We start from the raw sequence: 246,693 nt of genomic DNA, 5'->3' as shown, positions 1-246,693 counted from the left end.
TAAGCTTTCATAGTCAACCTATAACTTATGGTTGTTTTTCTGATGAGGACGAACTGGAATGTCAATCAGGCATTTTTCTTAATTTCGAGTAGCCAGCTAGGCTAGCCGACTAGTTAACCTCACTAGTGATGTGATTATCACTAAATACCATTGATACCATTAATATTTACTAAGCTAACTGTGAAAAGTGAAGTAACTGACTTAAGGATGAAAAAGCAGTGTGATCACTCTGGTTGGAGGCAAACATCATTACTGTTGAGCTGACAGGAGGTAATGCTAAATGACATTGTGTATGTAAAGTATTAGCAAATTAGCCTCAAAAATCTCATGTCAGAGCAACTTTATGGTGAGCTACGTTTGAAGAATGTGGGCAGAATTTGGCTAATAAAGCATCTCTGCTGTCCAGCGGGCTTCTTCTTCTTTGTTAGTGGCCCGAGTAGTGCAGCTGGATGTTCAGTAGGTGGGAGAATGAGCAGGCAACATCCCTTTTTATCCCTTCCCACACCGCAGTAATTATACTGTCAGCTGTGAACGTCAGGCAACGCACAGGGCGACACAATAAGAACAGTGGCAGAGGGGCGTTAAGGCCATCTCTTGGCGTCAAGCCTGTAATTTCGCATCTTAAATGATCATGTAAGCGCAGCCAAGTTGCTCTGCAGCGGGACCGTCTCCACTATACCAATGATATGATGAAGCTTCGCAATAAGCAGGTGCTGACATGCTGCTTTTTTTGGGGCCCGAGGCGAGAGAATGAGACAACGGAGAGCAGGAGATTTTCAACGATGATTGAGTCTGTCTGCCTGATGAAAAATGGATCCACTGTAGGAAGCACAACTGCCCGCTAATACGAGTCTCATCCATCGCAGGGAGACTCGGCGACAGTCTGTCTCTAAATATAATAAATGAGGCTGACGTGGGAGCGATGGAGCTAAAATTTAAAACAAGCTGCTGTCTGAAAGTGATTAAGATCTGCAGATATTCCTGCAGGCAACACACCCCACATCACTGTCTTATCTAGCCTGTCTGAAGATATTTACCCTGAAAACTATTACCAAAGCCAGGGGCTTGGAAGAGAATCTGATCAAAGTTTAACTCCGGTGAATGTTGACAATATTAAGGACCTCTCTCTGATATTGAGTTGCAGCACCTTTATCCACTATTCAGTCATTTTAAAGGTTACAGATCTTAATTTCTTTCTGTGACAATTGTACTTCCTTTTTTATCTCCCTCTTTGTAACTGGATTGTAGTTAATACAAGAAGGTAAAAAAGACATCATAGATTCATCTCCTCAGTTTATTTAATAGAAAGCATCTTAAAGATAAATCCAGTGAATACAAGGCTATAAAACACCACAAAGTCACAATGCTGCTGCAGAAAATCACATTTTTAGTTTTTCATTTGGCACATTTTTGTTAAAAGGCAATCAGTTCTTCTATTCGATAGGGAAGGAAACAGTGGCTGCACTGCTGCCTATGGGCTGACACATTAAAGGATAAATTGAAAATGTAGTCATTTTATACTGCCGATAGAAAGTTGGGTGAAATTTCCTAATCCACAAAACATTTCTGGAGCTTCACCACACAGTGTTGCAGCATTTTCCTAAATAATGAAGTAGATGGGGACATAATGGCTCCATTCAACTCAATCCAAGCCTCTGGAAGATCCCAGATTCATACAGTATCTAAATATGTCATTTGCAACTTCAATTACATGGTTAAGCTCATGCACCCACTTTAGACATGGTGCACACCAAGGTTTTTAGGAGCTACCGTGAGGATTTTGTCTTAAAATAGGCTGAAAATAAAGTCTTTTCAAATTAATTTGGTATCTTCTAAAGACCTGGATACACCTGATGAGCTGTGTGGAACATTTTATGATTCAATGTTGTTTCTCTTGTTTTTATTTACAGTTTACAACAAGTCACAATTTACCATAAAGAGCAAAGACCTGGTATTTATAGCACAAGTTAGTGGTACTTAAATTACCTCTCCTGTCAAAAATGTTTTTCTTGTTCCTACAGTTACATTTTTGAACTTCACTATGTAGAATGATGTCGGTGGACAGTTTGATACTAGAAGGCTGTTTTCACATTCGCTGCTGAAAATGTAAATTTTCTCTGTGCTCACTGAACATCTGATTTTGAGAGCCAGGCCTATACCAGCATGATTTGTGGCATCACAAATAGTTTGGAAGCCAATCCAGGTCCAATAATCAGTATACATTTATACTAAAGGAGAAGAAATACAATTATTTTGTTATTTATACGTTTTTCTGCAAAAATCACATCAGACACGTTATGGATTTTTTTGTATCGTGTGTGGAGTGGGCCTTTAACAATTTTGGCTTGTAATGTTCCCTACTGACCTCTCATCACAAGCAATGGCCTTAGTGAAGACATGGATTGTGAACAGTTTAACCAAAGTGATTTTCCCTCATGAAACGTTTCATTTGAAGTATTTATATAGAGCCTGAAGAGCCAAATGTAAAACAGAGATTTGTGGAGATCATGCAGGAAAAAAAAAAAATGTTCTGTGTAACCCAACAACCTGACACATTGCATTTTTCTTGCGATGACTTGAGGGGTTCTATTTTCATAAAAGCCCTTCTAGGGACGGGTGTTGCAAATTAGCATCTGCTACGAACACTGTGATACTTGCATCGGACAGCTGTTTCAGTTTGTCTATGTATATTCTATCTGTCCATATTAAATAAACCATGAATAAATGCATACTAAGCCCCAGCTTGAGAACCACTGACATTAATATTTCCGAAGAAAATAAAACGGTGTATTGGGATACTGTAGTATGTGTCTATGTTAATACATATTTCAGGAGGACAGTATCTTATCTATATTCTGTCCAAATCTGAAGGCACCACATGCAGACTGGGCTTGTAATAGATGAATTCACAGTAACCCAACACGAGGCTGTGTTGAGCTGATTTCCACCAGTTTCTCAACAGCTGCCTGTGCTTCACACCTCGTCATGATGAGGCCACGAAGCTGCACCGTTGATGCTGATGAACAGAGGAGGTCTCTGGCACCATCTAGTGGTGAGTGGAGTTAAAAGATTCCTGCTCCATTTGACTTCATCATCATTTAACATCTTACTATTCCTATAATGTCAATTTAAAGTGGCACTGCAGATGATGAAAACACACTCGTATCAACACCACTTTGCCATGAGTGTGAATATTGGCTGCATTAAGCTGGAGATCATTAGTGATCACTGTGCTGCACGCTGACCCTAATCTGCCTAATAACATTATGGCTGCTAAAACCTTTTGCAGCTGCAGTGTCACTGCCTTTGGCCAGGTGACACAGAGCAAACACGCACAAGGACGACAGCAACAACAACAACACAGTGGTCCTGCTGCGCTGCAAGAAGTGATTCAGCGAAACGTCGAGCAGGAGATGTTCTCCAAAGCTGTGAGTATACAGGAGCGTCTCAACAACACAAAGTTAACTAGCTTTAAATGGTTTGTTTGTTGCAATGTGCACAGCTGATCTTAGTTCGAGTGGTATGTAGTGAAAGTGAGGAAGTTGTTCACAGCAACCTGATCAGCTGCTTTAAGTATACTGTATACTGTGAGACATGTACAACACTCAGAGTAATTTGATGACTGCTCGTTAATTTAACATGATTTATTTAGAGCATTGTGGACTCTTCAGTTTGGCATTAAAGAAAGTCAAGGTGCATGTGTGAATATAATTATCATCTTGTAATATTCTCTATCTTAAAGTTGTTTTGTTACTTATTCCTTACAGGGCGTACTTTATAAAGAGTGCATCATTTCTAATTTATGGCTTTAGTAATGGTTCATAAATTATTTACAAATGGTTTTAAAATGAATTCAAACAATTTGTATTAACATCTGGCTCCGTTTGGCACAACTTGTATTGTCTTTTTAGCTTTAGATCTCTTTAAATCATCACAGACAGCCCTCCAATGGACCGCTCAACCACTTGTATACCCAATCGGACAGGGGTGTCCAAAACTTTATCCCTTGGAGGGCCAAAACTGAAGGTCCCAAAAAAATGTTATTATTATTATTAATATTATAAACAGCATTTTAGAATTTTCTTTTTGCATCCGAGAACCAAATCAAACCTCATGGTTGGCCTGGGCAGCTCTGCTCTCTGGAGCTGGTTCCCAAACTGTGTTGTGCCCCTTCATTATGAAGCAATATCACAGGTTGCATGTCTTTAGTTGTGAGCATCCATGTGGACATCAGGACTTCAGAAGAAAATAAAATAAAATGAGAGAAAAGACTGAAGATTACACATAATTCTGAATGTTAATATTTGGATTTTTCTTATTACCCATTACTGGTTGTATGGGCCCAGACCTCCACAGATGGGAACCACTGTTCTAGAAAAGAGCTGCCAAGCATTTGGTCCAAAAAATAAATTCACAAACAACTTATTAACATTTACATCTCGAAACTTGATGGATGATAGCTGCAAAACAGCCATTTAATAATACCAACGGACCAATGTTTTTTTCTTTTATAAAGAATGGAGCCTATGATCCCTCACTGATGACTTACTCGTTTTAAATCAGCCATTATGCCTGCAGTTCTAAATGTTAGGAAGCAATGAGTTTCTCAGTTTGTAATAAGCCATCTAGTCTGCTGTTGTAAAAATTAATCCGTTGTCCGCAGACAGCAGCTCAGACGCTCTGAGGTCATTTTTCTTGAAGTAAGTGGTCACATTGTTCCTCAGAGGGTCTTTCTGATGAATTAAAGAATTATTTAATAAAATAATAAAAAGCACCTAGCACAAAGTTGTCCTCATTAATGGTTTACTCTCAGTCTATAAAACATGAATAAATCATTTCTTTACATTAATATACACCATAATTAGGGTTAGAGACCTTTATTGAATATGCCTTATTGGAAAAGTGATACCTAAATTATTTGTCTTCAGCACTACACATTAGATTGGATGCTTAACACTATTGTGGTAAAGCTTTTTCAAGGTTAAGTTGTTCTATATAGAACAGAGGCCATGTTATCTTCTCAGTAATATGACTGATATGAGTTACTGATGTGTCTTTTGTTCAGGGGGCTCCCCAGCGAGAAGAAATGTCGACCGTCCAGGTTAAAAATACCATGTTGCATCTGACTGGTCAGAACCTCCGACTGGCAGCTAAAAATGGCCGCAATTCAAAAACACCTGGCCTCCATCTGTCAGCAGCACATGGAAAGGACGCAGTGGCTCGGCTTACGGCCTGCTCGCCGACCCGGGAGGGCACGGCACAGTTGGACTCGCTGCTCAAGTCACCCCGGCCTGACTTAGAGAGGGAGGTCGAGAACCAACCGGTCAGGCGCCCTCTGACGCTCGCCCCGCTGGAGCTGCCGGAGGAAGTGAGGGAGGCTCAGAGGCAAAAACTGAAATTTATCCAGCAGGAAGCCAGACCTGCCTCCTGTAAGGTGGATGTGACAGTGAATGAGCCCCGTACGAGGAAGGTGAAAACCTGTGCGCGGCAGAGAGTGGTGAAAACCGCAGTGTGCCCTTCTGCTTCCACTGAGCCGCTCAAAGCCCAGCAGCAAAACAGATCGTCCAGGCCTCAGCTGACACGCTGCAACCCCATACCGCAGAACGGAGACTGGCATCTGGAGGAGGTGGTGTGTCTAGGTACCCCAGCTCCTCTGTGCAACAAGCCGGCCCCTCCTTTACTTCTCCCCCATGTTAAAGCTCGGGCCGCACGTGGCGCAGAGGCAGCACATCAAAACCCCGGCACCCTTGAGGGGGAGACGGGGAGGCGGCGACTGAGGCTGAGTAGAGCGCGATGCCTAGAAGAGGATCAGTGCAATTCAAACACGTCAACGGGGGGATTATCTGGGGATAAAGGCAAGCTGGCCCAAGGAGTCCAAGGCAAAGGGCAGCGGTTGGAGAGGGCTCCGAGAGGCCAGCCGCATGCTGGAAAAGGCATCAAAGAGCCTCTAGCAGCCTCCCGCGAGCACGGGAGCGTCAGGAAGAGCCATCAGGAGGATTGCAGTCAGCAATCTGGAAGATGCACTCTGAACCGACAGTCGGCTGACGGTGGAAGCAGCGAACACGCACTTGATGGTGTTAAGCCAAGTGCTTCTAACTGGAGATTAAAGAGGAAAAAACCCTTGATCACAAAGCATAACAATGCAGTCCCTCTGGACTGTCTCCACCTGTAATTAAATTGGATGTTTCACTTTTGCAGCTCAGGAAAATGATGTCATGCTTAGAGATGCACTTGTGTCATTAAGAGAGCCAGCAGTAACGGTTTGGCAGCTAATGCATAGTCTACTAAACAGGATCCATGGTCAGACCATTTCAAATAATTGTAATAAAAACATGTAGGAATCAGAAAATGCTTTCTAAAGTTGTGCCATCTGCTCTACAGTAATGATGAAACTGGTTTTGTTCTTTCTACTCACACACATGACAACAAGGACAGCAATAAAGCTCATTTCAGAGACCTATTCTCAAGCGTTTCATTTAAACAGCTCAGTCTGTCATATTATTTGAACAACTTCTTTTCTCCCATCCCTTTATTAAATGAAATGTCCCGTACGGCGTACCGCCGTGAAATCTCCGAGGGAAACTGCAGTGGAGCAGATATCTCTGGCAGAAAGCCCGACCAATCTAAAGTTCATTAATGGTCCGACGTACTTTCCCTTGCGCTCCCAAAATAGAAAATAAATAAATAAATAAATGAGCAACCTTTCATAAAAGTGTGTGCCAAGTCGCTCTAAGTTATGGATTGTCCCATTTCCAAAAGCTATTCCCCAGATCAGAGAATGCACTGATTCAATTAGGTGAGGCAGGCGCAGCACAAAGAGAGGCTGCTGGCACATCACAGGGAGAGTTAAATCACTATAGATGATCCAAAATAACGAAGCAGCACGGAGCTGTCTCCTAGAAACAAAGGTGGTGTGATCAGTAATTAGGGGGGAAATTTAACAGACATGATATTGACCAGCAGTCAGTGAACTTCTTTATGTGGCTGTTTAACACCACTTTCATCAGTCACAATTGTGTATCTATGACTATGGTGCATATTATTATATAATCCACTTTTCATCCAGTTTTATCTGCTAAATGTCCCATGCTAATTACTATCTATATGTTAGATCACAACAATATCAAAAGAGGTTACATTCACTTCTTTAAAAGACACAACACTGTTTCGTTGTTTTTCCATGGCCCTCCTCCCCCACCCACAATCCCCTGCACTCTGGGAGATTAGGCTAATGCTCAAGTCCTCCTTGAATGATGCTTGATGCGACCCTTGGTCATTAGCCAGACAGGTAAACATTAGCGATATAGCTCAGCATTAAGTGGTCTATGATCTCACTGCCTGTCCCATCATCCTCTGTCAGATGTTTGGTCTTGATGCAGAGTGTCTGTTCTTTGCTTCTCTCTCTACACTAACCTTCACTAAAGACGATGAACACTGTGAGGTGAGTTTCCTCGTCTTTCACTCAGAGGCATCAGTTAAGAACACCTGAGAGATGCCACAGAGCAAAAGTTGCCAAGGTGTAGCTTTAGTTCGACAGACTTCGTCTCACAACTTGCTGTTGGGTTTCTTTCATCGATCCCTCTTAGTGAATCATGCTCTTGCATAGAAGATGGTGACTGTAGTCAATCTGAACTCAGAAAACAGTTTCCATGGACTCCAGTGATTACCTGGGGTGAAGTGAATAAAAAAAAGCATAGAAACTTCTCCAACCAAACTTCATCATCTGCACTGACTGCATCAAAATCTGCTACTTGGCTCTGACAGTAGGTAGTCACACCTGTCAGATGTTAAATGAGCTGTTTATACTGTAGGCCTATGGTAAAATGTGAAATGTTAGCATTTTAACCTAAAAAAGTTAATACTGCTAGCATGTTAGCAAACAGTTATTCACATTTGCATTCATTTGGAGTTGTGCTTCTGTTTACCTGACAAGTAAGATGGTCACTCTGTTTTGGTCTCGACAACTCCTGAGAAAAAACAACTAGCTTTAACTGCTAAGCGCTCCACTATGTTCACAGGCTAGCTGCTTAGTGCTAGGCTAGTAGCTTACAGTAGATTTCATATTATTCACTGAAAACAGCTTCCTGCACTCAAAATAGAGCTTTTTCACATTAGCCATTGTGCCATAAAACAGTCGGGTACACACAGGTGTTAGCAATGATACTGATTAAGATTCTGTTTCATTCAGTCGAGGTGCTGCTATTGTGCATGTTGGCTCACTAGAAAGTCTCCGCTACACTAAATGGAACGGAACCTTCATCAATTGTCATTAATTAAACCTGTGTTTACCTTCTGTTTCATGTCAATATGGCTGCCGTGGGTGACGAGTTGTGGTCGTCAGCCCCAACTGACACTGACTCAAGTGGCATCACCTCAGCTCCCTCTGAAGACACTGAAGCAGGGGTCTTCAACGTTTTTCGGGGGACACCTAAGCTTATATAGAGACGGAGCAGGGACCCCTACAACATATGTTTTATAAAATGATATTGGATATTAAATTTGGCCTTTAATGTGAATGAAAGAATGGGATGATATTACAGATAACTGGCCAATATGTTTCAAAAACCTGTAGTTAGCTTGTGAGCGTATTAGTTTCCCGTAATGGACAGGTGCTGCACTGTGATTTAGCAGTCACAGACTCTCGTTCATCAAGAAAACTTTTTCTGGTTTTCTGCTGATGTCCTCCAGCTGCTCCGCCTCAACACTCTGTGATTTATGGAGTTTCCTGATGGACAGTTAGCTTCACTTGTCCTTAAAGTAACCATTAACTGTAGCTATTTCACTCAGTCTGGACTGGGAGCTCAGAGCACCAGGGTGTGTTGGTGCTGGTCTTTACACGTTTGTAATGGCTATGTCCTTATGTTTATTAGACCATATGATTTTGGCATTTAACCTTTTTATTATTATTATTATTTTTTTTTTTTTACCAAAAACTTTTTACCAAAAACTCTGGTCCTGCCAGGACCAGAGTTTTGGAGGGCAGCACCATCTTGCTGTTTCTTGCTGTTAAGCAGTACAGCAGGTTTCCCACTAAACTGAGTCATCTGGTGGCATACATGGTGAAACAATGTGACTAATACAATCATACGGTCAAAATCTTAACGTAAAAGTTGAACCTAAGTTCTGTCTTTAAAAATTCATAGTTTATTCTGCTTCAACTCTTTTTCGCACACGAATATTTTGAACATATTTTGGAAGCAGAGCCTCTCTCTGACGTGGGAGGATGAAAGCTGGCTGTCAATCAGATGACAGATGGCATTCTCTAACACTACATGATGCCCGCAGCCTCTCGCTCACCCAACATGCTGGTCACCTCTTTAGCCCTCTCACATAAGGCGACAGACGGTTCCTCAGACTGACACCATTACTCATAACGTGCATCTGCCCAGAATCGTCAGCCCACTTCCCATCCACTTCACACTGAGCCTATAGATAGCCTGGCCTGCACTCACTTTCCTTGGCTACAAAGGCCCTGTAAATAGGCCTGGATGTAATGGCTGACTTGTTTGTTGTCCATGACATTCAAATATTGACACTGTTATTTAGAGCATTTTGGTGCCTCAACAGCTCCGCGGCAGATTTGGACGCATCTTTCTCCTAATGTTGGAGAAACATGTGGCGACGACTGTAGGAGCACTTTGAAGAGGAAAGTTCAATCAAGAGCAGCCAACATGAGATTTGTGATGCAGAGGACTGTAGAGGAGAAACACAGAAGGTCTGCCAAGCAGGATGTCTGACACACACGGAGACAGAGGGCTGGTGTGTTTCACTGCAGCTTCCTCCCCTGCCAGGGAGCGTGACCACACATGATAAGGACATCAGTGTACACTGAATGTGAATTACAGTCATCCTTTCAATGTGCATATCATATCAAGTCACATGCAGATTTAAAGGTTGGAAAACTATACTTTTCTATCAAAGAGGGCTGGTTAGAGAATTAGAAATGTGGCTATTCATCCATGAGTTGTTTGCAATGTGTCTCGTGTCCGTTTGCTTGTTGTGAATAAATAATCGGACAGGATATTATTAAACTTTCTTCATGTCTGAGGGAATTGTGCTATTGCCGAGAATAAAGTAAATTGTTGGTATCAAGAAAATGCTTAGAACCGAAAAAAAGTGTAACATAACACACAGATCCACACATCTCATGGTAAGTTGGTGGTAATAACCAAGTAACATATTTGAATTTTCTCTGAAATTAACCCCTAATTACAACAATAATTACCTAAAAATTGATTGAAATTCACCCCAACATGACTTCATTATAATATTTGACTATTTTCCATAAAGCAGCTAATAAACACCAACGTCTTTAACACATTTCCAGGAAACTTTCAACCAGTTTCTGCTTAACTTGTGCTCATCATGACATTTTGATTTCCAACTAGGTTCTGTCTAACTTCCACCAATGTCTATCACTTTTCATGTCTATCAAAAGTTCATATTTACAATAATTAAAGTACGTGCATATAATAACTGTGTGTGTGAGTGTGATGGAGAAAGAGAGAGACTGATGAATTGGTGAGAATGTACAGTAAGTGGTTTAAAAATCGACAATCGACAATTTACTGACCTGCAGAAGTTAGACAGACACGAGAAGTTCCCTGGAAATGTAATAAAGTAATTACCTTTCTATGATTTAGTTTAGTTGGAAGATAGAACGGCATGATCATCAGAAGTTAAGCAGATACCAGTTGGAAGTTGCTATGAAATTTAATAAAGAAATTACTTTATTAATTATGAATTATTGGGGTAATTTTCAATCAATTTTCAGATAATTATTGTTGGATTTCTGGGGTCATTTCAATGAAATTTCAAATTTGTTGCTTGTACTTACCACCTACTTACCATGACATTTCAGGACCTGTAGTGTAAGTGTTAGCAAAATGCAAAGTATGACTCAGAACATCAGACACTACAAAGCCAAACAAAGAAATTCATTAATAACTATATATTTAATATGACAAAGTGTAAAAACATGACAGATGTGCGGCCTGACATGATTGTAAACCTGTCAGAGCAGCACGACGTGAGTAATATAGATCACAGAGCTTTACTGTAAGTCAGTGCAAGGACAGACATTTAAGACAAAGCTGCAAGCATCAGTGTTCTATAATCATTTCCCCAACTTAAATACAGCCCTTCTCCATAAGTGTGTGGCTGGTTGAAGCCAAACGCGGCCCGGCCCACCACCAGACCCAGGGCGGCTCCGCTGTGGCTATCGCAGTGGACAGTTGAGGTGGTTGCCAAGTAGCTGTGCCTTTTCTTTGAGGGCAACACTACAGATGGGTGCAGCCATAAAGAAGAGAGAGAAAAAAAAGAGACCAAAATATCCAGAAAGTTGGGTCTATAATTGGCTGCGCCTCTCAGCCTTTTTTTATGTGTGAGCACAGCCCAGTGAAGAACCAGTGAAACCCTACACTTTCTCCTCTCGCAGTTCCCTCCTACTCTGTCCACCCGTGCACAAGGTTTCTGAAGCTCACCTCACCTCACTTCTTAACAACACTGTACACTGGATTGTCACCCTGGATTATATAATAATCTCATCTTGATTTCTGGCACCTGCAGGGAGGATATTTTGGATTATTATCACCTGATAATGATGCTGCCCAGGTGCTGATTCAGGCTGTGAGTGCTGGAAGAAGAGAGACGTTCACCTCAGTAACGCTGACTGAGTGACAGGCCAGGTATGAAAAAAAAAAATCATAAAACCATCCATCTGTCACTGCTATCTTCCTCTAAAAACTGATTCTAAAATAAATATTTATTCTTTAGCTGTTTTGACTTGTTGGCAAGATGTGCTTTTTTTTGTATCCACATGCTGTTCACATCCTCTATCAGAGAGGAGACGTCTTTTTTTCTTTTCTTCTTGGGTTGCACTTGGAAAAAAAACAACAGTTTCTGTTTTTTACATTTTGGGAATGATAAACGCGGTGCTTCTGTTATAGACATCTACATTGCAGTCCCAGGTTTACCATTGGGAGAGGAAGTGGAAACAGGCCTGATGATACAGAGCAGCAGTTTGTAAGGAATCTGGCCTCAGGTCCATGTTGTTTGTAGCGTTGCCTCGGATACTGTATCTGCTTGTAAACTATATACTGGAGAGCCATATAGTGGATTAAAATGTAATCAGAGATGAAAGGGAAACAAATGAGAACATGTTAGATTCGTACAAAGTTGAGTAAAAAAGATTAGGAGCATGAATCCAAATTGTGTTCAACTGCTTTCATCGTTTGTTTTTCACTGGAATCTTGCTGGACTGAATATCTCTGATTTTTAAATGCACACTAATTGGGGCAATTAGAGTGATTCAGCTAGCGTGCCTCATTAATAGCACAAGTGAGACCAAGTAGCAGAAATAGCCTAATGGAGAATCAGATAAGAAAAATTGTGTCTAGAGGCCAAAGCACTTTCCTTCACCCACAGTAAATAATGCACTCTCTATTTCACAGGCTATATAGGTCAAGCCACAGTCATTTGGGTTGCTGTTTTTAAATTTGTGTTTGCTGGAATTTTTTTTGCTATAATTACTTTCTATTTTAAAATCATACAAACATATACTCTTATACATTTATGACCCTGCCATACTACTTGAAATTCATTGAATGCCCAAACTTCCACTGACTGTTATCGTCATTAAGTCTAAAATATGCTACAAAGATGGCAACATATTCACTTCTTTCAGTGCAAAGGGAACATAAATAATCACAGCCTGTATCAGTTAGCTACAATACAGCACAGTACAATTGGATCCAACTGATTCAGGTTCCATAGTCTTGATTGATCATCAATTTACACTCTTTGAAATGTTGTTATTTTTTAACACATGTATAAAAATCTACATACTAATAGTTAATAACTGTGCACTTGGTTTGTTTAAGTTTTTCAATTCATTAAAGGAGTTGTCATAATAATTTGCTCTGCTACACCTGTTTGCAGTGGCGGACTCTGGATGTTTGAGGGGCAGGGGCAAAAAAAATAAAAGGGCACCACCCTATAGGGCACTTTATCACGATTTGTCCACTGGAAGGGCACATGAGAGGGAGCTGTATCAGGTTTTATTTACCATAGGGGCATCCAGGAAGGCACTTGTACTGTGGTTTACAGCTTCCTGTACATAATACCTGAACAAAAAAAATTATGCTAATAAGGATCATAATAATAACAACACTTTAATTTCTGTCTTTTATATAAGATGCTTCAGCTGAGAGATGCTTAACTTAGCGTAGCATAAAGACCGGGAGCAAGAGCAAACAGTTAGCCTACTGCCACTTCATTACATAAGCCAACTTATACTCACTGATTAATACAATATTTATTGTTTGTTTAATGACTGTGTAAAACTAACAATGTGCTCTTTTACATAGAGCATGTGCACTAGCTGGCTGACTTCCTGTTAGTTCCCCACGAATTTCGACTTACGACTTCAAATGAAACGCAGAACAAGCTCTGCTTCAAGTCACTGCTCTGGCCAACAAATAGTCCAGCACATAACCCCCATAAGACTTTCAATTTGTCGTTTTTATACTTCAGTTTTTGTACATAAAATACAAACATCTAGTGAGCTTTACATATCTTGTTTTTACATTCTAACACAGCTGTACTAGCTGTTTCCAGTCTTTGTGCTAAGCTATGCTAACAACACACATTCATGACAGGATGCCATTCACCTCAACGAAACAAATACATTTACAGAGACATTCAATGGAAAGAACTCAGAAAGGTGATGCACTTTTCCTGGTAAAGGATGTATTCAGAACACAGGAGACTCGTTTCATTGCTTTCCAAGCTGTGCATAACTCAAGACTCTCCTCGTCCTCAGCCTCCCCGAGTGACCCCCGCAATGAGACACTCTCCCAGTCAGGATGAGTCCGTGTTATGGCTACAGTCAGTCACACATGAGCCCTAATGGCAGGCAACACAACCACTTGTGTACAATAAGAGCAAGAATAGTTTTGCGTTTATACGACAGGTTTCTGTCAGGTCCATCCAGGTTCATAAATGAAACCAACAGAGATGGACTGATCGGTCCTCGAATTACATTGGTGCTGCACAAATTTTACTGTCGGTACTCAAAATGACAACTAGAGATACCAGCATAAATTTAAAACAAAAACATCAATGTGGAAAAATCTTCCAGTGCAACATCAGCAAACAGCACATCCCTACATTGCTCTTTTACTGTTGTGGGTGGAGACGATAAAAAACTGTTTTTGGCAGCAAGTTGCGACACTCTTTGGTGAGTCCAGTTTTCACTCGCTGTTGTAGAGAGGTGTGTATTTCAATCTTAGGTTTCAATTATCACATCTTGAGAATGGAGAACATTTCCTGCCAGCTTTCATAACAGAAAGAATTTTCAAACAGGAGCCAATAGAAATACTGCACGATAGGGAGGGTGAGATAGAGATTTGTTTTTGTCGGAGCCCAAGTTTCTATATACATACAAAGTGCCTAATTCAGTCCCGAATCGGCTTTCCACCAGTCCCTTGCCAATATAGAGATGTGTCAGCAGTCACTGTAGGAGGCCTGCTTTTTTTTTTCCAGCAATCTCCCTGCACGACAGGAAGTGCTTCACCCATTTTGGTTTCACTGTTGGAGAGAAATTATTGCAACAATCCTGTTTGCCAAGGGACAGCTTGGCAAACAGGATTTAGATTCTGAACTGTCTTATTTTGTCTGCTAGAGTCCATGTAGTCGTGAATTGTTGATGTTTCCACTGACCTTTCCACAGACTGGACAGCTTGATGGTGGTAATAAGCTAAACAAAACAGACCCAAACTGAGGCCGAGATGGAATTACGACTGGGATTTCGGATCACCCTGGTCTTGGTCATCCTGGCCTTGACTCTGTCCGGCGAGACAGTGGAAGCACAGAGGGCAGGTAAGACCATTAAGATTGAATATTCTGATAACTCCAGCCGTAGACATTATATTCACACTAAATCCTTCTGTATTTATCTGTGGCAGGATGCAAAAATGTCCACTATGACTTGGCGTTTATCTTGGACACGTCATCCAGTGTTGGAAAAGAGAATTTTGAGAAGATCAGGCAATGGGTGGCCAACATTGTAGAGTCTTTTGATGTGGCACCGGACAAGACAAGAGTAGCCGTGGTTCGCTACAGTGACAGACCCACCACTGAGTTCAACCTGGGCAGACACAGGACCCTGGAGGATGTGAAGCGAGCCGCCCGCAACATTCGCTACCTGGGGGGGAATACAATGACTGGGGACGCTATCAGCTACACCACCACCAACATCTTCACAGAGCAGAATGGAGCGAGGCCCATCGCCAGAGGCATTCAGAGGGTGGCCATCCTTCTCACAGATGGCCGAAGCCAGGATTATGTTCTGGAGCCTTCTAAGGCAGCTGCCAAAGCTGGCATCAGGATGTTTGCTGTGGGCATCGGCGAAGCGCTGAAGGTGGAGCTGGAGGAGATCGCAGCCGAGCCAAAGAATGCCCACGTCTTCCATGTGACGGACTTCAATGCCATTGACAAGATCAGGGGCAGGCTGAGGAGGAGGCTGTGTGAAAGTAAGTCAGCCATCAGGCTCGGTGCCAACACATCACTCACACTGCATGCCTTCTGTTTGAAGCCTCGCTTTGAAGACGCTGCCTCACCCTGAACGTGCTCTAAATCAAATTAGACTTATTTTAACCTTTAAGCACCATGTGGAGGAAAGACCCCAACCACAAAACCCCACCCTGACCACAAAGAGCTGCAGCACATGCACACAGAGCTATCATGGCTTCTTTTTTGACTGAGTATGAAATGTGTGAGGGGGCTGTTGCAAAAATTGGCTTGTAAATGACAACTCTCTAACCGAGACATTTCTGTGGCGTAGCTGCCTTTTCGACTGCTGCTTTGGTGCAGAGGTGTTTAGCACTGGAAAGCCTGTCTTAAGCTAACCTCAATGGTTTTTCCACTAGTCTGCTGAGAAAATCTTTCAACACAGGCACACAGGCTTAGAAAGTAGCTCACAGAGCCAAACAAATTTGCTAAAATAGGCTTAGAAATAGAGTAATAGCTTTATGTTGTCCAGTAGCCGTGCGGAGAAGTGAAGAAGTGTCTGTGTGTGAGTGTTTTCACGGAGGAGATGGATGCTTTGCACTCCAACGCTTGAAATTCCTGCCTAAAATTAGCCAGACAGGAAAGAAAAGGATGCCATAAGTCTTAGCCACAAACAGTAAATACAAAAGCGGAAATGACATGATTACATGGTTTAAGCGCACAGATGAGCAAAGATAAACTCTCAACTATGGCTCTAAATTGTCAAGATTGATGAGGCAAAAGTAGAGACTCCTCAGAAGAAAGAAAGTGTTGATCCAGACTCTAAAGTAAGGGCGTATCATCTTGCAGAGCGATACTGGTGCAAGGGCAACATGGAGAGTCATTTTAAAGCCACTGACCTCTGACCTTGCTCCTTGACTCCATAGACTCCCAGTCTGCCAACCAATGATGTAGGTTATATTATTATAAAAACATGTTGTACATGCAAGTCCAGAGTATAATGAGCTATGTAGAACTGACCAAAGGCTAAATTTACACTGAAAGACAGTTCCAGTGTTTTCTTTTCTCTAATCTCTAAAGTGGCCACGAGTGAGTCTCTAAGTATATCAGTGGTCAGCACGACTGGCTCACTGAGCAATGTAAGTTATTTTCACCCAGAAAATTATAGCTCTAATGTTTCAAGTGGGTCCTTTGCAGCCGCTCCAGTGTCCATGTTCAATGCGTTCACCTTTTAATCTATAGGTTTAAAAAAGGACACTGCTTATTACAGGCTGCACCGATTCAATAGACCATGTGTGGCCTCACCGGCCTATAAGATGACGCACTTGACCTGACATGACTCCAGTGATGGGACAACTCTAATATCAGAGCTCTTGTCTAACACCTGCAGGGTATTTAAAAAATTCAGCAGCCATAACGCTGACAGGTAACACTGGTAATAGTAAGAATTAAAAATGTATCAGTCTCTGAACAAATGGCGGCTGTTAGGTGTGCAGTGCTCAAGCTTCTGCTGATACTGTGAACCTGTCTGAGACATTCATTTCCACAGGCAGGTTTTTACATTGCTTCCATTTTAACTCACAGCCAGATCCCTAAATTATAGCTTTGGGGCCCACAAGTGCAGGGAGTAGCTCGGCTATCTAGCATGCTAAGTCTCAGGGCTGTGCAACAACACCATCTGTAAAGAAGAGTGACGCACTCCCATTCATTCACAGAATGGTAATTTTTGGTAGACTCGCTGGCTTTACAAACAATATAGAACTTGTGAGATCTTCAATTATAACACTAAAGACTTTAAGAATGAAATATAGAATCCTCTCATTTGAACAAAAAACAAACAGATGACAGACACAAATGAGCACAAACTGTACAGCTGAAGTTAAAAATAAAGCATGGGAAATGGAGATAACACCACTTGTAGGATCACTAAAAAAGTATGCAAATGCTGACAGCTAAACTAGCTGCTTGGATTTTCCTATTACACGTTCTTTGTGCTTTGCATGGGACAGAAAAACAAGCCATGTCAACGGAGCTGTCCTCAGGTTAAAAGCCACTCTGACATGATGATTTTGATAGCGGTGTTTTAAGAAAATTGCAGGGTTTCATAGTAGATGTTTGGCAGATACTTGATCTATGTGGGGAGCTGGAGTGTCTCACAGTGGCATTCTCAGCCACTGATAATATTTGAGACTGACAGTCGCGATACAGACAAATTGTTGGGCTATTTTAGTTTTAATAGTTTTAATGAGAAGTTCCTCTGAACTGATTGATTACAAACTGATGAAAAGACCCTGCGTTTGCTGTCACACTCGATCAACAGTGTGGACATGTATCTTGCCCTGTGGGATGGGTGAGACGGTTTTATTTATGTTCATCTTGTCAGTTGTGAAATGAATGCGGGGAAAGAGATCAAAGACCATCATCGTCAAACGCTGATGAGTCCAGATTCGTCTTGATAGAAGTAAGATTCAATCTGTAGCATTAGTGAGCTGGGACGGGTCATTCTTTTCTGTTGCAGTCCTGCTTTTTAGCCTCATTTACATTGATAAATTGAGTGTTTTGTTACATAAAAACGAGTCTAAAACCGTGCTACAGTAGCTGGTCTGTAAGGCACAGAGATGCATTAGGCTGAATGCTAATGTCTGAATGCTAACATGATGATTCACTGGATGTAGACTATTGGTATAACCCCTGCCACTGGGCGACTATTTCAGGCGGCATTCTCGTCTCTTCCGCTATCTGTGTGCTACTGCTTTCAACAACTTCTGCACTAGCATCCTACACGTTCAAAAGTTAGTCAAAAGTTATGACTTTTTTGTTTCGCTGGGATTCAGCATAGATACGTATTGAAAAACTAGATAGTGAACGCAAAGATGGCGCCCATACAGTCCAATAAGAATTGCTTGCTTGGCACATTAGGCAATAAAGATATCTAGCGTCTAGGTTTATATCCCAGTTAAGTGTCCTACTCATTATGCGCAGTAGAGTTTGTCCTTCTAGCTCCGCCCACGACTTCCTGCTCTGCCTAAAGACTTTACATTATGAAGACGTCATGGTTTTTTAAATAGCCTTTCTTGGCTTAATGAAACTTTAACAACTACAAAACCGACATAGATCTTAAATTAATAGAAAGAGTCATAATTGTCTTTGTTTGCATTTTGAGGTGTCCTGTCAACAGTTTTATAGATGTCTCTTTTATAACGGTGACCTCTTGGGAAAATGCTTTTTGGGGCGCAGGGGAATTTTTGCTGCAATACCAGAAGTGGCCACTGAGCAGAATTAAAAGACTGAGCTATGCCCTTGTATCCAGGTCTATAATACACACATGGGATTTAGCGATTTTAATGGGCTGAGCACCTTAGACTTTCCAAATATAAATGTTTACAATTTTCACCATCTTGGTATAGGTGTTAGCATGCTAGAGGTTGGTAAAAAGCATCAATATTAGTCATTAGTTTTGCAGGTATTTGGTCATAAATCAAAGTATTGGACAAAATGAAATTTGACTAAATCCTCAGCAAGATGTCTGTAGCAGATTTCAAGGCAATCTGTCCAACAGTTATCGATATTTCAGTCTGGACCAAAGTATCCACCATCGACACTGCCATCCCGACAGACACGGCGCAAACATAATATTTTGACATCTTTCCAGAAAGGCTACAAACCCTTTTCCCAGGGAAGTATTTCACAGGCAGAAAGCATCTCCAATAAAAAGCTGTTGATAGTGCGGTCTGAGAAGAGACGAGAAGACTTTCAATTTTCTAAATGAGAGCCATAATCAAAGCTCCCCACCTCCAAGTGACAAAACATGTTTGTTGTTTTGGGTAATTTACGTGCACTGACCCATTAAAAATGTCAATATCATCACTAAGCCAATGTTTACATCTATTAAACTAAACAGGATCCATATACGTGGTCTTTAGTAGTGAGGCTGGCATGTCGATACAAATAGAAAATATCCCTCCTGCCAATAAAAACTGAACCTGACACTGTTGCCTTTCTCACTGTCATCACCATCACTGAAATATGTGTGTGTTGAAATATAAAACTGTTGCTGCTTCTCGGGCCTGTGGATATGCCTCCTGTTCTTAGAGCCGCCCTCCACCCACACACTCCACTCCTCAGACATCAGACAGCAGCGACGGATGGCAGTCTGTCTGTCAGATCACATATTAGTCTAAGGCTGCACATCTTCACACCTTTTTCCTCTGACCCCTCATAAAGTTTCAGAATGTTACTCGTCAGCAGTACCATGATAAGATTTCCAACAGTTAGATACAAAGCTTCCAATGAAAGTGTTTCAACAGTTCTCTTTGCCTACCCTTTGTTCCCAAACGAGTATCACATCCTGATTTACAGCATGTCTCACCGAGCTATTGTCTTCTCTCCTCAGATGTCCTGTGTCCAAACATGAAGGTCCAGCCTGATCGTTTTAAGCCCAACAGCACCAGTTATGGTCTTGAAGAAGTTCCAGGTATGTGCAAAGTGTTGCTCTCTCTCACGACAACACGCAGCGCTGGCGACACTTTTCAACCACAAAGTCAGCTCTTTACTTTTGAAAGCATTTCCTACATTCCCACATTTAGCTTTTCTACATCAGGAGAAACAACATCAGGACATACCTTTAAAATGCAAGGGTATAGAGCGTTTCACTCACAGTTCCTCACTTTCTATCTGATTCGAAACTGAATTGGTTTTATTCATGACTTGGAAAGTGCTACTTGTATGGTACATTCATTTTCTATCTTGTTTTAGGCTATTATAAAAACGCAATACACTTGCAAAAACAACATTCTGTCAGACAGCTAACCATTGTGGAAACCAAGCTACTATGTTTAAGAAATGTAAATGTGTTTTGTCTCTGGTTCCAAGCAGCTACTGGCATACCACCATCTCCATATGAAATGAAAATACATTCATGTACCATTCAAACTGGCTTGAGTTGTATAATCAATACATTCATTCATGAAATGTGAAGTAAACGTGATCTATAGTTAAAGGAAAAGTTTACAAACAGCATAAACTTTAACCTGATTGAACTGACATCATCAGTTTTGGAAAAAATGATCCACATGAAAGGTCTTACATTATAATAATGTTATACCAGTATCAGTCTGGACATTTTTTTATTTGTCAAGTTAGTGTGTGGGTATGTTGGGTATTACAAGCCCTACACATGCAAAACGGACTACAGGGGTAGTTAGAGCGTCACAGTTGGAGGATTAGGGCCACTGATGAGCTGCCAGTGGTTTTCAAGTTCAGCGGTTGAACTTGTCATCTACCAAGTGAAGCACATTACTAGTTCTCCATCACTGAATTCTTTATTTCATATATTCCGTGACGGTTTCTCAGAACTCTAGAATAGCGTTTATCCAGAAAGGTCGGATGTTGTTACAAGAGTGTCTTTGGGGGGATCTGAGTTCCTGTCTGTCTCCCACCCACATCCATCACGCTAAGAGAAAAAACAGATGCCCAGGCATGACTGTTTGGACTTCATGGAAAGAGAGTTGTCAGACCGCTGAATGTTGTGTTTTAGAAAGTCTGACTCTTACCACATTTGGCTGGCACACTGACACCAACATGTGCTAAAACACGATGGCGACAGATATGAGTTTTTGATACTAAATGACTGACATTTTGCTGAGGGACTCTTTTGTGGCAGTATCCAGTTATTTCTTTCCAAAAGTCAAAGCAGTCTGTGTTCCTTGTGAATTTCATTCTTGTCAAGCTGTAAAAGTCTCTATAAACAGCATTTCAGCCTTCATGGGTCACTAAAACTCACTGAAACCCAGAGCAATGAAATTCTTCAAGAATCATGACAGTGCTTCATGATGGAAGACATTCCAATGAGCAATTTGTTTCAAATATAAATGTGGGATAATGCTATCCCAGCATGCACTGGGTGAGAAGCCGGGTACAACTTGAACAGATCGTTCAGAGATGAAAACTACAATAATGAACCATCGCACGGCCAATTTAGTGTTTCAGTTCATGGAGCCATCTTCTTGTTTTTGGGCTAAGGGAGGAAACCAGAGTGCCAGGAGGAAATCTATGAGACATATGCAAACTTTTATGCTATCGGGCTAATATGGTAACTACTGAGCCCAGAAATAACATAAGAAAAAGAGACTTAAATGTCTTTGCAAGTTTCAAACCAGCAGAGATAAATGACAATGACAGGCTGATATTTGATATCTAGTGTTCTTAAGCTTTATTACAAATCCGCTAATGATGCTTATACCAGGAGTTACCTATAAGTTACACAGCTATTAACTGCTTTTTACTTTTTCTTGAAGCCAAGCCATAGTGGAAGAAGTATTTTTTTTGTTTACCGTAGTAAATTAGCCCTACCATATTGTGAAAATTAAAAAGTTGAGTCCTTCACATAAGTAGCGACAGAAAAATATGATACGATTTTTGAAAAAGACTTGCATTTTATACTTTTTCTTAATCAATTCTATATGCAATTAATCCTTCACAACATGGTCTTGTCGAAGATGTGTTTGTAATACATCCATTGTAATGTGGTGTTGGATGTTTAAAATGGATGCCGTTTGGAGTAAAAGGTGCCACATCTCCTAGAGTGGTATATAATGGAAATAATCAGGTAAAAAGTTATTATACTAGGTAGTAAATTATACCAGAAATAGAGAATATCTCAAGTATGGCTTTGAGTAAATGTACTTTTTACCAATAAAGCCACGTTAGTGTTTCCCCCCACTGTTAAGTAGAGAAAGTTTTGAGTTTTATATGACAAGTGGACAGATAAAGTTAACAAGTTAAGGAACAGCCAATTAGGGATAATCTGGAAATATATACTGTGTGTGCGTCTGATCATAGCTGACAGCTTCCCATCTCAATGATGAGACACATCATCAGATCCTCTCCAGTGGGCAAGTGCTAATTATGTGGTTATGCTTTTCCTCTAAACTGCAGAGGAATCAGACCAATCTGCAGATAAATCACTGAAACCACTGATGTTTTCTTAAGCAGATGTACCACTTTGTCAGATGTGCTGTAAGCACTCTAATTGGAATAAATCCTTTTGGGCTGCGTTTTGCTTGTCTTTTAATGTCAGTTCCAAAATCTTTCAAAAGTTGCAAAAGCCATGAAATGATATGAGAGTCTCTTACATCTGAAATATACTCTGATTTAAATTTCTTTTACATTTAGCAAAAAGCACCACAAATCAAATGGTCCCCGCTCAGAGCTACCAGTCACTCTCATCATTCTAAATCCTCAGTTACTGTCAAAGTAAGATTTCTAATTTAGAAATGGATTTCTATATCTTACCAGTTCTCACAGTACGGTCCAAGGAGCATCAGGATTACATCAAGAGACCACAGCAGGTCCCCTGAAAAATGTAGTTTTCATTTAACACAAAGTGAGAAAAAGTTTAAGGATGATTATTGTCTGCCTCTACCTACAGTGTAGCACAGACAGTTGTAATAACCAGATCTAAGAGCCCAAACCTGCACCGGGCCCCGCTTGGGGCAAAATGTTATCAAACAGCGGTCTGAGGTCTGAAGCTCCCCGACATGACAAAGATGTCCGGGGTTTTCCAGAATGCAGTAAGTCTGTAACTGTGGCCTTGCTCAAAGACATACATTGTCAAACTTACTTGGGTAAAGTACTTTATTTTCAGATTGTGGCCGAGCAGACATACAGAGAAGAACAAGATAAACAGTATTTATCGTCACTGCAGCAGCAGCTCCTGTACACTCCCACTTATAATTACACAACAAATGCTCTGTACGCTGGTGCAGAGAGTGTATTGCTCCGTGAGAAATGTCAAGACTATTTGCCACTGATTATGATTTGACAGCCAAGAGAGCTGTGGTTTGAGTCAGACTTGTATTTATCTAGTCTGACCCCTCGGGGGTACTGAGCGCACACAGGAGGCTGCGGAGTGTCTTTGCGGCCCTGTGCTCACTATCTACTGCACAAATGTTGCCATCTGCTCTGATCAAAAGAATGCTGTGTGGATGCGTTTGCTTTCCCAGTCAGTGAACTCATCTGGCTTTTCCCGCAGATCACCCATTGGCCGCTTTTGGCTGTCCAAAATAACTTTTTGGGTTGATTATACGCTATCTGCTGCCAGTCCAAATTACAGCTCTGTGCTGAGATGGCCCGCAAACAGCCAGAGAAACGGCGCGGTGAGCGTATGTGCACGATGCGAGCGCGGTGACGGAGGGGATCAAGGCCAGTAAAACTCACAGCTGCACGGCTTCCTCGAGAAACCCTTCAACAAGACCGATAAGCAGCAAAACATCCCGTTCACATCACCAATGCTTAAAAAGATAGAGCTGAGCATCAGAAAACATGAGTCACTCGCTAAAATGTTGGACTTCTGCTCTGATTCAAAATAAGCCACATCCTTTTACATGAGACTTCTATCAGCAGAATTCAGTAGCCTTTTGTCAATTAGCTGCATGTATTGAGGTGCAGGTTTGACTTGAAGCTTGAAGACAGGTACCATTAGAGAACACAGCGACAATAATGGATCAGACTGCTTCAGATATGCCACCAGTTATCCTGATTCTGACACTGTAGTCTCTGTTCTTAGTCTGATGTCTTGCCACGATGTAAGCATGTGGTAATGCTACAGTACAAGAGCTATACTGTTATACCAGATAAAAAGAAAAAAATCTAATAAAGTAACTACACTGTTAATGAAATGTACAGTGTGTAGGATTTAGTGGCATCTACTGTAGCAGTGAGGTTGCAGAATGAAACCATCTGAACACCCCTCCCCTCACTCACCCCCTCCAAGCGTATAGGAGAAACTATGATGGTGCTAAAAATGCTAAAAAGTCAAGTCATCCACCACAGCCAGTGTTTGGTTTGTCTGTTCTGGGCTAAACATGGTTGTATCCCCTAGGAAGAGTGCCAGGCATTGAAGCATCTGACTATCATAAATTGAGCAATCTGATCTGGTAACACTTGGAAAGTCCAGAAGAGCCACATGATCAAATGAGATGAATAAGTTCATCAGAAGTTAGCCATTTGGCAGATGGACGTCTCTTGTTCGCACGCTCTATGGGCCCCACAATGCAGAAGCTCTGCGGAAGATCTGCATAATCTAGAAGTATTGAGATCAAGCACATCAGCTGTTAGAAAACTCCCGAAACAACAAAAATCTAAGCAAACTGGTCATCGTGTTTATATTAATAGAGACAGCACTGTCCACTGACCAGAAGAGGTGATTGTTAAAGACGCAAATGAACAAATGGCATCCAAAATGAATGGAAGTGAATGAGAAACGTCCTTCTTCACTCTATGGTGGGTGTAAAGAGTAATCTGACTGCACGGTAATCTGTCACCACTAGCAGTGCATCTGAGACACTTGCTGGCCTTCACTGACAGACAGAGTAGCATGGCGGACGTCTGGTCCTCTCAGTTATTCAGTCTGTGGTGATGGCTCTTCTTCTACTGTTATTTTTTACTCTGTTGCTAATGGCACAGGGGCAGCCCGTGTGTCTAGCCACCTGTTTCCAGGCTATTTCTAATGACATCCACTAAGCTTCTGCCAGACTCTCACATTACCACCTTAATGTCCCAGCTTCCTCTTTGGAAGATTAGTGCGCCGGTGTTAATATTCCCACCGGAAACTTTACATCTCATAGATTTTGCTGCATTACTGAGGCCATGCAGGAATATGTTGAGGCAGTCCTCATCCAGTTGGCTCACTAATGGCACAGTCTGCATCCAGAAGGGCTCAATCCACAAACATGACCACCAGCTTTCAGCGAGATCTGCTGGACAAACTGGCAGCATTAGTGCCGTTCAGGCTCTCATCGTGCTGCTGGCATTGCCATAGCTACAGCACTTGTTTGTTGTACAAGGGAGTGTCCTTTCTAAACCACCTAAATATGGTCTGTGGTTACACCACTTCAAATCACACACTGCAGAGCAACGTACACACACGTGCACACACTCTCAGACTCACACGAGGACCTTACCAGTGATGCCAGCTAGTTTTTTTCCTCTGGCAGCAAATCTAACAAATGTTGAAGGGCCAACAGATAGCCCTGTTTTCCACTTATTCAGTAATACTGTTATTTTAATCCTCCTCTCAAAAGCCACAAACACAGAGGCTGCAGGGTGTGGTGGGATTGACCCAATTAAACCCCAGTACACCCTGAGAAATCTGACAAAACCATAACTCAACCTCACAGCTCAAGAGCCCTGTGTGCTTATTTATGTGTGTGAGAGACTGTCATGAGTCCAACCAGGCTATTTACTGTGTTGCTGCAGGGTTCGACCTGATGGAGTACTTCAACGTGAGAGATGTTCTGGGAACCAGAGACGATGATGGCCAAAGTTCTTACGTCCGCCTTGGAACAATGCCCATTGTACAGCAAACAGAGTAAGTGACAATCCAGTTAGACAACAACACACTGTACATCTTCTTCTAATTATTCGTAAAGATGTGACCTAAAGTTGTGGTCGTGGTAAGAAACACACACAAGACATTATCTGCCCTTGGGTAGATGTAGTACATGCAAGTTCTCAATAGGTAATTACACTCACCGGCCACTTTATTAGGTACACCTTGCTAGTACCGGGTTGGACCCCCTTTTGCCTTCAGAACTGCTTTAATCCTTCGTGGCATAGATTCAACAAGGTACTGGAAACATTCCTCAGAGAGTTTGGTCCATATTGACATGATAGCATCACGCAGTTGCTGCAGATTTGTCGGCTGCACATCCATGATGCGAATCTCCCGTTCCACCACATCCCAAAGGTGCTCTATTGGATTGAGATCTGGTGACTGTGGAGGCCATTTGAGTACAGTGAACTCATTGTCATGTTCAAGAAACCAGTCTGAGATGATTCGCGCTTTATGACATGGCTCGTTATCCTGCTGGAGGTAGCCATCAGAAGATGGGTACACTGTGGTCATAAAGGGATGGACATGGTCAGCAACAATACTCAGGTAGGCTGTGGCGTTGACACGATGCTCAATGGGTACTAATGGGCCCAAAGTGTGCCAAGAAAATATCCCCCACACCATTACACCACCACCACCAGCCTGAACCGTTGATACAAGGCAGGATGGATCCATGCTTTCATGTTGTTGACGCCAAATTCTGACCCTACCGTCCGAATGTCGCAGCAGAAATCGAGACTCATCAGACCAGGCAACGTTTTTCCAATCTTCTATTGTCCAATTTTGCTGAGCCTGTGCGAATTGTGGCCTCAGTTTCCTTTTCTTAGCTGACAGGAGTGGCACCCGGTGTGGTCTTCTGCTGCTGTAGCCCATCCGCCTCAAGGTTCAACGTGTTGTGCGTTCAGAGATGCTCTTCTGCATACCTCGGTTGTAACAAGTGGTTATTTGAGTTACTGTTGCCTTTCTATCAGCTCGAACCAGTCTGGCCACTCTCCTCTGACCTCTGGCATCAACAAGGAATTTGCGCCCACAGAACTGCCGCTCACTGGATATTTTCTCTTTTTCGGACCATTCTCTGTAAACACTAGAGATGGTTGTGCGTGAAAATCCCAGTAGATCAGCAGTTTCTGAAATACTCAGACCAGCCCGTCTGGCACCAACAACCATGCCACGTTCAAAGTCACTTAAATCACCTTTCTTCCCCATTTTGATGCTCGGTTTGAACTGCAGCAGATCGTCTTGACCATATCTACATGCCTAAATGCATTGAGTTGCTGCCATGTGATTGGCTGATTAGAAATTTGCGTTAACGAGCAGTTGGACAGGTGTACCTAATAAAGTGGCCAGTGAGTGTATATTAACTGGTCCAATAGATTTAGTGTGATAGCAACACAAAATAACTATATTTAGTAATATGTATCAATCATTGCCTAAAATAATAATGGAAACTGAATTACATTTTTACACAGGCCCCTAAAAAACAAGAATTACAAGCAATAATGCAGGGGTCGCTTTAGTTGACCAACATTTCAATCATCAACTTACCAAAAATCAATTCAATTGTAGTTGTTAATATGAGGTTACAGCAAGTAGGTGGTTATTTTAGTACAAAGACTGAAAACAAGGAGAGACAGCTTGCTTGGCGCTTTCCAGAGGTTACAGGCTACAGTTCCACCTACAAACATCTCAAAGCTCACTAATTAACACGTGAGATCTCTGTTTGCTTAATCTGTACAACAACTAAAGTGTGAAAAGGAAAGGTTCTGGTTGGTTTGGGGCATGTGCACTGTGCAGATCCAGGCTACCCCCCTCTTTCCAGCCCAAAATGTATTACATAACAAAGAATGCTTTCATGCATTTTTCCTCATCAAATGCTTAAACAATGTAATCGTAATTTCATTCTCCACAGAAATAGAAATAGAGAGGCACACCTCATTTGAATAGATCATTTTTCAACTTGAGAAAGTTGCAATTTGTCATAAAACTGTGAAAGTACATAATTAGAAAGACTGCAATCTGAGCAGTCATGTAAGTGATGTGGTTCTATTTAAGGTGACAGCCACGTATTGGCATGTTACTATTTTAACGACAAACTTTCTTGACGGGCAAAATGATCTTTTACATTGTCAAACATCATATGTGTAGTTCGAGATTAAAAATGTGTCTCTCCCCATTGACTACTGTACAATTCTTTACTGAAATTGGGTCCCATGGTGTACACTGGAAGGGGCGTGACTTCACATCTATAATGTCAAACAGCATGATGTGTCAGATTAAATGTCAATATAATACTGTATGAAAATGTTTTGCTTGTAATCAAAATAATAGAAAGCCTCTCTGCATAGGAAGCAGACAGAGTACTGTATATATGAGCAAAGCTGTTACCAGGTGAATCATAGACACTGTTTGAGTTGAGGTTTGTACAGTACTTGGGTCACTGCAGCTGTGTGTGTATCACATAAAACAACGTGAAGTTTATGTGAACAATAACAATGTGCTTTTATTCTGCAGAGATGTGTTTCCTCAAGGGTTGCCAGATGAATACGCCTTTGTGACAACATTCAAATTCAGGAAAACCTCAAAACGTGAAGATTGGTACCTCTGGCAGGTTTATGACAAATATGGAATCCCACAGGTGGGTCAGCCAAATGTAAACAGTTATAAATGTGACTATTATGTGTCTGGATTTAGCCAATTACACGGTTAACTTAGAACAGGCTCAGGTTTCTATTCATATCCTTTTTAAATTACTGGGCATAAAACATGGAAATAGTGTATTTACCTCTGCCAGGCCAGATAAAATTAAATCCAGACTCCTGATCCTAATTTTCAAATAGGATATCAAATTGTAATACGCCAATTTCGTAGTTGGCCTCAGGGGTAAAGGTTTTCTCTGTACGTCTCTATATTTTCGATCACCTGCATGTTTCAGCTTCTATTGTTAACATGTTCTTGCCTCTGACTTGTCAGGTGTCCATCCGCCTGGACGGTGAGAACAAGGCGGTGGAGTACAACGCTGTCGGGCTGACAAAGGATGCCGTCAGAGCCGTGTTCAAAAACCCTGACGTTGACAACCTGTTTGACCGCAGCTGGCACAAGATTGCCCTCAGCGTGGAGGCCAAGTCTGTGTCCCTTTACCTTGACTGCAAACACATCCAGACCCTGCCAATTGAAGACAGGGAGGACATTGATATCCAGGGGAAAACAGTGATTGGCAAGAGGCTGTATGACAGTGTGCCGATTGATGTGAGTCTTTACTTGTATGTGAACAAGTCTGATATGCTCAGCACTCCGGAGATATTATATTCTGTGTAATGCAAGGTTATTTTCTCGAGGTTGATCTGTTCATCGACTGTTTGTCTGTGTTCGTGCAGTTCGACCTCCAGAGGATGATGATTTACTGTGATTCCAAGCATGCAGAGCTGGAAACTTGCTGTGATCTTCCCAATGGACCTGTGAGTATTTTAGGCAAATCATGAAGATTAATTAAAGATTTGGTTGTCTCCAAATACGTTGTCCTTGTGTAAATTATGAATGGGGGATGCGTGAAAAAGACAGGATCTGTTTAAATTAATAGTTACAGGCAGATCATGCAGATTTGTGTCCAATTGCAGGCCACTTAAAGCTCTCTTGTCTTTATCCCAAGCTAGTCTCTAATTTAAAACACTTGGATTTTTAGCTGGAAAACACACAACGAGGTTAACGTGAACATTCAGTATTTGACTGTGTTGCAGCTAACATGCCACCTCGCTAAATTTGGAAATCCACTTAATATTATTACAGGCTTACAGATGTGCTCAAAGCAACGGCGGTCAGCTGCTAGCTAGACAGCTAAACCAAAAAAACAAAACTAATCAGCTGTATCTGTGACAAAGATCGTAGTTCGCATTCACAAAAGCACATAAGTCAACCATTTTTATATGTGGTTGAGCCAGACAGTCTTAAATGTGAAGGTGTAGTTTAACATTTTGGTAATTATGCATGGAGTCTCTGTTGGCTGGCTAGCAACCTCGCGGTGAAGACAACACTGTGCCTGCCATTGTTAGCTAGAATATATTTACAGCATGTAATTTCCTTTAAAACCTTTTTTTATGTTTTTGTTTTTTTCCAATGGATTTAACACATATGATAAAACATGTTAATTAGTTAGCTTTAATGTGTAATTTTGGACATTGGAGCCAGTCTAAATATTTCCCTCCATGCATGTAGCCTATTATTATTTAGACCTGGATTTGATGGCGCCACTCAGCCTTTCTTCCAGTTTTGCCCTGTGGCCACTTGCGGTATTGCAGCTAAAAATTCCACTGCGGTCCAAAAAGTCTTTCCCCATCGAGCACCAACGTTAAAGAGACGTCTGTAAAACGATTGATAGGACACCTCGCTTTGCAAACTGGGTCATTTATGACTCTTTCTATTATGATTTTTTGATCCATGAAGGTTTTATAATTGTAAAAATGAAAGTGATGTAAAAACTCTAAATCATCACAATGCCAAGTCTATGGACAGAGTGAGAGCTTGTGGGTGGGGTCAGCAGGAGAAACCCTACTGCGCATAACCACGAAGTAAACCCAGAAGATAGGCATATTTTTTGAAAGCAATTCTCATTTGACTGATAAGGTGCCATCTTTGGGTCTGGTATCTAGTTCTGTTATTAATCTATATGGTTCCTCCCTGTATGTCCAGTCTTTATGCTAAGCTAATCGCCTCTGGCTCCACTGCCCTGTATATATGATTTTTCCTATCTCCATACTTAATACACAGGCATGAGATTGGTACTGGTACATGACTAAAATACATTTTTTGTCATGTGGCTCGATGCTCATCATACCTTCTTTCCCCCCTCATTCACACTAGCTTTCTTTTTTATGGTTTGATGATCACTGTTGGCTTTTTGTAATCTCTTTTCAGTGCCCAAAGAAGGTTGTGACAGAGGCCCCCCCCGTGCAGATTCCCACTCCAGCGCCCACTGCTGCAGAGCAACACAGAGGGCCTCATGCGAACTGCTCCTGTCCTGCAGGAGAGCAGGTAAAGCCACCTGACCTTACCAGACCTTACCCCTGCCTATTACTTCCATGGATGAGCGGGAATCCTTTCTTTAATAGCTTTCCAAAGACAAATGTACTTTTATTTCTCACAGGGAGAGATCGGCGCACCTGGTGTTGCAGGTCCTAAGGGTGAAAAGGTCATCTGCCATTGCTTTTAAGTACTAGTTTGTGTGTGACACAATTGTATTATGTTCCGGGTTTGTTTTCTGCTTTTTTATTGTATGAACATACGTTTTCAGGGTGACACTGGCACTAAGGGCGCCATCGGACCGCCTGGGCTCAGAGGACAAAAAGGAGAAACTGTATGAAAACAAAAAATGTGCAAATTTACAAGTGTTGTTCTTCTTTTAACAGTTAATTGATTGAGTTTGTTAGCACACCGTGTTTAGTGCAGTAACGATAGCTTCAGAGCTTTGTTAGCACTGCAGATATACTATCATACACATTTCAGATTGCATGCCTTCCAGCTATTATCCCATCTGCCTCTCCTCCTGCCTCGATAATAATTGATCCTTATCGATTAATTATTTGCAGGGCAGAGTAATCTCTGTCAAAGGTGACAGAGGTGAGAAGGTAAGTAGACCTGCTCTGACTGATGCTGCATGAGCATCATGTTAACCTGCTTGTCTTTGTGCATATTTGATATGCATGTAAATACAAGACACTTTTCTGATTTCTTTCTGTCAAAAATACATTTCATATCTTTCCCTTTCCTATCTTTTGTCTCATGTTTGTCTTTTTGGCCTCTTTTCCGTCAGGGAGTGGCGAGGAAAATGCTCATAGCTGTTATTGTCAGAATTACAGGACAGGTTACCACAGAGGATGTGTAGCAGAGAGCGCAGGCCTGTGCAGACGCCCACCCAGTTCAAATCACAGCCTCTGTACTGCCTGGCAGTGCCAGCTGGGAGTCTGGGAGTATAATTTATTCCTTCAGACAAAGTCCTCTGCATGCATCATTCAAGCTGTCCGGAGAGGGACACTTAAGATGGCCACAAGAGGTCTAGAAAACGAGACATGGTCCTCTCATCTTATTATCTAGTTTGGTTGTAATAGTTTTGAGATGTTTTGGATAACACAGAGGTACCTGCAGTAAATAACTCTGTTCTCTCATTTAAAAAAAAATGAGTAGGGAACGTTTTCATTTTTACACCAGTAATGCAGTCAGACAGGCAGCAGAACTCATTTCATGATAAATTTATTTTCATTTTGTAGTGTCTTGCTGCCGGTTTGATAAAACTGCATTAAATCAAACTTTAATGCAGAGCATCCCCGTTGCTTTTTCTATTCCTCGCTGTCTGCATGAGCATCTGTCTCCACTTTCTTCAAGAGAAGGCTGCAATTTGTTGTTATAAGCTTTTTTTCGAAAGCCGGTGCAAAAACATGACGTCAGCCGACGACTTCAAGCTGCGGTTCCAAACGGCTGCGTCGGTCATCAAGTCGTACGGGGTGAAAGTGAATCCGTCCTGCTTTGATTGCTTCTAATTGCATCTTTAACTGACAAGAACAGGCAATTCCCCACGTAGCAGCGTTTAGATAGATAATGTCTTTTTCGTTATAGGGCACAGAAGAGCGGAGGCCTTTCTGCTAATCTCTGTGATGAAAGAAATGACGTGCGTTAAAATGATATAAGCTCCTAAAATAATTAAAGGGCAACCTTGTGTGACTTGTAAAGTGGTTTATGAAGCAGAGGGAAGTCTTGCGGTGGGCAAGACCTCGTGGTACTGTGTAATTTAACAGCCATTACTTTTCACTCAGTCCAGCGTTCAGATTTCACGGGATTCCTTGGCATCGCATACGACATCAGTGTACAAACCAAAAGTGCGACAGTGTGAAGACAATAGAAAGCCATTGTTCCTTGAGTCTTCGGTTGGATGTGCGACCAGACCATAGTGGGTCTCGGTCAAGTTGTTGACAGCTGTTAGCATATTCTGGCTCCCAAACATTTACTCAAAAGTTTGTGTGTGTTATTGTGTATTTTTTTAACTCTTTGTGTTCTAATTGTAATGTGAATTTCTCTCTTTTGTCCAAATGTCTTCGTCAAAAGTCATTTTATCTCTAACTTACTGTGTTCTACATTAATCCTCCAACCACCATGTACTAAACCGTGTTGTGTGGTGCTACCAGGTTGACAGCACGCCATCGTCGCCATCGGCCATCTTGCATGCTTCTGTAGTACAGACCAGTCAAAGTAAATACTTGCCTTCTGTTTGCAGGGTGATACAGGCAGCATAGGGTTGACAGGTGCTCCTGGACTAAAAGGAGAGAAGGTGTGGCACTTGAGAAACTGGACGTGTGGAGGATTTCTTCAATATGTCCAACCGTAAAAGTTCACACACCGGTTTTAATTATGTGTTTCCAATCGTCTAACAGGGACTCGGTGGTGTGCCAGGTATCGATGGCTTATCTGGAGACAAAGGAGATAAAGTAAGGAGCACACTTTTTTATTATTTCAGTCAGGGTTTGGGGAACGTTTATGCAAATGTGAATGTTTTCATCCGTGTGTTTTTCTGTAAATAGGGTGCAGCAGGAGCGGCTGGTGCTCAGGGGCAGCCAGGCCCAGCTGGACTGAAGGTGTGTAAATGCGGGCCTTTAATTTGCTCACTGTTGGAAGGATTTTTAAATGTGTGATGCAAAAGAAAAAAAGGATATCTTTAGTCGTTCTGGTTTTTCGGCACCGGTCTCAGAGACACACTTGTTCTGTTAAGTGGGCGTACATACGTTTTTCTGGACAATTACCTCTCAGCCGTTCATCGATTTCCTGTGAAAGAGGGGGGCAGTTTGGTTGACTGTCCCTTGGACGAAGCAGCAGCTGGTGAATGAGCCAGCGGGGAGGGGAGGGAGGGCTGCTGGTGAATGAGCCAGCGGGGAGGGGAGGGAGGGCTGCTGGCTCAGGGTTTGGCCAGTGGACTGTGACAGGCTGCTTAAGCGAAGGCTGGAGAGAAGGATCGCCCCCTTTTGATAGAACACAGGGAATAATAAACCACTTCTAAATGCTTCTCTCATGGGACTGTAGATGCATGTGAAAGATAGAGATCAGCCCCTAACCCTCGCTTTGACATACTGTACAGTATACCACTCAGATTTGATGTGTAATTGACATAATACAAAATAAATTCAGTAACAGATACAGTATGTATCACTCAGTGAAGAGGACACTCATGTAGATATAACTACAAGCCTAATATACCTCATTCTGACAATAACTTGCCAGCTAGCTTTGTAACATGATGATAAAATATGTGTTCTAATGGTGAGTGGGATGTGTTTTTTATTAAAACACCACGATTTGTTTTTAATCATAGCCTAGCTAATGAACCAAATGACTATGGCTACAGTAATGGAAAGGGGTTACCCACAAAGATTAGGCTAATTGACAGGTAATTATCGCCAAATACAGCCTTTAAAAGCCTCTTTTAACTCATTGCTTTGTTTTTTATTGCACATTAACTTCATGGTTTAGTGTTTCTACTCTCACTAGACTCCATTTCCAGCAACACAGGCTAGCTTATCTTATGTCTGTTAGCACTTGTTTGCTACCGTGTTAGCCATTTTAACTGCATAAAGCAACACTATTCCAGGCTGTGGTTAACTGTGGAGTTGTCTTGATCCCAAAGAGTAAAAAGAAAGAAAGAAAAGAAAAGAATATAATAGTAATGAAGCTTTTAAGCCAGGCAGTGATGACAAAACACTTATGCCAGCAGGCTGTTAGCCCGACCCTGGAAGACAACTAACTTACTTTATATGACAGTATAATAGGCCCATTTCACAGCAGCAGATGCAGGAAAAGCACAGGTGCTATCAGTAACATTAATGCTGACACTGTGACATAGAGCCAAATTCAGCATATTCCTTTCATTATTTACACCTGAGCTTTTCCTCTGCGACAGGTCTGAATGTCTTTGCGTTAAAAAGCCTATTGAATGGATTCTTCTTCACGATACACCGGTGAATGAAATGATTAAGTGCTTTTTTGCTCTGCAATCCAGTTTGTTTGACTTCTTCCTTGGCGGTTGGAAGGGTTGTGCTTCAGCATGGAATGGTTGCTCATGCATGACCTCAAGCACGGGTTTGCACGTGGACATGAGGTATAACCATGCGTATAACGCCACCTTGCATAATCAAGAAATCCAGGAATGTTAGCGGGCCATCTGACCAAAATGACACACAATAAGTCAGTAATGTTAGTCATGTTCTCTGTGCTGCGACCACGCTACGCTGTCATGGCATATATACAAAAGGTAACCGTGCTCAGGCCCGGTTGCGGCCGGAGCAATTTGAGTGCAGGCCAGCAGGGGACCGGGGAGGAGGGACAATCATGCCTCGGCATGGTTCGGAGCAATTGGGCCAAGTGTGAAAGTGCCCTTAAAGAGACTCTATTACACAGCAGTATCATCATACTTTCAAGTCTTCAAAACAAGTTGGTAAAATTGAACAAAGCATCATTTTCCCCTCTGTGTTAATTGTGATAAACCTGCTGAAAAGCAAAAAAGGAAACAAAAGCTGTCAGTTATTCTGTCCTCACAGCTTCAAATGAGTTCCACGGTGTAAACAAATGGCTTCAGATATCAGTCAGGGCGACAGCTATTCTGAGGCACAACTGCAGTTAAAGAGAACAAGCCGAGCTGTGGTGTATTATTTAAATGAGAATACTTTCCGCATGAATACCTTACTGAAAAACAGAGCGGCGACAGAAATAAAGTGCGTGTGAATGATTGCGAGAGGACGCATTTCTTTCATTCTTCGCAAGAGAGAAGAGTGAAAGTGAGGTGAGAGTTCAAAGGTCAAGGTTCTCCCATGGGGAGGTCTGGTCACTGACATCTGCTGTTTCTTTTTTGGAGGTTTCAGGTTTCTTGGTTGGTCCGTTACACTTCTTACATTGATTCAGCTCTGACTCAGCAGTCTCCCAGTTGGCCTGCTGTGTAATGCTGAGTCACTCTGACACTTTTAGAAAAAGTCAATAACGTCCATGAATATAATGTTGTTCAATTCATGTCATACAGGGAATTCAAGGGGATGGAGGAACGCCTGGCATGCCAGGACCGAAAGGCGTTACAGTGAGTATAATCTGAAAGCACTGGTCAGGATCTGACTCTGGTAAATAATAATGTTCAGTTTTTAAATCATATTGTGTTTTTTTGTTGTAGGGTGAATCAGGCGTAAAAGGTGAAAAGGGAACTCCAGGAGACAAGGTCAGTGATACCGCCTCCTTTTTCTGATAGTGAAAATATCACACTTGAATTGGGACCCTCACACAGTTCCACATGTTCTTACATATGAGCAGCCTGCTACAGCTGTTGGTGCTGGACACATAACACTCTTCAACCAACAGGAGTTCAGTAGCTTCCTCAAGAGCACTTAATCAAAACAGTAGTTCCTTCGGGACAAGAGAGCGAGCCACTCGTTTACTGTCCATGTTTTCCCAGCTTGTCCTGGGGCTTGAACCGTGATGTTAGATTGAACCTGTACAAAGTAGAGTTCATACTCCGAACCCTGACAACAGGGTTAACTTCTGAGAGGGACCATTCTTCTCAGAGGGACGGAGAACTGAGGGGCGTAATTGTGCAAACAGATGTGGTTTCCTTGATTCACTCTCCACACTTCCTGTCTGGGACTGTGTGGGAGCGTTTGGCTATAATGCAGCTCATTCAGGTCGGATAAAGCTTTGTTGATGTCTGAAGTTTCCCTCTGAGCTGTGAACACCTTCCACCTCTTGCAGCCACAATGAAGTTAGAGCGCAATTCAGACTAACAAATCAATGAAAGGTTATCTCCCTGCATAAAACTGGTTGATCTGAAGTCAAGTTGTCAGGATGTTTTTGTGATTTCAGTGAGACTGCAAGTAACACATTGAGCAGGGCGATATAAGAAACAGTGCTAGCAGTTACTTTGTATCATACTGAGATGTCAGCGTCAATTTAAACTTAAACGGCTTTAACAACTGGTCTGTATAAAGCAGTAAACACGGAATGAGTACACTGATTGCTTTTGCATATGGCATGAGGATGTGGAGCAGGATCTAGGTATACTGGAGCTCCATTCAAACATGCTGATGCCAGGTTTCAAGCTTTCTGTCAGTCAGTCAGTTATTGAGCAATTTCCTGTAGGTGAAAACTGGAAAAGTACTTGCCTCAGTGAAGTGATAAAGGGAATAGGTGGTTCAGAGGAGTCACCAGGGGTTGAAGTCAGACCAGTGTTTGAAAGGTCAGAGGTGTGTTTTGGGTGAAACATCTCTCACCACCGTTTGAAATCTGTTCTCTTTTAGAGTGGTAACCTCTAGGGATAGTGACACAGGTCTCCATTTTGGATCGGACAGAAATATCTCAACCGGACGGATTGCCGTCAACATGTTAACATTGTCACATTCTGAGCATGCTAGCGTGATATTAGCATTTAGCTCAAAGCACCGTTGTCATGGATGTTTCTAGCAGAGCGCTGTGCCTCAGTGCAGCCTCACAGAGCTACGAGCTTGGCTGTCGACCCTTGGGTCTTGTATTCTACCGTCGCCTTGTAGATCATGTTTTTCACCCGTGTCTCTCTGTTTGTTTGTTGGTTGGTTGTTATGTTAGCAGAATTACACTTTTTCTCACTTTCTGTAACATTGCTGGTTAAACCCTCAGGGAATAATAGAACATTGAGGTCTATTGAGGTGGCTGGTATCTATGAGTGAGTACAATTTGATGCTGATCTGGTGAGCTTAAATATGGTTCAGCAGTTGTTGGTGGTTAAACTAAGTGCTACTATCCTATAACTATAGATATATTTTTCCATTTCGTTCACTACTGACAGGTCTTCTTCTTTGGATTTTCTGTTGTTGATTCTGTTAATATTTGAGTTTCTTGACTTACTAAATGTAAAACGTTTCATGACCTTATACATACCTATATCACTTATGTATATATGTGTATATATATAAGTTATATTATATATTATTACATAATTCTTATAGCAGTACTTTAAACATGCTCTCTTGTACACTTCCATTTTAGGGCGAGTCAGGTTCAGCTGGCTTTCCTGGCAAACCTGGTGTTCCTGGAAAAGATGTAAGTCGTGATCCTGTTGAAGATCGTGCAGCTACAATCAGACCACAGATATTAATCTGTGACAGATTAGATGAGTCACCCTTCGTACTAATGAAGCTGTTGTCTAAAATGTATTAGGGCCTGAGAGGACTGGTTGGTGCGCCTGGGCCTGGCGGAGTAAAAGGCACCAAGGTACGCCCCAAAACACTCTTTTCATTTGATTAGAAACAATTGAAAGAGGATATTGCATGTGAGCGTAATGTTATTAAGCTGCATTGATATAAATCATGAAGAAGAATCATCGGTTTCCCGAGCTACTGTCTGCACTCTCCAGACATTCCTCAGTCTCCTCTGTGGACCATCAAAGTCAGCCCACTCATTTGTCTGAGTTCATTTGTCTGTCTGTAATTACTGACTTTGATGATTCTTCCAGCGGTGCACACATGCTGATACCACACCCATACGCACGCACGAGGATGCACGCATTCACACATATGCACAAAGAATTTCCGCGGCCGTTCACGCACAAGATTCGCTTTTCCTTTAGGCCTACGATAAGTGCGCTCTTTAACGAGCGTCATCTCATAAATTATGGTCGTTGCCGTATCATTATCATATTGCCCAGGGTGCTTTACTCTGAAAGCGTCTTGATTCTAATGATGGGGTTTTCATCCTTGTGTGCACTACGTCACAGGGGGAGAGAGGCCTTCCCGGATTACCTGGGGACATGGTGAGTACCGAAAATAGACCAAAAGGATGGAAGAATTATATTCTTGTGGATTACAGGCTTGTTTGGGGGTGAAGAACATGATGGAGGGATGGAGTTAGAAAGATTAACAACATTTTTAAAAAGCAAACCAAAACAACAAACAAACATGTAACTAAGGTATAATTAAAGACAGTTATGCACTTTTATGACTATTATTTTAACAAACCAGGTAGTGATGGACAAGATTGACCTACTGACCTCGTTCTTCAATAGAAAGCACATATCTAGACAGAAGAAGCTGAACAATTAGGTGATGAACTAAATATAATGCTGAGCTCTGAAACAATGAGGTTGTTGAGCCTTTTCTTTTTAAAATGTGATACCCAACATCACACTTACATTGTGAATGCTTCATGTTATAGGTATTTTTAATATTTTTTGACATTTTTTATGTAAACGTTTCCTCAAAAAAAATAATGAGCAGAATGATCATTTTCCACACAAAGCCATAGAGGGTTTGAAACACAGTGATTAGCCCGAGGTATCACGATGAATCGGATAATGATCATTTAAAAAAACATAATGTGATCATTTATTTATCTTTTCTTTTTCACTCCAGGTTCAACAAGAAGGCCTGCGGGGTGAAAAGGTAAGTAACTGCTCAATGATGAAATAGTTTATGGTGTTTACCACATTAACACGTAAGTCAATATTTAAAGACGACCTCGTTGTATTGATGATGTTAGTAAAGTATAATTAGCTGCTGGTTATTAGGAAAAGAGGTGGGTTGCAGATTAAAAGTGTGTTAATGTGTTAACGTGCAGTGTTAATGCCATAATTACAAATGCAGTCATCAACATGAACACAAATACAACTATATACACCACCATGCACTATGTTGGTGTATTTACTTTATAGGAAATTGGCCTGTATGTGAAAAATAAACTGTACATACTGTATGATTCCTCAACAGTGTCAACAAAACCACGTAAACTGTGACTGTAATCTCCCATAATAATAAAAGCTATATCATACAGTTATTTATTATGGCTAACTCATGTGTTTAACCTGTTTCAGGGAGAGGCTGGACCTCCTGGGCCTCAAGGGCCTGAAGGCCCCCAAGGGCCTCCTGTAAGGATCATGATTTATTACTTCCTTCCTATGTTTTCTCTCAGCTGCTGTTTCACGTTTCATATTTTGTTGATGTGGAAAAACACCTGTGCAGACGTAATGCTGAGCAATTCAAAAAAACACTGCTGAACATTTTATTCCACAGGGTCCTCAGGGTCATCAGGGTCTACCAGGGGAGCCTGGAGAGTTCGGCCAGAGGGTAAGAATTTAATTTTCTTTTACTGCTGTTTCTGGCAGTTTTAATATCTAGGATTGAGTTCACAGCACATATCGAGCAGACAAACCGGGGTTCTCTTGTACATGTTTGTTCCGGAGGCAGAGCAAACGTCAGTGGAGTTACAGTATATCATTGGACAAAAGGAGAACAAGTTTGGTTACTGGATTGGCAAAGAAAATCTGTAGTGTCCATCCATCATTCCTTCTTTTTATGAAGCTGGCACTCATGATTAAGGCTAATATGGCAAATACGAACTCTGGCAGAACCATTAACTTATCACCAGTTACTAACTTCAGCCACTGAGGCAGTACTTCTCACTCTACACATCATATCACATCAGCTTCACCAGAGGACAATAATACATATATGCAACTTCTGGTTAGTTGTGTTAATATGACATACAATGATTTTTATAATGTTATTAATGATGTCAGACGATCACAGTTTGGTTAGGTTGAGGCTGCAAACCTACTTGTGGGCTTGGGGCTAGGAAGACATTGTGTTTCAGGTTGAAATAACTACATTCAGTCTTGTAGTGTAATATACTTTTACTGTACAAGACAGACTTTCCATCAAAGAGGGATGTTTAACTGTTGACATGTGACTTGGTAACGTTAGCACATTTACCTTAAACTAATTACAAATCCACGTCTCACTTGTTCCGATTACTGCTCAGAAGAGCTTCATAGCGTTGGCTATAAGAGCCAGGGGTGTAGACAGCCTCTTTCTGACCCTCAGACACAACGTTACCTTGATAATCCGTCTCATTTACCTCGTAGTTAACTTCTGAATTGCTGAAATGCAGTCACAGGTAAAGCGGTCTGGAGTCAGTTTTTTAATCTTCAGTTCATGTTATGCACAGTAATAATGTACACACATGACTGGCACCAACAATGATAATGCTGATTCATACCAAAGACTTCTGCATCATTTTTCTGATGTTTTTACATTATATAACAAAGCATGAAGCTCATTAATGTTACAAGCTTGAGAGTCAAAATACTTAAAAACATCTGGAAAAAGCTGTTCATTGGGTATTGTTCCCACAATGCATCTGTGCATTTGAAATTTACAGTCCTGGTCCAAGCAACACGTATTCATGAATATATGAATGTATGCAACATAAGTCATGTACATCGATGTACACTTACATCATTTTTGTAAATGGGGTTAATGCTGTGTCATCTGTCATCGGTTTAGCTAACTTCCTGTCCATTCTGCAGTAATCAGTCCCCTCCCTCCTCTCTACGTCACCACTACGTCACTAGTTACCAGACATAGTTAGTTTACTGCTCTGATTGGATAAAGTGAGCAGGGATACCAGAACATTTATTTTGTCTTTTACTGCATGAGTAGGGGGAGGGGAGACAAGGGTTACTGACCAAACACTCTATAACAGTGATTACTGTTGGAATATACAGGTATTTAACACTCATTTTAATTAAAATAAAAAATACATCACTTGCAGCAGCTTTAACATACCTGCATCATAAAATAAAAACAAATCACTGTTGAGTCTGGAGGGAACGTGAATTACAACCCCCGACATCCAACTAAAGGGGAACCTACAGCATCAGACTTCGAGGCGTAGGGTGACTGACGTGGCTGCTGTGTTTGACACGTTGGAAGTGGGAACGTGCTGGGAATACCCACACATTTAGTTTAGATAGACGGACAGACAGACAGCTTTATTAATCCATGAGGGGAAATTAGGTTATCATAGCAGCAGGTACAGTACATTCAAGTACAAATACAATCAAAATACAAGGGCAAATATAGAAACATCAAAATGCTTAAGTAGTTATAAAATAAAATAAAATAAAATAATATACTGAGGTAAATAAAGTAAAATGCTGAGGTTAGAAACAATTGCTGTGCTGGTCAAACACTGAAGAAGTCAACAGTGACTGAAAGCTAAAAGTAGAAACTGTGTCCTCCTAACTATCTGACACCACAACACTGTTTGTTTTTGTGTTTACAAGAAACTGAACCTTTTAACGCTTAAATAAAAATGTGATAATAAGGGAAAAAATACACGAGAGCTATTTTCATGCTGGGTGTTTTGGGAGTTGTGCGCTTTTTTCAGCCTCAGTCTGACTTTACATATGCAGAAAACCTGTCTGCTGAGCTTTAACTAAAGTGAGATTATTGTGCCTCCGGAGAAGCTCTTGTAGAACAAAACTCTAATAAGCAGTAATTGGAAGTTTACACTGTAGTCCCATAACTGCGTTTATCATAGTCCACTGGGATTATGTAGAATTAAGAAAACTGATATTTATTCCTCATGCTAATGAGAATTCATACTGTTGCTTGTGTTTTTTATCTACAAAAACTGTCCCTCGTCGCTCGTATTCTTTCCCTCGGTCTCGCTCCACGCCGGTCCCGTCGCACAGCAGTGTGTAATTAAAACAGACACAGTGCTTCCACATAATTTGTTCCTCAAAAACATTAACAAAGATAGTGACCTCCGTTCCCCCTTTCTACTGGGAGCAATTAACTTCTCATCAGCAATATGTTGGAATTAACATTTGCAGCTGCTCAGTTGGGCAGCAGAGGCGAGGCGAGGCGAGGAGAGGCGAGGCAAACCTCCTCTGGCCACAAATGAAAGACTTTTTTCCACCACCAGAATGCTTTGTCCTCCGCCAGACAAGCTTCTGTGAGATCGAGGGATTTATAGTTTATTAACATGAATAACACGATCACATTGGGTTCAGATTCCACAATATGAGGAAAATTGTCCTCTGTGCAGCCCTTTATTTTTTTAATATCATTGGAGGTCCCGCTGAAGCATTTTACAGTCCCACAAGATGCTTTCCAAGTGTATCCTAGAAGAAACAGACAGATGGTGAGGAGCTTGACCTATTTTCCCCAGCTTTAGGGTTGTTATACCTCAGCTGAAGATGCACAGGGAGAGGGTGTGGGGGGGGGATGAAGGTAGGCTGAGAGCTGTGATAATAGGGCAGTCTCCACTGCTGGCGGTGCTGATAGAGAGGGCTGTATGGTTGAGTTGGTATAGATTGAGCCACTCTCACCTCCACTGCAGCAAAGCTCTCATCAGTCGTGTGTGTCAGCGCTGCTGAGGCCTGTCTGTTCACCTCTATCCTGATATGACAGCTGAGAGCAGCCCGGTCTGGAGTGTGGACGCTCTCATAGGGCTGCAGTGGACAGCATCAATAGAAAGAAATATAAGAGAGAAAATGGTTTCAGAAGCAGGTGGCAGGGTGCTCGTGTTGACAGGCGAATGGAAATGTGACAGTATTTTGGGAAGGCAAGGGGAAAAAACTAACATTATACAAAGACAAAATGACATCTTTAGCTTTATGGACATTTTAGCAAGGCTAAAATAAAACATAATTAAGTTTAATTATTCAATAATTGATTGGAAATGTATTACTTAAAAAAAATGTATATAAAGTTAGCAAGAACCAAACCAAATGATTTTCACTAAACTCTGAAGCTGGCAGGAAAGTTATCGCTGCTCACTTAAGCTAGTTACGTTAGCTTTAGCAGGAGTTTTGGGTTTAGTTGCTGCCTGTGGAGTAACTGACTGAATTATCTGACTGGTTTACCTTTTTTTCCCCCTCCAGTTACAGAGAACAGTTAGGGTAGAAACTTGTAAGTAAATTTAGTTTACAGTATAGCTTAGCTAAGGCTAGCTGTAGCCGTCTCACCAGCTAGCTTTCACTGGGAGAATGTAGCTCTCTGTCTTCAACAGTTTCTATAAGACAGCCCAGGAAGTTTATGCCATAATGATTTTTAACTGTTAAAACAGGTGTGAAAGATGTTAGACTCTAGTATCAAGAACATTTTGACCAAATATAGGTCGAGTTCATGTGTTTTGACTCTGTAGAGCACAACTGCCTTTTAAGCTCCACACAGCTAGCTAAACATCAAACTAAATAACCATCTCAGATCAGAAATTTCAAAGATGTAATACGTCACGACTGCCGATTACCCAAAAGTATAAATATATGACTCACTCAGATCTTAACAAAGTTAATTAATCTCAATTTCGACAATTTATTCCTGTGGAGGAAAATGGAAGTAGGCTTACACTTCTGTGTTAAAATGCCAAATAATGGCCGACTAGACCTTGACTGTTGTATATTTTGTTGAGTTGTGTACTTTATTACAAATGTTTCCAACAACGTTCAGCCCCAGACAGAAAAAGAACATCATTTTATTCAAGGTTTGTTTCCTTTGGTTCTTGTGGGACTGAGTCAGAGAGCGAGGAGGTTGGCTGACGTACTACACAGAACGTGAATCTATTAAACATTAGCTTGTCTGTGAATATTTCTATCCAAGTGGTGTCAGATAGCATTTCATCAGCAATGGTTACTTAACAATAACAACAACTCCCATGATCCCACACTAGCCTACTGAGGTATTTTATTTAGAGTCAGAGACCTCCAGCTGCAGAGATTACATCCTGTGCAATTAAATGACAGACTTGTAAGTTTAGGTGTCAGTGTTTTATATTCTATCTTTGTTTTCTAAATGTTGTTTCAGAGCCCTCTCTAACCTGCATCACTCTGCATTTTTAAACCCCCACAGTTGGAGAAATCACATGACGTCATTGCCTCAGTAGTAGCTGTTAAAACCTAGAAAACAGCTCACCTTATGCATTGAATGTTTTTCAATTTGAATTTCTGTCTGCTGTCTTTCAGGGAAAGAAGGGTGAAAGTGGGTTGCCTGGAGTCGACGGCCTTCCCGGACCCCCTGTAAGAACAAATTCCAGTTTCGTAACAAGCAAAACGTACACACGTCAGTAACACACTTGTTTAAAATGACCCTTTTGTTCGTGCGAGGGCTCCTGCTGGTGCTTGTTCTTGCACCTCAATGACCTCTCAAGGAGAGCCGAGGAGAATTAATTTGGTGTTTTAATTGTGTGGGTTTGTGTGGGATGGATTTGTGTGACCCACAGAGCACAAAATTACTGCTCTCTCAAAGGTGTCTTCACTGTGTGTTTTAATGGAGGGAAAATAAACAAGCTTTATTAAAACCAACAGGTTATGTCAATTAATTTTCCAAATTGCTCCCTGGAGCAAAATAGAAATGCACCTGTCTTCAAGTGGTATCCAAGGCTGAATGAGCTGTGAACAGTGCTGTAATACTGCCCTCTGGTGGCTGCTCACTGGTCCTGACGTCTAAAGAGGTCCAGATGGATGAAATTCTAGGTCTTAAACACATTCGGCAATAGAGTATTCAGCATATATGGCTAACTGGCGCAGTGTTTCTATTAATTCCATATACAAAACCCGCATTATATGAGTATAACCATGAAATGCTGATCAAGTTATCAGCATTTGATTGTTCTCACTGATGTTATTGTTTATTTTGCAGGGTCCTCAGGGTCCACCTGGGGCAGCAGGAAGCCAAGGACACACTGGACCTCCTGTAAGCGACAAGGCGTCATCATGACACATTAATCCTTATGATCATTTGTTTTGGCAAATAAATGTCTGTTACAGGATGAATGCTCACATACCTTTTGTTTCTCTATGAAGGGTCTGCCTGGTGAAATTGGATTTTCAGGCAAACCTGGCGAGTCTGGAAAGCCTGTGAGTTGGCCTTTTATTCTCAAATAAAAATACATTGTATTGTAAATGGTACTTTGAGTCATCGGTGTTCAACCTCGTCTCTGTTCATGTCACTAAATGTCAACCTTTTGTCATTTATCTTCAAAGGGTCTTCCTGGAAAAGATGGTCTGGACGGTCTTCCTGGAAATGACGGCGCGATGGTGAATGTGACCTTTAGAATGAATTTTCTTTTTTTCTTTGTTACTTGTTTTTCTTGTTTTTGCCTTCCATGCTCACAGTGAACAAATCTAGCAGGTCGAGTTTGAAGCTGCACCAGTCAATAATTTAATATGAACAGTGGCTGATATCATTTGTTGTAATATGAAAGGGTTCACTTATATTGACAAAACAACTGAGAGTTATCACCCAAATCAGCTTTTGTCTGTCTTATAGCTCATTGTTTTGATTTTCAGTCTGCAACTTTAGAGTTTTGGTTCCCGAGCTGCAGCAGGCAGCCAAACATTTGAAAACCTACCGTTTCTCTGTTTGATATATAAATCAAGTGAGACATAATAGTAGTTCAGTAGCATTTTAGGCTAAACAACAGTGCAGGAATGTAACTACGTTATTTATATTTACTCAAGTACTGTTATTATTTACAATTTTGAGTTATTTGTACCTGAGTATTTTGGAGGCAAATCCTGTACGTTTTACTCCACTACATATATGAGATAACTTAAGTCACCAGTTGTTTTGCAGATGCATGCTGCATCGGAGCCAAAGTAGTGTATCTTGAAAATAACTTTATTCTATAGGCAGTCAGAAGAAGAAGAAAAAAAAAAACAACCATTCTGATGATCCCAAAAATCCCTAGTGTACAGTTTGCACAGTACACACATGTAAATATATGTATATTTTCAAGAAGCTCCTCACTTTTTATTATTTTGCAGAAACATACCTTGTTTAAGACATTTGGCTCACACAATAAATTGACACTGAGCTGTATTGGTTTTACCGTTAAGCCTGCGACACACAGTATCCGGCAAATGTTTCTGGTAAATACAGTTCTTAGAAAGTATGACATCTAAATCGAAATCTGGTATCTCTGAAGGGACCCAGGGGAGAGCGCGGAGCAGATGGTTTTCCTGGCAAGTCTGGACCTAAGGTACTCTGTCTTAATCTTGCCCAGCAACACACTGGACACGACCGAAGACATATGCAGCTTATGAGATAGCAAGTGTATTTTCCATATGCAAATCTAACATTTGAACGGCCGTGCGTCTTCTCCCCAGGGTGATGACGGGCCTCCAGGACCAAGAGGACCTCCGGGGGAGAGAGTGAGTGAACAGCTGTTGACTCTTCTTTTTGGTTGGGAATATTTTGCAAGATAATGGAACATCATTTATAACGCCACATGTATGTTGCTGTTTGACAGGGAGAGGGTGGTTCTCCTGGACAGCCTGGTTCTGATGGAGCAAGAGGAGAAAGAGGTGTCCCGGTAGGTGTGATTGTGCTGCTCACAGCTTTTTATCGAGCATCACCAGGAGTTTGTTCATTTACAGCTATAAACCTGCATTTTGCAAAATGATTCCTGATTTAGTATTGAATTGTGTCATGTCTACAGCGGTGCATGGGGAGATGTTCCTGAATCCTAGTGAAATTACCTGTTCCTAATTTGGCTGGGTTGTCTCCAGGGACAACCTCAGGGGCCGCTGGGTCTCCCCACATGCCGCTTTGAGCACTTGACTTCCTTCTTCCAATTAAAAAAGTCTCTATTTGCCTGTTTTAAGGTGCATATTTCCTCTGTGAAATGTTTTAAATGTTGTTTTTGGCTTCTCTTTCATAGGGAGAAAGAGGACAGGATGGACCACTTGGGCTGAAAGGTGATAAGGGCGACAAGGTAAATAAGAAATAAGCATTCGTCAAGTATATTTAAATGCAGGAGCTGAATCCACGCTGCGTATCCGACAGTGCCACAGTAGTCACAGAGTCATCCTCTTGTGTCTCAGTAATGGCCACCCTGCAGTATTAGCTGTAATAAGGTCATTAGTATGCAGACAATGTGAACATATTGTCTCTCGCCTCAGGGTGAAACGGGTGCTCGGGGACTACCTGGCGCTCCAGGAGATGTAAGTAAAACTTCTGCTGTTTCTCGTGTTCATGTTAACATGGAGTTAAGTAACAGCCAGGCAATGTATGACATTACCATGATGGAAGAAGTGGAGCCGGTGATACTGTTTCACTGTGTTTTCTACTGTCTGGTTTTTATTCTTCACAGGTGGCAAATGTCATTCCTGAGCCTGGTGAACCTGTGAGTAGACTTCTGTTATTACACACACCAGACTGTGTTATACGATTTTTGGATGTTAAGATATAGCTATTTTTATTTATTTATTTATTTATTTTGATGATGATTCAAAGGTAGATATAGTGATGACCATAACTAAGTACATTTACTCAAACACTGTACTAAAGTACACATTTGAAGTAAATGCTGCATCAGAGCCAAAGTACAGTAGTACATTTTTAAATACATTTATTTCATCAGCAGTGGGATTTAAAAGAAACAAAACACCCATTTTGATAATCAGAAAAATGCTGAATATCACATCTGATAATCTGCCAGGATGGTAATCTGTTGACCCACAGTATACGGTATACACACATGTACATATATGTTTAATTTACTTTTACTTGTACTTTTGATATCAGATACTTTAAAGGTGCAATATGTAAGAATTGGCCACCTGTTGAATTCATTCTCAATCCAAAAAGGAGGTAGCATATCACCAGCATAACCGCTAACCACAGCTAACAGCAACTGCCATTAGCTACTTAGCTCAGTTAGCCGTGCAGCTAGTGGTACGGACTGGGAGCTTGGGAAGATTTGTGTTTTTTGACCGCTAACACCGGAGGTTTGGACTAGAACAAACCAGGGCTAGCTCGTTAGCATGCTAACTTCAGCAGAAATCTCTGCAGCACAGTACATAGACGTCTCTGACAAAACATCAACGCTGTTGTTTCACCAAAGTAATATTTTGAGTACTTTTTACAACAAAAGTTAGATATGTGTGTTTTTATATACAGTCCTGTACTGTATTGTATACAGAGCTGAAGAGCTGAACCTTCTTTTGTTCCTCACCTACTTCTGTTCTGTCAGAACTTCTCATTGTGTTGTCTGCTCACGTCTCTAGGGAAAACCTGGAGAGAAAGGAGAGAAAGGGGATCAAGGGAAGCCAGGAGAGATGGTGAGTGTCTCTCTCTTTGTTGTCTTCTTCCCCTTCACATGACCAAACTTCATCCGGCAATACGCAGAAGCTTCCACTAGATGTCAGTAGAGACTCAGTGTGGCAGCGCTGCTGTAACATGTGAACTCGGGGGACTATCTTTAATTGGCTGAGTAAATTAAACTGTGAGAGAGAGAGAGTATTACACTGGCCTGATTCTCTATCCATTTCAGTTTATACTACATTATAGTAGTTGGACCAGAATAGAATGAAGAATATATTAGTGTATTTAGGTTGAAGTTGGCCTGGAAGCAGCATTATGCACCATATTTAAAACCACACTTGCTAGCTAGCATGTATTTCCATTATCTTTGGCTTCCTCAAGCACCCTGTGAAGATGATTAACAACAGAACGTTGTAATAATTCTTCATGGATGGATGTTGCTAGTATCTATAGCTTTCATTGCACAAGCCTCATTAATTTCATATCTTCTATCTTTATGAGAAACATGACATCATAACTTGGACAAGATTATGTCTCTAATTGGCTTGTAGGCATACACTGTTAAAACTCATGTTATTTAATGTGTCTTCTCCGAAGGGTCAAAGAGGGTTACCTGGTGAGCAAGGCTTTAAGGGACCAGCTGGACCGATGGTAAGACACCTGTGATCCTGTCAGTGTGCTGCAGAGTGATTTAAAGTGGAAAAGGTCTAATTTGACATTTTAACTCCAGGGTCCAAAAGGTGACACTGGACCTACAGGAGAGACAGGACGTGTTGGAGACCCTGTAAGTTGTCTGATTTCACGAAATACACCTTTTTTTTTTACAAATGGGAGGATGTACTGTACAGTTCCAGCTGTAACGGCTGATGTGTTTCTCCCAGGGTCCACCTGGCATAGCTGGTCCTCCAGGTGCCCGTGGATTACCAGGGAACGTGGTAGGTCCTTTGTTACTCCTCAAATTAAATTAAGGTGCAAGTCATTGATATATCTGCATTTTCTGCAACAAGGTACAAACAATATCTCGTGACAATAAAGTACTTAACTCTTAAACGTTGTTTGTCTTATAGGGCATTCCAGGGATCATCGGGCCTCCTGGTCCAGCTGGACAGAGAGGAGACAAGGTCGGCCTATTTTTTAAAAAAAGTGTATGCTTGTCTGTGATTGGATGTTTCTTTGAAAGTATTGTGACAACATTCAGAACGGTTCTGGCAATGCAGATTCTGAATCACACTGCAGAGGAGAGAGTGACCTTGTACGTCCTCCATTATTGTTTCAGCAGTCTTTGAATTCATTTTGATCCTGCAGCAGCTACATGTGGCTGTGAAGTGTCTTTCTTCAGTGTCTCATGGCTTTTTCGTTGTCTTTATTTTCATTCTTTGTTTTTTTCGTATGTGGTTTTATTCAGAGGTCACTGCAGTGTCACACCTTGAATGTGTGATTTGTTCCCACCTTGTCTTTAACGTTCACTCACCTACTGTAAGTTAGGGTGACTACAGGCTGATAGTTTAGCATTTATTAACAGGACATGATGCATGTCAGTTGTCAGTGTGTGTGAGGCTGTGGTACTAATCACAGTGCAGTTATAAAAAAAAAATAATATTTTATTAATTACAAATAGTAATTTGCTATTAAAATAAGAAACCACACCCAGTGTAGAATTCTGAACAGTAATGGCTTCATGTTAAAGTATAAAGGCACCTGCTTGTTGTATCGTTGAGAGTCGACAAAGTTTTTCTTAATTGTGTTGTTTCTTTTAGGGCGAACCAGGTAAACCAGGACAAGCAGGTCCCACAGGCCAACCTGGAGAGCCCGGTGTAATTGGACCCCCTGGACCACCAGGGAAAGGGAAAGACGGGCAAAGTGTAAGACACATCTGCTTTCTGTCACACTATGTTTATCACTTAAATATACTTTACTTTACTTTTAAGTTTACCTCAGACATGTTGTAGATTTGCACAAATCTTAAGCCACAGAGTTTTTGAATGTATGTGTAAGTATCAGGGCATTTAAAGGGAAAAAGACAGACTGGGAAATATTCTTTTTTAATTACTTACATTTTTTCATATGTCATATATATGACCTTGTGATTTCTTGTCTTCACTGCTACCATCGGATTTAAAGGGTAGGTTCAGCATTTTCAACCAAGAAATAGTTTCATTAATGTTGTTTCCTGTTACTTGTGATGAGAAAGTCTCATATCATCTATTTCCACAATGTCTTCACTGAGTGAAATATTTAAGCTCCCTGTTTTTATAGCTGAAGAATTCCATCAAATACAACATAGTAAATGTCTTGTGCACACTTTTGCACTAAAGCTTAAAATAAAGTTATGTTTAATATTGAGTTTGTACTGTAAGGGCGTGTCCAGAATCTTCAATGTCACAAACATGGCTCTGTTTAATGGCTCTATTTTAACCTAGTTACATCACCATAGTTTGGAGCAGGTTATGTTTCTAGTTTTTACTGAAATCAGCTGAAAAGCACAAATCACAGTTCCTTTGTAAATATCGTCACTCTGTAATCAATAGTAATGAGCCATACCTGTTCTCGGCTGAGGGAATAGCCTTCTGTTTATACTTTAGCACTTTGGATTATGTAGTTACACTGCTGCTATATTACAGCTAAGAGAACACTGAAAAAAAGACCATTGGTTTTCATCACAGATAACATTCAATCAGTAAAATGATTTCACTTTAATTTGGCCAAAAACAAAATGATCCCCACATATCCTTTAATATGTGACAGTGCCAGACCCAAATGTAATTCTTGATTATAATCTTTGAATAAGCTGTTTCAAGTTTAAGAGTGCCGTTGTCACATTAGAGACACATACTGGCAATTTTACACAATTAGTGATATTCTGCTAGCGTTCCTGACTTATTTGCAGCATCGATGTTGCCTAAAGGTTTATTATTTTTTCATATTTTCCATCTGTAGTAGTAGTATTGTGCAGAAGAAGAGTGGAATGAAGCACCAAATGCTCCGTTGTATGGGAACGTTAGTTAAAGAAGAATGTCTGAAGCAAGTCGATAACCATCATTGTGATAGACGTTGGACGCTGGACGCTGGAGATTCAGGTTTTGTCGAGCTCACAACCTGGCTCTGTCAAACTTTTTTTTTGTCCCCTGTCCCCAGTCACATTTGCTTCATAATACAGGGCCCTGATCAGTGGAGTTTGAGCTATAAGACATGTCACTAGTAAACCTATTAAAAGTAAAGGTTCCATTAGGGTAGTGCTGTGCGTGATTGTAAGTCACAGGAAACAATATTTTGATAGTAGAAACGCATGTTCATCAGCTCACTCATTCTTTCTTATGGTAATAGAAACCTCATTTACGTGCAGTCTCTCGTCTTCCACGTGTGTTCTGCTTGTAAACGTCTCCCAGCCGGCGATACATGTTGAACCACAGCACAATATGACCGGCTGTATGGGGAGAAAACGAGCCTGAGTAGGCACATTTTGCGCTGCAGCTCAACATGTCTCTTCATCATTTTTCACCCCAGACATGTGGCCGTCCTGCTGACGAGGCGAACAGGAAAAACATTGTTAAGACATATCGCGTTAAAGCAACACGGCAGCACAACAGATTTGGCTCACAGCAGCTCTGCTTTTTTACAGCTGCCAGGTGCGGCCCTGAGGCCTCGCTGCAGATTTCGTGCATGAGGCATCGCAACACGTGCACGCTTTTAAACTCCAAGTGATTTATTCAAAAGAGGCTTAATTTTAGCGTTGGAGTCGCAAAATACACGTAATTGTTGTGATTTGTGATATTACAGGGAGATCCAGGACCACAGGGAATTCAAGGACCCCCAGGACTAAAGGTAATGTAATTTCAGAAGTTTCCAAGAAAGTCTGTGTGTGTGTGTTTGTGTGTGTGTGTGTGTGTGTGTGTGTGTGTGTGTATGTGTGGGCTTCATAGGTTGCCTGAGGTGGCTTTTTTTCATGCACAGGTGTTCTTTTGTTGATTTTTTTTGGCGCGGATAAGAAAAACAATTCATTTTTGTTGAAAGCAGCAAAAGCAATTTCTATGTCCACCGCACTGTGACCGTTGCTCTGATTATGAGCGTCCTTGCTGTGAAGAGCTTGATGTCGAGGGCACCGAATGGGAGAGGCTGGACAGGGGCATTTGCTGGATTTATGGTGTCAAATCGCTCACCCTCATCACCCATTCGTTTTCTCTTCTGAGTACCAAAATGTCAGCCGTAGATTGTTTTTTTTTTTGTCTCTTCGCAGATTAAAAACAGAGTGGTATTTTTGGGATCAGCAGGCATTGCTGATTGTAACAGTTTCTCTGCCAAACATTACGGCTGAGCTGACATTATCTGAGGTGCAGGATGGTGAAGTAAACTTTGTTTTCCTCACAGGGTCAACCCGGGTCACGAGGAGAACCAGGGTTACCAGGGGACAGGGGTCAAGCAGGAGAAGGCAAAGTGGGACAGATGGTATGAGCGTCGACGTCAGCCAGTGTTACATCTTCATCTTCCTCCAGTGCTTCTATGTTAACGCTTTTAAATGTGCAATGTTCCTTTTTTTTAATAGGGGACTCCGGGAAAGAATGGGGAACCTGGACCTGCGGTAATTATTTTCTTAAGATTGATATCGAGTTTGTTTATGTCTATAAAAATGTCTCCCTCTAATATCAGTTCATCTCTTCCAGGGCTTGAGGGGTCCGCCGGGAGTTGCTGGTCCTCAGGGCCCAGCAGGACATAATGTGAGCCCACAAGTGAAAACATGAGTGATTGGATTGGATGAATAAATAAATGTCCTAAAATAATAAAATAAATAAAGGTATTGAGACCCATTAAACCCAAAATGACCGCAACAGCCTATCACCTGTCTGGCTCCGATCTGCCTGCCTTGGTTAGAGTTCATAAACTGTCATAAAAAGTGACATCATGAGATGGAAACTTGTTTTATATTTTATGGTTGCATCATAAATTTTGTCTGTGTTCACTCTTGTGATTATTTCTTTAAGGTGAAATTTATGACACTTTGAACACTAATGTAGCAGCAAATAACTTTTTGCCATGTAAGGATATAGTGGAGCAACAGCATCCTGAACCGAGTACGAGGTCACGCTCCCTCTGTGTGCGTTGTTATCTGAGTTTCTCTGTTTATTGTTTTGGCAGCCGGTCCTCGTCTGTTTTATTATAGCTGATTATAGCTAAACACTAAAGTGTGGTTCTGAAAACATTTTAAGGGAGAAACAAGCAATATAGTGACAGAATTCTGATTCATATTGATCAGCACTGCCTGTGTTCGGTTTCAAAGCTGGACACAAAATGGCTGCCATCTGGTCATGAACTTCCCTTGTTTCAGTAAAAAGTACGTTAAAATGTGATTCTGAAAACATCCCAAGCGTGATATAGACGATGCAGTAACAGAATCTTGATTCACATTTAATCACCACTGTGTAGTTTGACAGTCTGATCTGAGCTCCGTCACCATGCGTATGTTCTGGTCTGAGAAGCTGCTGCTCTGGTGTCTAGTTAGCGAATGTTGTGGAATTTGCTTTTAATGTCTTTTAATTTTTTATCTGGTTTATTGATTCATTTGCCTTTGCTCCACATGCAGGGTTTACCAGGAAGACCCGGAGAGAAGGGATCACAAGGAGAGCCTGTAAGTACAGAAAATGTCAGGGAACGACCAGAGCTACCTGTGCTGTTGGTTTTAATTACTGATGACATACACAAAGTTAATTTACATACTATATTTCACAGTCAGATGTAAGGAGAGAATGCTCGTGCACTATTAAAGCACAAGTCTGTGTGTGTAATAAATATCAATAATCATACAGACTCAAATAACCTGCCTCATTAAATAGATTAAATAGATGATATTTACGCTCTTTGGTCAAACGTATGTAGACACTTACTCTCTTGGTCTGGGGTTGTTTATAATGATCTGGGTTACCTTCTTAGCGAGGTGTCCATAAAAAAACAGTTTTCCCAGTTTGGTGTAGCTGAACTTGGCTGGCCTGCACAGAGGTCTGACCTCAACCTCACCCGACACCTTTGGGATAAACTGGAACACCAAGTATGAGCCAGACCTCATCACTCATCACCAGTGTTAGACCCCACTAATGCTGCTGTGACTGAATGGGAGCAAATCCAGACAAGTGGAGGCTGATTAAGTAACGTCCACGGTGTCAGAACGAGATGAGTTACATAAAGGTGTTAACATGAAGAATGTACTAAATGCGTGAGGACATTTTTGGAACAGAACCCTCAGTTAGCTGCTGAATTAAAACCACTAATCTTGTGTTGGCTGATTGATTAACTCTTTCATTCGCTGTCTCTCAGGGGAAGGCTGCAGACCTGTCCGACCTGGATCTGAAGGTAAGGAGCTTCTCCACCAGTCTGCAATGAGAAATGTTCACACTTTGTATTAACCATCATTAACAAATTGTAAGTTAATAGTTAATTCAACTCTAGTTAATAGTTATTTCACTTTTAACAACCAATGAAATACTCTACAAACCATTTATCAAGCAGTCGTTAAGATTATAGACTATAATTGCCATCCAAATAATGGTTATAGATGAACTACACAGAATTTATTAACAATTTACACAGTATTATAAACATCAGTTTTAACCTTACAATAAACAATTGAATAATAAATGGTTTGTAATGTTTGTTAACACTGAAATAGCTGTTCAATAATGTTTCATTAACTATTAATGTAGCGTTTGTTAAATGATGGTTGATATAAAGTTTAACGGAAAAAAAACTTTATTGCATGGATCCTGAGACTGACCTCTTTATCACAAACATGTTTCTGCCACCTTCCAGAATGTTTGCTCAGACTGCCCTGCAGGTCCACCTGGACAACCCGGTCTCCCAGGAGTCCCAGGGGACAAAGGACACCAGGGGCCTCCAGGGAAAAATGGTGAAAATGGATACCAGGTACAGCAGGACACAGCTATTAATATTCAGCCATCGTAACCTCACTTCTCCTGTAATGAGAGGGCTATTATGATAACTCCGCTCTTCTTTAAAGCCGTATTATAAAGTGTGTGTCTCCACTGTATTAGCCCTAAGTGAGGCATGAGGTCCTCGCTGCACGTTTGTCATCATCCATCACAGTTGGTGTGACGGATGGAGAGCCTCTCCCTGCATCATTAGCTCGGCCTCCTCTGGGGGCAGCAGTGAACGATAAGGACCCAGTGACGCTGCTCTCTACTGTCCGCCTGGACAGAGACTGATGCTCTGCTGGTGTCATTACAGGGCCCGCCGGGAGCAGCTGGACCTCAAGGACCCCCTGGAGCTGACGGTGGAAAGGCAAGTCTACATACTAACTGTGCCCTTATGGCTCCCAAAGGGCATGATGCTAATTAATTGCTATTGTCAACCTTTTGCCTCACAAGGTTCAGTTAATTGGATAAAAGCACAACTCATAAAATGCAGAGTCATATTTCAGAGCGGTATCGCTGCTGCTTCATCCTCCTCTTTGGTAACATTTGGAACATTTTGAGGTTTTATTTTCTGTTGACAAACAGTTTCTCAGATGGATGCTTTCCTCTTGAGATTTGACGTTTCATATGATCTTTCTCTCGTTTTCACCACAGGGTATTAAAGGTGATCGAGGACCTGCTGGAGGCCCTGGAGACAAAGGAGACAAGGTATATTTGTCCCTTATGACTCATGAGTCTCGCCCTTATTTGTCGCTTCCCCTCCTTTCTTTTTGTGTTTAAACAAAGTTTCATTGCAATAGTTGTGTATAATAAAATGACATTATTAGAGTTTAATCACTTTCCTCTCTATAAACAGGGTCACCCTGGACCCCCTGGCCATCCAGGTACTCCTGGCTTGATGGGTGCACCTGTAAGTCACTATTCTGGGCTTATTTGTTCATTTTATGCTCTAAATTCTGTATTTAAACTCGGTGTAAACAGGACTTGTTTGTCTGGATTTTTTTATCTCACAGTCAGGCTTTCTATTTCTGTTGACCTCCACTGACACTGTCTCTTTCCTCTTCAGGGTAACGATGGACAGCCTGGTTCCGTCGGCCCCCCGGGGCCCCCTGGAGAAAAGGTCAGACTGCACTCCGCGTACTTTCCCCTCAGAAAACTTATTACCCATGTGTCATTATTGTACAAACCTCTTCCCTCTAGCATGTAGGTCAGCCAGCCTGTGTGGTAATAGTGGCCATTAATCATTTCTTTTCCTTTGGTGACGCTGACCTGTTTGTGTTTGTTTGTTTTCACCAGGGCAAAGAGGGTCTCAAAGGAATCCAGGGACCACCAGGTCTTCCTGGCATGATTGTAAGAAAAGCATTTTAATGTGTAATATCATGAATATACATACAGTCACTGCAGTGTGGTGTTGACAGTCTTTAGAGGAGCGGACACTAAATGATCACTTTCATTGATCTGCAGGGTCAGTCTGGAAAAATGGGAAAAGATGGCAGACCAGGTGAAACAGGAGAACCTGTAAGTCGATGGAGATGTTCACCTTGTCATTGATCCAAAGATTTTATAAGTTTTGAACAACAACAATAAGGCATTGACTGCTTTTAGAAAGAAATTATAAGACAATGTGACCAGACAATGATGATGTAACTGTGTCTGATTTTATTTCAGGGCAAGCAAGGTGAACCTGGACCACCAGGAAATCCCGGGCTTAGGGGACTCCCAGTAAGTGAGCACCAGTAAACTGATCTGATGACAGAAACTGGTGGTGCAAAGCTCTGTGACTCATTCACTTTTGTTTCTCTTTCCTGTACAGGGCTTTAAGGGCCACAGAGGAGAACCTGGAGCACCAGGACCTAAGGTGAGCACAAACAATGAACACAAACAATTTTTACAATATTTGTTCACATCCAAATAACTCAGTTTGGACAAAAGAAGACCCCACACGCTGCTCTCGCTCACCATTACCAGATTTATTACTAATTTGTAGTGTAAATAAATGTGGTAATCCCCAGCAAGACCAGAGTCGGGGATAAATCACAAACCATGCCCTGTTTGTTCTTTAGCACCATTTTCCTGCCTAATGAGCTGCAGCGTCTGTAGGGATTCCCAATTACTTCCTGTCTGGTAAATTGCTCACCTATTACTGTGATGAAATGTGGAGAAAACAGGGACATGTCACCGGCGGCCTAATAATGTTGAACTACAAATGAATTTCTGTACTACTTATTCTTGTTTTCCATGTGTTGTTGGACTCACAAAGGAAACTTCTTACCTTCTTATTTTGTTCAGGTATGTTATAACAATACATGTGTGCAGTTCATCCGTATCTGCAATGCCATGAATAAAAAAAGAACACTTGCCTTCGGATTTCAGAGGATAAGAAGCACCAACATGTCTCACTTTACTTTGACAAGGCCACTTGTCACATAAAAGCTTTCACATTTTGTGCCAGCAGTGTTCAATTCAAGTTCAGACCTTAAAATGGTTTAATCTGATGCTGTATAGGAAAGCAGAAAATCAACCCCTGTGAAGCTTTATATATATTTATATATATTCAGTGTCCAGGCATTACGTTCTATTTAATCGCGCATTTTCATTACAGCCTTGCACCTTAGTGATGTGCGTATAACCAGCCTCTCCTTCTATTAATTGACAACATGATAAAGATACAGCCCATCAGACAAATATGGAAGAACAATGTCTTGAGGTATCAGCATTTTTGGATTTGTAAATGGCTCCACAGTCATACACACTGCAGGAGTTCAGGGAATGGTGCAAAGCCACATTCAGATTTCGTCACACTGCACTGCCATGTTAATATGCATCATGCACTTTCTTCAGACACCTTCTCTGAGAGAGTCACTGCACCTGCTGCTTTGTCTCTCACACAGCACACACCCGCAGGAAAGGTTTCTGCCACAGTGCCATGACCAATAGCATGGCTCATTACAGACGGCTCTGACTGAGCCCCAGTGAGGCGCTGCCTGCACTGCCTCACCGACAGCAGACAACTTATTAGAGGAACTGTGGAGTGTTTCCATAGACACACCGACAATTACCCTGCACTGCTTATGATTTACTGTCACTAAATGTCAGTCATACGGAAATTATATTCACTATTATTCAGGAAATTGAAAGTTGATGCCGACAATAAGAAGTGCAGATTGAGCACAGAACCTCAGCACAATGCAGAAGTGTCATATCAATCCTTATAATTAACTCTGGATCTCGAGTCTGGTCTTTATTATGGAGCGCCAGAACTGACAAAAAGCAGTACAAGATTATCAGATGAGGCAAAAATATAACTAAATGAATTGTAATTAGCAAAACAATTAAACAAAGAAAAGAAATGCAAGCTTAACATTATTCTTGCAGGGATGTGATGATGAGATGGTGGTTTTGTGTAGGTCCAGGAAGGTTACACCCCGCTTTTCAGAAACCCCGCTGTTCCGATAATAGACTTCCATTCATCGTAATGGCGTGGTTTCCCATTTTTTCTAAAGACCCCGCTATTCCGAAAAGGCTATTGTGGAACCCCTAACCCTAACCATATTGGGAAGTAATTGGAACTTGAAAGTCGGATTCAGAACAGCGGTGTGGAGGGGGTTTGCAATGGAGGTGTTTCAGAACGTCAAGCTGTTCCCGTCCAGGAAATGTAGCTAGCTTATGCAGAAATGCTGCAGGCTAAACCTTTTCAGGAAGCTAGCTACAGCTAAGATTAATAAGACTACACCTGTGAAGGTAATCATCCATATGCTGCTGAGTGACACTGTGAAAACTCTTCTTACAGCAGCTAAAACAATTAAGCTAGCAAGCTAATGCCAAAAAAGTTAACTCGCTAGCACTAGCCATTCATAAACACCTCTGTCTCTAAAACATCGTCTTCCATTAGCCTAGAAAGTTGCTACTAGCTGATATTAGTTAACACTAAATTAAGTGAACACTTAATCTTTTGTTTATTTTACTTCCTGTTTTCGGGCCCTATGCTGTGTCAATACAGATTGTTGTACTGTGTTTTTAAAAACTCTTCATGTAAACCTGATTTCTTATTTTATCTTAAGAATCTGCACTTGCATAAAAGCTTCATATATTATATTTAGCAGCTTTCTAATCATACTAATACAATACAGCTAATAATATATTAAGTACAGTAGAGATAAGCGTTTAAGGACATTAACATAACATAACTTTAAAGCCACTATGTGTCATATTTTAATATTTTGTATGACACTGTACCTCAAAGTGTAATCAATATTGGTAACATCAAAAATATGTGTGCCACGTATGGAAAATTATGGGGGCGTTGGACCCACCTTCCTGGGAATAAGGAGAGTTGTCAAGATCAATGACCTACAGTATATTATTGTAAACGTATTCTTTTAAATAATATAGTAATATACATTTTAAAAAACCTACTTGTGCTAGTTATAGACACAAAATAACGTGTTTTTGAAGATTTGGTCCCCCCTTTAAAAGCCTCACAGTACACACAAGTGCTCGGTATGATTTGTCCTTGGAGCAGTCTCTGCTAGTGTGGGAGTAGTGGCTCACCTCCAGTAACTAGATACTTTGCAAAAGTTACCTTCAAACAAAAGATGTGTCTGACATTTTAATTTAATTCTACCAGTCAATGGAATAAAACACATTTGCACCTTTGGTGTCCCCTTCAGGATTCGCTCTTGAGAAAATGTCTGTTGTCCTCCCCAACAGCGAAATGAAATACATCACAGAATGATTAAATGTCATAAGCAGTAAAGTAGATGTCAACTTAGTAATAAAGTAGACTGGCCGAACTGGATCGAAACATTTTGCTATAATTATAAAACACTGTCACTGTGAGGGGAGACAATTTTCTCCTGGGCGATCAAGCAAACCTTACCTTAAATTAATCCTCGAAGTTTCTCTCATTTGATATTTTTTCATGTGTTAAACAGGGAGAAGATGGAAAGTCTGGATCAGCTGGGCGTGATGGCAAACCTGGGAAGGAGGTTTGTTACGTGATATTTTTACACAGTAACTTGCAATTTCTATTCTATACACACTGGAATTACAACAACCAGGAGGGGAAGATTGTTTCTCTCTGCGGTTCCCTCATCTGAGACAAAGAAATAAAGTCATATGAGAATACAGAAGAGAGCAATCATTTTTAAATTATGAAACATGAGAACAGTAGCTTCTTTTTATGCATTTTTATAAGCAATATACATGCCACCCACAGCAAATATCTGCCTTTCGTTTTATTCCCTACAACACAATCTTGGCTCCGTCTCCCAGTTCTGTAAAGGAGCCAATCCTGAGAATAATCATTATTGCTGTCTGGAACCAGCCTCCACTGATCGATCGAATCCAGATAATACTTCTAAGTTTAAAAAGTTTTTTGACCGAATACAAGATTTTCCAGCAGACCACAGAATCTTTAATCAAGTCTCTTTAACACAAGAGGCCCAGTACTGACGGTGTAAAAGTTTAAACTGCAGGAACTTCATATCTTATGACAGCGCACAAGTTTCATCCCATTTATCAACTGACAAACCTAAATCCCTCTCACATACACATTTAAAGGCCACAGCACTGTTATCCCCCCACTCGTCTCGTTGCAGGATGTAACACTTCACCCAAAACCCTTTTAGCTAACTCATCCTCCGGATGTGGGGCTTAGAGACAGAACGCTCTCCTGAAGTCAAAACATTTTTCCCTCCTACTCCCTCCACGAAAACTAGTCAGTGCTCAAGCCTGCAGTTTTCCCAGCGTGCCCTGAAGATGAGATATGATTAAGATCTTTTGTTTCCAGCATGTGTGAGACATAATAAAACTGCCTGTTTTTTTGTTTTCGCAGGGCTCTATGGGACCTCCAGGCCGAGAAGGGCTTAGCGGTCCAAGAGGAGAGCCGGTGAGTCATTTTCAATCACTCGCCAGGCTGTCTGACGCAAACAGAAGACAGACGCAGCACAGTGTCAAGCAGACTAATAGATATGGACAGCAAGTGGCACTCAAGTCGTTTCTCTTCCAGTCTTTGCCCATATATTTTCTCACTTTCTCTTTTTTTTTTTTCTTCTTTTGCATCCCAGGGCAAGCAAGGTGAACCCGGGCCATCAGGAAAAGCAGGTGTCCCTGGAAGTCCAGTGAGTCATGTAGTCCTACCTACATCACCTTAAAATTGGATTTGCAATAGGCGCTCGGGTGACTAACAGCGCAAAAGAAACACTTTACCTCGACACATCAATGAACACATTTAACTGAGAAGAGCTACTGTAATAGAATGAATAAAAGGCAGGGTGGGTAATTAGGGAAAAGTAGCATTTTCAGGGCTAATCGAGCGAGCAGTCACTGTACGTGGGATCTGAAGGCGAGAGGAGGAAGCACAGGATTTCTAGAAGAGATGAGCTGTCAGATTATGATGGAGGATCGGAGTAAATGTTGTCCTGACCGGGGTGGAAACATCGCTCTCCCCTGGGTGAGCCAGGATTGAAAGGAGTTGACCAGGCTGCTGCCAGCAGGAGAAAAGTGATTGCCAAGTAATATCAGAGCACGGGGAACAGGCTGGAGCGGACCGTCTCCGAGAGGCACGGGGCCTGTAATTCCCTCAGCAGGTTGTCGTGCCATGCAAAGGTTTTGAATTTCACAAGTGCATCCATAGACAAATACCCACGCAGAGTCCCCGGTGACAAAGGGCCTGAATCATCTGATGATGCAGAATGCAAATAAGGTCATGTGAGGATACGTGTGGGAAAAAAAAGCGCAGGCTCGTCAAGGTTGTCCTTGAGTTAGAGATGTGAATATCAAGCCGAGTGTGTAAGGATTGGTAGAAAAGATGAAGATGTAATTAAGAGGCCGCTTTACAACTGGCATTAACATAACTACACTTTAACTGAATAGATGGAAAAACACATCAAATCCAAATAACAGTGAAGATCTGATGAATGCCTCGTGTCTGAAACAGCAATGGAACAATGTCCTCTTTGTCTTCTGCGTGGTGCTGAGTGAACTCAAGCCCACCCTGAAATAATACGAGGTGCTGTTTGAAATTCAAGTCAAATCCATATTTATCAAAACAGACTGGTCAAGGTTTAATTGCATGTAAGGCAGTTCATTAAGTCACACAGGAAGTGTTTTCATCCCCATGACACTGTCTTCACCAGTGAGCTGAGCACGTTTCAGGGCTGTCCTGTCTAGACTAGTGGTTTAAGATTCATAAAACCTCATTACTGCATCTCCTGTTCAATTCCAATCAGGTACCTTGATAGCCTAAAAGTCTAATAAATCTCCTCAAGTGATGTCACAGTGCTGGTTGGGGCTGAAGACATGTTGTGTAAAATCTGGGGGTGTGGAGTCTCTGTAGCTGCTCCTCATCCCTGCCCTTCCACACCAGCTGCTGCCAGCATAACACAGGAGTATCTATGACCAAACTGTCTGTGGTAGAGTTGAATTGTGGGTAATGTGGGCACTAAGTTTTGAAAAAGAAGAAGAATTCAGGGAGTATAAAAAATATCTGAAATGAAATGCAATGATGAAACTGTCAAGTACAGAAGGGATGAGTCCCTGTCTGTACACAGGTGTTCTGACATGTGCTTTAGCCAAAAACAAACTAGGTGTGGTCATAGAGGCAGGCAGGTAGAACAACAGACACCCGACTTTATTCAAGATGAAGATTAAAGTCAGCAAAAGGCAGATGTCTGGGACAAGGAGTCCAGCAGAAGGAAACTCTTGTGTCTCTAATGATGACCCAGAATACCTGAAGAAGTGAAGTTCACTTGGTTTCAGTGGGTGTTTGACAGGGCTGTGGACCTTTCATATCAATCTAAGAACTGTCTATCATTTCCATGGTCCACATTTGAATGTACTGTAAGTGCAGTGGTCTGGCCCTGGTCTTGATCCTGTATCACCCTGCCTTAGTCTTGGTCTCAACCCCTGTCACAGTTGTGTTCTCAGTTTAGGACCTGATTAGTCTGCGATGGTTCAGGACTGCTCGACCTTAAAATCAGCAAGTGCTGTAGTGTCCCCTGAGGATGTCCTGGGCCCCGATGCACACTTTACATCTACTGTATGACGCTAATTCAGAAATTGAGAAATATGCAGAAAGTTTACATCTATCAGCGAGCACTGTGCACAGGTCTGCGTTGTTGTTTGTTTAAGTTACCTGTGATAAATGCTCCGTACACTTTGCTGCCCAGGTAACAAGTAATTTTAAAGTGTTGTCCCAGTACTCATAAAGCTTTCAGAGCCCATTATACACTACACAATCTCACAATATCGCTGAGTACACAGATGAGGTTAATTAAAGTCTGTGAGGGTTCAGTGATTACAGGGTTTATAGGCTGACAGTGGGGCCAGGGGCGGACTCAGGCTGTTTGAGGGCCAGGGGCAGAAAAAAATTAAACGGGGCACCAGATGGCAGAAAGTTGTGATGCATTTATGGTGAAACAGTTAAATTAAAATAGTTTTATTAGGTGTTTTATTAGTCCTAACTACTACACCTCTGTAATAAAAGACACAGGAAACTATAAGCTATTCAACCATTTAAAGACCAGCTAAGTTTCTAGTATGTAAGGCAGCATTTTATGATGTTTTCTTGCACATCGGGCCACCGTAGAGGGCACTGTGTCATGTGTTATCTGCGATTAGGTATCTGAACGGGCATTTTATCAGTCTTTTTACCTTGGGGGCGCCAGGGGCCGGCCTGGAGATGAAGAGGAAGGGCAGGCAGAGGTCATCATGACAGATATAATACCTAATGTTGGAAATCAAATGCAGTTACATGTTGTTATGGGACCTGCGAGTGAGGAGGGTTTTTTATTCGACAAGACAGTACAGTATAATTCACAACACATTTGTTTGGAAACAAATGGATGGAGCTGCACACTGGTCTGTGGGCTGGAGAATGGTTTCTTGGGAGGAGGAGTGACTGTTGCTAACTGGAGGGCAGACGATATGCAGCTATCAGAGAGGAGTTGATGATATCAGTCAGCAGAGGGAGCAGATGATCAGAAACAGCCTGGAGGAGGGTGGAGGGCAGGAGCCAGATGCGGAAAGGTTGGCAGAGGAGATAGAGAGTGATTTCAGTGGAGGGTGGAGGTATTTAGTGGGAGGAATTAGGTAATGCCAAAACTGTTATCAGATGGTCACATTTACCACACAGAGACAGGAGGGTGAAGTGTATCCATTCAAGAATATAAAAATCATTCCTGAAAAAGAGTAAATGAAAAAGACAAAGAGAAATATTCTCTACCTTCTGCTAGAATTAATGAATTTCTTCACTCTGTTTCTGTCACAACCAGCTTGTCTTGAGGCCCACATGTCCTCTGTAAATATGAATTTTAATCTCTTCAAGCTGGCATGTCCCACCGCAAGACTGGTTTATGAGATTTGTATCCACAGCACTGCTGCATGTTGATAAGGACTGCAGCTAGCAAGTTAATCTTGCTGTAGCCTCAGTAATGAGCGAGGCTTTTAGAACACTGTAAGCCATGTGTGTGCCATGTGATGGACGGCCATGTCTCTGCTGCCACACAGGGTCTCAGGGGGGACAAGGGAGAGGCCGGCAACCCAGGATTACCAGGCTTTAGTGGGCCCAAAGGCCCCGCGGTGAGTGCTGGATTTGACATGTTTTGATTAAAAGATTACTTGCAGCTCATAAATATGACCAGCTGGGGATAACGCCAATTTTCATCTTGATTTCCAGGGTCCACCTGGTCCAGTCGGCCCAGAGGGGAAACAAGTAAGCACTTCACAAGACCACTGATGGCTAGCATGCTATAAAGTGCACAGCTTTCACGCTAACATTGTCTGTTTTTGGTGTTTTGTAGGGAATGCCAGGCAGAGCTGGTGATCGTGGCCTGAGAGGAGATAAGGTAGGTACTAGAGATGATGAGAAATACAATACATCACATGGATATTAACAGATAATGTGTGATAATAGATACAAACTTGGGGAACACCCTGTACTTCCATTAGGGTCTTCTTCTCTGTCCAGTAAGCTATCAGTCAAAATATTATAACTGCTGTCCTCTAATCCAGGGAGACCCAGGAACGAAGGGAGATAAAGGACATTCAGGAGATTCAGGTATGCCTGGAAACCCAGGACCCCCAGGAAGAAAGGGCCACACAGGGATGATGGGCATGTCAGGACCACCAGGAGAATTAGGAGCTCCTGGACCACAAGGACCTTCAGGAAACCCCGGTATCCCCGGCCAAAGGGTGATTAATTGGATTTTGAAACAAAGATAACACTTCAGTGATATTCACCACAGATGCTTCAGATCTCAGTTTGAATAATTGAGTAAATCATTAACATGTTTGTTGTCTCAGGGAGAGTCAGTATCACTGGAGCAGATGAGACGGCTCATCCAGGAGGAGCTGGCAAAACAATTAGATGGTGAGGAGACAATTTGTTTTTGGGTCTCATCCTGCCTGCAGATCTCAGCGGGATGTTTGATTCTTCTGCGCTCATTTAGGAAAACGATGATAGAGCTGTACCAGATTTAAGTCGCTGTTCTTTTTCCGTCCAGCCAAAATGGCTTACCTCATGGCTCAGTTCCAGCCAGCCCACGTGAAGAGTACAGCGGGCCGTCCAGGACCACCAGGCATTCCGGGTAAGGACGGCGGTACTGGGCGACCTGGACCCCCTGGAGAGCCCGGTATGCCTGGGCAGAATGGAGGAGAAGGACCCAGGGGACCCATGGGCCCTAAAGGTAGGACTGATACTAGTGTTATTAGTTTTGTGTGTCTCGTACACGACACTTTACTGATTTCACAACTCCTACTGAGTCCAGGCCATTTCATATTTCAGTTTAAATATTAATTTGTCCAACTTCATGTCCTCAACAGAATTTTTCAACATTTCAATTATAAATCAGAAAGTAATCTCATGTGACTTTAAAAAGATATCTGATGGATGTTGTATTGTTAGAATACACTTTGAGAAATTAGCTTGTTTGCTTCTGTACAAAGAGTTAGACAAGAAGATTGATATCACTGTTATGTTCGCTTGGCTCCAAAATACTATCTAAACTAACCAGTTTTGGTATACTTCATAAAAAAAAACATCACCTCATGGTTTGGGGGGACTATTTCTGAGGTGGCGTGTTTTAGCGAAGAAGGACCCAAATGCAACAAGTTTTAGAAACAAAAAACGAGCTTTATTAACAAAGCTGATTCCAACAAAAGAAAAAGCAGACATTGGAAAAACACAGGCAACTAAAAGCAACAATCCAAGATAATAGAAAACACTACACCAAAGGTTCTGCAAAGAGAACAAATCCAGAAGACACAGGGGACAGAGGCAGAAAACACAGGTAAGACACAAGGTGGACACCAGGCCTGGGGAACAGAAGTGAAAACACAGATGAACTGACAAAGAGTCAGAGAAAGAAACTTAAATACACTACGGAGGGAAGAGTAATAAGAGGCAGGTAGTAAGGGCATTCAAAAAAGGCGGGAAAAAACACAAAGACACAAAGTGCAAAACAGAACATGACACATTAGGATAAAATCTACAAAATAAAACAGGAAACAACTAAACTAAAACCCAAAGACAGGACATGAGGCTGTAAGATAACCAGTGCAGTCTCCAGGAAGTGACTGTACGTGGGACATAACCCCGACATAACAACACTACATGTCGTTTTTACACTTAGATTAAACATATAAAACCCTGTTGAACTTCCATTCCATTAAAATGTGTGATGTCTGAGCTGATTTAACTCAATTGATATAATTTAAGTGATTTTCACAGACTTGACTGCACTTTGACAGAGCGACAGGAGATATTATACAAAAAGCTAAGCAGACAATAACTGTGTTATAACAACTTGGTACTATACACACACTCTGTTCACACTTTCTTTTTCTTTCATATTCCCCTCAAAATTAACCTTATAAATACTAGACTAGACTACTATAAACGTCATGAGCCACTTTCAATTCACAGCGATGTTCATGGTTCTTCAAAACTGTTGATTAATAAATAAAACGACTGATATTGTGCAGAAATCATAGTGACTGTTTTTTTTCCTATTCCTTCTAGGTGAGAAAGGAACCAGGGGAGAGAAGGGAGATACTGGTATTGGTGAAAGAGGAGAGTCTGGACCTACTGGCCCAATAGGTAAAAACCAGTCTCTGACTTACTGTATTTATTTCTTATTAGCTTTGTTTCAACCAATTCTGAGCCCTGAATTGTTCCTCTTCCCACAACAGGTCCAGCCGGTCTGCCTGGTTACGGTAAAGATGGAAGCCCGGGACAAGCCGGAGCCCAGGGAGAGCCAGGAAACCCCGGCCCCCACGGTCAACCTGGACCTCCAGGTCCCCCTGGCCAATGTGACCCCAGCCAGTGTGCCTACTATGCCAGCCTGGCACAGAGACCCCACACCAAAAATGTCAAGGGGACTTAAAGAAGAACAGACACATGGAGCTTGAAGTCCAGCTGTATTTATGAACTTGGTCGTGTCAGTCTGAATCAAGAACTTTTCTTTTTCAAGATCACCTCAGTACGGAGGAGCTGAAGCAAAATGTGCTGCCGGTCAGATTTTTGTTTTGTTTTGTTTTTGGTATGAAGCTTGGGGTGGATGGGGATTGAGCATCGAGGGACTATTTCAGATTAAACACGGGGTAAAGAGGGCAGCTACACAGTTTTTTTCCTCACTTGCATGCTTCCTGTAAAACATATAGGGAGATAACAAGGATGATGCAGTTCTCTCCTTTTAAACCCCACACCGGGAGTGAAGATTCGGGAGTGTGAAATTGTATTGTTTCATCGGTAATTATCTCAGAAGTCCAGTTTGGCGTTTTCTCGCGGGAACATGTCTGCACCACAGGCTGTTCTTTTTATCCTGCCTCACACCATTTTGCATCAATTACCATTCACAGCCCACACTGTCCTGCGTCAATACATGTCAGTTACTGCTCACTACATTGATCTCTCGCTGGGGATCTTCAGCCAGTCCATTGGTAATTACTCAGTCAGGGGAATTATCTGTTTTATTGTCACTGATGGGAAGGAGGAAGGACAGTGTGAGGCACAATCTCAAATACCAATAGTGATTTTGCGTAGGCGGAGTGATAATGAGTTAGTGTGGAATGTGATGAATGAGCACATTTGTGCACTTCTTGCCTCCAAGCTGGTAGCGTTGTTCTTATGTCGCCTTGTTTTGGATAGTATTGGCACCCTGACACACGCTGAGATAATTGTTCAAAAAGTCCCCTTTAAACAAATGTTTGCTCTATTTGTAAAAGTGATCATGTCTGATTTATTCAGACGGAGCAAAACAAGATATTATTTTGGGAATAAACTGGAGGCAGCAGAAATTACTCATAAATTAGAGCTTTGGCATTGTTGCTTGAAGCTTTGGGAGAGATTTGAAGGATTTCATTCCAAAATTCTGTTTATTTGCCTACAAAATGCAACACAGCACCCACACTATCAATCATTTTGTATGAATTTCTATCACTTAAAGGTGGATATGCAATTTGAAGATGAAAGGCTTGAAATTCTGTCCAAAACAGAAATAACGTGACATGTATGCATAAATTCATACATGCCGTGTAATGATTTGTGCCAAACTCACCCTCAGGATGCCTATTAGTCTAAAAAGAGAGACAGGAAGAAATGTCACTGTTAGATTTGTACTTTTATGTTTAATGAAGTGGCTCTGGTCATTCTTGCTTTGAGGTGTGCATAGACTTGAGCAGTAAACAGCTTTGAGGAGGTGGTATAATTGCACCCTTTGTTCACCTTTCTTGAAAAGCGGCTTGTTTCCCCCTACTTTCTTTAAATGTGTCACTTCCTTTCTGTTCAGTGAGGCCTATTAAGTGCCTACGCCGTGGCAGTCCCCGGGCCGCTCAGCCCTGCTCTGAAAAGACCTTGCCTTTCTTATTTGTCCCCTGGAACCAAAAATTGGAGAGCTGCTTCCTTGCATCCTGATGACCAGAGCATTGTGAAATCCACTTGGAAGATGTTTTGCCTTACGTCCCTCATGGACCAATTACACCTCTCCCTCAGCCTCAGACGTGCTGGTAATCTAGCACCTATTAAATAGCCTCCACAAAAGGTATCGCATTTATCTTCCTTTCCAAAACATGAAGAAACAATTTAATTCACACAGGTGCAGAAGGGAAGAGGGGAGCAATTATCAAGAAGAGAATATGGAAATCTTATGTGAGCCTGCCAAGACGTACATGTCAGAGGTTATCACTATATGGGCCAGTCATACGTATCATCTCATGCTCAGGTTACCTAATGGAACGTCTTTTATAAAGAATGTGAAGCTGTGGCTCGGACACATCTTAGTTTTGAAGACGTTGGTAAAGAAGACTGGAGATTTTAGATAAATATTTCTGGGCTGCTCTGGAGGCACGAGTGATTTAATCTGTCGAGGTAAGACAGGACTATGTCATTTTTGAAAGAGGGAATGGCACGTCTTCACCTTACAAATGAAAAGTTGAATCCATAAAAACTTAATTGCACCCTTGATTTTTTTTTTTTGGCAGACTCAGGGTTTTTTTTTCTTGTACAGCCTCACTCGGTCTGGTGTGACCAGTAGCTTATGGTGGCTAATGTTAGCAAAAGGTTGCATTTAACATTTACAATTTCCTGCCTTATATATATATATATATATATATATACATATATACATATATATATATATATATATATACTTTTTCCCACATATGGACAAGTTCTGTGCAGCAAAAGTTACAAGGTTGCATTGGCTTGCTTTAAACAACAGTAACTGGGTCCTATTTCTCCAAAAAGTTAGCTTGCTGGTTGTAGCCTATACACCACAGCTTGGTCTCAAAATAAAGAACATTTACATAAAAATGACTTATTTGGCTAGTTTAAAATTAGCTTTCCAGCTATGCTAACTTCCTGCATTTCCATGAACATTACATTATCAACAATACTGTAGAAGCCACAGTAATTACATTTATTTTGCCTTCAGAGCAGCTCTGCTTCAAGAAACGTTCATATCAGTAAAACTAGACTATGTCATTTTTAAAAGAGAAATTAGCACATTACAAATAAATAGTTGAATTTGTTAGAAATAAGATGTATCCTTGCTAAATTTGGTACACTCAGGGGTTTTGTCGCTACTTCGTCTTGTGGGACCATAAGCTTACTACACTTACTGTGGCTTATGTTAGCTATTAGGTTGAATTTAATATTAACCATTATCCTGCATTTTTCACATTCTTCCAGACATGGAGAATGGCCTCTGCCAATCAAATGCTACATAGTTACATGTACTTTCTTTAAGCTTCAAAGAAGGTTAGCTAACTGGCAACATATACCAAATAAAGTATGATCTCAAACTATAAAACTTTGAAACGAAAAAGGCCATTGATGAATTTGTGGCAATTACGTGAGGTTACAAATTACATAACTATCTATAAATTGCTGGTTTTAAATTAGCTAGCTGGCTAACTAGCTAGAATGCTAACTAGCTAGCAGCTTTTTGTTGGCAACAAAACTGTAAATATCACAGCACCTCTGAATGAGATTTCTTTTTTTTCTTGCCTTCAGAGCAGCCCTGCTTTGAGAAATGTCGATATCACTAAAACATAATGTTCAGAGAAGAGTTTGGTCCTAAATGTGCGATTATTTACCCGCTCTGTCAATATTGTCATACCATTTAATGTATCTTGCTATTAGCTGCTTCTTTGTCAGTGATGAACCGTATCAGTATTGCCCTTTCATGGTTTTGTAAATGCTTGTTGCAGATACCGATAGACTAGGTGTTACAGGGTGGGATGGTGAGTAGGTGCATACAGCTTAAAATTTTATAATAAATATACAGTAAGCCAAATATCTCTCAATATTCAAATTAGCAGTTTTTGCTAATTAAGAGTTTTCTAAGTTATGCCGCTAAATTATTCATTATTTGAACCAATACAAATGTGTTTCAATGCAGTAACTTGATTTCCCCAATTTTCCTGATGAATTGGTGCTAAGATATTTTAATTAGTAGCATATTGTAAGTATTGAAAAAAAAACACATGTACTGTACTGTATAATAAAGACTGGAACAGATTCATTTTATAATACAGGCTTTGCTTTGTTTTTTGAATAGGCAGCACTGGCCTCACATTGTTTGACCACCATGCATTTATATAAGGGTCCTTTGAGTTGTACCTCTGCCATCCGTCATGTTAAATACTGTATCTGTAAGCTGAATATAAAAAGCAATCACCAGTCCTTTGCTGTTTCAAACTTTATGAACCATCCTTTTACTTACGCACACAACTTAAAATTCACTGGCTCTAAGCCACAATCAGATCTATTAAATCAAAGGGATGTCCTCTGGATGGCTGCTATGCTGACTCCTTCCCGCAGTTTGGTAAAGGTCATGTTTGATCTGTGAATGTATTTGTCCTCTGCAGACAGAGGTACTGTAGGGATGATGTTGACTCTCCTTTGTAACCAGGCAACAGTGAAATGCCCTCCTGAATCCAGATTATATCCATAACAACCCAGGGAACTTGTTTTCAATACAAAACCATTTTACTGTAAAGCAGCTGTGGAGTTTCACAGAAAGACCACATTGCAAGTGTACACCAATCTGCATAAAGCAACAATATGTAGAAATTGGCATTTTGGGCAAATTAGTTCCCCCCACAGTTTCTAAGTGCAATCCCAGGTCTGTAACAGTTTGTCAGATGTAATGTAGGTGCTAACTACAGACAAAACTTTACGTCATAACAATGTAAATGTTGAAAACTTGAATCTTGAAGTAAACATGTATGTAACGCTGTGATCCTACCCTCTCACTGAAGTTTCTGAGTGCAGAAATAAGTGATGGGGGGCTGAGTGGCTGAGACAAAGATACCATTCACCCTATTATAAGACACTGAACCATCAAAATGATTTTGAAGCTGTTATTTTGAGGTGAAAAGATCACACAGTGTTGCTTTAAAAGTGGCTAGAATTTAAAGGTAGCTCCAAAACTATAGGGGGCAGCGTAACCGCTACCTGCTGCTCACTATATCTTTGATGTAGCTATCTTTGGCTGTACTGACTAGCTGCCATTAGCAAGTAGCACAGGCTCAGCCGCCTTTCAGTGAATGACAAAGGATAGAGTATGGAGGCGATTTACAGCGGTTGAGATTGGGGGCGACAAGACACAGCAGACAAGGTGTGCGGCTGTATTTTCCTGTTTAGTGAGGAAAATAGGTTTAAAATATATTCTTTTTGACATTTTGTGGTATTTTGTTTCCTTATTAGGCAAATAAGTGAACTCACCCCCAGCATAGTTATATAAATGTTTTTGACATAACCTCAACACTGTTTCTTCACATTCTGTTGATATTAGTTTATTTTTTGTATGATTTAAAATAAGCTAATGGCCTTATCTTACATTTCGCCCCTGTAATTCTCTTAACCGTGCTATGTAATGATGACTCATCATCACTTGAATATCTTTGGATTGTAATACTGATAGAGCAGCTGCAGCAGCCCTGAGATAGATGTTTTGCCCCATTAAACAGTCTTAATACAGCACTGTGCCACACGTCCAAAACATATTCACTTTATTACATTGTTTGAAAAAGAACATTAATATGACAAAATCAGGCAAAACAAATGAACGAGCCTAAATGAGAAGCACATTGTTGAAGAATTCAGCTCAGGTCTGCACTTGAAGTGAATGTGAACATTTTATTCATTTTTTAGGTTTTGTTTGGGAAGCAAAGACTGGAAACATCGTTCCACTTTACTAAATTCTGTTCCTAACTGGCTCATGAATGCAGCAGTGAATAGGCGGGTCAAAATGGCACCTTGTATTCATGGAGCTAAAAGAGTAGAAACAATATTTTCAGAAAGCTTATTCAAGAATTGTAAAAAGTACACACACAAGAGGAAATCAGAGAGATGTACCGTTAGTATACAACTCACGGGCGTGTGTGCCTGTCATCAGCTGGAAGAAGTTGCTTTGGCATCAGTAGCAGCTATCTTTGAACATTAGATAAGCTCTCACTATAATCACATACAAGTTAAAATGTCTATACAGTATTCTACAATTGTGCCTTGTCTCTATTTCCCCTTGCGTCTCTTGGTTCAGATGGAGACATTTGAAGACTCCCAAAGATCACCACGCCTGGATCTCTGAGAAGCCCCTGGTCGTGGTCACCGCAGGATGAGATCTGGAGTGTTTCAATGAGCTGTGATGTCTCATTAGTTTTTGTAGCCGGCAGACTTCTTTCCGCTGACCATATACAAAGGTGGAAGTCTGCCTATACAGGTTGATGGATCACAAAGCCCAGGTGCCCCTGTAGGTCCCCTAGGACCGGATGCTCCTGGGGCACCGGGACTTCCTGCCTCGCCGCGTCCTCCATCTTTGCCATCCTTGCCAATTCCAGGAGCACCTGGTTCACCTGAGGTGGAGATAGAAGATGTGTGAAATGTTGAAGTTGAACTGAAACTAATATGAAACTGAACTTTTAACTGAAATTTTACATTTTTGGCTAATATCAAAAAGAAGGTTGACTGACAATTTTGGTCGCTAAATTTAATTGGTACAGTTCAACATCTTGGGCACTAACAATGGTTAATAATAACATTGTGTCATTCCCAATGGCTACAAAGGAAGCTAACCAGCAGGAGGATGGACGTCATTAGTGTCATTAAAGTTACAAAGTGAGACGGGCTGCTGTTTCCGAAGGTGTTTTTTAGTAATCCGTCTTGCCACTGAAGTGAATAATCATGTTCTGCCCATCATTTGGCAAAGGGCACTAAATACTCTGGTTTAAAACTGGTTTAAGTTACAGATTCTAAACACAAACTTTAGCTTCTTTCCATGTTAACGGTGCATGTAACAGCATCAGAGGTACTGTCATTAGTAGATTCTTGCCGACACGCACTTTCATCATTAACCTCTACTAAGGCAAGTTTGTGTGTACACTAGCTTGTATTTTTTTTGTTTCGATCAAAGAATTATTAGATATTTTCAAATGCAATTGTTAAGTCTTTGGCAGTGATAATTCAACTAGGAGAATTCAATGTCAGTTCAAGCCGTAGCGGTGATCCATGAGTGAGGTGTACGGACTGTATGAATGTAGCCACTGTGATGTTATCAATTGGTTTTGGGGTCGCCATCTTGCTGTTATGGACCCAGAAGTAAAACAACGACCATATTTAATGATTTTATAGACTTGAAACTAGCAATTGAGATCATAAACTCACCAGTAAACTGTTTACTGAGGTAATAAATCAAATTAGAAGTAGGGTCATTTTCTCATAAGCTTACATAAAAGCGAACATCTTTTGAAACCAATGGATTTGCCCCCAGCTGGCCATTTGAAAGAATGCAGGTTAAAAGGGCACTTCAGCATTGGCTTCACTTTTCAGATCAGATAGCTACGCCCATATGTTGTACAGTCTACGGTCCTGTAACTCTGTCTGTAGAGAAAAATGAGTCATTGCAACGCTATTGCTTTCAGCAGCCTGTACATTAGCTTGTTAGCCTAGGATGCTAGCTTTTGCTTTTTGTATTATTGTAATTATTGTATTTTGTAACCCAATATGAACGACACAAAAACTCCTGCATAATGCTGAATGTTGTTCAGGGCCACATGTCACATGCAAAACATATTGAATGACTTAGAGAGGAGACAGGGAAAGATACCTTGTATCAGGCAATAAGCTCCTCTTTTTTTGCTTTTGTCGTGCATTATGATGAACATGGATGCATAATGTGCACAGATGACACATCCTGCCAATAATTTCACACCATTCCACTGATCCACACTGGTTATATACCAGTGATGTGACAGCAGAGGCAGGGAAGAGGGCGACTGCTTGGAAGCAGACTTCAATGCAGGATTTAACACGTTAAAAATACAGCTTTGTTAGGTTGTCAGCATGTTTGATAGACCTCAGTGATTCACACAGTGTGTTTCGGTGAGTAACACTCAGTGTAAACAGAAACTTTGTTTGTTCACAGGAAAAGTCCACAGAGCATCTTTAACAGCAAAGTCGGCCCTAAAAAGTCAGTCAAACGCTGTCGGGGGAGACGCTCACCCAGAGGTTTTCAGCTTTGATGCTGTTTCCACAAATACATCCAGTTTTGATAAAAGGGAAATCTGCACAATAGCAGCAGCATCATTATAGTGTATATTTCCTTACACATAAAGTGAGGAAATTTCAGGTCCACTGTTCATAAAAAGGAATGTAGACATTTTGAAGACCCATGGGTCCACCTGAGCAGCAATGTGCTCTTATTATGACAGAAATGTAGCTTTACCTGGTGCACCTGGTGCTCCTGGGCTTCCTTTGATTCCTACACCGTCCTCTCCCTTGCCCCCCTTGTCGCCCTTCTCCCCAGCATCACCTGCAGAACAGAGGAGCACATGGAGGGCACACAAATGAACGCTGAGATGAAGTGGAGAGGAATACAGTTTTCACAGTGATGGGATGTAATTAGGTAACTTAATGACTCCACTGTGACTCAGCCTTGTTCAGTGAATCATTGATTGTATAATGTTATGCACGGCTGAATCCCTTTTCATCTGCAGAGCGCTCTGCATCACTTCTTCCACTGCTGTGGCAGTGCGAAGACAAAGGCTTACAGCCAGGACCCACAGCCTTGTTTTCACTAAAGGCTTCATTTAATTTCTTGCCACTACATCCGTTGTATTAGTTCTGGATGCTCTCCAGGAAAATAAAGCAAAAAGCTATCACAACAGCACAGCACCTATCACTGTACGGATGAAGTACATTCAGCATTTGCAAAGCATTCAAGTCCTTTGTGAAGATTGCTGAAGTCAGCTGCTTTTTAAATCACTTTTTTGAGTCCTTACATGCAGCCTCAGGTCTGAATCGAACCCAGCTGGCTCACGCACTCTACCAGGTGAGCTACAAGGACACCCCACGTCTAGAGTTCAGTATTGAGTAGTGAAAAATGGATTTGAGAAGGTGCACTGACCTTTCTTGCCAGGTAAGCCTGGAAGTCCAAAGTAACCTGGATGACCTTTGGGACCCGCCGGCCCTGGGACTCCTGCTGCTCCTGCCGCTCCAGCCTCTCCAGGGGGGCCAGGAGGTCCTGCCGGTCCAGGTGTACCAGGGGCACCGAGGGCGGCTGGCTTTTTCAGGAACTCTTTCATAAACGCTTCCATTTGTTCTAAATAGACAAATAACAAATCATACTGAAACAGGAATATATTCTGCAAGAGAGGCCCATCATCAGTCTGATCATGAGTGAAATGTATGTGAAGATGAAGATGTGATAATGTCAAATAAAGTGAACAAATGGCACCTCCAACAACAGCTGAGCACATCTCCCGAAGCTTCTCATCGCTAACCTTTGGGCCCTGTCAATATATGAGTAAACATTAACACAGAGAGACCAGCGATGTCTTACAGTTTCAGTCAGTAGGATCAACAGAATACATAGATTCAATCATGTTTTATGCTTAAAGGCAAAGGATGAAAATAATTTGTAAGAAAAAGCGTGTCAGTAGGGAGCAGTACTGTTACTGTCTGACAGTAATATCACTCCCAGTCTACAGCCACGTTAGCAGCTGTGTGAGGCTGCACCTGAGCTACAATAACAATGCTAACATGTAGATAACAACGTTCAGTTAGAAGTTAGCATGTGATGTGCACATAGCTTACTTACAAGTGTGATTCAAATCAAATCCTTCAGATGTAATTTGGATAATTCCAAAGTGTGACTTAGCGAATACAGAGCGTTACAGAGCTCTAGAGATGATCTGAGGAGGAGGATAGAAGAAACTGGACCTAAACCGCAATCTTTGGGAATGTTAACAAAGTTTTTTGCCTGCTGAAATTCAAACACATAACTTCTGCTATTATTTTTCTCTGCTTATTAACCAAGCTAGCTAACAGTTTTTGTGTGGATTTATATGATAGGTGGCGACCTTGTTTCGGAAAAAAGAGCGACAAATCATTTTTTGATCCTGTTTGAATTGTGCCATGAACTGCACATATGATGTTTGTCAATTTAAAAGATGATTTTCCATGTCGTTTGTCTTATAACTATAAGTCTATGAAAATACATAGTAATAAAGTCACAATTCAAGTGGGATTGAAAAGTTATTCGTCCCTCCCCATTGATTACAATGTTTTTCCACACTAATAAGGTCCCATGAGGTCCACAGGAAAGGGTGACTCCCTACTAGCTAGTCACCACAAATCACATTTGATTGGATGAATTGACGCAAATGATTTCTGAGCAAGTCATTAAAAGAAAAAAAAGAGGAAAGATGGGGATTTTGATATTAAAATAATCAAACAAAGTATTATTTGATGCATATTAAGCACATACCAAGAGAAAAATGAACACGTTTTTCATTTCTGTTTGTCTCTAAGCAGATATGATGTCTTTACCTTCTTAATGTGTGCCAGTGCTAACATTTGCTACCTATGACACTGACATTGCCATCCCTACAGCACTGCTAGCATGGCAGCAAAGACTCTATACAACCCCATGGTGCACAACTAAATATGACGTGAACAGATCATGGGACCAGAGTTTTCAAGGTTTAGCTCTTGATGGCCACTGCTGCTACAAAGTCTGTCTCTCCTGCACATATTGCTTCTCCTGTATATTGGTAAAAACAACACTTACAGGTAGACCTCTGGGGCCTGGTGATCCAGGAAGGCCTGGATCTCCCTCCATACCTCGAGCTCCCATTGGACCAGCCAAACCCTCATGGCCTGGTGGGCCTGGTCTGCCATGGTCTCCTGTAGCTCCTCTTAGGCCCTTCTCTCCTCGCTTGAGGTTGGAAAAAATAGATATTACGATCCAGCTTTGACATTATTGAGGCTATTACTACAGGTGAGACTTAATTCCTTGTTTCTTTAATATGTGTAGGGTTTTCATCATGCTACCGAATACAAGTTAAACTAGTGTGCATTATTTTAATCATATAATTGAACTTCTTGCAGGTGTTACAGCACTTCTATGTGCAAAGATCCTTAAGCCACAGTTCAGTATGAGAGTTGGAGTACAGACAGCAGTTTTTTATACCTCTCCTTTGATTCCAGTGACGCCAGGAGGGCCCTAGAAACACACATAAAGATTAGTTGATTTCTTAGAAACTAACACACAGAAACGCTTTTTCAGACATTCGTTCCCAAAACAAAACTAAGCTCCACACACCTGGTCTCCCTTGACCCCGATATCTCCAACTGGGCCCGCGTCCCCCTGTTCACAAAGGTGTCATGGTGAGTGTGTATACAGACTGTTCAGACTAGTGGAAGGTCATTCACAGATACATTCAAAACAAATTCAAAGATTATAATAGTTCTTACCTGACTTCCTTTTGGTCCCATTGGTCCCATAGGCCCCTAGGCGACACATGAATAAATGTTATACACCAGTACTTCACCTAAGGACTGTCATCATTGTGGATTTATAAGAAAAGGAAAAGGTGACATTAGTAAAATTTGATTTGTCTACCTGATCACCTTTGTGCCCAGTATGACCCTTCAGTCCTTTGACACCATGGTCACCTTTATCTCCTTTGTCACCCTGGAAATACAACATTTTATATGTACATCTAGTATATACATTTTTACATTTTTTACATTTCAAATATTGGTTTTTGTGTCTATATATTCTCCTCTGGGGACGATTATATCCATATCTGTGTCAGTAATTTAAGCTTGAAATTGATCATTACTTGCTATATTTATTATTAATTAGATTTTCCCTCATTACGAGAACAGACACTCGCTCAACCCTACCGTCTTTATCATTATCATAAAGGCTGCTTTGTAAAGCACTTCCTGGGATTAAATGTGCTCTGTAAATAAGATTTCTTATAATAATTATAGCATTAGCAATGTTAATGTTAGCTAGCTAGCGTTAGCAACGTTAGGTAGTACAACAAGTTGGCAACCGCTTGAGGGGGCAGATGATTTGGACAACAGCGGCGTTGTGATGTGAATGCAATGGAAGAAGGGAGATGAAATGCCACATTTAGTGGCTGAATGTTATCAGTAACACCTTTGTGTAATATCCTTGGTTACATTCCAACACTGGAATATGGACCCATATACTGGTAATGTCTCACCTGGATGCCTGGTGGACCTGCAGGCCCCACTGGCCCTTGTTTTCCTGTTTCACCCTGGAAATTGATTATTGATAAATTTAACACATCAACTATAGTTTAAACATCAACTTATTCATTCTGATGTGCCTTAAAGCTCTATAAAAAAGTGCAACTAACATCCATTAAACATCAATATCAACAGAAAAGCAGGAGCAGGAACATTAACATTAACTGCACACAGCTGACAGGTCAATATAAACTCACAGTTTTTCCTTTATCTCCTGGTTTCCCATCATCTCCATCTTTTCCAGCCTCCCCCTACATGAAAACAAACAAACATGGAGAGAATGTGATTCGCGTCAGACTAACAGATAAACAGATGAATAAAATTAGAGTGTGATAGGGCCTGATGGGAAACTCTCACAGTCTTTCCAGGAAGTCCAACTGGTCCGATGGCTCCCTCTGCACCAGTATCGCCCTGAATCCACAACAGAAACTGTGTTAGCCTTCAAGCTTTTATTTCTATCAGCTCCGTCTGCATGTGATGAGTGAGCTGTGTGGAAGTTTAATAGTGCAGCAGTGAAATGTTGGATGTACAATGTGGGCATGGCTCATTAAATAGGAGATGATTCCAATTACCTTTGCACCGGGGGGTCCCACTACTCCCTGCTTCCCTGGCAGCCCCTTGGAACAACAACACATCATATGAACAGAAACTTAGAGGCAAATTAATGTGTTACTGCTGCTGAAAGTATTTTAACTTTATCGACAGAAAAAAGGTCAGTGAGTGAGATTGCAGATGGACTTCCAATAAGCATAGAAGAAGGAAATATCATGCTAATGCACAGGATTACCAAGAAAGGTAGCAGTGCTGTAAAACATGCAGGAAAGAAAGCGTTTTTACACCTGATTTTAGGGCAAATTCAACTTTTAAAGTGTTTTCTATCAGATTTGACTGATGATTCTAAACATGCAGTTTTTATGTCCCAGTGACCATTGAAAGTAAAGTTCTGGCTCTCTTCCCATTCATTTAGATAGAGGCCTGGTCTTGTTAGCCCAAAATAACTGCCCGGGAGTGATGCCAAGATGGCTGCCAAGACTTGCCTAAAAGGACTTTGATTAAACCCAAATTTAATGCTGGCGCTATATTGTCAATACACAGTATTTTAATCCTCATACAGTGGAATGACGTGGAATCTTTACCATCTCTACCTATGACATTAAGTCACTTACTGTATGTGGAATGATGTCTGCTACTTTTAAAGATATGATGGCAGCAAAAACACACACCGACACACAAAACCTCCTTGTAAACATCATTAGTCGAGGCTTTATCACAACGCATTTTCCTAAAGTGGCTTGGAAATGATTTACAAAATCACTCTAAAGAAAAAAAAAGAGGGAAATCATAACCTCTTTCAGAAAGCCGTGAGATAAGTGTATGAAGCGTGCTGCTCTTTTTCTACAGTGCTGTTCAGCGACTATTCAAGCTCTATCTGTAGCCTGTCACCTCACATACTTGCAGGCAAAGGTCGACGTGCTCTTGGCTTTAGATTTTCCTTCCCGCTGGTTGTTTGACTTTCATGTTTTATTTATCTCACCTGCTACGTGACCTCAGAGAGCAGCTTGGCCTCTGTCAGCTTTAACTCGCTGTGACTCAATACAAATATAACTATTCCAAGTCATAGATAGTCCAAGATATCACTGAAAATCATGATAAAGTTGAATGATCTGCTTTTGATATAGAAATAAAATGAAGTTGGACTTACAGGAATACCCACAATGCCCCTGATACCAACGGCTCCAGCAGTACCAGCATCTCCCTGTTGAGTAGAAGTTCAAGCAAACAGGTGTAATAATAAACAGGGGAACTCAACATGTGGGTATTTTTGGTAATAATGAATACAGATATTGAATCCTAGAACAAAAGTATTTGCTGTTAAAGATCAGAAGTCACCTTGGCTCCATCAACTCCAGGAACTCCATCCAAGCCGTTTTTACCAGGCACTCCCTGTAACATCACACCACACAGTCACAGTCTGAACAACAGTGTGTTAAAGAATGAATGAGCCTCATTCAATCCAATCAGCGTACTCACAACGTCTCCTTTATCCCCTTTAGTACCCTGCTCTCCTTGAGCTCCAACAGCTCCCTAATCAGAAGCAAAGTATTTTTTTTACTGAAACAGTCTTTCAAATAATATTTTGAATCTAAGTTGAAGAGTAGAACTCACTTCTTCGCCCTTGGGTCCCTCCAAACCCTGACGTCCCCGGATTCCCTCCACACCCTGAGAGAAGAGATTTAGTCAGAGGCACATCCAGACAGTTAGTTTTCAATCACACCGATCATAGGAGAGTAATTTCCAAAGAGCAGAGAACCGATCAAACTGCTTACAGGAGCTCCAGGTGGGCCGGTAGGTCCTGGGACGCCATTGAAACCGGGTGGACCCTGTGGACGGAGTTTTTATCAGAAAATGAAATGCTATAAACATTTATGTCATCGTCAGCAAAACTTTGGTTTAACTTACTTTGTCTCCCTTTTCTCCTGTGGTACCGGGGAATCCAATGGGTCCTCTTTGTCCCTAGATGACCATTTAAAAAAAAAATGTAAATATGACACATAGAGACATACAGTATACCGGTCCGTAATAACACACTGTGACTGAGGAATTAGCTTCCTTACATCATCTCCCATGCGACCTGGTGGCCCCTGAGGACCTTGTTCTCCAGCGTCTCCCTGTGGAAAAAAACAAACAAGAACAAATTAGTTATATTCCAGGAACAGAGATAATCATATTAAGCTGTTAATAGGCCAGAATCTAATCATTTACATGCTAGTTGTCCTTGGCGTCAGACTCCTTCCATACACAGGAGTTACTACAAATGGGAATTCGGTGCAGAGGGAGAGTAAAAGAGGGATACTAAGAAGTCTCATATATACCTTATCTCCAGGAGTTCCATCTTTTCCAGGCTCACCAGGCAAACCTTTGTGTCCCTGAAGGCAGCAATCAATTATATTAACAATTAGGTATTATTAGATTTGATCTTATTACTGTCACAGCTCGAGGTTCCTGTATATTAATTATGAATTTAATCGTCTAAATGTATCCCAGAGTTTCCCCTCCTCCTGAAGTGGATGTCGATTTCCAGTCTCTCGAGCAGCTGCTGTTCTCCGTTCTTCTCGTCATGTATAACTACACAAATGTTTTTAAATAATGCAAATGTCAGCATGCTAACATGCTCACAATGACTGTTTATTATTTACTGCCATTCATGTTGCATGATGACGTGCTCAATGAAAAGCTAAAGGTATCACCAAGGTTATAATAATTTCATTTAAATATTTAAAAGTGTGCAACAAGCAAGAAAACAGTGTGACTGAGTGATTCAGAAATTACTGAACAGAAGTAAACAGTAACCGTTTTTATTCATGAAGCAACTTAATTCACATCATCTAATAATCACAGGTTTTTAAAAATGTGGCCCGTGGGCTGATGTTGGCCCTCAGACACATTTTGTGTGGGCAACAAAGTGACATAGAATTAATCCATTATGTTAATGAAGGTTCTCAGTCATCCAGGTCATGGTGAATCCAAGTGCTGTATCAAAGGCAACTGGACGTCTTCAAGAAACTGAAACAAGTCCAGTTGCCTTTGATACAGCACTTAGAATTAATGCATTATATTCGATTTATTCAATTTTAATACCTTCACTTCCCGCAGCCTGCATTCAATACTCTGCTAGTTTGTAAAAACAACATGGAGCGAACACCAATGTATGTAATATAATTAATGTAATTGTTATTAAAGTAGAGTCAATTGCATCCTGGTATGCGCTGGATTATTGATTTTTTGAGAATCACTGCTGTGCACTGGGTTTCACTTACTGTTGACTTTTGATTTCACACTGGACATGCACAGCAGTGTCCTGAGTGATGCTTGCTCGTCCCAACCTTCCATCCTCGACCTCCTGCCTACAGACTTGTTGCTCTTCATATACTTCTTCTCCTCACCTCCTCCTTTGCTGCCGTTATAAATACCATGGCCACTAGAGGTCACTGCCTATCTATGCTCTCTCAATCTAGTGTTTATAGCATTCCTTTTCTATTGCATTTTGTCTATTTATTTGAGTATTTTTTAAATTTTATTACATTTTATATTTCTCTTAGTCAAATCCTACTTTGTGCTGCTACTTTTTATATTGTGTTTGCACACTGTTTGGTCCTTTTACTGCTGTGCCAAATTATCTAATCTTAGCTTATCTTATAAATGTATATAAGGGTCACGGTAAGCTGCTTGCACAGTCGACCTATATGGTTGTTTTTCTGATGAAGACGGACTGGCCAACTAATGGCACCTCTTGAGTGTTGTGGAAATTATATATAGTCATCAATGATAATGCTGTATTTCAGCAGAGGACTCTGCAGTTTAATGTGGAAATGACATGAAAAAAACACTAAGTAAGAAACAGTTAAGGGACGGTTACAGGAAAAAGAGATTCCCTTTTTCTTCGTCCTCAGGGAACAACAGGTGAATTCCGAGCTCAAAGAGTTTAATGTTCAACAAGACCAATCGCAGGACCCACGACAACTTCATGGGTTTTACTGTGCGTTTGTTGTTTTAAATGAATTCCAAGTTTGCCTGATGTTTATGTCTGTGTTGCTGTTTGAATCAGTCATCTGAGCCTTGTGAAAGCTACACAGGAACACATGACTTCACTCACTGCTAAATCTCAAACTAACTCCCTCGTAACTAAACCCCAACCAAGCCAAACTATGTGGTGCAGAAAATAGTTTTATATTGACATTGACATTCCTCACCTTCATCCCCGGTAGCCCAGCCAATCCCTGTGGTCCAGCAGGACAGGCAGCAGGACACTACAAACATACACAGACACACAGATGGGATTAACATGAGAGACAGGACAGACCGTCTAATACCCAGCAAGCATGGCTGCCGCAGAGCCTCTTAGCTTCAATGACTCCATTTGATCAGAAATTCACTGTCACCGCTCCAATTGCCATGCATCCAGGAAACATTTGGCAGTGTGTAAGACAGTAAAACACTCACAGCTTCCCCACTTCCCTCATTGCTGGCACCAGGCGGTCCCTAAAACACAGCAGAGTGACATCTAAAACAGTCGTGGGTGTTTAGATGTCCACATAAATCCACCACAGCAGAGACTCCCGGAGAGGTAATGTGAAAAGAGACTGCAGCATGCAACATCGTCATACACTCTGATTTCACATGGAAATCTGAGCTCAAGAAGAAACTTGTCATGTAAAATATCAAAACAGATATTGAGATGACAGATTAGTATGAGGGCTGTTGGGGTTACACCTGTTCAGCAGATGGTCAATATGCAGCATGTGGCTGATACTGTGCTTAATTAAAAGGTATGTAGAATCTGACCATTTAATTTTGTCTAATGTTGGCATGATACAATCAGCTGCATACTATAGTGTGTTAATTTTGACCAAGCCGACATGGCACAGGGTCTATGAGAGGCCACTAATGAGAAGACTGATGAGAGTTCACAAGACAATGTATGGAGGAATTTAGCATCCCAATGTATATACGCTTATCCAGAGGTTTTTAAATAATAATAAATAATACATTTATTATATACAAGGATATCAGGTAATATTGACAATCAGCATTCAGCTGTAATCCCAAATATTAGTATCTGCATACAAGCACTCAAATATGGAAGATTTAAGTGCATTGTATGGAATGTTTGAACGATTAACGATAAGTTAGTAGATGTCAGCAGAACATGGGTTAGCTCTGGTTCTTACCACAGGCCCCGGTAGACCAGGAGGGCCAGGAGGCCCTGCAACGCCACTTCCCCCCTTGGGTCCAGGTGGACCCTGCAAGTAAAGGAAATATCATCATAACATTTGACATTAAAAACATAAAAACAAGAATAAGTTATGTGTTCAACAGTGATGCTTTAATGATGCTGTACGGATCGTATTTCAAGCTTCGTTTGAAAAAATAGTTTAGAAGTTGATTCATGCAGTCATCTTGATTTTTTATGACTTTAACCATATTCATAAATTGTGATGGGCAGAAGAAGCACTCAGGCCCTTTAGTATAAGTAGCAATAAATACTCATTACAAGTAGTTACACTAGTGTACTGTAGTGTAGTGTACTGAACCTCAAACAGTTCGGGCAATAATCACTCTTTAGTGGATCTGCTAACAACTCAAAGACTTCATTGTGGATCCCGCTGCTTTTCTTTCTAAGACCCGCCTCTGACTCACTTTTTCTCGCTGCCTTCTTCCTACTCTGCCTCTGATTGGCTTACCCTGAAATTCTTACACTAACCCTAATCTATCTCACTGACCAATCGTAGGCAGACTAGAGTGGGTTCTAGCAAGAAAAGCAGTGGGTTTCATAATAACACCTCACATACACCTGAATCATGACAAGCAGCCACAAGTAGACACTTTTTTTTGGTTTCAAGAGGTCACAAGGCAAAAAATGTTGGGAAACACTGGTTATATCTTCAACAATGTCTTTTCTAATGTTATGATGTGTTTGTATTTAAAAAAAAATAAGAGGTAACCACAGCTGTAAAATAGATATAGTGGAGTAAAAAGTACAATATTTATTTCCCTTGAGATGTCGTGTTGTAGAGGCATAAAGTAGCATAAAATTAAAAATCTTTGTTTTGCCCCATCACAGCTGACACTGACCTCAGGCCCGATGTTTCCTTCATCTCCTGGGATCCCTGGTTTCCCTGGTGTTCCCTGTTGGACACAGGCACACAGCAGTAAATACAGCAGCACATTCACTGGTAAGCCATGTATGAGCAATTCAACAAAGTTTCAGAATAAAACAAAAATGTAGCACGTACAGCAGGTCCTTCAGTTGCTGGGCCCTGTGAAGAAGAGACACATTCGATTTTGATTAACTGAAAGTTTTGGTAGTTTCTTCATAGTCAAATACAATTTCAATGCATGTTGCTTTAATGAGAATGTTTCTACTTACAGGTGGACCTGGAGGTCCAGGAAAACCAGGAAGTCCCTGAAACGAGGATGGGAATAAATCAGTAACATTGCCATCCTTCTTATGACTAAATGACTTTGAAGTGATCTAAATGGTTACTCACTCTCTCCCCTACAGGCCCTCTGGGACCCATTGGGCCAGATAGACCCTGAAGACAACAATAACACACAGTCACACACAGACAGAACCAGCAGATAATATAAAGAGTGTGTGTCAGTGGACGAAGTGATGTGTCGTACAGAAGATCCTGGAAGACCGGGCAGGCCTCTCTGTCCAGGAAGACCGATCTCCCCCTGCTCCCCTTTGCTGCCCTAGGAAACAGACACAACAGGAATAAAACAGCTTTATCTTCTTCCTGCATCTCTCTGCACTGTTGCTAAGATACACAGAGGCAGTGACAGTCAACATTTAATCAATGAAAGGTGGGCCGCTCTCGTTGTTTCTTAGATCAACCACAACACAAGCTTGTGTAAGGCTAAACAGATAACAAATGGGTTGGACAGGAAAAGAGCAACGGTAAATTACAGAGGCACCATAAAACATTTCCCCTGCAGTTAACCTCAGGCTCAACATATAACAATTACTAATAAGTTGTTATGCATCAGTGCAATTACATATTGTGGCATTATTTGTGTTATGAGTGAGAATACTGACCCTGAAGAAAACTAAAATGTTGTCAAATTAATTACACAGTACAATACACTGATCGACCCGGAGGCAAATGTTGTCAGGAAGGACTGCTAGATCTCTGAATTTCTTGTCCTTTCAATTGAAAGAGAGTAAGGTAAACAGATCAGAAGAGGAATTAAGGACTACCCTTTGTGGCTCACCACTGTATCACTGTTTTCCACAGTGTTTTGAGATGCTTTTCATTTGCATCCTACACAAAATGAAACAGGGTGAACTCTGTTTCATGTTTAGTGGGTTTTCACTGTTAGCATGCTGCCACTATGACCAGATCCCCGGTGAACAGAGGAAACTGTGTAGATGGTTCTGAGTTTACTGTCTGCGAACAAAAGACAGTTTACAACTTCCTAAACCTGCCTCACATTACGTTGGTTGCATCTGAAGTTTGAAATCTGAAATTGTGCAATGTCGACTTTTATATCTATTGCAGTGTGGTTTAGATTTTTGTTGTTGACCAAACTTAACCTGAAACCTGATACCCTAGACCTGCCAGGTTCCAGTTGAACACAAAGCTTTGTTCTGTTGCACAAAGCTCTTAGCTGGGGTAGGGTTTGGGTATGCCCCCCCCCAAAATTGCTAGCTTACTGTTGAAGAGGTGTGTGTGTCCCTGTGATCCTGGGAGGTGTGATTGTCGGCAAAGCTTGTGGTAAGGTCTCCCGAGACATATTGGTCCCTGTGGAGAGCCAGACTAAGAGCGATTCAAAGACCTTAAGTAAACAGCCACAAAAAGGATGGAGGACCTTGCGCGGAATTAGGAAACCAAGGTCCCCCTCTGGAACCAGACCTTTGAGGGAAACTCAAAACCAAGAAGTGTCTGGTGGCTGGGCCTTAATCCACTGGGGCTGGACACAGCAAGAAAAAAGAATGAGAAAAAATATGGAGAAGCCACCCTGTGGGCCCACCACCTGCAGGGATAGGCATTGGGGTCAGGTGCAAGGTGCGATGCTGGGTCACAAGCAAAGGCAAGAACCTATGCATCCTGACCCCTGGCATTGCAGGTTGGTCTTAGGGACATGGAACGTCCCCTCTTCTGAAGCAAAAATCCAGGTGGGGGAGGAGTTCGGGGAAGCTATGGAGAAGGACTTTTGGATGGCCTCAAGGAAGATCTCGGAAACAGTCAACCACTCAGGAAGTGAAAACGGGTGGTACCAGGCTGGGTTCAGCCAGCAGGGAGGACTACTTCTGATCTGCTGGGGATATTGTTGGGTGGTGGAAATGTGGGAATGCATTGCCAATAAATGTGCAATGCCCAGTGGGAATTTGGAAAGAGACAGACTTTAGCCGCTGGCATTTGCATTAGTCTGGCAGCTAACATACAGTAATAAATAAAGTTAATATGCTGTGAGTTTTAGGGCCGAACTGTGTCTAAGTTATAGGCCTCTGTAGAATTTTACTGTGGTTTAAAAAAGATATAAAATGTGTGTTGATTTGTAAAGATTATCTTGGTAATCAAATGTCTGAATAAGCCCATGAATGCTACAGACCTTATCTTTTTAATTTCACCCTTCAAAAATCACTGAAATATCTGATTACATTTTTCTGGGTTGGCATAAAAAACAGTGTGATTTCTCATGTAATGGGAGGTCATATTGTTTTGGTAAATTGGTTTTGAAATTATGTTAATGCTTGAGTACAGAGGTAAAGTAAATGATGACAAACAAATGCACAAAACGAATGAGATTGGATCAACAACCTGCTCAGTATTATATTATTCAGCATTTCATACTTACAGGAAGACCTGGACTGCCAGTAGAACCTGGAAGACCCTGGACAAATTAAAACACACAGTTAAAGAGAGCAGAAACATAAAGACAGCAATATTTGGTTCGTGTTAATAGAAATTATTCAGACAATAAAGGACTGTCGTTATTTGTAGAAAGATCTGCTGTTATCAAGGAGGAAATACTTACATCTCTTCCATCTCTGCCGTTTTCTCCTGCGGGCCCTCTGGGGCCCTCTGGGCCAGGAGCTCCAGGGGGGCCTTGGACTGATTTGTCAGGCTGAGAGTGGAAACAACGAGTGAGCAATTGATAGTGAAATAACTAAATAAATACTATGCAAAGGCCTTTAATTAAAGAAAAAAAAAAAAGTGACTTAATCCTTCAACGACTGGACTCCAGAACAGTGAAATGTTTTACATCATGTCAAATGTAATATATTGTGCTTTTAAAACAATACAACATAAATTGGACAAATGCTTAGACTGAGACAATTAAATGAATGTAAATGGTACTGATATGTTAACGTAACAATATAAAATTATGTGTCTTTACAGCCTGCAGAGATGTTTCTGATAACAGACAGTTGGCAAACTGAAGAATTGGCAAAGATATGTAAAAATGTCTTTCTACACAACTGTGAAAACAAACAAATAAAACCACCACCACAAATTAGATTTAGAACAAAGCAATGAGGCAATTAAGCAACCAAAGCACTGAAGTAGATTATTGGCTCAAAAAAACAAAAACAAAGCAAAAAGGAAGTAGAGTAGATAAATAAATACCTCAGCATTGGCATACATCTGAAGAAGCAAGAGAAATCAGATAAAGGGAGAGTTAGTGAAAGTAGTTACACCACCCTCACCAAAAGTGTCAGCAGAAGCAAACCTGCATATAACCATAGTAGTGAGTATATCATGCTGTCATTTGAATATACAGCCCATAGTACAGTACCGACACTCCCCATGTACAGAACCACCTCACAGCTGGATGCAGAAATGTTAGCCTGAAATCTAATAGAGTGCACCAGGCCAGGAAATATGTTTCTCTATAGTGAGTAGGAATATTTGCATCTAGATACAAGTGATTGGATAAAAACATGAACTGCAGAAATATACAGAATGAGATGTGAGACAGAATTATATCATAGACTGCCAGTATTTCTTTGAGGCAGAAATGTCATTAATTCTCCTAAAGCAACACTGAAAAATGTTGGATGATCTCGAACCACCCTCACCCTGAATGATGGTTATATGATTGCATAATTGGTAATGTGAAGGTAAACATTACAGTGTGTTGGGAATATAGTATTTAATCAAGTAAATCTATGTGTCATTACTTTGAATTATGGACTTTGGCTTACATAAGTCAACCATATTTGTTTACCTTTTCAGGCACTTGTCAAGTTGCTTTCAGAGAAATACTTCCAGTCATACTGACAATTTGGCGGCAATTACAATAACAACTTATATGATTGCAGCATAATCTGGTTTAGTCAGGAAATGACTCTACAGAGGCTAGATTTCCTAATATCCAGACCGAACACGACAGGAGTGTAATTTCATACAAGACACAAATTTGCCTGCGTGAGTTCAGAATGTTTCAACTCGAGCAAAATATTGCACTTATCCAGGGGCTTTGTGAATCTACTTAACAATCATAGAGAAACAGAAAAAAAAATAGAGAGGCTGGAGAGAAATAAGAAAAAAAATGTAATTCTTGAACACAAACACACAGGCATACTCCCACGCACACGGTCAATGCTTCCATTTCTAGCTAGCTCACATGCTAGCTAGAAACGCAGCTTCGGAACGCCATTTCTGACTTGTATGTCAAAGCTAAAGAACCAAATCTTACTTCCCAGATAAAGAACTGAAACCCTGTGAGAAATGTGAAAGGTAAGAAAAGTTAAGTTACTCATGAAGCCTATTGCTTACGCTACTAGCTTAAAAAGTTCACGCTATGGTAAACTATTTTGGTTAGCTAGTTGAGCTAACTGACCCTCTAAATGTGAGGTAGTAATAATCTCCTATAGTATAGAGCCTCATCATGAGATAGATTAATCTAAAAAAATCTATTTTCATGGATATTGTCTTAGAGTAGCCGACACATATGTTTGGGGTTGCTAGCTTGTCACGCTCCTCGGCAACAGGGGTAGGGAAAACCACCTTTAACAGTCTAAAAAAGCAGATGGCAGGTATTGAACTGAATTCCTGTCAGCTGGAAGTACTGTAGCAGCAAGTTGTGTGCTTGTATAAGGAAAGTTACTTAAGGCAAGGCCGACATTCATAACCTGTCAAATCAAAATGTCTACAAGTAAAAAGAAAAACAAACAAAACCAAAGTCTATCATTCTACATTAAATGTACCCATAACTGAGACTTATTAATCTTATCCTAACTTTTGTGTGGGCAAAATCAGTGGAATAACTTTTCAGTTGATATGTAACCATGTAAAACCATGTTGCTGTTTGTGGGCTACATGTGGTACTTGTTTTCCAGCGCTGACACGAGTGGCACATGCTTCTGTTCTGGACTGAAATGAAACGCTAACCACAAAAAATCTGGCACTATGCACAGTCTGCAGGTTTCTGATCTCACACTTTTAATTCGATCAAACTTCCTCTGTGTTGTTTTAATGTTTGCCAGTTAGCTAACAAGCGTTTGTGCTTTGGCTCCATGCATTGAAGTTTAACACAGCCAATGACATAACGTCTGCCCGGCCCTAAACAGCCCTGCCTCCAAGAAATGTTTGTAGAGCTACAACTCCAATCTGCTGCGGCGTAATTTAAATAAAAACTTTTGTCCAACTTGCAAATTGTTCTGGATGAACAGCAAACCCCTGGATGTACCGAAGGAAACTGCTTGGCAAAGTATTTGTTACACTTCTGTAACTCTACCTCAGCATTTCTGCCCTGTTTTCCTTCAGCATGCTGGAAGCCCTCAACCTGAATTAAACCACAAACCACAGCAGCTGCTGAGCAGATCCGAGTCCTTGTTACTGTACCTCGGTGGCAGGCAGCTCGTTGCAGCTCTCTCTCTGGGCTCTCTTTGGGTCACAGTGTATCAACATCCACTGGAGTTCAAACTGAAAGGAGATGTTTAATGTTAATACAAATATTTTACTGTGCATTCATTTTTCAGATGCGACATTGGCAAAGGATCCTAAAATGTGCTGTCATGGTGCAGTTATTTCTTTGTAGTTCTGAATCAATCAATCCTCTATGGGCGGTTGAGCTTGATTTTACACCAATGCTATTTTCTGCAGGGATTAAGTTTTTCCTTTTTTCCACTGGAACCCAGCTGAGCGGCTTTGCTGTGACAGCAGCACTTTAGAATTACAGCCGAGCTCAGCACACATATAAACCTCAACGTGTTTGTTCGCAGAAAGCACCATTTCACTGATAGTGCTGGTGAGGAGAGTCAGTGAACATGATTAAATACAGCAGGCAATTCTCCATCCTCGCTTACCACTACGGAGGCGTTGGGATCAGCATCCAGCCTGCCAATAAGAGTGTCTCCCTCTGTGTTGATGGGGCCTTTGCCCTTGATGGGTTTCTGATCCACGGGCTGGCAGTCCACATACAGAGTGACCTGGTCGCGCTCCACGCCAATCATCACCTTGTGCCACCTGGTGTTGAAGAGCACAGAAAGGCCAGGGAAGGTAACGGTCTGCAGGTTGCCGTCAGCACCCATCAGGAAGTACTCCAGAGCCTGCTGGTCGCCATTAAGCCTCAGTCCGGCTTGTTTGTAGCCGTCTTCGTCAACTATTTGCCAGACATTCCACACCTTGCTCACTGTGTTCTTGATCATGCGGAAGGTCACCATGAAGGAGTACTCGTCAGGGAAGCCACGAGGGAAGTTCAACCTGAGAGGGATATTAAACACACAGTATGTAATCGCTGCAGCCCAGTCGGACAAAAATGTTGGCAGTTAACATCGGATACGTTTACATTTGTACGTGTCATAAGCTACACACCATGGTAACATCTCAACAATAGGTGTCATATCTAGTGCATGTCGGTAAGCAAGTCTGCCAAGCTAGTGACCACAGTTTGAGAGGGTTATGGTTAGTAAGCGGGACAGCACTGGGTTTTTTTAAGGAGACCTCACGACAATTTCCAGCCGTGTTTGTGGTGACAAAAAACTAAAACTTTTGGGAAAGTCAGGACATCTCAAGCTGTGTTTGTGGCGACAAAACCAGGTGTTTTTAATGAGACCTCATGAATTCTCCAGCCATGTATTATAGACTAAAGTAGCAGATATTTTCAGCCAAAGCATGATCTTCTCCTAACCATAACCAAGTGTTTTTTGTGCCTAAACCTAACCAGTTCAGCACTGTGATAACATAAAAGAGCCGAAAGAAACTTAAATTTTCAATATATCCGTGGAGCTTCTGACACTAGAGGTCCATGCCGTGGGATCATGGGAGTTACTGCTCTGTTGTTAAAACAACCAGCATTGTTGATGGAACCATTTTTTCATGGACAAGGTAATATGTTTACCTTTAGGTCACATTTGCCAACTTCCTTACGAACCCTCTGACTGTATCATGGAAGCCATAGCGACAGGCGACTAAAGGAGTGAAGTTATGGATTTCTCTGGGTTTGAACATCATTGAAAATCATTCGAGATGATGCCAGTACAAAACATTTGAATGCAGAAATGTTGCACATTATAGCTTTAAGCACAGGGGCTCTAATCAGCTGTCTTATCAGGGTACAACGTTCCAGCTCGTCAGACTTGATTGTGTTTGTTTAATGACACCCAAAGGAAAAGCTTAAAGACAACCGTCTACTTGCCAGGTTACATTCTCAAAATATCTTTTGTGTCAAAGTTAATTAATGATTACAAATAAACATCACTCAGCAAAACGATCATCAAATCAAGCACAAGACATGGATAAAAATAACTTCAACGCCTCGCCATCACTGTCTTTGAGAGTCAAATAAAACAAATTCCCTCAAAGACACAAAAGTAGGTTTTAGGCATGCTATCAAATCACAAATGAGATGCTTGGAGAGAAGCTGCTGCCATACATAAATCACTACTTCAATCACACATGCAGTCCTGGTTAGCATCCACAGTCTGGTGCTCTCTGTGTTTTTAACAAGCCAGATTCTCAGTAGGTGGTGCATTAATAGATGGGCGCTGCAGCTGAACTTTTACCATCTTGTAAACAATCAAGGTGAGGCAATAAAAAAAGCGTTTCCTGTAAGCCAGTTAAACAAATGAAGACCACGCTCTAGTGTTGCCCGAGGTGAAAAAGTCTAAAAGTATGTGCTGCTTTTGCCCTGCAGAAAAAATGGAGGGAGTGCAGCTTAAAGCTGCCAGGGACAGACTTCAAAGCACAGCCTGTGCCACTGGACCTGTGGAGGAAATAAACATGTATTTACATTCAGTGTGACAGGCCAGAGTGGTGTAGAAGCAGGGTGCCAGCGAGTTATATAACAGCTTCTGAGGAAAGCTGGCCTGCAGGAACAGATTAGCCAAAACAGACTGGAGCAGGCACACTGGGAAACACCAGGAGATGTATTTGGTTATGTAAAGTGGTGAAGCCATTAACCTGCACACTCTGTACTGAAGCTTTTTCAAATTATGTCTTAAACAGCATGCCTTTCACTGGTGTTAAATAAAGTGAAAAATGACTCTATTTTCATACTGCAGTTGCAGAGCTGGGCTGTGTTAAAGCCTGAAGCCGCCCCAGGATCACAGAACTCAAAGGGCCATGAAACCCCCGTGTGTCATTTGGTTTGTGGTGATTTGATTAATTGAAAATGTAGGGGCAGTTCAGTGTACTCATCTATTTAGTTTGTCGCTCCAGGGAGCTTTTCAAAGTTATTAATATCCCTGATGATGTCATCACAACAAATTTCTACGTGACAGCCTGTGTTAGAAAATTGGGAATTTGAAAGACGTACCAGGCGTTAAGGGTCTAAGATGCTACTGAGATGAATTAACAGTAGGGATCAAACACTGAAAAAACCTAACTCATACTAGTGACTAAAACTTGAACTTGCTGCTTTGTTTTTAACCTTTCTGTTGTGAATTTGTCTTTAATGCCTGTCCCAACTTTATAGGAGTGCAACACAAAATAACTGCAGTGCACCATAAAGGTGTAACTTGAAGGAAGTTGAAATATTTCGATAGCTACCGCGAGAGTATACTGCTGCTCAGAGTACTCTTTAATGCAGCTATCTTTGGCTGTAGGGACTTGCTGTCGTTAGCAAGTAGCTCGTCGTTAGCAAGTGGGTAGCTCAGTTAGCAGCTAAGTGGCCCTTTTAGGTGATGAGAGTCTGCCTGGATGGTGACTTTGGATCTTGGGGGAGTTACCGTGGGCAATGTGGCTCAGCTCCGTCTGGCTCAGCTGCCTCACAGTGACAGGGGGGAAAGTAAGGAGGTGATTTACAGCAACCCAATGTTATGTCTTCAAATTGCTTGTTTTTTTCCAGCACAACACAAAAAAACGTTCATAATGTTAGCAAAAAGAGAAAAGCAGCAAATATAAGTACATTTGGCAAAATGTAACTAGTGGATATTTTGCCCTTTTTTGCATGATAATTAGCTTAAAGGGGCAATCCACCAACTTTGTATGTGAAGCTCAGGGAACTTGCCCCGAGGAATACTCAGCCTGTGCAAACAGTTGTATAATGTCTTCTGTGTTTTCAAGACGGAAAAAGTAACCCTGATGATGTCACAGCGGTGTCATCAGGGCGATCTAAGTTTCAATTTGAGATGAAAGAAAATCATGATTGAAAGCTTTTGTTGCACCTGAAGAGTGTAACACAAACATGATTAGTTGCATTATGGGAAATGTAGGATTCACTGATATCAAGTCTAAGCCTCTGTCTTTTAAAAATCAGATTCTTGCAGGTCACCTAATCTTATGAATGGAAACATGAGAGGGGCTCTGTGGAAGTTCTATGTTGTTGATTTATTGTCTCAAACAACATATCTTCTGTGGAGTGGGGCGTCTCAACAGGGGCCCACTGCTTATTATTGCCCCAGGCCTGTTGCTACAACTAACCTTTAATTACAAAGCCAAAATCTTAACAGGAAAGCCTCTTTTCAGTCTAAACCTCTAAAGCAGTACGTACAACAGACGACAAAGCATTAAAAGGCAGGGTGAAATATGTTTCTTCACTCTACATTTACAAGTCCACACTCACTCACACACACACATACACAAAATGCCTCTACTCTGCCTTTCTGTCTGAGAGATACCAAATAGGTTCAGACACGTTTTTCTTTACCAATTATATGCTGCTCGCCATGTGCATAACATCTGTGCTGGACCTGTAATAATGCAACACCTGCGTGAGGAGACCACTGCTGCCTCTCAACATTTGTGTGTGTTTTTATCTGTTTTCTTTTAAACCCTCTTTACTGTACTTACATGGTTGGAATTTGGAAGTTGGCCTCCCTGTCGAGGCGGTAGGCCACCTGGTGGGGAGTGGAGCCGTCCACCTTCCTCACGCCTTTCAGAGCGATCACATCCAGCTGGAACTGGGTGATCAGATCGAAACCTAGGAGAGATAATAAATGATATTGTATACGATAATGGTGATGTTTGATAATGATCATTTTCATATACTAAATATTGTGTAGCAGGACTGATAGCGTTATATTACAATAACAAAATCCTGCTACATTTACAGGAACAAATAATACTTATGTTTTTATCTTAAAGAATAATTCATCTTTTGGCCATGGAAGATGATTTCATGTATGCTATGTTCTGGTACTCATGATAAAGTTAGTTTGAAAGTACAACATACAGTAAGGAACCTTGTAAAAATCACAATTTCACACGTGAATTAAATATTTACACGTGAACTACAATTTAAAATGTGAAAATAAAATAACGGCACATGTGAAATGCTGAGGCACTTCACTCAGAACCACTAATCTCACCCAAGTCGTTAGGACTCATCCTCTGAGGACCATGAATTTCTGTACACAATGTCATGATAACCCATCCAATAGTCGTATTTCCATCCAAGTGGTGGACCAACCAACATAGCATTGGTCGTACATCATTACATCACAATAATGGTATGATTATGTCATAGTTACAGGAAATACTATTATAATGCTATAATAATATAAAAAGCTTGTGTTGACATTGCAAAATGAGGTAACAAAACAAGAAACAGTGAATCCATTGTGAAATAAACAACTTTTGTATTTAACAAGCTTTTTCAAACCACAGTGCACAATGTGAGCAGATGTGTGGAGGAGGTGAACTGGGCAGCGGTGAGCAATTACAATTGAGTTGCTGAGTTTGAATTGTTCCAACTAGAATTCTGTGGAGCTCAAGTGGAACTTTTTATTTGCCTCATTTGAAATCTAAAGGTGTCTCGAGGCTGACTGAAGCCCACCCTCTTCAACTAATTAAACTTACCACCTTCCTTTGGAAAGTCTGTTTTCTCTTGTAGGGATTTTGGAGGCTAAGCTTGTGGTTTTAGAAACAGCTTCATCTGCTGCTTTCTGCTTCTGTTTGGATACAACCCAACGGGAGGTCATTACCTGGAAGGTCATCTTGTCCGCTCCTCATTGGTGGGCAGACGGTATCGCCATCCAATCGGTTGAGATCTAATTCTGATGGGACAGAAAAAGCAATAATCTTGATATGCCTGTTCTTTGCTGAATTTGACAAAAGCAATATATGTGCAGTCGGTTTAATTCAGTTTGCGTATTCCAGGAGACAGATACAAGGGAAAAGCAAGGTCTTTAATGTCAGAGTGGATTAGCATCACAATGCGCTGCAGTGCATTTTTAATGTGAGATTTTCTTACAACTACACTTACAGTGTTTCACATAATCACACATTCCAAAGCATGAACACAGACCAATCAACACAGTCTGAGATTTATAATGCGCAGACACCCCTTGTGATCCAAATATGTCACCAGAGATGGAAACATAATGTTGATAAATATGGGAGCTAGTGGTGCGCGACTATGGCCGGAGCCATATGTCATCAGAAACATTTTACTGCAGAAGGTCAATATAGCAGGTGAGGCTCTTTCCTTTTTATTTATATGTGTCATTTATCAAGATGGAAGTCTCCTTTGGTGGAAACCGCAACCTGCAATTCATCTCACTGCCATTTGATTTCAGCTTTCATCATTACTGCGTCTCAGTTTTTATTTGAAAAATCTATACTTTTATCTTTTGTTTGAGTTTTGTTTTTGTTAATCTACAAAATAAAAGCATGGCCTGGTGTTTGATCCAAATTAATACACTGATGTTGATATAAATTGTGTGTAAATTCATAAAACCTTCATCTTTCACTTTCGATACATAAGCTGTTAACACATGCTGCAGGCCTCTAGACGTGCTTCAAAAAATTGTCACGGTGGAAAATCAATTCCTGGGATGTGTCAGAAGAGGGCGCTATCCCTGAGTCGCTACACTGCTGTTCTGGAGGGGAAAAGCCCTTAAAAAATCTCCATGAAACAAGGATGATGACAGCCAGAGGGCCTCCCCAGTCAATAACCTGAGTCAGCTCATTTACAGTGAACAGCGTGAATGCAACACATCTGGAAGCCGTTCCCTGATCCCACATAACTGCTGAGAAATGAGATAAAGTGGTGAGACGGTATTTATAATCCCGTATTTACTACCACTAAACACTTATCTGACTGTGCATGTGGGCCTCAAGTTGTTAAAGTTACTGCCTGCCGCAGCATTACGCTCAGAAAGCCAGTCATTAGTGCAATGAGCGGGAGTTGAACCACAATTAAGATGTCACATGCAGTTGCACGTGCGCGCCGTTAACAATGAGGCGAATTTGACAAAGCGGTACACCTACTGTATCTGGCACTCACTGTGCGTTCAGGTTAGCTTTATTGTGTCCCCAAACAACAGCAGAGAATGGGTTGCTGTGATTATCGTTGGGGACATTTAATCTGATTTAATCCTACAACACAGAGCCGCACAGTGTGTCTGCTATTTCTGGCCCTTGCTTTGTGGTTTCTGATAAAGAGAATGACCTAGCAACAGTCAACATGCGGGCGTTACACATTAACCTGAGGCCTCTTTGTCTGTGTTTACAGGACAAACAGCATCACGGTAATGGTGGAATTCATGCAATATACGGTACACTGGTTCTGTGGTGCGTCGACGACGGGTGGGTGACTTACGTCCAAGTGCTGGAGCGAGGAGAAGGGACAGCAGAGCCACGCAGGCGGGGGTGTACGCCGACATCGACAGATGCCGCGGTTGCTTTCTGTTGAGGAATGATGGAGAAAATCAGCATTCAGTCATGCATCTAATTCTCTTTGACAGTTTCTTTGAGTCTGGATCAATATAACACCGCAGGGATGACATGAAGCACTTTGCTGGTGTCCTCGGTGCTCATCTCGAGCACATTAAGAGAAAGAAAAAGTTTACACAGCCCCTTCAAATACATCCAGTGAAGATAAAAAACACATTACTGTAAGTGGAATATGATCGTAAATGATAAGTGAGAAAGTCATATCACATAAAGGTGGAACAGCTGTTAACACATACATTCTTATGAATTGGGTTAGCACAGGTAGACACATGCTCAATTTAAGCTACAAATTGTCTATTTCTCACCCTAACCCTTAAACACAACACATTAAGTGTTATACGTTTTAAGGCAGACTTTTTACCTTTGGACGGAACTAGGTTTGCTTTTTCCTCTTGCTTCCTGTTTTAAGGTAAGCTAGCCTCCTTCTGTGGCCATTTTAGACTGAAATGAAGAGTTAGGCCAGTCTTAATTATGCTCTTAAATTAGTCTAAAGCATTCTGACAAACTGATATTTGATATCTATCTAACAGCTTGCTAAACTTAGCTAACTTAGCTAAACTCTACACTTACAATAGCTACATTATGGATAAAGTATTGAGGCTGCTATACTCATTTTTCAAATGAACAAATGGACGTGTTAGTCATAGTAGGCCACTGTTGGCCCGCAACTTGACTTGTTTTGCTTCACTCTCATCAACATTCTTAGCGTCAAATGGCAGACAGACACAGGTGGAGGATGGCTGGTTAGTTATAGAGCATTTAGCAGCTAAAGAGACAAATATTCCCCTCGGCAGTCGGTGGTGACCAAAAACTGAGCTATAAGAAACATGAATATTAGACTGACATTCACAAAGAGAACCCAAAGAAAGCTAAAGTTGCTCTGTATCTGCTGGATGCGTTGCTAAGCGGATATTTGCTAGTATTTACCATGTTAGCATGAGGTGATGATATGTCAATGTTTACAGCTTGTTTTTGCTGCTGCCAAGTGGTTAAATCAGTAAATGCAGTTTTACACAAAAGATATGAGTAAAGCAAGAGAGTTCATCCTTTATTTCAAAGGCAAGGTTCTCTGACGTCGTCGTCATCCTCCTGACTGCTTGACTCTTCTCTGTTATGTTACTTGGCAAGTCAAGAATGTTATGGTTGGCTCCACCCATTCAGATGCAATTTAACCAATCAGATCATTTCTGCCCACCGAGCTGTCAAGTCAGAGACAAAGTTTTCTCCAAATCCCCAATCCGTCTTCAGGACAGCTTTCTTGCTGAAGACATAATTCACTACAAGCCTTCTGAATCAATTACATTAACATTTACCGAATACATAAATAAACATGACTATAATTTACCAGCGTCTGCATTATTAAAACGAAGGTGTGTTTCTGCTTCATTCAAGAAGTCTAATATCTGTACAAGCGCTTTGAAATACTAGAGAAGGTGGATGATTAATGACAGCAGTGGCTATGCAGCTTTCCCACAGTGATCTTACGCAGCAGTACAAATGTCTGAGCCGTGGTACACTTTGTCCTCACTCTCACTAGCATTAGCACTGTCTCCTCCTGGAGCTTCTTATACGTTTGTCTGTGGTTGTGACAGCTCTCCACAGCAATCCCGAATGCATCATCAACATGACTGATAGTGATAGTGAAGACTCTTTTCTAAAGGCTAAGGTTGTAGCTCATCAATCTGAGAAATGAATGGGTCCGGGGTGGTGTTACTGAGGGCTTAACCCGTCGTCAGTGTGTGTGAAATCTCTTGCAAATGTGTGTGTTTGCTCGATGACTGTGTGCGTGTGTGGGTGCGTGTGAGAGTGCACTGTCAGAGAAATGACTAATGGCTAAGTCAGCAAGGTCTGTTCAGAGACGGAGTTGTGCTCTAACAGTATGCCCTTCGCGTTAAAGGAGCATCCTCAGAGACCGACTGTCTGCCCTGCACGCAGATCCACCTACAATCTGGACTGGTGCAGCGACACGTCACTGATAAAATGCGACACAAAGGAAACTTTTGCTGTTGAAGCCTTAAAATTTACAAACCTATAGTTATTTAGTAATAGTTTGACATGGTGGGAGATAGATGAGAAGATAGATAGCACTCTTATCTGTCAGTTACAAATGAAACTACAGCAATGAGACCATTAGCTTAGCTTATCTTAGCACAGGTAGAAATATCCACAATTTAAGCCGCAAACTGTCTATTCACCTATTTATTGGGTAAATAATAATATAAGCAGGATATAAAATGTAAGTGTTGAGTTTCAGGTTGGCAGAAAGACAGATTTTTACCTTTTTTCTGCTTCTTTTTTGGGCCATTAATCAGATATTTTCGATGAGTCTACAGCGTTGGGACATTCTTAATTTTGCTCATAATTTACTCTGAAGCAAGTTGGACAATTTCACAACAATAAAGGCTTATTTTACTTATTTTAAAGGTCCTATTTGTAAGAAAAGTTGATTTTTGAGTCTCCTTCCCAACTCGGCAAATACTGACGCATCAGGATGGTGGCCGGCCCGACAATCCAAATGCGTCAGTATTTGAAAAGTTGCGAATGAGACTGAAAAATCAACTTTTCTTACAAATAGGACCTTTAAGCCTCAAATGTTAGCCACCCTACCTGAATATAATAGGCAAACTTTCAGCGACACCTGCTGACCAGCAGTGCCAAATGACACAATAAAAGAAAACTTTGCTCAACATCTGTAAACAGCTATACAATATTGTGGATTTGTTAACCATCCTGAGCCTGAACTGAAGAATTAGCAATGAGCCTGGCACATTCAGAGTCCGGTTTATCTCATATTGCTGTGTTGGTGTTGTTTCTACAACATCATAATCAACGTTGCTCCTGAACCATCAGTGCAATTGATCAAAAAGTGACCCTCGAAATGAACTTTTCAGCTGTCTCTGAAATTTCATTTTCAGAGCCAGCTGTTGTGGCTGATTGAAGATTAAATAACACAGACTTTAAGATAGAACACTGGGGTTTGTGTCCTGTATTGTCATTTACTTATTATTTTTTCAGGAAGTTAACTTCTTACTTTCTGTTGTTTTCTGTTGTTTTTTTTTTGTCACAGCTTGGTTAATTTATTGTTTAAATATGAAACAAAAATACTCGGTCAGCTGTAGGAAAACATGGTTTGGGTTAAAATAGACCATTTAACAACATTAACCACATGTTAGAAAGGATCATTTCTCCCATGAATGTATTTTTAAAGTCTTTTCTCAGTGTTGCAAAACTATGACATTACAAAAATGTGGTTGGTCAGTTGCAATTATGGTCCTGGAGCAATTTTAATCATCATATTAAAGGAAAAACACCAACACAGTGATATCAGTCCACAGCCTTTTAGCTCCGCTACCAGTCTGCAATACCATGAGAGTTTATGCTTATGGTAGTTTTTGTATTGTTAGGTAACATGTTGTTCACTGAATTGTAAAATGTTCTTGTAACTGTTGAATTCCTCCAGAAGGACAACAGGCTGGAGTAAATGGAGCCAAGTGGTTTCACGTGGTTTCTTGGTCAGCCATCAACAATCTTATTTTACCCAAAATCTTCTGCAAATGAGTCTTATTTTAGGTCATGACGAGAGCGAGACTGCTGTGTGCAACAGGTGAATTTAGAAATCTAATGAAACTCAAAGTACAGATACAAAAGCAGTATCAATCTTCTTTTCCAACTCTCTGCAAGAAAGCTAAGAAGCACATTTCCCAATATGTCAAACAGTTTTTTAAAGATAGGTTTAAAAATCCAATTCTACCAAGTGTGATGTTGTATTAAGTGTTCTTTAAAGGATCTCCTCACATGATTGTAAAATAAGCTCCTGACTGCTCACTGTCTTTGGACGAACTTGTGTCTCAGTGTAAAACACTGCAAGGGATTCAAAAGATGAAATCAACATAAGCCTTGCTTTCTCCATTGGTACTAAATCAATATATCTCCTGTCACATTTAAGCTAACACAGTGACAACCTTGCAAAACAATTGCTGCTTGACGTTTTTTGCAAAGCGAGCAATAAATCCTCTGGAGGAAGTTTTTACCGTAAAGAATGGAAGCCATCTGAAGGTTGGGGGATTTAGGGACAGGCTTTGAGCTGCTGCTTCTTAGCTTTTTATTTGCCATCATACCAACATGAAATGATGTCAAACATGCACCCAAATCACATTTACTGGAAACATAAATGTGTGTAATGTGCATCCCGCCCAATAAAAGGTGCTGTTTTACAGTTGTGGTTTCACAGACAGAGATACGGTATTTTGCGCTGCCACACTTCAAAAGGTTAAGAAAACACTCGCAGAGAAAATCCCCAAACATATTCCGGTAAATGTCCCATCAGTCAACTCAATTAGGTAATGACATGTCATCTCCTGTCATTCCTGACATTCATCAAGCTTTGATAGGACTTTCCCTTCGCTGCCACCCATGTAGTGATGTCCCTCAGGTGCTCCCAGAATGCTGAGAGTGAGCCAACGCCGCTGGCACGATTTCTGCTCTCTCATTTGTCTTAATTACCCAAGAATGGATCGCTGTTGAGCATGGAGCAGTCGGCGGCACAACTCAGTCATGTTAAAGTTGATTATTGCAGGAAATGTGAGGACAAAGACTTTGAGCGAGGGATGTGTGAAAATGTCTTCGCAGATATGCTGTAAGCGTTAATCAAATGTTAATTCATTCATCCAGGCTTTGTCCCAACAAACTGAATGGAAACACTGACAGGCGAGAGAACGGAAGCCTGGTGTTTATCACTTAAGAGCTTTTTCCCCCCTCTCACTTTGTTGAAATGTCACGCAGCAGAGGTTTATAGGCTGCGTGTGTGCGTGTGTGGGCCAGATTAAAAGGCAAATGGCCGGCTTCTTTAATCTATGCTAAGCTTCAGATCTTATTGCACCCATAAAGTCACAGTGAGTGCTACGCAGAGGGAAAGGTAGATTAAAGGTAGATTATAAGTGAACGCCCAGCCTGAAATTGGTCACAAAAAGCCCAAAGACAAAGCTTCCTGATGAAGTCCAACATGAGATATTTACCTGGAGCCGTGGAAGGCCATGTTTCACTCCCCTCCGTTAGCAGGAGACGAGAAGAGCTCAGCGACGAGGCACAGTGGTGAGATGCAGGAGCAGAAGGAGCCGCAGATATGAAATTCCCCCCAGAAGTCAGTCCTACCTGCGCATGTTGAGGACTGGCGGAGAGGAGCGGCGCAGAGGATGCTCAAGCATTTTCTGAGGACACATAAAAGTTTGTTCAATGAGTTCCCATTGGCCAGGAGTTCCTCAGGAGGTGGTGACTACTTTTTATTACCGACACTTAAAAAGATGCAGAAGCCCATGGGCCTCATGTGAAACCCATTCCCTCTGCTTCTGCTCTTTACGGTGCCTCCTAATGACACGTATGCCTGTATGTAATTCTCTTAATAATTATCGTCAGGGCAGGGAAGACGCACTGACTAAATGTGGATTTCATAATCACGCGGCTCATCAGCGTGGCTGAAGAATGCATGTTAGCCCGTTAGTGTTGACAAGAAGAAAGCCTTGTTATTACCTGGAGGGCCTCTGGCAGACATGCTGTTTATGCATCCTGCATGTTATGTAATTGATTCTATGCCGTTTGATCTGTGGGTTTTGCCGCACCTTAGAAGATCTGAGAGCCTGAAACGAGCTGTGATGGGACAATTTCATGCAGGATGTTACGTTAACCTAAATCAGAAAATGCTCTGTGACATTCTTTCTTGCTTTGACTTTATTTAGCTTGCACAAACATTTTGATGTTGCTTACAGGTATGACTCTCTCATCACAAACAGATTTTCCAGCCCCTATGATGCACAACCTTTTCCAAGTGACAGAAACCGCTTTGCCAGCGCGTACAGATCTCTCTGAAGTGCACGTCATTTAAAAGCATGAATGTGCTACACATTTTTGCAACACCTGCTTTAAACATACTACAGAACTGGTTTTGAAACAGTCTCAATTTAGTACTGATGCCTCTATATGAATTACATAAGCAGACAAGACCACCAGTGAGAAGATGGCTATGTAGTAATATAGTTTAACACATTCTTAGTCCCAGCTCATTAAATAAGGCAGCTTGGTCATTGGCCTTAGGGTTAAAACTACTCTACCTACCACATCCATTGCTGTTCTACTTGGTTAGGGTTAGGAAAAGATCATACTCTGGGTTAAAATAAAAACATTCACTCTTGTAACTTCCGTAAGACAAATGACACATGTAAGTGGTGTAGCTGACATAAGTACTGTAGTACCAGTCCCCAGGGAGAAAGTGAGGTATTAGACCCATTCAACCCCTCCATCCTCTGACTCTGACTTTTCTTGCTTCTTATACTACTGCACTAGAGGGGCGGTTAAAGAAGTGACACTAGTGTGTAGCTGGAGTGTCAAACCTAGAAGCACAGGGCCGCTGAACAGGCTGCTGTGTAATGCGCATCTGGCGTGCAAACAGGCTTGAGTTATTCCTAATGTCACTGGTCAGCTTCCGACTTAATCAAGTTGCATAGGTCATAAAATATACATATATTTATTTATGTATTGAAGAGTCTCACAGCCTGAAGAGAGAAGTTGCTCTATAGTCTGTTGACACGGCCTGGCGTAGTTTATTTTCTTTCACAGTTGTCATCTTTTGTCCACAGGGGCTGAAAGAATCCACAAAAAAGAAAGTTCCTTGTAGCAGCTTTCAAGGAAAGGTCATGTGATTTGAAAAAGTGATAACCACTGCTGTCCAGGAGCATAATGATTTAATTATGATGATGATTAAGAGATTCTCATGAGCCACAGTGTAGAATTTCACATTATTCTTCAATATTTCCATTCAGAAAACTGTTTTCCTGTGTGTATATGTTGGATTATCGGTTTATTGATCCTGGCAGTCTCTCCTCTTGCTATATGATATTATATTGGAGATCAATATCCTCACAGTCATCTAATCCTCTGCAATTCACTACAACCAACATTATAAAGGTAGAGTATTTGTTACTGTATCATATCACATTAATTGATTGTTGCACCACAATGCTGGTCTGAGAGAGCTGTGAGGGAAACATGATACAGTGAGCAGGCCTCCTTACAGATCTGGCTGTGAGATCATGTGTCCAGCCTGGATAATTGAGAGCTCATGCTCTCAATGAGAGGACAGGCACAGACAGTGCAGGCAGAGGGAAAGAGAAAACAGTTAGTGACTATTCATCCACGCGGCAGGCCCCATGACTAGCTCACTTGTGACCTGGAGTCACATACGGCCCTCCAGACAGGGTGCAGCTTGCGCTGTATTGTATTTGAAATGTAATAACAGGAGTGTTATGGCCACAAAGCTACAATAAACAAGCAGCCCACCAAAATTAAGGCTTCGTGGAGGTGACATCTGTGAACCCTGGAAGGTTTTGGATGCAGTGGTGGGTGTAGCTTTATGTAGCTGTAGCTGAGTTGGCCTGGGAAAAGATCTGGATGACAGGCTTGTTAGCTCACCAGCCAGACACTAAGGTAATATGGGAAAGCATGCAGTCAGTCAAAATGTTTGTCGCCATGAGCTGCATGTATGCAGTGCATGTAAGGGGACTTTCTGAAACAAGGTTTACTTACTCTTATTGCGAAGCAGAAAAATCAGGAAATGTTGGGTTTTCACCTGCAGTAACTTAACAGCTAAAAGTGAACATGATGAAACACAAAGCTAGAGCAAATATCTGAATGTACAAACAGGGACGCAGGAGAGAAATTAAACTTATAAACCACACAGATTCAGTACGAGGCTACAAGCACACACAGAGACTTTTAAAAACTCCTTTCTCTTAGGTTTCCTGCACAGACAGTTGAGGATCGCAACACAGGCTCGTTTGAGGGAGAGAAGGGGATCATCGTGGGTTGGCCGTGGTCCTGAGTTGCTGAGCTTTGGCCTGACTCTGTAGAAGGTCCATCCCAGGCTTGGCTAAACATGGCATGGTAAAACGGAAATGCAAGTCAGCGCGGCTCAATTCAACACGGTGCGGCCAAAAGGGCCAGTGGAAAAAAAAAAAAACACTACTCAGCTGTTGTTAACAAAGTAATATGAGTCTAGCTAACTTTAGCCATCATTAGCAACCAGGCAACCAGACCATAACAGTGGGTATGGAATTAAAAAGTGATTTATTAATTCCAAGTTTAAGCTTTCGTTTGTAAAACGACTGCTTACGAAAGTTACTTTGCTTTGTGTACATTTGGAACTGGATTCAGGATGTGTGTAGCTTAGCTTAGCTTAAAAGCTGGAGGCAGAAGGGAACAGCTAGCTTGGCAGTGTTCAAAGTGAAAAAAACAGCATACACCAGACTGTGGTGGTTGTTTGCTATAATGCTAACGTCAAGAACATAAACAGATAGATTAACAGGCAGAGTAAACGTATATGGCAACACTTGCATAAATATTAACAGTCTGCTTATTCAGTTCTCATAGATTCAGCTTACGCTAATCAGCAGTTAGCTGCTCATTATGTTATTATAGCCTGAGTCTTGGCAAAACTTTAATTAGCTGGGTGACAAATTAAAGGAAAAACTAACAAAGCATGCCTTTGCTTGGCTGTTGTTTTAAGTTTAGTGCAGATTTGAACTCGACTTCTTGAAAACTGTCAAAAGAAACCGACTACTATTCTGCAAATGTTAGGAGTTGGTTCATCAAGATAAACAGCTGGTGCAGAAGATGGTGCAATGATATGATGGAACCGCAATGGCACCAGACAAATCTCAAGTTAATGGAAAAAATGTAAAAAACTTGATGGAAACATCATTTGTAATTGTCTCATATATTAATGGACAATCTCTGGCAGCTATTTTTCATCTTTTCGGTGGATGTTTAAGTCACATGCTTCACGGGCATAATGACTTATTTGTCGAGCCTGTTTCCATTGCTCGTTGTCATATTCTGTACACTGGATTAGCTTGTCGCAGTTCTCTTTGACAAGATGAACTGAGTTGAGGATAAGGTTGGTGTGTCTGTGCTCATCCCCTCTGTACATGACATCACCACAGAGCACTTTCTACCAAATCAAATTAAAAGCTAAATGCAGCTGATAAGATATAACCACAGCAACCACCGTCAGCCTCTGTGGTTCTCCTTTTGTGGACCAGAAAACAATAATCAGTCTGATTTTGGTGACCTTGCTGCGTGACCTCTCTGAAATTTTTGCCAGTTTTTTTTTTTTTGTTTTTGTTTTTTTCCAGACTAAATGGTCATCTGGGCTCTGGCAACCACCTGAAAAAGAAAAAAAAATCAATAGTGCCTCTCTCTTAATCAAGAGTGCTTGGAGCTTATGGCAGAACGCCATGAGAGAAAAGCAGCAATTGACTTTGGGTTTCTGACGGGGAAGGTGAAGCTGGGAACAGAGGAGGGAAACAGTCGTCCTGTACGGGTTCAACTGGTGCATCAGAGACACAAAACAACCAATGAGACTGATAGAGAAAATTCATTTCCTATTGTTGACACACCAGCGCCAACAGCTTATGGGTCATCGACATTTTTATTCATTTGGTGTTACATAATCCTCCCCTCCCCCTTATCTGACAAGCGATTAGTCTGTGAGGAGTTGTTTAACCAGGACAGATGGCATTTTAACTGCAGTACCTGACTGCCAGGAGCGAATGGGAAAGTGCTGGTTAGTAGTTGTCTAGCTATTGTTACTTTGCAGATATACAGTTTCTCCAAGGATCAAATGTACATTAGATATCTGATCATTTTAACTTCTTATATCCTTAAAATGTTGACGTGAAACAAAACTACAACCTTTATTCTTTAGATTTGAGTCGTCTTTTATCAAGTGCTGTTTCCATCAAGATCCTTCCTGACACACTATATGTGTAAGTGTGTCTAATGCTCTGTAATTGTCATCTTCTCCGCCTGTAATTTACTCATTCTAGCTCTTTCAGGCACATTTACCTTTAAAGGTCTGTGGGAAAATCAATTTTTGTCTTCATCCTTGAAGACAGAGGAAAGAAATATTTACCACAGGCAGCACGATACTTGATTTCACCGATCTTTGCACACGGCCAGATTAACCTACCAGAAGGCCTTTGGAGAAAAATTAGCTGTTAACACCAATTAGCCCTCTCTTCCTCCCACTGTGTAATGTGTGCAATCTTTTCTATGCTGGAAAACTACCTGGACCCAAAGTGAGTCCATTACACAAATTCATTTTGGAATATGTAACTGAAATTTAAGAATTGTAATTTCTAGATTTGGCTGTGAGAAAATGGCTGTGTGCAATGCGAAAGGTGTTGCTTGTGGTGACAAACCACCTGAGAATTATTACCTGCAGTTCCTTTCAGATTTAAAGGTGCAGTATGTAAGAAATTTAGTTAGAAACTTTCAAAAATTAAGTACAATTATCAACAGAATGTGAAGAAATTACATTTTCTGCTGAAGTAAGCATGCCAACCAGCTAGCCCCAGGCTTGAAAACCATTTTCTCCCAATGCTTCAAAGCTCCTGCGCTAGTGGTGTAAACACCAACAGTCCCCTGTTAGTCCGGCTAGCTGCATGGCTAACTGAGCTAACAAGCTAACAGTAGCTACATGGATGTACAAACAGTATACTGTTAGCAGCAGTCAGCTGTTACGCTGGTGATATGCTGCCCCTACTTGCTGGGAGTATGAGTTCAACAGCTTGTGAATTCTTACATATTGCTCCTTTAAAGAGCATTTTAGCATCTTTCAGCTGATTGTTTTAGCTTTACGGTGCACAGCTCCACTGTTTTGGTTCAGCCTCGCCTCTCATCAAACAGCAGGCAGCTGCTTTCAATGAAAAGGCTCAGATAAACTCACTGAACAGCCAGCACAGCCCAACAAACAGACAGTAACTGGCTGGTGAGTATAGTTAGCACTTTAGCTGCTGAAGAGCCACATATGAGTTGATGGAAACCAAATAAGAGCTAAAAAGCATATCGGCCAACACTCCAGGTACTGTGGGAGTCTACATATTTTTACCCCGCTATGCTTCTGATTGCTAATTTCTACCATTAATCTCCCGATGCCTCGCTGTACCAGCTCAAGCCTTTGCTCAGTTTGCCACTGTAAAGAAAAATATGCTTCCAAATTTCACTCAGCTTGGTGCAAGGCCTTCCTCTTTATTGACATTAGCCTCCTGTGTCACTTGCTCATCCCCTCGCCTCCTCTCTGCAGACTGTAGTCCTGCATCATTTCATCCTTATTCTTTTTGAAGGTCTACCTGACAATGAAAGCCTCTGACACACACTCTCTCTCTCGGTGTTTGCACCTGAACATATCTTTTGTGATTTTAGATTGTGACTTCTGATCACTTTTTGTACATTTTGTATGTTTTACTTATTCATTTCCCTGTTAGCTATGAATTTAACATCCTTTTTATTTATTCTATTAGTCTGTGTTCTAGGGTTTAATGGGGAAGGGGCCAGTGAGGGCAGGCTAGTACCCCAGAAAATCTCCCATTTTTCACAGCCTAATGTTGGCAGGTATGAAATAGAGAGATAATTTGACAGCTGGTCCCAAACACGACTCCAAATAAACGCTAATTTGAGTTGCTCTGTATCTGCTGAACGAATGAATACAAAAGGCTTGCCAACACCCTCTCCAAAACACACGTTATAATGTCTGTTGTATTTCCACATTTCCACCCAAGTGGCCAAAACATCGACATTTCTGTCGGTTTCAAGCCATGCTTGATATTTTTGACCGGCTATTGCTACAATTTACAGCCAAAAACCAGGTTATTCTAACAACACGTCCAGCCATAGGTAAACAAAACCATGATCTTTTCCTAACCCTTGTGCCTAAACGTAACCACACACAGCATTGTCACAATAAAACATTAATAACTGAACTTTAAGAAATTAAAAAAGTGCAACACCAATAAAGGTTTAAACATATTTCTGGTTTGCAGAAACCTACACTGCCTGCACAAGTCGGAGCTCTGGAGCACCAGGATAGTGCTGCTTTGCCAGGCTGGTAATCCAGCCTTGACCTTGCATCTTGTGACTTTAGGCCATGTGGGCTTTTAGGGTGGTTCCCACTGAAAAATATAGTTACAGTGTTGCCTCAACATTTCTATGTAAACTACAATTACAATTTGAGGTTAGAACTCAACGGATCAGAAGTCAACTTATTATCTATAGAGAGCTGAAGTCACGCCCCGTATGGTGGACCCCACGGGACCTTATTTCTGAAAAACTCTGTATGTTAGTGAATGGAGAGGGACAAAGGATTTTTCTATCCCGCTTGAACTGTGCCATGAACTACACATATGATGTTTGTCAATTTAAGATCATTTTTCAAGTCAATAAACTAAAAAGGATGAAAATCACAATAAATCTGCTCATATTGACAACTGCAGTTATGTAGAAGGAGAGCTGCTAATATACAGGAGCAGCTCTACAAGGTTTAAGTTGGGGGTTTGGTGAGGGTTCAATGAGCCGACGTCACTAACGCGACTGTTGGCTGCGTAGTCTTCATAACGACGTACTTTCACCGTCTCATATTTCATTAGTTTGATGACAAACTGTGACTTTGAAAATGATCTTTGAAATTGACAAACATCATGTGTGTGATTCATGGCACAATTCAAACGGGATTAAACAATGATTCATCTTTCTCCATCACTACCGCACAAAGTTCCCATGGGGCAACCCGGAAAGGGGCGTGGCTTCGGCTTGCTATCGGTCACCTGTAAACAAAAAAAAATCAAAAATCAAAAACACTTGTTAGTTGTTATTCAGTGGTTTATCGATTTTAATTGAGCTCTGCTCTTAATCCTGACACCAGACTGCACAAAGATGGCACGCTCACAAAAGTTTGTTTGTCTTCCACCAATCATCCGTGGTCGTCCTTGTCACGTGACACCCGTATTTTTTTCCAATATCATTAACTCGCCCTTTGTGTCTCGGCACGGCTCGGTTCACTTCAGCTTTTTCGGGGGGCAGGCTGTGACGTCAGCTCGGCCGCTGGACGCACACGCTGTAGTGCAGCAGCAGCAGCAGGACACACACACACACACACACACACACACACACACTGCTGCCTGCTGGCTATTAATATTCCCCTTATGAAACTGCCCACAGCCCCATACTGTATGTACTGTCTGCACATCGGGGGGAGGATAAACACAAAGCCAGATTCCGCGACAGACGCTGCCGCACTTTCCCAAATTGAAGAGAGAGAGGGAGAGAGAGAGACACAGGGAGGGCACTGAGAGAGAGAGAGAGAGAGAGGGAGGGAGAGAGGGGGGGACTGCAGAACATACAGGGTCTGGATGAATAACCATGGCAACAGCAGCAGCAGCAGGAGAAGCGCTGGTATAAACATTTGCGATCCACTCCGCGAAGGCTGGAACCGAACCCTCTGCGGATATTACTCTTCATCACTGCTAAGGTGAGGCTGTTTTATTCTGCATGTGGCTCGCTGCTTCTGCCTGTTGTCTCTGCATGTGTGTGCAACACGAAGCCCGTTGTTATACATCACAGCAGAGGAAGCTGCTGCTGCTGCTGCTGCTGTGGGCTGCAGGTTACACAGAGCGGTGTCAGGCTGAATGAGGGAGGTTTAACAGGAAACATACAGACTAATGATGAATATACATCCATTTATACATCAGATGTGCTGCCTCTGTGTGGCAGCTATAGGGGTCTTTGTCTGACCTATTGTATGTGTGGTCACGGGTATGTGTCCTACACTTAAGGACACTCCACACTGATAAGTTAATAAAGCAAAAAAAGGGAGCGTTTCAATCAAATTTCAAAATAAAGGCATTGATGAAATACATCCAAACACTCCAATCATAAGGATAATGTAAATGAACACACAGTGTGATTAAATCCAGACTGACAAACTAAGCCGTGCGGCTCTGCATCTGTATGGGTGTTTGTGGAAGCTGCTCCACGGCACACTGCGTGCTGCTTATTATCAGTTTTCCACGGATGCTGTGGTCTGAAATAGTCCTGTCTGAAATGGACGGAGCAGAACTCCCACTTCAAAATGAAACAATGCAGAGTTGTCACAGCCGCGCTGCACACAGATAAGGACAGAAGTAAACAATGACGCAAGGTTAAACAGATTACAGTTAATAAGGCTGCTCCTACTGTACTGCAGCACGAGCTCGGGCCCTCATGTGACTGATGTAAACATTTCATCTGAGCAGAAAACCACAAGGCTGTTTCGTTTCAGAGCAGTCAGTTGTGCTCAAGTAATTCAATCTATTGTCCTATCTTCATACTTTTGAAGAGACGTTTGTGGTTCACACACACACACATGCACACACACACACACACACACACACACACACACTGTGGTTCTCATAAAAACAAATTAATCGGGAATCAGCGCTGCAAATACAAATCTAATCCATTTATGATCTTGAGGGCAGATTCCATGCTCTCACAGCTCTCCAAACACCACAAAAGACTTCTGATGTGGTGAACAGGATTTTCCAGCTGATGAATTTATTGCCCCCCCTCTTCCTTTTTCCTTTTCCTTTTTTTTATGCAGAAAAGCTCTTTGATCCTGAGAGAATCTCATTTGGAGATAGCAAAGATGCCGGTCACATCCTCTCAAAGTCGCACTCCGACTCATTTAACTCGATAACTCAGGCCGCTCGATCGGTCTCTTTTTTTTTTTTGCTTGCCTTTGCAGGGATTTGGCGTAGTAATTTTGACAACAAAGAGCCTAATACAGCACGGTGGAAGGTTTTAGCAAATGCAAGAGATTATGGCATCACATGACGCTGGCTCAAAGGACACTCACATATCCAGAGTGCAGATTCCTTTGCCCTTAAAATCAGGCATGGTGGAAAAAGGAATGTTCTTAAAGTAACACATCGTAAAATATCCTTAAAATACTTCAGATGTCCTTTCATTTCCTTGCTTGAAGGAGGTGCCATAATTCATAGGTCCTTTGTAACAGATCCCTATATTTGATAACATCCCTTTTTTCTGTTATTGTGATCCGCAGAGGGAGTTGGATGTTAATGAATGGAATAAAGCCCGAGATTAATTTCCGGCTCTTTGAGCTGTGCACACACACAGCAGCTCCCAGTCGTGGCACGCATCGACTCTGTGTGTCACAATGACACCTACGTAGCCTGCAAAAATCTGCTCATCCCACATTCAGTCACCGTGAACATGTCGCCCCTTCATCCATCCCCAAATTGAGATTCGACATGTCAGTCAGCATTCCCAACTGAGCTGACACCAACAGGAGCAGCCGGAAGCGGAGGAGGGCAGCTTAAAGGCCAGCCAGGAGTTTGAGATTTGTTCCTTAAAGTGGAGCTGCAAACTCTAGACCTCCAAGAAAGCCAGCGTGTGTGTGTACGTGTGTGTGTGTGTGGCTTGCATTAAATAGTAATAAGACAGCAGATGGCTGTTTTGTACTGATTAGTGTTTAATGATTTGCAGCAAGCAGAAAATCAGGAAGAGATAGTTTGTGAAAGTGCACAAGCAGCAAATGCTGAGCATTAGCGTGCCCACAGGTTGCAGGACGGCAGCTTTGCGCAGCGATCAGAGGACAGCGTGCAGTGAACAGGGATTTGTATAACAATAGAAAGGTGAACAGGGCTCAAGAGATCCCTGGTTATGTAAGAGTGATTGGTGCAATAGGAAAATCTGAAACATGATTTTGGTTGAACCCTTGAACAGGTCAGTGTGCTAACAACAGCCACATGTTTGGCATATCTTCTGACTTTGTTCAAAGCTGCGATGTGGAAGAACAAAACAAAACTCAAAAATGAACTTGCTTAATTACCAGCTAGCTCCAAGCCCAGCCTGTCCTGTCTGGTAATACCCCTCTGAGCTTCCAGTCGGGGCCACTAGCTGCACGGCTAACTTAGCTAACAAGCTAACCGCAGCTACAGTAAGCAGCAGTTAGCAGTTACTCGCGTGATATGCTGCCCCTTATTTGTCGGAAATGGAATTCAAGAGATGGACAGTTTTTACATAGTGCACCTTTAAATGTAGGTTATTAGCTTCTTTAATGCTAACTTCAGCTCTAGAAATGAGAGCTTCCAGAAACAGATAACGGTCTAACGTCTAACGGTCGACGTTCTTGCTCAAACAGAGAATGGGTGCGTGGTTTAAAGTCATACGTAGTTATTACCGTCACAGCCAGACTACCGTTTTAGCGAGATCAACAACATTAGCATGGATTAGCAAAAGCATCGATATTAGCAGGGATAGTGCTGGCTGTCTCTCAAACAGAAGTTCTTCTTGTGTATCGAGGAGCTGCAGAGTTTAACACAGTCAAACTCACCTGTACTGTACATTAACTGGCACTCGACAACTTCTCTGCTAAACTTTGCCCTCTGCTCCGGTCGCTAACACCGGTCTGCTATCTCTCCCTCTCTTGCTTGACCACTCGCTACAATGCAGTGTCTTGTTTCTTAAAGGAGCCACGCTGCTTTTTCCATATTAGCAACGGCTTAAATTTAGTGACTTTGAGCTCAAAATTACATTTTTTTTGTCCAAAAATATTTGGCAAACAGTGTGGCTCATCAAGATTGCCAGAAAAGGACTCAGAGAAGTTATGAAGTATCAGAAAAAATATCAAAGTACACTGGAGAGGGGCTTTAAAGTTGTGCAGCCAAAAAAAATTATGTTGTAGGCAAGCATAGGTAGGTAATTTGAATCCAGGGCAAGAATGGCGGACCCCGCCACTAACAATGAAATCCACCATACTAACAGAAAGTAAATACAATGATCTGCTATTGCAGGTAGTATCAAAAGTGGGCTTTCATTTGATAAAATTCTTAAAGATTATAACTTTGAAAAGAAGGAAATGAAAAAATAAATTTTCCAATGTGTTTCGGAGCAGTGATTTCAAGGAGTCCTGTAAAAAAAAAAATGCTCAACTAACTAAGTGCTGACTCAGAGCTCTGCCTCTATTTTCCATTCTTTCCAGGACTGTCCCTGTCACTTTATTTCCCAACGTGAAGGTCTGAATTCTGCTTCAAAGCCCTGTGAAATCCTGCTGGGGAAGTTCTGGATCCTGGTTGAAATGGTCTAATAATAGATCTACTGGAATCGGTCTAAAAAAAAAAATGTATCTGTGAGATGCTGGACGAGGATGAGCCTGCTAATATTCCTCATTTTTCTTTTTCTGTCAACAATTCTAATGAAAAGACCAAAACAAACATTGAATTCATCTCTCTAACAAGTATTGTCGGAGCAGCCTGAGGCCTTTTAGACGAACCGAGACATTTGGGATTTGTTTTTAAAATAAAAATATTAGGCTACTGTACATCTTCAGAAGACTTAGCCGGCAGCTAAATGCCACAGACAGGCCTTGGAAAGAAAATACAGAGACGATGCACTGTTGGTTTGGTCGTTTCATGGGATTTGTTGACAATATAAGAATAATAGTACAACCCCATGTCGCCCTTTGAAGGCATCGTCTTATGCTGCAGTTGATAAGCTGTCTCATCATCATCATCATCATCATCATCATCGTCATCAAAGGAGACACAGTGTATCCTACTTAGATAAATGACAGCTGTACGCCTTTGAAGCTGTCGGCGTGGGTGTTTTGGTCGTTGCCTCGCTGATTTGATTAACTTATTGATGAATTTTCAGCAGCGGCAGATCATCAGTGTGTGTGTGTGTGTGTGGTGTCTTGTGTGCACTCGCCATGTACTGATTGTTTTGGTGCAAAAGAAAAGCATATTAAGCCCCAAGTCCCTGGACTGTTAGCATCCATTTAATCAGGTACACTGTGTTCACTCTCCTCCTGACTGCCTACCTAACACATCGCTGGAGAAGCAGGCAGCTCCGTGTTTGAATCTCTGAGACAGCAGATAACGGATAACCGGGACGGAGGCTTGAATTAGGGAGGCGATGGAGCAGACTCAGCCGGCTTCATCAATGCCGAAGAAATCACAAACTGTACATACTTCAGCGTCTCATGGTCACATCAAGCTACCTATAATTGGCTCATGGCGTTATGATGCCTGCCATCGTCTGTGGTCACTCTGACACACACAGGGCCTCACTCTCATGTGGAGAGTGTGTCGATGTGATATGACGTGCAGAGTCGGCATGTGTTTTTTGGGCTGTTTGCAGCAGTAGACTGATGTTCTACATCAGAGAAGGTTCCTCAGGACTGTTTGCTGCACTGCCTGCCTCTGTGTTCGTATGCTTCAACAGGGACACAGTCACCTTTTTATTCCCTTCTAGAGGTTGAGGCTGTATTGAAGATTTACTGGCCCTTCTTTCTCTGCACTTGGCAAGATTCGTATGATGACCTCTTATCAGCATAAGTGAGGTGGAGGAGAGTTTCTCTGCCAACTTAAAAGACACATTAGACTCACCCTGTTTGCACTAATGAAACTCTGTTGTTGGGGAAGGACGATGGAATACATTTCTTTGCTGACAGGAAGTGACGAATAAAAACCGACTCTTGGCTTAATCAAGGAAGCAAATTCTGAAAGTTATGAAAGTTAGCATTTTAGACATAGACAGCTGACCTTCCAATGAATAGCAGTACCAAAATTTATCATTCTAAGAGTTTGGAGGGTGGTGTTCTTAGCCTTTCCAAAAACAAGAACCCAACTCTAACATAGGCTATGTTGGGTAGCTAGCTTACAACTTACAGGAGATACTAAACATTTCTTCCATGTCATGGGGCTCAATCGTTAGCTAACTACTCTAGTTTGTAAGGTTACAGGTTATTTTAAAGTCGAAATAGACAACTTTTCAATTTCCCCCCTCCCTAGCTCTTACCTCTGGAAATACTGTTGGTGTCGCTGTCGTAAACACAGCGTTAGCAACATGGCTACCACTAGCAGTCCAGCTACTGTCCAAAGCAAAAAAACACTCAATTTGACCTACAGTAGAAACCCAGATCTCAGCGCTATGAAAAGGCAGGGTAGAACACCTGATTGTATGAATAAGTACAAAGGTTTTGTTACCGATGGATCTAGTAGAGAGAATGCCAATTTTTTTGAACGCCTTGAGTCCTGGTGGTCAGGGGAAACACATATGAAAAGTCCATCCATTCACTCTTGTTTTAGTTTGGTTTGATCATTCTCCCTCTTCATCTTCTTTGCCTCCTCCATGAACAGGGTTCTTTTTCCCTCGCAGTCAAGAGTTTCCACTTATTCCACTTGTTCCACTGTTACCTGGGCATAGTGACCAGGGAAAACTTCCTGTTTTGTTTCCTTTGTGCCATAATACGACCTTCCTTTTTGCGGGAAAAATACAGTCCAGTGGCAGACCAAATATAATAGTGAAAGCAAGGCTTGTAGGGAACCAACCTATACGCGGATGGTGTCATTTTTCTACAGCCATTACACTGTGTGCAATCAGTATGTACTTTACAATGATAAATAGAAGCAAAAAATTGTCCATTACCCGGTTTAAAAGGGCTGTTCACTGTCGTACACCCACTGTTTATTATTTCACTGGAAGCCATTTCTGGATCTTTTCTACAGCGTCTTTCTCCTGTTCTTCATTGTGAGGAGGATTACACTCCAGCAATTTCAGCAACGTTTTTCAAGATAGCTATTAGAATATATATATAGCAATTAGTCAGCCCTCTCGGCAGTTATGTGAACACTGCAAGTCTGAGTTCGGTTCGCCCCAAGTAACAGTGTGGTTTGCTTTGCCATTGTGTTTTAGCCATTTAGGAGCAACACTGAAACATGGCTGCTAATGCTAGCAAGGCTGATGGACGAGGATGAAACTACTGCACTTCTCCAGATATGGAGCCATGAACACATGAAACTCTATACTGAAGAGAAATGCTAAGGTTTACCTCCAATTATTTCTGTAGTTTCACGTCAGGGTAAAAGAAAAGAAAAAAAAGTCAAAAGTTGAAGTTCAACACATGATAAAATGAGAAACAGTGGACAATTCTCAGCCATCTTGTTCCACTTGAAAGCTAGAGTCCTCATTCAATAAACTGACAATGTGACCACAAAAAGAACTTTGGTTTGGATCATTTTAACAACTGTAACAAAATTGAAAACATTTACCAGACAAATAGTCCTTATACTTCAAGACTTTTCTCTTTTAAAGTTAAAGAAATGGAAAGCTAAGCAGTTATATTAGAAGAAAACATATATTTTTCCCCTTCATAACTACATTAGATTTAAATGTTAATACAAGAACAATGCTGTTTCCACTTCTGTTAGTGGAAGCAGAGCTGGGGAGGATGGTGACGTTTGCAGAGAACGTGTAGCTTTAGCCTCAGTTATTAGCATAATATCATATGTAGCCATCAAACACAGGATTCTCCTTTGAAATCAAGTCAGCGTAAAACATGAACTGACTAAACATAAGTGAAACTATCAACAGAATGTGAAGAAATAACAGTTTTGACATCATGACATCTGTCGGAAGTTAGCATGCTAACCAGCTAGCCACGGCCCTCGGTCCAAAGCTCCTAGCACAGAATTCTTCATGCTCTCAGTCCGGACCGCTTGTTGCACGGCTAACAGAGCTAACCAGCTAGCAGCAGTTAGCGGTTATTCTGGTGATATGCTGCCCCATATTTGGTATGAGTATGAATTTCACAAGATGCCAGTTCTAACATACTTAACCTTTAAATAATAATTCTGCCACCTTTCTGGTGCCGTGCTAAAACAAATAGCTTGACAGGCATGGCAAAAGTAACAAAAGGTGCCAGGCTTAGCTAACAGTCAATAAATTAGCTAAAAGTTGAAGGCTGTCACTTTTTGTAGGCCATGGTGGGAAGATTGAAGACTTCACAGGATATCTGCAAGCTGGTGTTAGCTGTAATTAGCAGGAACTTTTGCATTTTAGTAGCAGCGAATTACCTTCTCACAGTACCCCAGAGTCTAAGCCCTGGTGTAATAAAACCAGTCTGTCTAGATAAATCTTCACTGCTTAAAGAAAGTGGTTGAAACAGTATTATGCTTTTAAGCCAGCTAAGCTGCTGACTAGTCGTAATGTGCGTAAGTGAAGTTGCACTTCTGAAGGTGTCTGACAATGAATGCATCTTTTAGCGGTGACAGATTTTACGACATTTACAGAGACACTAACCAAATGCTGCGCATCTGCAAGGATTATATTTCAAAGCATTCAGTGAGAGGTGATTTGATACACTTCGGTGTGAGCTCTGTCAGTGTTTCATCTCCTTTCGCGTTTCAGCTTCCACGGCGCTCTCTCTGAACCCTGCACAGTATTAAGGCCATGTCTATGCTTTCCCCTAATGGCTTCAGACGTTGTAGAGTAAAAGTAGATGGTTCATGTTTGGTACTATGGAAGCACTGAGCTTTAATTGCTTTATTTGCTAATGGAAAACACTCCTCACACGGTGTGAATTGAGCTTGAGTGAGCCTGGGACATGTTGGTCACAGGTTCATTTAGAGGCTTCCATTTTCCATGATCTGATGGATTTAGGCTTGATGGTGGATTCGCTTGCTTTTACCTCAATGAGCTGAATGGGCCTATATTCCAAACTCTTAGGTTCTTAAAGGGGTACTATGTAGTTTTGGAGGAGAGATTCAAACTCAGAATTTTAATGATTACAATATTAATAAGGAAATAATTCCTATTGTTTGCCAAAACCGAATAAACAAGCTGTTCTCAGATGAAAATAAGATCCCCAGAACACTGTATGAAGCTAGGAAGGTGGCAGAGTCCGCCACATATAAACAAAGTAAAACAGTATGAAATTATGTTGTCCTTTAAGGTCAGTTTGTGTATTCAGTTTTTTTCAGTCATGAAAACAAAGAGAGTTTGTGTATTTAGTTTGTTTTGGCATAAAAACTAAATAAACATCTGTCAGTGAATATCATTTCTCTCCTGATTATAATTTCTTCACCAAAACTAAATAGTGCACCTTTAAGATAACAGTCATTTTAGTCATTGATGAATACAAGAAAACACTAAGCTGAATCCCTGATGTAGAGGGCTACTGTGAACTAAATGTATACATTTTTCAGCTATTTAATTTGCCATATGTTATAAGATGTAGGTACAACTTGAACTCGCCTGTGAAACAGGCCTGAGAAAGCACTTGGATCCATTCGACCTTTACATAAAAACATTAAAAACATAATTAGTGGTAAAATTATAGTTTGAATGGGGCAAAGAATGCAACATGTATTGTAATTACCAGTTTGGCAGGTATTTGATTTTTAATTAAAGGGCAATATATTAAATTACCATGCAGCAGATAGTAGATCTAATTCTAGTAATTATACAGGGATAATAACAATGCACCAAAAGGCTGACATTTACAGTAATTTGTTTTGCAGCATCCCTTACTAAGACGAATACAACACAGAGCGCAGTGTCCAGCTGCACACATCAGTTTCTGTATAAGTCAGTCGTTGTTCAGTTTCCCAACATTTCCCTCAACATTGATGGTGAAAACTATTTTCAGACCCACATGTCCATCTTGATCTTCTTCAAGTCCGTTCTCCACACTGGACTGTATGAGTCATATCATCTCAGAAAACACAAGGCGTAACAATGTGAGCTGCTTTTGGAAATGTCATCATTGTCTCATCCATCACTCTGGATTCTGTCTTGTTTTTCCTATTAACTGATATGTGTCATATTAACTCTGTGTCTTCTCTGTTGGCAGGTGATGAGTGGGATTATATCATGTCTGAAGTACAGGGAACACTGGAGTTTTCTGTAGAGCTGCACAAGTTTCACAATGTGGATCTCTTTCAAAGGGGGTAAGAAATTCTTCTCTGTAGAAATCTCATTTCCGGAGCCACGATGTCTGTTTCTATTAACTTGCTTCACAACTGGCAACTCAGCAAACTCACAGAACATATTTACACTGATTAATGAGAAAGAATCCCCACAGCTTTCCTCTGTTAGAAATGTGCTTTAAAGGTGCAGTATGGAAGAATTGGCCACCTCTTGAATTCATACTCCAAACAGAATATCACTGGAGTAACCACTAGCTGCTGCTAAATGTAGCTGCTGTGAGCTTGTTAGCTCAGTTAGCCATGCAGCTAGTGGTTAAACTGGGAGCTTGAAGTGGTTTTTTGAAAAAAATATACCTCTAATACAGTGTTAAAACTGTTATTGCTTCATAGTCTGTTGGCCATTTTTGTTAATTTGTTTATATACTAATTTATATACAATGTTTTAATCTTACATACTGCACCTTTAATTGGATTTGAGCTGAATTCAAAACTGAAATCTGTAAAACACTGAAGTAGTTCAGTAGAATGATTTCAAAATTAAAATGAGTGCTCACAGTGACTTTTGTTCCTCAGCTACAATATGACTGGATGCCTTTCCTGTATTCAGCAGTTCAATATGAGCACAGCAGTATATCCCAGCATTTCAGATAATCTTTTCCAGCTGATCGAGTTATGCAAGTTAAAGACAAATGTGTTCATCCCTCCAACTAATTAAAACAGTGTTAACACGGTACCTGAATGTGCACTGCGATATAAAAATCTAGAAAAAGACGAGTGAATACTAATGAAGATATGACTCATCCTGGAATTCCGAAGGTGCAATTTAATTTGATCAGGTAAATTAAAGTGATGTACCCTCCACCTCTTCCCCATCTGCTGGACAAAGATTAAGCCGTGAAACTGACTCACTCCATCCCAAAATGGAATATGTTAAACAACTTTCATCTGAGCTGGATGTTGTCAGGCGTGTTCGAGCAAGTACCCATAATCCCCCTGAATATGTATGTCAGGACGTCATGTGGTCCAATGAAATGGCGGTTTACAGTTCAGCATGGGGTGAAAGCACCTGCCATCAGAACAACAGATTACCCTGCCATAAAAGGCAAAACATAGTAGCTACATATTCGGTCAAAATTCAGTTAAGACGTCCAAGTGTTGGCTACAATCTGCAGTAAATACAGACCTGAGATGACCCTCTGTGGGCTCTGGGAGCCATTATCACAGCACAACAAAAGCCAGAGAGCTTCATCAAGCTAGGGCTAGCTGTGAGATTTAAGGTAGACATGGCTAACCTGAGCTAAAGCTAAATGTTCTGACTGATTTTTGAAGAAATATCAATGTGAATATTTTTATAAACTCAGATCTCTGTAAATCAGTTTGTTCTTCCGCTGAAGTAAATGTAAAAGCTGCAGCTGCAGCTAAAAAGTTGCCTTTTTGGCTAAGTTAAACTCTTAAATAAGACATTCAGTATATTAAGTTGTAGATAAGTGTATATATTCTATTGCTTTCCAATAAAAATATAAAACTGTATACTAATAAAACAAACAAACTATCCACCTTATTCCTAGGCACCAAGTGAATTTTGTGAATTTTTTTGCGAATTTTGCGTCCTGTCACTTTACTGGAATCAGTGTTTTTAACTTTGATCATGTGAATATTACTAACAGTGTCATTAATGCTTTAATGGGTTTTTTTGTGGTAAAATAATCCAGAATCCCCCCAAAATGGGGCCATTGGAAGCTTAAATTTTGCTTTTGTAGGGCAGTACTGACCTGAGGAGGGTAACTATAGACCCAAACCTATACTGTACATGTACATTACAGTACAACACAGAAACAGGAACATTTAAATGTAATGGCCTGTACCAAAAATAAAGTAGAAGAAAAGAAGAAGAAGAAGGAGTGTAACAACAAGGAGTATATAAAATAGCAATTAGAATTAAAATGTGTACTTTTCCAGTTGAGTTATTCATTATATTCTACAACATGAAAAAGGGCCATGTTTATCCAATGATGCGTCTGCAGGAAGATTAAACCCCCTCATCTGGTCGGCCAGTGGCTCGCTGGAACACCAGCTTTATCAAAATGATTTTCCCTCTCTAAACGGGCTGGGCTTAAGCTTTATCGTGGTAATCCCTTCAGCTGAGTGCACTAATATGTTTGTTTTTACCAGTTGCCACGTTGCAGATAGCGACAGAGATCTTATGTGAAAAATAAAGAAAATCTGGTCCCAATGAATGAACAGTAAAGATGAAGCACCGTGGAATAGGAGGAGTTAAGTCACCGGGACCTCCGCGTCTCACCACGCAGCGTGTTATTGCTGGAATCAATACAGATACCAGCCTTAGGGACCACACAGCTGCACACTTTGAAGGGCCCAGTTGTAAACTGATTGCATTAAAAATACTGATGAAATCTGCATTTCATCTGTAAAGACGCCAATAAGCACAACACTTTGAGTTTACACTGACAGAGGCCAAGTTACAGTCTTAAATTGCCACAATTTAGGACCCAGCTGCATTTTCTTGATGTCATTTATTCTAGTTTAATTGTGCAAAAAATAAAAAATCCTGTATAAACCACTGAAGCGTTCCATTATCCTCCAGCAAACTACTGAACCATTTTCCTCAGCATCTTTACAAGAATAAATAGTTTGGGTGTGTGTTTTCTAGCTAATTACAACTTATAGTTACAGTAAATAATAATGTACTTTATTGGAAATTAAACATTCAGCACTCAAGTCTATATGGAAAATATCTAGTCGCTGCCGAAATAGCTATTACATCGGTTTCTGAGTTTACCTTCTTCATCCATAAACATCCCTTATTTATTTATTGACCTTCAAAACCTGTTCTGGCTCTTCTCTGTCAAGCCTCCATCTTTTCGGAGCGCTGCTGCTAACACACTGATGTGATGACAGTGTTCACAGCCGTGCTCCGGTCTCTCAGATTGCCAATGTGTCCCCCGAGAGCTGAGATGTGCTTTTACACAAAGCTGCGTTGACTTGAACTGTCAAAGTGACCTTTTCAAAGACGTGTTCTCCATCGCTGCCTATAGTCTGGAATGTCATGTGAATAATCCTTGTTTAAGTCGGGAAGACTTTTCTATTCTGTTTTCCATTTTTTACAGCTATGTGCTGATATTCTGATTTCTTTAAATCCAAATCATCAAGCTGTAATAACCTAATTTTCCGACTGTGATCAACACATTTTCTTTCTTACCTTAAATGTTTGCCGGTACTGTAGAATCCCAGCACCAGCGCTCATCTGACACCATGCAGCGTATACTTTACAGCCCTCGAATAGAGGTGCATGTCCTCTTCATTATTAATAACCATTTGCCCATTATCCTTTAATAATTTAGCTACATTTGTACAATTCATGGCTGATTTTGTTTAACATGAAGTTGTTAACTTAGCAGCTATGTCATGAAAAGCACTTCTGAAGCTTGAAAGCTGCACTTGTCAAGATTTTTACACAAAACCTGTCTTGTCAGTACTAACACAGAGCGTCCTGTGGTCCAGCTTGGCATATTAGCACAGTGGTCATAGGTTTGTGCAATTAAAGAATCACCTCAGGCACATAAGTGATCTAGGTCAACAATGCAAGTACCCAAAATGCTTCAGGATTAGACTTTAAATTCACCTCATGTCATCTAGGGATGGAGGTATCTTGAGGTTATTTTGGGTTAAGCAGCGATGACATGATGGTTACATCAGATCGTTTTGTTATAGTTTTATTTTACAGCGGTTAACAGGCCAACAGCTGCCACAGAAATGTCAGTTTTCTTGCTCGGTCCAAGAATCTGGAATACATTTGTGTTCATTTCTCCCAGTCAGCAGATTTTTGCTGTCTTGAAACAGGATGCACCACTTCAACTGTTTAAAAGGGAAAAGCATATCTTTAACAAGTACAGTGGTAGTGAATCCACTAGGACATAGATTTACAATATACAAGTTTACATGTGTTAACAAAACTAGCCTGTTAGCCTCTGTTCTTAATCCATGCTGTCTGTCCTGTAATTGCTAATTGCTGTAATAACTGTAAAATCTACAATAAATACTAGTTTTAATTTTACTGAAAACATTTTTCAAGTCAGTGTGCTGATCTTGAGGATTTAAAATATAGTGGGAATCATTTACTTGAACACCATAGATCCGTGCCATCAGTCACATCAGTGAAATATTTGTGAAACAGCCGTGAGCTCAACACTTTGATTATTCAAAACTTGATTCAGGCAACCCTTTGCCATCCCTGTCTTTTGCCTTGGTATCAAGTGAAACAGAATGGTGGACCCTAGTTTTTCTGATTTCTGATTGAACAGTATGTACATTTATTTAGTGCAATTTCAAGTGTGACTCACACTATGTTTGTATCCCGTCCCTCAGGTTCTACCAGGTACGAGCAGGGTTGAAGGTCTCACCTCGAGTGCCCCACAGGTTGATAGTGACAACACAGGACAATACAGGTAACAAGAAGTTATGTTTACATCCTCACACACTTTATATACATCACACAGACGCCGTCTCACAACACTGTCCTCATCCTTGTCGGCAGATAAGCTCCCAAATCTTTATATTGGCTCTCAGTAAGTTTGATCCATTTCTGCACTTTTGTTGAATAAAAACCAGCGTGTGTGAAGATTGAGGATTTAAGGTCTCACTGGCAAGAACTTCAATTCAGTCATGGATGGATTATGATGCAATGGAGCCCTAGGCCCTCCACCCCTCAACAAGAGCAGAAACCCAGACTGAAATTCTTTTTTGGAGTCGTTTCATATCGCTTTCTTTTCATTTTGCGACTCTTTGTTGTCATTTTGTAACTCTTTAATGTCATTTTGCACCTTTTTATTTGTCATTTTGCATCTCTTTGTTGATATGTGACTATTTGCTGTCATTTTGCGACTTGTTGTCATTTTGCGACTTTTTGTGGTCATTCATGTTTCCTTGTAGTTGTTCTGCATTGCTTTGTAGTTGTTTGATTGACTCTTGGGCAAGAAACGTTAACAGTCACATCAAACTCTGCCCCAGGGACCCCCTGACCACTTGGGCCCCTGGGCTTGGGCCTGGTAGGCCTGTTCAGTCATCTATCCATGTATTCAGTCATGTATATGTAAAAAAGATAAACTGCTGTTTGGACCAAAACAATAAGACTAATATGTCAGAGATTATAGACTGTGGGCTACATGAACTGCAGCAGTTTAACTACATGTTGAGCAGATACAAACTGTCAGGTAGTATGTTTCCCAAAGATGTTCCAAAGGTGGAAATATTGAATAAAACAAAACTTTCTTATTGGAAACAAGAACATTACAATCCTATATACTATTGAATGTAATAATACATATTTTATAAGTGTGTATAAAACAGCAGTTCAGGTTAAAGACACCCTCAATTACAGAAATCAAATAAATGCTTTCTATAATGCAGTATCTGTACTTTTGTCTGGCCATTGAATGTTAATCAAATGTCATAATCAATGGCTTAAAAACCTGTCAAATTATGTTATAAGCCTGACTTTCATCATGTTTTCAACAGATTACATTTCACCCACAGTGGTCCATACCCAAAGGGGAATGAGTGTGGGAAAATCTCACTCGACACAGGAGTCTGAATTACACACATTGTGTTGTTCGTACTTGCCATTGAAGTCTGTGTGAAAACAGTAATCTCTCAGTGTTTTGTGTTAAAGTAGTGCAGGGACGGCTCTTATTCATAATGTGGATGTGAAATATGAACATTCTCTGCCGCCTTCTCCGGATTGTAGTCGTCTCACAGCTTCATTCCTTCATGTCTTGGCTGTGTTTCTGACATCTGTGGATTCAAAAGAGCTTCAATTAGAGACATGACTAAGGCCTTTCTTAAAATAAAGCAATCTGCAGCTGCCAGGAAAACAACCATATTTTTCGGCAATTGCTTATTGAAGTGTAGTGGATTTACCGCAGACTGCACCAGAATCTTTCATTTTAATTGATAAAAGACAGAGAATTGAAATAACCATATGGATTTTTTTTTAAACAACTAACTGCACTCTAAGTGATTCTATTGCCGTTTCCCTGCCATTGTCTCAGCTACAGAGTGCGGCATTGGAGAATGATAGTGGTGTCTGGGAATTTAATGGCTCTACCTTGTCTCAGTGATTTAGGACATTTGGCTGTCTTTGGGTTAAAGACTGACTCACACTGCGGAAAATCTGTCCTCTTCAATGTCCTCTTCCAAAACCCAAAAGTAATAAGATGATTTAACTTGTTTAGAAGTTAATCAGTTTCAGTCTCAGCTTTCTTAAACCCAATTTCATTTTCTTGATAAATATCGTACTTCCTTTTTCTCTGTTGTGTCTCAAGATATTTGGACTTAAACCTGCTCCAGGAGAAGCATGTTTTCTTTATGTCCTACAAAAAAGGGATTTAAGACATAATATGACAGAATAGGTTTGCAGCATAGAGCACAAAGGAGCAGCTAATCTTAAAATACATTACTTCAAAGAAAACTTTATGAATATGTGACTAACTAACTAACTAGCACTAATATTTGCTAGTCTTTTCATCAAAATTTAGTTTTCTATTATCGAGATAATGCAGATAACTAATAAAATAAACAGCACACAGTCATCCCATATGTGTTTTGCATCCTCTAATTGCTAAATACAATTACTTGCAGATGGTTCCTATCATAAAAGATTCCTCACATGTCTTGTCCTCTTTTGTATTCATAGGTTGTGACACAGTGTTACTGAGTCAACCCAAGCGTTAAAATCTGAATCTCTGGCAATGCAGGAAGCGGTTTCACTGGCAATACTGATTCGCAGTAATAATGGCTATTTTTAGCTTTTCATGACTGGAGAGCTGTATGTGTGTGTGTGTGTGTGTGTGTGTGTGTGTGTGTGTGTGTGTGTGTGTGTGTGTGTGTGTGGATCTAGCTGTATTTGTGAGGACTCCTGACAGGGCAGCCCACTGCTCTTATGAGGACATTTTGGATTATGAGGACATGTAGGTCCTGTCATATTCAGACCATGAGTGTAGCTCCAGTGGTTAAGGTAAAAGCCACCAGGGAGATAATGTGTCAATCTTCTTGCATTTCTAGCAGGACTAATGTATGTGTGCGTATATGTTTGTTTGTGGTGGCAAGGAGGGGGCTAATTGTGAAGGCGATGTGTCTGAGTCTAACATGTGACAGTGATGCATGTCATTTCGAGTGGGAATACTAGCAGAGAAGAGTATTTCCTATACCTCATTGGTTCATGGGTGGAGAGAAATCCTAAATAGGCAAAAGTATAATAGATTTCAAAGGAAATGATAAAAATAGCAGTTCAGTAGTCCTGCTCTCAATAGTCTATTTTTAGGGTGCTAAACCCAGGAGGTGCAGTTTTACATGATGTCAGGTGTGGAAAAGAAGATAGAGCACAGTCCAGCTGGTGGAGGCTGCAGTAAAACAGTTTTTGTGACTGCAATATAGAGACACAGCTTAATAATATCCAACACAGTTAATATAATGTAGTCATTATAGATAGATATATATTTTTGTAATTGCACATTTTTCGTTATGCAGCCTGTAATGTCAAGAAAAATGACCTTGAGTGAGTCACCAGGAAAAGAAAACATCCAATATTACACTGTTACATTTATTCTCTTCAGCTATATACCACTTAGATAATACATTTTTTTTAAATACAATTACCTGTATTAGCTTTCTACCTAAGATAAATACTATTATAATACCATTGGCCACATGAGTACTTGTATATGAAGGAGGTCACTCGTAGTGACAAACTTGGTGGTTTGCTTCAGCATTATTGCCCAATTTAGGGTCATTGTTTTGATTTTTTTGACTTGAAACTACTTGTGTCACTTCACTCTCACTGGTGTCATTATTTTTGTTTTTCAAAAGCAACAGGCATAGTGTTGCCAGGTCTCGTGAGAGAAACAACACTGACGCTTTGGGTTTCCCTTCTCGTCAAATACTGACACTTTAGGATTATACGTCGGGTCGACTGCCATCAGATAGCGTCAGTATTTTACAAAATAGAAATGAGAGTCAAAACTCAACTTACAAATAGAAAGGTTAAACAAAACCAGTTGGCCAATCATTTTACTTTTACTTGGCATGTTGAACATGATCTGAATGATGTGCACGTATTTCACACTCACACCTTTGAGTCGTGCCCCAGTTGAGGTTATTCTTCTCTTTCTTCCACTCTTTAATTTATCTTTTCCACATTTTGGCTGCTTAGTCCCTGACATTGCTAGCAGAGCTAAAGAACCTCCATCACTCTACTGTGCGCTCTGCTGCAATTGGTTGTTACCTCACAGTGAAACAACTAATCACAGCAGCATTGGAAGAGTCAGGATTTCAACTGTATCTGACTGCATTCATGCACTCATCAAATATTCCCTGGCTGTGTCTGTGTTTTTGTGGCGACTGGTTTGCATTACAAAAAGCCAGCGGTGGTTGTGATACAGCGGATTGCCAGCTGTACTTTCCCCAGATAACACACCATCCTCTTCGGCTTGCCGAGCGAGCTCACAGCTGCGTCTCTGGGCTAGGGCAGAACGGACAGGCCGGGTGTGCGCATGGCAGACTGCCCATCCACATGTACTGAGATTGGATGCATGAAATGTTACTTGGCATTCAGCGAGGCAGGTTCTGCTCGTGGAGGGGCAGCCCGAACTTCAGACACCCAGCCTGTCTGCTCTCCTTAGCCCAGAGACACTCTGGTGGTGAAGAGCAGCAGCAGATTGGTCAGGAGAGACTGACGGAGTTGTGGATGGATCCTGCAACAGGACAAACTTTCATGTGTTCAAATAACTTATTAGATGGTATAGAGAGAGAGAGCATACCAACAGGGAGCAAGCCCAAATAAGCAAATTAGAAGAAAACAAGCCCAAAGGACTGCCACCCGTGACTGCCAATATTTGTAAGCGAATTAACGGAATAACCAATAAGCAGAAAAAGCAGCTTCTTCCAGAATAAAAGCTCTGATAAAAAAACTATACACTATTTGCTCAGCATCAAACAGTAGACAGACAAAGTTAGCAATTAACGAGTGAACACAGTGGAGCCATATATTTTCTTTTCATGAGTAGGTGGCTTACATAACAGGGCTAATAGAAGATAAATTATTGGTCTTGTATTCATCTGTTGGACAGGAACATTACTCCCAGTGAATGATAATGTTGCACCGTAGGAACAGTTTATTAAAAAGTTCACCATATCAGCCTTAAAGGTGACAATATTTCAGTGTTGTCAATGGTCTCTGCTGCCCCTAAGCTGCCAAAAAATCACTAAATGCAGGTTTAGGTTTGAGCTGAAATCAGGACGTGCTTAGCATTAGGAAGCATACATCCTGGAAGCAAGGGGGGGAAACAGCTAGTCTGGCTTTATGCAAAGTGGGAAAAAAAACATCTTCCAGCCATTAATTAAGATGTAGTTTATCGTTTGTTTAAGCCATACAAAGAAAAAGTAAAAATGACAATCTCAAAAGCATTGCAGCCTATATCTAATCCATGGACAATCCCATATTTTACCAGGCAGTCGCATGGGTGTCAAGCAACGACCACTGCAGCAGTGTACATTACAGTGAAGATCATATCCATATTGTAATTGGAAGGCTGCAGTCCTCCCCTACCCTTGCAGCTCCTTCCACAAGGTCATGTATTAAGCCTGTGCACCTCGCCGGCTGAATCCTGAGCATAAATGCACCAAATACATTCATCATACAAAGACACAGGAGATAATCCCTTACTGTGTTCCCTGTTTAAGGGTATGCTTGACATTTCAATTGTCTGTGCCCTTCAGACAAATGAATTCTGTGTGAAGGATCGTGCCACACACTCAGCTGAAGTATTTAATGACTGTGATTCACGCACAAAAACGTGGTGATTCTCATGTCAGGATTTCAACAGAGAGAATTGGATTGCTGTTTAAGGTGTCTCCTACTGCACCAACTCTCTCATATTAGTGTCATGAAGAGCAATTCCGCGTTGAGTTTTTGTGTGTTTTAGTGATAGGGAGTGACTAAGACGAGCACACACACACACACACACACACACACACACACACACACACACACACACACACACACACACTGACACACACACACAGCAGATGTAGAGCACCAGAGGCTGTAAGCAGATTATTTCCAGCACAGACTCACTGTGGCAAAAGCTTAAGGGCATTTCAGCAGGTTTTTAATGTGCAGGATGTGATAACTCCCCAACACCTGTGAGAACTGCGGTCCACCAAAATGTCGAACAGAGTGGGTTTGATGTATTTCTGCTATAACCTGAGTGAGAAATAATTCACTGAAACATGAATAAGAGCATTAAAATGTATCCCAGACACATTTATATCCAACAAGAGCAAGAGGAGCGTGGAAATAATGTGAAACATTGCAAATATCTGGACACTTTTGACTTGGTAAATAAACATTTTGAATTAGTACATTTTGAATAAGCCATCTCTTAACTCGTCTCATGAGTCTGACTAGAAGTGCAAAGTCAAGGGCAACTTGTTTTACATTCTTGAATGTTCTCTTAAGCAAGGTTCTTAATCAGCAATATAAATAATGGGCTCTAGTTTGTATTGGCGCAGGGTGTAGAACACCCTATTTTCCTGGGCTCCAGTGGAAAGAGAGCCTTGGTAGAGGGTGTGGCAATGCCAGTCAGGTGGTGCACTGCAGTCTTAGTACCAAGAATGAGTGTGTCTTTGCTTGGGTCCTCTCTTGCTTGTATAAAACAACTTGACAGCTCAGAACAAGCATTTGGTAACTGCAAATCCATATCAATTTCATTAAAATCACTCAAATTTGTGATTGTGTTTTTCAACCAGCTGACATGTGATATGTGATCGAACAGACGATAAAGTTTCCTCCAAATATGATATAAATGCTGATGCTAAAGCCACACAAAATAAAAGTTGATGAGTGATTGTTACCAGGTAACAGCTCTGTCAACTAAGTAGCCTATACTGAAGGCCTTTCCTTTACTCTGCTGACTCTCGTTACAGCCATCTGAAGGCAGCAGGTGTCTGTTCCATCAACACATCCTCATACCTGAACAACTGAATAGGTTGATTGCCACCGACTCCCAAAAAGACATGTATCACTGTTCCCAAAACAACATGGCTGCCGCAGCGTACCATCAGATATACCAGACCTTCATTTTAGCTTGCAGTTTCGTGAAGTTTAGGCACTTAAACTACTTGGTTAGGTTTAGGAAAACATTGTGGTTTGGCTTAAAATAACTACATTATGTACATAACCTCAGTTATGTCATAACTTAACTGCGTTACTAAGTTAAAATATCTCACTGTTGACATTTCGTTTCACACTGGGCACAAGCAGCAGTCTGAAGATGCTTGTTTGACCCAACCATCTGTCCCCGACCTTATTCCTATGTGGACTTGTCGCTCTTTATACCACTTCAACCGACTTCCTCCTTTGCTGCTATCATGATAACAACCACTAGAAGTTGCTGCCTAACAAGAAACATAAATGTCGGTCATAAAAAGTTCAACCTATATGTTTTTTTTGAAGTGACGTTGTGCACTGTCAGGCCACAGTTATGAATGGCAGGTCCACTGGATGCATTTTGTGCAAAAAGCACAAGGACAGTTCCAAGATAACCACAGAAAGCTCAAACTTGTTGTTTGGATTATCTTAAAATGTATTTGAGGATTGCTATCAGATCACCTTTATGTTGCAATATAATGATTAAACAGGCAACTGGTTTGTTATTATTTTACATTTAGGTTGCTGTTTTTGTCTTTTCCTGGCAGAAATTGGTTTCCATAGACATTAAGCCACTCAAACATATCTATATGTTACTAAATAACATACAGTATTTCCTATGTTACAAATAAGTTGGATCCATAAGCAAAAAAACGGAACTCTTAAGGGGTTTTGTAACTACAGATATACTTCGTCCAGTATGATCAATCACTTACAGTTTGTTGGCTAATGTTAGCAAACTTGGGATGAAGATTGCTGTGTGACCGACATGATCTTCTGTACTTGTGCTTGTGTACCATTTATTATGTATTCTGTAAGTGTATCTTGCGGCCATAGAACATAAAAAACATACTGCAGTTTGATGGGGAAATGCTGTGATAACAAAATATAAAGTTTGCCAGCAAAAAAATCCTTTCTGTCTCAACTTAAATCTATCAGTATGCGATTTACAGAAGTAGAACTCACAATATTGAGTTGTTTTACATTGTCCAGGTGCTGCTCTCTGTTTTCTGCCTTCCCCATGTATGCAAACCGCACCGCTATCACTGACAAAGCAGATATCTCAACAAAGCAACTTTCTTATCAAGGTCTTATCACCTCTACTCCCTTGGTTCTAAATGTAACACTTAATCAATCCTGTTAAACAAACTGCCATTCAATGACAGTACAGTATGTGTGTGAAAGCAGCGAAGGGCGACTGCAGCAACTTATTGATTTAGTGATTTCGGCCACAAGAAAAAGGCCCCCGAGCACAGGAGAGATGGCATGGAAGCACCTCTGGGAGATCACGAGTCCTTCATGGGTCAAACACACACAGACAATCATTTATGCTAATTCCTGCGCCCAGTTTAGAGCCTCTAATCCACCTCGCTTGTATGTCTTTAGACGGTGGGAGTAAACCCAAGCAGAGAGACATGTTTAAAACAAAAACATCAAAGTCGCATTCGTCTGACTGCGAGGCGACAGTGCTGACACAGAGATACAACTTCTTCACATACAGTACATACCCGGAGGGATTACGCCGTCTCCGGCACACATCCACCAAGTCTTTGACAACAGTCGTGCTCAAACACATCTGTCATCCTGGCTGGGGCTGCTTGATGCTGCAAGTAGTGACAGCGTTATCAGGAGGAGGCCTGCGGAGAGAGGGAGAGTAAGAATGAGGCAGGAAAGAGCACAACCTCAGCAGGGGACTTCAAAGACCTCTCACGGCTCGCAGCTGGACGACAGCTCTGCCTCGGCGACTGCAGCCCTGCCAGGGAGAGCGTGCCAGCAGCAGAGAGTCAACAGCCATCATGTCGCAGACAAAAGTGCTGGAGCTTTTGGTCCCATTTATCATCATGGGTAGACACAGTTTTATGCATAAACGTGTGCGCCCATTCCTGTGCATAACATCCAAGTAGTCAGTTCCTTCCTGAGCATGAAGACGTGTTTACATTTAGATGTGCTCGTGGCTCTGCGTACCAAGAAACTAGGTTTTTTCTTGTTTCTGTAGCACTACATCACAGAGCACTTGATACAGAGAATGTGTAGTTGCTGTAATCAGTCTGCAGTATTATTAATATTTTGCTATATTTAATTGATTTAACTATATTATAGTTATTCTGAAAGTAGTATACAAAAAAACTGCAATAATTGAAAAAGCCTGGGATTCTACAGGGTATTAAATCATTTAATGCAATATTGTACATCTGCAACAAGTAACTCTATATTACAAAAGTATTTCAACATTTTTTGGAAATACACTTGTATGCTTTCATGCCAAGTTAAGGCGTGGTCGCACCAGGAAAGTCGTTATGGACGATACTTGCAGGTATGGTTGTGATCTGCTACTGTGATCTTGCGAGCTACTGTACAACCAAACCTCACTGGCTGGCTGGTTTAGCACTAATCAATTACAATATCTCCTGCAGGTTCTCTTTATTTCCTCTGTACTGTTCTTCTTACTCCCCTGCCTGGGACTTTGTTCACCACTGGACACAATTTAGTTCAATAGAAAAAAAAATTCTTGAGGGAGAATGTTATGGTCAGTACAAAAGACGTGTGTACTATCAACTCCTGTCTGTGAACTACAGTATGTCTTTGTTGTGGAGCGTTTCATACTTGACAGAGGAGGTGACGTAATACGCTACAATAGCTTCTTCCATTTTTAATTCTCCAGCTCTCTGTCCCCTCAAAGCACTTTCAAGACGGCTAGCTATTTTTCAATGTCACCAATTGGCAGGTCAGAGTTCACTTAAGTTGTCCATCTTAACTCTTTTTGTGTGTATTGCTGCTGAATCCACAAATTCCTTCGACTCTACTGGAATAAATGAAAATTGTGTATGCTAAATAAAAAGCCGCAGCCGGCCAGGGGCCCCTCCAGAGATGTTTTACTCCACTAAAAGGTGGAGTTAAAGTTGTCAAAATTGACTAGCTGACTATGTATTTATTATTTTAATCTTATTTTCATTATTATTTACTGTAAATAAAGAGTAACTAATGTTAAATATCAGATAGAAACATATTATGCGCACAGTACTCATTACTGAGAAGCATATTATGCATATGCCACAAACTAGGAAAAGGGGGGACACTCACGACTGGGGGTGCAACAGCACCCACCAGCTTAGTTTTGTATAAACTCTGGAAACAGAGGGAACAGCTGCCACCACTAAATCTCACTAACTGTGAAGTATATCATTATATTGTGTTTGTTTAATATAAGAATGACAGAGTTGCAGTTTTACAGGGATTAATGCACCACACTGTTTTGTGGCAAGGTGCACTACATTACTCTTCATAAAACTGTAACTTCTCATTTTTACTCTTTGGGTTTTGTGTTGATTATACACACATTATGCACATTTTAATTAGTGACCTTAGAAGTGCTGGTAGGCAGATTTTGCAATCTTTGGACAGAGCCCCAGTTTCCCTCTGCTTACAGTCATTATCCAAAGCTAAGCTAATCAGCTGCTGGCTGTAGCTTCATCTGACAAATGTGAAAGTGGAATCTTCTCATCTAACTCACAGCAAGACAGAGAATACGTCTATTCGCCACAATGTGAAACTGTTTTTTAGAAGCTACTAACACAAGTGACATAGTTGAATATACATTATATTTTGGAGGCATCTCTGTATGTACATTCACCTGATGTAGAATAGGCAAGATGTGTCATTGTTCATTACCTAAATGGATGACAATGCTTGTTGCACATAAAGTTCTCATGCAAACATTTATAACTTGTTCGATGCATTGTGCTATAATGTTTAAATGGCTCACTAAATGTATGTATCTGTACAGCAAATTAGCCTGATTTCATTATCATACATATTGAAATGTAGGGACATTGAACATGAGTTAGAAGAGACGTTATTATTAACTTTAATATAAATACACTCTCTCAAATCTGGACACATGTTCACAGGTCTGAGCACATGTTTACAGGTATACACACTCAGCTCTCTCACCAGTCTCTGTAAACATTTGCAAATGTCAGGTCACTCATGATCATTTTCATATCCGTGTACATATTCACAAATCTGAGCACATACTGCAAATATCAGGCGACACATTTCCCAAATCAAAAGCCTAATTCTATCTCTGGTTATGAAAAACAGTGTATTCCTGGGACAATTAAACATTTATGTTCAGTTCAGTTTTGCATTATAAAACCTCTGCATGTTAGTTTCAATGAATCAGTGATGCTGCTGCAACAAGCTGATAGTTACTGTGCATGTTGTTGTTGTTGTGTCCCTCATCAGGAGAATGCAGCTTCAGCTCTGCGGGAGTGTACGACGGCACCGTGTTCAGCCGAATATTTCAGATCCTCTACAGAAATGAGGAGATTACGGTGAATGACTGCATGAACTTCAAAGTCCACCTGCTATTGGACGGAGAAAGGGTGAGTCACGCTGGTGACATTTTCTGTACACAAACAAACACACACACACACACACACACACACACACACACACACACACACACACACACACATCCTGTCGAAGCAGAACGAAAGAAAATCATTTTTATCAGTAGCTTGGCAATAAAATGCATGACAGATAATTGCAGTGGAAGCAACTGTATAATAGTTACATTAAATGGCCATTAATTAATGCATTTAATCGCCCACTGTTCCCTCCTACACGAGTTTGTGGTCCCCTCGCCTACCATCACACACAAATAATACATCCCTTTCATAACAGAGCTTTAATCCAGTTAATTAAAGCAGAAACCAAACATAACTATGTAATGAAGAAGTCGTATCATCATGCTGGATAATGGAATAGTAATGCAGCTCTGTCATCTGCTAACAAAGGCTTGAAATGTCAGTGAGCTGATGGTTGCTCGTTGAATAGACTCGTACTGTTGTGAGTCTGTTGCCGTACATTCAACACATTACATTTGTTGGTGCTGGTGACTTTGTTTCCCAGAGCTAGCTTGAATATAAAAAATAATTGAAATAAATGAGTGGCCTGAAGGAGCAATTTTGATGTGATTGCGACTCGCAAAGTATTGGGATTAAAACAGCTACTGTTATCTATCTCTTCTTCAACCAACATCTTCTCACTCCAGACACAGCGTGGTCAGTGGCCTTAGGTGTCAAAATATGATGCTGTGGTGAAGTTAGCAATCATACATATGCAATATCTGGTTAGCATTTCAAAATAAAGCTTGCTGACAAACATTTCACACATAATGACATGACTTGTGGACAGTTATTAACATTGAGAAACTGTCGGTTAGCCTAAGTTATGTAATTAACACTCATGGGATGCAAATCCTGGTCTCCTGGGGGAGTGTCCTGCGTATGGGACTCATACTCAACCACCCCCTAGCTTGTCCTCTTTATACTATTGCACTCGAGGGGCTCTTCAAGAAGAGTCAAACTTAGTAGTGTGGGGTCGCGCAGGGAGTGATGGCGGGTTGTATGTGACACACGTTGTATGGAGAAAATGTGAAGACAACGGGACAAAGCAGACACAGTGATACAAATCAGAAATCCCATTAAACAAAAAAACACTTCTGATGCTAATGTGTGTCATGTGATAATGTAATCTTAAACAGAGGTTTTCTGATAAGCTTCTATTTTGACTAATACACCTTTGTAATTGCACTCCGGGTCACCTTTACAGACATACTGTATATATCACGTCTTTATTCTCATCTTTTTCCTCCTGTTTTAAGCATCTTACTGCAGTGACTGTGTATCAGGCTGTGAGCGCTGCTCCAAGCACTTCAACCTAAAAGTGATATTTCCGTGACAGAGTTCAATTTAGTCTGGAAAATCTAGGTTTACCAGCATAAAACAGACAAGATGATAAATGTGTAGCCGGAATGTGTTTGTGTCCCTTTTTTTCCGTCCTGTTAATCATCTTGTTCCCTCTCAGATTTATCTTTGAAGCTCGTGGAGAGGGTTCAGAGTCTGACCTGCAGACTGAGAACGATCGATTGTTGTGCCTCACAAACACAGCGCAGCCCCTCCATCTGCACAGTGCACAAACTGTAGCAAATATATTCATGAGAAAATTGATGAGTTGAGCTCTTCACGAAAGTGAAACCGCTGGCCTTAAAGGATAAGTTCACCCAAAAATGAAGTCATTAAGTCTCTGGGTCTTCAATCGAAGTAGATGGGGACTCGTTTTAAAAATGAAAAACAACTGAAAAACAGCTCCATACAGCTCATCTGGTGTGATCCAAGTCTCCAGAAGCCCAGAGATCCAAAATTGATTTGAAATGACGTTATGTTTACCCTTTCTAAAGCCTGAAATCTTCACTGTAGCTGCTAAGCTAAAAGCGTTAGCATGCACCCCGTCTGGAGTGGATGCACGAGCTCGACCACGCATCAAAGGTGTAAATTTGGAATCTGTCAGGACCTCCAGAGACTTGGTTCATGCTGGATGAGCTGTATGGAGCCATTCTTTTGTTTTTTTCGGTTGGTTTTGCCAGCTGCTTCGGTTATTTAGGAGTTTTGCTGTGAAGCTCCAGAAATGTTTTGTGGACTACGTAACTTTACACGACTTTCCATCAGGTGAGTAGATAACTGCATTTTTATTTTTAGGTGAACTTTTCCTTGAAAGCGCCTCTCAAAGGAAAGAAATCTTAGAAATTGACGCTGTGCTTGTAAAGTCACTATGGTTACCAAGTTTTAGTGATTTTCTTTCTCTTTTTCAAAACAGTGCCTGGGGCTCCAAAAGGACTCAGGCTGGCCCTGAAGACCAAAAATAAGTTAAACTCATTTTCAGCAAACAGGGTGGCGAAGTTAATCCCCCTTTTGAAAAATAACTCCGTGAACCATTATAAAACCAGCCTGAGGATTACTGAGTGCTACAGCCTGCCTCTTGGAGCTAATGTGCTTTAATTCAGAGACAAATGTAAATTGTCTGTGTCCAGCTGAAATGAGCAGGTGTGTAAACCTGCCGGACAGTTATTGATGTACTGTCCTTCACCTACGTTTTCTGCCTGTTTTTTGTTGTTGGGAGCCACCGGAGCTCAAAATTGATCAGTGGTGACAGCGTTGAGACAGGCCCGAGGCCGGGGTACGGGGGGCTGAAGATGTCCCAGCTCGAAGCTAATCGTCCATGTGATAGCCACGGCTCGCACATGACTTTACCCTGCGAGCTGCTCTCTGACGTATGTCTGCGGTATAGATGCCTAGAATACTGTGGAAGGATCCCTGCTTTAGTCGAAGATGTGAATATTAAATCTCTCATGACTCTGCACAAGTCCTAAATATAGAAGTTTTCATTAAATTTAGACATTCATATGGAGGTGTGGAGACAGAGGAGCTTTAAGGCATGTCAGATTTTAGCTGTAAGCTCTCCCGCAGGCTGCCCACTCATTAACCTTCAGGAGGTTATCTGCCGCTCACAGCTACAGATAGCACGGGCAAAAATAGCCCCTCGTTTCCCCTGTGTACACCCATATGTATGCTTAATCAATCACAACTTCAATACCCGGACAGAACTGCAAAGATTTGTAGACTAGCTGTACAGTGTGTGTGTGTGTGTGTGTGTGTGTGTGTTTTAGACAAATGTAAGGAGAAAGAGGGGAAGAGCTGCGTCTACTCCTTATTATAATTAGCAACACTGCACCTCAATCTTCAAAGACTCCACTCGCTGCACCGCCTTTGTAGCTTGCTCTTACCTTTTGTTTTTCAAATTTAAATAGGAGCTCTTTATTTCCGTAAGCCACAATAGTCTGTGGCACTTTGAACGCCGAGTAATTCAATTCTGCTCAGCCCACATCAGATTAAAAGATACGCAGGGACACAGTTTGTCTGCCTCACAGAGAGAATAAACACTTCATTACCAAGAACTTTGAAGTGACTAAATCAGCATTGCAAACAACATGAGGGTCACATGAGGGTCCACGGCAAATAACAGGATTCACAGACCTACTGTATACTGTCAACATGTTCTCACTCCCAACTCCCAAACATAAACATATTAGCCTATGAGTTCAGGACTGTTAAAGGAGAGGTTCACTCAAAAATTACAATTCAGTCATTACCTACTTACACTGATGCTGATGGAAAGTCGGCCGAAGTTTCCACAAAACAATGAAACGGCATTGCAGCGTTCTCCTAAACAACTGAGGTAGATGGGACATACAAAGATAACAGAAAAAAACATAAAATGGCTCCCTACAGCTTGTCTGGTGTAATTGAAGTCTTACAGTAAGAAGCCCAGAGATCCCAAATTGATTTGAAAAGATGTTGTTTACTTCCTCAACGCGCAGATTTCGGCTCTAAAAATGTTGTAAATAACACGGTCCCCATCCACTTCAATTATTCAAGAGAAAAACTGCAATGCTGTTTTGCTTTGAAGCTCCAGAAAAGTTTTGGGGATGACAAAACTTCACCCAGACTTTCCATCAGCATGGGGCTGAGTATAAGGACTGAATATTTTCTTTACCTTTAACGTTGAGAAACGGTTGCAGTTTGGTTAGATCTAGGCAGCTAAACTACTTGGTCGGGTTCAGGAAAACATTGCGGTTTGGGTTAAAATAAGTATGTAAGTTCAGTGCCATAACTTACGTTACGCAACTTCGGTTAAAAAAAGTCACCTTTGACTTTGGTTATGAACAGAACTTAAAAGGGACTCCTCGGTGAGAGCCCTGTGTTTGACCCACCCATCCACCCCAACCTCCTCGAGATATAGACTTTCTCGATCTTTATACCACTACGCTAGAGTGACTACTTCAAAAGTGATGATAGAGGGGGAAGCTATAGTTTCATAGTTTGAAGCATTGGGCCAAAACATTTACAATTCTGATACAACTTCGAAGGCAGAGCAACGTTCATTCCTATGAAAGCTGCTCAGTGACACAGGAAACCAAAACGGCTCAGCTTTCAGGGTATTAAATGACCTGGACTCTCCTCGTTGTGGGGTCTATAGAGCGGACACACTAGCGAAACGAGTCATTTAGCAGGTATGAAGCTCCAAAGAATGTATTCACCGTTACAGCCGCTTCTTTTGCAATATAAGCCTATCAGAAGAAGTCTATTTTTCCATCACATGACTTTGTTATTCAAATCAGTTTTATTTATATAACCCAAAATCACAATCACAGTGCCTCAATGGGCTTTACAATCTGTACAGTGAATGACATCCTCTGTCCTTAGACCCTCAAAAAAAACCTGCCATGTTGAGAAAAAAAAAACCTTTAACAGGGAAAAAAAAAGATGGAAGGAACCTCAGGAAGAGCCACAGAGGAGGGATCCCTCTCCTAGGACGGACAGACATGCAGTAGATGTTGCATGTACAGAACAGAACAACAAAATCACAGTTTACAAGTTGCATTGACAGAATATCTGATACAAATTATAATATATGTAAAGTGTGTGGATCCAGGAGTCGACTGAGCAGGTCAGACATCGCCAAGTGGTGCCCGAGCCACAGAACCCCCTCTCCACCGTGGTGACAGAGGAGAGCAATGATTGATTACACAATGATTGATTGAATTATTACACAGTTTGGCCACTACCAAAGCTGGCTTCAAAGCCTGGCATCTTATGGGCTTGATTGGGCCACAGACCATTTGACTCATCGGATGTGAGAATGGGCCGATGCTGTAAATGTCCCTCATGTTCCTCTTGGTCACTGTTGGTTGCTGTTCCTTTGCATTAATACAGTATTTCATGTTGAGATGAATGTCGGTTTGACACGTTGGATGTGCTGTCGTCCAAATGACAACTAAACTGCAAAAACTGCTTGACTTTCTATGTAAAAAGAAAACTGAGGGGAGAATAATGTCCATTAACAAATCTACCTATGTTTTGCAGGTGGAGGAAGCCTTGAGTGAGGTGGACTTTCAGTTGAAGCTGGATCTTCATTTCACCGACAATGAGCAGCAGTAGGTTTTTTAACAGCTCGGTGTGTGTGTGTGTGTGTGTGTGTGTGTGTGTGTTTGAGAGAGGGAGAGAATGCTTGACTTTCCCCTTGTGCAGCTTTTATGCAAGAGTGAGAATGCAAACTAGGCATGAATAAGGGCTATTATGTCCTTTGGCTCATGGCCATCTCTTTAAGCACCTGATCACAACGTTTGTGCGAGCAATACATGAATGCTGTGGTTTGTCTGTTTGTTTGGGACTAATAGAAGAAGAAATGGGCACTTTGCATTAGCATACACGGTAAAAGGTGCCATTTTTGTTGGGGCGCCGCTCTTGTTATCGTCCAGCAGCTGCACATTAGTCAGGAGTAGTGTTGTGTTTGTGTGTTTAAACTGTTGTTTCATGTTTTTGTCATACCTGTGTGATTATAGTACTTGTCAGTGCTACACAGGACTGAATTATGGAGCCCCTTCTCGTAGCATGGACTCTGGTTGACTGTAGATTATCTCCAGGTCTCCATTTCCACTCCAGTCAAGAACTCTTTCTTTTATAGCTGCAGGAACAATGTACTTAATACTGATGTTAGATTACTGGTGAGCAGCAGTTGGCATCTCAGACATTAGACTTAGACATTTCTCTCCATCCACCTCCATAAAGAGCTGCCTTTTTAAACCAAGGCAGAGACTCTCCAGGGTAAGATGTAATAGATACATTCCAACATTACTTTTAATTATGTGCCATAAAATCATGTAATATGCACTTAAGGAACCTTTACCCTCTGTAGTCCCCGCTGTAGCACTGGAATACAGCCCCAGTTTAACTGATATTTTATTATTAACTGTCTATTTTCTTATTTTGTTCAATTTGTGTTGGCTGTGTTGCTTGTTTATTTAATATTTGTTGCTTGATATTACTCTTTCCATTGTCACAAGTGTCTGTTTTACTGTTCAATTGAGTGAAAATGGGGAAAATACCACAAACCAGAGCTCTTCAGATCATAGCAAGGACATGTTGGCACTTGTGTTTTGGTGTGACATCTGTCGCTCTTCTTCCATCCCTCAGGCTGGCAGAGATAGCGACGGTCCCGCTGATCAGCAGTCGGACCCTCAGCCTCCACTTCCACCCGCGGAGAGGCCTCCACCACCACGTCCCTGTCATGTTCGACTACTTCCACCTGTCCGTCATCTCTGTCTCCATACATGCTTCACTGGTTGCCTTACATCAGCCACTAATCAGGTAGAGGGGCTTTGCCTTTGAGAGACACTGAATTTTCAACTATGAATATAATCTGAAGGACCCGATCTGGTTTCTGCTAAAATAATATTAGCACCATGAGTGGGATAAAAACGTGTTTTTTTTTTGTTTCCAGCTGAATTGTGTTAAATGAGAATCATGTAAAAGAGTCCTAAACCTGATCCATGATATAAGGGGCTAAAGCTAAAGCATGAAGAAACAGCATTCTTGTACTGTCATGTAGCTACTTAGTTCTATAAGCATGGAAAGGAAAATGCCATATCGCACTGTTATTTCTTCATAATATAACCAGGTTTGCCCCGCTAGCTTAGGTAATTGTTCACGTTTCCAAGCAGTTTAAGTTCAGGACTAACTCATATGTATCACAAATGTAACCCTGTAAATATAGTGTTGGCTGGGGTTGGACAAGCAGGCCGCTATTAGCTTAAAACTCATAGCATCTATGGCTAGCTTTAACAGTAGGGGAATACTAGTGGTCAATAATACTGGTCAATAATGTGCTCCTCAGTCTTGGAAGTAATGCTCAGTTACTACAATATATTTAGCCAAACATGCTGGGCAGCTATTGCTAGAGCAGATAAACAGGCTGTTTAATCCATTCCTTACAGAACTGTTGTGTTTTGGGTTGGGTATAGACTAAAACAGTTCCCTTTCTTTAGAAGCTGAATAGTCCTATCGCTCTTACTATAGAGCCATAAACACTAATTTGGCATTTTGAGGCCTGCTGTGCCTCGCTGTTTGCCTCGCTATGATTGGACAAGTGTTGTTCAGGGACTGGGTTTAGTGAATAAGGAATGAGGCTTTCTTGTAGATTACCGAGTTATAGGACTGTTTACACTGAGATTTAGAGTTTTTGAGCGTAAAACTATAATTGCAACCTCATCCAGAATATCAGGAACAGCGGTGCTCCAGAGAATGTACTACAGGGACGGCTTCTTTGTTTTCCGCAGTCACAATTATAAGTGTGTCTGTTATCTGCTTGAATGCATAGTTTTCCAAACACTTATCTGATGAATTCAGCCGTCAATATCATAGACTAAGCGTTTAGCCATGCATTACATAGATTACCGCAGCACTTGATTGATTGGAACAGTAGCAGCTCCCGTCCCTCAGCTTGTCCCGTCTTCCCCTCACACACGTACACACTAATGGTTGTCCCTGCATGTGTCCTCCCTGTTCTCTCTGCAGCTTTGCACGTACAGGGAAGGGCTCCTGGCTGGGGAAGGGCTCGCCAGAGAGCACGAGCGACCCATCTGCCATGTCTGTAGAGAACCTTGTGTTCGGAGCTGGCTACTGCAAGCCTGTCATCTCTGAGGTATGTTAACCTTTAGCAGTTCAGCCACGTTCAAATAGAAAAGCCACGGACGGCGAAAGCCCATTTTTGTCTCACAAAGCTGAAAACAGCTCAAAATGAGCCGGGCGTTGTCCCCGTACAGCTGGTCGTTCCCTTTTTGTAAGCAAGCAGTTAAATGCCAAGTGATGATGTAAATGTGATCTCGGTTTAGGGACAGAGGCCGATGGATTTAGTCGTGATTTGTTTTGGCGTGCCATCCAGAAGCAGCGGGATTCAGCCCAAGAGCTGGGCACAGAGTCATTCTGATCTGGATTACTGATCCTGGACCTCTCTGTCCCTCAGAATCGGCCATTTGTTGGGGCTCCGTGGAGTCTTAAGGCTTAAAGACCAGAGGCCAGCACAGAGATTATTACTGTGCTGCACTGTGGCTTTTCATAATATCTGATTAACCCACCTGCCCAGGCATGTAGGCTCCAGGCTTAGCATCTGGAAGTGATAGCAGCTCTCCCTGGAAATGATGGTTTAGTCTTGTCCCCCCCCCTTTCATGTCTCTGTGCTCATTTACTACAGTCATGCTGCACAATTGCATGATGACAGAAACGATGATCCCAATTACTGTTATCATAATTATTCATCATGATTATATATGTTTTACTTAACAGGAATTAAATGATTTTATTACCCTCTAATCACTTAAACATACAGTTCCATTTCTTTCAGTTTCTCAAGCAGCAGCAGCTGGAAAATCTCTATTTTACATACATTTTCTTTTTTAATTCATTTTAAAAAACGCTGCTCAGACAAACTTGGCACATAGTCTGATCGTCTTTGGTTTGAAACCAAAGTTTCTTGTGGTGAATAATATTTTTATGATCAGGTTTTGTCTTTCATGTTTGGACAAAACATTCTTTTCTACAGAGATGAGCTGTATCTCAATTCAGTACTACATTAAACTGAATTTGAAATAGATCTTGAGTTAAAGGTACAGGTTAATATTTTGGGGAAATACGGTAATACTCTAGGAAGTCACAGTGTTGTAGTAATGAGTCCTCAAACCCGGAAATCAGTTTGCATGTTTGCACTTCTGTTTCCCTCATCTCAGAGTCAGTGGGTCTTTTGAATGGCTTTTCGCTTAAATGCCCGAAATCAGGTCTGTGGTTACCACAGGTTTAAGATATTTGCCATTTTATATGAACGGAAAATGATCCAATGGAAGCATGGTCGATATTTTCCCACAATGCAATGCACAAATGAAATAAAGGAACTGCTTTATTACCCTTTGATTTACAACTAAACAATTTCTGTCTCACATAAAATGTTGTGTATGTTTTATTGTGTATTTGTTTTGTATACTGCTCAAACAGCATGCTGCGATGATTAGCATGTAGTAGCTACTGTTTAGAATAACTAGCTTGGATTTGGGCACAAAATCAAGCAGATTTAGTGTTTACTGATGCCACTGATGAACAATGTGAGTCATTTTGTTCTGAGAACCTGCTCTGAAGGTATAAGAACTATGGCCTTGGCAGTCAGCTCAAGTCCACGTGAAAAAACGTCTTTTCTCCAGTTTTCTGAACTGTGATTTTTGATGTCGCCGTCAGAATGATCTCTTATCTCCGGCTTTCTCTGGTGTGTGCCAATTATTCCAACTCGTGTTCAGCTGTAAAACCATTTTTTCCTTCCTTTTGTAACATCCATCTCCGCGGACGTCACAGTCTACACTGTAAATCTTAATGAGCGTCCTGGTCGCCCCCCCACCCTCCTCCTCCTGGATTTTACTCCCACCCCTGGCTGGGCACTTTAATAAGCTCTGCGTTTAGCCAAGCGGGGGGGTTTCGTTTGATCACGGTAATGAGTTCTGCTCACAAGCGCCACGTACCACATAGCTGCAGGTGAAATCTGCACAGGATGCCGCCTCCTCCTTCACTTTTATTTATTTAGAGCCTTTCACCTGCGGCTACGCTGTGTTTTCATCACTTTCCCCCCTTAACACCGCGTTATTCGTGTTAAGTGTGATGTTGCTATTTCAGAACAAAACAACTCACTTCGTACATTTCCATTGATATCAGCTGTTACATCTCAAAAGGAAGTACAAAAGTTCCCTCCGTGTCATAAAAGGATATTTTGAGAGGAAAGCGATGCTGTTAGAAGTGAGACACCGGAGAATCTTTGGTGTTTTTGGGGGGAAATAAAAACATGGTTCGAAAGATAAAACTCAAAAATCCTGTCAAACAATATTGTCCTTTGAGAAGCTCTTCTCCACCAGCACAAAACGTCTTTAACAGCAGCAGCGATCGGACGCTTATACCACCACACGCTGTGACGGTGGACTGTAAGAGTCACATCAACAGCAGCAAACAAAGGCAGAACCTCTCATGTCAGGTGACTTGAACTCGGGCACTTCCCAGGCATTGTCAGCTCAGAGAGAATCTATGGTTTTAGGATAATGACTAGTTCATACTGAAAAATAGCTATTTTTCTCTGCCCTTCGCTCTCAGACTGATCCAGGCAGGCCTCTATAAAGGTAAAAAGAATTATGAAAGTAAACATACAGATGTTCCTTCCTGGTTTGGGTATACTGCACCGTTGCAATTACAGAGCGCACGCAGGTATGATGATAGGGCCGGAGACTTGGCTTGCTCGGGGCAAATTACAGTACATCCCCAGATACACAGGCATCACATGCCTTTGGAAGCTCAGAGCCCCACCGGCGCTACCAAAACATCCCAGCCATGGGAAGAACTCGCTCGGTAGCGGTCTGTCTCGGGTCAGGGACCGGCGGACGAGGGCAGTCGGTCACATTCAAGGCTCCCTGGCTCCGTGTCGTGATGGCTGACGTGTAAAATTGTAGTTGTTTGGGTAGAGGGCTATTAGCTCCTCAGGAAGATAAATGAGAGACATGATTATGGCATCAAGGCTCTGGTGATTTGTAGCTGTTTGGACAGGAACTTAAATTGCACTGCTGTAACACAGTTAATATTTCTACTGCATCGTTAGAGAGCCATCTACTGGAAACATGGTCCATATTACAACTTATTAAGCCAACACAGAGATTATACTTCAGCTACAGGAATGATTTTATTGTCTTTTTCCTGAAATGTCACTCTATCATCAAGCGACTTCCTACTTTGAGCTCTGTTGGCATTGTTGAGTGTTTTATTGTGTGATTGTAGCTCAACATAAATTACTTTCAGTGTTCATGCAAACCCCATATTTCTCCCCACTCATCATGCCCCAGACAAACGCAGACGCCTTGGATTCTGGGTCAACTTCTCACACTTGTGAGCTTTAACAGGCTTAACAGGGATGCGCCACATCCTCCTGATGCAGCATTCACATATTGATCTGGTTTTACAGCTCACAGCAGGCTGTGTTTAGAGGCCATTTGTGTCTAAACTCGCATTTGATCTTCCAAGGAATTATCTTTCCTCCTTTTAACAAGAGGTCAGCGACAAGCCCGCACAACGGTTGCAGTGGCACCTATAAAGTTCAAGTATGTGTACATGTCCGTCATTAAGGAAGGTCGTTTGCTGAGAGGTGACTACTGACCTACATAGCAGCTGACATTTCCTCTGTGTCTCCTTCTCTGCAGGGAAGCTTTTATGTGCCCAGTGAAAACTGCCTGCAGAGAGCTCACACGTGGCACCGAAGGCTCTGTCGCCTCCTGTTGGTGGCTTACAGGGGCCTGCACACCTACTACACTGCACTGATGAAGGAAATCCCACAGCTCCAGCAGACTCCACTAGACTTAGGTGAGCATATGCAAAGCGTGTATTCAAACTAAATAAGAGTGTAGATACAATAAAAGTAATGTATGTTTTGTTTACTCAAGTTAAAGTACCAGTTTGGGTGATTTTTCACTTATTTGCATGCATCTCCAGAACACAAATCTGAACATTGGATGAAGCCAGGTTTCAAATTCTTGTTTCATTTTGTTGACATATTAGAGTCAAAGGTTTTGACAGAGGGAATTGTTGTTATGTTTTACTTCATAAATACTGTCAACAACTATTTTCACCATGTTTAGATCAGGCTACGAGGGGTATATGAACAAACCTCCTCTGTAAAAACCTGAATTCTGCTAATATATAACATTTCCGCATTAAAATGTTTAAAAAATGACTGCACCTTTGTTGTATATTTATTGAGATGTGCACTTTCAATGTTCAAACCAAGGGAAATCCATAATTTGGATCAAGGTAACTGTTTTACTTTGACGCCTGTCAATGGTGTCATATCCTCATTACCCCTTATAGTTGCTATAACTTAAGGGCTTACACAGCAAACACCAGACAGCCAAAACAAAGACAAGAAAATATGACAAGACATATCTCAGCCTCGGCTTCACCAGTACAACGGTGGGTAATGAAGAGAGACCAATGTGTGTTGTGTCTCTAAATACTAGCTTATTAGACAGTGTTAAGCCGAACAAGTTAAGATGTCACTTGGATACTAAACATCCAGAACACAAAGTGAAGCCCGTTCATGTCTTCAGGAAAAAAGCTGCTCAGCTGTCGTTCACAGCAGAGTCACTTTACTAAACTGCTACCTATAAAACGGAGGCCCGACAGAATGAGTACTGATCCACTGGATTAATAGTAAACATTATGATTTTTTGGCCTATAACAATTAATTAAATTTAAAACTTAATCACCCTTTTGTAATTTAAATTTAATTAACTTAAAAAGATTATTGGCTTATTTGACAAATTTGTGTTTTTTATTCAGTATTTTAAATTGGTCTTAGGTTCAGTCCTAATTAGTATCAAAAATATTTCTTCTAAATCATATAAACAACTCTCTTCAATTTTTATTTACTGTGTCTCATCACTTGGAATTCACTGTAATCAAACCCTTAGTGTTTGTTAAAATAACTTCTCTTTCCACAGAGGTGCTGCCTGTAGAAGAAACTCTAAATCAGCTCACAATAGAGTTACAGGTATGTTCATTCATCCACATCAAACAGTCTTGTGAAAAAGAGACATTATTTTTGGACTCCCTGCTGTATCATGTCTGAGCTGGTGCATGGCTCCAAACACAATGCACAGGTAAGAACAATTGCAATGGCTTAATCTCAATGTCCGTAGCTGGAAAATGATATTTTTTATTGAAAGGCGAAATAACACTAGAGGAATTTAAATTATTGTAATGCTTAAGAAGAAACTCTTGATTTTTATCTATACTGCAGGATAGTAGATTGATCTTAGATAATGCTAATGAGCCATTAGTTCAAGGCGATGGATATGATTATGATTTTCGTTGGCGACTAAAAATCTTTCAAGCGAGCTGGTATGATGGCCCAGTTTTTATTACTGGCCTAACTTAACTTCACCGACTAACTGTTATATATAGGTATAAATATGTGAGCAGGAAATAGAATTATGCAAAATATATTTCAGAAGGATGGCTAATGCATTCAGCTTGTCATAAAGACATATCTTTTATCTGACCGCTCTCTGTCCCCATCAGCTGCAGGAAGGCCATGAGAAGGTAGCGGAGCAGATCAGCAGGGACGTGAGCCAGCTCTGCTCCCAGCTGGCTGCTCTGTGGAGCTGTTTCCTGGAGGCCGCTGTGCTCAACCCCCACATCCTCTCCTACCTGGCCCAGGAGCACCACACGCTCAGGGTGAGAGAGAGAGCCACGCTCCATCAAAGGCGTAGTTACACAATGCTCAGACATCAACATGCCGTCTGTTCTCTGAGTCCAGATAGTCTCCGTATTAGAGAGCAATGAAGACGATGTGTGCAGATATTTTTAAACATAGCCGTTTTCATCCCACACAAAAATACAAAAATATTACAGAACAATCAAAACGGTTTCATAACCAGTGACATTTTAGCTCGGTAAGCAGCTCCTTAAGGCATCTTGTGGCCAATTTTCTTAAAGGTTCGACACACTATTGAATAAAAATTCCCTCGCACCACACAGACCAAGCAGAAATAATCTCTCTGGGCATCCAAGTAAAAATAACATTCAACCCAGTTGTGGTGAGGAAGGCAACTACATGTTGAAACAGGGAGAACATATTATATAAATTGTGAGTTAAAGGTCAAAATTATGACTTAAAAGATAAGTTCACCCAAAAATGAAGTTTCAGTTATTATCTTCTCACCCCAATGCTGATGAAAAGTCAGGTGAAGTTTCATAGCTTCAAAGCAAAACAGTGTTACAGCATTCGCCTCAACAACTGAAATAGATGGGAACTTGTTTTAAAATGTAAAAAAAAAAAAAAAAAAAAACACAAGAAAATGGCTCCAAACAGCTTGTCTCATCTGAGCTCAAGGGTCTAAATATTGTCTTTTCAAAATCAATTTGTCATCTGAGGGCTTCATAAAACTTGGATTGATTTAAAACAAACACATCCCCAGCTGCTTGAGGTGTTAAGGAGAATGCTGCAAGACTGTTTTGGCTATGAAGCTCCAGACTACGAAGAAATGAAACAAAACTTTCATTTTTGAGTGAACTCATCCTTTAAACTGAACTGAGTGCCACAAAGGGAATAAGCAAGAAGATGAGATGCCATTCTAGACCTCAGTAGCTAAACCCCAGCTGAGCAAGATAATATAATTTCCAGTATATTTTCTACCTAATCACTGGGCTGTTTAATGTGAATATGTGCTTCACAGTAGAGTGGCTCTCAAGGCTCTCGTATGAGGCACTGTTTCGTCTCAGTTGTCTGAAAATAATGAACATGTTTGCTTTGGTATTTGATTACCCTGAGGGGATACTGTCATGCCTCCACCCACCAGTGGAGTTAGGATTTCAATTAACACTTATTCGGTAATTATTGTGGGGTGAAAATACACCAGAAATAGTGTTCTTCGAGATTTGCCTGTCACAGCGGCTGTTTTTCAAGGAGGATGCATTTCTAATTGGAGCTGGAGAAGGAGAGAGCTTTTTGGATCAAGCTTGTGTCGCAGACTGGAAGAAGTGATGTGATCTCTCTTTGTGTGCAGTCTTTCGATGTTTGACTTCGTATGCAACTGACTGATTTGTCGTAATGTTGTAAATAAAGATGAGACTGAGGCTCCACCAAGGTGAAAATTGCTTTGTCTGTTTCTGGAAATACCAGGTCAGGAGGTTCTCAGAGGCTTACTTCTTCACCGAACACCCCAAAGAGATATCTCTGACTTTTCAAGAGGAACTGTAAGTGACAGCAGTATCAAAGAGGAATTAATTCTATCAAAGTAGAGAACAGTAATATTTATTATATTATTCTGCTAATCCAGAATCAACAGACATGGCCAGATAGCTGCAGAAGTGCGGAGCTCAGACTACCTGACCAAGATGCCTCCTTTACCTGTTGAGTGCCTAGACATTGATGGAGACTGGAACAGCCTGCCTATCATCTTTGAGGACAGATATGTGGAGTCTCCTCAAACAGGTAACACAAAAGGTGGCATAAAGAAATGCCTTTTTTTTGGTTTGTTTTTACACCTAATCACTGATTTTTCCTTTTCAAGATGAAATGTTTACTCTAGAACTGCAATGTCCTTGTCTTTCCAGAGTGGCTATCACACGTGCCAACTACCGATGGGCAGAACAACTCAGATCCTGTCACTCTTGTCAATGGGATTTTTGAAAGTGGCCAGGAAGCCAGATCACCAGCAATAACTCAAGATCCCGTGGACAACGATGACTGCATGGACCTGCCCACATATGTCTCACTCATAGCAAAGCAGAGTAAGACCAGTACCAACATCAGAAGTACCCAGAACCTCATTTCTTCTGTGGACAGTCCTGGACCCTCTTCAGCAGAGGCAGTAAACTTGAAGAAACCGGAGGAAAACCAAGCCCAAGTTGAGGAGAACTCGAATCCAGGCCTGAGGCACATCGCAGTCAAGCCTTGTGATGTGGATCCATACATAGGAGAGGCAGTCCTGGTTCACCAAAATCCCATTGTCTCCAGTAACAGCAGTGATGAGTCTCCTACTCATCATGTAACAGAAACTACTGTCCAACTTTGTGATTCCACAAACGACAGCAATGCAAGAGAGAGTGAAACCAACGAAGAGGAGTCTGATATTGCCATGCCATTAAATCACTCCATGGATGACGAGAGTGAGGATATTCCTCTCATCAGTCTACCCACTGCCTATGGGCATCCAGTCATGCCTTCCTTTCCCCCTGATCTCAGAAAAGAGATGACTCACCGTGGAGGTCTGGTCGGCTCCAAGATCATGAAGCGCTCGTCTTCAGTTATTTCCGACTCAGGTATTGAGAGCGAGCCCAGCTCGGTGGCCTGGCCCCTGGAGGCTGCACTGCGAAGTCGACCTCCTCTTGACTTTTCCAGCGAACGTGAGATTCCGCAGCAAATTGTGTGTCGTCACCCTGTCCACCGCAGCTCGCTGGAAGGCCTGCAGATGGAGAGCAATGGCAGCCTTCCAAGTGCAGGCATACAGGCGTCACTCACCTCTATTAGCTCCCTGCCCTACGAGGAAGACCAGCAGCAGAGGCAACTCAGCAAACTCACTAAGTCAGTTTCTGCACCACAGATAAGTAGCCCTGAAGAAACTGAGGAGGACCATGTGCTGCTCAACCAGGAAACAGACACCAAGAACTTAGTACAACAGCAGGATTCATTTAAGATCAAATGCTCTTCATTGAACAGCGACTTGGATTCAGAGCAATCTGAATCATCTCTGTTAGACCCAAGTTTAACAACAAGTCTGGGCCATATTCTCAAGGAGAATATTCATTCTGAAAAGTCCAGCCCTCCCCAGTACCTGTCAGAGACATACAAACCCAAGTCAGTGTTAAGTGGTGTGTCTGATGTCTTGCTTTTACAAGAGTCTGTAGAAAGCCCTCATGTGAAGGAAAGTAGTGTTATTGGCAGCCACGGGGAGAATATGAACCATCAGACACACATCAGTGAAGTAAGCGCCTCAGTGGAGGATAAGCTTCTCACTGAAACGGAAGGAGCACCCTGCAGCTGTGGAAACAAACCATGTGTGCATAAAAGCAGAGCAGATCAGGAGAGAATTAACACTGGAGATGAGTGCCAAAGTTTCCATCAGACCCAACTGCTTTCTGTTGAGGACCAGGAGTGTCTGGATCCCTTCCCCACACCTCTAAAGCCTTCAGGGCTTCAACACTCAAATGACCTGCCCAACAGCACCACCAGCACACAGAGGCCGAGTGACCTTACAGGGTTGATAGTGAACGATATCACATCATCTGTTGATGTCAATGGGATATCAGTAAGTGAGAAAGAACCTTTAGACTGCCAGACTAAGCCCTCCAAGATCCCCAACTCAGGGCTGGCCTTTGTGAATAAGAAGATGGTGGAAGTGGTGAACATGTCAGTGTCCTGTGCCCCGACCTGCCTGCCATTTTCTTCTGTTCTGAGAGACTCTCCATCCATGAGTGGAATGTCCGCTCGCCAGGCTACCTCACCTATCACCCATCAGCCCCTGGGCTCCTTTGGTATCATCTCCTCGTCTTCGCTCAATCCCCTGAACATGGATGATGAGACCAATGAGCGGATGCTAAAGTGAGTTTATGTGTTGGCTAACCTCAGCGTTAGCAAAAGACAAATTGTGCTGTGAATGTGTTTCTAACTCAAATTTAAAGGTATAGTGTGTAGGATTTAGGGGGATTATGTTTTCATTAGTGTATAATCACCTGAAACTAAGAATCATTATGTTTTTGTTACCTTGAACGAGGCCTTTTAAGTCTGTAAAGGGAGCAGGTCCTCTTCACCGAGTCCACCATGTTTCTACAGAAGCCTAGAATGGACAAACCAAACACTTGATGTAGAAAGGGCCGTTTGTGTTTTTCACCTTTTTAGTGGCCACCATAGGGGAGGGTGAGACGAGGTGTGTACAGTTGCTTGCAATCTGCAACCACAACAGTAGATGCCACTTTGGACCTTTAAATTACATAGCATGCTATTTTCTGATTCACCACAGGTCTGCCTCATACATAAAACTTCCTGTATATTAAGTAATATATACTGTGTGTCCCTTTTGCCTGTGCATGTACAGGCAGAATGCCATTGTATCTCTATGTAAACTGACAGACAATGACACTGACGAAAAGCCAGACAGCATTTTGTTTCAAAACACAAAAAAGCCCGACTTTTAATTGCAATTTGGCAAGTGCCATTGTCTCTCCATCTAAACTGAAAGACAGTGACACTGACTAACAGACAGCTGCCTGCCTCACAACACAAAAGGAGCCACTGACTTTGTAACTGCTAATATAGCTTTCTAGCAGGCAGAATGCTGTTGTATCTCTGTCTACTGTACAACATGTACTGTATTAGCTTCCAAGCTAATTTCTACTTCTTATAGAAGCATGGGTAGTCTATCAGTCTTGTGTTGCACCTTAGCTTGATAAAAAGCTGCTACTCAATATCTGCTGGTGGGAAAGTGCTGATGTTAGCCGACAAGACAGCAAAATAGCCTGTTAGCTCTAGCGCTTTATTAACCTTACCTGCAAATACCAACATTGGACAGTTCAGTCCAATTTAGTTACTTATAAACTTACTTATAGCTTATAAAGCTACAGTTACTAGTGCACATTTATTTACATTTAGTGCCATCAGCTTTCAATCAAACATGTACACCAGCCCACTTAAAGATTCTAAAGGAGCATTCCTGATACTTTTATTCTGTTGAGCACTAAAAAAAATAATACAACACAAAATTTGAAAATTACTTATGACTGGCCCTCGTAATTTCAGCTGGACGTTATACCCACGTTCAAGCATGTTCAAATATGTTAGTTATTTGGTTTCAGGAAGGACAGAATAATAGCTTACTGACTTGGAACCAGTACATAATGTTACAGAAAATGCAGGTCCTCTTGCAAGTTAAACTGTAGGAGTGAGATTATAATCCACACCAACTACAGGAAACAAGGCCAAAACACAGGGTTTTATGGGTATGTGGAGACGGCTGTTGACACCTGCTGCAGGAGCTGGCACTTACTCATGCCTGGAAAGCCTAGCATAACAAAATGAAGTGAGGGCAAATTGGGAGTGAGGAAGTCGACACGAGGTGAAATGCCTCCTGAGTGTATTAAATCACATCAAAGAGTGCAGGCAAATCCATCACGATTAGCTGAAAGCACAGAAACCAAAATCGGATTTGTTTTGACTTCTCCACTGCTAAAGTCTGTGACCTGGCAGGATGACAGGGTAATAAAACTTAGAGAAGCTTTGCAAGTCTGCCGTACTCTTGTGTATAAGCCTCAGTTTGTTTAGAAGTGGGAAGTGCAAACTGAAATTAATCAAATACAAAAATGCAAGGCAGGTTTTCTATTATATTTTGGTCCAGAGGGAGAAAACTGTAGGAGTGATTCACCTCTAAGAGATGCACTTTTAGTGTTTTAACAACAAAATAATGGATCAGCATTTTATTTATGTATCTGTAACATAGACTGTGCACTATTTGCTTGTCTTCTTCTTGTCTGCTTGCAAATTACGGGAAAGTTGTTTTTCAACTGCTAACATACAGAATAAAACAATCTTATTTCCCTTTTCTCCAGTTTCTACAAAGCAAAAGAGGAGCTGTTCAAGGAGTTGAGCTTTCAGGCCAGCTTGTACAGCGACCTCCCTCTCCTGGCATCAGATCTGCCCTACTTCCCCCCTGAGGAGGACGACGAGGAGTTCGATGACGGCATACACCTTGTGGTGTGTGTCCACGGGCTGGATGGTGAGTACACATACTACAGTACTGTACAGCTTGATGTTCTGGTTCACTTCAGACTGCTGCAAGAATGAAATGTAATAGCTATTACATTTTTTTTCAGTGTCTTATTAGCATTGTAAATGTTCTAAAATCTCTGAGAGTATGTCTAGAAAATTAAAATATCACTTCGCACTGTGTGGTCTGAAAATACTAATTCCTGAAAACATATTCAAGGTGTCTTTTAAATGATTAATAGACGCTCTTCATAAGAGCGGAGCCAGAAACCATGTGTATAATTTCCTCTTTTCTTCCAGGAAACAGCGCAGACCTTCGGCTGGTGAAGACGTTTATTGAGTTAGGACTGCCAGGATCCAGGCTGGACTTCCTCATGTCTGAAAGGAACCAGGTACATCTGTAGATGACGGCGATTGGGAACAAATTGATAACGCGTACAGTCACATTTTCTGAAAGTGCCTTAAGGCAATTTGAGGAGCGCTGACGCCTGTGCTTTGCTCTGCCGTTTCCCCCCCGCAGATCGACACGTTTGCAGATTTCGACACCATGACAGACAGGTTGCTGGATGAGATCATTCAGCATATCCAGCTGTACAATCTCACCATCGGCAGGATAAGGTCAGACGAGCAGCTTTAATACCGAGCATGATGCACATTACTGACGACTCTGCTTTTGAGTGATTTTGATTGATTATTGGAGGCAAAGTCAGAACAGAGGCCATCATCAACTCAAGCAGTATTGACTTTGGTCAGTAGATGGCAGCAGAGACTGTGCATTGACTAGGACTCAGCATGAGCGCTTGAACTTAGGAGAATCACTGTTTGATGGTAATATATCGACTGCACAAACTCAGAATGGGTAATCGGCACATAATGGATGGAAAGCTCTTATCATTCAGTGCCAATAAGTTTCTGACTTTCACTTGATAGACTGTTCTCCTTTATGCAGCAGTGTGTTGCCTGGTTCCGGTCAAATTAAGCTATTCATCTTCCTGCCTAATTGCCCTCAATGTGCCAATTTATTTTTTTGTAAGAGTTTCCGCCCAACTTTGTTAACTTTCTTTATTGTTGCGTATTCTCTAGAGAGAATGTATCAAAGGCAGAAGCAATGGACTGCCACAATAGCATCTGGTTCATCCCACATTTCTTCTATATTTAGTTTGGTAGGAGACAGATGAGAAGGAGCAGACATGGCGATATGGGATTTTGGGGTAGAGTTGGAACAGTGCGGTAATTAAACTAAATGACAGACATTGCTTCATGGATCTAATATTTCCCACTGCTGGGAAAATGCTATTAATTTGAATGGTATGTCCTCTATGTTGGTATCATTAAGTTGTCATTGCCTTTGAGAATGTTTAACCATTTAACAAGTTAATGGATTTTCTGTTAAGCTGCAGCTAAATTATCCAAATACTCTCCACTGGAGCTTCTTTCTACTTACAGAAGAGGCTATATTAAGATACTGCACAGTGTCGTACTGTAGGTCAGCAGCGTTGGAGGCACTGTTTTTCCAGCCACCCACTCAAGTTGCAAGTTTATCTCTCTGAAACTTGCTTGTCTTCGGCCAACAGCTTCATCGGCCACTCTCTGGGGAACATCATCATCCGCTCGGTGCTGACGAGGCCTCGCTTCCGCTGCTATCTGCCCAAACTGCACACTTTCCTCTCGCTGTCAGGCCCACACCTGGGAACGCTGTACAACAACAGCACGCTGGTCAGCACAGGTGAGGCCACCGCTCAGCAGTTGGGGAAAAACGCACACTGCAGATGTGCTGTGTTTACGATGTCGTACGGCGCTGCGTTCCGATGTTTTTGCGCTCCTCAGCAGCATCTTTCGTCTAAGAATATCATCCGTGTGTGTGTTTCTCAGGTCTGTGGTTAATGCAGAAGCTGAAGAAATCGGGATCCTTGCTGCAGCTCACCTTCAGAGATCACGTTGATCCAAGGAAAACATTCCTCTATCTCCTGAGTCAGAAACCAGGTACGGGCTAAAAGTGGGAAAATTTGAAACACAGTCAGTATATTGACTGACTCGCTTTAAAGCCTATTACTTGAAAGGTAGTCTATTCAAATATTCATGGAAATGTTGTCAACTTGTCTTTTTTGTCAAATTTCTGTGTGTGTCAGCTCGCTAACACTCAAACCCCTGCCAGCGAGCTGAGAAAAGGCCTGTGAGAGGCCTCCCCACTGTGTGAGTGGAACAAAGCAGTCGTTTGTCACACAGGCTTGAAGAAGATAAGCCTGAAAACACTTTTTTACCCCTCCAGCGCTGTGGCAGGCTGACAAAATGATCCAAACCCTGTCATTGGAAACCCACCAGTGCACTCTCTTAAAAGCACACTGACAGGAGACTTGAGAAAAAACGCAGTTTTATCGTATCAAGCCTGTCATTGTACTTTGTGATTGTACTTTGCGTTTACAACCAATTCAGTCCTTTCCTCTGTCTCCCTCTCTCTTCACTTTTCTCTCTCTCTCTCTCTCTCAAACACACACACACACACACACACACACACACACACACACACACACACACACACACACTCTGCAGCACCATTTACTCGTTTGTTTTGTGTCCTTTTAGGGCTCCAGTTCTTCAAGAACGTGGTATTGGTGGCGTCTCCACAGGACCGTTATGTTCCTTTCCACTCTGCCAGGATAGAGATGTGCAAAACTGCTCTTAAAGACAGGACCACAGGTCGGTGGTGCATGTGTTAATGCTACATTGGATTTTCTTTTCTCCTCTTTTCCGGCTCTTTTGATAAAAGCTACAATCCCACTCTCCATATAGTTATGCAAATACTTGTGCCAATCCCATAGCAGTGGATCTGTAAACATCACTGTGTGGGGTTATTTAAAGGGACACTATGTCATTTTTGAACAAAGAAATTAAACATCCCTCCTTCTACAAATTAAAAGTTAAATCAAGCAGTTAAATTGGCCCTTTGCTCTATTTCATACAACCATTGATTTTGCGGCTACAGCTCTGATTGGTCTGTTATGACTGTTAAGTTTTGTTAGCTAATATTAGCTAACTTTAGTAATCCGTCAGCAGTATGGCTCTTTTCAACGTGTGCCACTGTGATACTTTGTTTTAGCATATTCTGACTCACCTGTTGTAGACTGTAGATTTCACCCCGTCACTACGGGAAACAACAACAACAATACATTACAAATGTGAACAAGCTAGCATTAGTTATCTTGTCTTTTGGAGATTTAGCCATTTTAATGCCAGGGATCACCTCCCCACATGCAAAACAAGTTCCTCCGACACTATTTTGCAGGGGCACCGTGGCTGCACCCTAGGTTAAGCGCTGCCCATGATGATTGTGATTGGTTGAAAGAAATACAAACAAGCCAGATTGGTTTCCCCCCTATAGCAGAATGAGAATTGGTGCAGCCAGACCTTTCTCCAGAGCTGACACAGTGCTGTAAACATAGGTCTACAGCATGAGTGGATACTCAGACATTCTGAAAACATTGCTACAAGTATGTCATTTTTCAAGGCTTATAGTAATAGAAATACATTTGAAAACACTTTGTTGTCTACAGTTAGCATGCAGAAGTCAGAAATTGCCCTGTGCAAAAACATACATGAAATACACAACATGCGACAGCCGACAACACATTAACATAGAAACACAATAGGAGCTTCATTTAAAAGAGCACCATGTATTTTATTATAAGGACTGAGTCAGAAAAAGAAGGATATAAGGGGCTTTGTAATGAGGAAGCAGGCTCTCTTCATTAAGTGTCTGTCCTCACTGATGAAGATATTTCACAGCAAGAGGGATAAATGTTTTTCTATAGACGTCCTTTTCAGCACAGGGAACTCTGTACATTTGTCCCGAGGACAGCAGCTGAAAGTGTTGAGTGATTCACAGGATGGCTGCGGCCCTCTAAGACATTGCCACTAAAGCATTGGACTGCTTTGCAGCGATGACACGACAGTTGGGTTTGTAATTGTACCGCCCAGTTTAACCTCTCTGGAAAGCTTTGACTTGTCAGGTGCACCAAACAGGACACAAAGTGAAAAATGAGAATACTTTCAGTTAATAGTATACGCTGCACGTCATTGGCTGACCTCAAAATTCCTTAATCCACGCAGCAGGAGGAGTCTTTCCTTTTTGAATTTGTATTCCACATGATCTGTGAGGTAAAACACAGTTCCCAGGTATAGAAATGTGTTTTTGTAACAACAGTGACAAAGCAGCTGTATTTAATCTAGATTGGCCAATACCTAGTCCACTACATGAGAATTCTGCTCAGCAACTAATCACTGGTCATATCAGGTCATCACTAATTTACAAATCTCATTAGCTTTTTGACATCGACATCGTATGACACTAAACCCCGGCACTGACAGCCATATAGCACATGTGTTCATGCATCTAGTTTTTCCATTTTGGAGCGTGAGCAGTGTTTTTCAATGTTTCTAAATTGCTCAATCTCCAGGTCAGAGCTAGTGACCAGTAGAGGATCTTCTAAATAAACTCTATGTGACAATGAGTTCATCATTTCTCTAAAGTAGTATTATGCTCGTGCTATCACCTCAAAGCTCTCTAATTGGGACATGATAACTTGTTTTGTTAATTGGTACAACACAACTGCACAAACTGTAAAAGATGTATCATGTGCGTACTAGGACTCACAAGAACTTTCCTCTTTTTTGCACCGAAGGGCCCGTGTACACTGAGATGATCAACAACCTCCTGCAGCCACTTGTTGAGGCTAAAGAGTGCCGGCTGATCCGCCAGAATGTGTTCCACGCTCTGCCCAACACCGCCAACACCCTGATTGGCCGCGCTGCCCACATCGCCGTCTTGGACTCTGAGCTCTTCCTGGAGAAGTTCTTCTTGGTGGCGGGGCTCAACTACTTCAAATAAAGGTGCTAGCACCGCAGGCTCACGGGACAGAACCTGCTGGTGGCTCATGGAGCGGATCTGGAGGATCTTCACTTTGTACAGTATATTTAATGTATATAATCCCTGGTATCCAAGATGGCGAGGCCTGTTTATCCCATTTGTTAGGATTGTCAGCAGATCAGTGTATTGTGACTGTTTAAATTGCGAACTCAGAAGTCTGAGTTTGACGTGTAGCCATGCAAAACAAAACATCTATCACAGGATTGATAGTAGATGTTTTGTTGGCCTTATGAATAACCTCTCAGCCAGAACACTAACAGATGCTAATTGTGGTCGAAAGCATTTAACTACTTTCCCTTTAGAGTTGGTCTAGAGCCTGGATGATTGAATTCTTCTTTAAGGGTTACACTGACGATAGTCTTAAACTGTCCTTAGAGCCGAGGCAATAGATGCGCAGCATTTATCCCCTTGATTGTACATGAAGTATTTTGTTGTACAAAACATAGATGTTCCTTTATACAGAAATGAATATATTGTTTAAATTATTTATTTTTTATCTGCTTATGTGTCTACAGTTTAAGTAGTCCATCTAAATGTGATCTCCTGTGTGTTGTTATCATGAAAACTATCAAATGGAAATCAAAGTGTTTATGAAGTATACAGTGGAGGCAGAAGTGTTTCCCCATGTAGCCTGTAAGTCTGTATAAATAACGTCTGCTTCTTCATACATGTACTTACTGTATGTTTAACTGTACATCAATTCTACCTAACTCATTGACCGTGATTAGCAAGTGTAAGGCTAAAGCATGAGTGAGCATTACAGTATCTTTGATAGCAAATGGCTCGACCTGCTCTGTTAGCCTTCACTTTTTATTTGTTTGAACTGATTTATCAATTGATCAGTTGCCAAGCCCTGCCCTCAGAAGTGACTGTTTCTATGCCTGTCAAGCTTTCAAGTCTCACACTGCACGTATACAGTTCACAGTGAGAATGGTGGCAGGTTGGTACCCGAAATTCTTAGTAATATTTTAAACAATAGGTTCTTTGTTCCAGACAGAGGCAGGCTTCATTTTTCTGTTGGTTTCATTGTCTGAAGCGTCTGTAGCAAGTGCTAGCTAATGCTAGCTACATGGTTAAAAGTTTATCCGACTAAGTTGGTAGAGTAGACTAGCCTACATAATGGAAAATGATTAATTTCATTAAACAAAAAACAAAAAGACTATTTAAATAGAAAAGACAGATTCTAGTATGAGGACTAATGAGTTTTACAAACGTAGTTTTGGTTGCTTGAGTTGCTGGTGTGTTGACTTACCCCACAACCCATAAAGAGCAGAACAGAGCTGCTAACGAAAGCATCCAGGACTGACTTCACTCAAAAGAGAAATTAAACATTTATACTGTAACCTGTAAGCCACAAACTAATGCAACCCAACTCGTTAATAATGATACTACTGGAGGTAGTAAGCTAATTAGCCTGACATGCTAACATTGATTTTGGAAAGGCCCAAAAAAGACACCACTCTCTGAAAATCTGAATTCTGAGCACCTATCTTACTACAGCTCCACGCACATCGCTCTAACGTGGAATGATCTATAGCTTGACAGGGCTGTTGTGCATAGTAACAGTTGCTAAGCTATGATTGGGCAATCACTGTTCAGGGGAGGGGTTTGGCAAATGGTCAATTATTTTGATAAACTAACAGAATTAAATCTATAGCATTATAACTATCACTATAACACAACACATTTGCATTTTGTCCCTGAATCATGCGACATGGAGACAGAAAACAGGCTTACTGATATCATTAACAGCAAATATGCACACTTAATATGAAAAGGAAACACATTATCCGTGACTATGTTATGGTCTAATGACCTTCAGTTTCTTAATGAGCCATTTTAAATTGTAGATTAAAATTGCCTTCACAAGGGTGGATTCCACGCGGCACTTTGAAATTCATTATTTTTAACTGGTGTGAATCAGGGTGTCATTGCTTTTGTTTTCTGGGATACTGGCTGATTTTTGCATAAAACAGACCCACTGCCAAGATTCTCCCTCACACGCTGTCATTTTCTATAAAACAGATTTCAATATGATGCATGATGACAATAGCAGGGAAGCACTGTGGTAGCACACACTGTCGTGTTCTTGAACATATCCGATGCCATATTTTGATCATCTCATCAGCTCAATCAAATAAATGTTGTGTGCTTTTTTAAAAAAAAACATGTCTCCACAACCTTTGCTGTCACATTCGAGCGTGACACGAGTGATGTCATTTTCCAGCATATTGGTGTGTGAGGACTGTTTCCTCATCACCGTGCTGTCCATCAAGTGATGTTTACATTCTGACATTAGAGAACTGTTATGATAGTGTTGCCACAGACGTCTCGTATCCAGCGATGCCCGTGCGTCCGCTGCATATGTAGTTATGTACATACAGAGAGCTATATTTAACCTTTGCACATGTTTGATGGCAAGTGCACTTTATTGACAACCTTGAATCAACCTCCACTAGCTTTACAACATCCAAACAGCTATTTTTCCCCTCTATGCTTTTTGGTTTGCACCGCTTCTTTAGACCTGAAGGTCGCCCCCCGCACTTGCTATTGTAAACACTGACCGCGGCTGTCTGTCCGAGCATTGTATCATCTTCAAAGAGTACAAAAAGGTGACATCGCAAAGTGCTCTTTTTTTTGTTACTGTGGCACTGCACGGTAAGCAGAGTGTCACCATGATTGACTCTAATCAAATGGGCTCCTTCAGGGCCCAGAGATCGTTCTCAAAAAGCCACTAAGCAAAGCTGTGTAAGCAATCTGTAGGAACTGCCATGCATCATGCATCATTTCTCAACACACCACCACCACCACCCGACACACACACACTAACACATACTGTATATGGATGAGGCTTTAGCTTGTTTGCGTTTAGGGCCATGTGTGTTTACCCAGAGGGGTCAGCGGGAATCGACGGAGGGGAAAAGTGTTTGTGGTATTGAGATTGGGCCCCTTCAAGGGCGAACGCAGGTTTGAAGTTGTTGCGTTAGATAGATGGCTGTCCTGTAAAAGGTTTCACTTGAAGTATGAGATCTGAAAGAATTGGATTTACGTTGCGTGGAGAGTTTTTTGTTTTTCATGACTAAAAATGTCTGTACATTTTATGCTGCTCTGATATCTGAGAGTGAATTCAGAGGTGATCCATAAATCCAATAGATCCTTGCAAGTGCTGTCAACCTTCAAAACTAGCTGACTTGAACCTTTTTGTATTTGATTGCCCTTTACTGAGTCCTGTTCATGTGTAGTGTGTGTGTGTGAGTGAGTGTGCGAGTGTGTGGCAGGTGAAGGAGGGTGTGTAATGTGTGTGTGAAAGGAGATGTGACATCATTGTCTGCTCGTTGCTGGAACATCTTTCATGCGTTTGAACTGAATGTAAAAAAAAAACGTTTGACTTCACTGTGAGGAACATGTATTTATTTCATTCTGCAGTTCTTTTGCTGAATGTATAACATGTAAAGTACAGTAAATACTACTTCATCTGTGCCAATACTACTCTAATATTTTTCTATGTTGCTGACTGTACTGTATGTATTCCTTAGTAGCTTGTGTCCTATGTAAAAATATAAATACAAATATATATAGCATAGTATTATTATAACAGATATGATGTTACAATAAAAATGTTCCTTTTGCATTATTATTTTGTCTGCTGGTTTTCAATTTCCTGTTTGTTCAAAACATTTTATAATATTGCAGTATTCATATAATTTTAATATAATGGTATTCCAATCAGTTACAATATTTCCCTCTCCAAGTTTAATCTAGTTTAAAACCCCTCTGGACCAGGTTGGTTGTAGTAGTCATCAAATATTTATGGACTCAAACACTGAAAATATTAAAGTTTTCTTGTTACTTCTTATAATGTTAAAACCCAATGTTCAGCTCTCCAACGGAGATAAAATGTCCACCCTAATGGACACCAGGTTTAGAGAGACAATAAAGATGATCAGCTGATGGTTCATAGTTCATAATGTATTTTTCTGAAATAAGAAAAAATGAATTTCTTTGATGGTGTCAAGTTAATATTCAAGGCAGTTCCTTAATGTTTTACTATTAAAGTATACAGCTACAGAGTTTAGTGGTTATTGTCACTGTCCATATACATCTATGTACATTTAAAGGGACAGTCCATATCACAGCGCAAAAGGAAGTGTGCATTTACTAATGGACGAGAGGCTAGCTAAGTAAGCTAACTAACCCAGGTAACATTACAGCTTACAGTAGCTGAGGAGGACACATCGTCCATGAGTAGATACACACTTCTGCCAGTACAGTGTAGTTCTGTTAAATAAAATAGTACATGAAGCTGCTCACAACATGGTCAGTTTATTATTTTGAGTAACCAAAGAGACATTGCTGTTGAATCTTTTAAATGTGTTTTTTGGCACTTTGAGCACCACAAGCTGAGAGCCATCTAGTTCCATTATACTTGACAGACATCTCTACTGCTGATATCTCCAAAACTCTGCAACTCACACCAGAATAATCTGAATGGATAAATAGCACTACAGGTGAGAAGGAAAATATGTATTTTTGAATTTGGGGTGGAAATGTCGCTTTAATATGCCTCCAAATACAATCACTAAGCTTCTAAACTCATATGAGTATTATGTTGTGACCAACTGAGATGTTTGACCTGATGGCAGATATGATATATATATATGATATGTTCTGTGGGCTATAAAGAGAATACATCTGAGTAAAACTAGCATATTCTTGGCTCCCCCATTAATTGTTAACATGGCTACAGCAACCGTTACAGGGAAAATCTATTATATTGTTTAAGACTGTTGGCAACCTCTTAATCAAAACTGTGATGTTGGTGCCAAATTTTATACACACATTTCAAGACTGATTTCTACATGGGAGAAAGGTAAGAAAAATCAGGCTGTGGTTAAATAGCATTAATACTTCAATTGATATGTACACATGCATACACAGTGTGTATTCTTAAACAAGTTATGTATAATCAAAGTATCAAGCTCTATCTTACATACAGTAAATATTGGTGGGATTCAGTTAAGACATACCTGCTGGTGTCTGGAGGTTGTAAAGAACATGTACAGGTACCAACAGACAGCACCAGTGGATTAATCCTCTGCTGTGTGAAATAGGTTTTAAAACTAATCCCACATTTTAGCATACTCTATGTCTGCTGGTGTTACAAGTGAAACATAAATGAACAGTGAAATCATCACCCAATTTTAAATGGTAAGGTCCACTCTTAAGGTCTTCCACAGCTGTTACCTTCATCTCACTGCCTCCATTAGAAGATGACGCAGTTGTCGTCACAGGAACTCAGTATGGAACGTTGGTCATCTGATAACAGATTAACAGCACATAGACAAGATATTAACAGCCAATATGTTTTGAGATGCATTAGATTTTACAGCACTAGGTCATATACGTCCAATTATATTTAGTCGTCAACATAATTATGCAAAAAAAAACCGACTTCAAGTATTTTAATTACATGTACATTTTCTATCTAATTCTGTTACATAAGTTCGGTGTCAATGGTTTTTCCATCATGTCATTGTGTTTAAATTAAGTAGCTACATGTGTGATTTAATACTTGAAATGCATTACTTTTATGTATAATACTTACATAATATGCACATTACATTTATGTTGAACTACCCCTTTAATTCATATGTAATAACTGAATAAACACATCAGGTTTATGCATAAATATACATCTACTTAATTCAATCAGACTAAGTCACATCATTTATTCACATGGACTCAACACAATAGAATAACTGTGTATTGAAAGTGTAACCTTGCATTGAACTCATATAATAAAATTAGAAATTTACATGTAATTAAAATGCAAATTCATCTGAGTGAATTCTGGTGCGTTCACTTTCATTCAGAGAAACTGGGGATTTGTTTTCAACCTGTCCAATCTTCTGATTGTGTTACCCCAAAGGCTTCGGATGGAAGGCTTCATGTATCAGTGTGGCAGCATGGAGATAAGATGTTATCATAATCAATGGGATTCAACTACAGAAATACAACCCGGGCTGTAAACGAAAGAGATCTGTGCTTTGTTTGCCAGAATGACGTGAAAGGCAAATACTGTAACAACATCTGAAAATATAATGAATTATATCTTTGTGGTAAGAGACAAATAATTATTACAAATAAAACAACATTATAGGGTTATAAAGATTAGAAAACCTTTCTTCAAAAATGAAGTCTTTAAAAAGAGTTCATTTTAAGACAGCTGGGCACTGTTAGTTCTAATAAGTCATATCAAACAGGAGTAAAGAGTATATTTGCTGTGCTTTGAGTTGCAGATTAATATACACATTTAGTGCTGTAGTGAGTGTTTCTAGCAGCTGGATAGTGGGATGTGCTCAAAATAAACTACCCATGTGCCCATGTTCATTTTAATAATGGAACTTGTCAGTCAGCAAAACAATGTGGCTCATTCATGTGTTTTTAATAGTTTTTGGACAACAATGGAGCTCTGTGTTAGAGAGGAATGAGAAACAGGCTTTGGAGACACAGACAATATTTGTATGTGGGATCAATTCATTGTTGATTTTGTTTTTTAATGAGATTTAATCAAAACATATTGTAAACTCTTGTATTTTCTGTTCTAATGTCTTTGACAAACAGCCAATTCTCAGTCTCAACGCGTCAAATACAGCAGCCTGGTTAATGTCCATATGTTTTTAAGTGTGACGATGTAGAGTGATTTATTTTCAAGTTATGGTACGTGTTGTAAGTAAATTACAGTATGTAAAGTATGCAATTTGTATGTATATAACATATGTAATTGACATTAGTCGCTGATCTTTTATGAAACCTAACCAAGTAGTTTTGGAACCTTAACTTAACCAAACCTCAACCATTTGACACTGTTCTGTCCAAAATTCACAAGATGTCTCAAAATGTTTATCAGAAAGCTTTATTTTGAAAGTGTAGCTGGACGTTGCATATGACTTATTATTGCTAACTAGACTTCAGAGCCCTTCATGTGCAAAAACTAGAGCGTCATAGCTTGAAGCTCGAGGCCCCTGACCAAGCTGCTGTATTTGACAAGTTGCGGGTGAGAACGTGTTGTGTATTAATTAATCCTGTCTGTAATTACCCTAACCTTTTCAGATCCATCATAAATCCAGCGACCGTCTGTTGCCTGATTTTTCCTAAAAGACCAATACAGCGCCACAATACTCTGGATGCAGACAATATACTGGTCTCAGCCGGGCTGTCACCCTGTCAGTGTCAGTGTCCCCGAGTGGTGCTTGTGCTGTGTGCAGATATGTGGCTGTTTCCTGCCTCCCCGAGCCACACGGTCCACAGAGGCAGATTTGTCACGGCCTTTAACTTCTGTCTGTGTATATTCTATTAACGAGCCCTGTTGTGGGACAACAATGACTCGCCATTTGTATTGTCCGTCGGTGACACCCGCAGTAAACGAATCATAGCAGCAATCCCCCGCTGACGCCCCATTTCAACTGCATCAATTTATGACTTCCAGGTTCGGGATACCCCGGAGCTATAAATCCAGGCCACAACAATCCATACTCAATTTGATTTCAGGGTGTTCTTTCTCATTTCTGCGTCCATTTGTCACTGCATGTTGAACTCATGATCCAACTGAGGCTAGTTGGAGTCCCGCTACTTGCTTTTCTTTTACCTTCTTTTCTTCCCCTCCCTGAAATCAATAGAGCTCATTTTTCCACCCTGACCCTAAAGACATCCCGCCATCGCTGAAAAACTGATGAGGGACCCGCGCTCACACATAGTAATGCATTTCATTTGCTGCAAGTTAACAGCAATTGGTTGGTCACATTCACTTACCATCAAATGCAACGAAATCACAGCAAATGAAAGCAGCGCACTTGTTTACAGCTCGGCTCTCGCACAAACACATCCCCTCCGAGACCTATCTTATTCTGCATGTGTCGCTCCTCCTCTGCGATAAAGTGGAGGAAAAATGATTTTGTCATTAAATCCATCACTCGGAGTTGATTGAAGCGGTGTTCATTCCATTGTTTGCCTTGTGAAGGAGGGAAACCATTAGTCCCAGAGTGATACTTTGGGCAGGCATCGTCAATAAGCAAGCCGCCAGTGGGAGTAATTATTGCTGCATGAAACTGTCGGTGCTGGAAGGTAATAAGATCTCACATGGTCTCATTATCTCCCATGACACTGATGAGCAGGATTTCACACCTAACCACCGGGAAGATAAAGCAGCACAAACACAGCAGAACTGGACATTCAGCACTGCTTTGAATGATGTCTCTCTAGCTTGATGTTTTTTTAATCTGGGGGTGTGAAAGCTGCCGGAGGGGAAACCAAATCGCTACAGATCTCTCTGCACAGTCATGTTGGTACAGTTTGTTTTCAGGATTGGTTCTTTGAAAGGATGTTCCAGCTAAGAACACCTTGCACAAAGAACATGCCTTCACAAACAAGTGTGGTCTATTATTATGGCCAGCAGACAGCAGGGACTCCTTTTTGTTTAGGGCTCTGATCCATAACACAAGGTGACCATAACGGAGGATGAGAGGGCTGTAAATGAAAACCAGTAAATGAGTTTTGGTTTTCTAACTCATTTTCTGTCCTATGTTCTTTGCTGTCATACTACCATACTACTGTATATTCCAAAGAAAGTGTCGAGCTAATGAGCTAATTTGGGTGTGATAGATTCTGAAAAATAGACCATAATGCCCCAAAGTCCTCCATTCTGCCTAGTTTGTGCTACTCATGTATTTGCTTCATTCCGACTGCTGTGCAATAAGAGCCCCCCCCCCCCTCATTGATTGTAGCCAGAAATGACAAATCTACATTCTCTTTGTACAACAACATCTACCAGTATGAGATTATGACAGGTATACGAGCCGCTCTGTCCCCTCCAACGCGTCCCCATACCTCAAGGACTGAATAGGTTGATAGCCAGACACTCCAAAAATGACATATATCAGTGTTTGGGAAAAAACATGACTCTTGCAGCATACTGCTGACAGGTCCAACACACCTTTGTTGTGTGGCCACAGTTTGGTTAGGTTTAGGAAAACATTGTGGTTTTGGTTAAAATACTACATTACTCATGTAACTTAAAGTTACAAATGTACCTAGGCAAGGCAAGTTTATATATATATAGCACAACTGAGACACAAGGCAACTCAAAGTGCTTTTCACGGGCATACAATTACATTGTTACACTGCTCAGCCCTGACTTCCTCCTTTACTGCAGTCATAATTACTAAAGCAGTCAGCCTGTGGAGACAGACTGGTCTTCTCACAGGCACAGCAATGCTTAGTGCTACTGTAGGCAAGATTAACATGCTCCGTCTGACATGCTGTTAAACCTGTAATGGCGGACTTTAACATATAAAGAAATGTCAGTTTCAAATCTCTCTGTATTTCCAAGTATATCAGAGTTTTTAAATCAGGTGTCTGTGGCAAGTTTCCCCACACTGGTGCACCGACCTGAAGGAAGGAGCAACTGCAGCGGCAGAGTAGGCTGCAGCAAGAAAGGGCATCACTGAGTCTATTCCTGAAAAACCCAAGAAGCTTCAAGGAAAAGTTTCTGATGCTCCAGATTTAAAAAAAACAACAAAAACACGACGTTCAGACGAAGATTTGAAGAGAGCGTGCATCAGGCTGGGTGACATGGGCACAAGACTATGTGTAGGTATACATGATAAGCACGTGTCGTCAGTGTTGTGTAATTACTGTCTCTGCCAGAAGGGGCAGACAAAGCGTGTTATGATGCTAATATTTGCTAATTAACACTAAACATGCAGTATGACTGAGGCTGATGTCATCGCCATTTCTGGTATTTGCTTCTAAACCAAAGTACTGGACTAATATAGATGTTTTCTAGTTGTGGCACTAGATGAAACATTTAATGACAATCCATCCAATATTTTGCCACATTTCCCTAAAAAACACATATATCAACCTCAGTGTGGCACCAAAGGAGAAGTCGGCAGATCACCACAGTCATTAGGATTCATGACATTCATGGGGACCATGAATATATAGACCAACAGACCAACTGTCATCCCTAGTGGCACACAGCTAGCACCGTTAAAAAGAATGCTCAGTATCAACAGCACAGACAAAGATATGAAGACGTGTAGTCTTGTGTCAGCAAAACACCAAAACACAATGAATCCTACACTTCCCATGAAGCATCTTGATCATGCTTTTATTCATTAAACTCTAAGTCACTGGTTAATTTCAATACTAAGATTACTCCTGTGACATCACTTGGGTAATTTTATTAGACTTGACCTAAAGTTCTTACAGAGACTCAGAAGAGATTACATGTAGTGACCCATGTAATATTGTAAAAGCATTTAGAAGAGAACCTTTACCTAAAAAAACATGCAGCTATTTAATATTTACCAACCAGATGACTCCACCTGTTCTGACACTCAGCTGTCATGCTGCTGACTTCATTTTGAAGAAAGCTAAAACCTTGCCTGTCTTTACTTTAGCTGTCATCCGTGTGCTGCCGTTCACGCAGCACGCCTCCAGCTGTGATGGAGTTGAGGGCATCCATCTCCTCACTGATGGGCTGAGATCCTCTCAGACAGAGGTCCATGTCTGCTCCACAATTACTGTCTGGTCTCCATCAGGAAATCTATCACTGCTGGCCTGAGAGAAGTAAGGAGATTGCAGGAGATTTTCCTGCAAATAAACAAGACGTCATGTGTTCTATAAATCATTTGTATGTTTTTTTTTTCCGCTTGAAACAGCAGTCATCCAGACTGAATGAATGAATGAATGAATGAGTAGATGGTGGCATCTTTCCTATATGCAAGTCTGCATGTGTTCATTTCCATGAATTCTCCCTCTTCTCCACTTACCATGACCATTATCTGTTATGAGGAGCCTCTCCAGCAGATGGTGCTATTACTCTCTGTTCTCGCCTATTACGAGACACGGGCTGCGGTTATTAAAAGCTTCAGCGATGAAGCCATTTTGTCAGTAATATGAGTTTGTCAGAAATATGAGGCAAAAAATTACACAATGCCCTATAAATTGTGATGAATTGTCTCTTTGCATCGAGTCTAGTTAGATCCTGTTTTTCCACTTTCAGAGCTGGACTGATGAGCTGCAGAGTAATGTGTGTGTGTTTGTGTGTGTGTGTGTGTGTGTGTGTGTGTGTGTGTGTGTGTGTTGAAAGCAGCCTTGCAGGTATCTCTATCTGCTGCCAGTGAGCTGATGTAAGCCTATAGGTCAGACACATCTCTAATGAGCAGAGCAGTGTGAGAGACCCGGTATAGTGCATAGCTATGGGCAACCATATTGATCCAGAGACATTTAACATTTACTGTAGCATCCTTGCCGGTGTCAAGAAGCCTCCTCGTCTCTGCTGTGAGTGGTTAGAGGGCAAGGAAAAACTTCTGATTAACAAAAGTGAGAATAAAAAGGCTACGAAAACATCAAATCCATTCATCTCGGTGCCGGGAAGCCAGCAAGAGTCCATTAATGGAACTTTTCGATTCACCTTTCCTCAAGGTGACCAACCCTTTCTCTGGCGCCGTTAATAGCAAGTGAACTCCCATAAGTGATTCTGACAATACCCAACAATTTTTGCAGCCTTGCTGGTGAACACACATCACTAGTCACATCCGTATCATTTCTCAGCTGTGGTGGGCTGTAACTGTAGAGGTCAGTGAATCCTGAAACCAAATATATCTGTGGGGGATGACAGGCTGTCAGGAGAGGGAGAGAGATGCTAACAGGGAAGGAAGATGGTTAATTGTATGTTGAACAATGCTGCTTTGAGAGAAATAGATTTTAGGAAAGATGTGTATGTAATGTCTTAAGCAAGTATATGTCTACTGTAGGATGACTGTCACATCTGATCCAACACATGTCCTGACTCCAGCTGAGGACATGTTAAAGACTTGAGACAAGTGGAAACAGAAAGGCTATGAACTAAGTAATAAAACACCCGTCACTTTGTGTGTTTTTAAATATGAATAAAAACATAAATGGAAAAAATAACTATTTATGGTTTTTAGCTCGCTATCTGTATTACTTCTTCCTGTGCTCAGCATCGTACGTAGGGCTGATCCTGTAAGCAGTATAGATACTTCCTGGCCAGGTGGATGCAACATAACTTTAAAGAACCTATCTGTAAGAAAAATGTGTCAAAAACTCCCGTCCTACAATCCCAAAGTGTCAGTTTTTGACGAGTTGGTAATGAGACTCAAAAATGAACTGTTCTTACAAATAGCACCTTTAACGTGTCAGTTTTTGTTTGAGTTTTAACAAACAAGGATACAATGTCAGCTTAGATGAACAGTTCAAGTACAAGGTTAGCATTGAGCATGAAGACCGGAGGCAGATGAAAACAGCTAGCCTGGCTCATTAAATCTTAAAATGAAGCTTTCTGTATGGGTTTTGGCCTTTCTTACACGTGTAAACAGCATTTTAGGTCACTGAAAACAAAACTTTTAGAAAACTCCTTCCATGGAAAAAATACTCAGAACCTCCATTTCCATTGTTTACATCCAGACGGGCCGAAATGGAGATTTTTTTAGAGAAGATGATGCAGACAACCACAATCGCTAATTGGTTCTTATCTGTGTATGTAGCTTTATTGGCAAACGTGAACTTGGAGCATGTCTCATGATATTGTGGAGTCTTTGCGTGTGTTCATGGATAGGAGGGATGTTATACTGTCATTAAAATGCAATAATGGAAAAGAGTAATGAAAACTGCAGCTGTTTGTAAAGGTCTAGTAAAAAGCCTGAATTCATGCTTCATCAGGTCTGTTGGCCAGACGACAAGCAAAAAACGTTTAAAATGCTTGTTCCCAGAATGGAGTTTCGATTGATAAGAGCTATACTGTGCAGTGCTGAGACGTATTTCCAAAAATGTACCAGGTAGTCTTACTTTCTAGCTGACTTCCCTCCACGGCAGCTCCTCACCTGTCCAGTCTTGGTAGGTTACCAGTAGACGTGTTATCGTCCAGCTCTCTCCCTCTCCTCCATTGTTGCTCATGGATGTCCAGACATCAGCGACGTGAACGACATGACGTCAGTGTGTCACTGATAGGCTTTTGCACGAAAATTTTGCACGAGTTCCAATATTTTCAACTCGTGAACGTGAATGCGTGCTTGATGCCAATTTTGGTTTGGTCTGACCACAGCAGGCTCGCACTGCTTTCCCCAGTCCGTCTTCTGTCCTTCAAAGGTTTTGATGTGCTTTATTTGTGCAGAGCCAAACTAGCTTTTTTCTGCTTGCTTCCATTCTTTGTGCCAAGTTGCTGCTAATAACACCCCAACTCTGTGGGAGAGAGAGCAAATATCCGGATTTCCCAAAATATCATATAAATTTCATGAAATATTTGCCTTTTCAGTGACAGGATTTTCACGTGTACTTTTTCATCCTCTTTATCATCCTTGTAAAATGTAGATTCTATAACGACAACATCATCAGAACACGACCTTCACATTTACCTATTATAGCTTGCTGCATTGTTAATGATGTGTTGTTTCCTACGCAGCACAGCTTCTGTCTCTCCCTCAAAGCCTTAGGGACACGTAAGCGACGGCATGTGAGCCTTAATGGAATTTCAAAGCTTGTTTGCTTAATTGCTATAAAACATGCAAAACTATAGATAATATTCTTTTGTACTTAAAAAAGTAGCTGCAGGTTGTCAGAAATCACCCAAGTGAAGGGTGCACATGAATCATGAGTTCGACCTAACGCTGAGAAAGTGTAAATAAATTCTCTGAGAAGGATTCAGCGCGGCGGAGATTCAGTGTCTTACCAAAAACTGCCGGATGGAAAAGATAAAGGCAGATCTGGCACGGGGGGGGGGGTTTTAGAAATATGAAGTAATCTCCCTGTAATCCTAAGAGATCCCAGCATGCAAAGAAATGGTAATCCCATGTAATGATAGATGATCCTTACAAAGGTCCACTCTATCATGCAAAAGAAGGGCTGTGAAAGAAAGGTGAAGGAGGATATACTGTGCTAGAAAAATATCCATACGGGCTTTACGTCTGGACTCTCAAGTAAGTCATCACGACATTCCACCTTCAACCAAATGTGCTGCATCGGCAAAACCACAAACATGCTGAGCGAGAGATATTGTGTCTTGATATGTTCTGAATCCATTTCATTTTTAACGACAGATTAACCTTGATCCCGCATATCTCGGGATTATCCACTCAGTGACAAGTGCATATGGTGTGCTTTTCTGAAATGCATCCAAATCCAACATCACAGCCACATGTAGTCACACACATCCATTTTTTTCTCCCCCATCAGGATCTTCCTCCTGATCTGGAGCGGAGCCAGGACTCTCGGGAATCGGCGGCGCCGTCTTTAGATGTCAGGGGCCGCTGTGATCCTCCTCTGAACATCACACAACTCCTGCGAGGGAGAATCAGATGCTTTTCTCGCACGACATTTGTCCTCCAGTTGCATTCTTGTTTACTTGTGTTCTCTCGCTGCAGTCTCCGGCTGTTTTTTTCTCCGGCGATGTGGAAGCTGCAAAGGTGAAAGATCCTTCAACTTCCCTCATGCGGAGCTGCAGCGGTCCTGTAGTGTCCCAGCCCTGTAGGCCAGCCTCAGGCTGCAGACACTGGTGCAGGGAGACAGGTGAAAGTGGAGACTGAAATGAGGATTTAAGATGAGAAATTTATAGCTACGTAACGATATAGGCACGGGAGAGTTCATCATCCAGAGAATTCCAAGAGAGGTGACTGAAAAGTTCAAACTTGAAAGCGCATCAAAACAAAACACTGGATTGTCTGTTTTCTTTATATATTTTTATTGTTCATGCATAAAGGAAGGAAAAGGGTTGAAAGAGACAACAGATCTAATGTTGATGAGTCCAGCTTTTTTCGGATACAGTCGTTGCTCACTGCTGTATAATACAGTTTGTTTTTCGCTGAGCTTTTGATTTGTTGCTGCCTGGGATGAGAGAAGGAACAAAACTTGACACCGGACTTTCTTTTGAATAAATCTACATCTCAGTGAGTGTGGACGGGAGGGTACAGAGACTCAGCAGGTAGAGATAAGGACTCAGCTTTTGGATTTTGAACAGTGGGTTTTTATTAAGATGAAGCTAAAGTGAAGATTTGTTTAACATAAAATACAGCAAATTAAACTGCAAGTAAGCTTCTTTTTTAAACTGATGTTCAGTGTAATTCACTTACAGACAATTTCAATACATCAGAGGTGGACAAAACACAATGATTACAAATAAATCATATGAGGAAAGCTTGCGACCAACTTAAATCTAATCATGAAATAAACCAAACACAAACAAAATGCTCTTCTCTCCTCTGTTGTGGTAGGCATTTGGTTCAGTCCAGGGACCATGTGTAGGCATTTATCACACCCTTTTTAGTTACAGTGGCATGGCTTATTCTTGCACAACATAAATTCATGAGCGCGTCTGACGAGGCGTCTGTAACACTTTTCAGCACTAAGTTACATACATGACAGGCATTGCAGCTGCTGTGATCCCATGCAGAAACACTTTTTTCTGTGGTTTTCCTCTGATGTCTGAGATTGACAAAGTTCCCTGATAGACAGATAGCTTTACTTGTACTTGAAGTAATCGCAGTTTCTTACTGCAGTTGCCGTTGGTTAGTTAGCTCAGTTAGCCGTGCAGTAAGCTAGCTAGCTAACTCTGTTCAGACGGATCTTGGAGTTTGGAGCACTTGTGGAGTGTTGGTGTTTACACCGCCAGCACAGGAGCTCTGGACCGGTGGAAGGAAGTTTTCAGGCACGGAGCGGGGGATGCTGGCGGGGGGCAGGACCTGAATGGGCACCAGAAACGGTCCCAGGCGAGCGGGCATCGTAAAGGACTTTAACAGAGGAAGGATTAAATGACTGTAAATCGCTGGTGAGCGCTTCACAAAATAAAGGGCTGCAAGGAAGATACTGAGTTGGCCTTCATAATTGCACTTGTAAGTAATATTAGCTTGCTTGCTAATCACAGCTTGTGTTGTAGCACTTGACCTGCTAGTTTCTGTCGCTACTTCTTATTGTGGCGTTCAAGTGATTTGCAAGCTGGACTGTCGGGATGCCAAATTACAGAAAACACAAATCATACATAATGTTGCTTTGAAATGGTGGTTTGTCATGAGTAAATTGAATTAATAACTTAATGTTGGATGAGAAGATTGATGCTGCTGTCATGTTCGTCTGTTCAAAATGAATCCAGCCAGCCAGGAGACGGTTAGCTTAGCCTTTTCACTTCGACAAATATTGACATTAAAAAAAAAATCACTAAATGTCTCATGTGCCATGTAGAAAAAGATTGATGTCAAAAATGCAAATTAAATGATAACTAATGGCTGTTGACCTGCCTTTAACTGAATGTTAACAAGAGGAAAAAGGGCAGATAAAAACATGAAATCAAATGGTTCAGTCTGCCATCGTGTACAGTTAGTTTTTTCAGTGATCTAGGCTGATTAGAGATCCGGTTCCATACATAAGATAATGTGTAGAAAGCAATGTTTTGACTGTCTTCATTCCTTTCCTTTTTTCCTCACCTCATTTTGTCCCAGGGGCTTCCACAGGGATGGACGGGGGAGGGGCAGATAGAGATGGATGGAGGGACAGCTGGGGGAGGATGGGTGTAATCGCTGCCCGGGTGTCTGTAGCTGTGCCAAGGTGGTCGTGTCTGCAGGACCCTTCAATAAGACACGGTACACAAATTTGCTCATCTTTATCTATGCTCTCCCCCCATAATCTGTTCATATTTAGTCATACATATGCAGGTAAATAATAAAGCATCAAAGCCTAATTTAAAGTTAATTAGCAGATGAGTAGATGAAGGTCAACCACAAAAGACTTGACTCCTTACAGTGTCATTAAGAGCGAGGAAGAGGAGCAACCAAGATCTATCAAGTCTAAACATGTAGCCTCCCCTGCTAATACAGTTAATTGGCAATTTGATTAAATTTCAGAATTGAATTGAGAAGTTGGCCATTCATCCTTTTCATTTAACAGAGGTATAGTTTTCTCTCTCCACACGATGAGGGAGCAGTCTATTAATAAAAAGTAATATCATTCTGAGCTAATTTTTAAAGCTGCTGAGCCGTTTAATCACTCGCAGATGTGAATCCTCTGTAAAGGTAGCCGAGACAAAAGATTTTACTGGGGATTACTTTTAAATGTCATCTTTGGCCGTACCCATATGTAGGCCGGGAATGGAACAGTTTGCATTGATGGCAGAAATGTTTGCAAGAGGAATGAAATGGAGATGTTGGCTCAAGTGCTGATGATTTTAAACATGAAGCCTGAGACCACCTCAGTGGAAACATCCAGCAGGGATTCTAGCGAAGACAGAGGGACGGACCACTCTGTGAATCCAAAAGGAGAGGAAGAGTTATGCTAACGGAAGGCTGAGTCGGCCTTCATGCTAATCCTCGCAGAGCAAAGTGACCTGCCGCAGCTGCTGGTGGTGGTGGTCGTGGTGCTGGTGGAGGCAGGGTCTGCATTGCGCACTCTTGCATGGGATGTGGACACCTGCCTGTTGTGACCACTCCGTTTCATTATAATCGGGAACATACCGTGCTGTCGACGTGAGGTAACTCGGAGTCGGTAAAACCAGAGGGCAAGAGAAGAAGAAATGCAGCGAAAACCATGAGAGGTGAATTAATGAGGGGCAGGTGATGAAAGGGTTACAGGGACTTCAGGAACACAGGAAGCGTAACAAAGAACAGTCAGGAGTCGGTTTTAATTGAAAGGAGGCCTCATCTCATTTGGGTAGCAGCGGTGCTAGCGGCTTTGATGTTGGGGTATCTTACAGTCAGCATTACATTTTTAATGGTGACCAGGTAGGACAAAGAATGAATAACAGAAATAAATGAGGACGGTTTGTTGAGGAGAGTCGGCGTTATGCAAGATTTGCAACAGAGAGGAGATCAATGGTGATGCATTTTTCATTACCCAACAGCGGGAAGATGTCAGAAACTTGAACTGCTGTAGAGCCGGACTTCAGTGAGGATGGCTGAGCTCATGCAGGCTGGAACCTGTTGCTAAAAAGTCAATTCAGAGAAGTGACAGTAAAAGTAACAGCTTTTAAAAGGTGACGTTCGATGCATGGCAGGGACGGTTCATTATCTTTTCTGCATAGATAGTGAATCAGAAGATGGGGTAACACTTGAGATGGTATCTTAGAAATGAGTGTACAACAATGTGATTTTAAAGGTTCAATGAAATAAGTAAGTATTGGATGTTGACGATTGATGAGCGAATTTGAGGAAGGGGATGAATGTGAGGGAGGAGGTTGTCCATTTAGGCCGGACTGGGACAGATATATTGAAGGCCCGGGAGGAGGTGACTCAGTGTGGGTGATCCATCTTGGGAGTTGACTCACCCGAGCCAATTATGTGCTCCAGACTGTACCTGGAAAAGGCCAAATGGGAGAGGTATGCACAGGATTAAATAAGAGGGAATAAAAGAAGGGGAAGAGAAAGAAAGGGTGGGAGGTAAATGGATGACGAGGAGCAAAGTGAGGTTAGAAAGTCTGAGAAGTTTGTCAACTAGCCCTGTGAGTAGTCTTTACTTCTCCACCTATCTGCATTGAGGCTTGCATGTGCTTGACGTCAAGCCAATGTAACGTCTACTGATGTGTTCACACCAAACACGAAGCAAATTTTCGCCTCGCATCACTCACATGAGTGGGATCATTTGTGATTAATGGTGTCACTTGCATGAGTGCCATTCGCCCCAAACAGCCAGATTAGATTAGCTGTAAACTAACGAGGAACAGCGCACACCGAGGGTGTGTGTGTCTGTTTGTTTGATTCAGCTGAGCCTCTCATAGAACTCAGCACTCACCAGAGACTCTGGTTCTCTCTTTTTTCCACTCTCCTCTTTCTAATGTTACATAAGTAAAGTCACCTCTGCAGATCGCTGCTACAGTCAGGTTGATCGACGGGAATGAAGACAAATCCACCTTTTTAATACCAAAAGTTAAAAAAGACATAAACACCATGCGATCAGAGTAGAATCCAATGCGACTCCAGGGGTTTATTCCTCCAGAAGGTCTGGTTTACCCTTGAACTCGGAGCAGCGGAACTGGCGTCTTTGCAGTGGCTTTGTACTGTATGTAGTCATGGCACAGGAAAAAAAAAACCTTGGCCATTAAGGTTCGTTCCAACCAAAAGCAAAGTGGGAGAAGCACTAGTATGAATGTGCAGAGGGCCGCACATCATGGAAGCAAACCTGGAAGCTAGAAAACATGTTTCTTTGCTTGCCATTTTTTTTTTCAAAGTAAAGGGGCGCTACGAGTTTCAGTCCTGTATTCAGTTCCTATGATACATCTGTGGTCAACACTTGTGAGATCTGCCATGAGCTCACATTGATTGATCAGAATGGAAGAGTTTTAGCACTGATGTACTGTGTGTGGTTGTGTGTGTGCAGGAATTAGCCATAAGCTCTACCTAATGTTTCTTTCCAATGAAGAAAAAGATAGAGGCGGACAAATGCTACCAACTGGCAAAATTCAGCTTCATCAACTTCAGTTCAGTGCCAGACATTCAAGCAAACAAACTGTAGAATCTACTAACCACAGTGTGGTGTGATGGTGAACTAGGGCCGACTTTCTTCACCCTGGACTGCCACTGTTATAGGGGAGCTTTCTCTCATATTTTCAACACATTGTCCTGATGGTAGTGTGCTGCCTCTGAGAAGTAACGGCCATTTTCTCAGCTGGAGAAAGTCGGTAAAAGCAGAGAAAACGGACATTATTTGTGGGGGTGAGTGAGTTCATGATGGTCATCATTACAGTCGGACATAAAAAGACTAGAGCAGTGTAAAGCTGGGGGCCACACAGTGGAGAGTTGAGGCTAAGACTGTGGAAGTATAATTCAGATTTACTGAGGCTGCAATGTGATCTACTGGGATGACCAAAATCAATCTGATGTGGCCATATCGCCGACTCCCTCCCACTTTGGAATGTTGCGCACTGGTGAAGTGATCTGAAATATGACTTACTTCCCTCTTATTCCTTCTCTCTTTCAGACCAACAACGTGCACACGCAAGAGCACACCAACTATCAGGGGAGAGGAGAGATTCAGCAAGCTCCAAAATTTGCACAGTTCACTATTCAAACAGCACCTGTTCAGTAATGATAGATCAACACTTCGAGGAGAACGAGAGAGCATATTTAATTGGATGTTTACATGAGGAATAACTTCAACCATATGGATTAGATTATTGGACCATATGCACTTCGGCACTTTATCTCAGCGTCTTAGTTTGCAAAGTAGCACACAGCTCTCCAAAATATCTCATAAAAGCCTGCAGAGAAGAAATAAAACTGCTTGAAATCCCATAAAATCTACCACATTTCTCCTTAAAAAAAACAAAAAAGCTAGAAACGGGGACATAAAACACACATTTTTTTTTTTAGATCTTGCAAACACCATAGATGCCTGAAGACCTTTAGTAAACACAGATTGTGAGTTGTTTCATATTAGCTGGGTTTTCCAGGTGAAAGTAAAAATCTTAGGGAAGAGGCACCTGTTTTAAATTACAAGCTGCTCATTGACCTCAGCACAGAGGACATTTACTTCATTCATTTAAAGATCATTTACTTTCAAAAATTGCATGTTCAAGTCTTATTAGGGTAACCTACTTTGGTCCCTAGAGCAGCAAATTGAAAACCTATTTAACAATATGTTTTTGACAACAATTTGATAATTATTACTTCATCATTCAAGTCATTTATCAAGCAAAAAATGCCGAAGGCTCATTGGCCAAATTACTCAAATTACTCACGTTTTCTTTTTTGTGTAAAATTTATATCTGTTTTAAAAACAGGTCAGAGATGATGTTTTAGATACTGGTTTACTGCAATTCTGTTTTCATTTCATCTCTATAAACAGATATCTGCATATAAATGCAGAATCTGTGGGAAGGGGACAAGAGTTTGGTGTCACAAGCGTTTTGGTTTCCTGTAGTAGTCCATTTGCAGTCTGAGTAACCAGTTACATTTGTGGGGGGCTTTGGCTGCATGCAAATGAAGTGTTTAAGTGGAGAGTAAAAGAGGCAGAATGCAGGCTCAAAGCTGTTTAAGCCGAAATGGTGTCTGAACCAATACACCACATCTCAAGTTGCTAATTGGACTGTAAACAATGACCGCCATATGGAAGAGGAAGTCTTTGCTGAGAGATATCTTATCAACATATTAGCTGGCTACAACAGATGCAATGAAACACTGGCCGCAGGGTGTCATTTTTATAACTCTGTTCATTGGTTTAATCGATTATGAACAAGTCAACGTTAACAATGAAACGGACTGGCTGTGATAGATGTTTTGCAATTGATGATTAACTGTTGGGTTGGTCTGCAAGTGTTTCCTTCCCCATGTAAAATCTTTTCAGCCATATGCTGGCACGTCTCCAGGTTTAATTAATGATCAGAACTGATAAAAATGATGGATAGAGCTACAAAAATATGAGTTTTTATTTTTCATTTGCAGAGGTTTCAGAAGACACACTCAAAGTAGCTTTTTGAAAGACCATGACAAACAGCTTTTTACTATTTTCAGACGTCTGAGGGACTAAGCCATGGACTAAATAATTAATGGATTAATAATAAAAATAATCAAAGTAAAATAATGCAAAATAATCGTATGTTGCATTCTTACAGTAACAATTTAAACTTGAGTCATGGGCCTGAAACAAGGCAAGGCATCAAGATTAGGAAATATTGTAGGTACAGTTTAATTGTCAATTGATAAATAACCCAGTATCAATTACTATAGTGAACTCGGGGCGGTAGTACAGGGGCATGGGGTAGAAAAGAAAGAGTAAACAGAAACAGCTTAATACAGCCTGTGATTTATATTCTGTAATGCTCTGTAAAGACTTTACTTTGCCAACAACCGCTGCATAACAAAGACTAATGCAACATTCTGACCTAAAGTTTAGCTCTGCTCCATTTATCAATCCATTAACCAAAAGACAAAATTGTCCATTTCAGTAGCTCAAAACATTATGTTCCCATTTATCATTACTTTAAGTTTACAGCCACTTCATTATCCACTGCACAAACTCCAGAAATAACATGTCATTAAAATAAAATCCTGTTCAATTTAATTAACTGAAATCGTAAAATAAGATGACTCTTTCTGCTTCATTCATCTACAAAGTCAATGGGTAACCGAACATTACTGAGCAGCATCACCGCAGTGAAATATACTGTGGATCGTGTGTTTGATTTGATTATGCTTTGGTTCAACAGGTAAGCACTACGGCTGTTCTGATGGCCCGAGCTGTAAACAAAAATCCTATTAGGTCATAATAAATGATTGTCTGTCTGTGAAAAAACGGTTCCATCGTTCTCCCGTGTGCCTCTTAATTATGTTCCTTAGCCTGGGTGAATTTAAAGAGGTAAATAATGATATGATTTTTTTATTACGATTCATCAACTTTGCCTTTTGCTGCCGTTGGAGCTGGAGAGTGCCCCAAGTCATCATCTCTCATTAAGTAATGAATAGTGATTGGTATGAAATTACTTCACCCCACTCTGCTGCCTGTCCATTAGTCCGTTAATCAACAGCATATGACTGCCAGGCTGCACAAAATCCTCTTGCAAACAAATCACCCTCGCCCTCCATCCCTTCCCTTCCCCTAAAATACAATTCCTAATTTGCATAATGAGGGCCAAAGGAGGGCAATGTTTGCTCATAATCAAAATGCATTTATTCACAGGAAGCTATCCTGTTGCACCCGCTTAATTCACACCTGCTCTTTTCTGTAATCAAAGCCAGGGTTCAGGTGGAAGCACAGGCCTTGTAATGTGTTCTCATAGGGCCCAGAGTCTGTGAACTGACAGAAGAAAGATTTTTGTGATTCAGAAAGCTTCACAGGCCTGTAAAATGACAAGGGAATCAGGAGGGGTTAACCTTGGCCAACACACTATTACCATTACCAGCAATGAAACTCAAACCAGGGTTCCCTATACAATTGGCCTGACTACATATAGTGTTTTGTTTGTATATCATTTTAATGATTGGTTGTAGATCATCAAACTACTATTTCTATAACACAGGGGACAATTCCCTTCATGTGACCTTAGACTTTGAAACCTGGCTTTGTTCAGTGTTTTTCTTCTTATGTACATGATAAATGCATGAAGTGTGGAAGAATAGACCCTTTCATCCTCGTTAAAGCCATTTTCATTTTTATTTGAGACAGTCCAAATCAATACAGGCAGTTAAAATGAAGCACTATAATCTCATTTGAATGAAGCTGACTGAAGTGTTGATAATTAAAGGTCCAATTTGTAAGAAAGTTTATTTTTGAGTCTCACCATTGCCATTCCAAAGCGTCCTTATGTGACAGGTTAAGCAATCAACCTATTACCAATATTTTATTTTAACAATGGATCAAACGACGAGTCAAATGTAAAAAAATCACTCAATGGTTTACTCATGGAGAATCAGCTCACTGTTCTGGTTTTACGTCCCCCAGCTTACCTGTTTTAGTTGTTTCTCAGCACTCCCACCAAACTTTATTCATTCATGTTCATGAAATAGTTATCTTACTCTTTCAATTAAAAACATTGATCTGAAGCTCAATTCTGAGGCTGTTATATAAATACTTTTCTAATAAATAATAAATGCAGTGATTTTTGATCAACCCAAATCAATTTCAGACTTAAATTAACAACTTTCCAGCTGAAGCCTCACCCGTTGTGACTACTGCTACAGATATCGACAGTTTAGTTGGTTGAACAGACACAGTCACTGATAATGGTGTACTCGCTTGTATCTGCTAAAATCTGACTCTATTTCTACTATTGTTGATGTCATGTTTATGGAAATAATTTTCCACATTGTGAACAATTCACAAACTACATGAATATTTGACATGACCAACAAGAATGTATTGATGATCTGATGCATACTAGAGAACATTTGTAGGCACACAGCTGTCGTACCAGTTAACTAGCCAGGGGCTCATCAGCAGTGGCATATTTTTGGGAAGGAATAGGCAGCTCATCTTTTTTTCAAAGATACCATATTGCTGGATGGTCTTCTCAAAGAAATTCATGCTGCTTTCCCAGTTTATATGTGCTGAATTTAAAACCTGCAGGGTCACTTGCTGCCCCCAGAGCTAATGTTTCTTTTGTAATATGAACCACACATATGTCCAACAGTGCTGTTCCATAATTGATGTCTAACCAACATGAAGTCATAATCTTCAGGATTCATAACTTAATACTGAAATAACCTCATGTCTTTCAACCCTCGTCTAACCTTCCATACAAAAGCTGACCCGTAAATCTGGTAAAAAGCACTTTTGTGAACAAAACTTGAGCTTACCACTTTACTAATGGCAAACATTAGAGCTTAGAGCCATATGGAGGAGTAGAAGATTTACTGGCGTACTGGCTGACCCGCGATCCAGTGTTGTGTCCACTAACACAGATACAGAAAAGAGGAATAAAACATATCATGCTGTTTGATAGTTCATAGTGCATGCTGTATTTGACTGGTGGCCTGGTCTTTGTGGAGGAATATCATGAATTAATCACATTTCATTAGCCTTTTGGTTCAATCCACCATCACCATCACCATCATTTTTATTTTTATTAATATATAATAATGCTCAAACAAAAAAAAGCCTTTATAATTGTATACTTTGTTCCATATCATGTTTACATTGTGAGGTACTGGATGTGTAATGAGGGTGGAGTACGTCTGGCTCAAGTGTACACGTCCATGCTTTTATCACGCCACCGATCCCAGGTGCTAATCCTGATTAGCATCTCGCCGCAGTGTTTTCTGCACGGCACCTTGCAGAGGTCACTTGTCAATCAAGCAGTGTTCGGTGTACTGTGATGTCTCTTTGATTTACTGTTTGACTTTGTGTAGGCAGAAGCTCTCCTTTCTTTTACTGTACAGCCAAAGTGACTTCTGCTGCTCATACTAACTGGCTTTGTCTTTCATGAAATTGTTCCATGCATTGATTCAGTTGTATAATATGAATAGAAAACTACATATCTGAAAATGCCACATATATTATCACTTGAAATCATTAGACACTGATGGTATGGACTCCTTGCCTCAGTGAACCAGCAGTCAGAGCTTCATTATGAGCTCACCTCATATGTGACAGTCCCAGTGAAACATGTAAATGTGGGCATGCTTTGACCTAACAAGGACACCTTGTTAACCAGCATCATTCCATATGATGAAATGAGAAAAAGCACCCTTATCCATCTCTGTCAGAAAAACAAGCAGCCTAATAGAAGGGATAAGGTCAACACCAAATGTCAAACGTGTTTACCCTCTAGAGTCAGACAGATTGGCCAGTATTCATCATAAACACAACAGGTTCCCATTACTGAAACGCTCTCTCATCCCATTTTGATCTGCTCTGTTCCCTGACTCAGAGTTTAATTGTTTGAAAATAAAATGAAAGAACAGAGAAGCAGGAAAAGTCCAGCACGTTTTTTTTTTTCACTACATGATTTTTAGGGACAGCAAAGGTCATCTTTTCATGAGTGATGACACATTGCGAGCCCATAAAGCAGGGATTCTCCCTGTGATCACGGCTTGCGTGAGCAGGAGTGTGTGTGAGTAGAGAGAAACGGAGAGAAATACTATTGATTGTAGCACTCCTGGTTGTTATCCACCAAAAAATTGGGGAACTATGAGCAGCTAAGTGTGATGGATTCTCTTGTTTCTCCTTTTCTGTTGGAGAGCATGCAGTATATCATGTGAGAACATTCTTAGATAGTATTTATTGTCCATCTGCTGTGCATCGCAATCATGAGGACCAAATTGCTCCGTAACACATCTTGAGTGATAAAGATTCATGGCAGGGTGACCTCAAATTCCCTCATGTATCTGTGTAATTCCTGCACTTTATTACATGTCTAATGGAAGGTGAGTGTTTAAAAAAGGAGTGCCAGCGATGCTGGGACAATTTATTATTCTCTACGAGGCCCAAACTGTTGGAGATCAATAGAACAGGAGTAAGGAGAGGGCTAGGGGTGCAATGTGTCATCATTTTAATGAAATATAGATTTGGGACTATTAAACAGCTTGCTAGTGCGGGTAAATTTGCTCACTTTTTCACTGCTAAACAAAGCCATCCATTTAACTGTAGAAGAATCGATAGCGGGCTGTGACCAATATGTACCTTTCAAATGTGTGTACAGTTACATTGAGGAGTAGCTAATAAATCAAAGCAAAGGGTGCAGCATCTTTTATAGTAGTTGCGTCAATATAAACCTCCGTGGCTCTCAGCAGAGTCTCCAGCAGAGTCTTTCATCATAAAGCAATGCTGAAATGACACAGAGTAAAAAAGGGCCTGTCCTCACTAGATGCACCTTCTGTGCAGGTGTGCAATATCTGGAAAGTTCGATAATTACTATACTAACACCTCGATCACCATTTTTGATCAAGTTCTTCACTTGGGTAGTGAGCGTAAGCAGTGTTGTCGGCCAACCATCATGGTGAAGAGGCAGCTTAGCCGGAAGGCAATGTTTTCGATTTAAGAGTCAATCTGTGTTGCAACCTTCACCTATGGTCGTGAGCTGTGGGTAGTGACCGAAGAAATCAGATTGCAGATGCAATGAGTTTCCTCCATAGGGTGGTTAGGCTCAGCCTTAGAGATCGGGTGTGGAGCTTGGACATTTGGAGGGAACCCGGAGTAGAGCCGCTGGTCTTTCACACTGGAAGGAGCCCAGCTGAGGTGGTTCAATTGATTAGGATGCCTCCTGGGTTTTCCGGGTTTTCAAGACAAATTAGGAGGAGACTCCAGGGCAGACCCAGAACTCGTGGGAAGGATTACATATCCCACCTGACTTGGGAATGCCTTGGGATCCAGCAGAGGGAGCAGGAAAATGTTGCTTGGGTGAGGGACATCTGGAATACCATGCTTAGGCAATGTCCACACTACTACATTTTCATTTAAAAAATCAGCTTGCTATTTTTCCGTCTCCGGGCCGCCAACTGGGAACCACTGGAGCTGATGGGAGGCTAGCTAACTGGTGGCTAACAGACGCTTCATGAGTTTCATTCTGGTGTCTGCCGTGTCCATATTGGTCAGTTCATTCTGTTGCGGTTTGGTAAAAAGGTGAGGACCCAAATGCATAAACACGATGGAGGTTGGGAGGATTTGGAACAAAAAGCGAGCTTTATTTAACCAAAAGCTGAAATAATCAAAAAAAAAAACAACGCAGCAGAAAAAAAGACTGAGCAAAGTACAACCAAAAGCAAAGTTCAAAAAAGGGCAGGAAATTCACACAAAGTAAAACAGGAAATCACGGAAACACACACTGAATCATGACACTATAAGCATAAGTGCAATGTCAATTCCAGCCATGTTAGTATGGACAGAGCTAGATCTGAAACGTAGAATGTAAGGTAGTTATAGCTTTAGCCTGCTAACAAAGCATTTCAACTGGTGATAAGTGGAAGGAAATGGATGGATGGATATTTTTGGGCAGCTTGCCAAGATCGTCCAAGTCTAGGTTATGGCATATATAGACACCAACATGCTTCCATTGCTAATCAGCCTCTGTAATACAATGTAATGTATTTTCATTCTTGAGCAAACACAAAGGTAACTTTAATTCTGTTGTAACATAACCATTGGTAATCCTCAATGGACCTTTTTTGGGTCATTCTGGGCTAATTGACAAATCATAACACCAACTCCTTACTTCAATGCAGCACTCATAGCATTTTCAATCTCGGTTATCTTTTGCTCCACTGCTTGGACTGTCATTTAAATTCATGCTATATGCTTCTGTGGACAATGTTGTTTTCATTCCAATGACAAATCCACAAATCTACGTAATCGTTAAGAGTGGCTCAAGCTTTCAAAGTATTCAAGGTCAGCTCAAGGTCAGTATCACTAAGGACACATATCTGCCCAAAGGTAACATTAAAAGACATGGTTGCTGTTTAGACTACTGTCATTAGCCAATATTTGTAGTTAATAGTAGGGCTCTAATAAATCATATATTCTTGCCGAACTGTCATGATCAAGGCCCCACTACAAACAGACTACATGGTATTTTTTACCACAAGTCCACAAAACCAAGTTATGCCTTTTAACAATCTGTGCTGATTGGCATGAACCCCAACCTCATTAGTGGGAGCTCAACTGAAACGCCTGCATCCTTTAAATCAGTAGTTTTGGAAGAATTCAGGTTCTAGGTACACTACAGCAGCAATGGAGAAAGAGTTGTGAAAAGACAGACTGCGTTTAGGCATGGCTCCACTGTTTTAGGATATGTGAATGGAAAAAAATCCAACATGCTAACACACATTTAATGGCATTAATCAGATAAAAAGAAGCGTATCCTCATCCTTTGGGTTTTTTTCCCCCTACTGTACCAAGCTTGCTCAAAACCATGAAGCCTAAACTGGGGTGCTACAGTTGGATCCTTAGTTTATAGCACACATGTCAATGATAAACTAAACTGCCAAAGATTGTCCCTGGCTGAATGTTTCTTATGATTAATGTCAACAGTTGTTGACATTGTTTAGCCAAAGGGGCACTCTAGTGCTGCTTAACTACTTTAACATAGCTAGGCATTCTTGTTTCTTACATCAGTAGCTTAGGGACTAAAACTAATGTCAGTTACAAATGTAAACCGTCTGTAACAGCACCCATTTGTTTGTGGACTACTGTTTTGAAGACTTAAATTTGGCATTACAGCCGTTAGTTGGAGCTACAGTAGAAGTGACCATATTTTAATGAGGGAGCTGCGTTGGGGAGGATGTGCATTGCTATGCCTCTATCTTGACCTCTACCTGGTCGAAGTGGGATGCAGAGGGTTCGTGGCATCTTCCATCAGACTCCTGAAAGAGAAAGGAATCCTGTTCTTGAGAATGCCCACCTAAACACCCACTAGAAGTGCTCACCATCTATTGGCACAAGGGATGGGTAGCATTACGTTGTGTGTTTTTTGACTCTTTGATCCTATCTGACTGAGAACCCAAGGCCACACCATGGTACCAACTTGTCAATCACTAGGTAGCATCACCCCAAAACATATCCTGCTATGTTACTCTAAATGGGACCATTATTTACAAACTGAATGTTGTGCCGTATTGAAGATGACTTGAAACTAGCGACTGAGACCATACACTCATCAGGAAACTGTTTACTGAGGCAATAAATCAAGTGAAAAGAAGGGTAATTTTCTCATAAGCGTACATACAATCCAACCTCTTTTTGCAACCAGTGGAGTCGCCCCTGCTGGCAGAAAGAATGCAAGTTTAAGGCACTTTTGGATTAGCATCACTTTTCAGACCCAGACACTCCTTATATATTCCATACAGTAAATGGTCAATTGTTGACGGTGTTTACTCCAACACCACATTTATGGTATATAAAACAATCATGTCTGTAAATGACAAAAATGTAAAGGTAACTTTTAAAATACATTATATATTTTTAAGTTATGTGTAGGCTACTGTTTGTATGCAAGTCACTGAAAGGAACAATTTTGTTACGTTAGGCCAACTCAATGGCTAACTCACAAGGTACCAACAAGTTATCACTATCATGTTACTGGCCAAAAAAATAAACGGAACTTCCATTTTGGTTTAAAATGAGAATCAATTGGCTTCAACTCCTGTGAAAAACAGGGGGACCAAACAAAGTCCAATTTTACTCTGAAACATTGTATTTGTGTAAATATTGACACATGTGGATCCTCGAGAGTCAATTTTGCTGCCATTTCTCATCTGAGGCCTCGCTGTTTAATGTGTGCAATTTTGTATGAATAATGGGATGAGGCTAGGTGGGATATTGATATCCAGATAAATCTTTCACAATTTGAATTTTACAGGGGTGATAACAAACACAATATGAATCATTTGTAACAACAAAGATTATCTAAAAAAGCAATAACATTAAGCTACTTGAGTGTATTTTAGTTCACAAAACTGGATGTCTGTCAGCTGACACTAAGTGATGCAGTAGTTCAATCAGGTCAAGTCCAACCTATTCATCATGGGCTTTAAAGCAAAGGAGTCTGACACAAATGGATTCAAAAAGAACCAAAGACTTAAAACGAGAGAAAAAACAAATTGCGATTGTAAGGTTCGCACATTGGGAAGATGTGCATGAATGGCACAGCAAGACTCAGTGTCAGTTTTATACAAACCGTCAACAAATCAGCATCACATTGTGTGAGCAAGTAATATTTAATAATAATAGGCTGCTTAATAAAAGCAGAGTGAATACACTTGATGCGTGCAGTGTTTAATGGATTTCAAAGATGAGATTTGTTATCTGGACACATTCTAATTTAACCCTGCGTGATATGTTTGTTTTGGTGTTGAAGCACTGTATTTAGACAGAAAGATCAGGGGACGAAAGCTCTTTGTATCAAGTGGTGCTCCTCCTACAAGAGGTCCCTGTCTCTGAAAGCTGTGCTAATGGCCACTTTTAAGGCAACCTAACTGACCCTTAAAAGTGTGGGCGATGTTAAAGTGGAATAAATGGTTCCATAAAAGCCAGCTAGGATGTTTTGTCATCCTTCCTGAAAAATATCTCTTGGAAACATGTATTTTTCTTTGTCACTTTTGTCAGACAGACCAAGACCCCATACTTTATTTCAAAGCTTTCGAATAACTATCCAACCTATGACTTGGAGATATCAATTTGAGCTTGGCTGGACTGAATCCTTTTCCATTTTGCATAAAATTGACAACCATCTGGGGAAGCCTTGGAAAATTGCCTCGCACTGAATAAGTGATGAAGAGATGAGTCTACTGTCAGTTGTAATAATGTGGCTGCTTTAAATGCATTGGCACCATTGTGGTGCATAATTACAGCGGCAGAGGGATGCCATGTCTCTGATCTGTATCATGTAATGCAACTAAGCTTAGAGTCTTTTCATAAGTGATGTACCTCATTTTGTGTGGTCTGTTATCATATTAGTATCCGTTCATCAAACAGATGTGCTGTCGATAGCTATTCACATGACACAGTGAACAGAATGCTGACTGAACTGATGTAGCTGCTTTGAGAGAAGTGTCAGAACTAATCCCAGCATTGTGCAATTAAGGCAATTAAGTGCAGATGAGGCTGACAAAGTACGGTTTAGACTAATGGAAGTTGGGAACTCTGAGAATGCAAAGCTGAGCCTGATGAGCTGAGTCTAAAATACCATTCAATGTAATACCACTGTGCAGAGCAGGGGATAAATTAGTTTCTTTTATTAAAGAACCTTTTCTCTACCTCATCTGTCAGGCCAAGCTTTACATTTTTTGCCCCAATAGTGGTGATTTAAGCACTTTTCAGTCCCGAAATATTGCGAGTGAGGCTTGGGCGGCAGTCGCTCAGTCCATGGGGACCTGGCTTAGAATGCCAACATGCTAAATGTTAGCATGTCAAACTATGATTATCATGAAGTCCACAGCATAGCTGGGCCTGATAAGCGGCCTCTGATGTACAGAGGATAAGAACTATGATAACAAGGTCTAGCTTTACATTTTTTGACCCTACTGTGGTAATGAATATTTTAAGCACATTTCATCCTTCCAATGACTTTGTTTGCTAGAGTGCTGAACTATTGTGTAGTGTAATGAAACGTTATAGGGATGCAATTAACAATTATTTTCATAATTGATTAATCTTTAATGCTTTAACTAATTTTCTCTTAATTAGCAAATCGATTAATCGACTTGTCGTTGCAGCCCGGGTAACTGTTAAAGGTATAGTTGGTAATCCTGTTCAGAAACACTATTTGTTATACTGGGTGAAATGGTCTTTCCACCCTGAGAGTAGTCCATACATAATGTGTTCAGAAAAAGGACTGAAATAAATCAGACCTCTGTGGCAGCTGCAGGCCTGTAAAAACTCTGACCAATCCCTCCCTCTCGGTCCGAGTTGAAAGAACCAATCAGATGCCTTCATGTCTCGTCCTGCCTGCACCCCCCTCTGTCCCCCCCCCCCCCTGCGCGCACTCATCACGTGTCATCGTTGCCGGAAATATTCAGCACACTGCATATGGAGTTAGCAGGAGATTCACACTCCAGGTCAGAAGGTGGGGGTAATGCACACCCAACAGTTGTTTGCCAACAGCCATAAAACAACAGTAGAAGAAGAAGAGTTAGCACGATATGGATCTGCATCCAAATCAGTTTTAGCTGGATTAGATAAAGTCCAAGCTATGGCACTTAGAATATGTACAGGAGCTGTGCGATCCTCTCCAGTATGTTCTCTGCAGGTAGAAACAGGAGAAATGCCACTCTGTCTAAGAAGAAGGCAGCTTCAAGCTAATTATTGGCTCAGCAAAGGGGTGATCACCCAGTTAAAATAACAATACAGGCAAGCTGGGAGAGAGAGGTGGCAAGACTTCCAAGTTTTGGATGGACCGGGAAGGCAGTGGCACAGGAAATGTCAATATATGACAAGAACTTTTGTCCAGGAGTGCTGTGGCCATCAGTTCCTTTATGGCAATTGGAGGTCCCAAAGATTGATTTAGAGGTACCTGAGATTAAATCAGATAATCCTGAATCAAATTTGGTGCATCAATTCCAGTGTCATGTAATAGAACGATATCAGGATCATATATTAATTTTTACTGATGGTTCAAAGGATCCAGAAACAGTTACAGGAGCAGCTTTCCTTGTTCAGGGATGGCCCAAGCTTTTAAGAGAACCTCAAATTTCCTAAGTGTGTTCACAGTGGAATTATATGCAATCCTGATGGCAGTGCAATGGACTGAACAGATCCAGAACCGTAAAGTTTTGATATGTAGTGACTCTGTGTCAGCTATCAAAAGTGTTGGGAAAGGATCATCAAAGAGTCGACAAGATCTTGTATATGAAATCCTCCTGGCAATTAGAGATGTGAAAAGGAGAGGGGTAGAAATATCATTTCTTTGGGTCCCAGCTCATGTAGGTATTGCAACAAATGGAAAGGTTGATAAGTTGGCCAAGGAAGCTGCTCTAAAGGAAACTGTAGATGTCAACATAAGTCTATCAAAGGCAGAGGGTAAAAGTATAGTGTGGCAGGAAACCATTCTAAAATGGCAACAGCTCTGGGAGCAAGAAAACAAAGGAAGGCACCTATTCTCAATAGTTAGTAGGGTAACTGACTCAGTTAACGTTGGTAAAAAAGGAGGGAGTAGACGTAAGGAAGAGGTTATTATTTCTAGAATGAGAATTGGTCACACATTTGTGAACAGCACTTTGTTTATTTTAGGGAAACATCAGAGTGGATTGTGTTCCTGCCAACAACCTGAGACAGTACAACATGTTTTGATGTCTTGCAGAAAATACGACCGCAAAAGACAAGAACTTTTCAGAGAATTGCGAGAAATTGGATTAAAAGAAGCATCACTGAAAAGTATTTTGGAATTGGGGTCAAGCAGGAGGGGAAAAAACTGTTTTTTCAGATTCTTAAAAGACACTGGGCTGTATAATAGGGTTTAGAGCACTAAGGGGCTAGTCCCATAGGTGGCAGCAATGCACCTTTTGGATGCCGGCTGCCGTAAAACCGCAAAGAAGAAGAAGAAGAACAGTTAGCACAGTTAGCAAGAGACAACAATGGCAGAGGAAATGCAGCCAAAAGTAGCACTTCCAGAAGTGATGCAGAGGTTGCTGTCTTTCTGTTGGACAGGTAATTATTTGTTTTGCTTCGGGGGGATTTGTTATTTTCATGAAATATGTAACGTTCGCCAACTTAGCTACTTTTGTAGCTTGTATTAGCTCAATGCTAACGGCTCTCCTCTGCCCTGCTGACGGACTGTCTGATGCGCGTTCAAGTTTGTGGCTTTGGACGGAGCACTGACGGGAGGGGGAGAAGGGGATGGAGCTTAGACGAGGTGCCACTTTCAAATCTTGCTAGCTCTCCAACATTACCAACTATACCTTTAATGCTCTACACAAATGTTTTGAGTGCATAGACTGGCAAATGTCCACAGATGCCGCCACCTAGAATAACTACATAAATCTGTATGAACATACTGTATGTATGTACTGTATGTACTGTCATCAGTGATGTCATACATCTGCAAATATGTTGATAATGTGGTGATCATGAAGATGTTCATGAAGGTTGTTCCCCAATCTAAAAGCCTGGATTGATGGACAGGTAACGGCTATATCCAGAGCCAAAAAAGCTGCCTTTTGGTGAGCTGACAAGGAAGCATAAAACGTCACCCTGACTGAAAGCTGGCATCAAGGAGGTAAAACAATGACATCAGCAAAGACTAGAGAGGGACCTCAACACCAACAGCTCATAAAGATATGTGGCAGGTGACCCACATCACATGCTACCAAAACATGAGTCCCCATCATCTGTGACACCACATTGCCAGATGAGCTCAACACGCATTTCAAGATTGCTATGGTCTCCTAAACAAGTCAGCTACACCGATCAGCAACAACATTAAAACCACTGACAGGTGACGTGAATAACATTAATCATCTCATCACAATGTGACGTTCTGCTGGGAAACCTTGGGTGCTTGCATTCATGTGAATGCCACTTGACACGCACCACCCATCCAAACACTGTTGTGGACCAAGTACACCCCCTCATCACAACAACACTACCCGTTGGCAGTGGCCCCCCAGCAGGACAATGTGCCCTGACACACTGCAAACACTGCTCAGGAACAGCTCGAGGAACACAATAAAGGGCCCAGGGTGTTGACCGGGCCTCCAAATTCCCCAGATCCCAATCTGATCGAGCATCTGTGAGATGTGCTGGAGCAGGTCTGATCCATGGAGGCCCCAGCCCCATACAGGACCCAGAGGATCCACTATAAAATGCCCTGTTGCCAGACACCATATGACACCCTCAGAGGTCTTAAGTCCATGTCTTGACAGGTCAGAGCTGTTTTGGCTGCACAAGGGGAACCTTCACAATATTATGCAGGTGGTCATAATGTTATGCCTGATCAGTGTATAAAGTCTACTCTGCCTGCAGAGGACCTGTCATTGTCCGTATCCACAGCAGATGTGAGAAAAATCCTGCTCAGTGAAAGAGAGTAAAGCTGCTGAGCCCGATAACACACCTTGCTATTTACTAAAAACATTTGACGGTCAGCTTTTTTTTATTTGACACAGTAGACAGTTCCTGCCTGCTTCAAGACACCCACCAGTCTAGTCTAGTCTAATGGACTATTGCCCAGTGGCAAACTTCAAAAGGCAACACTTCTCCAGCCTTGACCCCCAACAGTTTGCAGTCAGAAACAACAGATCCATGGAGGATGTCATACCCACTGCCCTCCACAACTGCATCAGAATGCTGTTTGTTGATTTCAGCACAGAGTTCAATATAATCTCCCACATTAAACTGATTTGCCAAAAATAGCAATCTGGGCTTGAGTGCCACACTCCGCAACTGGATATTGGACTTCCTGACAAACAGTTCAGATTGGCAGTCAAGGCTCTTCAACTCTAGTGCTCAACACAAGTGCCCCCGAGCATGAACAGGAGGGGGCGGTGTGCTCAGCCCCCTCCTGTTCATGCTGTACACTTATGACTGCAACCCCAACATCGGGAGAACTCTGTTGTGAAGTTTGCAGATGACATCACCACCCTCAGCAGGATTTTAAACAACAATGAAAATTCATAATCACAAACTGGTTGATTTTGGTGCACAGAGAAAAAACTCCTGCTCGATGTCAAACAGACATCTGATTGTTGATTTTAGAAAAGAGGAGGCAAAACCACATATCCATGTCAACATCACTGGAGCTGAGATGGAGCAGGTGAACAGTTTTAGGTTCCGTTACATTACGCAAAATAATGATAACAACCTTGACTGCCAAAGTCTATGTGTGGAAATCAGGTGCCCATCCAATTAATTTTCATATAAATACACAATGGGGAAATCTACGGGGGTCTCATTCCAATAAAAGAACACAGCTACAAGATAATCAGATTTAATTTGAAGCAAGTTTTGTTCATACAATTCCACCAAAAATTTAAATCAAGTTGGTTAAAGTCATGTTAATTTCCCAGAATCACAAATGTGTTCACAACCCAGCTCTTAACACAGCTCAAGCCCTGAACATAACAGCAAACAGCAAATCAAGAGTGCAATGATTTATAAAATAATTTAGATTTTAAGGGGTCTTCCAGCAATTTTACACATGAAACTCAGTTTACTCATGATGAGTAACACACAGCCTTTGACAACAGTTGTCTAATGTTTTCTGTTGTTGATGTTGGCTTTGTAGGGGGCTCTCCTAAAGGTGCAGCAGGCAATCCTGTAGAGATAGCTGATCAGTGAGTCTCAGGTCTCATCAATGACTTGAGAATGAGACTACACACCGTCTGTATTTGACAGCTCTTTCTCCGAATTATCGGCAGGACTTTAAAGTCTTAGAAAATAATCCTGATGATGTCACAAATGTTTTGATATGAGATTTCAAAAATATAATTAAGCCTCTATTAGAAACTGGTGAAGAAGCATTTTAAAAATGTAGCCATTTATCATTTAATGAAAGATACTATCATCAATGTCCAGACTTTACAGAAGTGCTATACTGAATCACTGGTGTACCCCTGTAATTTAAAATCTTACTGTCATGATTTAAAGGTGTTACTGATAACATTCAGCTACTAAATGTTGCATTTCATCTCCTCCCTAGCATTGCATTCATGTCACAACACAGCTGTTTTTCGAATCATCTGTCCCCTCAAGCGGATGCCGGTTTGTTTGGCTAACGTCGCTAACACTAGCTAACTAATGTTAGGGCAGTAAAGTATGCTGGGCGCATACTGGAGAAATCAGCCATTTTTACTTTCTTTCCATGAACTGGCAACGACCAAGACTTTTCACACTGATACAACACAGATAGGTCATTCCATTCTAACTCACCTAGGGCATCCCAGTTCACATCATTTCATTCATCATTTTCTTGAAAAAAATAACTGGTGACACTTTTACTGGATTGGGCTGAAATTCCTCCGGAACATCCAAGTGACTCAAAGAAATCTTTATAACATGAATTCAATTCATACAGTTATCAAATTGATAAAAGGAAGTCATTTTTTACCCGGACAAAGACTCTGTCTTTTTCAAAAATTCATATCTCAACTGGTTTTCACTGTCTTTCCACCAAATTTCTAACCTATGTTGTATTAATGTAGTTCTATGACATCTAGGAGTTATTTGGTTCTGCAAAAAAAACTGAGTGCCACATATCTTGTTGAATATAGTTTCAGAGCTGAAAGACACACTTTTTGGGTTATATTGACCTTTCCTTCTCAAGAAGGATTATTTTAATTTCCTTGAATCTTTGGTGTGTGGGAGTGTTAATATACATTGCATATATATATATATATATATATATATATATATATATATATAGATATATATATATATATATATATATATATATATATATATATATAAAAATCAAAGATATTATATATCACTTTTTTGAAATTTGCACATTTTTCATACTCTTCAAAAAAGTAAATGACAGATACTTTGTTCAGGTAAAAGATTGCTTCCTGTTATTAATGTGATCACTGTAAACATTCGGCAACAACTATTTAAGTTATGTCGTAAATGATCCTTAGGGTTACTTTAATGTTCAGGACAAATTTCAATCCAATCCAGTGAAAAAATGAGTGATTGGTGAGGCTCCCAATATGCGTGCAAAGAATCACGAACGTGCTGAAAAATAGCTCAGAGACCCAAACTTAAAACATTAATAATTTCAAAAGTATTTGGAGTACAGCTATAGGATTTTACATTAATTTAATAGAACTTCCAATATGAATTTTTTTCGAGAAAAACTATGATGTGAACTGGGAAAAGCTCTGAATTTGGGTGAGTTGGCATGAAATGACCCAGATACCACGTGATACCAACAGCATTATACTAAACCTTGGTAGAAGATGGAACCACTTGTCAGAATTCTTACACAGAGATAAACAAAACAATCATTTTGGACCTGACAAACACTGTCAAATTATTGATTCACAACCATAATAATGTTTTAAAAGAAAATAGATCATTATATTCTGCACCTTTCTACAAGCTCTGTAGGTAAAAAAAAAAAAAAAATTGTTTACATAAAAATGTACGACCTTTAATGTGTTATCAAATCATAATCTCAGTATAATTAGAACCAGTTTTATTTATTTGAGCTTGAGTAATTATTCCTGACCTTGGGTGAAGTAGCAGTTCACTTAATTAGCAGGTCTTTAACCACACTGTGTGGTCTTCATTGGCGGATGAAATTTGAGTATACACTATCTGCTCTTGAAAACCCATGAAAGAGGTTTTTTTTGTGAAGCAACAATGTTAATTTAGCTTTTTAGTATAACTGCTCTATGGCAGTCAAACGTCAAGGTGACTGTTGAAAATGTACATTTATTTTAAAATCAAAACCTTCTAGCCTCAGACAGCGTCAACTACTGTCAATCTGTCAAGAGAATATGTTCTGTGTCAGGATGTAGGATTGACGGTTCACATATATTTTCTAAACTTTCTAAACCAGTCAAAGCCCACGCTTCTTAAATCGTTCTCAGCTGTCCTTCTTTACATGTTAACGTATTTTTAATTGATTTTTAAATTATTATTACTTTTCAAACAGATGCAGTGACTCTCCAGCCTGGAATCAATAAGTATTTATCTTTCTACCCTGCGTTAACATTTATTGTAGGGATGTATTGTGTTAGACATGTAGATGGAGATGTTTCATTTCCTACTTTGCAGCACTGACACACTCTAATGCTGCAGAAGGAAGCAAGGGGAAGAGAGATTGAGCTAGGTGCTTGAATAATGCCTCATGGAGTGTTGATAACCTTTCAGCTTATTATCCCAATTAGAGTACACAGCTGGAGGAGAAAATTAATTCAACACCGGGCCATTTTGTTTGTTTATTTACCGATGTGTGCGAATAGGAATGGGGTAAACAAAGCTCGGTGATCAAGGCTCGTGGTTGCCGCCGCAATGACGGTCATCGTTTTTTACCAGGCGCACACTGCAACCATTTCATCTCCACAGCAACTTTAAAAAACGCACAAAGTCTAATAAACACTATCCATTAGTACACATAAAATTAAGCCAATCATGGTCACATTTGTATAATTGCGTCTAACGAGGAGCTGATTTTATTGTCACAAAAATATAGTAAAAGATGTGACAAGGTAAATCGCAATAGGTGACACTAAACACTGTGAAGACAAATGAACAGTCAAACGGCCGACAGCACTAACTATGAAGTAAAGACAAAGGGTAGGGAATTCATAAGCAAGCAGCAGATGGAAAATTTTCTTTTGAGATCACACAGTTGGCACATTTTAAACTGAGAGATGTATGCGAGCCAAGAGGAAATGGTGCTTTCCTCTATTCTCCTCATGCCATAATGTGGGTTTCCTCTGAACTGGTGTAATTCCCCTCCCAAGGGGACAAGGTTGTTCCACATGAGCTGGTTCCCTAATAACCAACCCAAGCCTCCCAGTGAAAAATCCATTAAGGTCAAGTCATGCATAGTTGATTGAACATCTCGTCTGGTGGTCTGCTAAGGAGAGCCATGAGCCTAAGAATACCACATTAATCAGAGGCAAAATGTTTTTATGGTTATGGAACCGCAGATGTTCTTTAGGGGACTTTTTGGCACATTTGTATCATTAGTACACAAGTCTGAATTAGCAGCATATTTTCAGCAGTGAGTTGATGTACGAGCTTGAAGTCGCATGTAAACAAAAGGAAGGGACCTTTCAGCTGCAGCCAAAACAATCTAGAGGGATCTCGCTCGAACTCCCTGGGAAGATCCGGCAGCCCTCGCCACTAAATATTACTCTGCTTTCCAAAAAACCATGATGACAGTAACCTGCTGTTGTGCGAACGCAAAGAGGTGCTTCAAGAGCACCCTGATCTCTCCTCCACCTCCTTCTATTCACAGCCAGCCTGTGTTCTCCCTGCTCCATTAGTTCAGACACCGCATCCATCCCGCCGAGCCTCGCATGGGGGAGGCAGAACCAAGGACGTCACTGTCTGATGCCGTGTGTGTTCTTGTGCGTGTGTGTTTTGTATTGTGGTGGCGGGCGGCGGCGGTGGAGTGTAGCACCTACGAAATGATGCAGCCAAGCATGAAATCACCTCTCTTCAGCTTTAAAGGGCTTACATGGATTTTTAATGATGAGCCCGTATCTCTTATATGCCAAATATACTCAATGACTCCATTCTTTTTAATGCATATTTAACAGTAAGAAAGAGGATGGGACTATAATAAGATTAATGGGATATGCATAGAGGCAGGTGTCTCCCTCTCTTCGGGTTAACATTGAAGGTGTCATGTTACACGAGGCAGCCCTTTGCATTTTTAATTCAGTGATTTTTGTGGGTTAAGCAAACCGGCCACCAGGCCGACAAGAGGACAAATGAAATGGAGAAAAAATATTCAGTATGAACAAAGCACTTTAGTTCAATCCCTTATGTATCTCTTATAAGTAGTATACAAGAAATGAATTAATATTTCATAGTGTTGTTGTAAGCAGATATAAAGTGAAAAATCAAAATATATTTAAAAGACTACTTAATTGTGAGTCATTCTACAAAATTAAGAAAAAATGTGCACAATCTCTCAATAAATGCTTATGACACGCCACAAGCTTGTAGTAAGATATTCCAATGACATCTTTGACCTAAATATCAAGCATGTGTATCCGGCCATTTATCTCCCCTTCCCACTGCTTTCAAAACAGGCCTGTGCTTTTGGACATTGATTATTTATACACCAAAGTCGGTGTGTATTTCCTGCTGAGCACACCCCTGCACTGTATATTTAGAACTGGGGCTTCTTCCAAGAATCTGCTTTACCGACTTACCTGGAAAACCTGGAATCTCTACAACACTGGTGTATTTATAAAGGTTTATAATACTGACAGAATCTCAAACTATCCAGATATTTCTTAGCGGTACCAGGGGTGAGCAATACAAAATTAATATTTACTTCCTCACTGTAAGGGGTCCCACAGACACAACTATAGCCTATGCGTAAATAATGGTGTTGTCACAGTTCTTCTTCATTTTTCATGATTCAATTCCATTTTAAATGGAAAAAAAGTCCACACTGATGGTTATGCCATCGTTTAACTACTGACTGTTGATTTGTAAAGATCAAGAGATCATTTGTTTTATGCCCTGACAGCTGTCATTTACATTTTAAAATGATACTTTAAAAAGATAGATTAAATAAGAATTATTTAGAATGTAATAACAGAAACAAGTCAACTTGAAACAAACTGATAAACGTAAAAACTAAAAGAAGAGTCATTAGATGTCAGAGCAGTGCTGTAACAGATTGTCCTGTCCTAGATGTGGCGGTGTGTCCTCTTAGAGTTGCTGTAAGTTGTTTGCGGAGTTCCACTTTTGACAAGCAGGAGAGAAAAATAAAGAAGCTGTTGCTGCTGTGCTACATCTCTGTGTCCCCTTTATTATTTTCTCACTAAACCTGCCCAGTCAGCTATGCTGTATGGCCGCGGGGGGGAATTCTGCATCTGATTTTGATGATTGAAATGGAAAAGCTCATTTTGATTGTTTTCAAAAAATGTCTTGTCATTCAGTACCAAATTTCAATGCCTAAGGAGTTAATCTCATCAGCGTCAGTGAGCAAAGAGGCAGGCAGCATGCTGGTAGTACAAAGATCTAATAGTGCTGGTGATTGGCTGTCTCGAGGCATGCAGGAGAAACACTTGGATACAACACTTGGAGAAGGGGCTCACCGCACCCACTTATCTTTTCTTAAAAAGGGTTTCATAAACTTATCATCGTAGTCAAGGTATTGGAACCGGTATCAAAATGTCATTAACAATACCGAGCCTGACTCCTAAAATATGTTTTTCTTTTCTTCTGACCTTAATCCAGTATATCTTTAATATGGTAACTCTTCCCTTTGCCACAAAGTGGGCTTGCACATTTGATCAAGGTGACAAAGACAGAAATGGCTGTAAATCCGTGTTATTACACCAGATGAGAACATGAATCATGTGTATTTTTTGCTAAAAATGTCATTATTATTGAGCTCAGTTATAATCCAAGTTTGACCTCACATGAACACACTTATTAAACTTTGGTAACAGAAATCCAAAGAGACTTATTTGAGATTTGGGAAGCTAGCGCTGCATAAATATTAATATCCACACTAATCACAGATATCACAGTTAAGTACCTAGAGACTATCAGTTTTAATCATTCTTTTAAAATCATGGAAAACTTGCTGCATGCACACATGCTTAACAATAAAGCAATTATTGGGTGAAATTTTAAACTCTTGTCCTGATATGGATTTAAAAATGATTTCAATAAATCTTTGAATGAACATTTATGAGATATATAACTGCTGACAATTTTAGGGTTAAATGTAAGCAAAGCAATTATTTTAAATATTAGCGTTCATCACTAAAGGAAAAAAAACATGTTAGACGTGGTGTTTGTCGAAGCGCTGCACTGAGGTGAGATTGTACTTGCATAAAATTTCATCAGGAGCTCGGCAGCAGCTCCCATCTGCTCAGCACAATGAAAAAACTGTCGCCAAGTCTGCGTCTGTACTGCCGGAGGGGAAGGCCAATCAAATTAATCACTTATTCTTCACCCCTACTGGGAATCACTGTGTGCATGAATAGAGAAAACTGTATTTATAATGGGGCATGACCCACTGATAAGTACCATGGGTGAAGTGTATGACTAAATTAATGGGAGGCGGTCACATGTTGCTAGTGGGGGGCAAGGAGCCCAAAATGTTCTCAATAAGAGGAGAAAGACATTCAGCACCAGGCCATTATAAAGAAGTTTAGAAAATTACAATTATTACGGGCTGCTATTCAAAAGTTAAGATGCTTGAGGTGTTTCACTTCAGGTTCTAACTGTGTCAAGAAGAGATGGAGGTCAGCGGCCATCAATGCCCCATTTTTCATCAGCAAAGACATGCTGGAAACGTGTTTGCCTTTCTGCTCCTATTTAAACTCTACCTGAGCGACTAGGGCTACAAATTCCACTTTCAGGAAGGAGTCAATTTGCATGACATTTCTGCACCAAAGGCACTTTTTGTCATTGTTGCTGTGCGTGCCTGTGGCGCTCTGACAAAGAGGGAAAGCTTGTTGTCTGGAAAAAATGAGCTTCAGCATGTGTGACAAACACTTTACCGGGAGTCTTTACACAGCCAAGGGCTTCCTCGCTGGCACTCAAGCATGTTGCTGCTGTCAGTGGAAATACTCACCTCTCTGAGCCTCCGTTGTTCAGGTTACAAGTCAATAGAGGGGAATTGTATGCAAATGTGACCTTCAGTTAAGTTGCCCATCTCTCTCCGATTTAGGACAGTTTGTTCAATTTTTTTTTAAGTAACTCAATAATGGCTCGACTTCCTGGACATGAGGGACAGTCACAAAAGCTCACATGTTCATAGTGAAAAAGAATCTTTTAAAAGAAAGAAATTAGGAAACACAACAAAAAAATTATGCAATATTCCCCACTGGGTATTGCTGTATAAAGTACACTATGCTGCATGATTACACACAAAATCACTGAGGACAGATCCTCTTGTACTATGATGTAGAGTAACAGTTCAAAATTACTTAAAGAGATAGAAAACAGATACATAATATAAGAAAGCAATAAAGTTAAAGTATATAACACAGGTTCTGGTGATTTTGAGAAATGTATTATTGCATGAAAACTTTTAAAAATAGTCATATATCATCAGCATATAAGAGCATATGGATATATATTTTATACGGAGTATAAAATTGTACAACAACAAAATATATTAATAATAAACATAATATAACATTAAAGTTGTTACTGATAACATTCAGCTGCTAAATCTAGCATTCAATCAGTGCACATTACAACACTGCTTTTATTCAAATCATCTGCCCCCTAGTTGCGAGTTTGTTGACGCTAATGTTGATACCAATGGCGTTATACTATTGGCTGACAAACCTTGTCAGAAATTGGAACCGACCATCAGAATTTTTACACAGAGAAAAGCAGAACAATCATTTTGTTCCCGACAGACATTGTAAATTGATTGATTCAAAATCATAATAATGTTTTTAAGGAAAACAGATACTTTCATTCTGTGTCTTTCTACATGCTCTGTAGATGTCTCATTTAAAAAAAAAAAAAAAAAAGATTTTTCAACATAAAAATGTAAAAAATATGGCCTTAAATAATACATAAGCATGTATATTACATGGGCAAACTCGTCATTTTATTTGGAGAAAAAAATCACAATGTTATGGGAATAAAGTTCAATTAAGTCAGATAATCACAATCTTATGAGAATTAAATCATAATTACAAAATAAAAGACATAATATTGGAAGAAGACATCATAATCAAGTTGTGATTTGGAGGATTAGCTATAATACAGAGAGAAAAAAGTTGCAATTTATCAAAATATAGCCCTTATATTTTCTTGGGCTACAAATGCTGTGGTATGTGGCTTTGGTTTACGCCATATATTTGTCCCTATACAAATAAACATTGAATAACTAAACATAGGGTCATTTATGTAAAACCTAAAGTCCAATACGGACATAATTATTAGGCATATGAGGCAGTGGGAAGCCAGTATTTCAGTGTGTTTAGATTATGTTTAACACAACATAACACTCTTTTTGGGACACTTTAGTCAGCTTCTTTTCGTTTATCCACTGAGCTGCCCTGCAAATATTTAGGAACTAGAGGGTGTGCAGAATGATGAGGCATCATCTAATTTGGACATCTGAGGTGCAGCAGGGTGGTGAAGACACATTAAAGCTTTATTCAAATCATTTGTGCCTATTCGGATACAGACATAAGTCCCTTGTTAATGTGTATCAGCCATTATAAAAGCCCATTCTATAGGCTCCTCCACTCCTAAAGCTTGCACTCTCTAACGCTCTACATTTGTTTTATATCGATAATGTGATGGATCTTGTAGCATGCATCGTTGCTGAAAATGATCATGCCCATTTCAATCTACCTTTAGTTTTGTCGCTGTGTTGTACTCATAATGAAACCCACATTAGGAGCAATGAGACCTTTGCTATGCTGTTTTGTGGCTTTATTTGCAGTATTTGGCAGATCCATCTGACACTGTCACTGCTAATTCTGCAAACAAGGTTGTCATTATCACAATTATTTGGATTTTCTTTCTATGTACTGAGTGCGTGATCTCGTCTTGGTTTGAGAAAACTGCTGATTAATGATCACTCTGTTTCAACAGCCTCTGGTCCAACAAGACTGAGTATGAAGGCTTTGTTTAGAATGTAAGCAGAGAGCTTAATCTTGTTCATTAAATATCAAGATTATCACATGCTATGGAAACACAGAGGCACATAGATAGTGTTACTATCTTTCCAGATTGAATTTTAAGTTTAAGAGTAACTGGACTTCTCTTTACTGATAAGGTCAGATTGTCACCAAGAGCAGAGATACTTATTTGTTTAGGAAATGTCAGCTGAAGACACCAAAATATTTGGAAAAAAAATAATCATAATCTCATGAGAATCAATCTTTCTTTAAACAACACCTTTCAGTACAAAGTGCTACATTGAACCAAGATTAAAACGTTTCATTTCATTGAATAATGGTCAAGGAGTCAGCCATGTTAGGGTGTAAACATAGGCTGATTGACTAAAACATGCTGGCTGAAACAAGTTATGAAAGTTTAAGTTTTGAGGAATCCTTTGGACTGTGAAGTATGAATCAAGAAAGCACAGGGTGGTACTGGTCAGGAACTGGGTAAACTTTCAGCTGTTGCTTCTGTTGATGGCGCTGTAGGCTGTCACAAACTCTGGATGCCCATCATCACTTATTGATGTCCAGAAGACATTCTCCTGCCCTTCCTTTGTTGCCTCTATCCTCTGTGCCCCTTAGGTAACTTTTTCAAGTGCAGTGAGTGCAGTGGTTTAGGTATACCTGCTCTGTTTCTTCAGTGAACTCATTGGGGAAAGCTGGGTCTCACTTCAGCTGGGATGCTGCATGCGCACATTGGTCATCCCTTCTGAATGGTGCAACTAAGTGTTTTTGCTGTCCGCAGCTGTGTATTGGCAGACTTCCTCCAGGCAAAGTGAGGATATCAACTTGGCAACAATCATCTTATACTCCTTTTGTTCCTCCTTCTGGGGGCTGAAGTTGTGTCTTGCAGTGAAGGAAGAAGTGCGTGTGGGTTTATCTTTCTTGTAAACTTGAGTCTGAATTTCTGTAGCCTCAACACAATATGCTGCAAGCAGGACATGTGAAATGATTTGTTTCTGGATTGTTTTTCTAAATGATGGTGGTCAGATTAAGCCAAACGTAGAGACAGATAGACACAGAACTTACACATGTACAGTAAGGCAACCAAATTACCAGACAAGAACATCAGCACACTGAACCATGATATTCTACTTAAGCTTTCTAAATTGTACTTCTCTGATAAATCTTTTCAGTAGTTCAAATCCTACTTGCACAGTGTGTTTTTACCATCAACGTGAAAGTGGAGTTCCACAGGGTTATACTCTCGGCCCACTTGTCTTCAGTATACAGTATATAAGTGATTTTCCAGAACCATGTCTTCCAATATACGCAGACAATATGGTTATGTATCTGGTAGAACTATCTCATCAGCTTCCACCCAGCTGTCACAGCACTGTGAAGCAAGTGTGAATTTTCAGAAGTTGTTAAGTTTAAAGGTGCAGTACGTACAAATTGTTATTGTAATTGCTGAAATTGTCTTGTGCTGCTTAGTCTGTATTCGTTGTCATGTTTTGTGTATTTTAGACAAACACCTAGAGATGAGCATTGCAAATTAGCTGTGGCTACAAATGCATTGGTATGTGGCTTTGGTTCATTCTATATACTTGTCCCGATACAAATAAACATTAAATAAATAAACATTGGATGATTTTGCAAAACCTAACTTCCAATACGGAGATAATTATTAGGTACAGTATATTAGGCAGTGGGAAACCGACTATTTAAGTGTATTTAGGCTGATTTTCACCTGTCTAGCACAACCTAACACTCTTTTTGGGACACTTTAGTCAGCTCCTTTTCGTCTAACTACTATATTATCCACTGGGCTGCCTTGCCAATATTTAGGAACTTGAATCTGCAAAAGCATGTGCAGAATGATGAGGCATCATCTAATTTGGACATCTGAGCTGCAGCAGGGTGGTGAAAACACAATAAAGCTTTATTCAGATCATTTGTGCCTATTCAGATACAGACATAAGTCCCTTGTTAATGTGTATAAGCCATTATAAAAGCCCATTCTATAGGCTCCTCCACTCCTAAAGCTTGCACTCTCTAACGCTCCTCTACATTTGTTTCATATCGATAATGAGATGGGTCTTGGAGCATGCATCATTGCTGAAAATGATAATGCTCATTTAAATATACCTTTAGTTTTGTTGCTGTGGTGTACTCGTATGGAACTCTTTTGCTATGCTGTTTTGTGGCTTTACTTGCAGTATTTTTTGGCAGATGTGCTTTGGCTTACTTTAGATCAGACTCTCAGCAGGAGACATCTGACACTGTCACTGCTAATTCTGCAAACCAGTCTGTCTGGAATAAGCTTGTCCTGTACTACACCAGAATTACAGTTTTCAGTTTAATTTTGCATGTTCAGTACAGTATGCCTTGATTGTTTCCCATGGTTTTTGATACCTTGTAGTCTGGCCGCGATTATCACATTTTTTGTTTGTTTCATAAGCCTCTGGTTCAGCAAGACTGTGTATGAAGGCTTTGTTTAGAACGTGAGCAGAGAGCTTAATCTCGTTCATTACATACCAAGATTATCACCAGCTATGGAAACACAGAGGCACATAGTGTTACTGTGTTAAGCAGCACATTGTACCATCAACAGTTTTAATTGTGACCATTTCTTCAGTAAAAAGGAGTTCTAATAAAAACTTTCCATGTTGGATTTTAACTTGGGTGTAATTTCTAGAAAGAGATGTTGAGTGTTTCAAATGTTAATTTCCAATACTTCGAGCACAAGCCTTTAAAATGTAATCTTATGATTGAATAATGTGAGGTGATTTGTTTCAGAGTCTTGTAAAACATCATGTTTAATTCCCAAAAATGTCTTGAGACTCTCTCTGCTTTTTCACAATTCCACTGACTTGCCACTACAGTCTCCCAAAAAATACAGAATTATAATGATAGTACCATCTACACATTTCTTATAAAGTCTGAATCTGATGTCATTAAATGTTAAAATTGTACATGAAGACATAATAGTTTTTTAAACTGGTTTTAAAACACTGCTCTTAATGTGCTTGACATTTCCAGTTAAATTGCAGCATTATAAAGCAACTGTGTCTCATCAGGACGATGTAAAGTGGTAACTTTTTCACATTCCTGCTAAAGAAAGGTGAGTATTTGCATAAAGTTTCTATCAGATTCAACTGGTCGTAGCCTGCAGTACAGAGTGGGAGGCTTGTTATTGGTTTATGGCTCAAATCCAGCAGCTTTTACAATGTCAGTGAATGTGAATCAGACTTTGCACTTCCATCCATTGACAAGTTTCCCCTGAGCAATGCAGTAAACCAATTTAATCCCATCGGTCACAATAGTGACCGTGAAAAACCTTTCCAGTCATAAGGCTTTGAAAATGTTGCTAAATGATGTATCAATGCTTTTCTAGCCAATATTGTAGTAAATGAAATATTTGCAGTGTCAAGTGTTTAGTGTAAGATGTCCACCAGCAGACTAGATGGTAATGATTTGGATCATGTTTGGGAATATTTCAGGATATAAACTAATAATGCCAGTAGAAATTAGTTGCATTTGTCAGATACACGGTTTAATGAGATTCTCCTGCCAAAAAAATACGTCTGTGACGAAGCCCTCTGATGGAAATGGGTATTACAATTATTGTTCGCCTGGAGCAAAGAAGGAAATGGTGTGATGTAAGTATTTATAGAGCGACAAAGCCTGCAGATGGAGGAGGCTGGGGTGGATGGATGGGTCAACAAAACGTCAGACCACGGTTTGTTTTAACCAAGGCCAGGATCGTTCCCTGCCTTAACCATGTGGAGTTTATAGTAACAAAGATGATGGTCAGGCTTTGCAAGTTGTTTCAAACCTACCTACTTCTAGTTAAGTAGTTCTGAAAAATGATGCATCTTGTTATTTTGAAGAACCTGCTGATTTTTAAACTTAGTTTCTGCAACCTTCCATTTTATTCATGCTTATGAGGCTGAACCAGCAAGACTGGCTCTTCAGTCGCACCTAAACACTGAAGCATTTAGCAGTGACACGGTTATCTGCTTCAATTTGTGCCACAGCTTCTCTTTCCTTATACTGTGTTAGTTATCCATATTCAGTTCTGTATACTGTACGTCTTGTGTGATTAAGGCTCATCTCTTTTGGCATTTTGGCATCTTCCCATAAAAAATAACCAAAGTTTTTAAAAGAGGCCCTTATTTTTGGAGTTACAAAGTAAAACTCTCTAGATATAGTGGAAGAAGGGGGAATATGAAAGGGTTGTATCGCGTTCATACAGACCCGATGGAAGTATACATGGAGCTTTCTTATCGTTGTTTCCTCATAATGCTTTGATTACTCACTGTATAACATGTTTTTATTCATTTTTAAGATTTTCAGTTGTTTTGTTCACTCTGTATGTCTGTTGCTTAATGACAATCTTTGAGTCAGTCTGCTTGCTCATGTGTAAAAAAAAAAAAAAAAAGCGCAAATCTCCCTCAGCGGAAACAGGACGGCAAAAAATATGTTTTTTATTCCATAATCTCTGCGCTCTGACTCCACATTATTTGACAGCTGAAAGTTTGTGGGCAGGCAGACAGATTGTCAGTCTGAGACGATTTGTCACGCAGGGCCTGGCGGTCTCCGTTCACTTTCAGACACTCTGGCCCAATGTTTGCACCGCTGACAGGATTGTCAGAGCTATTTGTCACAGCTCTGTTAAGCGATCAGATTGGTTGTGCCCTCTGTGGCCTCTCCTTCTCCTGTCCACAATAAATGGCAACAGTTAAACCTTTTGCTCTTAATCAAATTATCCGCTCTCTGTACGGATGTTTGTTTCCTCCTTTCCGACTTCAATGACATAGGAAGACAGGAGGTCTGCATTCACCGCGTTTGCCAACCAGACTAAACAAATCAGAATGAATAGAATATGAAAAAAAGAATAAAATATAGTTTTAATGGTTTCATAAAGACTTAAACAGTGGGGTCAGACTAAACAAGGTCAGCTGTCTGAAAGCTATTAACTATTTGCTAGCCATAAATTAATGATAAGATGTACTGTATAAATATATAGGTTTAATTATTATATCAATATACTATACTGGATGCCTGTGAAATTGGTCATCTAAAAGCAAATGGCAGTATTATATGCTTATAAAATATGATAATATTAATAAAAACATGAAAAAGTCCCTGAAAAATATATTCTCTAGAGTTGCTCTTGGGATGGCAATGTTGATTACTTGCTGGTCTGTTGGTGTGTCGGTCGGTAAATATTAAAATTTATGAGTTTGAATTTCTTCTCCAAAACTACATAGTGCCCCTTTAAACAATGACATATTATTACTTCAGGTTAATTAATTAATGTTTTAGCAACTATATTCCTATTTCTACAGCCAGCAGGCAGGTATCAATATTAGCAATAATTTTGGCTGTCTAAGTCCATATTTACTATTTTTTAGATGTGATCTTTCTGCTGAACACAGCTACCCTCTGCAGCCTGACACAATGTTAATGAGAGCCGAGAGACTCTCGACTCTATGAGACCAAAACAAGCTGGTGAAAGATGCTTAAAAGCTCTGCGGAGGTGCAGGATCTGGAGATAATTCTCTATGAAATTGGTACCACAAGCGATCCCTTTCACATTCAAAGGAAAAGTTCACCCAAGAAAATCCTGTCATTTTTTACTCTCCTCTCAAGTAGATGGGCATTTGTTTTAAAATGTAAATGAACGACTGAAAAATAAACATAAAATGGCTTCATACAGATTGTGTGATGAATCAAGTCTCCAGAAGCCCCAGATTGATTTGAAAGTATGTTATATACATCCCAAAGCCTAGCAGCTACAGTGAAGATTTCAGCTTTAAAAATGTTGCAGATAACCTCTTTTCAAATTGATTTGGATCTCTGGGCTTCCAGATATGGTGATTATGCAGAGAATACTGCAACACTGCTAGATATTGACTGAATGATTATTTTGGGTGTACCTACCCTTTAAACATCGTCATTTGACGCACTGTTGATATAAAAACATTAGTAAGTGCAGCTGTAATGCTTTCATAGACAGTATACTGTACTGTATTGTATATGGTGTGCATTAAAATTTGGATTTAGCTATATTTCAATAATAACCAGTCCTCTCATTTTACACTTATAAACTGAAGCGTAGCGTATCATACATACTGTACATTACAGAGAATGCTAGGAGTGATTTCGAGGAAGTGAGGGGATAGAGCAATGTAAGATTGATCTAATTTTCCTCGTCACTGATGTAAAACTCAATAGGGATTTGTTGTCTTCTTGTTCTTCCCACTCCCTCTGTGAGCCAGGCAGGGAAATGGATTGAGGTGCTCGCTTGCACGGGATCCTCTTTGATTTCATGCTCTAATCGTTTATTCCTTTGTTTTTTCCTTCGCCTTGGATCAGAACAAGAACCTTTTGTCTGTATTTCTGTACAAATTATACATTTTTACTTTGAAATATTTCCGACCATGCAGCATTCAAGGTCTCAGTCAAACTGAAGGAGAAATACCTGGAACAATGTCATGCAAAGATTTCACCCAGGGCTGTGCCATTTCGGCATTATGACACATTAAGTAAGAAAAACAATGTGTTTGAAAGGAACTTATATCAAACTAACAGCGGCTGCCATCAGATGCACAGTATGATACTGCAAAACCAATGGCAACCAACGTCAGCTTTTATTTCCTCTCCTACCCCCTCCCTCCATTTCTCTCCCACCCCTTATCTCTCTTCCTTTACTCTCATTTCAGAAAATGAACTGCATTAAATTAACTGTGTTGGCATCCACAGGGAAATCAATAGACAAAAAGATTGTATAACTTCACTGTCCCAAATTTATTATTTTTTTTTTATTGAACAGACGAAAAGTTACATCGCCTGTATGGATTTCTACTTTTTTTGCTTTTTCATTGTACATCAAACTAAACAAACTGAACTTGTAGTATAAAACCTGGGCATGGATAGGTGATTAACTAGAAGATCAGATAAAACCATGCACCGGCACACACACACACACACACACACACACACACACACACACAATTATTTCACATAATTAGTTGGTACTCGGTTCCTGAGCACCTTAAAATACTCCCACAGACAGTCGCACAGGCCGGGTTGTTCGAGGTATCAGGGTCATGTGATCGGGTAGCTGCGAGCGAAGTCAGCACAAACACACATCACTGTTGTAGCCTTATCACAAATGGATGAAGTGCTGCATTTTACATGACGCAGGAACCTGCTGTTGCACAACAGCGAGAGAATCTCTGCAATGACAATGTGGTGCTGCTCACTTAAGAATTGATTTGTGGTAGTTATCTCTTTAAAATGACCCTGATACTCATGTTCTGGCCCATTTACTGTGCTGCTGTACACGCAACAAGTTCATGGATTAGAAAAGTAATCCATAATAGTGAGAGATACAGTATGTGAGCACAGAAGTGAGGAGGCTAAAAGAATTGAAAGAAAAACATATGGTCCTCTCACCTTTCGTGGCGTATCTCTTATTTACTGTAAAGCTACTTTTTTTAATAACTTAAAGCATCCCTTCACTCAAAAATGTATAAACTTCCTGTTCCAACAGTTGGATTTTTATCTTCAACATTCTTTGCTAAAAGTTTATATTTTCTTTGTGCGCATAGAAAATCTGATTTTAAGAGGCCAGGTTTGAAGTCAATCCTGGTCCAATACTTAGCATACACAAATGTGATGGAGAAACTTGAAGCCTCCAGGTCACAAACACTGAGAATGGACTTTACGAGTACAGTAGGAGATATATTGAAAACTGACAAATATTTTCAGTTGTATATTTATATATTGTAGAATTTTTAATGAGGAACAACAACAATATGCCATTTTAAGGATGTTAATGCTACTTTTTCCTGCCAAAACAATGTCAAACACAAGTTTTTTAGTATGCCGTAATACATGTATGCAGATGCTTTTTAATGAAAGAGCTTCAAAAGTAATACAATGGACAGGTTCAGTAATTAACTTCAGCATCTACAGTAACAGCCTCAGAGATCTGAGTTCTGACTCCTTGAATGTGTTTGCAGCAAGAATCTATTTTGCCAACAGTCTCTGACACAGTTTACTACACCAACCTGTCCCCTAAAAATATATTTATGTACTGAAAAATGTTGTGTGAGATATGTTTTGGAGGACACAAAATTGCTCACTGGCAACATTTTCTTTTTCCAGTCAGTGAAATGATGAAGGTGTTGGGTTGGATGGTGGGCGTACCTGCATACATTGTGAGGCTACAAAAAACACTTTGGTTAAAGCTATGAAAAGATGGTGATTTTGGTTTCCAATGGGAAAATATGTTTAGTCTTATGTCACTGTTTCAGTTTAACCAGGATCAAAAACTTTCCCTTACTTTAAAAAATGGAGAGGGAGCTAATTTTGTAAGAAAACAAGTAAAGTGCATTGACAGGCTACATTTTGTAGATATGTTCAGTATGAAACATCAGAGGCTGTGATGGGATTGTCATTAGTACATTTAGAGACTTGATGGTACAATGGGAAAGAAAACACTCATGACTAACTCACTTACATTTACAATTGCTGCGTGTTACAAGAATCACAGAGAAGCTTAAGGACTCAGAAGTGGCACTTCACACTGATTGCAGCCTGAATTCAGTGCGGTGTGGCAGGGCTTATTATGCAGGAGGACCACCGGCAGGAAGACAAATGGAGGGTTTTAATGATGTCACTCCTTCCAAGAAATAAATTTATGATGTCATTTTGTAATAAATTTCCTTCGGTGGGCCTGTTTCAGGTGATTTGTGATTTTTGCAAGTGCCATGAAGGAGACAGACGTGCAGTGGGCTTAACAATGGAATTTCCCGAGGATTCACGTCATGGCTTTAGTTTTACCCCAACATCGATCTGATTCTGCTATATAGGCTTCTCTGTTTGAGGGCGTTCTCCTGTGATGTACGGTAGAGCAGCTTTTAAGCCTCTCGTCATATCATTAATTTAGTACAGTACCGCCAACTACGAATCATTTCACAGCCAAGCCATACAATCCTCAAAAGGTGATGAGACATTTTCTTAATTAAGTCAGCTAGAAGCTACAGTAGTTCTCCATGCTCAGAAACGTCAAAGTGGTCATCAGTTTAGGAGCTCCTCTGCTTTAACAAACTGACTGTTGACCCACAGCACGCAGGTTCAATGCTCCACTATGCGCGGCCAGGATGTCTGCTGAATATGTGCCTGCCTACTTAGTGTCAGATGAAAATTAATAGACACAGATGTACTCCACAGCTTAGGATAATCACGTAGCCCTTGGGGCAGTAGGGAAAGAAAACCAGAGTCTAAATATCTCATTAATTCAAATTCCGGGAGGTCACGGCGAGGTTTTGCCTTCGTGGCACTGACATTTTAATCAGAAGTCCGCCCAAGTCTCTATTAATAGAATAATGGAGATTATGATAGCAGGCATTGTGTAATAATACCTTTGCACATTTGGAGTGAGGTTTGCGCTGCTCTCTGGAATCCACCTGTGAGACAGTCCTGCATTGATCGCTGCTCTGCTGATACTGAGAGATATTTCCTCTGTGTTCTGCCTGTCCCAGCATGCGATACACCTCCCATAGATGTGAGTATGATTTCAGCAACATTTAATTTATAGCCTGAGGTACTGCTAAATGGCACACTTATACAGTACATTTGAGCTGTAAAGCAGGTGTGTTGCACCGACAGGTCCGCTGATTCAATAATCCCGTCTTTATGGGGAACATGTTTATTTTGATCTCTCACACTGCTTGTGCTTTTTTCAGTCTCCCACTTCCGTGGAGTGCCACTTCTAACAGCACAAGGGCTGTTGAAATGCTGTGTTGCAACACAGAATACTAGAAGAATGTGAAGCGACTTCAGTGAGATTGAGGTATTAATTTGTAGTATCTGTAATTCATTATTAATTTCACAGTTTCAAAGCTAGCAAATTGGCAGGGGCTGGGTAATGAAGACAGCAACATTTACTAATGAGAGACGCATTCACAGTTTATGTCACTGTAACTGACATAGTAACACATGAAGTCATTCTCTCACAGTGTCAAACACAGCAGGTTGGTCTCTGCAGCCCTACATGTACGCTTCAAGTTTGACGCTCTAGCATCACCTCTAGTGCCACTTGCTTAAGCTTTCCTCTAGTGTAGTAGTATAAAGAGCTGGACAGTCCAACTAAGGAGGTGGGGTGGTCATTTACAGAACTTTCCCTCCAGAGACCAGGGTTAACCTCCTGATTGGGACCAAGAGTGATTTGTTTTGAATTCATGCAAAACAAGTAAGTGTACAAATTATGCTATGACATAACTGGTGACATGTACGTTCATTAAACCTAATGCTAACCAAGTAGTTAATTTTGCTTATCCCTTACCAAGTAGTTCATTTTACCTAATGTTAACCAAGTAGTTCATTTAGTCTCACCCTAAGCAAGAAGTTAATTTTACCTAATGTTAACTAAGTAGTTCATTTAGTCTAATGCCAACCAAGTTGTTCATTTTGTCTAATGCTAACTAGGTAGTCTATTTTGCCTAACACTAACCAAGTAGTTTATTTTATCTAACCCTACCTAAGTAGTTTATCATGCCTAACCCCAACCAAACAGTGACAATTCCATAACATAAATAACATTGCCAAAATCATAATCTGTCATACTATGTGAATTGTTTGGCAGCACGCTTTATTTTGAAAGTCTAACCAGATGTTGCATATAACATATTAGTGCTAACTTGACCATGGAGCCCTTAGGGTAGGTATAGCGTCATAAGTTGAAGTTTGAGGCTGCTGTCCAAGCTGCTGAATTTGACAAGTCGGATGTGAGAACGTGTTGCTCAGTTATGTCTACGATCTGCAACAGCCAGATCAATACTACAGTATATAAATAAGTCTCCTCCGAGACTCAACAATCAATGAAAATCAGGAGAATTCTGAACCATAGAGGGTAAACCACATTGCCTAGTGATGGTGTGTGTGCTCACGCATGTACAGCTTATGTGTTTTTAATTAACAACTTTAAACACATTCATGTTGACTTTGTGAATTGAACCTCATGCGCATAAAGGAAAAAATGTGTCTTGCGTACATCCAAATGGAGGCAGCGCAGATAAGAAGGAGGTTAGAATAAAATTCATTCCTGTTATCGAGGCTGGATTATCCCAGCAGGAGCCCCAGGGGCAGACGCTTTCTGTTGGACCCCCCTCACTCTGAGCTCAATCACCATTCAACCCTCTGAATAAACTCACAATGTGTCCCTCTTTTCGCTGACTACTGTCATTTCACCCACTGAGGCCTGTTTGAAATCCTCTGACGCAGGACCATTTTGTGTCCAATGTAAATCACCTTTGTGTCATTTCATTGATCCCAGTGCACTTATCCAGCATATACTGCCTTATATTATTCTAAGTATCTATTAATATAGTCATATTTGTAATGGTTATAATTTGAATGAGTCAATTTTAAATCTGTATGTCCTACATTATTTGACTTTATTGTGTGTGTATGGCTGCAACAATGCTGTATTAAAAAGGCACAGTTTTTTATGTACTGCACAGTTGTATTTGTGTAACCTTTAAAATGATAATAATTAATTATAAACATGATGACAACATTGCATTTATATTTGTTGGCCTTTGTATTGTTAAATCAGCCAAAGCCACTGAGCTGACTTAATTTACAGTATATGAACCAGAAGAATCAGTTTTGCTGATGCATACAAATGTATATGTATTAACACACAAGGAAACATAGGAAAGTATGTGACTCACAATAGGACCTGGACCGTATGTTAATACAGCAACCTGGTATATCTTAAAGAAAACATCCTCCCTTAAAGGATAACTACCGTTTTTTACAACCTGGACCTTATTTCTGGCAAAATATATGGTCATTTACTCACCCAGATAACTTTGGTGTCATTCGGCGTCGTTCGGACGAAATTAGATCCAGTGTAGCGGCGATATATCCATATAATGGGAGAGACGGGGCAGCGACACACAGCCTCTATATAACGCATTATCTGCCACGAAACTAGTTCATTTCATCAATATTTTGTTATGAAATGCTAGCGCTATTCCCCTCTGAGTCCGGGCTCGTCCGTTATCAACATCCGGGGTCAAACTAGCAGTAGCAGCTACAGGTAAACAAGCCGCGCTGTCGCGGGTGCGCGCGCAGCTCAGAGACGACATCTTCCAGGTCAGAGGTAGTAGGGCAACCTACAGACCCCGGATGTTGACAATAGATGAGCCCGGACTCAGAGGCTAATAGCGCTAGCATTTCATAACAAAATATTGATGAAATGAACTAGTTTCGTGGCAGATAATGCGTTATATAGAGGCTGTGTGTCGCTGCCCCGTCTCTCCCATTATATGGATATATCGCCGCTACACTGGATCTAATTTCGTCTGAACGACGCCGAATGACACCAAAGTTATCTGGGTGAGTAAATGACCATATATTTTGCCAGAAATAAGGTCCAGGTTGTAAAAAACGGTAGTTATCCTTTAAGAATCTTTTAAGAACCTTTTTTTCTTTTTCTTCCTTTCTTTTTTTACTTCTTGAGCTTTTATTTCTCTTCAGTCTGACTGCCAGCTGTCAGGACAGGTGAGGGTTAAGATACGATTGGAGAGGCTGTCTGACTTTGCCAGGTTTGCGTTGAGTGAATGTTCTCTATGTTGCACAGAGAACCAACAACGCAGGGAAAATACCAGAAGACCAAATAATAACAGCAATATTTGTGTATATAAACTAGAAAAACTAAATGCATTGCACATTCAACACTGAAAATCATCAATTAAAGACACGATATTTAACATTTCTGCATTAAAATGTTTAAAAATGACCAGACCTTTCTTATATATTTTGTTGAGCTGTACACTCACATTATCTAAAATGTTCAAACACAGTGAAATCTGTAAGTTTATTCAATGTAATGCTGCGTTTCTTTGGTCACCCATTACTATTTCCCCCAGGAGAGAGTCAGAGAGAAAGGCAGTTGGTGAACGTGACAAAACAAAATTTCAAATACATTTAAAAACATTACCATTTCTGCCTGTGTTAACTGATTTTCATCAGCAATTGTGGTTGTTTAACAATGGAAGCAACAACTCCCAAGATGCCACACTACTTATCCTTTGTTTTGCTTGAGAGACCCCTTCTAACAGCAGAATCACTGTGCGCTTAAAGCTTCTGTATTTTTTTTTTGAATGTCTTTCCTGCAAAAACAGATGGTTCCTGCAGTCAAGTATCTAATAATCAGAAATAGCGTCTGTTTAGAAGGAAGATATTCCAACATCGTTTAAGACTCGTGGCCAACAATATTTCTGCCTTTGTTCGGTCACCATGCTCTCATCAGAGTGGAGCAGACAGCTGCTTTTATAAATAGCTATGATAGAAAGCACGATACATTACCTGACAAATAGCAGACAAAGTCTTTTGGGGGAGACCAAACGGAAATAACAGGTCAATAAAGAGTGAATTTACCAAAACTTTCAGTGAATACTAATCTTGCTCCATGTCTGTTTGATGTGTCAATCGGCAAATGTTTGCTGACATGTTAGCCACATCAATTTTATGAAGTGAGGATATGTGTGCTGTTGTGATAACAGCTTGTTGTCCTCAAGTGGCCAAAGAATCAATTAATGCAGGTTTAAGATAGACATAAATTTGCAGTGTAAAGCAGTAGAGTTCGGTCACGATATTACTCAAATTTCGAGTCTAAAAGCAGAACTTTTGAGCTTCAAAGTTCATTCTTAGAAAAAGCAGAAACAAAATAAGGACAATTTACTAGCTGTTCTGGGGCTTTCCATTACATCACATGATCTTCATCATGAATGAACTCCGAAGCTCAAATTTGAAGCCAGCATGGACAGGAAGTCCTGAAAGCAGGGCTGCCAAAAGCAGGGTCTGCAGGCCAGAGCTGGCTTAAGGCTCAATATTGCGTGAGGTAAAAATTCTCTGATAATATGCAGGGTGCCTCATTATAATTTAGTTGTCAAAGTCTGAGCATAGTAGGCAGAGTGACACTTCGAACAGGAAGTCAGTAAACTAATGGAACTTGGTATTGTAGTACCATTTTTCATTTCAACAATTTAATTCAATAGGTGTATTTGCTTTTGGCAACCATTAAGTTTCAGTTTTGACCTCCAAAAAAAATAGTTTGGTTCATATTCAGCAGAAAATTTGAACAGCTACTTATTATGTCAACATTAATATATTGGTTTATAAAGATATAAAAAATATATTAACATCCATTCAGTTCTGCTTTTTGCACAAGCTCAGGCAGACACATTTAGGTATTTTCCTTTCAGCTAAACTGATGAGTTGAACTACACATTTTAACTGCTAGGATATCTTGTATCAAGACTCAGCTATCATTAAGTCTGAAAGGAAGAGGGTAATGTTGTGTTTAGTTGTTTATTCATGGCAATAGACACACTCCATAACAGGGTATCAAAAGTTCACATGAACAGCTTAACCTGAGCAGGACCTTAACTGGATCGATGCCAGTAGTTAAGTTACTGTGAGCGTGTAAACACAGCTGATGACTCCCCTCTGGAACTACGCAACACCTCATGTATATTTCCTTCTGTTGGCTGCCTCCTCCACAAAAAACCCCAGACATATTGTTTTCAGCCTTGGCAGTAAGTTTGCGCCCTCAACAACAGGTCACACTCATAGATTTTTACTGAGGTACTTGAGGCTGTATTTAAACTCTTTAAAAGGAGATTACAACGTGGTATGGGGCAGAATGAGTCTGGAATAACTTATTAAAAGCTCGGCTGTGGACGGAAGCTGAGAACATTCATAAGTCATTACATTGTCTGATGTTACTGATTACAAATGTCAAAATCTGCCTGAAGATGAAGAGTCACTCTTACGGTAGATATCAAAAGAACCTGATGCTAAATTTAAGAGATGAGCAGAAATAGAGATGAGAGATGATATGGCTTCTATTCATAGAGAGAGGCTCTACAGTAGCTTGTCATGTTGAGAAATAAGGAATATAATAGCTTCTAAACTGAGAAGCCTATAAAATTTCCTTCCGAAAAGTTGTAAATTATTGATATCACGATATTAAATGCAATTGAACAAGGCTACGGATCTTAAGCCTTACTAGCAGTCCCTCAAGGCTGCAATGTCTGTGACATGATACATACATTGTTAAAGACAATATGAAGTAATAGATGGAAGATACAGAAGGAGCAACACACTGATGATTCAGCTATTCTTAAATTGTGTCCCAATTCAGGGTTTCACACCAATTGGAAGCAGAAAAAGGGTAGCATGCAGAACATGCAGCTACACAACCAGTTGGAGATGGAGAAGTTCATTTCAGACAGCAAAAAGAACACTAAATAAGGCAAACATTATTGTTCTATGGCCCATTATAGGGTGACTTAAGGTAATGGTAACGTTAGCTTGGATCTAGCATTTCAACCTACTTAACATTGACTGTCAAGGTGTGCATCCATCATTATGGTTTTCTAAATGTTTGTTAAAACAGTAACAGATGACTTTTCAACTTTCCCCACTTCAAGCGTTTTCTTGTGGTTTTACTGTCGGTGCCAAAAACACAACGTTAGCCACATGGCTACTGCTAGCGCCCTGGCTACAGTCCAAAGAAACAACCATAAGAATCCCAATTTGACCTAGAAACCCTGATCTCAGTGCTATGAAAAGGCACTTTTAATAAAGGCACTATTAATAAATAGGCAGCTTTTGTAACTTACTGATTCTGGAGGAAGAATGTTGATTTTGTACCATCTCAAGTCCAGCTGATAAGGGGAAGGTGTATCTGATATTGCAGTGTTGGTGTTGTTCCTACAACGTCTTAGTTAGCATTATCCCAGGACCTTCATTAAAACTGAAAGATCATGTTGATCTGATTTCAAGGCTTTTCAATTGGTGTTAGTGTTGTTCCTGGAACATCGTGATTAATGTTGCTCCAGGACCATCGTTTCAACTTCTGAAACGGCATCAAAAACCATATCTGGAGCAAGGTGAGGTGGCTATGTGGGTTCTGTATAGAACTCAGTAGACCAGGGTTTGTATTAATTTGGAACATATTATGGATACTGTCTGCCATTATACACCAAGTTCATTATTATTTTTTTTACTTTTTTCAGTTTTGGGGGAAAAAAACAACAGAATTACTTGGTTAGGATTAGGCAACTAAAATACTTGGTTGGGTTAGGGTTAAAACATGGTTTGGGTTAAAATACACGTGTTCGAAAGGTTTTACTTCTCCCAGTTTTTCTGCCTGTGTCGCTAAGCTATCACATTACAAAAAATGTGTAAAAAGAGCAAATGCCAGATTGGCTTCTGTTTTTTTTCTTTTCATTACAAAAATGTGAGTCAGTTTTGATGATGACCCTGGAGCAACATTAATATGATATTGCAGGAACAAGACCAACAATGCAATATCAGATCACACGAAGGGGAAAAACACATTAACAAGGGATGGAATTTGACACAACATCTCCATCGAGTGATTGCCTTGTTATATAAGGAATATGCCCACTCTTGTTTTATGTCCGTTTCTATCACTCTCCTTCTTCACCTTCTTTGCCTCATCCTGCAGTGTACATTGTCCAAAGTTAATCAGTTGTTCCCCCTTTCCTGGAGATAGTGATAGTTTCGGTTATGCAATGGCAGACGTGTTTACTTTGTGTTGCAATGTGTCCTTCATTTTTCTGGGAAGAATCCAGGCCGGTGGCAGGCCAAATAGCGAGTGCAGCGAGGTTTATAGGGAACCAATCTATATGTGGATGGTGATGATGACTTTTCGACAGCCATCACACTGTGTAAGGTATTTCGTATTTACTTCAAGCTAAAGCAAAAAAAGTTGTCTATGGCCAGTTTAAATAAAAAACAAAACAAAGAACAATCAAGATCAACAACAAGCAGTTCCTTATAACGGCGGTTAGCACTCATGTTCGTATACAATTGCTGCAATTGCTCCTGCAATTCCTAAGTGACTTTTATTGTCAAGAAGCCACCTGAAAGCATTTTTCACTGTGGTTTTTGTCGTCATATGTTTGATAAGTCAATGGATCATTATTCTGCGAGGGGACAATGGAACAAGTGGGGGCAATGGTGAGCTGCTGGATGAAGGGTGTCAGATTACAAGCTGCCCACCTCAAACCCCTGCTGTTGTGCGAAAAACGAATTGCGCTGTGTGACATCAAACAGCACGTGCTAAATTTAATTAGCATGTATGGGCTTGCAACACACTGTTCAATCAGTAGTTTATTCACAAGAATAAAAAGGATTTATCAACCTTGGGAGATAATGTTTGTGGCAATCTGGTGAAGGCGTTGAACCTTTGAAAACATGTATAGGGTCACAGTTGGACACAGGAAATGTAGAATTCTACAACCAATATTTTTTTGCGATTCAGTGCCTTTTCACAGACTAAGTTTTTTTGGCAGGGGGGAATTTTAATTATGTTGCTAGAGGAAAGGGAATTTTTTAGAAATAATTTCTTGGGTACCATAATTATTCTTTCCAAATTTCAAGACAGACCGGTCGGCAGGTATTGAGAGTCTTCAGACCCACCGACCAATATTGTGGTGCTTATTGTGAAACTTCTTTTTCCTATCACATGGCATTGGTGATTGAATATAAGCAGCATGAATATTGAAGCAGTTTTCATATTATTTACTCCTTTAGTCAAAAACACCACAAAGAATTTGTAACAGAAAACACAATTGATTCAATCTTTTCTTAGGTAATCTGTCCATTTGTGGTTTGCATTGATCCCTGAAGTGGCAATGTGGTGTGTCAGAATGGAAGAAAATCTCTCGCTCCTAAGCAGGCCACATATTTTGATATTGATTGCGACCTCAACGCTTTTCGAGGAGATTAGCTAAATTACCCTCCCCATAATTGGGACTTGCACTTAAGTAGAACTCCACTGTGAGGGAAGATTTAAAATTCCATTAGTGTCAATGACAGCTCGGCAGTGGGTTTAAGACGGGTCTCGTCTGATCAGCGTCTAAAATGTTCAAGGTAATTGATGATGAAAAAATTAGCCTGCCACTGCAGGGTGATTGATACCAGTGACTCACTAATTAGAGAGCAGCACCCATTCCAGAGGCCCTCGCACTTATACATTGTTGGAAAATGTCTACCCCTGTACTCTCAATTCAAAGAACAAATGACAGGATATCATAATTTTCATTTACGGTGTCCGTATGTGGTCTAAGCTCATAATGGCTCCTGTGTTATTGTAGGACTCTTAGTTCCCTTACATTCCTGACTCCACTCCTCACTATTATTACATCTGATTTGAGCTGATTGTGTCAGAAATACAGGAAATTCTTTGTTTTTTTCAGGTTATTTTTCAACTAAATGTGTTTTTTTGTCTCCAGAAACCACTTATAACAAAATGTTTCTAATTTCTTGTTTTCTTGTAATTTCAGTGTATTAGACCAGTCAAAATTATAACTCAACACATAAATAAAACAATGATTTGAATGTAAAAGGATATTTAAAGGTGTATACTTTTCCTTTACCTCCAAACAGTTGGTAAAATAGAGCAGGGCAGCACCTAACGATTATTTGTTTTAATCGATTAATCTCTCGATTATTTATTAAGTAAGTTTTTTTTATATAAGTAACTTTATATATATATAACTCCCAAATATGCCTCAGTGGCAATACATCCTGACTCCAAGCGTCAGTAGTGAGTGTGATTTTTGATGCAGCATTTTTAATTTCTGCTTTCACTCTCTCAACAGTAGCCTCATATTTCTTCTCCATCAGATCCGTTCACTGTATGCAGCATGACTTTCCCTGAACTGGAGAATCAATATTTTTACTTAACGTGACATGGATTTATTTAATCACTGGAGTCATATTTTTCCATCAGTGTGGAGTGATAAGGAATTACTGATTGTAACAGCACTCACAGACTGCAACAATAGTCTGCAACGTTGGTTTGAGCCATTTAATTTCTTAATTGCTGATAAAGTAAAGGCTGAGCAACAATGTGAGATGATACGTGGCGTAACGTTACGTTTACCAGCAGCAGTGATGCAGGGGGAACAAACATTAACATTAGAATATCAATTACTACCAAGAGCAACACATTCCTCGTGTTTATAATCCTAACATATATTACGTTTGGGTGGGGACAAAAAGTAAACAGGACTTACGGTGCCGTCCTGCTCCTGCTGCCGTCTTGAGAAATCGCCCTGGGGTGCTAACACTTCAAGTGCTCGAGCATGGCACTAAGTACTGCGATAAGCCATTTCTAATTTGCAGAGTTTGCAGGGCACCATGTTGGTCGGTCTCTGCTTGAAATACTCCCACGCTTAGATGATCGTGGCCGAGGTTTTTCGCTTCAGCGTGCTCTACGGTGGAGTCCATGCTCTCATGGTGCAGCCATCTCACATCCTCCATGTTGATGCTCGCTAAGTAAATCGACGCATTTACGTAATCGATTACATTGCACCAGCCCTAAAAGAGTTACTTGAAGACGTACTTCATTATCCTGTTCTTTTTATCTTTCACCAGCTAACTTTTAGTTGTATTGTATTTTAGGTGTGTTCAGTGGAGCAAATCGAGGGGCCTATATTGCTAGCTAGCTCACCTTAAAACACTGGTAAACACACTGAGCACTAGCTTTTCATTTAGCTCACCTGAAGCTGACTTCATTCTGCATAAAACTACACCAGTGTAGAAAAATGGCTCATCCTTATATACTACTTTCGCATCACTGTCTAAGATCCTGTATAAGTAGAACATTTACATTGGAAAAGGGATAAAGAGAAAATGCAACAGTCCAAGACTTACTTCAGTTGTGTGCTTTAAGATAACAGACGCGTATACTTGACGAAGATGTTAAGACAGAGGCATTTACAAAGACGTATAGTGGAGTTGAGGGGTTTATCACGAAGTCGCTGATACAATTTAAGTTACAATGAAAGGATCTTCTAGACACTACAAAATGCAACTCCACTGAGAATTCAAATTTCCTTTTTTATTCATTTCACAATTCACCATTGGCTGTCCTCAGGTGATGACTTCCTCTGGGGGCCACAGCTAATATTTCCGGGCTAACAGGCCTAGACTTCCTCCTCCGTTTGATGGCCATTGTTTACAGTCTAATTAGCAACTTGAGGCGCCAAGATCTGTAATCAGATATCTGCATATGAATGCAGATAAATCAATGAAAGCTAATAAAAAAAGTGATATCGTGGTCAGATGGTAGATGTGGTAGATGATTCTAAGATTGTATTTTTTATTTGTATTTCTACCATTGAGTTTCCCCCAAGAGTGGGTAACTATTCCCAGGGGCCTAGGACAGTGAAGCCCTGGGGCCACTGGCAGCCCCAGCGGGCTTTTGGTTATCATTGTCCATTTCCTACTGCTTGACAATATTTCCCAAACACTACTTACTGACCCACCTGTCCAGCCATCTCACTAATATAACAATCAAGAATGAGTTTTAATTTTATTGAAATCGACTTCTTTTTATCGATAACTGTCATGATCAAGAGAATGGATCAAGCTTTGTGTCATATTTCTGTGACGCTTGACTTAAAAAAAGGTATTCTTTTTATTTTCTTTAATTGTGGAGGGCCTATTCATACACAGGGGCTCCTGCCCATACGATCAATCAAGTCAATAATACTTGGACTATAAACAGACTGCAAATGGAAACCAGAACATTTCTGATACCAAAATCTTGTCCCTTGCCTACAGATTCTGCTTTCATATGCATCTGTTGTAGAAATACCTCACCTCACAGAGTCTCGTTGAAAAATGTACAATTTGGTGAATTATTTTCTTTATAAAAGACTCTGTTGGATGATAATTTTACCTTTTTAAATGTCATTTTCCCACTAATTATTTGCTTTTATACCAACCAGTCTTAACACATTCCTGATGACATGTCATTTTGTTTCAGAGAAATACATTTCTAGATATTTTCTCAGTTTATATTCCAGGTGCCCGTTATGACAGCCACAAGACCCCCTTCCTCCACGTTCACAGTCTCCTACCGCCTTCTCCACCACCGAGAGAGAACAAGGTCTCATCTGCTGCTTTATTTCACACTTCACTTGCCATATTCTTCACCGAGCGGGACCTCCGACTCATCAGAGCCCCACACCGGCTACAGAAATGTTATGCAAATGTTCCCCTGGTCTGTGAAAAGTGAAGAGGAGGGGAAGCATATTTGAGCAGAACCCTCATCCACTCCGTGCACTAGTTTTCTTTTAAAGGGCAAACTATTTCCTAGACGAGGCTGTAATGAAACATCTTTAGCGAAGTGGATATGAATTTCCGCAGAGAAAAATACCAGCAGGGCAACAAGGTGAAGTGAAAAACAAAGAACTCAAATCACTCCAGCTATGGGAATTTAGAAAAAAAAAGGAACCCTAAGTGAAATAAAGTGAGGCTGTATGACTTTATATAGAAGCATCTGAGCAGTAAAGGCAATGAATTCGATAAATAATGAATGTATTTTTCTGGAAAAACTACCATTTGTGCCTGCTGGTGAACTCTGGTTCACCCCAGTGTCACTAGGTGCCCCGTTTTTAAGAATGACCCCGTCAGAAACTTTACCACTTTGGCATCAATAAAATATCGACAGTAAGAGCAAACTACATGCTTAAATATTTACAGGTGGAGTGTTGGACATGATGTGATGTTAACATTATGCGAGGGAGGACTGATGAGGACTTAAAAAGCCAGTAAATATTGATATTGCTTCCTAAAGATGTGTTCAGAGAAAGATTTTTATCACCTGTGACATAATATCACACGCATATAAACGTCACTCCGTGCCATGTGTTACGGTGTCATGTTACTGAACGCCGACAGTTTTGGTCCGTCCTTTGCTCCCAGTTGGTATTGTGCTGGTTAACTCTGCTGCTTTTATGCTCTGAGACACTTGCCACTGGACTGATCTGATCCCTTTTATGCCCTTGGCACTGACACTGGGAAATGAGAGTAAATTAAATCAGCATGGTGAGTGACAGAAGCATTATGGTTCGGGGTTGGCCGTCAGCAGCCAAACTCCCAACAGGAAAGGGGGACAAAAAGTTGAATTACTGGGGCTTTATAGCTCTTATTCATTAAGGAACACAGCTACAACGGATGTAAGCAAATACAAACGCTTTGTTTGGATATGGACCAATGATGTGTTTTGAACTGATATACAGCCTCCGATTTTTTTGTCATTGTCATAACTCAGTCAACACTAAAAACATAATTACACTGATCAGCTAAATTCATTCTTTACACTTGATATTCAATACAGCTGATGAGAGGAAACAGTAACCAGTAGTAGGATGAACATTTTTTATACACTTACAGTTCGGTTAGGTTTACACAAGAAAACTACTTGGTTAGGTTAAGGAAAAGATTGTGGTTTGTGTTAAAAGTATGTAACTAATGTAACTCAACAGAGGTACAGTACATGCATACTTAACTTATGTAAGGGACGTAAGTTAACATACATAAAATAATTCACTGTTGACTTTTGCGTGAACATGGGACACAAGCAGCAGTCTCCTGGATGAATGTGTTGTGTTTTTTTGATCGGGTTGTCCACCCCAACCTCTTCCTCATGTAGACTGTCATTATACTAGCTCACCTGACTTCCTCCATAGTAGTAGTTATTATCAGCACAGCCACTAGAGGTCGTCATCTCACAAAAAACATCAATGTGGTTCATTATAAACTGCTTCCACAGTTTCACAATTCTTTTTAAAAGTTGAGTTCAAAATGGTGTTTGTCTTATAGGTGCATGCATCACAGCCAAAACAGTCATGAAATGTGGTACAGGCAGCCATGGTGACCAGACAATGAATCTTAATCTTAAGTGATTACTCCTGTAGCACCACTGACAGGTGACTTTATCTTCTAATATATCTAAACTTCTGCTAGATTGATCAGGACATAAAGACATTCATGGTCCCTAGATGATGTATCTAAATGACTGGAGTTCTGAGTTAAATGTGTTAGCAACGTTTGGATGGACTGCCATGAAATTTGGTACACTACCTTTATGTTCGGCTCTGAGTGATTGTATTAACTTTTGATCTGCTAGATTTTCATCTAACGCTATCATCGGGTCAAATTTTTATTGAGATACTGATACCGTCTGCTTCAACTGTTGGTCGACTTTTTCGCATGCTTATCTTCCGCTATTATATAAAAAACATAATGTCCCATTTCTGTTAAATGTGTTCATCATTTTTGTTTCTAAAGACACATCAGAACAACTTTACAAAAATCTGAGTCTCCTACTTTTATATACACAACCTCTAAAATCCATGCAATATGGCCTTTGAAGTATTCTATTTTGTATTATCACACTATTTTAAACCTCTTGTTCTGTTTCCACCATTGATTTCTACCAAGACCATTTAACTGTCACACAGCATTTATGTACAGTTCAGAGTTTTGTTTTGTTTCTTTTTGTTAGGATTTTAAATTACAAATCGTGATTGATTATTGGATTCATTTAGCTGCTGGGCCAATATATCATGTGTTTCGTGTTATTTGTTAGTACCATAACTTACACATACAGTATAGGAGTGTAAATGTGGTAAAGATGATTCATTAAAACTTTCAGTTTAAATCCAAATGCAGATATTTGTACAGATATATATAGCAACTTTGTGTTAGTATCACAGTCAACGACTGTCCAGTCAGTTATTACTGTCTTTGAAAGCTTACTTGAATGTGTATAACTTAAATTTCCCTTCATATTAGACTGCTGTGTAAAAAGTAAATACTTGTCTGGAAAAACACAGAAAAGAAGTCGAGGATATAATCTAAAGGTCAGCTATTAATTCACTTCTCCCTGAGGACACGACTGCCAAGGTCTTTCAGCACCATGGCCCTGAGTATTTCTCACCTCTGAAGCAAATGAGCACAGTGTCATCTTACATCTGGATGTGATGGCTTTTATTTTCTCAAAAGCCCCATCCCGCTGTCAGAATGTACACTCTGAGTAAAGCAGTTCATCTCTGAACCTTTGCAGGATCTGCTGTAGGAAGGCTGAATACTAGGGTAAATGCCACAGAGAGTAAAAATGACTTACGCATGTGATTGGAATTTATGCTCAGAGGGTGTTTTTCTTGGATGTTATTTGTGCTTTGGCTACTTTTGATCTTAATGAGAAAAAATGGCACTCCTCGTTCACAAGTTAGCAACGCACGCACACTTTTCACTTCAGCCTGCCAGTTGGTGAACTAATGTTGAAGCTTTTAATACTCAGTTACTGCAACTATAAACAAAAACATTTCATGAGCTGGGGAGGAATATACAGGTTGTGTATTCATCCTACCTTTATTTTATTTGTTTTAGCTGTGGATTTGTAAAGGATATGCCAATAACCTTGTAATTCCAGGGGAAAAAACAACACCACTTTATTTTATGGCACCATTTCACCTTGGTTTCTGAAGGGAAGATTAGAAGCTCTTTCTCCCTGATGCATGCACCCCATTCAGCAGAAAAGTAATCTAAGGTTACCAAACATCAAAACAACCTTGCAGATATGCCCGTGTTCAATACTTAAAGGTGCAATAACTGTCATTGATGTGTCCACAAAGACATCATAATCTTCTATGTTTGCAGTAGTTGAAAAACATGTTGATCAAAGGCAATGACTCAGCATTGACTTCACCATGTGGGCTTTTTGCTTTTTGTCAGGTTTATTCAGGTTTCCTCCCAAATGCAACAACTCCTTAATGTACGCCCTGTCTTCAAACCGTAATCTGTAGGTCTCACAGGATGTGTTCAGTCCCAGTCTGTTGTCCAGCCTTGTTTACTGAAAGGCGGCTGAGACTGGTCAAACTGAGGTTGCAGTGCGAGCAGACTCACATTAGCTAAAAGGGCCACAAGGTTCCACGGCTAATTGAGCTAACTTACTAATGCAAGCTAGTCGCTACAGTCAAAGATAGCTACACCAAAAAGTATACTGGGCAGCAGATAGCCGTTATGCTGCAGTTTTGGAGCCATCTTAGCCATTCCTTACAAATGACATCTTAGACCGAATTAATGTGTGTCGGAGTTGGTTAATCCAGATAAACATTCAAGTGGCAGCACTCCCTTGTGGCCATTGCATAGAGGCAATTAAGTAAGTTAGACAAAGCTGTTATAGAGCAACAAAACCCATATAGGGAGGAGCAGAAGTGGATTGGCGATTCATGAAAATGTCAGACTTAAATAGAGAGACCATTGCTCATTTCCCATTTCAAATCGTTGTCATTTTTTGTTTTTCAAGCTGTTGTTGTTTTTAACTCCCCACCTCCAAAACCTCCTCAATAATTAAAAGAGCATATGCAGTTTATATATAATATAACTTACAAGAGGGAGATTTTGTTCAAAGCTGTGGCAAAGTGTCAGTGGCACCATTTACAGGCCAATAGTATCCCCGATCCAGACTTATCTTATTTGTGTTGGTGTACCTGTAAATAAGCAGAATATGTGTCTGTCTGTGCTCTCTGCCAATGACTAAGCCTGCATAGTAATCGTGTTACAGCTGCAGTGAAAATGCTGGAATGAAACTACTTGCACAATATTGAGTCTTGGCTGCAGAACATGATCTCTTAAGAACTTTCCACTGCAGCCTGCCTCCATCAGTAGCTTAGTTGTTGGGGAAAAAAAATATCACGACAAACTTTAACAAATTGCTGCTTCAAGCAGGAATATTTATGTCCTCCTTTCAGTTTTATTTACAGCTTAAAGGTAAAATGCCGCTGACCTGGCTAAAGCCATCACCCAATGCATAATTGAGCTTGTACAGGATGTGATAAACAAAAGAAAAGTAAAGGACAGCACTCCCATCAAACTGTTTATTCTTGCCACATGGACATTTCGGGCAAGACGCCCTTCTTAAGTGTGTATTCTGGCAAATTCACAGTTAAACTACACAGGTGTGCTAATTACAGGTTATCCAAACCTGCAAAACAGATACACGCCAACAGGGGGAGCTGTAGACAGGGGGAGCTGTATTACCACTTATTTAGTGTTAAATGTAATTCTCCCCCTGACCATAATGTCGACACCAATTATAGTTTTGTATAACCTATAGTTAGCACACCTGTGTAGTTTTACTGTGAAGTTGCCAGAATACATGCTGAAGAAGGGCGTCTTGCCCGAAATGTCCGTGTGGCGAGAATAAACAGTTTGATGGGAGCGCTGTCCTTTATTTTTCTTTTGTTTATTCACTACAAGACTGATTCAACACCCGCTGAAGCTATATACGTGAGTTGAGCGCGTTGTTTCTTATTTACTGGATGTTATAAAAAAGCTTTTGTTCAAGTTTGAAGGAAGATTTGTCTTAATGGCCTAAAATAATATGGATATGTGTGTTACAGCTGAATGTATCAATATTTTATATAAATGACGAATTAAATTAATACATATAATGTGCAAGATGTTGTCTTTTGAGTTCCACCACCTCTACAAAGCATTTTAATGCCTTTTAGATAATTGTTTTGGCTTTGTAACTTTTGGTTTAGTCCTCCAACTTTCGTAAACCTCCGCAGGCAGCTGTTTTCAGCTCTAAAAGCTCTAAACACCTACTCTCTACACTACCTGCCCAACACGGTGCAGCAGACCAACACAGTTACAGGCTAGCTGTTGAGCAAAGTGGAACATTTAGCCTCCGAAGAACCTGGTTTTTCTGTGAGGAGCTGGTGGAGACCAAAACAGAGGTCGTAGGAGAGTGAATATTGAAATTTGTCAGGTCGCCAAAGGCTTGTCACCAAATAAATACAGGTGTTGCTTTTCAATCATTCATCAATTACCAACTGAAGTAATGTTTCTGGCTGTCTAAGCTCTGTATTTGGTCTTTATTGAGGGGAATTGATAGTTTTTAACACTTCAGTGCAGAACTTCCACACGTATATTCACCAGGGCCTTGGAAACTGCGGTGCATGCAGATGCCGCGGCCTCTATCTCCTTCAAATTCTGCAACATTTTTGTTTTAAAACTTTTCTTTGCTTTATTGCTGAAACAAGTATTATCTATGACAGAAATCAATTCAGTAGCTCTGGAAAAGGAAACTCTTTGGATTAACAGCAGTGGACTTTGAAACAATCACTGCCCACTGCATCTTGATCAGCAGACTGCCCCAGGGAGGAGAGAATAAAAGCTGCTTCTGGCTAATGTCCAGTGGCACGGAAATTAAATGGACGAATGGGAGCCAAACAACAGGAAATCAGAGACTGTTGTGCTTACATCTGTACAGAAACCCGTCTCCACCACAACATCCTGGATCAAGCTGCTGCACTTGACGGGCGGACCATGTTCTGAGCTGACAGAGTGCAGGACTGCAGTGGGGCGAGGAGAGGTGGACTCAAACATAGTCAAAGATGATGGACAGTTACAAAAAATGCACTTCAGAATTACTTCCTGGGTGTATACGTGGTTTTGTTTATATGTATACACATAACTGTATATGTTCGTGTAGCATGAAGGAACAACAATTTTCGTTTCTGTGTTGTGTAATTACATATGAAGTACCTTGTTAACTTGTAGCAGCAGCAGCTACATTTTTCTGCTGTTTGGTGTCCTATCATTTGAACTTGTACATTCTGATCTACATGTTAACCGGTGGTGTTTTATTCTTATCCATAACATATTAATTAAAACCATCCAATTTCTTTGCTGTTGGAACATATTATTCCTTCCTCACCATGAAGCCAAGAACCCTTCCAGGAACTGCTATTTTTCAGTGGGATTTTTCTTTTTTTTTTTTCACTGTGGTTGACATTATTGTTATGTGTGACATTATCTTGTTGTGTGCCATTAAGCGCCTATGAGTCGATTTGTCAACACATTGTAATGTGCCAAGTATAAAAGCATAAAGACTGGGAGGACATGTATGGGAATAATAAAAGGCCAAGGGGGACAGTGACTCACCCATCTATTAATTGCACTGACTGTTGTCTGCAGCCTGACATTATGAAAGAGAGGAGCAGGTGCACAGCAAACAGAATAGATCTGATATAAAGGCATTGGATAACATTCAGTGCAATGCTTCAACATGAGTGCATGAACATGTTTCCAGTCAGGGAGGCTTCCTAACTGAGGGAGTTATTAGAGGAGAGGTTTTAAGTTTTAATTTATCAATGATTTTTCATGAAACTGAGGAAACGTTTTTTTTTTCCAATTCTTCTGCTGATTTGTAGTAAAGACTGTTGAATATTTCATCCAAATAAAATATTTGATTTATGTGGTCATTTTCGTTGCTGGTTGCACAAGATTTCATTCACATATGAATGAAATATTTGACTTGTGAAATACACATTTTAAAATTGTGTTAAATTTGTACATCCATAAGTTGTTTTTTTCACATGTAGATTCAATCTTTTGGGATCAAAACATGTCACATGAAATTTACTTTTTCACTTGTAAATTCGATTTTCACAAGTGATTGACTTTCTCACAGATGAATGCAAATTTCCATGTAAGAAATTCACAATTTCACATGTGAATTTTATACGTTCATACGCAAAATTGCTTTTTTTCATGGATTAAAATGTCCACATGTGGAGTGGGCTCAACAGTGAACTACATCACTCCAATGTGAGGGGACAGATGAAGCAGGTACCTGCCGCCTAAGAGTCACCAGAGTAAAGGAAAGCCTTCAGTATAGGCTACAAGCTATCTTGGATGACAGAGCTGGTAAGAATCACTTAGTTTTCTTTTACTTCTGCTGAGGAGGTTATCTTTTTCCCCAGCTGGTTGGTTTGTTAGCAGGATAGCACAAATACCACTGAGCGGATTTCCACAAAACTTGGATGCAGGATAGGTCTCAGCCCAGAATAGATCCCATTAACCTGTGTGGCTCTGGATAAAGGGACGGAGCCGGGAATATTTTCTCACTTTCTTTAAAATTGAGGGATAGAGCGACATTTCATTCATTTCTCAGGGAATGGATGTTGATGGAAAAAATCTGATGTAAGTGGTTGGTATCTATGATATCTATGATGTCAAGCTGGTTATAAGTGTTAATATGGGTGCATTTTCACCATAGTGACCAAAACACTGGAACATAAGAGCCGAGCTGTCGTTGCTCTATGACGGCAGAATGAGACGGACTAGTTATTGTTACCAACGCGGCAGTGCACTGCTAGATTGGCATCACCACGCCCCTTACTGTGCCTCTGGATCCACTGAGGCACTTGAGAAGTCACCAAGATACCAGATGAGAAAATAACCTCAGTGCACCATTGCCAGGATAAAGCCCTGAGATTGTGTTTCAACCTCATGGTGTAAATTCTGCAAAGAACAGACTTTGACAAAACACCGGAATGCTCTCCACTGAGTGAATGCCTGTCCATTCACTCTTGTTTAACCTCGGTTTCTATCACTACCCTCTTCAGCTTCTTTGCCTCCTCCGTCAGTGAGGTGCTTTTTCTTTTGCAGTGTAGCATTTACACAGTTAATCCAGTTGTTCCATCATTACCTGGGGACAGCGACCAGGCAAAATAATGCCTCTTCCCATTTTGGCTAGACAATGGCAAACACACCTCCTTTGCTCCTTAAATTTTCTTCCGGAAGAATCAAACCAACCATTCGTCAGCCTGAATATCATAATGAAAGAGGCTTTCAGGGAACCTCTATATGCAGATGGTGCCATTTTTACCTCAGCCATTACACTGTGCAATCAGTTTTTACGTCAAAAAAGTTGTCTATTGCCAGTTATACCTGGACAGAAACTGCTAAAAAGATTACTGTTATCATGGGAGATTATTAAAAAATGTAAAATGATATTTCCACTGTGTTTCACTCTGGCCAGTAAGTGGTTCATGTGTTAATGTACTTAGAAAGCAGTAACATCTGAAATGCATCCTCTGGCCTCTGTTGTTCTGCATTACAGGACATTATATCAAATGCTTTTTTTTTAGCTTGATAGCAGCAAACAGACTATAGCAGTTAAACAGGGGTCTCTCTGTCAATGCTACATACTTATAAGAAATTCATGTTGATTTTATATATTATTCACTATTTACATAATTGATCAGATTGTCTGCGGGCTGTATTAATAGAAAGTGACAGCCAAGATGAGAGGTTTCACAGGGCGACATGGTGGGTTCAGGAAGCCGAGCAGCTGAGTCGGCGCTGATTTAATACGCCGGTTTTCCCCCCGTGGCCTCAGAGTTGGATGGCGTCGAGACCATCGGAGGGTCTTAATGAGCAAATCGAGTTAGGTGAATCACCACCTGTACCCCATCAAACAAGATGATTTCAGCCTCAGAGTGAGTGAGCTCTGGCGTCGTTTGTCTTCCCCTCTGGTTTCCCCGGGATGACTGGGATTAAATGGGCCATATTTATCATCAGTGACAAATGTAAGGGATATGGTCTACCTGTCACAGTGGGAGACGCTTTGATAAAGTCAAACCAAACAAATAATACGCTTCGGCCCTTCAACGACTGACAGGGATTCATATCTGCCGATTAATAATCCACGACAAAGAAAGTGGTTACACATATCATTGTTGCCCTAAAAGCCCAACAGACCTGTAATAACTCCATCTGTAACCGTTTATCATCTTTCCTTTGTTCTTCCTGACTGTCCACAGGCTGTGATCTGTGTTTGATTTTATTTGTACAGCCAGATCAAACTGTTAATCATGATGTTTTCTTCTTGCCTTTACCTACACGTTGCCCATGGTAAAGAGACACAAACGGCGACAAGCAAACGTGCTCTGACAGCAGCGCCGTTACTGAACTGGTGTTAGCTGTTGGTGGAAGAGGGAGACCTTTGATGGCTAATTAGTGCAGGCAGCTGTCAGAACAGTAACGGCAGATATTTGAAAGTTTTGATACGACGGTTATATTTATGCTTTCACAGCTCGCTTTGTTCTCTCAGGGATTATTGGGTTGCAGAGGACGGCGCTGGAGAAGAGGAGGAGAGGAGAGGGGAACATCAGATTTCCTCTTCCCGCGCTGGATGTGACCACATTAATTATAGATCTTGGGAAGCAGCAGTTACGTTCATTCGGCATATTTTTAGCATATGAAGAGGCTGATTTATTTTCTTTTTTAAACAAGGCGACAGGTGTCAGCTCGGTGCAGAAAAAAAAGATACGGAAAGCTGCTTAAAGTTGTCAGATGGTGACATTTTGAGCAGGCTGAGGTGTGAAACGTCTATTTGTGAATTCTTGCCTGAGGCTAAAGGTGCAGGTGAGGGCCCTACATACTGTACTCTGGGTTTCAAGTTGCTATAATATTTTACCATTTATGGTACAATCTGTAAACCTCTCCATCTGTCATTCCCAGGGGTGGAGAGAAGTCTCAAGAAATACTTTTGCTTCAGATTTGCTTTAGTAGAACTGATATTAAAAATGAGCAAAAATCATTTAAATGCATGTACAGTTTGCAGTAAAAGTATGAGAAATACAGTACAAGTCCCAGTAGAGAATCTGTTTTCATTAAAGCAAGATGGAAATTGTTCCATGAGAGATCTCAGCTACTCTAGTGATATGCTGCCTGCTATTTGTTCGTATGTTTTGAGTTTGAAATCAACAGGTGGTCAATTCTTACACATTGTACCTTTAACTATGTACACTTTAAGAATTTGGAAATAAAGCAACTTGCTTGAAAACTAGCCAAAATACTATTTGTAGTCAAATTCAATTCAATAGTCAGACAATTACATTTTTAACATTAGTTTCAGCCCTCGTCTTTGAATTTTCAAAACTCTTGACCACACATCAGTCTTAGTCGGACAACATGGTCACAAAGCTAATGTGACTCATGGAAATTCTAGTGAGAACCAGAAGCTAGCGCTGATGCTAACTCAGACTACACAAAGTTAGCTTGTGAGAAGTTAAACACGAGCGTCCCAAAACATCAACCAGCAGCACAGGAAAAAAGAACAGAACCCCCCGCACACAAGTGATAGAGTGCTGTAGGGATGACATATTGTTGTATGCTAGCCCAGAGGTTAGCACCGCCCTGGTTCCCTAAATGGACTTGCAATTCTATAGCACACTTGTACACTGACTGCAGTCACAACCCGCTCTACCTCCTGAGCTACAGCCCCCCTAGAGTAACGTTAGCATGAAGATCCTTCTGCTTGCTGCAGGTTAAGAAGAACTGCCCTCATTGTGGAAATAAGTACATTATAATAATGAATGTGTTAAACATTGCTATATACAACAAACTTCACTTAAATTGGAAATAAGCAAATTTTCCCCTTCACACGTGGTGTTACAGTCAGCGCTGCTGTGGCAAAGTCAGCATTAACAACATGGCTACCGCTAGCAGCGCGACTACTGTCAAAACCAAAAACAACCATGAAGCCAAAACACTGTGCTTTTCTAACCCATGTGTTGTGCTTCAACCTAAAACTGTGTGACAACAGAAAAATAGCACCTTTCTTTAAAGTTAACTTATCTACTCACTGTGGTCCGCCAGCCCCACCAGCACCACGCTGAGAACACTCCACAGAGACAGGTGCATGAGGTGCAGCTTGATTGGCAGTGGACCAAACCACTGCGAGGCATATGGGGGGGACCAATCTTTAGAAACTTTAAAAACACATCGTTCCACATCACAATTAGCAAATGTGTTCATTGCATATTATTATATACTTACCCGATTTCTGCCTATGCCTTGAAATTCCGATCTCAGTGCTCTGAAAAGGCAGTTAGAAACCTGTTGTTTAAAGCACACATAGGCAGGTTTTGTCACTTACTGATCTAGTATTAAGAATGGCAGTTTTGAACTGTCCCAAGTCTCTGTAGTAAAAGGAAACACATGTCAGAGAGGGAACAGACTTTGACACAACACAGGTGTTCTCCAGTGAGTGCGTGCCCATCTGTTCAGTCTTATTTTACCTCTGTTTCTTTCACACTCTTTGCCTCCGTCATCAGCAGGGTTCTTTTCCTTTTGCGGTGTAGAGTTATTCCAGTTGTTGCACCATTACCTGCGGATAGCAACCGGGGAAAACAATTCCTCTTCCTGTTTTGGTTGCACAATGGCAGGAAAGGCTTCTTTGTGCCGTAATTTGTCCTTCACTGGAGGAAGGAAAAAAAAAATTGAGCCCAGTGGTAGACCGAATAGCATAAAGCAAAGGTTTTTTTTGCTTGTTTTTTTTTTTTTCCAGCACCCATTATTTGTGTGATTTGAGCTCTTTAAGGCCAGGCAACAACCTTCCATGATCTACCGACAAGGTATAAAACGTTCTGGTGTGTTCGTGCGAGCACGTCTCACTGATGATGACCCGTCTAAGCCTAGTGGTCTTGCACTTTGTTGGCAGTCCCTTTTGAAGTGACTAATTTGAAGAGCTAGTAGGCGGATACATAACTTTGCAAATCTACCACACCGTATTTACTGTTTAGGAAGTAAAAAGACAAAAATTGTGTTCACCTTTTGAGTACCAGCATCTCAGAGCAGTTATCATTTTGGAGCACTTGTGTCTGAGTGCTTTCAAGTGCTCCGGAGTGCTTCCGAGCACTTCCGTTGTTCCTTTGGTAGAGCACTGAACCCTTATTTTTTTGGTCTTCGTTTTGTGGGGGAACCTTTGAACGGGTTGAATACAGCATGGGGTTCTTAGAGAGGTGCTCTCACGGTTTTTGAGAGAAGGTGAGGACCCAAATGCCGAAACACACGGGAGGCTGACAGGATTTAGGAACTAGGAAAAGGTGAGCTTTAATACACAAAAGCTGAAATACAACAAAAAGGACAAAATAGCAACAAAAGCAAAGTACAAATCAATGAAACCACAAGGAACAAAAAACTAGAACATACCATGAGGTCAAACAGAGAAACGCTAGAGAACACTGGAGGACGCTGGGCTGAAACGCAGGAGGGAAACAGAATGATCTGACAAAGACGAGGGAGCACAAAGACTACACACACACACACACACACACACACACACACACACACACACTACCAAGGGATGAGGTGCAGGTGGAGTGAGGCAGGGAGAGGACAGGTGAGGGAAAGGAACGGAAAAACACTGGAAGGAGGGAAAACCACACAATGGGAGGAACTGAAAAGCAACACACGACACATGAGGGGCACAGTTTTAAAATAAAACAGTAAATAACAGAATCACAAAACCAGGACCATGACAGGCGCCGTTCTAACCAATCAGGGCCTCAATAAGGTGAGGGCCTTCAAGAGCCCTACAACAAAAAAAACATGATTAATGCTCCAAGTACATAATTAAAATTGGCTGAATGGATAGTTGACAGACAATTGGTGGCCCCTCAGCCTGTGAAAAGTGCAAATGATTTAGCCCACTCAGACTAATAGGTTGGACAAAAGTATACAGACTACAAGTGCAGCAATTGAGCCTTTGTTGATAGGAAGAAAAGGTCCAGTCAATCACATCTGCTTGAAAGAAGTGAAACAAGGCTGCCAGAAGAGTGAAAGGTGAAACAAAGCACAGCAGTGTCACAGATTTGCTTTTGCTTACCCATTTCATTAATTATTACTCTTAAACTACAAATGCATGTGCCTAGTTGTTGATTCATGTGTGAGTTTGGTTGTGTTAAAGGGGAACTCCATAGTTTTTACACATTAAAGTCTCCTAACACGTGTTTGGAAGCACTATTGCAAATGTAGAAAAAAAAGTTGTATAAAGCCTTTGGAGCTGCACAAAACTGCCTCGACTGATGTCACTTGAGTCAGCGTCTGCTGGGGCTGAAAAGTACAAGTTTGAAAATGGAAAAAGAAGTGAAGAAGAAAGAAGTGATCTTATCAGACCTCTGTAGCTCCATCCTCATCTCTGCCTGAGGCGAGAGCAGAGCTTCTCAAATCCAGATCCACGTTCTGGTGTCATTTACAGATGCGCTGCTTCTCTCCATATCTACGCCTTTCTCCTCAGCTGTCTGTGTCAGAGTCTGACACACACACACACACACACACAGAGGGACTTCATGGTGCATTCAGGTGCCCCTCATGAACTCAGAAATCTGTACTCGACTGGCCTAAGAGGTTATTTAGAATGAGAAAGTTTAGATTTTTCTTTGTTAAAATACACATACATCTGTCAGTACTATCTTGTTCTTTCATTACAACACTTTTAATAATTAGATGCATAAGTAATAACAATATCCAAATCACTTCTACATGTGTGGGCTAATTTTAAAAGTTCTATTAGCCTATCTCAATGTGATGTATTATTATGATTATTATATTGGCAAACGTTGCAGACCCCTGATCTTAAACTGCCAATAGCTAGACACGCTTTCTGTTTCACCATATCATTATGAAGTAAATCTTGATTGTGCAGTGTAATGGATATACAATAATGAAAGCGTCAGCATTTACATTGGTTCCCTATAAACCTCGCTATCACTGTACAATTTTGTCTACCATCTGGCCCTTAGCCAGCCGGGAAAAACTTCCTGTAATTTCTATTATAGACTAAATGATTGAATAAACTCACCTTTGGTCCCATGTTGTTGTTATTTGTGACTCATTGAGGAAAACAGAAATGTTCCAGTTGTCTTTGCAGCAGCGGCTCCAACAATAATGTTAAGTTGACACTTTAAATGAAAATAAGATAAGACCTTTGAGAATTAAGTTTGAAAACCCCTGGGCTCTTGAGGCTTGAGGCTACATTAGCCTCTACTAGCACAACACAAATCTCTGACTGTTGTATCAATGGTTGAGCTGCTTTGTGGGTAATGTAGGCACCAGGTTTGCACAAGGAACAAGAAAGGATGGAATAAGAAAGATTATATTGTTGGTTCTGCTGCACTGATTTTGATCCTTTCTTTTTTGACTTTTGTGTTTCAGAAAATGTTATATGGATGCATTAATAAGTGGGTGGAGCAGTCTTTTAAGAGTGTTATGGGGCCCAGATGCCTGTCACAGGCCCTTTTCACACTGGAGAGGCCGGCCAAGGAGTTACATTAAGAATCCAGTAAGCACACTCTTCAGAAGGTGCTACTCGTGTAGTGGCAGTATAATTAATGAAAATGTAGATTTTGGTGTTGTCAGTGTAAGGCAGAAATTCATGTGCTCTTGGAGACAGAGTCCACCAATTCTTTAGCTTATGTAATGAACATTTAGGGAAGTCATTTTCCAATTTGCTAATTACACATTCAGGCTGTTTTCAGCTGGCACTACCATGCGTCTCGGGTGATCCGAACACAGGTGGACAGTTCTAAATCAAGTGTAAACAACCGCCAAGCCACATTGTGATCCGATTGCTCAAACCACTTAACGAGGTAGTCTGGGATGCATTGAACCACATGTATTCTGTATTGTAGACGCTAATGTGTCCTGGTGTGTCCCCGCCAAGGACGCCATCAGTGTGAGCAGAATTGTAATGCAAATGAAGCGTTTTGGCTTTTCTTACCTGCCACTGTGAGCAGCAGGTGTTTGTGAACACACTGTTTCAGCCGATTCCATTATTTAACTGGTAACCGCAATATCCCGAGACTACCTTAAAAGTCGCACAGTTTTAAAGACTTGTTCACTGAGTAGAAACTTACAAAACTTTGTGACACGTCCACAGCAAATTTAAAATCATTCCTGCTTTCCTTCTCTCTTAAAATTCGGCCTTAAGTGCAATATAAATTAAGTTGCTTCTTTGCTTATCTAAAGTGTGTGCCTTACCTGCCAGCATTTATTTAAAAGCTGTTCCATCATTTTGACCAAATGTATTAAATCTATTGTTTGCCTGTGGAGACAGTCCCCAGACTCCCTTAAAAAAATTCTGAATTTTGTGAGGTGTTGAGTTTGGAGAAACATAATAAACTTTGCGAAACATTGTCTGTGACAAATTCTTAATTATTTGGGCATTCTTGTAAATTCGGCTCATATTATTTCTTTCTTTGTTGAAGAAATCGGATCGATTTGTCACAGTGATGTTCGTATTTATTTCCAAATAGAGCGGGAAGCGAGAAGACACAGGTGGAAACTCGAAACACATGCTGAGACACATTCTCATGCCAGGTAACTGCTGTACTTGGAGCTGTGCACCCAGGATGCATGTTAATGCCAGGTACAAATATATTAAAAATACACAATTTCAGCAGACAATGCCTAAAGACAGTCTGTCAGTACTTTCAATTGTATTTCCAGGTGGAATCCTAAAAGGACAAAATGATAAAAACAAAATGATAAAATGGTTTTGGGTGGGTCAGCCAAGTATAATCTCTGAATGGCAAACACTAATTTTAGCACGTAATGGGATAATAGTATGTAATAACCAACAGCAATTTTGTAAGAGAGAAGTGTTAGTGCTGGAGGAATCCCAGCACATTATCTGAATGGCAGTAGTAATTTGTGCCAGCCCCATGATGTAGAAATTTTACTGATTAGTGAAACTATCTTTATGTAGTTACTCATTAAATAAACAAGTATCAAGTGTGTTTACTCTTAGACGCTGGTTGCCAGAAGTTTGTGTCTATTCATAGCACGTCCATTAGACAGAGCTGAGTGACTAATGGATGAGAAAGCAACTTACCTGATTTTGAGGTTGCATTTTATGAGGCAGTGCTGAGGGACTCTCCCATTCTCTCATGGTGCTTCAGAAACGATGAGGCCATTAGGACTTGGCAGAGAACATGATACATCCTAACTCTAATTTGTTTAGTCCAGGGATTAAATTAACTCATCTAAGAGCTCATTTGCAAAGGAGAAGATTAAGTCCTAGCCTCTCTCTAGTGTTTTCTCGTGTCACCTTGGGTGGAATTTCCTCTAAATGTGGTGCAAAATGATCAATACCCTGAGTAGTGTAAAATGGCAGGTGACATCCTCTGAAGGGGAGATGCGATAATGGAACCCACACCACGTCTTATACCAGCGGCATGTCACCGGCCTCTTCCTCCAATCTCTCCTGCGGTCGGAGCACGGTGTATCATATCAGCTGATTGTTTTCAATGTGACTTTGATTGATATCAGATCCACGCTGTTGTCTGGTTCACAGACCAGAAGCCGGCTCTCAAGGGGTATCAGTTACCTGCGAGTCACCACATTACCTTTGCTACAACTATACTTTGATGCATGCGATGGCACCAAAATACCCCACATCTGCTCCATCTGCCCATGCAGGATGTGTCATGTTCTGTGGATCAAAGAGAGTGAGGAGTCACTTGATTTTGACGGATCAATACAACCCTTAGGGATGTGTCCAGCAGTGTGACAGCTCAAGTATGAACCGTTTATCTCGATTTCTATCACTCTTTCATTTTTTTAAACTTTTTTTTAGCACAAATGGAAAGCAAGCAGGCTCTGCTGAGGTTTTACTTCCTACATTGAAGGTTAGGTAAAGGCTATGAAGGTAACATTTTTGTAAGGGACGATTCATGGCTACAGGAAACTACTGCCAATATAGAATATAGTCTGTGTAGCCAGTTAATGTATTGATGTAGTAAACAGAAGTTTGTGTTCCGTCATGGGCCTGCCATTAACATTTGCCTTTTGGTTAACCCTAACCCATGATTTTTCCCTTACCAAAGTGTTTTAGTTGACTTTATTACACGGCTCTATTGAATGCTGCTCTCTGATTGGTCCATCGCTGCGTTCTACGGTCTGTTATTTCTGTATAATGACCGTCGTCAAGTATAACAGACCGTTGCTAGGGACGGCGCTCTGATCCGCCCCTGCAACATGTAGCAACATAAGCAAGACAGCTGGACTTTCAACGCGTTACACCAACCACAGCACGCTGTCCAGCTCCTCTCTCAGGCCCCGAAAGTGAAAGTGAAAGTTAAAACTTTACCGAGCGATCCTTGTCGCTGCTGAATCATTGTGGGTGATTATTTATTATTTATTTCAGTCGTAAGGCCGTGTAATAAGCGAGATAATGTATAGTTAGTCGGTTGTTATGTAGAAATAAACCCCTTCAGGTTGTATGAATCCCCTCCACTTCGCGTCGGGGTTCCATACAACCTGTCGGGGTTTCTTTCTCCATAACAACCTCCGAACTATACATTATCCCTTACATAAATAACATTAGACAGTAAAAAGAATGAGAAGAAATCATCTCCGTCTCCTAGCAACACACTCATCAAATATGGCAGCTTGGTCAGTGGCCTTAGGCTTCAAAGTATTACGCTCTACCTACCCCTCTAGTGTCAGATATTCATGTGAATGGTTCTATGGTGAGCAATAATACATAATATGCAATCTCCGCAGACATATCTACTCAAGTAGCATGCTAGCCAGCTAGCCCTGTGCCTGAAAACCTCAGTCTAAAGCTCCTGTGCAAGTGGTGTAAACACCAACACTCCCCCGGCAGTCCGGCTAGCTGCACTGCTAACAGAGCTAACTAGGTAACTGTAACTACAGTCATGGAACAGGATACAGTTGGCAGCAGGTAGCTGTTACTCTGGTGATATGCTGCCCCTATTTGTTGGCAGTATGAATTCAACAGGTAGACAATTCTTCATACTGCACATATAACATTCACAGACAGTCGTGGTTCAGCTAGGTTTAGACCCCAAAACTACTTTGTTAG

At 40.8% G+C, this 246,693-nt stretch overlaps 3 protein-coding genes across 4 annotated transcripts; 2 read left to right on the top strand and 1 right to left on the bottom strand.

Annotated features, from left to right (window-relative positions):
* Positions 1 to 11,465: 11,465 nt before the first annotated feature.
* col22a1 (collagen, type XXII, alpha 1) lies at positions 11,466 to 71,729 on the top strand. Its single transcript, XM_084380029.1, has 65 exons — positions 11,466 to 11,687; positions 14,732 to 14,880; positions 14,967 to 15,533; positions 19,904 to 19,984; positions 25,768 to 25,879; positions 28,415 to 28,538; positions 28,874 to 29,149; positions 29,278 to 29,358; positions 30,812 to 30,928; positions 31,041 to 31,085; positions 31,188 to 31,250; positions 31,483 to 31,521; positions 33,162 to 33,215; positions 33,319 to 33,372; positions 33,466 to 33,519; positions 35,949 to 36,002; positions 36,093 to 36,137; positions 37,934 to 37,987; positions 38,105 to 38,158; positions 38,661 to 38,696; positions 39,295 to 39,324; positions 39,753 to 39,806; positions 39,952 to 40,005; positions 44,691 to 44,744; positions 45,367 to 45,420; positions 45,531 to 45,584; positions 45,711 to 45,764; positions 46,655 to 46,708; positions 46,836 to 46,880; positions 46,979 to 47,041; positions 47,390 to 47,443; positions 47,631 to 47,672; positions 47,822 to 47,854; positions 48,738 to 48,791; positions 49,372 to 49,425; positions 49,505 to 49,558; positions 49,656 to 49,709; positions 49,842 to 49,895; positions 50,532 to 50,636; positions 52,552 to 52,596; positions 53,140 to 53,217; positions 53,315 to 53,350; positions 53,433 to 53,486; positions 54,350 to 54,394; positions 55,078 to 55,113; positions 55,570 to 55,683; positions 56,005 to 56,058; positions 56,346 to 56,399; positions 56,548 to 56,601; positions 56,758 to 56,811; positions 56,988 to 57,041; positions 57,156 to 57,209; positions 57,360 to 57,413; positions 57,505 to 57,549; positions 60,626 to 60,679; positions 61,528 to 61,581; positions 61,760 to 61,813; positions 65,202 to 65,273; positions 65,371 to 65,406; positions 65,495 to 65,539; positions 65,706 to 65,885; positions 65,997 to 66,063; positions 66,197 to 66,379; positions 67,714 to 67,791; positions 67,884 to 71,729. Exons 2-65 carry the CDS (start codon positions 14,790 to 14,792, stop codon positions 68,075 to 68,077), a joined length of 4,869 nt encoding a protein of 1,622 aa, XP_084236155.1. The 5' UTR covers positions 11,466 to 11,687; positions 14,732 to 14,789; the 3' UTR covers positions 68,078 to 71,729.
* A 1,462-nt stretch (positions 71,730 to 73,191) lies between these two features.
* col9a1c (collagen, type IX, alpha 1c) lies at positions 73,192 to 104,518 on the bottom strand. 2 transcript variants are annotated; one of them, XM_084378952.1, is made up of 38 exons: positions 104,408 to 104,518; positions 99,259 to 99,344; positions 97,640 to 97,711; positions 96,507 to 96,636; positions 92,582 to 92,978; positions 92,118 to 92,198; positions 89,898 to 89,915; positions 89,305 to 89,394; positions 89,125 to 89,160; positions 86,947 to 87,018; positions 86,811 to 86,855; positions 86,690 to 86,725; positions 86,556 to 86,579; positions 86,395 to 86,448; positions 85,491 to 85,562; positions 84,763 to 84,801; positions 84,513 to 84,569; positions 82,635 to 82,688; positions 82,377 to 82,430; positions 82,222 to 82,275; positions 82,089 to 82,142; positions 81,928 to 81,981; positions 81,793 to 81,846; positions 81,652 to 81,705; positions 81,464 to 81,517; positions 80,334 to 80,378; positions 80,119 to 80,172; positions 79,959 to 80,012; positions 79,716 to 79,769; positions 79,100 to 79,171; positions 78,952 to 78,987; positions 78,800 to 78,844; positions 78,668 to 78,700; positions 78,266 to 78,412; positions 76,931 to 76,985; positions 76,601 to 76,795; positions 75,920 to 76,006; positions 73,192 to 74,051 (listed from the first exon to the last, which is right to left on the bottom strand). In XM_084378952.1, the coding sequence occupies exons 1-38, from the start codon at positions 104,425 to 104,427 to the stop codon at positions 73,852 to 73,854; spliced, it is 2,838 nt and encodes a 945-aa protein (XP_084235078.1). In that variant the 5' UTR covers positions 104,428 to 104,518; the 3' UTR covers positions 73,192 to 73,851. The 2 variants fall into 2 exon arrangements, with proteins under 2 accessions (XP_084235078.1, XP_084235079.1); XM_084378953.1 differs by lacking the exon at positions 84,763 to 84,801.
* An 8,109-nt stretch (positions 104,519 to 112,627) lies between these two features.
* On the top strand, positions 112,628 to 165,784 carry fam135b (family with sequence similarity 135 member B). The gene is made up of 20 exons (XM_084380114.1): positions 112,628 to 112,746; positions 121,912 to 122,008; positions 126,374 to 126,453; positions 137,457 to 137,596; positions 142,979 to 143,049; positions 144,089 to 144,262; positions 145,469 to 145,595; positions 149,167 to 149,326; positions 150,463 to 150,512; positions 151,043 to 151,198; positions 152,646 to 152,719; positions 152,803 to 152,957; positions 153,080 to 155,066; positions 157,067 to 157,233; positions 157,524 to 157,615; positions 157,744 to 157,841; positions 158,798 to 158,949; positions 159,096 to 159,206; positions 159,807 to 159,920; positions 161,903 to 165,784. The coding sequence occupies exons 2-20, from the start codon at positions 121,932 to 121,934 to the stop codon at positions 162,106 to 162,108; spliced, it is 4,191 nt and encodes a 1,396-aa protein (XP_084236240.1). The 5' UTR covers positions 112,628 to 112,746; positions 121,912 to 121,931; the 3' UTR covers positions 162,109 to 165,784.
* The last annotated feature ends 80,909 nt before the right edge of the window (positions 165,785 to 246,693 follow it).

Source organism: Pagrus pagrus, assembly GCF_965226575.1.
Source record: "Pagrus pagrus genome assembly, chromosome: 17".
Lineage (NCBI taxonomy): Eukaryota > Metazoa > Chordata > Actinopteri > Spariformes > Sparidae > Pagrus > Pagrus pagrus.
Note: the sequence above shows the minus strand (reverse complement) of the source record. Positions and strands in the feature narration are given on the sequence as shown.

Bases quoted from the DNA above. Each gene is read 5' to 3' on its own strand.
- col22a1 (XM_084380029.1), top strand. From the start codon at position 14,790: ATGGAATTACGACTGGGATTTCGGATCACCCTGGTCTTGGTCATCCTG. The intron at 45,421-45,530 runs GTAAGCGACAAG...TTCTCTATGAAG, and splicing joins AAGGACACACTGGACCTCCT to GGTCTGCCTGGTGAAATTGG. The intron at 46,709-46,835 runs GTACTCTGTCTT...TCTTCTCCCCAG, and splicing joins CTGGCAAGTCTGGACCTAAG to GGTGATGACGGGCCTCCAGG.
- col9a1c (XM_084378952.1), bottom strand. From the start codon at position 104,427: ATGGCCTTCCACGGCTCCAG. The intron at 99,345-104,407 runs GTAAATATCTCA...ATTCCTCAACAG, and splicing joins ATGGCCTTCCACGGCTCCAG to AAAGCAACCGCGGCATCTGT. The intron at 82,143-82,221 runs GTAAGTTAAACC...CTCCGTCCACAG, and splicing joins CAGGAGAAAAGGGAGACAAA to GGTCCACCCGGTTTCAATGG.
- fam135b (XM_084380114.1), top strand. From the start codon at position 121,932: ATGTCTGAAGTACAGGGAACACTGGAGTTTTCTGTAGAGCTGCACAAG. The intron at 143,050-144,088 runs GTAGGTTTTTTA...TCCATCCCTCAG, and splicing joins TTCACCGACAATGAGCAGCA to GCTGGCAGAGATAGCGACGG. The intron at 152,720-152,802 runs GTAAGTGACAGC...CTGCTAATCCAG, and splicing joins CTGACTTTTCAAGAGGAACT to AATCAACAGACATGGCCAGA.